Raw genomic sequence first — 275,437 nt, 5'->3', positions numbered from 1 at the left:
CATGATAGCTATAACAAGCTGAGTTGAGAGACTTCAATACATACCCAGCTATGAGTATGGACACTGATGAGAAAGCTGATGTGTGCCTACTCACATTCATTTCATACAAGTAGACACTTAGCTCACTCAAAAATACAGCTGGCATGATAAGCCTTTGAGAGTACAAAATACATATGAGGGTGTTCAGTTTTCAGTCAGGGTTATGCCATTTTTAATGGCCATATACTTACCCTGTCTGGTGCATTTATTTCATTTTTGAGCCGAACTAGATTCAATGATTTTCGTCATTTTTTTTCACCTCTGTTGACATTGTCTGACAAGACTGTTCAGGCTCAGACTGCTTAGAAAAAATAAACTTTGGTGCCAGATTTTGAGCCATCAGCAGTGTTCGTTCTCATCTTTATTCTATTATTCTCTTGCAAAGGAACTTTCAGCTGAGGAGCCACAATGGAAAGAAAACAACTCCAGCTCTCTTTTTTTTCCCCCCCTCTCCTTTTTCCCATCTTGTGATCTTAACCCAGCTGGTGAGGGAGAAAATTCCCATGTGAGGCATGTGGGTGGAGCCCAATTGTGTAAGCTCCATGCTTGCAAAGTGTTTGGCATGGATCCGCTCGCTTGCTTTGTTTTCCATGGCCGGACACAGAGGGACGCCACATTCAGCACATTAACAGCCACCACCTGTTGCTCTGTTCTACTTCAGAGGAACCCTGAGGCTGGGGAATCACACTGTGCTCTGGCCCTTGATCTCCAGGGAAGTTTGATATATCAGGGGTGTGCATCTGTCCCCACATTTTTCTTGCTTTTCCTGGCTTTTGCAGGACACGATGCAGGTGGATTTAGGAGTCCAGATGGAGAAGAGGTCCTTGGAGCAACTTGAGCACTACTTTGGTGCAGGTCACTAGAAGGAATTTTCAAGCTCCAGCTGATGTGGCTGTCCTGAAGACAAACTCTTCTTGGTTAATTCACTACAATCAGAAATTTCTCTGCCATAGACTGCTCCAGAAATCTTAAGAACCTAAAGCCTAAGTACAAGGAATAGCAAGAAAATGCAAGGAGAAAGAACTTACTAACCTTGTCAATGACATTTGTGGGACCATCCACCAAATTTCTCCCCTGCTTGTGCAGTAGAGCTTAAATCAATCTCCATTCCTATGCACTTTCCCGTTCATATGTAAAGCAAAAAAAAAAAAAAAAAAAATCACTAATGCAGCTAATTCTCAGTTTCTTGAAGCAATTGACACAAGTACATGAATTAACTCATCACTTTATATCATATACTTGAGGCAAATGTGCTATTTGGAGTACCTCTTGGTAAGAATAAGCAATTTAACATCCATTAGTATTTAGAATATTCTGTTTCATTAAAACCACAGTCATTGTTCCCTAAATGTAGATGAGAGAAGAACCTCTTGATTGTACTAGATAAACTTAAAGCCTCTTCATATTACTGGGTACTGTGAAAAGATTTTAATGTAAATATAAGCGAGGCCTTGGTTTCTAAAAGACAGTTCTCCTACCTTGCACTGAAGTTTCTCATAGCTTTTGTATGTTTGAAAATTACAATGTGAATTAAGGGGGAGAAAGCAATTGTAGTGTACATATTTTAAGCTTTCAATATAATTCCAGATAGTTCTGCAAAGCATTGTTTCTGTCTTCCATTCTGCTACTTGCATGTGAAAACCATTCTCCTTTACAATGGCTTCAGTGCCTGAGATTATGGGAGAGCTAGAATTATTTTTTTAAAATAATAATAAATATCTATCCTCTGTTTTCATTTGAAATTTCCAAATGATTCAGGGCCCCTTTGCCCTGGGCTAGACCTGAAGAATTTACTTCAAATCACTGTAGTTTATAATACTGTGTTCTTTTATTGTAAGTATTATAAATAATATAAAAGCAGTGGCTTCAGATTTTAATTAGACTTGCAACACATCTATAGCACACTAAAAAAAAAATATATTACAGTGATTTGTTCAATTTTTACCATAAAAGAACAAGGAAAGGATCCTGAAAAACTTCTAGAAAAAAGAATGTTCTTTTTCTCCTCAGTTCAGTCATATTCAACCCTCAAGAAGTTCCTCAACTTTAAAAAGCTATTTTTATCTAAGCAGTAAAGGTAGAAATGTTACAGAAGTCACAGGAATTTCTGGAAAAACTAAATCCTTTCACCGTGCTGCCTAATTTAGTCTTAAGTCTTTTCCAAATGTTGAAATACACTTTCAGGGCCACAGACCTTACAATTCATACAAAGCTGGAATGTCTACAGGTAATGGCTGTCGACTGAATGAGAGATGGGCATTATTTCACTGCTGAAGAATGAACAGTTGGATCCTGGCTAACACAGAGTACAACCTGCCTTCCACTCTTCACCAAGGGGCCAGTCCAACTTTCCCAGAAGGCACTGATTTAGGTGAAAGTGCCGTCCAGCAAAGTAACTGATCAACGCCCGAGGTACAAAAGCGTGTCTGTGTTGACAACGTGATGCTGCTGGAAGGAATGGATTAGGAGACTGTTGCCACAGAGTGTTCTTCCTTTGGAAGAAAAATCTCTTCCTGCTTTGCAAAATTTACACACTTGAGGAGACCTCATATCCTGTTTAAAAGCAACATAGCACTGAAGTCACTGTTACACTGGCTGATAGGCTCCTAGAGAGGTATGTCCAAAAGAAGAGGTGTCCTGACTAGGCACATTAAGTGTATAAAATATATTCCATGACTACTCTATGTCCACCATATGGCTTAGGTCAGGGTTAGATTAACATAGAAAGATCCAAAAAATAGTTTCTATAACCAAGCAAAGGTGCTGGATTCTGGTGAATCAGGATTAGTGTTCTGCAGCTGTAGGGAAGATACTTTATAATTAAGCCTGCACCCTCCAGCAGATCTCAGTTGGAGGTACCAGCAGTCTTAGGCACAAACTGGTTTGAAATCAGCCAAGCTTCCCACTGAATAGCTCTGCTGGTGAGGAAGAAAAGTCTGTATGTTTGTATGTCTCCCACACAGCAAAAGCTCACTTAGAACATCTGAAAAAGTGGACCTAATACATCTTTATTTTCTTGCCTTTCATTTCTCTGCAAGATTTATAATTCTGTAAAAAAACAGAGGCCTATTTACAAGAATGGTTGCAAAGTTAACCATTAATTTCCTGCTCAAGTGCATGGACACAGTGCAAAATTATCCTTAAGTAACAGAGTAGAAGTCATGTTAAATCTGAAATTCCTATGCTTTTCACTTTTCTGGCTTACCAGGCTGTGTATAGGTGTAATAGCAGGGTGGATTCCCAGGTCAGAAACAAGACTTATCCTGGCTGGATTGCAAGAACAGAGCTGCAAAGACCATTGGCCTAAAGTTTGAGGCAAGTGAAGTATGATCTTCCACCTGACTCATGAGTATTCCACATCAATATCTCTGATAAATGTCTAAAGCGTTTGAACATAGAAATAATATCAAGGGTACTTCCCTCATGGCTGAGTCAAGCTGTCACAACAGGTCCTGAAAGTGGATATTTTTGTAATACTTTATCTTGTCATCATCCTAATGTCTACTTGTGCGGAGAAGAATAGCAAAGTCCTTTCACACTGAACAGGTTTAAGAGCAGTTGGTTGTTTATTTCCCTGAAGCTACATAGTGCCTTGTGTCTCCACATCAGGGTTAGACTCAGGTTTGTTCAGGCAAATTCCACAGTAACGTTATTTTTAAAATCACACCTAATGTTAGTTTGTCCTGGCTGATAGAAACATCCCCCTCTCCGATCTCCACATTCCTATACACTCTGGCCAGTAATAGCTCAAATTTAATAGCACATAAAGGTATAAATTTAGTCAACTGTTGGTGAAAACTGACACATTACTGTGTCCTTGAGGTGACCCACTTCCATAAGCCTCCACTTTGGCAAACGTGGGTCAGAAATTTCCATGGATCTCCACTCTCCCCCCTTGCAAACTGGCCCATAGCTCCAATCCTAAAGTCTGTGCTGCTGTTAAGAAATGTGCTGTAGGGAAAAGCTTCTAGGCTGTTGCAGGCAGCTCCCAACCAGGAAGGATGGTGAGCAGGGCTGAAGCACTGCTGTCAGTGCCACTTGTCAGAGTAATGCAGGCAGAGGAGCCATTTGTCTGTGCTGTGTGGGACATAAACTCTCACACCACCCAGTTTTGGACTCATTCTTCACCTCCCCCCACATCACCATTTTTCGTACCAGGCACATTTTTGTGGCAAATTCCGGATGAAAACGCCTCTTCTGTTGGATTTCGGCAGTTTCTTGGCCACAACCTGTGGAATCCATGGGCCTGAAATGAGACTAATGGAGCAGCTTGCGATTCCTAGAGCTCTTATTTTAGACTCTCTCCAAACTCAAGTGCACCTTCTTACCTCGTTGCTTCACACTTGGTTCAGATTTGAAAGAGATCTTGGCAACTCTGAGAGCCATGAAACATTTTAAAGTGATTAATAAGACTGCACACTTACAGCGAAGGATGACTCCTGCAGGACTCTGCCTACATTTCATGTTAATGTCAGCTCACAATTCATCCAAGTAAAGAAGAAAACTAGTAGATTTTTCCTATGCATCCATAACAAAGTCTAAACAGTAGGAATAAAAACAAAGTGTTTAACACACAGTATTTTCAGAATAAAACAGATTAAAAAAACACTCTCTGAAAGAAAACAAACCTATTAGTATTATAAGTCCCCGCCCAGCTCTCCAATTAACACTTTTACCTTTCTAAATACATGCAACATTAAACTCTCTTTTAATTTTCCTGTGATCTCTTCATCTGCCTTGGTGACAGTTACCCTTCCCACTTGCTCTCACACTGGACATCTCAGTGCCACTGACACATGAGACTGTGCTTCTTCAGGCAACCTCCCAGAGCTCTGGGTATCAGGGTATCACAGCAAATCTCACCGTTGCCTCTGGTGCTGTATCCCTGTCACCCTGGAGCTGACTCTGTGCCAGCCTGTGGTCCAGCAGAGTCCCCAGGTGGTGCTGCTGCCCAGGCACAGGAGGGGGATCCTGTTCTCTCACAGATGGCCCGTGTTTGCTGTGTGCAGCCAAGGGACATGTACCACTAAAAGGCAGGATGTTTGGCTGGAGGCTTGCAGGCTGGTGCAACCTAATCAGGCTGGGTACTGCCACACATCTGTACACTGCTCCCAGGGATCACAATGGTGGTCCTCAGAAAGAGGCCAGCTATCACTGCTGTGACCAGTTACAGCTGTGCTGACATGTTGCCTTTTCTACTTTTATGTTGTCAGCATCTTTAATGAGAAAACCCCACTGCTGCTTTCCATGCCACCTGTGTAGTTTATAATTTTTTTTCCTTTTCTAGTGCAAAGGATATACATTTCTTTGCTATATTTTTAGATAAATTTTCTCCTTTGCTTGTCTATGTTTTTTTTCAGCACCATAGGGTCGAGAAAGTCTCTAGTCACTTGGTAGTACTAGTGGGAAAGTTGTCCTTGTTTCCTTAAACCAGAAAGCTGCCTGTGCTTACACTGGAAAAGACTATATGCTAAGAAATCCACTCTTGCTTTTGTGCACCATATAGAATTTCTCTTTTTTCCCTTGGGAACAGCAGTCACAATTGGCAGTTTCTTGGCCACAAACCTATGCAGTCCATGGATCTGAAATGAGACTAATAGAGCAGCTTGCAATTCCTAGAGCTCTCATTTTAGACTCTCTCCAAATTCAAGTGGACCTTCTTACTTTGTTGCTTCACTCTCGGTTCAGATTTGAAAGAGATCTTGGCAAGAGATCTTGCAGTCCCCTTACTCAGTGCTAGGAAGTGGAAGTGCTTACTGTGATAGTAGCATTGCCTTACCCAAAAGACTAGGAACTCTGAGCTAGTCAAACTGTTGAGGTTGAAATAGATTTTTAAAAATATCTATATTTGTTTATTTGTGTATACATTTCTCATCCTCTTGATTTTTTCCCCTCTGGTAACCAGATATTCCTGCAAGTCTATTCCTTTGTTGCATTTTTGCTTCACTTCCTGTCAAATTATTTCATTTTATTTAGCTTCACCTGTCAAAATACGTGAGCTAATTCTCTTTGTGATGACCTGCCACTGCTTCTTAGTCTCCAGTGACAGGATGCAGCAATTGCATGCCTGCAAAGCCTGTGCCATGGAAATCACCTGGGCACCTTTACATACACTTAAGCAGAGAAGACAGACCCAGACTGAAATGCCTTGACCAGCTTAGCTCTACTTTCAAGTGCTACCAAACAAGAAACATCCTCTGCTCAAAACATGAGCAGAGGCCCTTTCCTACCTTTCATCTCTAGGCTGCCAAATGTTCAGTGTGCAGAGTCTAACACAACAGGCACCACCACCTCTCTGAATTTATCCCTCACCTTAAACTTCCTCCAAGGGAACTTACGTAGGGGTTTTTTGGGGGGAGAGTTACACAACATTCTGGTATAATGTATGTTCTGAAATAATTTTTTATTCTATATCAATTGACTACATACTACCTGACAAAAGGCAGCTGCAAAGGAAGGAGCTCTGTAATACCATGGTATTTATTTTTGTCATTTTTCTGCTGTGATGCTGGTTGTTATAATTTATCTGACTTCTTACCTGTGCAGAGCTACAATAGCTCCAAGCCACCTTGCAGCACAGGAAGTCCTTGTCTGGCTAGTCTGATGGTTGTCCAGCAAGTCATTACTTGCGCTGGGAGTGGTGAAATGCAAAGCCAGAGTATCCTGGGTAAACAGATACCTCTTTCATCTCCTCTGCAGAAGTGGGTGAGTGAGAATTGGTGTTACCCAAGACTCTGTTGATGCTGTTCAAAGTGATGAGTTTTACCCTTAATGTTATACTGAGGGAGCCCATGTGGTGGCCAGTGATTGATTACCTTCACAAAGCTCATTTTCGCTCAGCAGTGGTGAGTTTCAGAAGGGTGATAATAACAGATATCATTGCCTAAGTTCTCTCTCACATGTTTTCCACTGTCCCATGGAAATCAAAAAGTGCTTAGTTCCTCTAACAGCTTTTGTGGTACTCTGGAAATACTGTCATTAAGTGTCAGGTACTGCATATTTACCTGTAGGAGCCGAAGTCCATAATGGGTCCTCTTCAACAATGAAAATGGAGGACAGCACATCAGAAAAGAGCTGGAAGAATGTTTGTAAGGAAATAAAAGTAGTAACAGAAACAAAGCTCTCGGCAGGGATTCAGGACCTCCACAGGACCAGGAATGAACAGGAAGGCTATGTCTACCTGTGAGCTCATGTGCTTGAAGAAACAGAATCGGAGCTGGAGGCTTTGGAAGGATGTTTGTCTGACCTTGGAGGAGCAGGATACACAACCTGAGTAAGGAAAAAGGAGATGGCTCATGTTACCTGTTAAAACAAGGAAATACTCCTCTTTGGGAGATTTTAGCTGAGATGCGTCCAAGCATGAACCCTTCTTAAAAAGGACAGAACATAGCGATTACCAGAGACCCAAAAGGGGTGACGGGAATACCTGCCGGTGGCAGTTTGTCAGGAGTGCACCACCCTCTATGGCAAAAGGCCCAGCCAGAGGAGCAGCCTGTGATGGCTGAGGCAGGTGCATCTCCCTTTCTAAGGGGGTCAAATTAGCAACCTGCTCCTCCTCATGAGCAGTACCAACTGTGGAGGCAGCAGTGCTGGGTTGGGGCACTGTTATTTCTCATCCTCTCCCGCTTCCATGTAAGGAGTGGCAGCTGCTCAACCCCCTGCCCCTGACACATGCCTGAGCAGCACCTCACAGGGTGCACAGTGTCAGTAGGAAATGGAAGTAATGAGGCTCAATTAAGCAGCTCCCCATACAGTCGTGGATGAACTTGTCCCAGCAAGGGTACCCAGACCCAGTGGCTCTGCAGGGTGGTTTTGTGATGTGCAGCTGGTTCAAAGCCATTCGCAGAACACTGAATATTCCTCCTCCCTGTGGGACACTCTTGCCCTTTTGAGTACCACACACACAGGGTGTAGCCGAGGGGGGAGGGGGCACAAAACAGAAGATTTTAATGCCATCCTTTTTATATAGGTCTGTTTTTATACAGGCCTGTTTGTTTACCAATAAGGATAGACAAAGGGAGAAAAGGTCTCCACCTTCATAAAAGTTGTGAAGGCTTTGGCTGACATAACACTGGTTTGTTTCTGCAACAAAATTTGGACATCGTTTAGCCTTGTTCTCATTACTGTTTATGTTGGACAATACTTACCTTCACTTAGAGAGCCAGAACAACATTTTGTGTCTTTTCTTCTTTCCAAGTGAGTCTTCAGTGTGGGATTTAGAAGGTAGCCGGAAATTTTGCAGCCTTTTCCCAGAGGTATGTTTGTGCAGCATTATACAGATCTGAAAAGATAAACCATTTATTCCCGTTAAGAGTGCTTAGGGAGAAAAAAACCAGTCTTGTTAAATTTAGTATAATTACACTTGGTACGCTTTTTTCCACCAAGCCTTTTTTCTTCAGCTGATTTCCTATGAACTGTGCTCCTAAACTTCCAACCATGATGGAAATGGGACATCAGCCTCTGACGTCTCTGAGGTTAGGCCACAGAAACTGTACTTACTTCCTTCAGGGAAGCAATGCTGCTCATGATAGATTTCACACTTTTTGCAACATGTGAGTCACAGAGTTAGCTTTTGCTATAAAGTTTGCAGAACTGTACATACATAAGCTTGTACTCAGTGATGAGAGAAGCAACAGTGTTCACTGCAAAACACCATTCAGCTGGACAACTGCATGATAAATAAAATGACCTGAGGGAAGGACTTTTGGTGTGGGTTTGGGCAGGAGGTGGCCCCCTTGCAAGGTAGCATTCAAAGGAAGAGATGAGAAGTCTAATTAATTCAAGGGTCCAGGTATTTTGGGTAAGGTTTTTACTGACTGACAGTAAGACGATGTTTGCATAATTGCCCAAACATGTAGCCTTGGAATAATAATAATATTGCTGTTCTCTGAGATACACTTCATTTTCAAAAGTGACCTGATATCAGCAGAAGCAAAAAGACTCAATTTCACAGTTACATAGAAACAAAAATAATTACAGAACACATGCAGAAATTAAAATCTATTTCTGGCAGTTTGTGTTAAGAAACTAAACATCCCCTAAAGCTAGACAACTTCAGCCATTTCAGTTTGTTTTTGTTACAATTGGTTATCCTCTCTGTATCATTATTTAGGCCTGAGATCTTTTCTTCATCTGCCCTAATCCCATTCTTTTGCTGTCTTCCATCATGCTGGAGATATTCTAGGTTCTAGACAATGTGTATATTCAATAAATGTAATTAAAATGTAACTACAACTATCTTTTATATTTTCCTTATCACAAAAAAAATTACATATTGAATCCTAACAAACTTTATGGGTGTGTTTCTCATTTTGAGTCTTATGCAGTATCCACTGAAGACAAATGGCATAATTTCCCATGAATCCAACGAACACTGATACAAATAATAAAGCAAGATAAAAAAAGCCCTTGTGAAAATTACAGAAATGCAAAAATCTCCTTGACTGAGGATATGCAACACTGAATCGCTGAAAAACCTACTTGTCAGCTTTCAACCTTCCTGATAACACCACCCAAGGAAAAAGAAGCTTCTTTTCTTCTTTCTAACTGTATTTTGAGGTGCCCAGAAAATCATAACTACAACTCATCTTTCCATACACTTGTTCCCTCCAAGAAGAGCAACATAGCAAAAGACCAGACAAACTATTAGCTTGGCCATTTGGCTATCAGCTGTTGGGCCATTTTTGGGGGATCATCTACAGAGGCTTCTGAGATTTTTTTGTTCACCCTATTTGGCAAAGGTTCATCAGCAAAGTGTTTCTGAAAGAAAAACAGAGCATTTTTTCTGGTTCTATAAGTGGGAAAGCAAACCTGGGTACGAGTGTGCTGTGTCTGTCCTCTTTCCTTTAGAGAGTAGTTAGAGCACCACGGCATCACTACCAAGTCTTGACAGACTTGTAGAATGGCACCAAGCTGTCCATCAGCCAGTGGAGAAGGATCTAACAGTGAGTTAGAACCAAAGGGGGTGAGACGGAGGACATTTACCTTGAGTACTGAGCAATCAGGGAAGATAAGTACTGTAATCTGTAGCTCTGCACAGTGACCTTCTTGGCTACACTCAGTTCTCACTGACACTGATGTGGCCCCAGCTAATGGGCTTCCACCACAGTGACCAAGGGTGAAATGTGCACCTCCTGTGTTCCTGTTCTGTGCCTATAAAGAACTACAGGCTGTCTTCTGCCTCATGGCTGAGGGCCAGTCTGCAGGTTCCACTTATGCCATCAACACCATAAAGGAGGAAAACGTAGTAGGTCTGATTTAGTGTTTAGTATGAGGTACACTGTCAGTCAGCTACTTGACTTGGTTCCATTCCCAATCATCTAGTAGGAAATGAGGAATGAAAAGAAAGTACTTGGCAATGAATCCTAGCATTTTTTCTCTCCTCTGCATTCCCCACCCACCTTCATTTCACAGCTTTGTTGCAAAAGGCCGAGGAGGATAAAGAAATGGTACAAGCCTAAAAAGCCATTTTTGATAATGAGTTTTAGGACCCAATCCATGCTTTTGCAGGTGGCATGTTTTTATCACTTACTCCATAACCTAGAAGTATCCTACAGTTTCTATCCTGACAGGTTGGATATTTAAATGAACAACCATTTGTACTTTCTAGAATTCAAATCTGCAATTTCAAATTGGAATTATGCCAATCACAAAGGCCATCTGGCTAAATTTGTTGTTAGGAAGTCATAAATAAGGATGACATGGGATCACTTAATGGAAAGGCACTAACATTTTCTCCATAGTTGATTACTATCCTCTGGTCCAAATTGAAGTGAGCTTACGGTCTCAGCTTAGTTTTCAGTGGACAAACTGTCTCTGTCACAACTTCCCCCCCCGCTGTAAAGAATCCATGTGCTGCAGAAAGCATTTTATGGACTCAGCTCCATGTGCCCGTACCCTAGCAGCTCATGGATTTCACCAGCACATTTCCCATGACTGGAAAGGCACCACCAAAATTAATTCTGCACAAGTGCAATGGTCAAGGAGAGAGCATGTACAGAGCCTTGCCCTTTCACTTACAGAATCATAAGATTCAATAGTAAGTTAAAGAAATAGAACTCTCACCCTAAAAGCAAAGTAGGTCTCGGGGATGTAACACACTAGAACTCTGCAACACTACCCTGCTCATACACATGTGCACACTAAGTCTTTATTTTCAATTGCCTCTTGGCATAGAGAGTAGTTTTGCTTTAGAAAAAGGCTCAGAAGTTATATGAGCAGCTCAGTCATTTCTTTCTCCTAGGAAATGTGTTCTCTTTTGGTCTCCTTGGAGGGACGTGTCTTTGTAGACAGCTTCAGCACTGCCAGGGGAGGGGGAAAACAGTTATTTCCAGATTCACGATCACGGTTTTAAGAATCATCTTGGCTGGGCACTAGCGTTAGTCTCTTTGTGTATGTGTCTGAGGGAGGACAGGGTCTCAAAATAAGTAAAAGGTGAATTCAAAGAAGGGAGTAATCTCTTCTCTGTCCTTGGGGAGTAGGACAAGAAATGGGCTTACCTGCAGCTAAAGGTGATAAGACATAGCAAAACTGGAGTAGCCCTGTTGGTGGAGGTTCTTGACAGGGACTGTTCTGGATATTGTTAAGGATGGAATAAATAACCTCTTGACAGACATTCCAACCCCGTGACTGGCAAAAAATGTTTTACTTCCACCAGTTTGCTGGTTTCTGAGGTCTTTTAGCACTGCTCCAGTGAGAGCAGTGACACAATATCTCGGTTCTTCCTACATGATATCACTTGAGAGTTCACCAAAAGCAGCAAGGAAAACAGACAGGGAAAACATAGCCTCAAAGCATGAAACATGTAAAATAAGGATATATTACTGGCATGTGAGCCATCCTTCAGCCTCCAGGTGAAATCCTGGGGCTTGGCAGGCATGCAGACAGCCTGGGTGTGCAGGTGTGTGTGTGTCTGCCTGGCACCGGAACAGCCTGCGGGTCATCCAGGTAATTCGGTGGTCTCGTAACCTTCATGAGCAATTATTCAGCAACATCCAATAATTTAAAACAAATATGCTGCAGGTAACATGGAGAACAGCTGACAGAGTCCAGGTGTAAAGACACCACATAAAAAAACTAACACAACAGGCTGCCATTAAAAAATGAGACAGACTCCACATCAACCGATAGCTGCCAGAGTTGTGTTCGTACGCCTGGAACTTTTCTTTTTAGTGCCCTTTGAAAGAAGCTGAAAATATCCACTAACCCTGAGAACAAACATATCATTTTAAAGCAGAATAGGCCTGTAAGACTTTTTAACACTTGTTCGTTGATTATATTAATGCCAGAATATATTAAAGAAGTGCAATATAAATTTGATTTTAATTGTTTTGTACACACGCCAGTGAAAAGGAACTGATTGGATACAGTTCACAGGCAGTATGTTAATACGTTATTTTCATATGATGATAGCTTTGCATAATCTTTCTTTTTCCAAGATTTAGAAGAACCTGTTGTTAACCAAAGCACAGGAGAGAGGAAGAATACAATTTACATAAAATCGGCTACCCTACACATTAATTAGTAATGTGGCTGAGCGGAAGGTGTGTTCACTTAGTAGAAAGTACACTTTATAATTTATACACCAGCTGTTTCAGTGCTTTCTAGTCCATTTTCCTCCCTGCCTGCCTCTAATGAAATCGTGTTACTGGAGAATTGACTGGGGTGAATTGAGATTTTAATCCCATTGACGCTTCTCTATGGAAAGGCACACTGGTGGGAACTTTTAATGGAAGGTCTGTAATCAGAAGACACTTGTATTCAGTCCCCCACTATAATGACTCTCATCAAATGTTAAAGCCCAGGCAGTGTGCAGAAGGCTAGAATTTCAAGGTTTTTGACCAACCCCATTTGAGGCATTCCTCTGGGAGTGTGTGATTACTCAAGTTTAGCAGTTTATTGCCTCATCTTTCAATATCCAGTGAAGCACAAAATTCTCATCTAGGTTGCTCTTTTTACTTAAAGAACAGGCCAAAATAGACTGCAGAGCTACTAGCACTGTCACTGAGGTTAATTCTTGCTTCTCAGTTAACGGGAGATCAATGGAAAAGCTTTAAAATATTAGAACACAAATGCTGCTCAGTCTCTAAAAATGCTCAGCAGCCTTTGTAGAAATTCTGGTTTGCATCACACTTTTCCAACACACACGCTCACATTTATTTATTACCAATTACTTTTTTAAGGCTAGGAGTAACATTAATTGAGAGGTGGTGCTGTTCTGCAAAGAAGGATGTAAACATGTATTAAAATCCAGCAGAGCGAACAGTTTTCCTATTCCCCAAACTTTGCAGTCAAGAAAAGTACAGTCATTAAAAGAGAGGTGGTCAAAAAAGCAAGCTGAATTGGGAGTTAATGGGACTCATTATGTTGGCTGCATGTTAGTAATGTCTCCTTCTCTACCAGAAAAACAAGCTGAAACAGACACAGAAAAGCAAAACCCACTTAAACAAATGCCTGTTAAAATCCCTGTGAGGAGAATGCATTTGCTCTGAACAGACACAAACACATCAATTAATACAGTGGAAGCCACTTATACAGATACACGCTAAGAAATAAACTGGAAAAATGAAGGAACTTCTGACAAAAGATGTCAAAAGCTGTTGAAAGGAATAAATCTATTTAAAAGACAACATATTTTTCAAATACAGTAAGTCAAAATAGAAGGAATAATAGGAAGAATGCCTCTGAAGAATTAGTGTTAAATAAAAAAAAAGTCTTTCCCTTCCTTCTTCTTTTTCCTTCTCCCCAAAAAAAGGAATCAAGATGAGGGTTTCTTTAATAAGCATTTCTCTGGCAACTTAATGAATACATTTGAATGACTTTCCTTATTCCTTGTTCCTTTCTTATTGAATTGGTCAGACAAAGGTCTAATTTGGGACTTCTTTTACTTAAAGGAGCTCTTTCTTTCTGATACTTCTTTTGGGCCAGCATGGGTTCAGGATTTTTCCGCTCCTTATGCATTTCACTCCCTCTGGTCTCTTTCTTATTTTAGTTATTTCAAAAAATGTAAGGATCCACTTGTTATTAGAAGTTCCTTTTTTTTATGGCTTCCAATCTGAATAGGTACCTACATTCTCACATTCCCTGCAGAATTCATGGCATTTATTGTATATGTACTATAATTCATAGAGGAAGGATTACAATATGGCTTTTCATTAGATTATGTTTCTGAGCAATTTGTCAGGGCTTGTTTAGTGCTTATTTAATTTCAGGGCTTAAATGAATCTGTATGTGTATAGATTTTTCTGTGTGCCTCAGTGCCTTTCAGAAGGTCTTTCTTTAGACTTCCCACTCAAATTTGGTGGATTATTTAAGAATTCTAAGTGTCCAAATTTGATGGGAACATCCAAGCTTCAGATTTCTTTAGAGTTTCCTTAACAAGTAATGAATGCCTTTTTGTTATATCAGCCCTAATTTTTTCAGGCTCTCTCCTACTTCCTGTTACCAGCCTCCTGTCCACTTCTTTGACGGTTTTCTCACTCTCCAACATGGCAAGCCAACCTCTGTTCTCCAGAAGCTTTATGCTGGTGTCTCTCAGAAGAATTGATCCGTACCTCAGTGATCTGCATGCTTCACAGGCATTCATTAATTTATTTCCTTAGCACCTATATTAGGCATGTAATATTACATCAGCCTGGCAGAGATCGAGCTGAAACAAAGACAAGCAACTGACTCACCCAAGGGCACTCAGAAAATCGGCTCTACGACCAGAAATCTCATCTAAGCTCCCATTTCTTAAACACAGATATTACTGAATAAGTTTCGTGTGGTCCTAATCGACCAAAAAGAGCAAGATACAAATTCAGACATTCTGAAGTTGTGCCTAACCATACAATACTAATGTCTTACTATGTGAGCTATCCTTTCTAGTTCTTCAGAAGAAAGCATCTTAGCAACTTAAAACTAATAAATAAAGCCATTAAAAGCTGATTAAATTTGAGGAAATGTGAGAGGTTCTTTCTGTAAGGGGCAAAGATGTTCCTGAGGACAGAGTAGCATTCTCATTTACCTTTCTTATTGAAGCTGACCTAGTTCTGAACTCTTGATTTTGAAAAGGACACACCAAAGTAAATGTGGAGACTGTTGTGAGATAAGAGCTGGTCAGAGGGGAAATAAGATGCATCAACACAATAAAATAATTGGCCAGGAAGTAGCATTGCTGGAAAGGACTGAAAGGAACCCTGGACCATGAATGGGTCAAGGCTTCAGCAATACTGTTACCAAAGCTAAAGACTGAGAAGTTTGCCATGTGTAAATAGAGTAGTCATGTAAGAAAGGAAGGAGAGAAGGAAAATATGTTCCAATAAAACCCACAGGGATAGAAGACATATCTAATCTTTCAGGCCTCCCCAGCACCATCATCTAGGGTGCTTATAGCGCCTTTTTGCCCTTAGGTATGTGTTGGTTAGGGGCAATCTGTATCATTAGACTAGAACTACAGAAAGAGTAAAGAACTGCATATTCTGACTAGAATAAAATTATAGGCATCTTCCAATTCCACTATTTCTGAAGTGCCTTCTAAATGAGTCAGTCATAGGTTAATCTAACTGCGTATTGATTATAAAAGATCAAAAGCTATAGATCCAAATATTTAGTTTTGAAAATAAGACAACCTCAAATTTTTGTTTCAGTCTGTTTAGGTTTCTTCAATCTGTTTGCTTCAGGTGGTTACTTTTTGCAAATATGAAGTGTGGTAAATTGCCCATGGAATAAAGACAGCAAAACTCCAAACATGGTCAAGACAGGAGATATAAAGAAGTACTCACATGACAGAAATGTGTCAGTCTTAAGTTGGTTCTTCCGACTGTTACTAAGGCATGACTGCCTATGTGCTATTTGAGCTGCAAAACAGGGCAAAGAGTCATAGGAGTAACAGGACCTTCTGCTTTAACAAAAATATTGCTGTTTATAGCAGGGAAGCCCTCCAAAATACATTTGCACAGCACTTAGCACAATGAGCCCTGGTCTTCAGTGATACAACAGTAATAACTGTCAATAACACTGTTTAAGGACATTTTCTCTTTTCAACAACATAAGGGTGCTTTTCTAATCCACAAAGGCTATAAACTTGAACTATTGTGCTATTTCTAAGGGCAGAAGTGAGACTAGAGATCAGGCAGATGAAGCGTGTCTTTTGTGATTTATCTGCTCAGTGCCACCACCACCTTCTTTCTGCAGTGAAACCATAAGGAGGGGATGAGCAGTGCTTAACTCAAATGTAAATAAGTATAACATCTTCTGAGGCCAAAGCAATAATCCCATTCAGACAGACATAAAAATTGATATGACTGGGAAGTATAAGCCATCTACACTTCCTGTACAAGGCAGCTATAAGGTAAGTTAAAAGAAAAGTACAGCCCTTGTTCTGTGAAAAATCAACATCAGATAGACTAGGCAAAACCATGGACGTCTACGGTAGGAGACAATCCGACAAGTCCCAGGGGTAGAGCAGCCAGCCTGATGTGGCACAAGCCTTTTCCCTCCCCAGATCAGAGCTATAGAATCCATAGCATTCATTAATTTCTTGGCCTCTGTTACTCTTTAGTAGCTCAACACACCGTATGTTTTTTCCCCGGGACAGACTGCCTTCCATAGCGTAGTCCTAAGGAAAGGAAGAAAAAAAACCCCAAACCTAGTACTGCCATTCAGAGAGAAAAGACAAGTCAACAGTCATAGAAAAAAGAAATGTCATTGAAATTTTGTTGTGTTGAATCACTTAAATGAGATCATAAGCTACTAAAATATATTGATTTTTTGCATTTCCTGGAAGGATGCCATTTGAAAGAGACAAGGTGCTTTCTATTTGCTTTTAGGCATTATTTAACACCAAGTTTTACTCACCTATGTGAAGATTCAGTTGTGTGCCAGTAACTTGATGGGGATACTTTTCTCATATCCACAGGGTCATACAGCTCAGAGCTCTATAATATGCAGCAAGTTCTTTTATAAATTCCTGTGACCTACAAAAAACACTTTTGTATCTGAGTATCTTCCATAGATTGATCTAGTTTCCCTTAATATTTTATGACCATGCATGTTTAACAGGGAAGATGCTTATAGTGACAGTATTTCATATCCTTTAATTACATGGTAAATATTCAACATGCAACTCCATGGTTTCTTACAGGAAGCAGTAGCTGTGGTAGTCACACAAGTGAATGAAGCAAGGAATAGATCAATCATTCCCTGCACAAGAACAGAAGACACAGAAAGAAACAGTTTCCTTTGAACTTTCAATAATAAAGGTGCACATGCAAGTCCAATACATAACAGATCAAGTTTCTACTGTTCAGGGTGTATCAGACTTTTTGCCAGGAGTCTCAGTACTAAAAACATCCCTTTTCTGCAACAGTGTTAGTCCAGACCTTCATGACTTGATTTGCTTTCAGCAAAGGGTAGTCCTTTACCTGAGCAACACAGCCAAAAGAGGATGAAGTGCACGTGGTGTTGTTTTCCACAAGAATCACTGACACGGTGACTTAATTTTCAAAGAGGATGGAAAAACAACACTGTAGAATCTAGAAAGATGGGCAAAGGAATGTGAATTTGCAAAGATCTAATGAATAGCTCATCTACACAGAGGGACTAAGTGCAAGAAATATCTGATGTCTGATGTTTTGGACCAAATGATTGGCAATCAAGAATTCACAATATTACGTACTCTGGAGATTTTTACAGCACTCAGCTGGTAGAATAGGATAGATAACTTGCAGAAAGGTGTATTTGTCCCACCAATACTCAGTACTCCAAAATACATTCAATTGCTGACTTGGGGAGAACAACAACTGAAGTAGTCTGCCTGTTTTGAGAACTTCAGCCAAGCTGTAAGCAGAACTCACCACCTCAAAGGTAAATGCAATCTAAGTAATAGAAAATTGAAAAAAAATTAAAATTACACATAATCTGTTAGCCCAAAGGTGTAATATAGCCTTCGCTAAATGAAAATGGAGGGAAGGAAGGTTGTGTAGAATAGGCCAAATTATCACCTAGTACAAAGAGACCCCAATGTTTTTGAGGTACCTGTCCTCAACTGATCTCAGTGCCATCTGGGGAATAATCCAATTGCCAGAGGAGTCTTTTGGGTTTCAGCTCCACAGCCTGGTGTTTGCTACATGAGACCCCCATACAGGATGGCAGTGGTGGTGACTGGTACAAAATCTTTGCCTGTGTCTCTGTAAATGCTCTTTGTGCCTCTCACATCTGCCCAATGGCTGTGTCCAGAGAGTCTGCCTGAGCTGACAGACAAGAAGCTCTGACCTTATGTTTTCCATAGGAAGCTATTGTTTGTGCTCAGAGAGTTTCTGCTGAGTTCGGCCTTCTTGCAGCCTCTTCCAGAGGGGGATCGGCTAATGAGGCCAGCTCCTGCGAGAGGGACTAGGTGCAGACCATTCTCCTAAGGGGAGAAGAAGTCCAAGGTGCCACAGCATGAATGATTCCCAGCAAACACCCAAGTGCCACTGAACTTGTGTGCTACGTGCAGCCCAAAGCGTGTGCTTGCAAACAGGGCCATGACCGCAGCTCAGGAACCAAGCTACTGTTACATGTTTATGCTGAATAGAAAGTGGATCCACGAAGCAGCACATATGTTTGTCTGATAGTCGTTAAACAGGGATTTGACTGCAGATCTTCTGGGAAAAATCTAGCAGGAAAGAGCCGAGTATCTGCCTCAGTCTTGGCATGCAATAGTGCAGCTCCATTACCGCTAGGGAATTGGCATATGTCTGGAATTAGGCACACTGGCAATCAAGCCACTTCTTTACAAATAACTAAAAAAAAAGTGAACAAACTGTTTGTTATCAAATTGATTCAGGCATCTGGGACACAGTGGGTGAATACTATTGATTATTTTCATTCAGGTTTTAAAGTGAATTTACTCTGGCTGACTGCTCTCCTTTCATATTTACTTGCCATGAACATTCGAGTGATCAAGTTTTACTTACACAGATGTGACCTTGACCAAGTCCTTTTACCCCTTTGTGCTTCCATTTCCTCCTTTTCTCTTACCTGTCTCAGTTGTAAACTCAAACAGATTGCATCTACCAAGGTCTATATTACGGTCTATACCTTAATTAAGTACACTTGGCCCTGTCTTGTCTGGGATCACTCTGCACAACTCTAATACAAATCAGAATAACAATAAATTGTGCAAAATGCATTTCCAAGTCTCATATATGGATGGTGTTAGCAGAAAAGGAATTTGAAATTCAGGGGTGAAATCTGAGCCAGATGCTTCCTTGTTCATCCAAACACATAACCCATCTGCCCAGTTGTGGTGAGGCCACACTGTTCAGTGTGGGCTACTTGCATCAAATTGCTTCCCAAGGGAACCAAGAAAAACAGTAGAAAAAAATTCACAAAAGGTTGTTGAACAAAATGGCAGCACAGAACAACATTATGATCTGCTCATAGAAATTTCAAGAGTAGAAAAAACCAACTACTTTTGTCTGATATATTACTTGCAAATTACATGTTCTGTTGCACCTCAGTGCTTTTTTAAGCTGCTTAAATTGCCTGGTAAGCAGATAGTTTATGAATAGAAGCAAAAATTATAATAAAAACCTTTTTTTTTTTCATTTCTCTAGGATCAGACAGGTATGTGGCCTCTAGGTTCCTTGCCTACAAAGAGTTGGGTGAGTATGTATGCCTTTTACCTCCTTTCCTCTTTGGCTCCATGTTTTTCCACACATCTGAAGGAATTAAATAGCTTTGAGACCTCTCCCTCACCCAGTTTTGATGAGGTTCTACAACAGGTTCAAGAACAAGTAGAGAAAAATCCACAGAGGACAAAAACTGTAGAATCCATATTTCTATAGGAACTCTTCTGTAGTGGCCTTACAGAAGCTGTTCTGCCCAGGGCTCATGGACAGCACCAGCACCAAGCACAGTTCTGCTCCCAGACGTGTGAGATGTCAAGCCCAGAGAATGTTTTGTACAGCAAAGCTGCAATCTGCAACATCCCTCTTTACAATTAAGAGGGAGTGCAGATACAGAGAAAAAGAGTAACTTATGTCTCTTACAGAACAATGGAAAAAATGTGCTTTTGGGTAACCCAAAGGGTAAAAGCCCTTCTGAGCAGCAGTTGCTCAGCAGAGAAATCCCTGAGCACCCATTCCTCACATCTTATCACATCAGACAGACAGCCATTTCAGCCTTCTAGACCACAAATCTCAGTGTCAGAGGTAGCACACAATCCTGAAGGTTAGTTGATCCTGTATTATTTAACCCCTTTACTAATGAGGGCCAGATTCTCAGCTGCTGTAAATTGAGACATTTTCACTGAACTCACCCAAGGTAGGTAAACCTAAACCAGCTGAGGAGCTGGTTTAACTAATACAACCTCTGAGTGCATTTACTCAATAATGACAAAGAGAGAAGAACATACTTGGTTCTTGGGGGATATTCGGTTTGTATTTCTGAGATTTGTGTTGGCTTTTCTTGGAGTTTTATTTTAGGAAGGAGGAGTGAGATGAGAGGAATTGTGTTTGGCCTGCTTGGGAGTTGCAGAGCTGAAGCTGGGAAGCAATGCAAAAGAGCACTTTAATAAGTAGGGAGTGCCAAATGAAACACTGGTTTTTCTTCTGTGGATGGAGAAAGCTAAATACAATATTCATATTACCTCAGTTTCTTCCATTGCTCCAGACAAAACCATTGCCAAGACAAAATAACCCCCTCTGCTATTGCATAAACTCTTCATGTGCAATTATTTGTACTAGCCAAACAGAAAGAAATTAATCCCATTTTGAGCACTGACTGTGTGGCCAAAGATTTCATTATATTGTTACCATTTGGGACAAATATGCAGGAAGAAAAGAAAACTCTGCCAGGATTTTAAACTGAAATGTACATTTAAAACTTAGCTCATGGTTTCCTAGTGCCATTGTGAGTTTTTTTTCTGATGTTTCACCCCGGAGGAATCATGTTGTGAGTTCAGCAGGCAAGATGTTGCCATGACATATACCTCATCAGATCAAAGGCACTGCATGGAGTGCCAGGGACGGATATGATTCTTTGGACTAATTTTATTATTGTAACTCCACTGACTTCAGGGCGTTACACCAATGATGAATTTGGCTCATCATACAGCAAATGAAGCTTAACATCTTTTGTTCCAAGTCTTCTTTTCTATCCACCTCCTCTGCTACCACCTGCTATTACTCTTTGAGCGTGTTTACACCACATATTGCAAACAGCCATGAGCAAGCTCTGCCCACACTCCAATCTGACAGAAGCCATGTGATTGGATTGGCACCAAGCCTGAGCTAATAATCCCTCATGAGAAGGATTTTTTTCAGTGAGTAGCATGGGCACGATGAGTGTACATCTATCTATACAGTATCAACATGCCCAAAGAGTAATCTATGCTGCAGATCTCTTTACAGGTCTGGAATCTTGTCTTTCCGTCTTTCTTTCCACAAACAGACTTTTTCCCATGCCCTATAAAGAGATCTTGTACCTGCACTCATAATCCCCACAGTCTGCAAAATGCCTCTGAGTGGTACAGAGAATTACTGTTTTCACTTGTTGGTACAGAGTGCTTCAGTACTGCTCAGTCCTAGATGCTGAGCTTTCTTCTCTACCACTTCAAGCACATTTTTCACCCAAAGAGTTGACAAAATGATCCCATATTTGAAATCGTGCCACATCTTCCTCCCTTTCTTTCTACTTTACTTTGTCTTCTGCACCAACATCACTATAGCTTGTTGATGGTGCCATTCCTGCATATGGCTCATCACTCTCTTTGCAGTAATACCTATTATGTTTCCTGGGTTCTTATTTGGCAGCTTTATCTGTTGTCTTTGAAGGTGTGGCAGAGCATTCTTTTGGGGTCTCACTGCTTCCCCATGTCCCCAGCCTGCACTATGGTAAAGACAAACCCATAAATACTGGGCCTCCATGTTGGGAAGGGAACCGTGAGATCCAAGGCCTTGGGGTGTCTGTGAGGAAATATCACCTAATTTACATCTCTCAAAATTTATTTTCTCTGATGTAGGGAGAAGCTGGATATTTTCAAACAATTTAAAGCTACCTAAATTCAGTGGGTTTTGCTTTACTTTTTTTACCAGTTTAAATGAATGAGAACACACCAAGATAATCCAAGTAATTATCCCACTCCTTGATGGTTTTCTACACAATCTTCAGTCACACACTCCTGTACTCAGACACTTTGGGTTGCTCAGCAGGTACACAGAAGCAGAATCACAGCACGCTCATGGCTTCAGTACACTCATAAACACATTCCTATTTCTCTGCATGTGCATAATGAGGAAGGAGGCCTGTTGCTCAGTAATATGAAATTCCCTCCTCCATGCCAAATACAGGGTAGAATCAGGAGTAGTTCCAGGGCAAGAGGTACTAATTTTAACAACAATTATTTGCATACCCATGCAGTATTTTTGCATTACTGGAAGCCAAAAGAGAAGCCATCACTGGTTTTCCATGAGCTTTACTAATAGCTTTGCAAAAATGTAGCCCATAAATAAAAGATCCCAAGTTAAACAGAAGCAGCAAAGGAACTCTCAGAAAAGAAGAGACAAGTAAAGCGTGTGGAAGCACATCAAGAAGATAGAAATAAGATAAACATTTTACCTTCCTCAAAACCAACAATGAAAATACTTTGAAAATTAACATTTTTTTTGTGCATCTTCATGGCCACATTTACTATACTTGTCAACATCTTCAGCAATACTAAAAGGTTTTAAGTTCAGTATCACTTAATCTTTCTTCAAATATGAGACTGCTAATGAAAGACCTTGTAGAAGTTATGTGGAGTTTGTATTGGCAAAGGATTACAGAGATACCTTTCAAAAGCTTAGGAGGAGTTCATGAATTGTCCATTGATACAGGCAAAGGAAGCCAGGGTATCCAAATATCGCTCCACATTCTACAACTTTTTTTTTTTTTCCGTGGGCTGCTGTGTCAAGTGAACAGCTCTACTTCACAGCGATAAAGGAAAATGATTTAATAGCCACTTGATCTGTGTTGTCTCCATTCAAAAAGAATCTAACCTGATTTATAGATCCTCAAATGGCTGAAACACTACTTTGCTTAATGTCATTAAAAACCTAGTATCGGCACCCAGCCCTAATAAAAGTATCAGGAACATGGTAGTAACCTACCCATAGAAGGCAAATGAAGCTGTCATTTTTCAATATAATTAAACCTGGTTTCAAAAATCCAAAGGTCTGTAATATGAATTACACTAATTACTTCTTGTGGTTTAAACATTGATTTCAATGTTAAATTTAATGGACTTAATGGATGTTGCTTTTCCCATCAGACTGGTGGCCGGTGTTTGTCTTGTTTCTTGACCAGTTATAGATTTCTGTTGACCCTTTAAACATATTACAATCGGCAGCCTGCTCGTTCTTCGTGCATGAGAGTACTACTATTACTTTCCATAGATAATCCCAGCTTCCATGTAACCTGTCTCTCGGAGTTATTTTTGGCAGCCAAAAGCATACATGCTCCAGGAAATAGAAAAAGAGATCATTGGACTAAATTTTCAGAAACGTGCAAGCAATTAATCTTGCCTGGGCAGTATGTGAAATCCAAACAAACATTAGGAAATAGCAAAACGTGCAAAAATTCACAGTCTAATAGTGCTGCTGTTTGCTGCACACCAATCTCTTTCCTGCATTTCTTCATTGCTGAGCAGAGTCAAAACAGAGAAGCAAGGATGCTGAACCTAGTTCTGAATTCCAACTGGAGTAAATCAGAAGCTGTTGGAATCCATGGAAAAAAAATTTGGAAACTGGAATCAGGTTCCCTCTTGAACTTTCTGCTTATCCAGAAAACAGCAAAAGGAGTGCTCGGGTTGAACAAATAAGAAATGCATTACAAATAATAAACTGTGGGCTTACTGTTGACTTAATGACAGAACCCCCACAGATTTCAAGGAGAGTCAGATGAGATACACTTCACATGTGATCAGTGGAAGAAAAGGACCATCTCTGTACTTGGGCTCACACCCAAGAGACGCTCTGAGGGGGTGATGTTTGCTAATGCTTTGATTCTCTTCAGGAGTTGGAATTAATCAGTGTTGTGTCCAGTCTAGATGATGTGGCTTGTTCCACTGCTAAGAACACAAACAAAGCCCAGGTCCTTCAGATCACAGAGTGGGCCTTCATATGAGTTTATAAAGCCCTACTTGGTAGAGGAGGCCTAATCCTGCAGGTCCAGGTAAAAATAATGAGGAGTGCTGGTTGCTTCATATTCTGGGAAACAAGACCATTTACAAATAAGTCCATAAATAAAGAACTTAGGAGAGGATTTTCAAAGTACCTCGTGTTGAAAATCTTTTTCTCCTAATATATCACAGTTGCTGAAGGCATCCCAGGCTAAAGTTGAAACAAGACCAGAATGCCTGTTTTCTCACCAAACTGTTTTTACATTTGTTTTCCACAGGCAAGGGAACATTGATACTAAAAAGGAATCAATGCCTTGAAATATTTGTACCGGTTTTTTTTCTGCAGCAGAAACTCCAGATGCTACATGAGAGATAGTTTGGTAAGAATGGAAGAGAAAGCCTACAAATATTTATAAATTCAGCCTATCAGGAAACCTACAACTGCAGTGAAGTTAGATAGAAGAATTTGCTGTGACCACAGAATCACCATTTGTGGCTCAGGACAAGGGAATTATTACACATTTATCTGTGGCAATCTTGTTACAGTGGTGATGCCAAGGGGGAATTATCATTCAGCAATCATTCAGCAAGATCTTCCTCTTTCCCTCTGTTTGTGGTACATTCCCAAGAAACACTGTGCTGCTGTATTTGTCACTGGCTGCCTGAAACCATGGCTGGTATGACTTCTAAAAGAATAACATTAGCACAGAGGAATTCTGCCAGCACCCAAATGACTGTTTCTATCCAGGGCCTAAAACATCTGTGCATAAGTAAAATATATATATATTATCCATATGTGGATTGAAAGATTTAACAGAGTGAAAACACACAGCTCTAGGAAAATCTTGTTATGTTAAGGGCCAAGTAATCAGCCTGTATAAACTAGCATGATTTCATTGACACCAGCGACGTTTTGCTGATTCACATCAGTCGAGGAGCCTCGTCTCATAAGTATGTTTTTCTTTCTGTATGGGAGTTCACCCAGCCCAGAATTAAAGAGTATAACATAATCCTCAGAGAAAAGGGAGAAGATTTTGGAAAGGTAATTCTTTCAATTTAGGGATTCAAGTCAAATTAGAACACACTGAGGATTTCCGAACTGACTCCTACTCAACAGGGAAAACTTTTCTATCAGTTTAGAGAAACTTAAAAGCCTGAAAGACTTTTAGAAAGCCTGAAAGACTGAACTGCCAGTACTGGCCTCCAAGCCAGGGTCTAATGAGAGGAGACAGAGCATGACCTATTATGTCTCAGAGTTTGACTGAATGGAGACTTTTGGCAGATGTGTACTTCTATATAAACTCTGAAATTTTATGGTCGCATAAAACCTTTTTATAGTTAGAAGATATTTGAGTTCATAACACGTGCCTTTCCAGACTAAATCATGATGGCATTCTTGATTATTTTCTATCTTAGTATCAAGATGCAAAGATAACAAGTTAACATACCCGTCTCCTTCCCAAGGTAACTCTGTAACAAAATAATTAAGCAATGGAAGTGGTTGGAGGAAAAGGGCTCTCTAGTCATTAATGGCCACAGTCCAAAATCAAACATATCCAGCCATCAAACCTCCATTCTGTTTTGACATTGGATTATGAAGATATGTTGGTCTCATTACTCACTCAACTTTCCTCTTCTCCTCCTCTTTCTAGCAAGTATAGACTCCAGACACCATATAACTTTTTAGAGCTACTCAGGTAATTTTCTAAGCAAACAAATGTAGTTCCATAGGTTTAACCTTCCTCCTTCCTATCCCAGAGCCGCACATTTTAACCAGCCCATGGTCTTGCCTGGGGCCTTGTCTCTGGGAAGACAGCAGCCCCTCATTCCTTCAAGGTCTCCCACAGACCCTGCTCAGGGCAGCAGTACAGATGATCATGACCCACACCTCTTCATGGGTGTATCCAATTTCCATATTACTTCCTCCCTGTTAAAACAGGAGACAGGTGCCCTGGGGAGACATGTTTGAGCATTTACTTAAGCTCGTCACTGAAGTAAAATAGCATCCTATGGAATGCTATTTGCTTTGAGACTGCTTTGGGAGGACGGAAATTCTGTGTGCTTATAACTAATGAGTACAGTGCAGGCAGCTGGACTGGAGCCCAGGAGCTCTGAAATGCAGGACCTCTATCCCTGCCATTGGGAACTACTTGGAGTCAGAGCCATTCCGCTTTCTCACTTTTGCCTTACTAAAACAAAGTAACTAATACCATGTTTTCTCATCTTGGGCATGAGGGAGGACAGATTCTTTAAAATAATGATTTTAATTCACAGTACTTAAAAATAGGCTCTTAACTCTATATGCTGGCATCTAAATAAAAGCAGCCTGACTTTGAGAGGTGCTAAGCATTTGCACCTCCTAGCAATGTGTACACGAGCTGTTTTAAAGATCTCCAAAGATACAGATTTTCTTCCCTGCCAATACCATTTCTCTCTCCTTCAATATAATTTTATAGGCCATCCATTTTGACATTACACCAAATTAACACTAAAAACACACCTACCACTTTGGATGGAGCTTTTAAGAACCCACTCCTCACAACGCACAAGGCAGGATGCCTCCTTTGTGTCACAGACAAGTTCACATTTAACTTCAAACATTTGCACAAGTCACGGAGAATTCATTTGACTTCTGTGTTGTCCCAAACAATGACATTTTCCTGAATCGGGGACAAAGAAAATCATTGGAAAAGCAGTGACAGCAGAATAGATCATGTTTATGCAGTTTAGCAGGGGCATCTGTTTCTCTAAATGAGACCCCGAAAGAAAAATAATAACCAAGAAAAAAATTTGTTCAGTAGGGTTTGAAAAAAAACACCAAATCAAAACCAGAAAAATTTCCTAGCCGCTTTGGATGAATCAGCCTATGGAGTCAGGAATGCTAAAGAAAAAGGAGCGTGCATTGCTGTGAACTTGTCTGAGCTTTTATATCTCTTCCATTAGGTAATTTTCAAGTAATGTTGATTTAGCAGTTTCAATTTCATTCAGAAGAGGCTAAACAATGTTAGATGTTAAAGTCTTCCTTTCAGGTTTGCTTTACAATTCACTACTGCTCTTTCTACTCTTAAGCCTGTGCTCCACTCTATAACCAGTTATATATTCCTTATTAAAAATGTACAATGTTTCAGAAAATTGAAATAGTTTTCAAAATCGTCCCCCATTGGTAATTCTGCATTTGATTGTCAAAAATGTTAATCTTTTCTCAGGCCTGAAATTATGAACCAGCTTTATTGGTCAAAGGCCATAATAATTTGAGCTCTTATTTTATAAACTCATTTCTGCCGAGTGATATCCTGATAGGAGCAAGAATAATAAATCACAAACATGTCCCCCAAGATTGCATTGTAAATGTCAAACTAGACAGGAAATTGTAATTAAAGAAAGGAAATTGCTACAAAGAAGCACTTGATTTTAAAATGAGCTAAGCACAGAATTTTCTAAGCATTTAATTATAGACCAATTTCAACTGACTGCTTTGCTTTTGCAGTCATATTTCTTATTATAACTGTTCTACATAATAACCAAATCTCCGTGCTTACTCTGGTCAGGAGTATTACTACATAACACTGCATTAGCACGAGGATTACTAACTTTACAGGAACTATTATCATGTTTTAGTGTGATGGACAGCAATATCACAATTTTAAATCAGTGACAATCTGATTTTAGCTCAGCAGCCGAGTGGATGTCTTTTCATAACAGGAACTGCACCTCTTGGCACCTCACTCTTAAACAAGCAGCAGGACCAGTTCTGAAACACCTGGACTGACAAACGCCTGGGTGAGTGATTAATGTGGTCAGGGTCAGACACTCTACCATCACAAAAAAATTCCTGTTATCCAGGAAGGCTGCTGTGGTTCCTATCAATCTAGACAGAACCTTTCAGTGCCATAAAACAGGGTGCTATTCAGTTCCTCTCCAATGCATATAAGTCAGAAAAGAAAGGATTTAGGGGAGAAAACAATATGTTCTAGTAACACTAAGCTAGCAAACCACTTAAATATATGGGTTGTTGTGTGCTGAGCAACTCAGTACAGCCTTTTTGAGCCCTAAATTCTGCTATTGACCCTTTGTTTTTTAGTGATCTTCTGGTTCAAGAGAGTTAACAGGCCTTAAAAACCCTTCTTTCTATCTTCCCGGCCAGACTCAGGAGTTAATCCTCATCTTCCCAACCATCTTTTTCTGCTTCTTGTCAATACCACAGTGGTATAAGGGGTAGGACTGAAGTGCACAGTTCTCTTTTTCTTTAGCATAGCCTAAAAGTTTACTAGAACTAAAATATACTATATACCCGCACACTGTATCTTTTTTGATTCGAAAAGACAGATTTGGAGAAAAACTTTTCTACAAGGCTGAAGCTGGAGAAAATCTTGTTACACTGAATCCTCATTAGGACCTAGCAAAATTCACTCAATACTTGACACTGCATATTTCCAACTAGTAAGGAATAAATCAAGATGCAGATGCGATCATTTGCACCCATAAGCTGACTGCAATGGAAATATTATGCTGCTGCAGGAGCAAGATGGAATTGGGTAAAGCCTAGTCAACTGGCAGATACTTACCAACCACAGAATTTACTTGTTGCCTCGTGAATCAATATAGTGACCTAGAATTTAACTACTCAAACATTTAGGAGAGCAAGGTTAATAGAAGCTTTCTGATCTTTTACTTTCCTAGGGAATAAAAACCATTAGACTGGATGAAAACAGCGTCGCAACAGAAACAGCATTTTCTTCAAAGTGTGGATATGTAATTGTAATGTAATATAGTCATTATTTGTCACAGGGTCTAAAGACCTCTTAAGTAGAATGGGGCTACATTCTGAAGTATAACATGCAAAAGAACTCAATCTAATATGTGTGTCTGATAAAGTAGATGTCCTGGAGTCCAGCATAGTTTACTTGCAGATTTCGTCAGTAACCAGAAGCCAGGTGGAATGAGTGGACACAGAGAAACTGCTAATCTCAAAGGGAAAATTGCACTGTTTTTTTGGAAAGAGGTGTAAAGAAATAAGGCCAGTCAAATAGATGTGTCTTGGCAAGAGAACATACAAAAAAAAAAAAAAACAGTGCGAAAAAAGCAGCAAATGTTTTGAGGTTGCTTTCGTTAGGAAGAACTGTTGAATTCAAACTAAATAAAGACGTTGTGGGTCACGTACTGTGCATCACCCATGAGATATGATTGTACAAAAAGGACAGAGTGGAGCATGTGTGAATAGGAGGTGCTAAAAGAATAGGATAAAAGAGGAGCCAATAAATGAAGAGTAAATCATTTGTGGGAATCTATGTGGATGAGGACATAGATGGAGAAGACCAAAGGATTCCATAATGAAGCAGAACCTTTGAAGAACAGATTCCATTGAGAGATGGAAAACCTAAAAGGAAGAATGAAAGAGTGGATGTAAGGAAACAAAAAGAGAATGGGTGCTATTCTTTGGCAAGGTCTGCAGCAAAAAGGCCATATTTGCCCCCATGCCAGCCAGCAGGGCACATGGCTGGGCCAGCATGAACGACACATTTGTGCCTGAACAAAATTTCTCTTTTCTGGAATCTGTACACTGCTCTCCTGCTGAATCTGTATGTTGGTATTACACATCGAACAACAGCAAGTTGATAGAGATGCCACAAAACTTATTTTTTGGGGCAGAGTGAATAAATATGTATCTATTTCGACTGAGCAGTATGTGAAGTAATGGTGACTGCAGAGGAGCTGAGGAAAGGGAGGATGGAGATGATGCTGTGATTGAACAAACAGCACAGAAAATAATCATGTCTAATAAAACATGCTCTTACAAGTGCACATGGAGAATTCTTATGCCTTACACAGTTTTCCTCATTATTTCCTATTTTTCTTTTCCTTCATGGTTATGGCTTTGCCACAGAAGTGGCATTACTAACACTATGCTTAAATCCTCTCAAGTTAGTTTGAAACCCGGAAGAGAGTGACATTTTTGTTGCAAAATCATAAATTAAGCTTCTTAGAATGACTGAATTACTTGGTAGAGCATTTTATTACCATTAGAGAAAGGCTGCCCTGGCCAAGCTGTCCCCTGTGTTCAACAGGGTTCAGGCACTCTATGGGATGGTGTCAGCATTAAGGTCTGGGTTATGATGAGATTAGGGCCAATAGTCAGATGTTGATTCAGATAAGTCTTCCTTCAGCTAAACCCAGCAGTTTTGTCACTTCATCTAATCATTATTACTTTATTTCTTGTGCATTTCTCATTTCCCCTCTACTTAAATTCACCTCTTATATCTTCCTGTGGTAAATTCAACCTAAATCTGACTTAATATTTTTTTTTTCAGAGACGTCATTACCCGTGCTTAATTCAATAAATAATGTGAATAAAACCATTTCCCTGCTTGCTATCAGTGACAGCATGGCTTGAAACAGGCACGAACAGTGCTGGAGATGGCAGGACATGGCTGGCACCTGGGAGTGATGGATGGCACAGGGGATTCTCAGCACCCAAAAAGGGGCTTTTCAAAGAGCAGAAGCTGCCGCCTGCCCACCCTTGCCTCTCGTACTCCAGCCCCGGCCACCCCATGCAGACATGCTGCACTGCCACCTGATAAGCATCTTGTCTCTCTGGAAAGCAATATTTCCTGATTACTGGTGAGCTACTAGTGGCACGGACAAATTTATTTTGGGAAAAAGAAATACAGTCTGGCGTCCCACTCTTGAAAGGCTACTCACCTCACGCAAGGTTTCCATAACAGTAAGGTCAGGAAAGCAACACATCTCTTTGACAGGAAGATAGCACAATACATTTTCTGGCACTATTACACCCTCTCCATGCAATCTGGACACAGCACTTCATGACTCGTTTGCCTCAGTTTCTCATTTGTAAAAATGAAGACAGAAATCCTTCTCTTCTGTTAGGGCTCTAAGATCCTGGGTACAGGCACAGTCTCAAATGAGGTTTTACAGCACACAGTCAAGCAGGAGCTATGTCTTACTGAGGGCCTTGCTCCATTTTAATATAAACTTGAAACTTGTGTTACTGAAACTCTATTTATATTTGTGATAGTATTCATTAAGTTGTTAGAAATATCAGGTGAAGTTATTATTTACAAAATTTGCAACCAGCACCTTAAAAACAATATATATCAAAAGGGGAAGATGTTTAAAATGCCTCCCAAGCACTTCAGGAGGAACTCTGCTTTTGCTACCCCTGTGTGGCATTCTCACCCCTCCACGCTGCCAGTGTGCTGATATATGCTGGGATCATCACAAAAACACATATTTATACTTCAGCTTAATAAAATGGCTTTTTTTATAACCTGCAGTCTTAGGTACTTGCCATCAAGAAAGCACACTCGCAGGGGAAGGATCCAGAATTACTTGGCAGGTATCGCTAACACAGCACAGGGAGTTATTAGTAGCAGCAGATTGTTGTGAATGTGCAGAATCAAGTCAGAGACACAGTAAGATATAAAATGTATATGTACACACACACACACACAGAGTGAGGGCATTTAAAAAGCCAATGCAATGGCAAAGCTTCTTCCAGTGCACAGGGAAGGGAATTGCTTTGTTTATTGCCATCAGTGCCCCTGTGAATCACAACCCATATCATTGGAGCAGATCAAAGGCCACAGCTTTAATTCCTCAGGAAAGTCCCACATCAGAACACACAGTCAAAATTTCAGGCAAAGGAAAAATTCCAACAAATGAAAATATCTAACTATATCAAAGTAACTTTTTAGGTTATAGTCCCAGTGCTTCCTTTCAACCAAACACTTTATATCCCATGAAAGCACTTCAGCCTTATAAAAATCAAACATAATGATCATTTTACAAACATCATTGTCAAAATCAGCTTGTTCTCTCAAATTTTTTGAGGATGCTAAATCTCTGTTTTCCATTATGAAGGCTGTAGTGCTCTTTCACTTCTCAAATGCTGCATCAAAAAATATTTTAAAACAAAACCCATTTTGTCTTTCCTGCACTCCTTTTCTTCCCTAATCAATAACAGAAATAATCAAATTGGTGAGCAAGGCCTGGCCTTGTGTAATAGTTCCAGTATGTTCATACCAGGGGTAAAAGAAATCATGGCAAAATTTTGTGTTAAAGCATCAGTTCAAAGCATAGAGCGATAAGACCCAGGATAGACACTTGGGAAAGACAGATCCATAGATTTTGTTGACTAAATGCTGAAATCACCCTGAAGGAAATGCTGTTCTATGAGAAGCTTGTAGGATTTAGATATCAGGAAGAAATTCTTTATTGTGAGGGTGGTGACACATTGGCACAGGTTGCCCAGATAATTTGTGGATGCCCCATTCCTGGAAGTGTTCAAGGCCAGGTTGGATGGAACCCTGAGCAAGCTGGTCTAATGAAAGATGCCCCTGCCCAAGGCAGGGGATTGAACTAGATGATCTTCTAACCCAAACAATGCTATAATTCTATAATTTATCCAGGATCTCCTGGGAAGCTAGTGAAGCTGATGCATAACTGGCAGGCTTATTAACAACAACCTAAGTTACTCAATAGCCCTTACTGGTTCACTTCTACTAGTTTTACCAGGACATGTCTTTATTCTATGTGTTGAAGTCTCCAGATCCACAGGTTGGAAAGTCACAGATCACTGTGGTCTGAGGGACACAGGCATAATTATCATCTAGGCCATCACTGGTGGGAAACGTGTCATGTGTGTCTCTCTGCTTAGGGATAGTTTTAGTCTTTCTGCTGTCCTACCTGAACATGAAACGGCAAGAAATCCAGAAGATCCCAAGTCTGTATGGAAAATTAACAGTCAGGCTACAGGGAAGCTAGCTCAGAACTTGAGAGTTCTTTTTCACAAAGCTACTGAGCTCAACTAGATATGAAAAAAAAATCTTGGAGATGATGCTGCCTACATATGCCATAAACAGATGCAGAGTTGGATTTTGTCCACATATCATGAACATTTAAAACTCAGTAGAGGCAGGATATGCAAACAAAGAGGGAAGCTTTGTGTATTCACTCATACATTGACTTATAAAATTCAAGCTGATGGGTCATAAAAATATTTGAAGATGTTTACATGAAAATTTCACTTTGCTTGCAGCAGTTTCAGCAGCACAGTCTCCCCATGTATTATTAAGGCAACCTTTTCCACAATGAGTTGCAAAATGACATTGCTCAATTCTAGAAGATCTGGGCCGGTTATACAGTGTGCCATGTGAGAAGGCTTCAGAACTCCTTCTCACTGGTGCTTTCTGCCAACAGTAAAGAAGAACTTGGCACACTCTCTGGCCACAGGGATGCCTGCACCTGACTGAGAGTGAGAGGTGGTGCCCTGTGCTGAGCTTCTTCTGGGTGCTGCTGTGCCACTGCACAGCACAGAATAAGCACCTCTGTGGCAGGTACAAGTTCTGTACATTGTTGTTTTGCGTCAGGAAAAGGCAATTTGAAGAAATCAGACCAAGAGTGAGGCCTGGTGAGGTGAGGTTGGTGAGGTGTACACTGTGGCTTTGGAGGAGCAGGCAGAAGCAAAGGGGGCCCTACAATTCAGTCAGAGCCAGTGGCAACCTCAGGAGTCCCTGTAAAGGCACCTCAGTTTCTCAGAGAGGACAAAAGTTGGGCAGCCAAGCGTGAATCAAAAGGACCACTTTGAGAAAAATCTTCATTTCTTATTTTTTGTTCATTCCAAACGTGAATGAAGAATCAGAAATTTCCCCTAAGACAGCTATTTTCAGAAAATTCTCCTTTGGAGAATCCCATGGGGAGCGTGTCACACACACATCGACACAAACACATGAGCGGGTGGGGATCATGGCAGAGCACAGAGGGCAGCCCAGCCCTTGTGGGGGCTAGGAAGCCAAGGCAACTCATAGCCCACCAGCTGGGCGGACATGGGGAGCTCTGTGAGCCCAAGGATGTGTGCAGCTCCACAACCCCAGCAGTGGGAAGGCAAAGCGCCAGCTGCTCAAGCAGCCTGGTGAGGTCAGCAAGCCTCCAGGCAGCCTTGTCAGTGATCCCAGGAGTTTGCCAGGGGCTACCCATTATTTCAGGCTTTGGCAAAGTGGGGTGGGCATGTTTACAGGCCAGGGCTTTTCTTCCCCAGAACCAGCCTTTCCTAAACAAAAACTTCTCCACTGGCAAGCTGCAAGGGCAGAACCCTTCTCAGACCCAGGCCCGCAAACGCCCTGCTGTAATCACCGTTTTCCAGCCATTCTGCATCATCCTCTGACCTTTCTCTCACCCTGGAAAGGGCAGCTTTTCAGAGGGGCTCGATGAAGGCCCAGGAGCGTGCCATCCCAGCCATGGCACAGAGGCAGTATCCCTGCTCTCCCTCTGCCAGAGCTCCCAGCAGAGTGGGGCTGCTGCTCCCTCAGAGTGCCCTGCACCGGGCAGCCTCAGTGTGAGTCCCATGGACTGCAATGAACGGCCCAGGTTCCACAGGCTGGTCCTCACCATGCAGCAGTACCTTCTGTCCGTTTAGCAGACTCCAGTAAAAGCAAACATTTCCCAAAATGCACCTCTCATTCACATACAAAAATCTAAAATGAAACCTCTAGGACGGCGGTGCCAGCAGCATCCATATCACTAGATACAATCCAGACAATTCCTACAATTAATGAACTGGGAAAATTACAGGTAAAATAAAAATGACGGTGTGAAAAAGACCTTGAAAGGCATGAAACAGACAATGAGATTTTTCTACTTTTTATTTCTCTTTCCCTCCCTTCCCTAACTACAGTTTTATGCATAATTGTTTGGTCAGTTTGTTCTTCCCTGAAACTTTTACTGAAATGGATTAGGTAAACCATGCTCTGAAACAGATTGAAAATGGAAAATATGTAAATATATAGCATATAACTTATAAAACTGTATATATATGTGTGTGGGTGGGTGCTGGAATAAAAAAGCGACTGTTACTTGCTGGTAGAACAACATATCAACAACTGTTGGAGCTGACTTGAAGGTTAAATATTAGGAAAGAATCCAATTTCTCTTGTCTATTCAGCTCAGCGGTGTGTTAGATTGCGGTTGGAGTGTGCTTATGGAGTGTGGGATATGAAGTAGGCTAATCAATCCCTGCTGCTTCATTCTCAGGTTCTTCTTATATCAGGTCCCTGCCCTCAGGCAGCCTTCAGCTTTCCAAAAGCCAATTCCATACAAATAAAAATTGCGACCTGCAGCTAGAGGGTGAAGCTGAGTTTCCCCCTTGTGATTAATCTCTTCTTGGGTGGCTTTCAGGAAAAAAAAAAAAAAGAAAGAAAAAAAAAAGGAAAGGGAAAAAAAAAAAGGAAAGAGAAAAACCATGCATGCTGCAGCCCTGTGAAAGAGTTTTCCTATTGAATGAGCCCAGTGCTCTGGAGCCAGCTTATCAAATGAAAGAATTCATTTTTTTTAACAGTGCCTCGTGTTGACATTGAGAAAATGAGCTATCAAACACTATGATTAAACTTCAGCTGCCATAATTGTCGTCCGAACAACTGCATGGTGGAAGTGAAAAGCATTTTTTTTAACCAGCTCTATATGGTTCACCAGTAATACTCAGTTTAAAAGGTTGTTGCTGCTAGCAAGAGAAACAAGGCTTGAAATTAACTTTTTCCAATCCATAGACAAAATTAAACATAGGTATTTGAGTCACAAAAACAACAGGTAAATCAGATGTGTTTAAATTTTCATTTTTAGTCATTTTATCTGCCAAGGGGTAGCTCTAGCATATTAAAATATCTGAACATTTTCTTGTTTCACTGCATCTGACTGGGTTGGTCCTGCCTTTTGTTTTGAGAAAGACAGATAGACAGACAAAAAGAAGTATAAGGAATAAATACTCTATTTGGTCTAAGTGGGGGTAGATAGAGGGAAATCTAAGGTTTGTGGAACATTTTCCCTGCAATTTAAAGTTTTGATATGAGCAGGGAACAATCTAAACCACAATTACCACCACACTGCATGCAATTATTGCTCAGTCTCCTTTCTGGCCTGAACTAGTCCATTTGTTCAGTTGAGGCTTACAGGGATACTAAGTATTTTATATTACTGAGTATTCTACATTAATTCTCAGCAACCTTATTACGTATATCCTCAAGAGACTGTGGCTCATCAAGGAGGCTGGAGAAGTCCTTCAGGGAAGTTGGTTAGAGGCAGGATATCTCAGGAAGGTGACACCCCTGGTGACAGCAGCCCTCTGGACAAATGTAATTCTTTGGGAAATGAGCTGTTGCGCAATTAAATCTCTACTTAAGATTATTAAAAAAAAATCAAACACTACGGGATGTACAGTGCAGTGAACATGAAGGAAATAATGATAGGGAATAACTGAGGGCCAGGTTAGGAGAATATGAACAGTTTAATCTGGAATATTTCCTTGCCCCTTTTCTGAGCTCGCTTGGAATGAGCCTCTGGGCTCCCTCCTGAAGGAAGGATGCGCAGGAAGAAGGGAAGGGGACCTGTAAATCAGGATGTGGATGAGATTGAGGATGTGGCCGTTGCCGGGAAGGAAGAGTTTGCTTCCCCAGGCACTGCTCCAGCCCCTGTAACCAGCGCTGCCCACCACTAGGTGTCCGCCCCGGCCCCGCTGGACCATCGCCGCTCTCAGCATCTCCCTCCAACTCGCTCCTCCTCCCATCAAATTAATGTCGCATTATTTTTAGAACATAAATGCTTTTCCACACCCCCTCCCCTCCGTTTCCACCTTACTCTACCTACTCAAGCAGGTATTTTTTGTGAAAGTCAATTATATAACCTGATCATCATTCTGTTTCCTGAGCATATGGGAATAACATTTTGAAACAACAATAACATTTTCATAATTTTTAGAGTCTCACGCACTCTGAGCTTTACCTTATCCCTTTCCAAGAGTAAAGCTCATAATGGCTGGGGCTTGTTCAGGACACTCAGGGGTTGAGGTTATTGCTTGCAAACTGATTTCACGATCTGAGCAGAGCAGTTGGAGGAGCAGTGAGGTGCAAGATGACTTAGACATGGGTTAGGAGCTGAGCTGGAGAGATAGGAACAGCTTCCAGAAAAACAAGTTTAGCAACAGATTGGATGTTGTTGATGAAAAATAACACAGGTCTGCAAACTAGGGAATGGTATTTGCTCCATTAAAAAAAAAAAAAAAGAATTTGTGCATGTAAAACTAAGAAAACTGAAATCACTCAGATCTGTTACTTCCATGACACCTTCAACAGCTCCTTTAGCAACCTAGTTCTGGATTTTTCCCACCTGCTGGACTGCACACACTAAGTTATTATTGTAAGGTCGCTTATGCATGCTGAGCTGCATTCTCATGTTTGCTATTTGTAGGGTCACTCAGACATGCTGTCTGGATTATGACTATTTTCGAGCATCCTGAGCTGCTGGAAATGATTCATTTATCTGAAGCAACAGCAAAGATATTTGTCTGAGAAACAAAGATATGAAAAAGGTACTCTAAGCCAAACTTTGGGCCAAGCTACAGAGGCACTGGGCAACACATTATTCATTCATCATAAGCTTTGCAATATGAGAATGGCAAAGTTATAATCAATTAAGAAAACAGAGTCTGACACTGCAATACTCTTAGCTTAAGGAAACCAAATAAAATATCACAGCTTGTTCAAAACACTTATTTTGAAATCACAGTATAAATAAGAGGTATAAACACATATCCTTTCAGCTAGGTTTTGGGTGAACTGTCTGATCTATTTGCTGCTGTGCAGAAACCTAAATTAGCTTTTAAGATGAGCCTTTCATAAAAGGCCTTGGAATTCTCTCTTATTCCTCATTTCCTACATTTGAAATGTTTTGATTTAAAGAATCCAGTCTATTGTTCCTGTAATAAACTTAACATTTACAAAGAGATGAACCTAGTATGGTCACCTTTAGAAAAGGACACAATTTTGATCTTACTCTCAGGAAATTTTATTGAGTACCACTGCAAGTGAATTCCAGGCAGTATTGGAGATGGGGGTAAACACTGAGGCAGCACACCTACAGGTTGTTTTGACTTTAGGTTGTTCTTTGACCAGAAAGAAAATGTGGAGTTTGGACTAGCTGGTCCCTAGAAAGGGAACCTCTGGCTCCTCTGCACTTGGAAACTGTTCCTGAAGACACCAGCCTGCAAGGCTTTTCTCTAGGTGACAGAAGTGCTGGGCTTTAACTCACACACATTGTGCTAAAACAGCAATAAAACTGTGACAAACTGACAAAAGCAGGTCAATTCACAGCTCAGGCTGACACCACTTTTTCAGCCCATATTGGTCGGTTACCAATCAAATTTCAGGTACGGGAGAGAGAGTGGAAGAAAGAGGCAGCACTGAGACACACCAGGTTATGGCAATGGTGGCTCACTTAGGGGCCCACGCAGATCCACCTCTTCTGCTCTGTTTTTTGGCAGCCCTCATCACTGCAGGTATGTGTGTGATAACTGCTGGGAGAAACCCCTGGAGACACCTGCAAACCAGGCTTCTTACTGACCTCCCAAACCAGACAGAATTCAGCCTACAGAGCAGATCCCAGGAAGATCATGTGAGACTGGGAATCCCACGACCAGGTTTCTGAGATGACTGGGCTGTGGAGGGCCTTGTGCTCTCAACCTCCCCAGGCACTGGTTAGGCTAAGGCCTATTAAGATATTCCCATGAACATCACTACCTGGGGATCTCTCAGATGTGGGGTTGCTTTTCTTTGCCATCCTTTCCCACAATCCCAAAGGAAGGAAACCATTCATACAAGACAGTATCTCTGCTCTTAAGCTGGCACATTCATCCACTGATGCTTCTTTTCTCATTGTGTTCAAACTTTGCTTAAATTAATACTTTACAGTAAAAAACAGAGCTAATCATATCATTGCTGCATGAGAATAGCTATGACTGACAACCTTTCTGAAAACACAAGTCCATGACTCAGTGCACACAACACAACTTGTGAAGGGCAAAATGAAAACTGCCTGGAAAATAACGTCAAAGTAGAAGAGGAAAAATAATACACAGGATAAGAGTATAATAGATAGACAAAAACCTTGATAAACCCCCAAACACCATCTATTCTCCTGCTACAGGTTGTTCAGAGGAAAGGATTCTGCACCCTTACATTCAGATTTAACTACATTTTCTATGCATTTTTAATTTAATGCAATTTTTGTTTTGCCTTGTTGCCTATAGAGAAATTACTTGTATTCATAAAGTATCTTTTATCCTTTTGCATTACCAGAATCAACTGTCATGGCCTTATGAGCTCCTCTTTCTCAGAAATGTAGGAGAGAGGGCTGGACCTTGGCATTCAGGACCAGCACTGGATCTCTGAGTCCAGTCTGAGTATCGTAGGCTTAACATCACATAATTCTCTCATAAATTTACTTTCTGATTGGGAAACATGTCACACACTATGGCTGCTGCTATGAAATAATAACAAACAAATCCAAGGAGTCTTTTGCCTTTTTAAGGCAAAAATATAACAAAAGTTAAACAACTCCTCTCAATTAAACAATGACCGAAACCCATAGTAGCTTCCTTCATACAAGCCCGAGGCAAAGTTCAGAAAATTAGCTTGCTTAATCCAAGGGACAAGAATTACTTATCCTTCTTTCCTTGACTCACGCAATCAGCTCAGTCATCAAACCTCTTCCTTTCACAATGAACAGGAGTTTGGGGGTGGTTGTGGGGAATAAACCTTTATTTGGTTTAACCTGATTGATACTCCAAGTAGATACTCCGAGTAGGTTGATACTCCAAGCAGATACTCCAAATATCTGCGCTTTGAGCAACAAAGGCAAAAAACAGGGTTAACCTCCTTCCCACCGAGCTTTCAGTGGTGTTTATGCTGATGTTTCTATCAAAATACCAAGCAAAAATCAGCTTACAAAGAAAAGCAATAATTAGCACTTACTTTGTCTTCTGTCCCTTTCAGGAAAGCTGAACTGGGCAGAGCCACTGTCCTAATATGGCAGTCCAAGGTCTGGGAGACAGAGCCTGGGAAGTACCTGAAATAAAATAGATGGAAAGTTCTCAAAAAGGCAGTTCAGGCTGCTGCTGCCACCAGAGACTTCTGGAGCTCCAGAGGCCGACCACAGAGTGAGCAACCAATGGATGAATCCTTCAAGGGAAAGTAGAGACATGGCTGAAGACATCGAGAGCCAGACATACAAGTGCTTCAGTGATATTTACTCTCTGAGTTCTGGGAATGAATTGTGATTACAAATAGTCCTTTCAATGCTGCTCAGCAGGTACAAATGTAAGATGAGTCAGTTTTCATCTCATAGCTGAAACAAATAGCTGAAACAGAGAAAAGTACTAAAGACATAGTTCCAAGTGCTCTGACAGTGTATATAATTGCAGTTATACTGGTTTTAACAGAATTCCACCTATTTACATGAGCTGTGTGTAGGTGTGCTTGTCCAAGTGGTTTTCCGTGGTCAGGAGCCTAATAGGCTTTCATTTTAATTGCAGCTGGTAGCATTGCCAACTCTTAATGCTGCCTGACACTTCCCAGCAATTCCAGGTTGCTTTTAATTTTGCCAAATATTACCAATTCAGGCTGGAATTGGTATCCTGGATATGCACCACTTTGTTAAAGCTATCACCAAAGCCTAGTGCCCCTTCCAAGAATGAAATTAAAGAAAAATACACTGTTTTACCTTTGTTCAATACATACATATACATTTCCCCCTCCCATTATATTTCTGTTTGGTTTCTACCACCTAACAGCAGTGTTACATTCTTTCCACTATAGATATTTTGCAATTTAGCAGAAGGAGAAAAGGAGGGGATGTCCCACTGTTGGAAGTGTAGGCCTTGCTGCCCACTGAAGAGGATTATGTATTGATCTGCTCCTTATCAATTCTCCTCACACTGGAAGGAGTCTGTGTCTTATCTTTCCAGTTGGACTGGATTCCCTCTCATTTGATCACTGGAGGGAAACCTAAACATGGCCAAGGGGTGGGAAAAGAGCATCTGGTCCAGGTTTATTGAGGACTGTGCAGTGTCCGGTTAGGGCCCTTAGTAAATTATTCATCACCAGTGGTTCACTAAGCTGTGTTAACTGACAGAAATTACAATATATCTGTTAAAACACCCTTGTGATTGGTTATGTTACTATGTAGGAGCATTCTCTCAGCTTTGCAAAAATATTCCACAGTTCTTCTATGTTTGGCTTCGTTTTCAATGGGAGAGGGTAAAAATAGACAGTCTGCTAAAACAGATTTTATAATAAACTATTATTCTATAAAGTAATTGGAGAGATTATCTGAGATGATGATTACTTCGTGATTCTATCTAGAGAAATTATACTCAAGGCCTGTCAGCCTGTTTGATGGGATTGCATTTGTAGCCTTTTTTGGGAACCACTGAGTATAGTGGCTGTTTCAAGTCCAGAGAAAGGTAGGCATGTGCTTTGCTAGCCACAGAAGTCCGACCATGTTTTTATTTTGGACCAGACCATCAATGATGTAAATTGACACAGCTCCACTGGTGCAAAGTTTCAGGCAGCTTTGAAAACGTGCCCGTTCCTGCCCCTTCATACCAGTGGAGCTGTGCTTACATCCACTGAGGATGTGGTGATTTGCTTTAAAACATGTATGAAGCATCATTTCCTGGAAATAGTTCCCTTTCACTTCGGACATTAAAAAAAAAGTATCCAAAGTTGTCAGAAAGTAAAAGGAAACAGCAGGTTTGAAGAAAAAAATTGCTTAATTCACCAATATTAGAGTTAGACATAATTATAAAAGAAAATTTCAAACACACTTGAATGGAATTTAAGATAAATACAGTGACTAAGATATAGTTAACACAGTAATCTAAAATTTCCCAGAGACTTAATGAGTTTGGAACCACTAAAGCTGCACCAAACACAGGAGACACAATCAAAATCAGAACTGACACATAGCTCAAAATCATCTAAATTATCTCTTTCACTTACATTAGCTAGAAAAACAGTAAACAGTCAATGGGATATAAGAAGCATAGTCAGGCAGCATGAATGGGCAGCAGACAAAGGCTGGGTCATACAGTATACAGAGAAGAGAGCTTGACCTTTGGAATTGAAATATAGGCATTTTAAGCTCCAGTGGAATGTATCAGAATGGCCTGTTTCAACTTAAATGCATAAAAGGTCAAGGGGAGGTCATATTTGGCTTTGGGTTCATCAGCACAGAGCATATCCCAGCCCTTTCTTTATTCATTCTCATTTAAAAAAAAAAAAAAAGGGTTTTCAAACCTCTCTGGCATGGCATAAATATTCATTCTCCAGGGCCAGATTTTCAGTTGGTGTAAAACAGGATAGCTACATTGAAATAAGGAATCTCTGCCAATTTATACCATCTCAGAATCTGGCCATCCTGTTCACATTCTTTTAAGATTCAGAAATGGCAATTTTAAAACTTTTCCTGGAGCAAATGCTTCCAACAATAATGATACATGTTGAAATTTGAGACTTTGACATTTAAATTGTCTGGGGTTTTCTTTGAAAGGCATGGCAGGAGGCATCCTCCAGAAGAGCCAAGGAGAGAGTAAATACTGCAACAATCTACTTTACTGCTTCTCTATGTGTTCACCCTTCAATAGTAGTTTTATGTCTTTTTCAATATTCCCACAATTCTTTTTAGATGGGAAAGAACTTTTCTGTTCCCTTATAAATTGCTTTGAAAATGAAGAAAGACAAAAAATAAAAGGGCCACTCACAAATGGCACTGGCACTTAAACACAGCAAGGAGAGACACAGTAGATGCAACAGTACCCTGCATCCATAGCAGGGCACTATTCTGACTCTCCTACCAAACCAGTTAATCACAGAGAAATTAGATGAATACAGGGTGATCGTCCAGAGTCAAATGAGTGGCCATCTTAAAGAAACAAGCATCCACAGTTACTTGAGTATCACTCTCCTTTCTAGAGGAAGTATTTCACATCCTACCTTCTTAGTGCAATAAGATAATTTCTAACATATTGGTAAAGAAAAAGTGCCTCTTTTTTAGGATAGAGAATCCACTTGAAGAAATAAAACAATATCAAACTTCTGCTACCTTGAATAATTATTTTTATCCTAGAACAGATAATAAATAGGAGTCTTTATTTATTTATTTTCATTCTGATGACACTATTCAACTAATCTTCAGAGACTCTTGGGAAAAACACAGCCCACCCCAGGTGGCACTGGTTTCCATGTGGCATTTCTTGTCTTTATCCAATTTCACTTCTGTCCCTCACTCAGCATGCAGGACAATCAACACAAAACAGTCGATATTTCTCCATATTGAGACTCAATTCCAAGGGAGAGAATCTCATTTTATATTTTATTTTATTTGTCTGTAATATGCTTATCCTTAAATGAACATTTTAGACACAGATTCCAAATTATGCATTCATTGGAAAGATTAACTCTGATTAACAAATTCATGCTAAACAACTGTGTTTAATTGGATTTTTCTAAGTAGCTAAATGTGAATGCTTCTCAGTTCTCCTATGTGGAAAACAAAACAAAAACTAATCTTAAAATATTTAATGAGGAACAAACTCTGTGTTGCTGACCTATCTTCACTGGTGATGAACCTTTCTTCCTTGCATTGCCCTGCATGCAAAGTTCCCCTAATCTAGTCCTAATAGTGGTTAAAGTTATCTGTCTAATCAAACTAATTAGCACTGGTGAACGGAGACATAATCATAATAGAAAGCAAATGCCAGTTTTACAAAATGAAAACGCCATATGTGCAGTAATTAGTGAACCACACGCACTTTTTATAAATCATATTTATTAGTTCGTAAACAAATCAAATCCTAAATGAAATGAACGTTACCATTAACAAACACCAATGAATAAACAGATACAATGACTGGCCCTGCTGGGTGCATTGTGCAAGGATAGGGAAGGGTACCCCCCTCTTCTCAAAGTTCCCTTAGAGGTGCTCAAGGCTTTTTACAGAGTACTGTGTCGTCTTCTTTAAGTCACAGCATGGATATATTAGCTGATCTAGGGAAGCTGCATTTTGATCATACGGGCTGTTCTTGACTGGAGACCAGATGGTCATAAATTAGGATATTCAGGTTATATCCATGATGAAAAATGTACTACTAATAAGTACTCTAATAGTGTTCTACAGCAGACCAGGTTTCACCAGAAATTTAATGTGGATTTTGTCAACTTGAATAAATGATGATATAGTACAAACTATATTTAATGGCAATCCCCTCCACCCCAAAAATTGCCAAAACGCAGGAATCTCTGCTCAGCTTTAAAACTCAAATCCTCTTCCTTTAACTGACGGTGGTCAGGTCATTCTTTAAAGGTGATTATAAAGAAAGACAAAAGAAAAGGATTTGCAATGAGAACATTTCTTGCAGGTTATAAATTCTCCTAAAAACTCAGCTTAAAGGAGTTTCAATTACACATTGATCGCTTCTTTCCCGCTAAGAAGCTCAGTATCCAGCTGATAACACCTAGCCAGCAGAGGCACACTTTCAGACTCGACATACAAAGGGCTACTTTACACCTCAGACACACAGCTTAAAGATATAGTATTGGAGAGACTAAATATAAAGTATTGGAGGCTTGGTCTGAAAAATCTGACTCAATACGCACAGGAAGACTTAGTTCAAATTAAGAAGGTTTGTAATAAATACCACGTATCATTACATATCTGATCACAGTTTTCACGGCTTTCCTCTCCCACAGGAAATATTGGCAGCAGAAAAATGGTAAAACAAGGTATTTTTGGAGGTACAAAAGCTACTTCATTCCTCTAGCTGTTAAAATAGTCTAATGGCTGAGACCTCTTTTTTACCTTAAGTACTCTTCAGTTTAAAAGATCCTGACTATTTCCAAGCTTTGGCCTTAACCCGCTTTCCTTTCTGCTTAAAACACTGCGGAACTTGGTATTTTGGTTTTCTTGAACCCTTTTGTTCTTGACAAAATGAAGCCTTCGACTTTCACAGCTTCTGCAGATTAGCTCAGATCATGAATTTTCCTGTATCTGCAGATACCCAGATCTGAGTGTGAACTTAGTTGTGACTTTCTTTTCGAGGTGATCATATAATCTGGTAGAGCAATGTTTAGGAATGGGCTGTGAACATTCTGCTCTGAGGTCATAGCACGATATATACTCAAATCCTTACCTTCTGAGGTGAGAACAGAGCATGAACTTGGGAAGCAGAAGGACAAACCAACTTTTCTCTAAGTGGTAAGTTATACTGTTACTATTCCCTTTGGTGCTCATTTTGAAAACATTAATTAGAGTGGGTATTTAATGTGACTCTCCTGTAGTTTGTACACGAATAGCTCAAACTAATCTCACCCCGCCCCAGCAATTCCAATGTACGCTGTAACAATGTCTGAAACATTAACAGTGAATTAATTATAATTGTGCAGTGGCGCCTGGCCACTTTGCTTTCTGTCTAGTTTATCTTTATTTTAGGCTAAAGAAAACAACAATGAAAGAACAAACATGCAATAAAATCTGTGCAAAAGATAGAAAGCAGAGTATCCCCATTTTGATTCCCCTCTTGGCCATACCACCCCCTATCTGGGTGGGAAGCATGCTTTTTACATTTAAATTGCAATGCAGAGAAAACAGGCTCAAAGTTTCAAGTATGCTGTGCATTTAAATTTGATCCCTTTTTTGTTTGTTTATTTTACTGTGCTTCTTTGGATTGGACAGGAAGTTTAAGCATTGCAATACAGAAACAAAGGCCATTTTCATTGTATATTTGGCCTGGCCAAGACTAAGAGGTAATACCAATATTGTGAAAAAGCCTGAGCAGGAAGGTTTTTTCCCATAATAGCTGAAACAAATCCACACAATCATCTGAATAATTGTAGATTTTTCAAAACGGAGTATCACCAACCACACATAGTCCAAAATAGTTACTCAAGATTCCACCAAAAGACTACATGAAATTGCCTTTAAAATTATTATATTTAAAAATAATAAACCCACAACGAGTTTCTTCCTTTAGTTTCCGTCTTCTGAGATCCTTGGGTACTCTTATTTATTCACACTTTCAAGCAAAGACTTTCGTGAAATCTCTTGTTTCCAAGATCTGGAACTCTAGAACCCTTCCCCAAACTCCATCAGGGCCCTGGGATAAAAATCACAAAAGGCTGACCACTGCAAAGTGCACCAACACCTCCCAGCTCGGATTGACTCCTGTAGTTGACAGAAAGGCCATATGAGACACCCGAAAGGCCTCACACATCTTAGAAATCTGGGGTGGGAATTTTACACTCTGATACCAGCAGGATGTGAGGCTAGTCCTGGCTCAGTGGGAAGAACATGCTTTAAAAAACCCTTTTCCTCCTTTAAATAGGTGTATTGAATCTGTTTGTCATGCAGCAGAGAGGTAACAGAGGGAAAGGGAGGAAGACCTATGATATGTCAGTGAAAAGGAGGTGTGGGGAACCTTTGTGAAGGAAGCAGAAACAAAGTCACTTATACAAATACACATTGATTTCAGCCTGTCAAGCCCCTCCACAGCCCTCTCTTTTACTGTTTCAGGGGAGTAGTTGCAGCCTCATCTCCATGCACAAGGTCTAAAATGACTTGAACTCCCACTGTCAGTGCAATTTCAGAAAAAATGACAGGACACCCACTCAGTATTTTGATGTTTCAACAAGATCAGTTCTGCTCGTGCTGTAGGCCAAAGGGGATTGCTTAGTGACTAACCTGAGCTGGGGAGATACCTCACTCTACAACATCCTGATGAGTGACTACAAGAGGCACTGAAAAGACCCCTGTAGATTTAAATAGCCTTTAACTAACTAAATGAGGTTTATGACTGCTTTGCATTAAAGCTGGTAGATATCAGTGGTCTGACCTCAGCCTTGTAAACAAGAAGACAGAGCTTTAATTTGCTTATTTTTTGAAGATTGGCCTTTTAGCATTCTAATAAAGCAGGAGGCTAATCTACACACAGGATAAGCTACAGTATGTTTTAAGTAATTATACTACATGGTTAAACAGCCATTACTATAGGAGGACAAAGACCAAAAAGATTAGTTCATACTAAATATTTCTCTTAAGTGATGTTGTTTTCCCCTCCTCATTTGGTTTTCTTACAACAAACTTTGCCTTCACAATTATTCCCTTGGTTGCTGTAAGAGTGCCAGCATAATTTAGTATTTGGGGCTGGTACACAGAGCCTGGCAAAAACCTGACTCAAGCAAGTTTTGCTGCAGATTGGAGATTCAGCTTATTGCACAGAAAGCAGTTTTCTATATGAAAACTATTAAACTACATGAAGAGTAATTAAAAGCATCAATTAAGAATGTGGAATACAAATAATTTTATATTAGCCAGAAAACTTATTCTGACATACTAAAACGGGTGCTTAAAAGAAACTGCAATGTGGGTTGCCTCTTATTCAGAGCTGTAAAATACTGCCAAGTGGTGTCTAAATGTATCATTTGATGCGGTATTTATAGGAAAATAATTTATTCTTACAATTTAAATTAGCGTAATACACTGTCACTATGTTCATTTGTATGAAGATCCCCAGAAGTGCCACTGCTATGCTGACAGTTAAATTTAGTTCTGTAAAAAAACTTGTCTCTTTACGTGTGTGGAAAGACATAACCTGACATACTCTACACTCCAGCTTTCCCATGCCAGAAAAAAGGGTAACAATGCTATAAGTTGCCTCCATGCTTTGTCATATTTTCCTGAAATAATTCATTTTTACTATGAAATAGTAACCACTTAACTATATTTAATGGCTCTATGAAAGAAATTTCCTATTTTACATACAGTTATGTAGCTTTTTTTCTATGGAGAGTCAGTGCAGAAGGTTGGATTCCTTCATTCTGCAGAGTTACATTCACATATACAGCATTGGGAGACAAAAAGCTGCTGTTGGAAAAAGCAGGACAGCAGCTGCCTTCTGGCACTCACCCTTTTTTAAGGTTCTGCTCAACAAAATAAGTTCTCTTGATCTTGTCTTCAAAAACAAAAGAAACTCACAAAACCAAGGAATTCACAAAAACAACGAAGTCATGAAAATAAAGAATTCTTTATGGCAATGAAGCAGAAGACTTTTTTTTGGTAATACCTTCCATCTATACAAAAAGATGAAATAGCAATAGCCTGATACACACATCAAAAAGGAAAGATTGCAATACAAGACATGGGTGCACTGAAGGATTGGTCCTGCAGTGTGTGGCATCACATCCATGGAATAGTTTAAGGATTTATTATCAACCCATACATAAAAGGGACAAGGAAACTTTTCTCTAAAGTTGCTAACAGTTGGTGTTTCTGAAGCTTTTTGGAGCCTCACATGAACTAAGAAATTACTCAAGGAGGAAATATAAACAAAGTATTCCCTCATCTTCATGTAGGAGAAAAAATGCTGGGGACTGTGTACAAGTCCAAGAAGACCTTGGAAACAGACTGAGCTTCAAGTGGTAGATTATTCTTCAGATCCTTTCTGGAAGGCATCAGACATTCCCACGCCATGTGTTATGCTTTGCCCTCCATTCACAGTGAACTCAGAAGCTCAGGTCAAGGTAGGGGCTCTTGCCCAGGCTCTTTGACAACGTCTCCAATGCTGGCTAAAACACCAGAAGCAGGAGGAGGCAGCTGGTAGGTACTCATTGGTGACATGGTGAATTCGAGCAGGGATATGAAAAGAGGAATTAGGGGTAAGAATGGCCTGAGAAAAGGACTGTTGTCTTTAGCTCCAGCAGAACTGATGGGTACAGCCAACTCAGAATATTGTATTTTGGGCACCAAGAGATTTTGAGTCTTCATCAAACAAAAGAAATATTCCATTGCATCCAGCCAGAGCAACAATTTCAGATAAGTGACAGCACACATGCTGATAAGCCAGTTGGATAGTTTCAATTCAAAGATACTGGAACATGCTTTTGTACAGCTCACTTTCCCTCTGCACCTGCCTGTACTGGTAGGCACCTACACATTCCTCATTTTTACTACATGATTGTGCTTGCTTTGAAAAGCCTTATTCTCACTTGCTGAGTGTAGCCCTTTACAACTCCTGCTGTAGCTGTGTCACAGGATGTTGTTGGAAGAAAATGGAACTATAAAGAGGATAAAATCCCTTAATCAGCTCATCAAGGGAACAATTCAAATTGTGAACTCAAGTCCTAATCTACCCTCACTCAAAGCATGGTAGCAGCAGGCAAAATCCTCATCTACTTCCCTTGAAAATCACAATCAATTGTATTAAAATATAGTTTAGAAACACATATGCTTGATTAGCTGAAGAAAAGTAGTCCTAGCTCATTTGTATTTTTAAGCAAGGTATGATGGTAAATCTTCCATCCAGAAGAGCAATGTGTTAACCCACTCTGCCACCTAATCCCTAAGAGTCTCATTTTGATTGCACAAAAATCATTTAGGGAACCTAACAGTTTAAAACTGTCTTTTCTGGTACCTAAGTGCTTCATTTTAATAGATATTAGCTGTTAAAGAGACTAATTTTAACTATGACATTTACAGCTTTAACCAGTCTATCATAGAGCATAGTGCATCACTTAGCAGAATAGTACTGTTTAAAAAATAATCTACCTGCTTTAATGTATATTGGAGTGTATTATTTGATGTTGAATTAGGACATTTTAACCCTTCAGCATTTTCCAGGAGCATGAATACATTTCAGACCCTTTTAGTTCAACACTGAATGGAAAGATTCTTCCATACAATCAGAATATCCACTTGCATCTCCCCTTCTATTTAAATTCCTTTTCATTAATTCATTTCAATTAATTAAACCTCACAACATCATTGGAAAGAGTCTAGAAGCCTCAGTTTGGGGTTGCAGGCCATATCCATTTGAGATGGACAGGATAACTGCCACTGTTTTGAAGCAGGCCAAAGAACTAGGCTTTTTCATATCACAGAGAAGACTCCCGTCAGTTTTCAAGGGACTGGGTCGAGACACAGGTGACTAAACCAAAGCAACACTCTGACATATGACATCGTAAACCTTCTGAGAGATCCCAGATGTACAGATTCCTGCGTATCTGTAACCACAGCCCTACCCTTCTTTTGAAACAAAATCATGAGACAGCAGATGATGAAGAAAATGTCAACGGGCTGTATAAACATGCATTGGAAATCTAAGAAGCTGATTCCTCCTTTGTTGCTAAAGGCAGAAGAACTGCCATGCTAGATCAAACAGCAAATCCAATTAACACAGTATCCTCTCTCTCACAGTGGTCAGCTTTTAGGAAATGGCACAAGAATTATGTTATGCCATCTCAGTTTCTTAAAACCAAAAATTTAAACAACTTTCTTAGCCAGACCTTGAATCCAGACCAAATATCTTTAAAAAAACCTGCAGCCTTTTCTGTTTTATCTCCATTACTGCTCAAAACGGAGTGTTAGGAAATGAAATGAGGACATGGCTCCCTGAACAAGATGGACCCTTGACCCTACATGGAAGGCAGTACTCAGTGGAAGTCAGCTCCTGGCTCTATAGCATCCGTAGGGATTGACACTGTCTCTCGGGAGCAAGTGATGGAAGGTATTGCACTCCTGTGCAAGGTTATGCTTCTCCATTTCCCACTGAATTCTTGGCAGGCAGGGGAGCTGCTGCCATCTTCAGTGGCAGAAGTCCAGCCCAGTGGGAAACTCCAAGGAAACTCGTGGAAGCTCAAAGGTTGTTCTCACATGAAAGCCCGATGCCACCCAACACTAAAGCAGGTGGCTGCTGAGCTGCTGGCTGGAGGCATCTCACATTACCTCAGAGCAGCAGAGCTCGCCACTATTTGCAGGCACCATCAGGCAGCCATTTGGCAATAATGTGTCTACATGGGGGAAAAGCAGGATGCAGGGCCACACGTGCTCTGCTCCACTGACTTCCACTTGCATCCCTTCGAGATGGGTGATGAAAACTAGAGCGCCCCTGAAACATGCGTGTGCCACCAATTTATGCAGGGGAATAAATATTTTCTCTTCTGTTTTCTCTCTTTGCTTAATAATTCGGAAAATTCTCCTTGCTTTCCCAGCTGCTGCTGAGCAGTAAGTAGCTATTTTTAGAGAGCTAATCACTGCGACTCCACAATATTTCTTCTGGGTTGTAAAAACTCATTTGCCCTTGCTTAATTTCATGCAGTTTGCTGTGCAGATATTGCCATGGCTCCTATTTTCCAGTGAGCATTACTTTGACCATATTTCCATTGAATTTCTCTGCCGTTTTAGTTTTCCAGTAATGGGAATGCCCAGTCATTGTACAATGGGACATCCTTTCACAACTTCTGATTGGCTGTTTTGTATTTGACTCTCTTGCTATATGATCACGTTCTGTGGATTTGAATGGCCGCAGTGTTCAGATTTCACTGCATTGCTTAGGACATTGGAGAAAGACAGGTCTCTGGATGGGAGAACATTCCTTTTAGATGTAAAGTTTAATAAAGGTGCCTGCAATTTTTTAGTATCACATGTCACGGCTGAACTACCTTATGAGGAATGCGGCATAAATAGTGATTTAAATACAGGTGTCCAAAAACTATTTGATAAATAAGTAAACCCAGGCATTTATTTTTCTGTCTAGCACATTCCATTTCTTCAGAGGTTATCATACTTTTGCAGAAAAGCAGCAGAGAGTAAGCAGGACCACAGAGTCCATCAGATATATTATTCCTGAATAACTAGAGGTTAATAAAGCCATTTTTTGGATACAGAATTAATAAGAGAATAAAAAGTCATCTTCTTATCCTTAAAAATTATGTAACATTATGTACAAAATTCAGGTTTGGCACATGGGTACAACAACACGTGAAAAGATAATTTGTCAGGCCCAATTCAGGAAAGGATGTCTTGTTATAGGAGTACGTGCTTCATTTTATCACCTGGTAAATCATCTCTGCTCTTCTTAATAGCAACAGATTTAAGTGTCTGACACAGTCTCCTGAATTAGAAGTTCTAATGCCAATTAAATTCAATTTATTTGGTCTAAGGCTACTTACCTGAAACAATATACTGATACATTTGCAAACAAGAAAGGACAGCTTGAGCATCTGCAGAATCAAATGCTGGTCTGCTGATAGGATGCAATTAAGACAAAAAGAACTTTTTTCTTTGGCACACCATGCAAAACTAAACAGGAAATGGGCTTAGATTTCCACAAGAAAACAAAGTATAGCACCAGCTAACACATCCATTAGTATTCACAGGGTTTTAGAAAGCTTAGAGCTCTCTGTAGGAGGTGTGGGACACCCATGGGTCAAGCTGGATCAAAACAGTAGTAGTATCCTCCTATGGAATGCTCAAGAGTTACTCACAGTAGCTACTGTTCCCTTTGTGAATAGGAATAAATCACCCCAGTGGGTCTTGTAGGACAACAACAAAATTATGGACAAAAGAACATGCAAACAAGTGGAAAATTAAAACACTCTATGCAATGTACCATCATAGAGTTCTGTGCTTTTGTGTATGTGTTTGTGAAAATGTTGTGTATGAAGTTCTGAGGAATAGATACAAAATTTGTTAGATAAATAAAACTGGGTCATAATTAAAAGAAGTTCATACTACCAAAAATAGCATGTCTGGGACATCACTCCAGGTGTATTAAACCATTGACAAACTGCCAGATTTTTGGTTAATAACTTTGCATAGGCTTGTTTTAGATAAAAGATGTGGTGACTGGGTTGTTGTCCTAAGGGACTGATACCAGCCAAAACACTTTGAATGTCCCTGTACTTTATCAAGACAAGATGTTAAAAAAAAAAAAAGCACACCTAAGACTGACATCTCAGCAGGTTTCTGAAGCATTTGCATTTAGGCTGCGCGATCTCCAGTCATGTATGAGAGGGAATGTCCAGGGTACAGAGCTGACAAATTTAACCCTCTTCACAGGCTGTAACATGTCACAAAACAGAAGACTTAAGGTTAATATGAGACGATGCCAACTTCTACTTTTGTTTCCCATTTGGGTTTTTGCAAGAGAAAGAACACCAAAAGAGTTGACAATTGACCACAAGGGATGTCCATGTATCTCTACTAACAGAGCAGCATGGGGACAGGCCTTTTCACCCATCTAGCCAGCAGACTTGAAATCTCAACCTTACAGACAGTGATTCGGTCAATCACTCTGCTGTGTATCTTCTCATCCCTTGTCTACTTAGGTAACAAGACATGAACATAACAAGGCCCCAAACTACTGATTTTTTTTTGATGAACAGCATGAACAAAAGTAATCTGTGTGATTTTCTTCCAAAAATCAACTAATGACAGTGATTTCATTTTCTTTCATAGGGACTTCTTTCATGGGAAGCAAGAGCCACTTGAGTCACTCAGCTATAGCAATGTACTTCACTCTTGCTAGGACCACTTTCTACAGAAAACCCAACTAAGTTCTTTTCTTTTTACATTATGACAGTGAGACCAGGACTACCTTCCACCATAGTCCTTCACCTGGTAAATTCTTGGCACTGGGACCTTTTAACAGGTTTTCTGTGAGCAGAAGCCAGCATCAGCCAGGTATGTGTGAATCTGCAGCTCAGATTTTCGAATTCCTCGACATTAGCATCCCCAGTGCTGTTGATTTGTGTCCCTCCAGTTATGACACTGAGGTTGCTAATGTGGTCATTCCTGTAGAACTCATATCCGATTAGCTGAAAGAACAGATGTGCTGCTTCTAAAATTTGCATTACCCATTTCCACCTGTGAGAGTAATACCATCAGCTTGCCAATTACTCATGGAGATTTGAGTTTGAACTCCAGACCCAAATCTTTTTACAAGCAGTGCATTTAACAAATCAGTAGTGCACTCTGCAAAAATGCAACTAAACTGAAGTTGGAGAAAACATCTGCCTCTGATGTGCACCATTGTGATACTTTATGTCAGTTTGGATCAGTCAAGCCTGCAGTTTAACTCTGTTTCAGGGTTTTTTTACATGCATCAAAAGGTTTGTCATTTTTCTGTGATTTAGGTAAAGGTAGGTTAGGCAATAAAATTCCGTGGGCTGGCAAGCACTGAAGCAAACCTCAGCTTTTAGCTTTATGTTCCCAGATGCCTACATTTCCAGTGGGTAGTCTGTCATATGTTTAAAGAAAATGAATGCTAATGAAAGAGAAAGTGGTGAAAAGCTGCTATAATGGCAGAAAGTTGCTCAGCTAATAGAACAGGCTCTGATAGAGGCAATTGATAGAGCTTTCCCAGAGCTCTAAAAAAGTAATTACTTAAATATTTATAGGAGCAGAGAGTTGGGAACCGGGGGTGGAAAGGGGGGGATCCATTTGCAAGTCTGCTGTAGAAGGGATCTTCTGGACACTATGCTCTCACTGCCTTGCAAGTTCCAGTGGAAAACTCTTCCTCTGTTCCCTAGCTCAGAAACAAACTTGCTGCTGAGACACACTTCTGTATTACGTTAGAGGCAGAGTAATGGATTTTGAGCTATGTGTCTTCAATGGAAATCCCTCTTTCCCCCCAGCTGGAAGGCAGAAGTATTATGTCTGCTTCTGCCCAGAACTGTCATCACATAGGAACTGACCCCAGACTTTTCAGAAAATTCATAGATTCCATCAACTTTTTTTATTAAAATGTCACATTCTTCTACTCTTAAACATTTCACTAAATGCAAGAGCCACGGGGGGCAATATGTTGGCCTCAGCAAATCCAAGACAGGATTAAAACCCTAGAGCGCGTTCAAATCAACAGAACTTGTTCCATTTCACTGAGGGGATGGTGATGGGCAGGGGAAATTGCAGCTGTTTTGCCAATGCTTTTCCTAATGATTTTTTTTAATTGAAAACTTGAAAATCTGACTCATTTTCATAACTGACATATACACGAGCATGTGGTTAAGAGAGAGTCAACTTTCCAATCAACCCTGCAGGTCTCCAGAGGTCTGCCACCTTCAGCCAGTAGTTTTTGGAGGATGATGTTTCATTAGTGGATCAAATCCAGACTTGAACTTGAATCCAGCTGGCATACACGAGGCCCTCAAGCTGACAAGCTGTTCCTTGGAGCGTTAGCAATTCTTTCCTCTTCTGCCCTAGCTTTAAAGCCACACATTGGCAGTGTGATGGACTGTTTCATCGTGGTATTTCACAATGATGTTATAACACTCGCACTTCTGAACGGGAACGCATGGAGCTCCAGGAAATTCTGCATCAAAGCTCAGCCTGAGCAGTTATTGATAAGCATCTTCATGAATTAGTCAGGCCCCTTGTCCTCTGAGAGCAGGGAGCTCAGATATACTGCCCTATCCTCCCCCGTTTTGCTCAGGGGCCTGGCTGAATCTCTCTCCCTTCCCCTGCAAACACCAGCTCTAACTCTCTTCTCGGCTCCTTGACCAGTTTCATTCTGAAAAGCCACTGTGATCTGGTGCCAAAGTTCACATGCAGATACTGCCCCAGGCTGCTAATAGCTGTAACCTTCCTCTCTGCTCACTTCTCAAGCACCCATTTACGATTAAGCAGATCTTACACTCAAGGAAAGAGATAGGTCTTACTTCATTGCCTGTGTATCTCCACACCACTGCCTTCGGTGAGGAATAAAACAGACTAAATAAAAAATAATTCTATTTTTTTCCACACATTTGGTTTACAAACCACAGAAATCCTCATTTTTAAGTACAACAATATATAAATTGTTATATAAGGAAGCAGGGAGTCGTGGCCTGTCCTCAAGCTCTGTATGTGCCAATTACAAAGAAGGGCTTACTCTAACAGAAGGTGACCCCTTGAATGCTTGTAGCTTTTTTTGCCGTAAAATGATGGCACTTCCTGCACACTGATAACTAAAATGCTGGACTAGAGCTGAGATTCAGTTTCTGGTGATAATTGTCCAGTGGCAACTGCCTTCTAGGTCAGCATCTGCCTTCACACTCAAAAAGCAATTCACACAAATACTGGATTGTTCACTGGTGGTGAAGAAGCATTTCATGAACTTTGAAAGTAAAGACAGAGCTTCAGGGTTTCAGTCTGGGTCCAAAATTTATGATGTTTTCTGTGCATCACAGTGCAGGGGTGTGTAAGCCAGTCTTAATGGAAAAGCTTTGGTGGCATTCTAGTTAGCTTTGATTTAAAGCTTAATTTAGGTCCTGAAAAGGGTTAGTGCATCTTTACAGCCATCTTGTAATTCTCCAAGAGTCCTGCCACAAAGTTAGCCAAGCCCACATTTCAACACGGCAGGGTCACTTTCAGATCAAAGAGGTACTCAGACAACTACCAAAATCCACTAACAAAAGTCTTACACCTCATCCAAAAATCTACCAAAAGGAAGGCAGGCAATTCACTATTCAAGTGCATTCAAAGGTGATGTAATGAAATAACGCGTGTCATATGTACGTACATATATATAGTCACTCATGATGTTAAATGAAAACTGAAATTCTAGGTTGAAAGCGGATCCAACTAAATATTTAAAACTCAATATTAGAGCTGAGAGAATAATTGGCAGCAAATAATTCACCCATGAATTTAGCTTTTCCTTCGGCTTGTGGAATGCCTGCATACAGATTGCCGTTTCCCCAGATTTGATCATTACTTTAAATGAGTCTCAATTTTATAGGGCAATTCTTTCCCTGTACAGGTCGATGGTGAGGAGTCTCCGGTGCTTTCCTGACACTTCGTATCTGAAGTCTGATCTGTGGTTGTTTGGCTCTGAGCAGCTGCACACGTAGCAGAGTATTGCTGTGACCCACAGTCTGATGTGCGTGTCCTGTTTGAAAATTTGACTGTGCCAGAGCAGCACTTAGTTTTTAAAAGCAGTAGTGTGGGTGAAAGCTGGCCACTAAAGTATGAGGGAAAAGCAAATAATAAGCAGAAAATATTGCAGAAAGATACTCACTTAAATATTAGCAGATCTGCAACAATAACAGAAAGGGCTGAAGAAGGCTTTTTGCCTCTCCTTTAATATAAGCACTTCCAACAACAGCTCTTAATTAAGTTCAATGTAGAAGACACGGTTTACTGGAATCAATACCAAAACCCAAGTATTTCTGCAGCTGGGATGGAGTAAGTCTATGTACCAGTACAGGCTGTGGGCCAAAGGGATAGAAATCCTCTTTGCAGAAAAAGCAGCCGATGGACAGCACACAGAGAGGAGTGAGCAGTGTCCCTGCATCCAACACAGCCAGCTGCCCAGAGGGCTGCACTTGCAGCCAGCCAGGCAGCCGTACACTGGCCTGTGTCTGCAGGGACACAAGTTACACCTTGGGAAAATTCTGATTGGATATTAGGAAAAGCTTTGTCACCATAAAGGTGAAAAACACAGGAGAAGGTTGTGCAGGTGTGCGTCTGTCCTTAGAGATGGTGAAAACCCAACTGGACGTGTCTCTGATGAATTTGCTCTCACCAGACATGTTCAGCTTAGGAGGGAAGACTGTATGACCTCTGGAGGACCCTTCCAACCTACACGCTTCTATGATTCCCTGATACCCTAATAATTATTTTTCCAGTCCTTGGAGCAAGTCCAAAATATTTTTACACTCCTGATCTGTATTTTTGTAAGAATATAAAGATTTTTATAGTGATTTCTGCCTATGAAGAGATTTTGAATGTTAAAATCCACCCCGCCAGAGCTAGATGAGTGGCAAAATGAAGGCAACAAAACCAAAGGTGCAAAATTCCTTAATGGTTGGGTTCTCCATGAGCATATCTCAGCTCAACATGACTGACTTATGGTCACCCTGATTTACAACAGCAAAGAGTTCTGCATTGAATCTTAAGGTTGCATAAATGAATGCGTTTCACAGTTAACATAACCTCATATATAGTACAGCTGATTTAAGGACAGCCAAAAAGTGCTGTCTTTCTCTCTGTTGTATCACAGTAGGAACTTCAGTGTACCTCTTGTGATCTCTAACTTGCAATATTGTTGTGCCTGATGCAGAATTATTAGGTACTGAAATAAACTTCAGCTTTTAATGACTAAATGTCATGCAAGAGGATGCTGGACTTGAAAGCCCACAGAAAAGCCCTAGGCTGTTTGAGAATTCAGATTCAAATTATTCAGTTATCTGTACTCCTCTTAGATATCTATAAATATCTGCACTCCACAGGGTGCTCATGCAATTTCTGATGGTTTACCAGACTGAAGCCACCTCCTCAACTGTAGGTTAGAGTTGTAACTCCTTGATATCGATGAAAAGGCAAGGGACTTAGTTATGAAGGTCATTTTTCAACTGAACAGTTAACTGGAGGGCACCATAGAATGAGTTTAGCTCTCTTTTGTCTCACAAATTTTGCAATCAAATAATATAAACATGAACAAAGCCATTAAATAGACCTCCTCTTGCCCAGTGCTCTGGAAAAAAATTTAACTAACTTCATAAGGTAAAATATTGGAACATTTTCATTAACACAAAATGTTCTTCTTAATTAGGATTTTGCAAGCTAAGTCTCCTAATGAATGAAGAAATAGAACTTCAAAATTATTTGAATTGCTTTTTTTTTCTCACTGAGAAGAACAAATGTAACTTTTTGCAGAATATATTCAGTTTGTGATTGGAGACTTTGTAATTAACTATTTCATGGTTTGAGTTTTCATCAGCCTATAAAAATGCATTGGTATGAGATGGCTACACACACTATGTGTGCTGTGGCATGAGGTACCTGACTGTGCTATGGTGTGGCTGCTTTGCCAGCATCAGTGCTGGGCCCACACTCTGTAAGGTGCCAAGGAGAGAAAAGATAGATTTTACAGGGATGTGAAGGAAGGCTCCTGTGTTACAAGAGAGAGCAACCACAGAGCCAACACACAGTGGCTGTGCCACACAATAGAGACCTGCCTGATATCACAAGACCAGTAGTAGCATGACAGACCATCAGCAAACTTGAAGTAAATTAACCCAGCTGAGCGTTTCACATCTGGACACAGCTGGTAGGACCTGGCCACAACAGAGGAAGGGTAGCATCTCTGTGCCATTGGGGTTAGTGCCCACCTCTCCAAACACAGAGCAACAGCAAAAATCTCTGCACTGGAGCCAAGACGAGCAGATCGATTCACAGGTGTGCCATAGCACTGCACCAGCCCATCCTGCAGACACCAGAGTCATGTGCTCAGTGCCACCACCTGCCAAGGACCGACTCATGTGAGTGCAACACCTTCCCCAGTTCTTGCAGCCCTAAAGATCTCAAGCAAGTCTCTCTGTCCATGATACACAAATGCCCAGCAGGCTGACTCCCAAGAAACCTGAGTCAACAGAGACTGATAGGAAACATCACCATGAAATGCCAATAGCAAAACATGAAGCTATGAGGTTTCAGTGAAAGGAAAGAAGTAGTAGTCTAAAGCTGGCAGACTTGGTAGATCACTGCACAACAGGAATGAGATGCTGCTTTTGACCTGGTCTGGCTGCCTTGTAGCAGCTTCAGAAACCTTTTGTATGGGCTAATATGACCACATGACTACATGCCATGCCAGAACAGGCTATAAAACCGATTGCCAGATGACACCACCAATCAGAGAAACACACGATCCACAGAGATAGGAAGCTTGAGCAGGTGGACTAAGACAGACAGAACATTGTCATATAAAAGACAGGTCAAAGCAAAGTTGCAGGAAAGGGCCTGAACATTTGCATATTTAGTAAAATCTGTTTTTTTTCTGAAAGAAAAAATTAGCAAGCCATAAGAGAATGATGTACAGCTAATTATAAATGTAATACATGGGTAGTTGCTTGCTACTGCTCACTGCTCATAGACTTCTGCCCAACTCTACACCCTCAGGATTTTAACTCTTACCATGTTTTTTTCTGTGCATTAAAATCTCAACTGTAGCCCTCTAGCTCAAGATATGGAGAAACCTGGGTTTTTAAGACTAGGATGATATCTCCATTACTGCCCATCAAAACACAAATGAGGTCTGGTTTTTGATCTTTGGTGAGAAATAAGTGGGTTTGTTTGCACTGTGTGGAAGCACTCATGCACCCACATTCAGCAAGGGATACAAGTGGTAAGAAGGCAGTGACCCTTTCCTAAATGAGTCATCCTAGGCACAATATATGAGGGGGAGATAGAAAAAATCCACAAAAGTATTTTAATAAACAGACTACTGGAAAGCAAAGGTATAGTGAAGGCAAAGGTTGTGATAAAACAGAGATTTTGGTCAGATGTCTTAATCTGTTTACACAGCAGGAGGTTTTCAACAAACTGCATTGCAAGATTAGAAATGAATTAGCACATTCTGAAAACAGACACCAAAGTCCAGGAACAGAGAGCAAACACACACATCATTTGTACCAAGTACCAACCACGAAAGGCAAAAACTAAATGTTATTTGATGTCATGGTGGCCACACACTAATATAGGACAGAAAAGAACAGTTCCAGTTAGAAAGCACTGAAAATGATCATTTAGTCCAACTGTCCCTATACAGCACAGTAAAACATGAAGTTGTAGGATTGGAAGGCCCATATAAGGTTTGTCTTAATGTTTTAAGACATGCAGATGTCTTAAAATTGTGTTAAAACCATCAAATAAACACAATGCAGTAGGTGTTAAAGAACTTCAGAAGATGTTTCCATAGATTAGAGTTATTTAAGGATATATTATATACACTCACATTCAACAAAAATACATGCATATGTGTAAGAGTTCATCAGACAGTTAGAAAAGATGTTAAATCTGAACTTTCCTGGAAGATAAAGTCAGATCACATTCAGTGTTTGCAGATATCATCTATCTAAGTTAAGAATGCAATCACTTAAATAAGTGACTGAAGATTCAGATCTGGAAGATGGTAATGCTGAGGGCAGTCACAGAAAAAACAATCACTCTAGTTTCCTGCAGACTAGTAGACTGGGTAAATCCTAATGCTAGAATTAAGATTACAAAAAACTATCTGCAGGTATTTTTTCAGACAGTTTTTTTTCCCCTGGACACACACTGTTTTACATGATCAGCCTCAGAGCAGAAACAACTGAAACACTATCTCACACGGAGCACCATGGATGTGACCAATGTCACCCCAGATACAAATTTTTATCTATTTGTCTCATGCCATTCTTGGGCCAGGGAAAGGCACATAAAACAGACTAGGGAGAACTTCTGCTCCATTCCTTTTGCAACACTAAGGTGTATCTACAGATATAGATACATGAACAGCTGAAACTGGCCTCAGTGGATCTTTGCATCAGAAAATCTGCTCCAGGTATCCTCAGGTGAGGAGAATCTGCCCCACATGTTCAGGACTGTAGGAACAGTTCCCAGCTGGAGGAAACAGTGCACCAATCTTACGCTGTAGGTGCTCCTGCGTGGCAGGGGGTATTTCTCTTTGTTTTCTCTCCTTCTGTCCTTTGTTTACTTTTGTGCATGTCCTGGTGGCTGGGTGCTTTTCAAAAAACACAAACACCTCTCCCCAGAGAGCACACAACCCGTAGCACAGTACAGCACGGTGCTGGCTGCAGAACCCTTTTTGTATTCCTTGTGCACTGGGCAGGGATTTTTTCATTTCATGCATCATCCATAACTTGCCGCAGCAATTCCAAAAATCTCTACCACGCTCACATGAATACGAATAATTTAAATTCACATTTTTGCTTTTGAAAATTTATCATCATAGAAGTCTGGCTCATAAAGCAACTGTATTTCTGAAATTTCTCACAGAAAAATCAAGTGATGGCACTGTCCAACAAAACAGCCTAATCACATTGGTATCGTACAGACACTTGGAGCTATGACTCCATCTCACAACGAGGTCACGTACTGACAAAAATCTGTCACCAGCATTAGTGTTCACTCTACTGGATTTTCTTTGATGCTTCTTTATTTAGACTAATTTCACAAGCAATTTTAAAAAAAGGTGCTGTTATTCAGAGTACAGGCAGGTGCCTTTTCTCTGCCAGTGGGAAGTATCAAGAGTTTTGGAGGCACTTACACGGAATGTTGCTTAGGGCATCTATTGAAGAGTTGGCCTGGAGTAGATGCTACTCCTTAGCCCTCAGTAGCGTCCTCTGGGTTTTGGCCAAAGAACAAGACATTGCATTTCTTAAACATAACTTCGAATACAGGTATTTAGTCCTCCCTGACCTCACAGAAACTATGAGCTTTCAGAAAAACAAAGCAAATTATAGCTCTGCCATATGCAATGAGTTCTACAGTTTTGCACTACAAAATATTTTTTGTGACTGAGATGACTCCCTTTCCCAGCACCCATATCTGTGTTACATTCAACTGAGTACTTCCACACCCAACAACGCTTACAGGATAAAAGGGAGAAGTTAAAAAAATCAGAAGGCAAGAAATGAATTGTAGTGGTTTTCCTGTTGAGCTCGTGCCTGGCAGAGGGCCTCCTTGGGATTCCAGAAACTGGGCACACCTCCTCTTCAAAAGATGCTAAAGAAGTTTTACCAAACAGTTAAACCAATCTTGTAACTACGCAGAGAGCATTTAAGACAACCACCCTAAATTTTTCATCCAAGCAACTAAGTCTCCACTGGACAAAAAGATATGCACTTCTAAACTCTTCAGGAAGACAGGCAACATTACGTGGACTTAACCAACTGAAAACTTAAACCAAGTTTGAACCCTGTTATTTCTTTCTTCAGTAGTGAAATAAAAAAAAAAAAATCTGATAATGTTTTTCCTGATACCAGCCTGCTGATGGAAGTAGTGGGATAACCTTGGATACTGTTCCAGCTGCCCATAAGGTATACCCCAAAGGGGTTTGTGACAAAGCACATGGTGACTCCTGCCAGCCAGGCACCAATGCTGCCTGCTGCCTCAAGGAGTTTTATCTAAAAATAGAAGCCGCTTAAGAAAAATGACCACTTCTTTAGAAGAACAGTCAGTGTCTCTCTGAATCAATTTAAGCCCGAGCACATCAATGAGATAGAGCTTGACCTAAAGAGCTCCACAGAAATCAAGACCTAAGGTAAAGGTATGCCAGTAATGTGGAAGAAGATAAGGAGACTATGGGCCTGATCCAAAGGCCACTAGGTCAGTGGCAAGCTTTAATGTTGATGTAAATGGGCTTTGAAAGAGGCCACACTAGTGAAAAGAGCACTCCTTATTATAAAAATAAGCAGCCATTAGAAATGGACTAGAAGTTACAGGAAATTTTTTGCAGGCAAAAATTCCTTCCTTTTTTTCAGCATCTCAGCAAAGGATTGGGCCATTTGACTCCATGAATGAGTAGGCACCAGGCTGCCACCTCATCCCAGTGGGTGCACAGAGGTCAGAAGTACATGGGTCCAGTTTGCCCAACCTGTTTCTGCAGGAAAACATGTTTGCACTCTCTGGTCCAGCTGAGTCCGTGCTTCATTAGCATAGCTGGGCATCCAGTCAGCAACAGTGCCCACCTGAATTGCTGCACGCACCCATTTTGCCTGAGCAGCTGCAGGAATCCATTCCTGGCTCACTAGGGTGATGGTTCAAATGATGAGAGATAAGCTGGGTAATGGTAGCAAACACTAAACTTTTACCCGGCCCAGCCCACCCCACAGCTGCTGTTTGCCAATAGGTGAAAAGTCATTTTTTGACTCAGGTATAATCATCACAAAGCTGGGGAAAGAATGCAAATGTTTACTCCTTGATGATAGGCAAAAAATACAATTGTAATTCTCACTCTCTCTGGCCCATGCTGAATATTTCTCATTGAAGCTGTTAAACTGATAAGGTTATTCATTGACAAGATATGAGAGAGCAAATGTTCTGTAATTGAATACCATATGCCTCACCACAAAGAAAAATAACACAATTTTCTCAGAGATAAAAGAAAGAATATACTAAGAGAGTATTGTTAAACTAGCTTACTGCAGTAAAACAATGAGGAGAGAGGGAATATGCAAGTCACCCTGTTGGCTACAATATAATTGGCTCATTAGGGAAATGTGCACACACAGTGTGAAGGAAACAGGAGATCACAAAACCTGCAGAACAGTATGGACTTTGGGCACAGCTTACAGACACTGCTGTCAAAACGAGGGAGTTGGTGACGGCACAGAAAGTGTTTGTGAGCCTTGGTAAGGAGTGCGTGTACCTGCATCCAACTCATCCTGCAGTTGGCGATTCAGGTTCTCCTGATTTCCCTGTGCCAGCCTAAGGGGCACTGTTCCTCTGTGACCCTGGCAGGAATCACGTTTAGCTGTGAGAAAGTTGTGTTGAGCTCTCTGACTCGGGAGCTGCCAGTTTGCCTTAAAGTATTAGAGCAGCATTATATTGATCACTGCCTGATATTTGCAGGTCTACAAAATGTCTAAGGAGACACAGGAAAGTTTAGAGACTTTTAATTTGCTGTACCAAAGCTTTTCTGATGGTCCCAGAAGATTACACATTTATGAACAAGTGCAGCAACTATAAAAGCTTATTGTTTGCACTCAGCCAAACTTCATGGATTTTTTAAGTATGACAAAAGAGAAAATGAGTTACACAGATTTTCAATAACTTGAACACCAATCTCTGCTGTCCAAAGGGAATTACTCCAGTGTTCTTTCTTTGTCTACCTTGGCCTGGCTTTAAGGGTTTATCCTTGTAAACGACATCAGTAGTTACAGTTAACAGGCCCAAATGAAGCTGTGGGGCTGAGATCCCTCTTGTCCTGATGTGCTAGATGCTCCAGGGAGAAGACTAAAGATAGCAAGAGAAACTTTGTCAAGGTAGACTCACTGTGGAAGATGGGAGCAAGCAGTGCACGCAGCCCTTCCCTTCGCTTCAGTGACACATCACAGGTACCAAGAGGATTCTCTCATCAGAGGGCAATGGCATGAAGTGAGATTAAGGCAGCAACCCATTTTGCTTTTATGTGTTCAGCTAAAGAACAAGGTCAAAGATATAAGGTCTTAAAACTTTTAATTATGTGACAGTGGAATTATTCGCTTGCTCCTGGATTACATTGATGCAATCCAGAATAAAAGCTGCTATTTGATGATTCCCTTGATTTCTGCTCCTCTTTAATGGGAGTACACAGCAAATTGTTTTCAGGTACAAACTCGCCATAGCTACTTAGAGGGATTCAAGTATCTCCTAAAATCTTACCCACTTTCTGTTTTACTGAAATGGCAAAAAGTCACTAAAGCCATAAAAAAGAAGCATTACTGCGATAAAAACTAATGTGGCTACAGAAAAGTACATTGCAAATTAGGGGGAGGGGATAGATATAAGGCAAGTACCAGTATTTTCTTTGAGAATCGTGCGTGAAGAGTTCCATGTCACTGGAAAACAATGGGTCATAAATGAACCATGCAGAGTCCCTATTCCATGGACAGTGAGTAGCACCTTTTTTGGCAACACTGATGCAGGCATGAGCACATCAGATGTTTCTGAAGGGCCAGACTGGTTCATGACATGCAGCCCTAGAAGTATCCAGAATTCAAATGTATGTGGTGGAGCAGAAGCAGGCCCCACAGTCAGGAAATAGAGCATAAAATGCATGGCTGTGGTAAGAATCAAACTAAGATGTGATTCAAAAACAAAAAAAAAAGGGTACTGTTTTGGTTTCTGAGTTCTCCACTTTATTTTTATTTGTTTTTATGCTCCTGTAAGTAAAATCAACAACTTCTTTTTCCCCAATAAACTGAAATTTTGCAGACCATTAATCCATAATATGGACAAAAGCCTTCAGGTGCATGTGGAGCAAAATGAAAAATGGTCAGTCTGGTTCTTCCAGGAAAAACTGATACTTCATATGAGCAGTAAAGATTTTTCCAACAAGCAGCAGTACACACGTTTCAGTGCAGACCCACAGTGACTGCGTCAGCGTGGTAGAGGGTAATGGCTCTGAATATCATTTATGCGCATTTAACTACCATTTAGTTAATGTTTATGCAGCATTCTGAAAATGTAAAGTGCTGTAAAGATGCCAAGTGTTATTATTATTAATAATCCAAGTGATAAATATGACTCCAAATTCTATACTTTATCCTTGTCCTTCATGTCAAAGGGATGTTTGCACGTATAATGAGCACTGTGATTCAGCAAGACACTCACAGTGTATGCATTACTTAAAGTTCATCAGTTTTACACATAAGGGAATAGAGGACTAACTGGTTCCTCCTCAAGTTTACTGAGTGTTAAAAAAACCCCACAACAAATTAGTATGGAAGATTATGTTAAAATCCTGCTTTTAAAAATACTAGGTCAGAGCTCTGCTGCTCTAAAAGCCTATTTAGCAAGTAACACAGGTCAACATGTTTTAATAAAATGTGTTTTCCTTTCAATAAATGTAGAAGAGGGCACAGAAAAGGACTTAAAGCCAGCAATATATGGGTGTCTGCTATGTTCCCACTGCACCCTCCACTGCAGCAGCTGACTGACCATATTTGGATCATCCAAGCCCCAGACCTATGCTTCCTTACATCTTCACTCAGTCCCTTAGAGGACTGAGCGATTGTGGCCACAGAGCCTGATGTCACAGAATTATTCCCTCGGTGACTTTCCTATTTCCTTAAATCACTTCTCTTTTACTTGCACCTGCAGCACCACATCAAAAAGGCAGGCAGGAACTACTCCACAAGTCACTGAGTTTCCAAGACACAGGTCCACCATGAGTGCTTGCCACCCGAGTGGATTGCTCTTATTGCACTAGACCTCAGCAGGGAAAATAATCTGTGAGCCAAGGCCTTTGGTCTCTCCTTTTATCTTCACAAATAAACCTTTCAGTGCTCTCAGAGAAGTGGCTGTTATTTCAAGGAGGTGACCAGTTTGTGAGGAAGTGCTAAGTAAGAACAGGGAATTTTCATACCATATGTTTTTCTCAGCTTTGGAGCGGCCTTTGCAATCGCAATGACTTCACCACTGAGACTGAACATGAAGTTACTTGTCCGAGTGAAACACCTGCCGTTCCCCTTACTGGAAAACCAAAAGGACAAAAGAGATTTCTAAAAGAAGGTCTCTTAAATGTCTTCACTCACTTAAACAAAGTGGATTTTCCCAAGTTCAGCTCCCATCCCTGTGTTCTGTTGCAGTGGTTGGATGCTGAGCTCTTGGACACTTGGTCCAGACCATGCGACTGGGGATAGAGGTAGAGAACACGTGGCTGAATCCACCCTTTGAAGGCTTTCTCCAAGACTCAAAAAACTACCTTAGTTTAAAAAAAGGAAAATGAGAGGAAAAAATCCCACAGAGACAGCCTGATCTTCTACTTGCTCACAATGGTATAAATCAAGAATAACCCATGGACTTTGTAGGACTTGTACAAGTATAAAACTGCTAGAAATGAAAGGTTCACTTTTTCTAACTTCAGCAGTTTGCTAGGTTTTCTTTAAATAGCTTCATTAATAAATACTTTAAAAAAAAAGGGGGGAAAAAGTGCTTTTCCTCCCTCAATACTAATTGCTAGTGCTCAGATTTAATCTTCAGCATTTATTGTGCTTCCCCAAATCCCTAATAATCACCCCAGAAGACTCCTTAACATTGTTGTATAATGGGAAACAAGGGCAGGGTATTACTTTTTCATGTACAAAGATGTTTCATCAGGAGGCCAGATTTCTTCTATGCAGCTAAAGTACATAGAGCCTGACACTTTTAATTTCTTCCGTAATTGTGTCACAAGAGGGGTTTATGTCACTGTGCCTCTTTGCTGAATTCCAAGAGGCTCAATGCTATTCCCATGGTCATTGCCTCCTGCCTCTACTTTAAAATAATGAAGATTTGGGCTGAAATAAATTTGAAGATATCAAATAAGGACCCCTTGAGTTCCACGGAAAGAAAATAAAGCAGCTTTTATTAAACTTGTTATGAGACCTTTCATGACCACTATTCTCGCTGTTCTCTTTGCTCAAAGCCTTTAGAAAATGGTCTCACTTTAGCCTAAACTCAGCTCTTTCTCAGCTCTCTAAGCCTCTGTAAAATTGAAGGACATTCACTCCAACACACGTCTTTAATAACTCAGTATGATTTAAACTTTCAATCTGCATTCCTGATTTCTGTAATAATTGAAAGGAATGCATTAGCAGCAGAAAAAAAACCCCACTTTTGCTTCATAAACTTTACCTTCATTGCCTCAGATTTTCAGTAGTTCTCAATATGTAAGTTTAATGGCGTGACCCTAACAAGAAACGATCAGCAAATGAAACGAACCAGTGTGTAGCTGCTCCACACGGCTACAAGTGTCAGCTGTGGCCTGCCTGCCATTAATTTTATTGTAACTCATTTCTTCAGGTTGAGTACAGCACGATTTAATGTTCCCATTCTCCCATTCCTGTTCTGCATGACAAATTGTTTTAATAAACATAAACCGGGTAATAATAAAGTAATAATAAGCCTAGCACTCACCTTATATCACTGCAGTTAAATTCTCCCACAAGCCAGCGCTGGTTACAGTGACAATTACAGTCGGGCCAATCCGCAGCCAGGCAAGCACAATGGACAGATTTAATATCGTTTGTAAATATGATTAGTGTGCTGTCATGTTATTGCAGCCTGGTATTTACATTTCTCTCTGGGGTTATTCACTACACCAAATCAACATTAAATAGTGCTCCCTTCCCTTCCCCTTAAATCAAATATACCTTTCTTTGTGCTCCACTCAGAAGTTAATGAAGAAAATGGCATCGATTGTTAATATTCAGGGATCAATCAGTGCTTTACATACCTCTTTTTTTAAACAGATGTACGTCTGTCTGTATAACCCAGGAAAATTTCTTTCGAAATTCATAATCTCCCCCCCTTCCTCCTCCCCCTCCACACACACCCTTTAACATCAACGCTCGTCTGCTGACTCTCTTATGAAAAATGTTCAAATAATGAATGGCTGTTGTTTACAGAAGTAATTTCATGCTACATTTCCATTATTGCCTGGATTTGTTTAGCTTTTCAAGCTTCCCCATTTCCCTGCAATGAACTTTTAAGGAAATATAACCAGCTTTCACTGTTTATGCCATTATGTTTATAATAGAAGCCGCTCTCATTTGTGACATATTGCTACACTTCATAACTGTGTGCAAATAAGCATCCTTAAACTTGTTAAGGTCAATTAATCATTGTACAAAAGCTTTTTTAGCCAGGACTTCCACCAGCATAAATCCAGCCATGTAGCAGGGTAATGAAAGGGCTCTAGCACGGACTTGGGTCCTACGTGGCACAATTGTGCGCTTCAGACGTTCATAAAACTGCCCGCAGATGACACAGGTCTTTTTCTCCAAGTTATTTAGTTCCCATGGTCAGGCAGCACAGGCTGAATGCCTGCAGCCCAAGTCAAGAGCAGACAAAATTTTATAATGACTTTAACGATGAATTCCCACCAACCTAAAAAATTTTAAAGCCACCTTTTTCTACAATGAAAGCAAGGAACCAAGCCATAGGACATCCTGCTGAGTTTGGACCCACAGCGTTTTACTGGACAGGAATTGACACAGGAAATACACCACAAAAAGTACCTATTTTGTGGCATCGCAGATGACACCATCAGAGGAGAGCACTGCTGTGGGCAGCAAGGAGTCCTGGCTGCTCAGGCGTGTGTATCATTTGACAGCGTGGAGCTCTGCCCTCCTCCTGCTGCTGTGTTAACTGCTCTGGGAGGAAAGGGTCTCTGGGGGATGGCAGTGATGGTACCAACTGCCTAAGAGCTGCCTGGCACAAACACTGATGATGGAAAGAGCTCTTAATTAGTACCAACCTGCTCCATACAGCCATGGCACACACAGGCTCACTCTTGCCCTTCCCACAGCTAAGAGGAAACATCCATGTGGTTTATATTTATGCTTCCATTTTCCACAAAGAGGTTCTCATCTCCTGCACTTTTTGACTGAATCAAGACCTACATCTGAAATTTAAGACATGCCTTAATCAGACTCAATATGTTTTCTGGATGCCCCAGGCTTACCGATGTCATGGTGCCCGGGTGCATGTGAAATAAGCCTGGTCTGTGTCATTGAACTTGGACTGATGTGCAAAAACAAAGACAATAAACCCTCACAGCAACCTCAAATAAACCGTAAAAGTAAAATTCCGTGAAATATTTAACACTAATGGAGAATTAAAATTTATAGGATACTTCAGTTTCTGAGGGTGCCCACGTGCAGGTGCATACTTTATACATTCGGTAGCATTTTACTTGCTCTTACTTTTCCATGCAAATTGGAGTAAAAACAGATGCCCTGTGTTAGAAATTTACCCTGATCAAGGCCAAAATGCACGGCAAAGACTGATGCTAAGCTATCTGTAATAATTACAAAACTGACACACCTTTTCTTGTACACTGCCAGTTAACTTTCCCATACTACAAGTTTAAGTTAAGAGAAGGGAAAAGAAACATGATTTAAAGAAAGCATTACCAGTCAGCCAGCATAGCTATTTTCTGGGGGTTGTAGATAATCTGGCGACCAAAGTAGGAGTTTTTAAAGACCTGTCTAGTTGTTACTTTATTGAAAATGATAGATTTAAGAATGTGTTTCCTATGGTCACCCACGGGGCATGGATCTGACTTACTGTGACTTGCTGATATTATTTATTTAGAAGAGTCAAATGTCACAGCAAAATATTTCTGCTAAAATGTGTATTTACTGAATTCTCCTTTCAAAGCTCAGCAAAGGTGACAGCTGGAGAGGGGTGTCTGTGCATGTGTGGAAAAAAAAAAGAGGGGGAAGAACTGGGGTGTTACTAAACACAAGATCACAGTACTTGAAACATCCTACTGAGATCAGAAGAATTGTGAAGCATACCGAGGTGGTACTCTAGCTATTCATTAACTGCCTGTATCAGCCAGCCCAGAGATTAGAGCTTAATGCAATGGTGAAGTAAGTGTCCATATCACAGTAGCCATGGAGGAATAGCGAGATGTAATGAAACTGAATAGCCAGCCATTGAAAGTTGAAAAATATATTGATTTTTCAGTGCTTGATCACCCAGGAGGCTTTATCAGGTATGAATACTTGGGAACCATCTGCTAACTCTGTAATGGTATTTTAGGATTTGTGACAGACACCAGCAAAAATAAAACTGCGTGTTAGAAAATAACACAAAGTGAAGCCTGCTTCTCTGCAGTACATTCCACTGCTCCACATCTGCTTTTCTCATTCCTGCCTTTTAATTGTTTTCAAATTAGCTATAGCTAATGTATGAATACAAATTAAATTTGGTACATAGACTCAATTTCTCCCCACCTTTCGTACCAAAGATAGCTCAGACATTTGTAGCTGCATTTATCTCTACATCAGATTGCATTACATATGTGGTAAAGATTTCTTTCCTCCTAAAAGGAAGTCAGCAGGACCCCAGTTATTGTATTTAGCTATTGAACCTCGTTGTCAACATTTCTTAGCATTCATTTGTGTAAGTCAAAGAACAAAACCGAACAGGAACAGGCTTGGAGGCATAATATCTACATATTGTCTGATGTAAATAACACTCCTAGACATGATTGGCATTCTCCAAACAACAATCATTGTTATTGAAATGTGCCTCTATTCCCCTTGTTTTAATACTGAGAATGATTATGAAATCTCTTTGGGTACGATAAATCAGCTGAAAGATGTAATAACATGTTTCAGCTGTTGGAATGGATGTTTGATTACAGCTCTGAGGGTTTTTTCCTCATCTTGTTTCTAGTTTAATTCTTAAACCATTCTCTGATTTAACAAAAAATATATTCCACGTATCAACAGAAAATATGCATTCTTGTTTACAATGTGGGTAACTGAGCAGGAATCGAGTTGCATTTTAACAATGCAGGGGAATATTTTTCTATTACAGTTTTGGTTAAAATAGTAAGTTTAACTGTCATTTGAAATTATATTCAGTAAACACTTAACTTTAGCACCTATGTAAAAATAGAAAAGATAAAAAAGTTGGGGGGTGGGGAGGAAAGAGAGAAAAGGAGACTTTAGTCAGACTATGTTTGATTTCCAGACACACAAAAAAAATCCACCTCTCCTCTCCTTCCTCTCTCCACGATTCTGCAAGCATCTCTTCAAGTAAGTGGTATTAGAATTAATTTGCCCCAAAATGGTGAAGTGTAAGTGGAGGAAAATTATTTCCCCCTGATTCTACACTGTGGAGGCAACACACAAAAGATGAAGGAAGTCAGACCGCACCACACAGCGGCAGCGAGAGTGAGGCAGCTGGACAGAGGCTTTTGAAGGATCTGAGAATCTGTGTACAGCAAAGGCAGCACGGCTTCTCCAGCTCACTCTCCCAGAAAAGATTCTGGCAAATAATGCCTTTCCCTTAAGTGTATTTTGTGAAGGAGAAAAGGTGAAGAAAAAAATAACTATGGGAAACAAAAAGATTAGTACGTGGGTGGTTTCCTTCTCCAATCAACTTTCCTTCCTGTCCCACGGGGCTGCCCCTGTGCTGATGAGCACACTGTGGCAGCTGCAAGCACATACCTTGATGTTCTCCCAGAGTTTGCAAGGCCAAAGAGGCAACTACATTCAAGACTGGTGGTGGGAAAATTCTGAGAAATTTGGGGCTTCCTGAGGTCTTTAGAACTGCTCAGTGATGTCTTGCCAACATTTTAACGAGAGGCTCCTAGGAGAATTCCCCCCTTGGCCTGTGATAAACCCAGTGCCCCAACAGTGTGTTTGCTTGCCAAGAGGAGGGGCAAGGGATGAGAAAACCATTCGTGCATTTTCTTATTTAAATGAAAACACTTTCTCATCGTGGCAATCAAGGAAAGAGGCTATCCTCCTGTGAGAGCAAACCTACACCACCCATTTTGGTAGAACCACATATACTCCATTTCCCTGCAGGAAAGCGAATACGCATTTGTGTTGGAGAAATCATATTCTGGACAGCAAGACAGCTACCCAGGAAGAAGTATGCAAGGTCCCCATCATTTCTCCCAGGGTGCAAGAAACATTTGTGGTAACCTAGAAAACAGCCAGGGGTAGCTATTAAGGGCAACTCTAAGGTAACACTCCCATGAGCAGAGCTCCCCAGGGCCGGCTACAATCGGACACGTGCTGACAACCCAGCTCCCACCTGCACAGTGACAGAGGGAGGTTACCTATTCCCCTTGCCCCCTTTGTTTATTGTGCAGCCTGCCTCTACTCTTGAAATAGGCAGGCTTTTAAATTAGGGCACAGAACTCACTCTTCCCTAGAGCCACCAGTGCAATGAAGAAAATATTTCTAATGTTCAAGGGAATTACAGAATACCTTTAAAAAGGTATTCATTGGTTAATTCACTCCCCTCTTTTTGACCTTTATTCAAGGGGAAAACTGCCAACTGCACAAAATCCTGCCAACTCCAAGAAGCTTAATTGTGCAGATTAGGGTCTGTTTGTAACACAGATTATTAAAAGCACACTTGGACCCTTAACATCCCCACGTTTGATTCAGTAATAGGTTCTGCATTAGATGAAGGAGATTTGTTTTGATCTTCTCTTCACAGATGCAGAGTGCCCTACACCTTTTGTCTTCCAGACTCCATCATCCATGACCTCTTTGCATAAGTGCCAGAGCCACAACAGACTGCTCCATATTGTAACTCCCAGCTCTCCACCTTTTGGGGGTGGAAGAAAGGCAGGAAGAGATTTACTTCATGGTTTATATGGTATTCTTAAAAAAGAAAAATAAATACACATCTTATTCTATGAAGAGCACATTTCTCTGAGAGACTCTGGCACTGTGTGGCACAAAACCAAAGCATGGCAATTTTTGAAAGCATAGCACATTGTATTTTTAAAAAAAGAAAAAAGTGAAAATTGCCTTTTGAATTTCAGAGAATGAGGGGAAACACAGAGTCAGAATGGAAAACTTATCCTAGAAATACACGAAGTGAAATAATTTCCTTAGGTTCAAATTTTTTTTCTCTATTTCCCAGGCTAAAAATTTAATGAAAAAGTAATCTCCTCGCCCCCCCCCCCCCCCCCCCCCCCCAATATCAAAGAGATTAAAGTATTTTATTTGCAACCTGTTACAAAAGCACAGAAACCACCTTGAATTTCTAGCTGTCATATGGTAAGTACAAATCAATCCTCCCTGCTCCAGAGCTAAGACCTGATCCACAACCAACCATCATCACTGCAGGGTCTGGGTGGGAAATGTCAGGCTTTTACTTTGCATCTTCATTCTTCAGTTTCCTGTGCTTCAACAGCTGCACTCCATGACCTTAAGGATCTTTTCCAATCATAATGTTTCTATGATTCTCAATGTTATTATAATTAACAATCAAGGAGATTTTCTTTAAATACTATCCAACATGCATTTTGTGAGGCTATTGCATACACTTCACTGCCCTCACAACACAGGGGAAGGTGAGTGGTGACACCAGAGCTGTGGCCATTTATGCCAGCCAAGGATTCAGGACTGACTGTTAAAGAACAGAGGGGAGTCACAGCAGGCACAACTCACACACAGTGACTCTGCTGTGGCTTCTCTCCCTGTTTACTGTCTTACAAAGAAAGTAGGAGGTGGCAACAGCTTTCACTGGCATTAATGTGCTTTTAGTTACTTGATAAAAATATTTTCCTTCCATAATCACCACACAACACAAGAATAAAAGCACACTTTTAATTTGAACACACACTTGTAGCTGTGTGCCAATTCCTTGCTGCTGTACTGTTGATGAGCAGTTGTATGTGGAACAAATTGAAGAAAGCCACAAACTAATTTCCTAAGTGTGTTTTTTTTCCTCCAATGGTAAGGAAATGATGAGTTTTAGATGAGAAGGAACATCTATCTGCAGCTCAGTGAACTGAAAATTCAGAAAGAAAACTCCTGCAGTCTTCAGAAGTACTCGAGAGTGACACCAAAGTACTAGCCTCTTCAAATTTTGTAATGAAACTTAATGGAGTCAGCAAATCAAGAGGATGACAAGGATGGAGGAAGACAAAAACATACCTGAAATACTGTGATAAGTGAAAACAACAACTTCTTTTTGTAACAAAACAGTGCTGGCCCTGTGATACATACCATAAGCTGTCATACTATTATATTATAGTTCAGCAAAAGTTGTGCATAACTGGCAGCTCCCTACGTGTCCAGTTCTTGGTATCAGATGCTACCTGTCATATTAAGCACAGCTGTGCTTCTCTTACTGGAAAATCAAGAGGGCAGCAGAAGTAATTAATTCTCTGACTGCACTGTACCTTTCTACTGTGGGACACAAACAAACCCACACTGGGCATGCAATTAAGAAAATTAACTTCTAAAAATTTTATTTTCAGTCACAAAGAAAGGTATAGTCATCTGAAAGCCCAGGAACTCTGCTTCTACAGAACCAGGATTGCCAACACTTATAAATTAGCTCCAATGGAAGAAGCTCACTGCTGTGCAGATAGGTGGAGGAACTCTGTAAGGTTATCTCATTTCTGGAGCTCTCTAAAGCCTTGATAGGATCCTTTTAATGCTTAGGTTTTACTGCAAACCTGTAAATGTAGCTTTGGTGTAATAAACTCTGTTTACTGAATGCTTGTAGTATCTGGGTAATTTTACAACTGTGGAGCTGTGTAACCACACACCCTTAGTTACACGCAGATGTAGTTTTGCAGAGGAATTCTCACCTTAGTTCAGTGTTTTTAAATTTCAGTAGAACCCTTTACTCCTTTTGGTCAACAGACACCAACAGAGCAGACTGTTTTGCCCATCATGCTACTAATAGCTTCCTTATGGGATTTTCTTGCTTTTAGCCACCCCTGCTGATCTACAGAACATTTAAGGAAGATCTGTACCTAGTGGTGCAGGACACAGAGTACAGGTTTCTCCTCACTTCTGCCTAATAAGCTACTTCTAAACACAGATGCAATGGCTTCAGCTCTTTTACTGGGTAGGTAGGTAACTCCTGTCTTAGAGTTCTTACACCAGTGTAATATGAAAAAAGGGGCCAGTATGAATAGAAATTAAGAGGGCAGGATGGGTAAGTTGCATGAAAACAAGGATGGGATAACACTGTCCTTCAAATAAATATCCAGTCAAACCTGTCTGTAAAACTATCTCTGGACATCAACAACACACAGCCAAAGCTGGTGCCTGCTCTCTCTTAGTGCTGTGTTTAGCCCACTGATAAACCAATTGAGTTCAGGCCTCCAGAAATATTATGTACCACCCCGATCAGAACCTGAAAGAGAAAGGAATGCCCCTGAAAGGATGAAGTACCCATCATCCCTGCCACTGTTATGGGAACTCTTTCTAGTGGGGCAATCAATCTGATTTCAAAGCATTATGTTTCAAATATGTTTCTGATATCTTTAGCACCAGCTAAAGATATCAGAACTTTTAGGTAACGATTTATTCGTGGACCATGGAGCCTCATGAAAGTCCTAAAGCTCCAAACTTTGGTATGCAGATACTCCTGTGAACTCACACTGGTGTGATGTGATCACTAGCGCAACAACCTACCACAAGGACAGAGGGAAAGATAATAATCATTACACTATGAAATCAAAAATCAAGAATTTTAAGATAAAGTGCCTGGAATTCAAAAATCATCATGTGCAATAGAATATTTTTCCAAGTTTTCTTGTAAGTTATCAGTATTGTGTAAGATACTTCAAAAAGCATATTTCAAAGTGGAAGGAGTGAGTGTTAATCCCTGCCAATAGCAGAACAGTAATTTTCAGTGTGTAAGTGATATGCCAGTAGCAAAAAGGACTCCTAGAGACAGACTTTCAATGAATGTCCATATTTCAAATGTAAATAAACTTTTTTTCACATGTTCAATAGTGCTAATTTTGATTTATTTTGAAAAACCTGGGTTAGTTGCCAGTTCGTGAAAGCAATCTAGAACTACTCCTTTTTAAACAAGAATTTTAAGGACTCAAACACAGGAAAAAGTATTTCTTATGTGAAACTAGATGATCATATGACTCCTACTCAGTTTGATAAAAACAGAAGACTATTAAATATTGAAAAAGACATAAAAGCATTAGTTTTCCTTTTCCTTATTCCTTGTGAAATCATTTGGGTCTCAGTTCTCTTATCTTTATTTATAAGGTTGTGTTTGCCTTATTGCTATGCAAAGTAGGTGTAAAATGCTACAAATTAGAACAGCAATATTTTATAAGCACTTTCTAGTGATATAAATAATGAGAACTCAAACAGAAACAGTTTTTCTCCTTCAGAAATTTTTTGGGATTCTATACTTTTCCAGACCCAAATTTGGATTAAAAATACTTAAAAAATCTTAAAAGTGTTCATAATTAAAAATTAGAAGACTACTCAGTTTGATCATTTTCATCAAATATATTCTTTCAACGACCTTGGAACATTTCATTCCCACTTGATCACCTAATTTTACTTTTTTTCTAATCTTTTTTTGAGCATAAAATCAGAAGATTTTTGTGCCAAAATATATAAAGATATGGCTGATATGGCTGACATTTTCAAGAGTTTGAAACCATTTAAGTAGAATAATTTCTCAAAAATTAATCTACTCCACAAAAGAAACCATTATCTTGAACAAACCACAAGAGCTGGGAAAGCATACGGGGTCAGCTATAACAGGGGATGACGGAGAGCAATTAAGACTCGGGTTACATTCAAAGTTATTTGGAAATAAACCTCCATGTTTTCGGGTTTGGTCTCTCACTACAAGAAAGAAAGTGAGGTGCTGGAGAGTGTCTAAAACAGAGCAGCTAAGTTGGTCCTGAGCACAGGTGCTGTGAGTAGAGGCTGATGGAGCTGGAAGTATTTAGTCTGGAGAAGAGGAGGCTCAGGGGAGACCTCATCACTCTCTACAATTACCTGAAAGGAGGTTGCAGCCACGTGGGGGGCAGCCTCTTCTCCCAGGTAACTACCAATAGGATAAGAAGAAATGGCCTCAATTTGCACCAGGGGAGGCTTAGTTTGGATATTAGGAAAAAAGAGTTCTCAAGAATTTGAACAGGCCACCCAGGGAAATGGTGGAGTCACCATCCCTGGATGCATTTAAAAGCTGTGTAGATGTGGCACTTGGGGACATGGGTTAGAGGTGGACTTGGTGTTGGGTTAACAGTTGGACTCAGTAGTCTCCAAGATCTTTTCCAACTCGAATGATTCAATGGTTCTATAATTCTATCCATGTGACGGACGATGGGAAAAACTGTCAGGGCCTCATCTTAAGCCAGCCCACTGCCCATGCTGCTTTGATGAAAGGCACACAGACTTCCAGCATTGTGCACTCTCCCATTGCCTGCTGCTCTCTAGCTCCAGTTCCCAGAATCATGGAACATGCTGAATTGGAAGGGACCCATAAGAATCATTGAGTCCAACCCTTAGCCCTGCACAGGATCATCCTCAAGAGTCACACCATGTGCCTGAGAGTGTTGTCCAAACACTTCTTGAACTCTGTCAGGCTTGGTGCTGTAATCGTTTCCCTGGGGAGCCTGTTCCAGTACCCAACCACCCTCTGGGGCAAGAACCTTTTTCTAGTATCCAACCTAAACCTGCCCTGACACAACTTCAGGCCATTCCTTGGGTCCTGTTGCTGGTCACCCCAGAGAAGAGATCAGTGCCTGCCCCTCCTCTTCCCCTCATGAGAAAGTTGTAGACTGCAGTTGTACTAGCCTGGCTCTCACCCTGCACCTTCATGGTGGGATGGGGAGCTCTCTGTCCTCGGTGGGCTTGTTTCAGCAAAGCTGAGCCATGGGGCTACAATCACAACTCCTAACTACTGAGAAGGAGTCGTGAAAAGGTGGTTGTGAGCTGCCCATGCATCAGCAGCTTCAAGCAGCAAGGTGAGGAAGACATGCAAGAGCAACACCACAATCAGCTGGTAGACACACCACAAAGCAAACCAATGCAATATGATGCAGCTTCATTTTCCTCAAAGAAAAAATCAATCCATCCTGGCAATGGTCATGTTTTAACTCTGTTTACAGCACCAAAATATTAACAATTTCTAAAAATGACATGATTTGGAAGCTGTGCTATATTCCAAAACTTAGTGCCTTCCCTCTTCTGATTATTGGCATCCCCATCATCACATTCCTTAAGTGATTTAGAAAAAGCCTTCTATTGAATAAAACAGACACTACATAAATACAGACTGTGAGACTAAGGAACAAGCTTCTTGCCATACAGGTCAGCTATGTGAAATTTATTAGGAGACCTCAAAGTTTTTGCAGAACCAGAAAATGTTATGAAAATTAACTCCCTAGAGGTAAACAGCCTGTGTAAAACCGGGAGCAGTGTGTACAAGAAATATACGCATATACTGCGATTAGGTTTTCTTCTGACACTCATTCAGAAAAAAAAACCAAAAATTATTCAGTGGTATTTTCTACTGCTTTTGATCAGTTTTAGTTGCATGTTCTTCACTGTAATTTAGAAACAGAAAAAAATTTATCCTGGCTCCTGAACTCTTACATTAATGTTTCTCCTCCTCTTCTTCTACATTAAAATCATATCCAGTTTTTTTGATAAAATGCATTCCCTATGTCTATGGGGAAAGCCCATATCCCCCAAGTATTTGTTATATAATCTGTGAACAAAGATTTAATTATCTGGAGGTTTTCGAGAAAATCCATTACATTACATTACAAAGTTAGATTTGAAATTTTTCAGCCTCTGCCTCTTCTTTTGCATTTCTATTTTAATTTCTGGCTAGATATCTGTTGCAAACCTGTTAAAACTATTTCCCTACTACCATTTAAAAAACTGGCTTTCTGCTTAATAAAGAGCTGGTTCTCCAGTCTTACCCATTACAACCAATGTTTGCCTCACATATACATATAATTTCCTATGTCTATAACTCAAATGGGTTTGACCCACAAGACTAATGCCCTTTGAGCCTCAGCATCATCTAGCAAAGACAGCTGCTGTTCCCAATTGTCTCTAAATAAAATGGAGTTCATTTAGATAAAAAAAACCCCTCACCTAATTGTTTAATTAGAAAATTTCTCTAGATGAAGGATGCATGCTCTAGAAGCACTGGAAGATGGGGTTTGTTATGTGCATTCCCAGCACCTCTCTCTCTTATCCTGGTAGGCATGGCTCTGCAGTTAGTCACCACAGAGGTGCAGGTTTAGCTTGGTCAGGAGGAGTCAGAGCTGCAGTACTGGATGCTGTCTTCCTTGGATGGCCCAGACAAGGATCATTTCCCTTCCTGAGCACTGCTATACCTCGTTCAATAAGGGCAAGGGCTTATGGAGATCTTGTTTCTAAAGATGACAACACCTAACTTAGTAATGGAGAGAAAATCTAGAGGTGCAGAAAGTCACTGTGCCCCATTTCCCACAGTGGGAAAAAAGAGCAACCTCTTAACCTACCACCTCTACTGGTACCCAAAGTACTTCTCATTTCAATTAGCCGAGTCCATGCACAACTGAGAAAGTTGGAGTGTTATTGCTATAATTATTTTGTTCCTTTTCTTTCCCTTTTCCTGCCTTCCTCACCCCTGGGCTCTTTAAAGAAAGACTCCCAGGAGCTTCCATTCAAGTGGACTGAAAACAGTGTCAGTGGGGGCTAACTTCTGCAGCACAGGTTGCTGTCACTGATGACCTATTCATCAGCACCAGTACCAGCCTGGCTTTGTCTTCTGCTCCACTAAACAAACTGATGGCAGGCTCAGTTCTGCTGCAGAAATATTGAGAATTAAAGAAAGCACAAAGGAAGGCAGCAGGGTTGAAACATTTAGTGGAAATAGGGGAGCTGGTCAATAAAAGGGGACAGAGACTGGATCAAAAGGGGCTGACTTACAATGGCACATGGTCTAAAAAGGGGTGTGCACTACCCCACAGGTCAAAAATGACAAAAACTTGAGCTCCTGAAGCTGTCACCTTCTGCACAGTAGGGAGAGATCCAGGAGCAAGAAGAAATGCAAAGCTAGCAACTCAATATATAGGCAATGTACAAAGGAAAAAAAAACATAAAGGGTGAAATTCTGGGGTGCTTGCAACAAGCTGAGACCACTGACCTCAACGAACCAAACAAAAGAAATGTTTAGAGAAGGTATTGGAAAGAAAGAGTAACAAAGTATGATAAGGAAGAGTGAGATTTGGGCTTAGGCATTCATCTTGGATTTGGGAGAACTGGTTCCATTTCAAGACTCTGCCATATATTTCCTGTGAGACTAGAAGTGAGGCATTTAATCTCTGCAATTCAGTCTCATCAGTGACTAAATACTTAGGGAAAGGATATGACATGTATTTTGTGTGTAGGGTCCCCTGAGTTCAGTCACATTCATGTAAAAGTAAAAACGTGTCAAAATGAGAAGATGCAAAAGAATTCCGTATTTTGAATTTTTCTATTTTGAGGCATTTAAATGGATCACATTTACTCTTAAATAAGTTTTCAAAGCATTAAAGTTCCATTCACACCTTTCTATCATTTTCTACCTTTGAGGTTCTGAATACAAATATCTGACTGATGTCCAGTGAATACAGATATCTGAATTCTAGCCAGAGATTTTCTTCTCTTTCTGTGTTTCCTATTTTACCTTTTGCTCTTGTGTCATGTTCCAAAATACCTTCTCTTCTGAAGAAGTTTAGAGGAGATGAGAAAGAGTAAAATTTTAATGCCTGTGGCTTTCCAAAACTGGGGGAAAATTAAGCTAAAACATTAATGATATTTGAGAAAAGTAATTTTCCCACTTTAAAGGGGGGCTGGCACATTTTTAGTAGAAAGGGAGATATTTTTTTTATCCTTTCTTCTTTCATGTAATTTCATTTAATTTAAATATATTTCCCTCCTGAACTTTTCACAGAAAGAAAGAAGCCCAGAAGAGTAAAATAGTTAGAGAAAACAGAATTTCTTTGGACATTAAAAGACCCAAACACATTTCAGTACTGTTTTTTTTTCCTTGGAAATTTGAAATAGAAGCCTGGTTCCACACACACATCGTGAGAAAATGCATTTGATTAAACTCTGTTCTGTGTAGCCAACCTTGATTGTCATAACAGAGACCTCTGGATCTCGCAAATGGATTCCTCTACCTGTCACTGGGGGGACTGCAGCAAAAGGAGAACGCACCTTGTCTACCTAAGGTAATAAACAAGGAAGAAAAACGAGGAAGGAAACGAGGAAGGAAACGAGGAAGGAAACAAGGAAGGAAATGAGGAAGGAAATGAGGAAGGAAACGAGGAAGAAAAGGAAGAAAACAAGGAAGGTCGGTTCTTAAGCCAAGGCGTGTAGCACCAACACACGTCCTGGACCATATGGAAGATCTGCCTGTGTCCTTCAAACCTGTGCATGGATGGCATGAAGATCACTGCCCCATGGATGAGCTGCCATTTGTCAGACAGAGCTGCCTCAGTGTGCCTAGAAAATGCCCGAACTGCCTAATCGTTGGCTGCTCTTAACTATGGTAGTTCCACAGAAATCAGTCCCCAGATCTGTCCTCAGAGTTTAAATGCTGGCTGACAGTCTCGCAAGTAATAAAATAATTCAAACAGGTCAAGTTACCAACTCAGAAACAGTGAGGGGTTTTTTTGCTTCATGCCACGGAGAGGAAAATTTCCAGTCTCCGTTCAGAATTGGCCATCATTATTAAATGCACACATGGATGGGCTTTTTGGCCGTGATATAAATGACTTAAAGCTGTGATTCAAATAGGTCTATAAAGTGCTTCTATGATGTTCCTCTCCCTTCTTTTTTCCTTTTTTTTTTTTTTTGAAACTGTCTCTGCTCCACTGTTCTTTGTAGAGACAAGCCCTTGAAAATCACCCTTCTTAAGGTGTAAACTTGGTGACTGTACATTATAGTAAAACATTTGATTTGTTATAGGCTAGAAAAATAGAGAAGTTGAAATCTCTTCATAGCGTATTAAAGGTCACACAATTATAATAAAATCTTGCTCCAGCAGCTCCAGTCACAGACAAAATCAGTCTCAAATTTCCAGCGAACAATGAAGTCCCTACAGAGTTTCAGCTTCCCCGGGAAATCAGGGTATCTCAGGCTGTGTTGATTTTAAGAATGTCCTGAATGCCCATCATAAAAAAAAAAAACAAACGTGTTACTCAACATAGTCACAGCTCTTTCGGGGTCCTCTGATTGAAAATATGTTTTTTTTATTTCATAGCCATTTGGGGCATAGTACTTTTTGGGTTCCAGAAACTTAAAAAGCAGCCAGCTCTACTTGTTCGGGTGAGATGCCACAAGCTTGAATGTCATTCCGTAGTATGCCACACATCAAAATAAAATAATAGTAATACAGAACAAAACCCTACATCCTCACAATACAAACTAATCTTCCAGTTTCTCATCAAGCGAAACATATTGACAACTGACAATAGGCAATTAATAGATTAATGAGCATAGCTCTTATCTGTCTACATTATGAGTTTATCTGGTTGTAACAGGATGAACACAACACGGGCCTGTGCTCGGAGGAGTGCTGTCCCAATAGAAATGAGATCATTGCAGCAAGATATGAATGCAGTATTTTGATTACCAGGTATTGCTCAATGGAACAGAACCCACACACACACACACACACATTTATTCTATACATTTTAAAATTATTCAAGGGCAAAGAACAGAATATAATTTACCAGAGAGAGAATTAGAGGGAAAGGTTTTACGAAAGCAGGAGAGATTAGGTTTTGATCCAGGGTTAAGACTGCTGCCTCTGGCACACATACGATCTGTCAAGATAGGTGGTGGAATGTAAAAAAACCCTTTTCCACCTAAAACTGAGCCTAAACTCAGTGCTGTCTGCAGTGGTTAATAATAAAATAAACTTTAAAAGTCCTTTAATAACCCAAATCAAGACATAAGGCATACAAGCTAGTTCTATCTCCAAAAAATGGAGCTGTTGTTTCTGACGGTGGTAAGCTCATTCGCACCAAATTTGATCTGTGGAAGAACAAAGGTGCACTGGAGGATGCTGTGCCTCACATGAAACCTACAGAAAACCTACAGAAAAGCAGTCTTTCCAAATGACTGAGGTAGGAAGGTGAGCAAGATATGAATTTGGGGAGGCAGAGCACCATTATCTCAATTGTATCCTGACGTTTTCTCCCTGAGTCCCTGGTGGTACACCTGCCAGTAATATAACTCTCCAGCTCTGTGCTTACTCGTTCCCTATTTCCACCACAGAAGGAAGCCAGATTTGCTTCTGTCATGCCCGGAGACAAGTTCTGCCCGCTCTTCCTTGCACATGTTATCTAAGTTTTCTCAACGGGGCTACTTGTACAGATAAAGTGAATTTGCCCTTGATAGCACTGTAAAGTTTCAAAACAAATATTGTGATGTTTTGTGGGTTGGCAAACACGATATGCAATTTGCTGTGTGGAAACTGTTGTCCTGCTCCAGAATTATGCAGGCTTTCATAATGACTAGCACCATGAGACAAATGCAGCATGACAGTTGCATGTTGATAATTCTACACAATTTTGCTCATAAGCTGTTTATTGGGTTTATTTCAGAGCCCCGCGCAGCCAGAAGAAAAACACTGGTGGAGTGAACTTTGGATTAAGCTTGATGTTATTCCACTGCAGTACACCAGACAGTCAGAAATGAGGGATTTATTCTGATTTGAACAGAACCTCCGTATGAAAACAGGGCGGCAATCCTGATGATGACAGTCTCCTGGGAATGTGGCTGCAGAGGTCTCAGGCACCGTTGTCCCACCTACTCACTACCAGCCCATGCAGAGCAACGTGCCTTTGCCTCCCCACGTCAGAGCACAGCATCAGAGGTGCTGGGGAAGTGCTGCACAGGTCTCTGTCTGGCTGCTGGTGGTTAATTCCAGCAGCACAACAGGGGAATAGCTGCAGGCAGGAGCATTTAAACCACAGAAGCAAAAATCACTAGAGGACATCTCAAAGCTTCATAACCCTCTTTACACCTGGACCTCTGCTGCTTTAAACAACTGTCATGTTGAAACAGTAGGAAGAGGCTCAAAGGCTACTTCTGCATGTGTCTCTTTGGATGACAAAAAGAGCTATAAAAGCCCAGAGAAATAAAGTATTATTATATACTGCATTGAAAAGGGAATTCAGTTTGTGTCTCATTTTTAAGAGCTAATATTCTTTTATCTGATCAAATGATAAACAGCATTGCTAAATCAAGTTTTGATGGCATATGTATTTGCAAACAAAACTTTATATTCAACCTTTTCTAAGATGATCCCACAAATCTGTGTTGATATCCTCTGTGGTCATATTTTTAAGAGCCTGGAAAATAGAACAGCTTCCCATGCACGGCTTTAAACCATGTACATGCACTTCTACATTTTCTAATTGAATGGGACCTTCTAGGCATGCAGTGAAAAGCAGCTTTGGAAAATCAGTGTAGAGAGGGACAGAATGTTTTCCAAATGCTGATTTTATTCTGTTCTTGGGTATTCTATTCCACAGGAAATCAAACTAAAACTCTTCCACTGAGGACTGGAATGTGTCATTCAAATACATCCCTCAGCAAGGCACTCCACTTGGGGGATGATATGTTCCTGGATGGCTCCCAGAGCACCCTGCTACACTGAGCTGAAGCTCCCGGGCCCTCTGAAGGGAGATGTACAGACAGCATGGCACAAAGACTGTGAGACACCACAGTTCTCTTAAACACATTCCTTCCTTGGCCACTACCTCCCATCGTTTTAGCCGGATGCCTCAGGACTAGTCTGGTATAACAGCCTTGTCACCTTGCTTTGTCACTCCTCTTTCCAGGGTTTGAGACACCAATACACTGTAAGGCACAAAATCTCCTGGTACTATCCCCCAGCAAAACCAAGCCATGAGTGTTTAGTGCAGCTTGGTACATTTGCTCCTTATCTCCATGGTAAAAGCACGAGAGAAGTCCCAGGCATCTGCCCCAAGAATTTCTGGGAAAATTCTTCAGTTTTATTGATCAATTTGGGGTATATCTTTTGCAGTTTCAGCAGAAAACTGCTGACAGACCTATCAAGAAGCATCTCTTCACTGCTTTACTGGGAGATGCATCAAGATTAGAGGACTGGAAACCAAGCCTACCTCATAAAATGCATTGTACCAATTTGAGTAGAGCAGTTGTGACTCACTGATTTCTTTGATACCATAAATGTAGCATACCAGAGAGGTCACCGATCATCTTTGGTGCTCATGGAGAAAAAAAACCTGTGGCACTGAGGAGAGCAGTCCTTTGGTCACAGAAAATTACTTCAGTTCTTTAGGCAGGTGATGCCCAGTCATTAAATTTTCCCTAAGGAGAACTAAGAAAACAATATTCCTGAGCCTGTGTTTGAATGCATGGACTAAAAATGCTTCAATAGGGAGCAAGGGGAAGAAAAACTATGATCAGCAGCAAACATCTCTGACTGCTGGTAGGCAACAGCTTCTGTTGACATAAAATGGTGCTGCTCCACTGAGGTCAGGGGAAGCAGCAATGTTTTATATTAGCTCAGAATTCCTGGACACTACTGTTTCTCACTTTTATATTGTAATTAATACTTTAATGTACTTAAACATTTTCCTGTGAAGGAGTTAATGAAGCCTTGCTTAGATCTGTAGACACATTTACAGCCCGATATTTAGAATACAGGAAAAAATAAGAAATTTCTTTTAAGAAATCAGCTACATGAAGAAACAGGGGCCATTAACCAAAACAAAGAGGTCACAAAACATTTTAAGCAGCAGTTGAACCGAATGGTTACCTTCCAAACTGGTATTGCTGCTATGAACCAGGCAGGACAAAGGATTTCAGACGCACTTAAGCTGGGAAGAAAAACAAACCCAAAAACAACAGGCGGGAGCAGACAAGAGTGTTGGCTCAGGGTTGCTTTAGATCTGATAGCAAATCCATTAACCACTGTAGAATCTTTCCTGTGTTCAGGAAAGGCTATGGAACCTCCTATGTTATTTGCAAATAAACAGGACTGCACAATGGGTAGAATCAAATTTGGTATTAATTCCCTCCTTTCACTATTGATCCCTGCTGCTCTCCCCAGTCTGGAAAACCAACTGGCAATTTGGCTCGAAAGGAGAGCACGATGCAAAAGAATCAAAAGCCATTTGAAGAAAGCTACACATACATTCTCCTCTCTCACCATCAAAGCACAGCTCTGTTCTCCCAACCTCTTTGGCCCTCTGTTTCGGTCTGCAAAACGGGAATAACATTGCAGAAGAGAGTGAGAGTCAGAGATCGTGAGCCCACTTGCTGAACTCTGGAAGGAGTTCCCCTTCTGCCCTTCAGCATTTTTATGTCTGCAGTACCTCCCATGTGGCAAGTGCTACCTACATGGGGAATATCTGGTTTGTTTCTATACACAGAAGCTACATTCACTTAAAATATTTGTGGAAACCCACCGGTTTCAGATGTGTGACTGACAAACCTCAATTAGAACACAGGATTTAGTACAAATATAAAACTCTTTACACATCTCAGACTTTGTGACACAATATTAGCTTTGAATGTAAAACAGCATAGAGATGTGTTTTGCTGCAACAACAACAATTTAAAGATCAAATACCTTTTCCTATCAGATTCCCCATACTGATTTCTGAAAATCTAGTGAAATACAAAGGATGTTTGCAAAGTAGAATGCTGGCATATGCTTCATTAATTAGTTTGGCAAGGCTTCCAATACCAAAGGTGCATGTATTTTTACACAGGCTTGGGCAATCTGCCTCGGATTTTTCAATATTCATGTTTCTGCACTAATTGTGCTCTGTATCATTTCATTGTATATATATACATGTACACATATATACACACATATTTAACAGAACTTGGAATTTGTCATTCTGCTGGGATTTCTAAAAATATCCTTCCAGAAAAACTTCCATTGAACTTGACTGGAATGGGAGAGGTGGTGCATACTTTTCTTTTTCTCGGAGCTCCATCTCAGTCCAACAGGAATGCTGTCCATGTAATCTTAGCATCACATTTCACATTAAGCTCATGATGAGCTGAATTTTTAGTAGAACTGCCTATGAAATTTCAGATGAAACATCTTCTCATTGGAATACAACAGCTTGTTCAAACAGAATGTTTTGGGCTTTGACAACTTCCCAACTCAACACAGATAGGAATGTCTTATAAAACAGCTTGTGGGGCTCCTAAATCAACATTCTTTGGCAAAGGGGTGATGGACTTCCTGGGTTGACTGTGGCACCCAAAGAGCTGCTTTATTCCATTTTGAACAGAAATGGGAATAAGAAGCAGCCATTTTTCTGAAGCCTGTGTTTCTGAATTTCCTTTCCATCTCCAATTCACTTGTTTGCATTTCAAATCTCACCCAAACATCCCAACAAAATTCTTCTAGCAACACAGAAATGCTAAATATCCTCTGGCCTGACTACTGGAAAGCAATAGAAGGGCTACAAGGAGGAAAGGGGAAGCACTGAGAGAAGTGGTGCAGCAGCAGACTCTAGAGCCTTCACACACTTCTAGAGCCTACTGGCTGCTGAAGTACTGGACCAGCTTGAGAACTTTTTCTATCTAGGTCCAGTCCAGCTTTCACCTTGGATTTTATTGCAGGAAAAAGCTATTCAATGCCATCACTTGTGGCAGTACTTAGCATTACCTAACAGTTCACAAGAGTACTCTAGAACACTTAAAAGAAACAGATGCATTAAACTCCCAGAGCAAAGGGCACATCCTCATGCAGAAACTGTCCTGTCTCTTCACAAATAATGACATGACATGCTGAAGAATCTTCCTACACTTTAGAAAAATAAAGAGTAGCAGGGAATACACTGGAAGGGAAGTGCAAAAAGTGAGAGGGTTGGAGATGCACCTTCCTTATTTTTTACCATCCATTTATTTTCACCTTCTCACAAACATAAGTATACATTCATGTACCTTTGTGTGGCACTTTGCCCCCTAGTAAACATCAAATACTCTGAAGTTAGGAGGAACTTCTTACGGTTTATGTGCTCCCTCTAAGAACACCACATCATTTTAGTCGAGGCAGAGGGAGGGTCTGGACAATATGCTAAGACATAACATGGCCTACCTCATAAAATGCATTGTACCTACTGAAAACCAAGTACCCACTGGCCTCAGTGCTGCCCACTGTGCACTGTGTGCAGCCATTAAATAAAGTCCCCAGCATTTTACCAAGCTTGGACAATCACACTGGACAACATAACAGGATCAATGCGGGAGATGAGGATAAAGACCAAACAGCTCTAGAGATGTCCTGGAGAAGACTAGTAAACAACAGGCCTCCATAGAGAAGGGTGATAGAAAACTCAAATCACACTGAAATTTATCAAAGCTTAAAGCTGCTTACAATAATGGCTCAAGGTGAACGATTAATTTCAAACCAGGCCAAATTGAGGAAAAGAACCTTGATGCACACACCAATTTTGTTTCTCAAAGTCAAGAATTGCCTAATCAATAGTAGTGCTAAAAGGAGATGGGCACTCTCAGGGGTACCATTACAAAGAATTGCACTGGATTTTAGCCACCTGGCTCCCAATTGCTTTAATAGCTGTCACATGGCTAAAACCCAGTCTGAAGCTTTAAAACCGCACCCCTTGGTCTTTCTGAGCATCCACTGCTGTCAGGTGGCAAATGTGAAACAGCAGGAGGGACTGCGAGATTTACTCCTGTATTGACCGGTACTAGAACATGCCCAAGAATTTGCACTGCTGTTGCAAGTGTCAGTTACTGGGTGAAGAAGGCAAAGCAGGAGAGGGTAAAAGGGGCGAGTGAGAGAAAGTGAAAGAAACTCTACTTAACCCTTCCGCTGTTGAAGTGTTGATAGCAGTCTGCATCAGGTACTCACATTGCTGGCCTAATCCAATCAGCCCTCCTCTTCCATTAGCTAAAAATAAACTGGCACTTTTTAGGTAATGCTCTGACTGCTCTCCCCATTCCAAACTGTGCTCAAAATCTTAATGGAAAACCTTAGAGGAGTTTAAGGTTTTAAATCAAATAAAGAAGCAGACAAAAGGAGAAAAATCCAATCAGATCAGAAAAGGTTTGCTTATACAGGAGCTGGTTTTCTTTCCCTTTTCACCAGCACTGAACTCCACAGGAGCATTAGCTGGAAAGACAGAAGGAAGTAAACAAAATGGAAGAGGAAGGAAGAGTTTCTCTCATGCTCCTATTATACATAGTATTACACAAGGAGAGGTGGCATCATGTCAGTGAGATCTTAGCTTGACTTGGTTCCTTGGCCTGCTAGTAATCAGCTATGGGATGGTAAGCACCCTGCTGCCCTTCTCCAACAGCTTCCACAGCTCCAGAGCCCTCCAGAGGTGGGATTGCCTTGGTGTGCCCAGAGGAGAGCAGTAGGAGTCGGCCTCTGCAGCAGCCCTCCTCCCAGGAGGTCACCATGTGGTGGGGCTCTCACAGAACATATAAATAACCAGCAATATCAAACACTTTTTGAAAGGAATGGGGAAAATATTAATTGAATCATAGAATGACTTGGGCTGGAAGGAACCTTAAAGATTGCCCGACCAGGTTACTCAGAGCCCTATCCTTGAATGCTTACAGGGATGGGGCATCCACAACCTCTCTGGGTAACCTGTTCCACTGCCTCACCACCCTCACAGTAAAGAATTTATTCCTAATAGCTAATCTAAATCTACTCTCTTTCAGTTTGAAACCATTCCCCCTTGTCCTGTCAACACCTGCCCCTGGGAAAGTTCCTCTCCAGCCTTCTACTAAGCTCCCTTTAGATACTGGAAGGCTATCATAAGGTTTACTCATGAAGAGTAACAGATTATGTTTCTAAGTGGAAGTGGTTGGGCAAAGAGAATAGAGAAATAAAGTAAACCAAGGGACTTGAAAAAAACAAAGTAATTGAAAAAAAAATCCACCATCAGTCCTGTAACATAACCTGAGCCTGTAACTTGAGTGGGAAAAAAAAAAATAAGTAAAAAAGATTTTGCACTATCAACCTTCCTGCCAGCCATCTAGAAGACTCTACATCTAAATTTTAGAAGGGTAATAGTTAGACAGTGGTTAGAAGAGAAGAAAGGGAATGGAAAAATATTCTTCAAATAGTAGATAATTGTTACAAGCATGCAAAAACTAGGAATTATTTTATATATATATATATATATAGGAGCCTGAACACATTTCATAGTATGGCCCTTTTTCATTGAACCCTGCATACTTTATACGTGCCTTAAAAAAATTATTTAAAAACAAACTAAAACACAAAAAAAATTACCACAGTCCCCTGAGACGAAGGAAAACTGTACACTACAGGAAATTGAGAGCATTGAGATTTCTATTGAAATAAAGGACAGGAAGATGGTACCTGATCCAGAACCCATTAATTTGGTAAGCTCTGAATCCAACTACGAGCGTAGGGTCACGAGCCAGAGAGTATTGGTGAGTGCTACGGTTACGCTGGCTTTTGCAGTATCTCTCTTCATAGACAGCAGAGCCCAACCACATCAGTTCCCCTTAGTTGAGCTGGATTGGCACTTTGGAAATCCTAGTGCACTGGAAATGTTTAAATCCTCACATTTGAGGAGTAAGAGCAACACAGAGCTCAGCTACTGGCTAAATGTGGTTCAAGAAAAATAAAGGTAGAAGAATTGGCAGGAGGAGAAGAAGAAGAAGAAACAATGAGAAATAAAACGGAGAGGGAAATGAAACAGAAAAAAAGTACAGCAGAGAAGGGAGAATAGGAGAGAGTATGGGAAACTGGGGGGGAGAGGATTAAATTAATCAAAACCAAGAAAGAATTACAGAAATGGAAACAATGAGAAACACAGGAGAGCACTTGAACTCACAAAATAAAAACAAGTAAGAGGTATATTGGAGGCAACAGAAGGAAATAGTGAGGAAATGAAAGAGAGAAAGGAAAAGGTGTGAGGACCTGAAAATGGCAAGACATAGGAGAGAAAATGGGAGAGAGGAAAGGGAGGTAAAGAGAAGGAATTGTAGAGGGAAAGGACCAGAAAGAGGAGAACAATCCTAGGGAGCCTGCTGTGGTGGGTCGCAGAGGAGTTCACAAGCCCATGCACTCCAACTATTTCTTTTTGATTCTGTGTCATTGTCAGGCTTCAGACTGCAGCTGCAAATTGTTTGTCTGGCAGTTCTGGTAGGTTTGATTCAATAACTCCTGTAAGAGGGCAGGCAGGATATCAATGCTGCTTTATTGCCTTTTTCTCTGCCTACAATAGCAATCCTCCAGTTATACAGTATTATAAAGTGCCATCACTGGGGGTTGTATCTCAGCATAGTCACATCTCATCTTCCTAGACTATAATAAGCTGGCAAAGGTAGAAGTCTGAAACTACGTGAGCTTTGTGAAATGATTAACATTGAGGCCTAAAGATTGGCATCGCAGGTGGGCACCGAGCAGACAACAGACCCTCACTTCCCAAGTACCACAGTGAGGGGTGGATATATCCTACAGGATCAGCTCCACCAAAATGCACTTGGTAACCTTTGTCAACTCTCAGTTCATCCACTAGTGAATAAAGCATTAACACTCCAGAAAGCTGCAACCACTGCTAGTGAGCAGAGAAAAAAACCCATACAGTCCTGTCAGTTGGGTAACTTTTCATGCCTCTCTTCAAATCCCTTGGTTGTGAACTCTTTACAAATAATCATGCAGCAACATTTAACCTAATATTGGACTGACTGACATGGACCTACCATTATTCCTCCTGGAAGTTCATTTCTTCAGGCTGTGGGGGTGTACTTCGCCAGTCTGAAACAGAGGAATTTCTCCAGCCTTGAGTGTGCACGATCTGTCAATAAAAAAGAGGCTTTCAGTTACACTATGTCATCAAATAGCACCTTTTACAAACACTAAATTCAGGTTAAAAATGTCACATCAAAACAGGAAAATCATCACACAGAAAACTGCCTGCGAGGCATTTTATTTGTATATTTTTAAAAAAACCCTCAAAAATTCCTGACATATTGTTCTAGTTAAAGCCACACAAATAGGAACACAACTTCTCATTCAGACCTGGTCATTACAAATATTAGGAGTACCCAAATAGAAAGAGAACAATTTAATTTGCTTAACCTCTGCCTCACATATACACACATACAGAAATCCCTCTTTCATTGTAAAAATCATAGATGGCTGTCTTTAAGATTGTGTTTAGAAGCCATTGTGATTTTACACTGCAGTTTATTTCATATATTTCCACCCTTTTGAGTCACACTGTTCAGCCTCCTACTTATTCTTAATAGATTAATTTGCGATTGCTCCCTCGACATTTCAGCCTTTCATGACGGAGAGCAGTTCCTCTCATTTCACTCATCAAGGCTCCACATAATAATGAAAGTTCCCATAGGTCACCTCTATCATGCCTTATTTCCTTAACCCCTTTAGCCTTCCACCCTGATGAGTGTTCTTAAACCTAGAGCTGTCTGGGTTAAGGCAAAAATAAAATTTTTCCTGTATGGAAACTGCAACCAAATCTCTATTGCAACAGTTCTATAGAAAATGTGGCTATAAACATGTGATTTCAATTCTCCAACACCTTTGTATTGTCATAATATTCTATTTGTTTTTTCCAAGGAGTCAGACACACAGAATTGCTGAGATACTTCTCTAATAACCCCACGTGTCTTTTTTCCTTGGTACACTGAATAATACGAATTCTGATGTGGTTCACCAGCTCTAGACCTACTGTTAGAGCTACTAAAAGACCCCAGTCCTTCTTGGCTTGGTTAGAATTGCTTCTTACTTGTTTACTAATCTTTGCATTTGGCAGAGTAATCAACGTCTGCTATTTTACTCATTATAATGTTTCAGAATAAAATTGATAGGCAAGATCCTGAGCTGCCATAAGTTGGTATGTCCCTAGCATCACTTCAGTGGTCCAGCTTCACACATTAAATAGATGCTTCAAAACAAACCTGGAGGGCACGCTGCCAGTTTGAATTTTCTAGTTGTTACTTATGACCAATAGCTATTTTCTAAGTTGTGGCCCTGTTCCATGATTACCACTGATGTAGGAGAAAGTCGTGACACAGCCTGCAGGCAGGCAGGCTCTGGGTGCAAGTGAGGGGCAGCTGAAAGTGTAGCCCTGTTCTCCCAGGAGATCCACATTAAAAGACCAAATCATCACATTTATTTAAAGAATGATTTTACATTGCATCATATTCCAAGTTGCCTCTTCCTTTGTGCAATCTGTCCATTTCAGGGAAGACAAAGTATTTCTAACCAGGAATGTAGTGCTAAATAAAACAACTTTCATTCATAACACAACCTTGAGGGTTGTGCATCATTAGAGGGATACAACAGTTAGCTCAAGGTAATTCAGTGCTGATTGGGTTGGGGATAATTTTCTGGCAACTAAGGATGGAATTGAGACCAAGAAATCATTTCAAATAACTGTGAAGGAGTCACAGGATAGCAACACCTTCCAGTCTCTAGGGACCTAGAATTGATTTGAACTGGTCTACCACTTAAATGGAGAAAAGCTATTATCCCATCACTAATCTCTTGAGCCATTCAGCCCCACTTGAAGCAATTTTTTCTTCAATAAGCTATTTTACATATTTCACTTAGTCCACAATCTATGGGAGAAGCTTATCACATGATTTGTGTAAAAAGATAAATAGCTCTCCCCTTTGCATTTCTGTTTATTCTTGGGTTTGTTGCTAACATGACAAAACTATTAAACATGTTCCTCCTCTTCCCTCCTTATGGAACCCTGCTTTTCTCCCTACCATTCCCAAAATAAGACAACTTCTTGTCAGCTTTTGGAAGAAGACTCAGCCTGGGAGCATGTGTTCTAGGTTTTTTTCCACATAAATGTAAATTTATTGCCCTCAAATGTCATAGCAGTCATCAGTATAATGCTGATACCTCCTCCATAGCATTGCAGCAGAAGAAGGGTAAAATCCAGGATTTGTAGTGTAGAGACAGAATTGCTAAAGATGAAATTTGGCAAAGCAGTCTTCATTCTTAGGTACATTCATGGGCACCAAAAGGTGGACACGCTGCTCATTTGTATACAAAGATGCTGTAATTATTAAGAATGTCTTAAAAATTAGGCCTTTGGTGTCTGATACTAGGCTTGCAAAAAATTAAGATACCCATATTGGAAAGTCACATAAGAGAAAGGGGCTGTGAATGAGGCCATGCCTGTGGTAGAGCAAAGGCGAGCACCAGGGAGGTCAGAGCTGTGGTTTGGCAATGGGGACACTGGCCCAGCAGGAGATTCCTTTCTGGTGAGAAAACAAACACACGTTCATGCTCAAACCTCTCAACTTCTCTCACTGTTTTTTCACTCAGAAGAGCCTGTCTTGCCTACTTTATGCTTTCTCTTCATTAAGCATTTCCTCTGTAGTTTCTGTTACCGCTGAATTTACTCAGCCTCCTCCATCACTCCCAGAATTAGAATCTGTGTCTTTGAAAAAACAGAACTTTCTTCATTTCAGGCAGCTAATCCTCCTCCTGCTCACCACACAGGTTACACTGCTGGAGTAATACTACTTTGATACTTTTCCTCTGGCAGCAATTAGAATCAAATCAGCACCAGGCTGTTTATAAAAAGGGATGTTGCTATAATGACACTATCAATTCTTCCAAACATTGTAGCTATTTATCAAGTGATTAAAGTAAAGTAACTTACTCCAGGTTTACTAGCCTATTTTCCATTGGAACTTATAAGATTTTACTGCCTCTAGTATGGCACTTGGACTGCTAATAATTTCAATTTTATTACATTATCATATTTTTTAGATTTATTTCTAGGTTTTGCATAAGATTCAAATTGTTACCCAGTTGATAGAATAATATAAATTTATCTTGGTCAAAAATCACATTAGGATAATTATCTTGCCCTTTTGGCAGATAATTTTGTTTGTAATATATTGAAAATGCTTATTTTTTCGTTTTTCTAACCACTCATTCTTATAGAAGAGGCTATTTTTTCCTGATGGAGGGAACTCTATCTCCCTTTCACTGTCAAGAGCTGTCATGTCTCCTCAAATTTTTGCCTCTCCATTAGGGAGAAACCTAAAAAAAGGTGCCTGCTCTTGGGTTACCAGCAAGCTACCATGGACACCCAGATTCCCAGCAGGCATTACAGGGCTGACTCATCCACTGGTCGTGCTCCACTGCAGTGTCAGGGACTCATGGGGAGCACTTAATCAGGCAGTCCCACACTACAATTAAGGTAACATTTATCAGAGCAGGGTGTTGGGAACACAAATTAACAGCGGCTCTGTGACAGCCTCTTGCCCAACACATGTGCTGTGGTATCCATGCACCTTCATCATGCTCCTCAACAACTCCCTCCTTCTCTTTGGTCGTGAAAATATTAATTGCTGATAGCTGGCAGAAAAAAAACTCCTGCCTCAAGGAATGAATGGATGTCACTGGCTGATTTCGTCTCCCCTTTCCCTCTCCATCAAACCTAGGTGGCCCTGGAACCGCTGCACTGCCTCTCCTCCTAAACTGATGCTTCTACTTCCACCTCCACAAAGCAGGAGGCTGCAGAGAACACTGCCCAGGCAAAGAACACAGAGACAATTTAGCCAGATACTAAATACTTGCTCAAACTCCCAAATTATCAGAAAGATACTACTTATGAGGTATCGGAAGAAAGTTGAAGCAACTAATGCAGGATTAAGCAAATCACACCTGACCCTCTGGCCAGGGGCTCTGACTCTAGGATGCCTGAACAGCCAAAAATTATCTCCATCATTAGCACTTTGATTAATTCAGGTTAGATTTTTCAATGTAGGGGAAATTTTAATACTTAAAAAGCAAACACTCGCAATTAGATGAAATCTGTCAGATTTTTTTTGTGTGTGAAAAACTCTCAAAATAGTGCTTGTTTAGGAGAAAAAAATCAGTTTCAGGAGAGTTAAAGTTTCAAATTTTATTTAGAATGCATGGGGTTTCTGTTGTGCCTATACAGCTTTATTATAAAATAATAATTTATACTGATATGCTTTACCTTGATGTTAATTAGTAAAATAAAATAGCTCCTCCTACTTTAAAAATTATTATGGATGTGTGCTGCTTAGTACTGATGGAAACAACTCTTTTACACAATAAAGTAAGTGATATTCTAGTGTACAGAAAGGATAGCAATACCCTGATTTTTGAATAAGTTAAATGCTGATTTTTCAATAATTCTAATACACCTAATTCTAATAATCCAATTCTAAATTTCAATTATTCAAATTCTCTCAAGCAGTAACGACTGAGTTACCAGATACTGGGTAATATCCAAAAGGTTTTGAGGTATGATATTGAAATAAGAACTTTTTTTGAGCAAAATATGTTATGCAGTCTAGGAGCTCTATGAAAGCAATTGTCTCCTTGTATTTTTCCCCACTTCTTGCTCAAGGGCCCAAGAAGGTACAGGGTGCACCCCATCTTTCTATCTGCTTTAATGTAGGCAAAGCTAAATTGCAGAACACCTAAGAAAAGTCCCAAAACAGAGCTAAATTAAATTTTGTTTAAATACATGGTTTGTACATCAGTTTTGTGATTAAAGTGAAGATCAATTTACATATTTGTGTTATTTCTGATGACAGTATTATGGAATCTATATAGACAGAAATTCACCCCTTTCTAGTAAGAAAATATCTACTTTTCTTCTTCACCATTGCTCAGAACTCAGGCAACATTACATGCCCTTCAATGGCCACAGAACCAACAATGTGGGGACAACGCACACATGACAGAAGCCAAGTACAAGGGAAGCATCTCAGGCTCCCAGCAGTGAGAATGGGTTCAATTTGGTCGATTTCAGTGAAGTCACAGAGAAATCACACCAACAATTTGTATAAATCACAATCCAGATGGGTTGGTAAAGAAAAAGTTTGACTGCTTTGCATACTCCATATCTCTGAACATTTTTTCTTCTTGTAAGGACATGGTGAAGAAGCTGATGATCATAAATTTGGAGTGTATCAGCCCGTCCTTTAACTCCCTCTTTATTGCTTTTGAAACATAATACATGCATCTCAAATAAATTAAACATGTGACATATAAATTCAGTTCATGTTTTTTGGGGGTTGTCAAAATCCTGGGAAACAAAAACGTTGAAAATCGCTTGTCAAAACGTTCTGGGATGAAGTAGTTAAGCTGTCATCAACAGCTTAAACACTGTTTATTTGAATATGTAAAGCAACTTTTTAAAAAAACAAAAGTACAGAGTCTGTTGATCAGACTCCTTTCTCCACATGTCTTTATTCTGCTTCCCTGATCTCCTGGGGAAAAAAAACAACTTCACATGGAGTGTGAGAGCATATACACCCACAGTGAAGAAAGTACTCTGCTCCACTGACACAACTGATCTGACAAAGTATGGCAATGGTATTACCATGGCACTACAGGATTATTACTCTGCAGTGCCCATTATATGAAATGGAGTTACTCTGTGCTTACCACAAAACAGCAAGTAGCATTTTTCAGTAACGCAATAAATAACCCTTATCATCTCTGTATCTACACCTTTTGCAGGAACAGATACAGAGCCAATCTAAAAACAAATCTAAAAGTGGTATAATAATACTGGAATGACATGCCTCTTAAGCTGTTTACAGCTGACAGACTAAGTGAAATGGTTTGACAAGGGAGAACACAGTATGTGTTGACAGCCCTGCTTAGTTCATATTTGAAAGGCAAAATTAAAGTCATACTTTTACAGGGTGCAGAATTCTGCTCACCTGAAGGACATTCCTTTAAGCAAGACATGGTATTAAGCCTCTGCCACCCTCCTCCTCCTGACTCCTATTTTTATATGTAGGCCACTAAGTGGCACACCTCAAAAACCGGTCCTGACTGCCTGTCTCAGTAATTGTTCATGAAAAGGTATCATTTAGAAAAGTATGGATAAAGCAACAGTGAGACCAGCCATAAACATTCACTCTCCATAATTTGAGGGAGCACAGCAACATTTGGGCAACATTTGGCTTTTCTTACAGCAGGCAGCACCTTCAGGAAAGAGGACACATCAAACAAAGGCGGAGTACAAATCCCCTCTGTCCACAGAGACACCTTTCACTTGATTACAGGATATGAGAGAAAAAACATAAAACCACAGTGAATCCTAAAAAAGTAAATAACAGCTAAGATAGGTCAGAGGAAAGGGCTGGAGACAGGCACTAGGAGAAACAGAGCAGTTTGGCAGCTCTGCGATGCAGGGAGCAGGCAAGCTCAAAGGACAAATGGTGGCAAAAAACCAGCCTCTCACTCTTACTTTGTCCTTGCTAATCCCATCAACTGGCAACAACGAGGGGCTGTCAGCAACTTATGTGGTGGTCAGTGTGAGAATAGTTTGGTGGACTCAGGCCAGCTACTATTGAAGAGGTTTCTTCACTGCAAAATTTGTTGCTGTTACTTGGCCCTTCACTGTTAGAGGCCATGGGAAGCCATGAGCATTCACCTTCCCTCCCACTCTCAGAGACTGAGGCTCTGTTAGCATAAGACAGGTGACCCTGATGAGGAAAAGCTATTCCTTTTCTGCAGATAAGCCCAGAGTTCAGCTACTAACATTGCCAGTCAGTCCAGCTCTTTCAATGAGCCTTGTAATTGGTGAAAATGAGCCCAAAGTTGCCAAATGAAATCATCTTGTTGAGGGGAACTACCAGGAAAGCATTAGAAATATTCTGCACTTGGAGGCGTAGGATGCAGGTACCATTGCATTACATTGGACTGACTCTACCATTTAAGCTGATCAGAACCAAAGTACCTGGCTGCTGGCAGGACCTTCCTTACAGGTAAGTGGAGAGTTATATCCAACTGCAGCCTTAGTCCACATCTAGTATATGCAGCATTTCCACGTCTGGAGCCCACTGGCAGATCAAGAACAGGGACTGTACAAAATTTCTGGGAAGCTGTAGTTCAGGAATTGGAACGGTGTTGAGTGGAAGTGTTTTTTCAAACTAATGGAAGTTTTGCCTACATATTTCTTCCCACACATGAAGGTCATCAAATGTTTGTGTGCCAAATGTTAGAATTGATGCCATCCTAATGAACTCTGAAAACATTTTCCTGTCAAAGCAAATAGAACAAGTTGACATCACTGATCCCAGCATCGACCAGAGAGGAAAAACAAACAAACCATCAGTTAAAAAACCAGAGGGTTTTTTGTGATCTAAGTTCAAGGATGTGAGTCCAGCAGCACAATGACAAAGAGGAGCATGGTGGAGATGACAAAAGGGTTACAATAACTGCAAAGGAAGTTGATCCTGAGGAAAAAAAATTGCCTCAGCATCAAGGTTAGAAATATCTGGGCTCCCCCTGCTCATACTGTGAGGCACACAGGAGATCCCTTGTGTCTGAGCCGTGCTGGATTATTACCTGTAACATGTGCCACAGGCTAGGACCTGAGTGGAGAGCAAAACCTACTACTAAACCCTGTCAGAAGTTGCAAAATTATTACTCTTAAAAGCAAGCCAGCACCTCTCAACTTGTCTACCAAGAAACTTTTTCTCTCCTACTTGAGATGATTACCCTTGCAGACTCCTCCTCCTTCACCTCCCAGGGCATCTCCCAAACCATCTACCCAAGTATTACGCATGGAATGGTAATCCTGCTACAAGTGGATGCAAGTACAAAGGAAGTGTGTCTTAGTTATGCTGCTAAATTGGGTTTGGGGAAATCCAGAGACATTTCTTCTTTCCAACACATGATTCCTGTATGTCCCTTGGCAAATTCATGAAATCATTCCACATGGGAAATAACCATACCTCCTCCTTTGCCTCTCCTGTTGTTCAGAAATCTGGGACAGGGTCAGGGTTAGCGTCCAAGGAAATGTCCAGTCTCAATCTCTCTAGGAAGCTTGGTGGTCAGGATACAACTAAATAAATCTAATTTTACCATTCACACAGTACAGATGAAAAGACAGACTTTCTGCAGAGTACACTGGGTATGCAAGCCTGGTGAAAGCAGCTAGGTGCCAAACACCGATGAAAGTCCCAAATTAATGTTCCTCCTCAGCTTCTCTGGCCATTTTGTGAAGGAGATTTTTCACAGAAATTGCTACAGGATAGAGGTCCTGATGAAAAGTACAGCATTAAATTTGGGAGTAATGACAGAGGAACCAGACCAGAATTGAAAGGATGAAACACACTTTGCTGCTCCCTACATCAAACACATTTCCATTTTATTTACTGTTTTAATTTCCAGTTCTCCCATGCTCACCCTGTGCCGCCACCCATGTTTTTTGAACTGAAAGGTATTATCTCAGCTCCCATTTCTCCAAAAGTCAGTTTTAATCTCAGTCTCTCTCCAGCCCTGCAGTTTTCCTTCTCCTTGACAAGCCTGACCACTTAAATTTCTATCAGCTCAGACAACATTTACCCACACCCCTTTCTGTTCCTATATCATTTCTTCCCCTTCCAGTTTTTGTGATGCCATCATACATCTATGCCAGCACACAGAGCATGCAGCAATAGACATATAGATCCTGACTGCATTCAGGAAAGGGGAAAGGTTGAAGTGAATAACATCCTGTGTATGAATGATTTCCTTGCTTGCTATACTACACTGAGCTGTGCTTTCATCTACTGTGATGGATGTGAGTTATGGGTCACTCCCTCACTTGTGAAAATAAATGTACAACACTTGCCAATTGTTATACTGTATATTACAAAATTCTATCACTTAAGATTTATACACTTAGCAAACCAATCACACAAACAATACAGGTACAGCACAACAGCTCTACTACCAGGTTTTTTCCCTGTTGAGACAGACAGATGCAAAATCACCCTTAGCCATAAAGTGGTGCTACATTATCCAGAGGGGGACATTTTATGGACAAAGAGTTTATCATATCCAGAATTTGCCTTGGGTGCAGTGGACTTAGCATGTGTTAAGTAATGCTTAAGTGATTTGCTGAAGTGGCCTAATAGCACAAAACACTCCTGGCTCTATTTGCTTATAAATACATTTCAAGGCCCTGATTGAAGTCTGTAGTGCCCTAAATGGTCTGAGACCCAGTTATTTAAGAGATATCATCTCTCCTTATAAATCTTATGTAGTAATTCAGAACTACCAGAACTACTGTTGCTTTCTTTTCCTGGGTGGATGGTGGGGTGTCTTAAACAGGAGATGCATGAGCCTGTAACCTGTCCTCATCAGCCTTCAGATACATCAGGGGACTTCAGACACAGTAGAGGACCATTTCAAGGAGAAATATGAAGCTGGCCTCTTCAGTGTGACAAACATCAGTTAATCTCTTGACTGATCTTTTACATCAGGTATGTTAGCAACAGAGGGCCTGCTAAGACTGGTCTTGTGTTCAGAAAAGCTCTTCCAGAAACCTTTTTCTCTTTCTCCTATAACCACAGAACCAGCATAAGGGCAGAAAAATCACACTCTCGCATGTACCATCTGTGCCAAAAGGTCTGAGCTGCTCTTTGCATCCAGGTTATTTGACTGGAGAAACTGGAAACCCCTGCTGATTCCAACTCCCTTAAAATACTCACAGTGCCACTGGCACATCTTAGCTAATGGGAGTGGGTCCTGGCCACTTGTATTTTATTTACAACCCCATGTTCCATTTCAGGTTCATTTTAACTGGCATGAGCTGCTGAAGCACTGGATGCTCTTATCTGCTTTCCTCAAGGAAACAGATACATGAAATACATAAGATAGCAGGTTTCAAAGATTAAATGCCATAAACACAGATTAAATTATATGCTTTTTATTCCTTTATGGAACTCTTGTTCAAGGCATTCTGTTCCAAGTTTCCAAAATAATTTCTGCTTACATTCACATTTAGAAACATTTAAAACACAGCAAAGAGGGAAAACATTTGTGAACAGAACTGGCAACACAGAGCTCAGGCCTGCCTTCCAGCTGCCCCCAAACCTCAAAAGGCAGCAGTGGAAACACCCAGGGTAGCTGAGCCCACTTTGGGCAGGGCTCTGCAGGCCCCACCAGGGGGGGTACCAGAGAGGTGCCCAGCAGCGACAAAAGGTGATTTTGGCACAACTTCTTCTTAAAATTGTAATAGTGACACAGGAGAAACAAGAAGGAAAGCATTGCCTTAATGCCTATTTCCATGATGCCAGCAGAGACCGTCTGGTCACCTTCTTGAGAGGAAACTTGATTACTTGCCTTTTCAGTAAGGCTGCTCTGATGAAAAGGAACCAAGAAAGACAAATACCCACCCACAGCTAACAGCCTCAGAGGGTTGTTTTGCTGTTTGCTTTAGTTCACTGGCTTAAAAGGGTCAGCAACCCTCATCCTGAGGACCCTATTAGAGAAGTAGCTTTGAGCAAAACATATAATTAACCTTTGGAACTCACTGAATCAGGATATCATTGAGGAAGCATATGAGAAAGATTTCTTTTTTTTTAAAGGATTGTATATAAGCAATTCTAAGGACACAAATATTATCAGTGTTTTTACTATAGAGAATTTACTGGTAACACCCTCTAAGCACTGTGACTCCAGAATCAAGAACAAACAAAACCAGGGACTGATAATAAATTATTCACTCACCAAATGGTAGGTGAATATGATGGGCAAAATACAAAACAATAAGATGAATCCAGACTGCTTAGAGTCTTCAGAAAGTGCCACTCTCAAAGGCAGGAATAGAAACTACAGTTGGTGAATGGATTCTTGAGCTATTCCATTATGGCAATTTTTGTGTCCAGCTCTTTCCTTCATGTTCACTTACTTCCTAGCTCCCAAGTGATGGCCTTTAACAATCTCGGAAATACTAACCAAACAAACATAAACCCCAGCCTGACCACAAAGGCTTAACAGGCAAGTTGAAAGGAGTATACACACAGAGAAGATTTCAAATGGAAAGAATCAGGAACCAAATGAAAACATTTTCTTTTGCTGTGGAGGAGACTCAAATGGCTTCTGCTAAGAAGGATCCAACTGACAAACCTGCCTGAGAATGACATCCTTCAAGCAACTTCTGTCATATTTAGAAAAATTTTAAAATCCCTGGGTTAGAGGGACATGGCAGTAGACAGGAGACATGAGATGTTTGGAATCTGCTCATACTTAGAGTACTTTGAGGCAGTAAGACTCACAACTCTCCCTCGATACAGGGAAGGTCTGAGGTGTGCAGCACACGCTGAACCATCAGCATTCTGGTTGTGAGAGGGTGTGGTAGGGATCTAAGCAGAGAGGATACCACAAGTTCTCCAACTTTTTTCCCATTACTCTCAAAAATATTCAAAAAACCACATCTTTAGTACTACTGGGTGAGCTTATGAGAGAGGTAGAAATTGTATATCATTATATTTCTGTGGTCATGTGACCAACTATCTGACATTCACAGAGCTCTATCCTCATCCTGGATCCCTTCACGTCCATCAATCTATTCCAGCTTTGAACAGGTAAGCCCTTAGATTTGATCCAAAGGATGTTCAAAAGCTGAAAAAAAAAATAAAATTGTAATTTTGGCTTTAACACTTCTCTACACAAAGCCAAAATGTCGTCGTGTGTAGTGATGTGGAAAAAAAACCCCTTAACAAAAGCCCCTGCAGCCTTGTGAAACACAGAAAGGGAAACTATGCTGTGAGTTCTGACATTAATAAAAACATAAATTGATTGATTCTAGAGAATTTATTGAACAAAATTTAGTTAGGGTCTTTTTGTTTTGTTTTGTTTTAACGATTGCACACCACTTAATTTTTATGAGCTCGATTATGCCTTTAAGGCACATTCCAGCAGAGGGCTGAGGTGAAAAAGCCTCTCCAGGGAGGATGCAGCAGAAGGAAAAGCCTCTGGGATGTGCAGGAGTTCAGCTAATCCTTTCTAGGTATGTGTTCAGCATTACCTACTTGCAGATCTTGCACTTCCCACTGGAAAAGCAAATCTCTGGACCAGTGGCTGGGAGGTTTCTGCCTCCTTCAGCACACTGTGCCCAGGTTCGACTGGGGGCTGATGCAAACCTTCCTTCAGGCATAACAGCTGCTGGCTTTTTCATGAACATGTTATTCAACTTGGGGACCTGGTCCCATCACTAAAACCTGGAACGTCTCAGGAAGGATGAAGATCATGTACCTCCTGTATTCCACGACAGACAATGCTGGCAAGTTTATAAAAAGTCTAATTTTCTTACTCTCAGAACTAAGGACTAACTGCTCCTCTCACCTGTCCAAGAAACCTATTCATAACTAACCATGAAGGTCAGAAGCTCTTTGACCCCAAGGCTGCTGTATCTCAAATCTCTTGAAAAGCAGGTGCTGTGCCTTCCACTTCACTTGCCAAATAAGAGGACTGTACACTTCCTTAGCAGAACAAGCTTTAAGTTACTGGGGAAAAAAAGTACTAGAAATGACATAAAGCATTGTTCACAGTGTTTGTGATCCTTGAAAAAACTTCAAAGCAAATTCCACCGGGTGCTACAACTGTTCTAGTTACTCAAATGCAGCTTCCTTCCCTCTCTTCAGTGCTGTTGCATATTGAAACGTACACGCGTGTTTCCAGCAAATAGGTACAAGTCCTTGCTTTAATCCATGAATGCAAAAACATTTCCCTCAGACTTCTTTTGAGAAAGAATTTTGGACTCCTAAAATGCAGTGTGCACCATCTGGGCTTCCCAGGGTCTAGTATCATAGTCCCTGCAGCAAACAATCAATCCCAAGTCTGAGCAGCAACAACCACTCCAGCCTTTCTGGACAGAGGTGCTGGTCCTTTTTCCCAAGAGGTACCACAAGCCATAGACTGTTTCTGAAGTGATTCAGGTGTCAGCAGAGCTTCTCTAGAGCAGCACTCTGAAGCTGCTGAAGGCTGCCTGATCTCCCTAGTTAGCTCCTTAACTTGGCTCCTTGGGGTGACTATACATAGCCTGTGGTGTGGGGGCAGCAGAGGGACAGACCTACTGCTTTGTGTTCCTGGACTGCTCCAGCTGAGCTGACCTGCGTCCTCCCCTGCCGCTTGCCCACGTAAGTCATGTGCGTTGGGCATTCAGTCCATGTCTTCATTCTTTTTTCCCCGTCTTCCCTCTGTTTTGGGTCCCAGTCAAACAATGTATTATAAAGAGTGTTTGGAAAAGTAAATAATGTGATCCTGGGCAGATCAGTGGGGAAATACAAAGTGACTTTAGAGGCTCCCCCACCCCAAGACCCAGAATGAATAAGGGATGCCCATACTGAGTATTAATTTTTACAAATCTCTTAATGCCCTGCCAACACTGAATCAGCAGCACCCTGCACCACACTATCATCATGCAGCCCTTGGTGCAAAGCTGTCCCGATGGTCCCAAGCAGAGCTGTGTGCAGTCTCACAGCGCTGCCACCCAGGAGGGCTCCTCCAAGGTGAGGGATAAAGGAACAGCAGGACTGATACTGTGTCTAATGTGGCACAAGGTTCCCTCGGCTCAACGTGCCCCGGCTAATGAACGCACTGCCCCAAGTGCAAACAAGCCAGGAAAGGTTCTGTTTTCAAAGCAAACGTATTGCACTTCAATGAAGATTTTTTCCCCCTAAAAAGTTTTCATATACACACTAAATTAAGCTTGAGAAAAGGGGACATTTCATCTTTAATCTATTTACTTCTGAATATTTAACATACAATTCTGGCACCAATCACCAGATTTAACTGGAAAATTACTCACTAATCTGTTTGCTTATTTGGAATAATTGGGTAGGCTGCCAGGGAAGAGGATTTCCTACCCTGTTTAATATCTCAGTTAGTAGTCCAATTTCAGCTTGGCGGCATAATTACTCTGACAGAGCTGTAGCCACAGGGCCTGTGAGTGGGGCTGCTTTTTAAACCGTAAATTATGGAGGATTAGCATTTATGAATTTTAAATCAGGGCTGTGGTAGGAGACACTAAAGCTGCTTAGAGCTTGCAAACCACTGCATTCAATCACCAGTCATTAACACATTCCTTCCCAGGACTTCCTGCAATCACATTTAATAAAAAGGTATTTCTAATTTGCTTTAGAATATTGCAGCTCTGTGTCCCCCATGTAACACCAGGCATAAGGAGATGAACTTTCCAGGAAAAAAAGTATCACAATTTAATTTGACCCTGATTTACCTCCCACATAGGATGTTACAGGGCCATCTCCTTTGCTTGATTCCTACCATTTCTGTTACCAGATGGATAAGGCGTGGTTTGATCCCCACTAATAACATGCGGTTTGATCCCCAGAAAACAATTAAAAAAATTAAAAGTGATGAAAACCAGAGCTGCAATGGGACTGATCGGCAGAGATCTGAACTCTGCCATCCCCCTGGCTCAGGAGCTTTGGCTTGTGAGCTCTCCACTGTTGTGTTTGCCTGTCAGGCTCACGATGAATCATTATGGGGTAAATCCTTCCTTTGATGTAGGCATGTAACTTCTTTTAAGGCCAATGAGAGTTATGTACATGCACTGAGGGCAGAATATTTCATGCCCTGAAGAAGAAGTCTTAAGAAAAAAAACTGCCAAAAATCACACTGCTTTGAACTTCGAAGTTGCTCCACTTGGGAGTCTAAAGAGCTCTGAAGCCGTAAGACATGCATCCAAATGCAAATGCTGAGCCCTTCTTCCTTCTAAACATGTGTATCTCTCCCTCTGTGAGCCTAAAATTCAGCAAGGTATTTAAGTTAGTTCCTCACGTGATTGTTTCAGAGACCAAAGCCACACATAGGAAACCTACAATTTTTACAGAGAGTTTTCATATGCTAAATTATATCTATGTGTGTTAACAAAAATACATAGATATGTAGAGCCTCCTACTGCAAAACAGAACAAAGACATGAGTGACAGTTACGTGCAGCAAAATAAGAAAAGGAAGAAAAGGTGGCAAATTGGTCAGAGTAAAACTTGATCCAGCACCTGTCACTAAAACCTGAAGAAAACACAGGCAATTTAAAAGGGAGGTTGACTGAACTCCTCCCACAGTATCCCCATGCAATTAGCCCAGAAACTCAGAAGAGCTCTGTGCTCTCCAAGCTACCCCCAGAAAGGGACAGAGGGAATTCCCCTGCCATTGCACAGTGATGGGGATTTGCACACCCTCCTCAGAGTCACTTGGCATTGACCTCTGACATAAGCAGGATAACAACTGATGATGCCTTGCACTGCAACCAACAGTGCTATTCACTGGAGCAACCAGATGATTTAAGATTCCCAAACCTCACTGAAAGTCGCTGGAAATTAGGCATTTTGAAAAGTCAACACTTTTGAAAATACCTTTTAATCTCCTAAATTACTCACGCTTTTGAAAACTTTACTCATCCTAAGTACTTTGGGGGCCTCGATCAGTGAAAGCTAAACTGAAAGATGCTAAGGAAGGACCATTTACACAAAACCCTGTTCAGCTCTTATCTCTTCCCTATCCTCCTAGCAACAGTAGACAGAAAGAAAGCAGAGCTCTTGGCAACACCAGCCCTGTGCCAAGAATTCATCTGACAGAGTGACAGGTCCCTGGACCCTATGAAGGCTACTTAGACAGATGGATTTCTCTCCTCCTGCACCCTGAGTAGGCTTTTTCTAGCTGACCTCCTTCCTTTGAAGGCTGAGTGGTGCCACCACTTCTCCGCAAACTGCAAGAAAGATGAAGCCTTTGCTGCCACAGGAAGAACAATTTGATCACTCCTCAAATGCAAACTGTCTATGTCTCAGGCACCAGCTCCACACACTGATCCTCCTTCTAACCTCTTCTTGCCTATACATAGCTGAAAAACATTTCTTAATTCTGCTTTTTGATTGCCCCACAGTATTCCCACTGATGCTGATTCCATGTGTATGCATATGACAGGGAGGCAAATGTTCTTTGAGCATGGGAGAAGCAGCAGCATCTGCTTGGCACACAGAAGTGTTCCTCTGAGTAGTTTTTGTTCCTTTGAGGAGCAATTAGGGGCAAGGGATGGACACACACAGGTGACCAGGATGAAATGTTCCCCAGTACTGCTTGTCTGGATCCTGAATTGAGATTTGGGTAGGTGGCAAGGCCTTGATGTGAAGCTAACGAACTAGAGCAGTGCCCAACCTCTAAGGGCTGTTCTTTGCCAGTAAGAACAGAGTGCAGTGAGCCACCTGCACCTTATCTAAAACACCTCTTCAAACACACTCATCCATATCATCCATCATACTGTGGGACAGGAAAGAGGCACGGTACAAGGAATTGAAAAAAAACAAAACCCACAAACATTTCAGTTGCTGTGCATTTTTTGGAAAGGCACCAAACAGCAGGACATTCTCCAAAGAGCTGTTTAAGCTGGCTTTGGGAGCATTGCTGTGATCTCTGCAGAGACAACATAAAGGCTGCAATAGAGACCAAATTCAAAATCCTGACAATCAAAGTCTGAAACGAAAAAAAACTAAACAATTTACACTCAACTCCTACACAGCATCTCTAAGCAGCTTCAATTCCTCAGCATTTGGGCAAAGAGCTAGGGCACTTTCTTACTCCTCTCTGTACTATGCAATTGCCTCAAAATGTTGGCTGCAGCCAGAAGGTGTATTTTAGTCCTCATAAATCAAAGGAAGTGGAATATCCTCTACATTTAATGTCTACGTTGTAATGTTTCTAAATACATCAAAATCCGTTCTCATCCCACAGGGTTTCTCTCTATGGCTCTGAAAGTATCTCAAAACTTGCAAAACGAGAAAAAACTTCTTCCCCTAAGGCAAGGGGTGGAGGGAGAAGTTGCAGCATATATATATATATATATATATATATATATGTGACTGATAGAACTTTGACTTGGAAATCTCTCTTCAGTAGGCTTAATACACTTCCTCTGCTTGAGAAATGCATAATGTATAAAGCAATCCTGCCTGCCTCCTTCTCAAAGCCACCTGAACAATCTCCTTTCATTGGCCATGGGGCTTTACAAGCAACTCCTCTGTACAACCAGGTGGCTCAGCACATGGCCTTGCTTTGCCACTGCAGCCAGAAGCATTTTAGACTTATATAACTTTACCTCTAAAAGGTTGGTTGCTGGCAACCAGAATCATCACCATTTCCTCTGACAAAGGAGAGGATCCACTATTGTTCTAAGTCTCTTCCAATGCCGTACCAAGACTGAACTCTTCTCACCTTATGCCTTGTTTGGGAAAATGGTCAATGAGATACTGTGGCCAAGAGTGTCCCTAAAATAATTCAGAACTGCATTCACTCTCAGGTGTGGTTATACTGAGCATGGTATTGGTACCAAAATTGCAAAAATACTCCAGCATACATTGTTTAGTGTGAAGGGAAAAATGGACAGTAAATAATTTGGTGATGGCCACTAACAACTAAATATTCTTTTTCCTGAAGAAAAACAATGATTCTTACACATGCTGCTGCATGAAGACTGGTAGTATTAGCTACATAGAGTACATATTTGACAGGCTCAAAACCTGCATAATTTTACAGTTTAGCAAACTGTAGCATTTTGGCCTTAATAAGAAGGGAGATGAGATCTCATATTGCTACTCTAAGGGGGGAAGAATTAGTTTAGTTCATTATGCCCATCCAGAGCAAGAGGCCTTTATGGCTGTGGAGGTCAGGTTCCTTCTGCAGAAAACAGTTCCAAACACAGAATCATTCAGAGCATTTTATTGCCAACAACACTACAGACCACAGTGCACTGGCCTCTCAAGTCCTGCTTCATCATAGTGTGAAATCAAGTGTTTCTTATTGGTTTTCATCGAGCTTTTGGTCCTATGGCACATGGTGAAATTGTTGCCTTAAAATGATGCAGCATGCTGAATACTTTGCTATAACCTTTCGGTTCCCATATGAATTTCACTTACTTCTATGGAGACACGAACTTGATGAATGACAGCTGAGACTATTTTCATTACTGTTAAGGGGATAGCTAACGAGTCAAAGCGTGTGAGTAATCTCTCATGTATAGCTTGATATACCTATATACTGTAGAGAGCATAATCCCATAAAGCCCAGGTTAAAAAATAATTCTCTCATCAGAAAACACGAGGGACTCATCACTGAAAAATTTACTGGTCAGGACTGTAGATCTGAAGAAATTCTGCAGAAATCCTGCAGAAATCAAAAAGGACATCAATGAGCATGCCACCTAATCACACCCTGGGCAGTAAAAGCCTCAGCACTGTCCTAGAAACACTGGAGTCACAGGAGAAGTTTTGCAATGTTTTGGCTATACCTGTTGCATGATGGAAAAGGAAGGCTGAAGACAATGTGAATCCCGGGAGGCCAACCAAGCAAGGTTAGAACTAGACCATCCAGATACTACTGCACAGAGTCAAATCTCAGATGTGCCTTGTTTAAATGTTAAAACTCTTCAGGACACCTTTGTATTGTTATAAGTTGTTGAATGCCTCCCTCTGCTTCCTGGTTTAACCTGGGGAAAAACTACTGAGGCAGGGAGAAGGGGCATCAGCTCAGAGGATCTTTGAGTCTTTGAGCTTAATTTTCTACAAAGGGCTTAGTGCATATACTTGGTATATTGGATTCTGCAAGAAATTCTCAAGTTTTTACCATGCTCAGATGGAAAAGCACTTCAGCTGAAAAATCAGTATCTCCCTCACGCACCTCCTTGTATATAACAAAGACAATTTCTCCCACAGGCAAGCTAAGAGAACTGTAAGGTCTTTTTTCCCTTGACAATATCTGCCACATGGCAGATACTCCTAGGCACTGGAAATACACTACTAAAGGAAATGGTCCTGTGGAAAGGGGAGTGAAGAGTATGTAAATAGGGTTCTCTGGAGCGATCCCACTCCAGCATCACTCCCTGACCATCAAGAGAAGGCAGGACACTCTCTCTGCTCTTCCTACAGCTTCTGCTGTTAGTAAGAACAACACTTGTTTCTACATTGCAAAGCTTAAAAAACCTTTCCTTAGTCTTCCAGCCTTCAAAACACAAGAAGTTTTAAGAGTGAAACTTCTAGATTGCAGATGAAAACTGATTTATCACACCAAACGGATCCCAAGTCAGATCCACAGCTGGTGTGACTGACTTCAATGCCGTAGACTGATTTCCACTGCCTGAGGACCCGCTCTTCCACAGTTAGTGACATCTCAATTTCCTTTTTAATAAGCAACAGGCCCTTTTATAATGGGATATATAGAAGGAGAGATGTAAAAGCTTATAATGTGAAAATTGATTATCATGTACTTCAGACTATTTCCTGCTGTGCCCTTTGTTTTGGTATGCGTGTTTCATTTCATTACTCCGAGCTGTTTCACCGGCTCTGAACGACACTATGAAATACATTAATTATCTCATTATCTGTGGGGCAAAACCTTCAGTCCTTCTTAAAAACCATATTCACTCAAAGCCTTCTTTGGGTTCATTAGGGATTCTGAGTGTGATGAGAGAGGACAGGACTGCAGATACATTGCAACAGATACCAGATAAGATTCTCGTTCTGTTTGTGCTTTTGCCACTAAAAATACAAACAAAAAAAAACCACCCCACATACAGTGTAGGTTTGCCTTTAAAAAAAATAAAAATGTTCAAAATAAAATTGCTCTCGGGTTCCCAACCCATATGTCAGTGTGAACCTACAAGAACTTCAAAGCTTAGTCATAAACTTCCAAAATAGAGGAGAAGAGAATGGCAATGACAGGTAACTTTACTAATAGCCCACCAGAAGGTGCTACAGAAATATGGCAATGTCAGCTAATTCTGAATTAGCCTCTACATCAAATAAAAATAATATAATATTTTTATTTTCATAAATAAATCTTAATTAAGAAAATGTCTCCTCAAAGCATAAAGTAGAGGAATGTAGAAAAAACACCTCCACAAAAATCTGTGTCGCACACTCTCACACTTTGAATTTAGGATCGGGTTGGGGTCATTTTGTAAAGAAAATAATGATCCAGGCCCATCACAATTTGTGAAAGTCAGGTTAGAGTAAAAGCAAAATTCCCCACCGTCCTCACAAGATTTCTCGCCCTGTTCTTTTGTGAATACGCTAGAATGGGTGATGGATGGGAGGCTGCCCCTTTCTAGAGTTCTTGCTGTGTTTTGTGATAACTCATTATATTTCTTTCTTTACAAATAGCCCCATTAACGCTCCAGAATTGAACAGAATCATAAAGCTTGAAACATCCCACTCCCATTCCGGTAGAGCTAGAGGTATTGTTTCATGAATTACAGAGCTGCCAAAACCTGATTTATCCAAGCAAAGCCTTCAAAGCCAAGTCACAGATATATATTTATTTATTTGGGATTGTAAAGAAAATACTTTTTACTGAGATAAGGATGATATAACCTAGCTACAGCTTTATTTAAATTGAATTATATGTCTTTTATATTTCTTCAACAATATGGTTGATGGAAATGTTTTAGTCCTTGTTTTTTTGGGGCTGAACTAAAAACCTTATTAAACCATTTATAGAAAATTTACAAAACAGAGGAGAGTCAAGCTCTTTTAAAGTCTCTGTGGCCTCAAAACCTTATATATTCTGAGATTAGATGTCACTTTTAGTCAGATGTTTCTAAACAAGACTACTATAATCCTCTCTGTTATGGAGATATTTATTTTTGTCTGAAAAACTTCAAAGCAGGCCGTGACAGATAATCAAAATCAAAATTTGCATTCCAATGAGGATTTCTTTTTAATAAAGAAGAATAATTCTCACAGTTCTTCTGTGAGGGAGAACTGAGCACATTTACTTCAAGTTTGGGGGGTTTGGAATCAGGGGGTTTATTTTTTTTATATCTTCCATTCATCATTATTCAGTAAAGTTGTTGGTACTTTTGGGCAGAAATGCTACACCAAGTCAAGAAATACATCAATTAAACCCAAGCATTGCATTTGACTTTGGAATTTTTCCCCAGGATGAACGAAACAGCCAGGGCTCATTGTCAAGACATAGTTCTACAACTGCCTTCCTGGGTGAATACTCCACAGAGACACTGTTTTTTCTCAGGGAACTGAAGCCAGCTTTCAATGGCAGCTGAGAATGCCTGGGCAGGGAATGAACCTGCGTTTCCTTGTGTGCATGCTTTTTTGAACATTTTTGCTTTTTGTGTTTGTAGCGGCAGCGGGGGGAGCTCTGTCTGTGGACCAGGACCAACCACAGCATGGCAAACCTGGCATTGCACCAAAATATCTGATGCTTTAGAGACATTTGGAACATCACCTTAGGGGTAGCTGAAGCACCCCTCACTCACAGGCATGGACACACAAATATGACACAGACTGTGTGCACTCAGACAGGGCTTGCAGCTCACTGGGAGGTGCTAGAACAGTCCTACCTACCCCATTCCCTCTGATAAATTGCTTTTGGGAAAGACAATCGTTTGGTAGTAGATACAGCGCACCCCTGAGTGCCAACACCACTGTTGGCTGGCTCTTAACAGTGTCTGGGCACAGCTGAGGGAAGGTGCTTTTCCATTTCCAAGTTAAGCACCAGTCTGGTCTGCAGCCTTGCTGTAGAACAGATGTCTTTGTCCTTTCTGTTTCCTTCCTTTCAATAGTATTAAAAAGTGAAACACCCAGAAAAAACAACACACGGTCTGTTCATAGAACTAACTGGAGCTTCTGGACTCACAGCTTCTACCAGTGAATAAATGCTGAAATTGTGGTACCATTCCTGCATCTGATGTAAACCTCCTCTAATGCCAATTTCAGGAGTCCTTCTCTCCTCCTAGGGACATATTCAGATAAAACTGTCCACAGATCTCACAGGTAGGACTGTTGAGATTTTGTCTACCTGTTAATAACTTACAGAAATACACAGAACTTGTAGACCCTGAATCATTGGTTTCTTCAGTTACTTATTTAAACCACAAGTTAGCTCTTCTTTACGAGTTTCCTACATGGACATCAAGGACAGCTCAGCAGGAAGGGTGAAAAGCAGCACAGTAGCAAGGGTGGTCTAGCAACTCTACAACACTTTTGCCAAGAGGTCTGGAAAGGGCTGCACAGAAACACCCCTCACTACAAATAACCTCAGGCTCCCACTTACTGTCACTGGGGCTTTGTGTGAGAGGAATCCACTTCATCCCCTGGGAAATGAAAGGCAATATAGGACAGGGTGCCAAGAAACTAGGTTCTCCCTGGTGGGACTTTCTGAAGAAGCAGAACAGCTATTTACATTTGTTTGGTATAAGCCAAAGAGGCAACAGCCATCGGAGAAGAGCAGCTCGCTGCCCTAAGTGGCCATGAAACACCTCTCTCAGCTGCTGGCTGCTGTCATCGGGGCCTGGAGAGCAATCACTGCTCTCAACACCTCTCCCAGCAGCAGACTTGTGTAGTCCCCCCGTAAGCAGAGCTGATTTTGTACCTCCTTTGTTACGTAAATGAGGTACTAAAACACTTCTCAGATCCTTTAAGGCTGCCCGTAAACTGCAAAATCTCACTTCTGTGTGGCAGGCCGGTCAGCTGGTCCAACCAATCCCTTTCCAATTTGCTGGGATTTATTTTTACATTTCCCTTTCAGGCAATACATCCTGGCCTGCACTGATTTTCATTCACTGTTGCACAATTGCTTTGTTAACACCTCTATTTATTTATTAATTGTTTTATTAGTGGTCATCCCAGAACAGCACTGTGTTGAAACGCACACACGAAGGAAACCTTAAAAAAATATTTATGACTGCACATTATATGGGCTGCTTTGATATTCTGTTCTCACCCCCCTTTAAGTACAGTTCTTGAAAGTGAAGGACAGTGGTGTGAGTCAATCTCAGTTAAATGCTAGCTTTACTCATTTAATGATGCAATGGGCACACTTGGCTGTGTTCACTAAAATCTTGTTTGATACCAATTAAGCCTTGAAAAAAATCGTTAATAGTCTGAATGCTTCTCAAACTCACTTTTCAATTTATTTTGAAAAGACTCGAAGTTGGATGAAACTGAAAAAAATCTGCCAAAGATTCAGTGAAAAGGGGCTGATTCAGAACAAATGGTAATTTTAATAATGATAAACCTCTGCATACCTTTAAAGTATGGCTCTAAATCTGTCTCTATCCTCTTTATGTCTTTAACTTTATCCTGCGTAATGCACTAAGCACAGTTTTCTTCTTGGAACTATCTCTTATAATTGAAACTTGCCTAACTGAGGAAGAACAGTCAAGACTTCACGAATTCCTTTTCCTCAGATACACCATCTCCATTTAGATGTTTCAGCTGGGGCCTGTTGAGTGTAAGACTTCATTTTTATGGGAATGCAAAGCCAAGACATTTGGAAGAGAAGAAAAAGAAAGAATATTTCCTCTTCCACCAGACAATCATGCTACCTCATTAATCATCAAGCTTTTATTTCATGCCTTGCTGAAACATAATTTTTGAGGCCATTTACTCCTCTAGTAAGAAGGGTTGCTTTTAGTTTTGTCTTTTTACGACAAAACAAAACAAATGCAATAACAAGACCCAATGCCTGCAGCCTGTCCTGGTTTATTTTATTTTAAATTTTTTTGGTTTTGTTTCTGAAACTGCCACAGGTCCTAATTCCTGCTGAGTAAGAACATGCTTACATCTCACTTGCAGAAGTACACCACAAGATTGGCTTGAAAAAATAACGTATTCTAGAGCAGAGAGAGTAATTTTGCTGAGGGTTGACAGAGCACACCCTTGGGACAGTACAGCCCTGGTGGCTGACATGACAGACCTCGAGCAGAACAACAACCATTTTTGGGGAGCTGCCCTGACAAAGCTTCAAGTGGCACCAGGGTACCTATTATGGCTGTTCCTCTATTTCTAAGCAAAATGATATCAAACACACAGAAAAGACAGCCAATAATGAGAAACTTGCAGCTGTTCTCGAAGAAAGACTTTTTTTTATTGTACCCCAATCCAAAATACTTTAAACCAGTTTTATCAATAGCGATAAATCAGTACGATGATATGATGTCTCTTTAATCTTTTCTAAAACAAAATTTTTTGAACTTTTGAGCATGGCCTTCCCAAATGGGTTAGGTCTTCTAAGACAGCATCAAACCTTCTTTTCCTTGCTTCCCATGTCAGCCTGAATCCCAATAGTTATGAAGCATAAAAAAAAGTTCAAAGTAAAATATAAATTACCATCCCCTTCAAACACAAGTAGAAGTCTTATTAAGTCTCTAGTGCTTGAATCACGTCCCATGTCTGTTCTTTAGACCTTTCTTCCTTTGTGAGGCATAAATGGACACATCTTATTGATTTTCTTTCAACCTGGATCACCTCGATTGCTGTGAATATGGCAGACAAATCCAACTCATTCTCCCGCAGGGAACGAGGAAGAATGCAGACGAGAAGCTGGGGAAAGTCTTCTCACAGTGGGATACCAGGAGTCATTACGCAAAAAAACCAAGTCTAACTGCTTGTAATTCCAAGACCTTTTTCTTTTCAGCTCCTTCAAAAAAAGTCTTTTTTTTTTTTTTTTTTTTTAATGCTGAGAGCTCTTTCTTAAATTTTTTATGAATATCATTTTGGCTACCGTATCAATTTCTGAGGGTGTTTTTGTTTAAAAAGAGAAGTATCAAATAGGCCAGCGATGGCTGCAAACCCTGATAAATACGTATAGTTAATGATGAGTGACTGTAAACAGACACTGGTCGGAAAGAGAAAGTCAGAATAAGAGAAAGCATTGTTTGAAGCTTGACAAAAAAGCTAGTTAAAACTTTTCCTTCTAACTTGGCTCCACTTTGTATTTTTTTTTTTATCATTTATAGACTTACTTTTCTAAGGACAATTGTATGAAATGAAAGGAAGTGTAAAAGTAGAAAGATTTCTGTGCCTTACACCAAACCACTTACTGTACATGAAAAAGGGATTTACTGAATCAATTTAGTTGTGTAGGGTTTTTTAAATCAAGTGAATGATTTCAGTGAAGTGGAAAAAGGTGGCAAGAATGTGCAGCAACCCAAGCTTTGCTCCTAAAAGCAACAAAAAAGACACAATTGAAATGCAGTGGGACCTCTGTGGATGAATTAGACAGACTGTGTACAGACACTTTGCAGTGACAATCTGCTTCTGAAAGGGATATATTAAGTGCTAACTGCACTGAGGATGTAAATTGAAGACACTGATATCCAAGGACTAATTTCAAAGCACTTCTCCTCATTAAATGAATTGCTGAAAGAGCGGGGTTTAAAAGACTTTGTTTTGTGTTAAAGGATTTGAACTACACCTATCAGCAGACTGCACCAGCAAACTAATGCTAACATAATAAACCCACCACTGTCTTATTACCATCCCCTGGTAATACCATCACAGCTGTAACGAGTCCAATTTCTCCAGTGGATCTCAACACCCTATGCGAAGTGCTCTGCCCCAGTGTTCAGTCTCCACCACATAAAATTCACATCAGTTTTACAGTGTGAGGAGAAAGGTCTAGGTCATTAGTTTAACTACATAAAATTCTAGAAAACAAGATGATCAGCAGCGGGCTCTTAACACTTTTTAATGACATGTTTAGACATCAGTAACTGTGTTTTCCGTCATTTAAAATGACTTTTGAACAACATAAAATGTGATCTTGAAAGATGCGGAAGAAGTTCTAACTTTCTTGACGTATGGGATTTATATCGGTCTCTAGTTACACCATTGCACAAACTCTGGTGTCCATAGGGCTAGAGCTTGGGGGATATCTCAGAATAATTCTTCCCACAAACATCCATCCAAGTAAGTGATGCTGTTAGTCAGAACTCTCCCAGCAGGCTAGCACTAAGCCCTGCAGCACCTATGTGCTCTCTGTTTCTGTGAATACTGAACCTACTCACTGATCAGAAGGTCTGCAGGAACACTGAGGGCAGACAAAACACCACAAACACCACATGTAAATATTGCAGTGACAAATACCATGCTATCCATAGCATAGTACTTAAAAAGAGAACCAGGAGGTAGGTATGAAGAACAGCAAAAGTCTAGTCAGGAAGCAAGCCACGTTTCCTGGATTTACAAAAAATATCAAAAGGAATCTCAAGAACCAAAATTATGATACCCTAAGAAGAGCCAAATGACCAGTGTCTGAGGGCAAAATAGCATCCTTACCAGGAAGATGGCACCCTTTCTAATAGACCAGTAGACAGTGCACTAGTCAGACATGCACAGAGGCACAGTCAGGCTTTCTTTCTCCTCAGACTTCTTGTATAACCTTGAACACATCCTTTATCTCTTCAGTACATCATTTCCTCTAAGTACACATGAATATTGTAGGGCGTTATTCAAATATCGCAGTAGTGGGAATTATACAATAATCTAATAGAGTAATTTCAAGATTGGCTGTTCAGAAGAATTTAGGCATATTTTCCCCTGTTTTAATTTTTAATAGAGACAGTAAAAGCAATGCATACAACTTGTAAGATCCAGCTATAGCACCTGGTAAAAGAATCCAGATGTTCCCCCTTCCAACAGCATCATTAAACATGAGGCCGATGTGAAATATTTATAATGAAGGTGAATCATAGCCCACAGAGGAGGAATCTAGGGCTGTATCTTCTACTAGCATCAAGCACAAAAATGCAAATACACTGAACAAATACTGCATTAACTTTCAAATCACACGTTCTATGTCTCACAAAGTAAGACACAATTTTGTCCTGATGCAGGTGACAGATGGTAGCAAGAGACCACCAGTTTGGAACAAAGTGTAAAGAACAGATTTTGAAGTAAATGCACCCAACAAACCAGGATGTAGAAACTCAAGGCTGTGAGTGGTCTCCTTTTTCCTCTCATAGTAAAGGACGTTATAAAATCCCCTTCTCAAATTTACCAGTTTCATCTTAAAATTACTTCGGTTATTTGTGCCAGTCACTCTCACTAAGGCTGTTCCAAAGATTAAAAATCTTCTTTTTTTCATGCTTAATTCACACCCACTCAGTGTGCCGGCACTGACCTCTAACTTAAACTGCTCTTACCAGCTCCCAGCTTTTGTTATGCAAAGCTAAACAAGACAAGGCATATGGTCTCCTCTTTAAGGTTAAGCTCTCTCTGCATTACTTCCAAACCCAATTAATCCTTAAACATAGGAAGCCACAACTGTATTGTTCCTTCATATCTTACAAGATCACTCAATACTTTCCTAATCTCTACTGGCAAGACTTCACCTTATGCATCCAAGAGCCATTTCAACCACTTACACTCCCATATCCTGTTGACAATTCTTAACCATTGACATCTCTGTCTCTTATTTTCAGCCCATGAGTTTACAGCAGAAATATTATTAGGGTAATAATAAGAAATCTTATTATTAGTGCAGGTAGCACAGCAAGGCAGAAAATGTACAGGTGTTGACTGCCTCCTCAGCAGTGCGTTTGGCTGACTCATTTCACTTCCTAAGCCATTCAACAAGCTGAAATACCATCATGTCCACATAGTATCCAAGTCTTTCAACTTTTCTTAAAAACAGTAATCCACAGTTTCTGCTGCCCCAGTGAAGTATAACACTCTCAGAAGCATCTTCATGAGAAAGTAGTTAATAGTGTTATGGTACATGATTCATAAACCTTCCATAAATTAAAAATAAGAGACCAATGTCTTCACTCTGCATAAGAAGATCTAAGAAGTTCATCTGTCCAAGAGTAGAAATCCATATAAAACACTGACTTGCTTACCATGGTCTCATCATCCATTCTTAATAAACAACACTGATTTAGAAGATGGATCCCTGACTAGCATATTTCTTCTATAAACAGATAACATAAATCATGTTACTTTGGAAGGAAAAAAATCCGTAAAGCAACCCACATACCCATCAGCACATTCATGACAAGGAAACAAATGTTGGTCACCTAGAAGCTCTGAGAGATGTTTAAGACTCTCTTTGCCCTAAAAAAAATTCTTAAGAACTGTGATTAGACTTTAGCACCAGGTCAGAGTTTGCTGTCCTCAATTTAAAAAATTGTCTACAATACAGCATGAGCTTAATCATGGAATCACAGTATCATTAAGGTTGGAAAAGACCTCTAAGATCACTAAGTCCAACCATTAGCCTAATACTGCCAGGCCCACCATTAAACCACCATTAAACCTAAGCACCACATCCACATGTTCTTTGAACACTTCCAGGGATGGTGACTCTATCACTTCCCTGAGTAACTCCTTCAATCCTTTACAGCCCTTTCAGTGAAGAATTTTTTTCTAATATCCAATTTAAACTTCCCCTGGCATAACCTGAGGCTGCTTCCTCTTGCCCTATCGCTTCCTACCTGGAAGAAAAGATCAACAGCCACCTGTCTACAATCACCTTTCAGGTAGTTGTAGAGAGTTATAAGGTCACCCCTGAGCCTCCTTTTCTCCAGACTAAATAACCCCAGTTCCCTCAGCTGCTCCTCCTAATACTTGTGCTCCAGTCCCTCCACCCTTCAATTACTCTAGTAATTGTAAATACATATTCAGCTGCTTTTTTGAATAAAATGTAAGTTTATATAAAATAAGAACTTCAGCTTCCTTTTTTATGTTAGCTGTCATTTAAGAACTTAAAATGGACACTGGACTGAAAATCAAGCAACTGTTAAAAGTATACTATCAGAGATACTTGTTGCCCAGTAAATTTCTTTAAGCAACCCACTTTTTAAAAATTCATGCACTTGATCAGCTGCAAAGTAGAAGTCTTATTTAGCACAGAGACTGGTATTGAAGAAACCTAGGAGGTCAAGAAAATTGAATAGGTAGAGATCTAGAATCCAGCTTTTGTGTCACGACAGAAATGCACTGTGAGCAGAAATATTAGCACTGCTCCCCTTTGGCATCACTGCTGATATCTGGTTTTGGGCCTTTTTTCATCTATCATTTTAGCAGCTGTTCATTTACTTTTATTGGTCCATCTGACTCTTCCACTCCCAAATCCAAATCTAGATCTTATCTCACTTTTTATCTCTACTAATGTTTATTTTTTCTCTCATGCTTGAGCTGAGCTATGATCACTGAAACTGATGTAAAGACACCAGTCAGCTTCAGTTAGTACTGAATTACACACCAGAAACTTGACCTTTGATATGATGGAGAATAACAGAACAGGTTGGAAGCTGTCTCTGGGGACTGTCTTGTCTGCTCCTGCTCTGCTCAAAGCAGAGTGAACTAGAACACATTACTTAGGGCTGTGTATCCAAGAATGGAGATGCAGCAACCTGTTGGGGCAATGTGTGCCAGTGTTTGACCATCCTCACAGTAAGAAGTTTTCTTTTTCTGTGAAAATGGATTTTCCTGTGTTTCTATTCATGCACATTGTTTCTTCTCCTATCATTTGGCACCACCGAGAAGAGTATGTTCCTGTTGTCTTTACACCCTCTCATCAGGTATTTATACACATTGGCAAGATTCTCTAGAGCCTTTTCTTCTCTAGGCTAGGCAATCCCAGCTCTTCCTCACATCAGATGCTCTGATCCTTTAATCATCCAGGTGGCCTTTTGCTGTGAGAACTACTGCATCTGTTGGCTCCTAATCACTGCCTGTACTTGGACTTAAAATTATTATAAAATCATTTGAATTATAATCAAACCTAACATTACATCAGTACCTTGTAAAAATGGATCTAAGGGCAACTTGAAGGAGCAACGACAGGACTTTTTTTCTCCATTCACTTCTCTATTAAGCTATCCTAGACTGGCTCAGGCTGTGCTAATTTGGAAAGTGAAGAATTTTACAAGTTGTCAGCTGGCCCAGTTATTAAAAACTAGCAATTATCACCACACACAGGATTTCAAGCACCCGTCTTGTCTACAGTAACAAACTGCTTATCTGTTTGGCACAACAGTGGTCCTGAAGAGCTGATATGCACTGAAACAAAATGTACTTTAAGAGAAGTAAGTGGTGCATTAAACTGCACTCCAATTCCTTTCTTCCTGGCACAGATAAAAGTTGTACTAGGCATTATTAGTTCCCACACACTTCTAAAATACCCACACACACACTGAAGGACAGTGAAGATCTACAGTCCATAATAGCAATTTACTGTCACCCAGCCCTCAGTCCTATGAAGAACCATTTTAGGACTCTGCTCTCACTTCTCAGGCAGTACTTAGTGTATCTCATTGACATGAGACACCAGTAAGTACTTTCTACTTCCAATAAGAAACTTGCTGCTCGGTTCAGACAAGTACTGTCAGAATCCACCTAAACTTACTTGGAGAATCTGGGTAAACTTATTAATGTAAGAACAGCTCATGCAGGACTTTTTCAGCATAAACAGAGATATGGTGTCTTGCTTGTTCTCTTGCAAACCTCAGGCTATCATCACTTAGCTAAATGCCTGTGAAGTAGATGCTTATGTAGAAAATAGAGAAGAAAGGCAGGTTTTAGTGATTAACTGAGTAACTGTGGCATGAACTAAGCACTGCATTCTGTAAAGTTGCTCATGAGACAGAGCAAATAAGAGCTGGCTGGAAAATATTGATAAAAAATTGTCTGAATTTTCTGATTTATCACTGCAGTACTATTTCACAAAATGGCATAATTTCAACAAACTTCTGGCTTCCACTTTTTCCCCAGCAGGAAACCAGGTCTTTGGGATGCAGACCATGGCAAGGATGTATGAAAACCTTGCAGTTACTGTTTGATATGGATTTTTTTAAGGGGTGCCATTGCTGCTTGTGTCTGTCAGGAAAGTAATTTGTCCCAAAAGTGTTACCTTTCAAAAAATCATCAGGGCATGGTTTAAGCCAGTCCTTCTGCCTAGTTTTGGGGGAGCTATGTTCAGCTTACTTTCTACGGAATCACCATAAAAAATTATCTCTGGAAAATGAAAGAGCTCTTGCAGAAGTAAGAGTATCCTTAAGGTTCAGTTGCATAGCAAATGCAGTTAAAGTAATCAATACACCGTTCCAAAGCAGAATATGGATGATTGGGATTCTCTATAGGTAAGCATGCAGCAAAGGAGGTGAAATGGGTATAGCTGGCCCTTTTCTCTCTGTATCTTTTTTTTTTTCATAATTTGTGAGAACTCTAGCTTGCTTACTCTTGACTCTGAGATTCTTTTACTTACTTCTCTACAGTGTCTCCTCATCTTTAATCCTTCACAAACAAAAATCTACTCTTTCAAAATCTATCCTACTGCCCATTTTCAAAAATGCAACAGCACATGGCTCTGTACTGCTTGGATAAGAGCAACCACTAATTAGTGGCCCCGGGTCCAAAGCATGATATTTTATCATTTTGTTCAGCCAAGACCAGGCTTTTCACCTATAGAATGCCACAACCAGTTTGGGCCTGCATGTCATGGGTTGTTAAAGGGAGAAAAAGGTATATAATGTGACTTTTCAGGCGAGGAATTCACCTCCTTTGAAGTCTCCTGTTGCTTTCCTCTGGCCTCCTACTATCCCAAATTCTCCTGATTTCATGATGCAACCAAGCTCTTTTATCTGTAAGGACTCTTTCTGAAGAATTGCATTATCAAATTACTGGATAAAAAAAGTCCACTACTCCTCTATTCCAGACAATTTCAGTGAAATTATGCAGCTCCGCATCTCAGCTGGAACTGAATGATGTACTTCAGATTTCTACCGGTATTTATATGCACCCTCCTGCCCATGGATGGTGTCACAGTGAAGAGGGCCAACTAACTTCTGGTTTATTTTGGATGCCACAGGCTGAAAATACCTGGCTGGAGTTTGTTCTAGTGTATGGGTGGTTGCTGGATCTTAACTCTTCAGGAACAGCAGATTGTATTACTGACCTCAACATTAATTAGGTGTTCTGTGGACTGACAGACTACAAAAGGCAAAGAAACTTTCCAGCTATAATCTTATGTTTCACTAGAGGTTGAAGGCAACCAGAATATAAAGGCCAGAGTTGGCAGTTAATTTCAATCCTAACACCAATTTAATGTCATGCTTTTCCTACCTATATTGAAAAAAACCCATACTTTAATGGAGTAAGAACAATCATAACTACAATTAAAACTGTAACTATGGCAGTATAAAATATTTTTTGGAATTCATTGTATGGCAGGTTTTGCTACTCATTTTTAGTGAGTAGCAAAAACTTACCTCATTATGCATTGTTATTTTCCCCAGTTGTAAAATAATCTTTATTAATCAGATTGATTAGCTAATCAATACTCATTATATTCCTATTAGGAATAAAAGTCTTATATCAACAGGAGAAAATGAGTTGGAGTGACTTAGATGTTAGTAGATAAAGAAACATCAATGTCCTTTGTGCTTGAGTCAAAGTGAGAGGTCCTGCTGCCAGCCTCATGCTCAGGCTGCTAGGCCATGCATGACTATATCTCTGTGGAACAAGTCATATCAGGCAACATAATTTTTCTTTATCCTTCTACATATCTCTTATTGACCAATTCCATCTTGGATTTCTAGAACTTCATCTAATTGCTACATTTAATTACTTTTATCCACTTAACTTCATATTATTTCCCCCTTGCAAATTAGGAATAGAAATCCCTAGAGAGACACACACACACAGAATAGAATGCATAAAGTTTTAAACTGTAATACATGTTCCAAATCTGAACAATAGGATAAAAATAATTTAAAAAATAAGCTAACTTACAATAAATGATAAAAATGTTTTCTACAGAGTTGGAAAGAATGGACTGTATAAATTATTTGTGTGAAAACAGCGGCATTTCCAAATGTAAGGCTTAGAGCCCTGTGAAAGTATTCTAAAAATTAAACAAAGGAAGCCATTTTTTAAAAGAGATAGGGCTCAGTGGGATTTATTAATGCACATCTTTCAGAGATATTCTTACTTGTACAATGCAAGCAGTAGGTTAGCATGGACTTCCAAATTATATTTAATTGGACAATTATTCAAAGTGAAAAACCCAACACAGTAAACTAAGGAGGTCTTTAATAAACACCTTGTCTCTTCAAGAAAAAACAGGGAAGTCATTTACTGACCCAAGAGGCACAATTTTGTCTTGGGTAAATTTATTTTAAAGTAATTGCCAACTCCAGGAGTAACAATTTTTTAAAGGGGAACATGGTGCTCTCAGGCAGAATAATGAATTGATCTGTGCCCTGTATGATGGCCTAATCACATTAGAAAGATGTACATGTAGTTGTCTGAGGCAAATAGAGGATGTACATCACCTGGTCTATGAACCCACTAAGACTCGTTTAATGACATATAGCTTTCTTCTCTCTCCATATCAGGACTGAATTATAGGGAAAAGACAAATGATAACTTACACACAGACTTTATAGCTCTGCCTTTCTGTCCCTACATTCCTGTCCAACAGAATTGTTCCCCTACAGAAGTCCTCTGCAGTCACAGGGAGGTTTTCAATAATCTGCCTCCTACCAGCCAGTACTCCAACACCAGGAACGAGGTCCATGTTAACAGCACCACCTTTGAAAAACCATGGCCTCCTCATGAAACCCAAATGCTCTGAAACCCACTGTGATTAACAATGAATTAAAAGTAGAAATCAGTATTTAAAATGGTAATGTTCTTTCACCTCAGCTGGAGAACAACTCTACTGGAACTACTGCTCTGTATTCCCTTTGGCAGGATATGCCTTTCAGATACAATGGTCTTTGACAGCAAGACTTTAAGGCTGGGTCATAAACAGGTTAAGGACAGACCACACCTTTGAGAGCTGTTTGCAGGCCTTCAGTACTGGCACAGAAATAGCCTCGATGAAAGAGCTCCAAGAATAATCCCTGAACTCCAGGAACGAGAGTAATTCTTTCTCTTTTATGTGCATTATTCTACCAGGAAATTTCCAACACCAAAGTCTTTTCTCCTTGTCAAGGTCATTCCGGGTATTGGGAAGCAATGCTAAATAGTGTGCCTTGGTGAATTCTCCCCCAGTTTCTGACTAAAAAGCTGGGATTCCTGCAGTGCAGATCATGATAAAAGATTTATTTGTGGGGAGTGGAAGATGGTGTCTTTAGTGAAGTTAATAAGTTGTTTTCACTTTAGATGCTTTCATTACAAACACTGATAAATCTTAAGGCTAAGAGAGTATGTAAGAGTAATGAGTTGAAGGGCGCCTCAGCTCTTTGGTGATTATCTCTTTCTTTTAGAGCATTACCATGGGACATCTGGCTTCCAAATTTGTGCCTCTCCTTCACAGATCTGAGGACCAGCCTACCAATTATACATTCGCATAGGTTGCAATAAATCAACAGCAGCCAAACTCTGACAAGGTGATGGCTGTTGACAGATAAAAACGATACACGTTGTCGTGCTGTTCTCCAAAAACAAACACATGCTTTTATCAGATTTTTTTCTTTTAATCAAAAAATTGCCTCTTTCAACATAGAGTCACCTAATTTCACAGAGGACTTGCACTACACAAGGTTCCCCTGTCTAAACCTGAGCTGCATGCAAAGCCAGGTTTTCAAATAGGCCCCGAATTCACCTCCCACTGCAGCCAAGGAAAAAACTGCTGCTCTGATCCTGGGTCAGCACAGGCCCAAAGATCATTAACCTTTTACTCTGAGAAGCAGAGTTCTGTGCAGAAAAAAGGACTGAGACAAAAAAAAATCTATGGATATATAAGACTTGGATTTATTCATAAGTCAAGTAGAGTCTGGATAGTGTATTTTCTTCAGTAAAGGACAGATATATTACAGATATATCCAGCAAGTGTGGTGCGTGCTCCCCAGTCCTCACCCCTCGCTGGGTCTCTGTGGACTTGGCTGGCAGTCATAGACTCTTCTAGCCTGTTTCCAAACCTCTAAAAGTTCGATGTCTAATCTAACCTAATTTTCTGAAGAGCACTAAAGGTAATCCTTCTTAAAAGCAGTGCTTTTATAGGCAATGAGTTCTGCTTTCAAAATATCTTGGGCTCCGCAGTGATGACAGGGGACCTCAGGCAGTTTGCTTCCATAAACACCCCAAATTCAGAGGAAAGAATTCCACTGCCATTTGTAAAACTAATCACCCTCTTTGCAAACCCAGAACAAAGTACTGTTTGGACCTGAAAATGCTATCAGGTGATATCACAAAATGTGATCTAAGTGACAAACATTTTACAGTAGGCCTTTTTGAATGCTGATAAACTCTGTGAACTAACACAAAGATTTCATCACCCCAAAAAATGTGGGAAGTGAAGGCCTCTAACAATCCTTCTGGAATTTCTGTTAGCAATTCTTATTTGGGGAATAAGGTTTTATCACAAAGCTTCTTAGCATATGGTGGCAATTTATCCACTGTCTTATCCTCCCTTAAAGAGACCAGGACTATTTTCACACCAAATGATATGAAATACTTTAATATCCAGATAAGTCAAAGACTGAGAGACCATCAAATTCTGCCAGTCCCCTTGTTAATAAGAAGAATTCAGCATAATCTAGGTAACCAAAAGCATTTTAATTCCTTCAGAATTTCTTGCACATGGTGGAAAACAGCATCTCTCAGATGTCTCTACAGAGATTTGAATCAAATATAGTTTTTCTAGTGAATTTACTGGACAGAAAGGTAGCATGTTACCCTCCAGTTCAGTTTTATTCTTTGACAATGTTATCTACTAGAAAGAACTCATCGGACATATGTTTTGAACAATTTCTTATTGATTTCATCTCTTTCTTTCACCTTTCTACCTTTCTTTTCCATTCCATTCCCACTAGTTAGGATGATGCTTTGACTCTAGAACTGGCAAGTCCCATAGCAATGAAACAGGGATATGCAAACTTACAAGTTAGGCATCTCTTCCCTTTCTGTTAAGAGAATACGATTCTCTTGGCATACACCCCTCTTATTTTCATCCATAACATTCAAGAACCATTAATTGGGTAAAAACCTGAGAGAAATTTAATCTGTTTTATCATAATGGCCATCCACCTTTATTTGACCAATTTACAGAATCAGGCACTGAAACTTCATAACATGTCCTTTGTCACAACTTTTTTGTCTCTTCTCATTTAAAGTTCAGTACTAAGGAAATTACAGCTGATCTATGATCTGTAGCTGTTACATAAGCCAGTGTGTTCAACTTCTTAATATTCAGTCTTACTTTTAAAAAAATTATACAATCTAATCCAGGTATGAGTTTTGTTTATAAATGACCCTGTAAGTAAATATTCTTGCAATTAAGATGGTTCCAGGAGCTTATTTATTGCAGATTTTTAGCTATGAAAACACATAGGATAGTATGAATAAAATTAGAATAACAACCTGAGATTTTCAAACAAGTCTGAGGAGATTATCCATCCAACTCACATTGTAATTCTGTAAGAATTAGGAAACTAATTCCCTCAAGTATTGTCAAATTTTAAAAAATGTAAACTGAAAAACAAATAGCAACTGAATTCAGCTAGATGGGGTACAAGAGGTCCCTGTGGGGAACTGTACTAACACTAAGCACTCAGGCTGCCTTCATTGACTCTAGGACAGAATTTAGTACTCCTGATGTGAAAACTAGAGCAGAATATGAGACAACACCGATAAGCTAATTCAGCTACTGCTGGTAAATTGGGGAACCTTGGAAGGGAGAAGTTAGCTTGAAAACTCTTAAATTGGCATTAAAATACAAGATGATTATTCAGTCCACAAAAAAAAAGACACAAGAAAATAAAAACGCTGAAATATGGATTCCTTAAATTAGGCTAAAATTGTTTATGGCACCAGAATGTAGAAATGAATGGCTTCTCCTGGGACGCTGAGTTTAGGTTCCAGTAGCAGCAGCAAACACATTAACTATTTGCAACTTTCCTGTTTGCTACTACCATCTTCCCAGGGAAAATCTTTGGGTAAGATATCCAAGAAATGTACCCCTCTAATGGCTAAGTGTTCTTCTCATTTGGGTCCACATTTACTCACACCCTCTGCTATTACCGGTTATTTTTCTGCTTCCCTGATTTTAGTCACTTAGATCTGTATGGCTTTTATTTTGCTAAGCTAAGCAAATCAGATTCCACTATTTCCTCCACTAAGAAAGCTTTTCCATTCTCCTGAAGTAAATCGGGTTCCTCTTTGCATCTCTACTTTCATTTTCAACATAAATACCCAGAATTATACACCCAGGACTTGTACCATTGCACTCACACTTCCTTATCATCAATAAAAATATTTCATCTGAAACATCTGAAGATCAATTTGCTTTTTACATTACCATTTTACAAGGGTGTGTCCTGTGAAATATTTATGCATTTCTTTTTTTCTTCAGCAGTGCCATTTAATGAGCCTACAGAAAAAAAATTACATTTGACATTGTGTACTTCATACAAATTGACTCCTGTTTCCAATTCTCCATTTCTAAAGATGGTCCATCCCTTCCTGTGTGATATCCCAGTACTTCTGTAGGTGAATGATTCTTCTCAAACATGTGGCCTTGGCACATTTAATTTTGGTTTCACACACAAACTCTTTGTGCCTGTCAAACGCATCCCAATGCCCAGGCAAGCCTCCTTAACTCTCAGTCTATAACAATTACTCCTGGAAGAATCTGTACTGAAGGAAAGGAAGATTCAACACCACTCTCCAGGATAAGGTCTGATCACAAATTATAGCATCCTCCTCCTCTTTAGTAGCTCACACAAGAGCATTCCATTTCCTGCAACTGGACATGTATAGGAACATCCACGGGATACATCTCACCCTTGTGAACCTGGCAGTGAGCAGCCATGGAGTGTTCACTTGGCTCTGCTCAGTGGCATGAGACATTAAAAGCTCATGAATACACTTGGGCATTACTAAGACTCAGGCATTATTTTTAACCGTGGGGTGTGAAGCCCACCATCCTGACTGTCTTCCTGCTGGGAGAAATACAGTTCCCGCTGGCCACCACTTTCCCTGTGCTCCTAGTGAGTTATTGGTGCCCCTCATTCTAGGGCTAGACCACTTTTTGTAAAATTCTTTTAGAGTATTCAGGATGCAAGACTCTGTGCAAGGATGTAACAGTCACTGATGTATTAGCAATTAATTGACATCAACAGAAAGGATAGCACTAGACTAAGCAGCCCATGTCCCAGTCTGTGGAATTCAGTGAATGCTCTGGTAATGTTATCTGCTCATTGCAAAGGAAAAATGTAAAGATATCCATGACAGTCGCTGTGAGTTCTTTGCCATTGTTTTTGAACACTCTATCATTTCTCTAAAAAAAAAAAAAAATAAACCTACAAAACCCCACTTGTACTAAAAAAATCTTTAAAAAACCCCTAGGAAATATATAACACGTTCAGCAATATTTTTAGCCCATGGATTAAAAGAAAGATCAAGGATCACGACAGCTGTAAAAGGTAAATGTCAAGAATCCAAGTGTATAGTAAAGCTTTTGCAACTACCTAAGGAATCTGCAGCCTTACCTAAGGAGTAATTTAAGCACTGTAGCCATGGATATGTGGTGGGTGCTAGGCAGAGCTGCAGCACCAAGAGAGGACACTTGTTTGGAGCTATGTTGGACATCCACACACAGGAGATGTATCAGCCCAGAAATCACACAGGAGGACAGCTACTGTAAACACTGACTGTTCAGTCAGTATTGCCAGGGCTGGTAAGGGAAGGAAGAAGGAAAAAGTAAGAATCTCAAGGATTAGGGATTGAAGAACTGGAAGAAATAAGGTGAGAAAGCTAAAAACTGGATATGGGAGGAGCTGAAAAAAACCTCAGAGATCAAAGATTATAGATCTAGATTTTCAACATGTGCTCAGGCATTCAGAGAGATTCCCAACACCGAGGAGATTGTACTATGGTTTTAGGACAGCGACAAATTGCTTAAGCTGGAATATAACAGTTCAGAAGGATTCTAAAGAAAAGAAAAGGAAAATATGGATGACTGTGCTATTATGCCATTGTATTTGGCTCTTCTAAAAACTTGATCAACTCCTTGCTCTGTCACAGATCCTTTGCCTGACTTTCTTTAGTAATTTACTTATTGTCTTTACTTACCTCTTTGTCACATCCATTTTCCACTTGGAAAATGAAAGCAACATTTGCCTCTCTTTCTCTTCTTTTAAGGGCAAAAGCTTGCCGGAGGAAGACTCTGTCCCTAATTATGTGTGTGTGCAGCTCCCAAAACAATGGGGTGCTCATCTCGAAAACAGGCAATGAAGTTAACTTGCCAGACCAAAGAAATATCATGGTAAAAAATGTTTCCTTAGGGACGGTAGCTATTTAGATGGCATATTATATATGACTGAGTCAGTGGCATAATGATGGTGGTCAAAGTAAGTAGCAACACATTCTCCGTCAAGCATAACCTGTTAAAAAGTCATGCACAAGAGGGGGAAGTCAATGAGATGAGTCATCCCTCACCTTGCCTACTACCTTATCAAAGGTTATGTTACACACAGTATGAAGGACCCAGGAATTCCTTCGATCTACAGTCAAATGGAACAACTCTGGCTCCTGCTGCGAGCTCCAAGGTCTCCTCTGTAGGTGTCACTCTAGCTGCTGATGGCCATAGATAATAACAAGTTAGGGTACAGAGTAACCAGGAAATTATACCACCTGCTACCCAACATAAATTACCAACCCCTCTGAGTATAATTACTCCTGTCAACATGTCACATGGCTATTATATTCACTCTTATGCAGCAATGCAGAGCAGCAGCAGATTCTGCAGAAAGAACGGGGTCTGTGGCATTTCTATGTATTCACTGGGGACAAAAAAACCAAACCAACAAACGAAAAACCACACCAGAAAACCCCAAAAAAACCAAAAAAAAACCAATTAATTTGTTCCTGGGATGGAAAAGAAACAGAAAAAAATCCTGTGACACAGATAGCAGAATTAGTCCCTCTGCTAGCAATCTTAGCTACTGCACAGAGAGGGAAAACACAGTGAAACAAAGGGCAGCCTCCAGCAGGTTTCTTTCCCGGCTCCCCCAAATCATGGGTCTCTTCTCATTTTCACAGACAACAGGCCCTCAAGATGCAATTCCCAAGAGACAAAACATGTACATTATTATTTGACACTGCACCATTATATGAAAAGTCAGTAGACTTTTGCTCAGTCTGCAGGTGACTTTCACAGCAGTTTTAGACACCTGTTTGTGAAACAAGCAGCTGTATCAGAAAGAGCTGAAGCATGAAAGTTCAGTGTTATTGCTGAAACAGCTCAGGTGTCTCTGAACTACCCCATGTTGTCTCTAGACTAACGCTACACTTCTTGAGCAAGATTGCACGCTATGCTGTCAGCAATTCAGTCCCTGCCATTCTCTTGTAAGTACTTTAAGACAGCGTCTGACCCTTAAGACGCTCAGAAAGACTCAAAACAGTGAAGAAACTGAGCAAGCCTTTTCACATGCTTCTGCTTAACTGGCTGTGGCCGAGCAACTGGCCACCGTTTCCAATGCCCTTCTGGGCACACTGACTGAGAAACAGTCGGATTTTCTCCAAGTCCTAAGACTCCATGTAAGGCTGACACAGCTGTTTGCTCCAGTGAGAAAAGTCTGATTTCTTCAGTTGCTTTTGAGCAGAGGCTGCATCAGAACCATAAGGCCATTTACCCAACAGGTCTGTATCCGTAATTGCATTGCCCATGGGTTTTTTGCAAACTCGTATATACACAACTGAGATAATTTGCCTTAAGTTTTAATTCACATTATTTCTGTGCAGAGCAACACACAAGGTATAGAAACCATACCCAAACCAGTAAAAGACTGTTTACTGAATGATATGAACAGTACAATATGCCAGCAACTGCCAAGGGTCTTTCTCGATGATTGCTTATGATTACAAAGGTAAATTATTTGCTTGTGTAAAATAATAATTAGAAAAAGTAAAGGTCATTCATCCAGCTATAAACCTGGCTACAAAAAAATCATCAGCATACAGAGTTAGCAGGGATATTCATTGCTTTATAAACAGCAGGCCAGGATAACATTATATAGTTTGCAATCTGTATTTGTTCTAAGTGAATCATAGCTTTGCATAATTTTATCACATTCCTGCCAGGCAAAAGCAAACATTAAAAGAAATATTAGAAGTGAGGCAGTTAAATATTCTGGAAGAAGAAAAAACCCTGCAACTACCTCCACATTGTAATGACCAGTGAGTGTTATTTTATCAGTTTGATTTGGCAGCTTGTTTGTATTTTTTTTGCTGTATCACTTTAAAATAATTTCCAATATGTGATTGGTTTATTTTGATTGGTCTAATATTGTTACATTGTGCTAAAGACTGATACAACTGCTTGGACTTTTTATATATGACATGATTGATTAGGTGCAGATAAGAAAGAAAATATTACTTCAAGAGACCTGACCTTCAGTGAATCATCTGAGATGAAGAGAACTTAAATACTGCATGAACTGCACTCAACACCAGAAAATGTTACAGAAAAAAAAGAAAAAAAAAAAAGAGAAGAAAAAACACTTACGGAAAATTCCTGCTTTGATTAACATTTTCCAGTAAGACTCTTCCTCTCCATTTCCCCCACTGGAAACATTCCTCCTGAATCCCTAAACTCTTCTGAAAGAGCAAACATGCCACAAAAGCCATACAACACTCCACCAGACCTGCAGAGATCTCTCCTATGACACATGATGGCTCTTTCCTCTAGGAAACTCTAGGACTTGCTATTGAAAGGGATCTTTCCTCCTCCCCCAGCCTGGCAGTCAGTGTTCAGCACGAGCAGAGCAAACATCCCTTCAGCCTTTGGCACCTGCCTCAGGTCAGTGCTGGCTCCACTCTGGTCTCTCCCCTCTCTCTGGTGCAGTGACCACACAGAGCAGTGGTGGAGTAGGAGCGACCTTCTTACCACCTGACACAGCAGTGTGAGAGAAACTTCTGTGACTTGGGACCATGTCTTTGAATCTGGGATGACGAAAAGTTGGCTTAACCCAATCATTCTCCTCTAGGACTCCATACCATGCCTTACCTATTGTGGCTCCCCAGTGAAATTCTTCCTCACACATGATGAGACCCACAATGCCAATGCCTCTCTCACATCCCTGCCCAGCCTGTACTGTAACCTGACTGATCCCTGCTGCTTCCTGGTGCTCTGTCCCAGCTGAAGCCCAGGGAGCTCAGCCCCTGAGGTGCCTCAGGCACTGGGGAGCTCCATGGTCAAAGCAAACCCCTACAAGGCCCCACTACAGCTGACTGCTGCCGTTTATTCCCTGTCATACAGTCTGTAAGACTCATCTCCCGCATCTCACCACCCAAAGGACAGCACAAGAGAAGAAATTAGAGATGCAATCATGTGGCTTACTCAGCTCCACAGGTTTTTTTGCCACTAGCTGTCTCCCACATACTGAAAACTCCCAAACTCCCACTCAAGCCTCTATAATATCCATGAGAGAGAAACTGGGCATGGAGATGGGAGCAAGAAGCTTAGACATATTTCCTCACACCCACTTCTTTGCTCTAAATATACAGGAATTTAAGCCTGTCCCCAGTAAAAAAAATATTCATCCTAGGAAATGGCTCCTCAACTCTCCCTCAATGTAATCCCTGTTACATTTCCCTTTTAAAAGAAAAAAGTAAGGGGGGAAAAAAGGCCTATATAGAGCTAACCATTTGGCAAAAGTAGTTTGCTACTGTAAAGACTCTTCCTCTGAACTATTTATCTTAAAACACGTCAGAGCAGGCATCAAAGGCAGCCGTGGCATTGGCAGAGTGCACACTGTGCGCACTGTCACTTACTGGGATTGAAAGGACAGTATGTTTTCAAACAACTGCACTCGTGTGAAGTGTCATCAGATCTGACCGCTTAATCCCGATTAAAAAAAAAAAAAAAGAGTAAAAAGGGCTGTTCTGTTCAGAGGTGAGACTACACTGATGACATTGTCCAGGAGTAATTTTGTAGAGACAGTGGATAATCACAGCAGCCACGAGAGACTAGATTAGTGACAGGGTGCATCTCGGAGTCATCACCATATTGAACGTACAGTGTGAGATGATGCAGGGTAAAGCGAGGATGAAAACCAAGGAGAAGATGGTTCAGAAGTTCCATCTAGCAATAAGCAAGATTTACCAGGAGAATTTGTACTTTGCAGATTGCTTTCCCTCTCCCATGGGATCCTACAAAAATTCAAGATTCGGCACTGTCGGAGGAACCAGAATCAAAAAGGAAATGAAGTTCTACAAAGAGGCTTCAAAAATTGCCTTTGTCCTTCAGAGGAATCATACTAAATTCTAGTAAAAAAAGCATGAAGTCATGCAAGCTGTTGCTTTGGAAATTTAAAGTGATACAGAAAAAAGAATATATACAGCAAGGAATAGTTCCAGGGTTGGCACACGGGTGAACTAAAATATTAGATGACCTATTTTTCTGTTTACGATTTAAATCTAAGGCACTAACTACTTCTACTAATTAGGACTAAAGTACTGATCACTGCACAAAGTCACTTAAAAGTAACATCAGACTCTCAGTAACACCACGAAAACAGCGTTCTGCCTATGTGTGATAAGAAAGCATTTAAATTTGCTCACTTACAAAAGTTCATCTGTTTGGGCCCTAACTGGGAAACGTACAGCATCTTGATAATTCATCACGTTAAGGAGAGTGTGACTCCAGCAGACGTTGTTCTATTCCGCCGCGTGTTATCTCCCCGCACATTCCCAGGGCTACGCTATAAAAGACTGCAAGGTGACAGAATATGTTCATACAGCCTCTAAGTGCTACTTTGCAGGATGCATTGTACTCTGTTACCCTGAGGCACTAAAGTGTTTAATGATGTTGCTGTATGTCATTAGTTAGTATTCTCTAAGTGGATCTTATAGGAAAGCATTCTAAATTATAAATTGAGAAGTTAACTTAATATTAGTGAAGAGAAAACACTAAGAGATAGAGTTTGCTTTTGTGGTTATCTATGCAGGTGGGTACAGTTTCAAAGTCTGCCAGAATGCCTCATGCCTGCAATCATGCCTATAATCCCTAAAATGATCTAACCCTACCCCTGCCCAGTCCAGATCAGCAAGACTGGAAGAGCATCTTGTTTGCTGGTGTTTGCCTTCTGCTCTTACCTGTAAAAATATATAAATGGACAAAAGAAAGCTCAGTAATTTTTTTTACTCATTTGCTTTCCAAAGCTTCATATAAATGAGATATCACACATCACAACTACTCAGTTAACCAGCATTTTTATTAAGTAACTATTAATTTCTATCAATGCCATGTTCTGTAATGGTCACAGTAATTTCCTTGCTTCCAGCTATTATTTATCATGCTCTTCTCTGCATGCATGTGTGTGTGTGTTGCAGAGTCAGAGAGACGGAAAGAGAGATGGGGTAAACAGAGAGGAGGAAGGCAGCTGGAAAGTGGGGGTCACTGAATAAAAGTGGAAATGGATCTGCAGAATTATAGGCACAGCTCACAGTGACACCTAGAGTCAATCCTAATACTTCCCCAATGTAAATCCTTGTGCTCAGGCTCTCTCTCCCACCTCATTCTCTAAAAACTTTGTTTATAGCTGCAACTGATGTTTCCATGCTCCAGCTCTACCTCTGGTTTAATTTTAAAAAAAAAAACAAAAACAAAACCAAACAAACAAACAAACCACACAAAAACCCCAAACCAAACAAACAAACAAACAAAAAACCCTGAACACACAAAGCCAAAGATATTCCACTTCAGCAAAAATGTCAGAGCTGTTTTCAATAAAGCTAGAAAAATCTGAAGAGATTGCCAGCACAAACCACTTTTTAAAAACAAAATGGAGCACTTTGAAGGTTTGGAGAAGAAACAAGGGAATTGAGCACAGAGATAACCCTGAAGCAGACATTTATTAATTTCCTCATTAGAGAAATCCTCTTAATTTAGCCATATGTGAAGTTTCTTAAAAGTACCATCTGCGTGTGCTAAATAAGAGTCCTGAAGAGCCTGATTACTTCATCCTGATGGCCTCCATGTGCTCTGTGTGAGCTCGGGCACCCACAGGCCTGAGCTCTGAGCAACATGCAGCAGGTGCAGTGCATGTCTCTGAGTCCACAGGACACCCCGTGTCCTCAACCCCTGACCTTCTCAGTGGGGGTTCCCATCAGAGATACCTATCAAAGCTGACCACGTGGATCATCTTGATTCTTGCTATTGCCCATCTTTGAAGTTTAGATTGCAAACTAACTGCTCCTTAAATATTCCTGATGCCAAATCCTTGTTTGGCAACAAGAAGTCTGAAAATACAGCTGCTGGGAATCACAGAATCAAAGAATGGTTTGAGTTGGAAGGGACCTTAAAGATCATCTAATTCTAACTCCCCTGCCCTGGGATACCCTGCACCAGACCAGCTTGCCCAAAGACCCAATCAACCTGGCCTTGAATACTTCTAGTGATAGGGCATCCACAGGTTCTCTGGGAAACTGTTCTGGTGCCTCAGTACCCTCACAGTAAAGAATTTCTTCCATATGCCTAACCTAAATTTCCCTTCTTTCAATTTGAACTCATTACTCCTTGTCCTTTCACTACAATTCCTAATTAAGAATATTTGTTATTGTGACTGATAAAAAAATTGAAACAGTGATTTTCAATTTATTCTCCAGAAAAAGAATACAACCAAATACAAACATAAGTGACAGCAAGTAATTTGATCAACTCTTCTGACCACTGAGGTGTTATTCAGGTCTTAGTGATTAAAAAAGGCAGTGTCTTTTGTCCCTTTGACTTTGAACATTTGATTAAGTGAAAGAAATTCATCTAATTAAGATATCCAGAGGATCATATTCAGCTTTTTGTGATTTATTGCAGAATTTTAAAAGTTAACTTTGTTTTAGTGTGACTTTTATATATTAAAATTCAGGACCATCTGCACAGACTTTATCCATGCATATTTCAAACTCTGAAAGAGCTCAAGTTTGAATTAGTGCTGATGTGTGGACATTGCTCATCATTAACACACTGTACGTGTGCCCAGAAGAAAGGTCAAGGGATCCTGAAGTATAAAAAACTCCCAACTGACACCTGCTACAGAATAATGATATTGGACCATGCCAGCTTTATATACCTGTTTGTGAAATGGGCAGCTAGCAAAAAGAGGGTGGGGGATGGTGCATCACAGGACGACTTTATACAAGGCACTTTCTACCTCATAGTTGGTTCGATTTTTGAAAGCTATACTGAATAGAACAGCTATAACTTGAAAATAAGCAAGTGAAATGACCAGGTGTGTTGGGTACATACCTAAAAAATAAATAAAAGAATACCCAGCATCTGTTACCACGTAACACCCTGGATTTTGTATGAATAGTCTGAATGAGGAGTAAAGGAGAAGGGACTGAAAATCTGAGTAGAAAATTAGAGTTTTCCAAATCAACATGGTTTTCCTATAAATGAGTTTTATTTAAAAGAACACAATTTTTACTTGACTGAAATCTTGGAAAGCTTACATGCTAAGCTTATTTTCCTAAGAAACTCTTATGATGTGCATTGTGTCAGCCTCATTGGACTTTCTAGACCTATTTGTCTTCAATTATATGCTCTTCCTCTTAATTCAGTCAAATAGTATTTAAGGCCTTAATAGTTAGTTTCTGTTATGAAGAGAAATTCACGCTAACAGGCATTGTTCAGCACAAACTTGTTTTTAAAAATAAAATTTATAAAAGCTCTGGCTCCCCAAATGTCACAGAGACAAGTAAAAGTCATATCTTCCTCAGCACTTCAAGAGCTCCAAAAGAGCTCTGTACTTCTGCTCCTCTGGGCCATACATATAACTGCCCTCCACTTCTCTATAGGTAGAGAAGTGTTCTCCTTCCTTTCCATATCTCAGGCACAGCTGCAAACAGCACATGCTTCAGTTCTGCATCTCCGATCTGCTTCAGCAAACACAGTCAATGCACCAGAGGCCGGCTCCCCCTATCCAATCTATTTTGGGTGCCCAATTCCTGTGGCAAATATTCAAAAAAAAATGTATATTACTTTTAGTATGAGCAATGATTAACAGTATTAAGTATTTCTATTTTCTACCATAACACTAACTTTCTGATTATCAAGATGTATCTCTTTTTTTTTTCCCAAAAAGGAAAGCAAATGGCTCCTATGAAAACACAAGTGATTTTAAAAGCAGGCATTTATGTATGAACAGTGTTACCAAAACCAGCCCAAATCAGTCCCCTGATGGAAACACACAGTTTAAAAGTTCCTGCAACTTATCTGCCCAGCCAAGTTGAAAGGTATTGAACTATCACTCTCTGATCAGATAAACAGTGACAATGCCCTTATTACTTGCACAAGACACTGAGGTCCCCAAAGAACACAACTATCCATTGTGACACAGCCCCAAACACTAAGTTTGCTTCAAGAAAAAAAATAAAAATGTAAAAATGAATAGAGTGTTTGGGTCCTTCTACCAATTCAATTTATATAGACGATATACACATTTCCCATAGCAATACAGTATCTCCCTTTCTATGAGCCACGCACTCTGTGTGTGTTGACACAAATATTGCATGAGCTGAAATGAAGACAGGCCAATGCAATCACACACACTGTAACTCTGACACCTTGGCCCCAGTCAGCACAGGCTTCATTACGATCTCACCACTGGCAAAAATCTCCTGCTGCATTCCCTCTCAGTAGACAGGACCAGTAAAGGCAGCAGGACATTGGGACAAAGCTCAGTGTTCCTCCAAGCCTCGGTACGGCTCAAGGATTGCCTTCTGCTCAGTTTAGACCAGGTTGTGGCCTCCCCTGCCCAAGGGAGTAGGCATGGAAAAAGAGGAGAGCAACTAGGAAAGAGTTTGGAACCCCTGCCCTCAGTCATATCAACTTCACTTTGCCCAGGGATTGATGAAGAGGATATACCCAGAAGATGCTTCTGTTTTAAAAGATGTGACTTAGAGTAAACTGTTCAAAGTAACAAGGTACGAAACAAATATTGATTTTCCATTTAAATTCAAAACAGCTCTGGTTTTGGTCTTCTTTCAAGCACTTCCTAGCTTCTACCTCTGAGCATTTCCCTCAACAATCTCCACATAATCAAAACAATAAGAGGAAGTACTCAGAGACCATTGCCCATAGCTGTGTGTGTAACAAGGAATATCACCGGTCTTCCTGGACTGATCACTAAAAAGACAATATAGGGTCATGTAGATCCTGCCACTGGAGTTTGAAATATTTTTATGTTTACCCTATTGTATTCCATGATGAAGTCTTACCATACACACTGAAACCATTCATAATGGCTGAATGAGGATCTGAGTACTTGGGTTGATATTACAGACCGTGAAAAGGTACAAATTAGCATATTATTTTCACTTCTTATAATACAGCCTCTAGTACGCACACAAATAGAGCTCTAAAACTGACTCTGTTCCATAGAAACTTCATGTTCATAAGCTTCGAACGTTTGGGGTTAACATTTCTAGCCTGCGAAGTTCATTGAAACATCTTTCCCATTTTTGTGCAACAGTGAAATGTCAAGAAAGGTGGAGCATCAAACATTGCCCCCAATCTCTGACCCTGTTGTAAGGTCCAGTTCAACTGGACACCCTTTGATTTTTGACCAATTAAATTGTAAACCTGCAGGAATTCAAAATGTGTGCAACTGCCAGACGTGGGATCTAGGGAGAGCATGCTGCTCAGGTGAACACTCTGACCACAGGTTTACTTCTTTCCCTTTGAAGTAGGCTGTCATCCATTTGGAGAGAAAATGAAGTGTGAAATATAGAGGCTTTACAACATGTAATGACTGCGACAATTTAGTTAAAGCTGATTTTCAGAAGCCAAGAGCTGAGTTTCAAATTAAATTCCTTATCAGTGGTCACCATGACAGAGCGTATATTTAGGAAATTATTTATTCCAACATGATATAATTAATTGTAATATTAAATGTTTTTTAAGTTCGGTGTGGCATTCAATGCACTGACCAAATAACAATTGAAACTCAAACCCTATAGAAGCCTATTATTCATGTATGTTGTTCTAGGTGTTTACTTAGCAGGTTCCTGAAGAGAGAAGACCAAATAGACTTGATCAAATATTTTGAATTTTCTAAATTTGGGTTAAAAATAATTTATTGCTCTTTGACTAGTTTAGACAATGACAGAATTATCCTTCTCTACATCTGTTTCCTCTCAAAATAAAACTATATTATTGTAATGCTTGACCAGTTCTGCTCCTTAGTTCTGGTGTGTTATGTTGGCTTTCTGACATCCTTGCTAAAGCTCCATGGTCTTGCTAAAAAAAACAATGAATTTTGTGCATTGGTATCTACACAGACACATTAATATTCCCTTCTGCTACTTGTACAGAGAGAGTGAGAAATTACAAGAATTTATGTGAAAAGGAAAATGTCTTTAGTTCAACTTATCAAGTATTGCACCTCTGAAGCTGAAAGACAGGGCTGGGAAGACCCAATTCCACATGAAACAACCAGCAGGTGATGAGTTTCAAAGAGAAATCACAATTTCTGTAACAATTGTGTCATGACTGGTGGCACCAGCATGACATATACCTGCTCTCCTGCCCCAGTACAGCTGTGAGAAGATGAGGAAGGACTGGAATCCTTCGGCACAAGCACCAGGTCCTCTCGTTTTTTTAGACAGAATGAAGGTTGACTCACAAGTCTGCTGCAAACCATGATGGGAGGGTAACTGCCAGCTGACAGTTTCTCCAGCTTAGCTGCAGCATCCATGCTCATCCACAATTACAATTAATCTGGAGAATTATGAGATATAACCTGAAGTTTTTTGGCAATGAACCCTCAATTTGAGCTGAGGGCGAGAACCTTCTTGCAGCAAGGGGACAGCTTCTGCTCAGTAACAGCATGCCTGTCTTCCACAATGTTTTACATTCCCCAAAGAATTCCACAGGACCTTGCTCATGAGAGAGAACAGTAAAAATGTTTCTGTTCTAGCCAGGCTGAAAACTTGTCCATTCTGGCCCAGAGTATTCGATCCAGCTGAAATTGCCAAGTACAAGTCACCTGTGTCAGGATATTACAGAGATACCCAAGCTCAGTGTCTAAAAAGCAGTTTTATAAATATAAAGATTTAGCACAGTGGAAAAGCTTCTTTCTCTCTAACCACCCATCTTAAAGATTAATCAGATCAATCATGGCACATTTCTTTACAGAATTCAATGACTTAAGTGCTACAGACATTAGCAACATTTCAATCTCCTGTCTCTGATCCTGAAAACATCATCTGTTAGGCTTTTGGCAACGCTATAAGAAAGTTGAGCTGCTCAAAAAAACCCAGGGAACATTTCAGGAGATACCAGTGTCAATCTTCCACTTGCTCTCCCTACCTCTCTGCAAAGATTTGCATAGAGTGAAAAATATAGAAAACTGGCATGGTCGGTGGCATTTTATAAAACCCCATTCAATACTAAAAAGCAAGCAGGAAAAGAAGGCTACTGAGCATTGTACTGATAAACTTATCTCCTGTTTTCAGTAAAGATACGTGAAGAAGCTACATGTTAAACCACTACTGTACTACCATGGAATATGCATTTAGAAATAAAGGGGAGAAGAAAAGCCACAATTTTATTAAAAAGTGCAATGACAGCAGCCTCACCCAACTTTGAGCACTGGTGGTTCTGAAAAAACCCTCTTTAAATTCAGATTATTTCTCATTTGCATTTGCCATTACTGGGATTTTTTCCCTACAAGGTCCAATTAAGAAAAATATTTCTTTTCTACAAGGCAAATTTATCAAAAATTCAAATAAACTCTTTGATGCATTTTCCGCATAAACTAATCATGAATAAACATAATTCTGTTGCTCTAAGAACAGATGCCATCCTGTAACTCCCTGCCCCCAACAGCTCTGCTCTCCAATCATAAAGGAGAAGGAAATTGTTTGGCCAAGTTTACAGAATGAACCATAAATCATAGGCATCTTTGCCAAAGCAAACTCATGTTTCTTTTATGAAACAATTTCTCCTAAAAGAATTTATATTCATTTTTTATATATGCATTTTTTATAAAATACATAAGGAAAGTAGAACATACTGTTCTGTTTCTCCTTTAGAAATGCTTGGTATTTTTCAGTTCTGGTTGAGAAAGCAAACATTTGCATTTTCATGTGGCTTTCTGAAGCTAGTTGCATGGACTTAGCTGCAGTACTTTGATGGATATGGAGAATATTAAAATTGCTTTGGAATATTTGAGTCACCATTATTCACAAAAGTACAATTTGTAACTAGAAAGCTTCAGAGACTTCTGTTGAAGTCAGATACTGGAAATATGAAGGAAGACTTGTGCATCTTCATAATTGGGGAAAATTTCAAAGCTAGATCCTTTCTCAGGAGTTAAAAAAAAAAAAAAATCCAGACTCTATGAAGTACATTAAGAGAGCCTAGCCATTCCAGGTGCAGCAATCCCATTCTGACAGGCTGGGGCATCTCCCTCTCTTCCCAGACAGCATTCCAGATTTCAGAGAAAAACCTGACCTGAAAGGATCATCACAAGCCAGAGTCGCTGACAGAAAGGTACAGGGAGCACAGCAGAGCACGGGAAGCTCTGCTGAGCGTGGAGGGGACACTGCGGTGCAGAGAAGGCTCCACGCCTGTCTGCATGGCTCCATCTCATCTCCCACTTCTTAGCCAGTAGGGCACTCTGCTGCTCAGGCTGCTTTGAGCAGCGACTCTGGAGAAAACTCTGCACTGTCCTCAGGCTTTGAATAGAGGGAAAAGAACAAATATCTGAGGAGGCAGCACATCATCACTGCTATGTCTGACAGTCAGTCACTTCAGTGAAGCTTTCCAGCCTTCTAGATGAGCACAAGTGCTCAGCAATGCTCTGGTTACATTACTCACATCTAGAACACATCATTCTGACTGTCTCAGTTTATAGAGGGCTGAGTGCCTATTTATATCCATGGCTCTTCAGTGTGATTAGCCCTCAAGAGTCCACTAGAGGTACTTTTCTAGGGTACACTGAAAGGTCCAGGCCTGTGATGATGCTTAATTTCCTTTGGGGATGCCTTCTTTGACACAACGCCTCTGCTTTGACCCTGAAAGGACTTCTTGTCATCCTGTCTGATCTGATCTGTGGCTCTAGTTGCTGGGATGGACACTGAGATGTAGTGAGTGGGACAAAACCCTGCTCCATCATGTCCACCGCTCTTATGTCAAAAGACAGTGCCTCTTGTAGAAGAATCATGGAATCTTAGAAATCCTGAGTTGGATGGAACCCAAGGAATCCTGAAGTTCAACTCTTGGCCCTGCAGGGGACAGCCCCAAGAATCACATCATGTGCCTGAGTGGGTTGTCCATATGCTCCTTTAACTCTGTCAGGCTTGATGCTGTGACTACTTCCCTGGGGAGCCTGTTCCAGTGCCCTGGGTGAAAAACCTTTTCTCAGTGTCCAACATAAACGTCCCTTGACACAGCTTCATGCCACTCCCTTGGGTCCTGTCAGTGGTCACCAGAGAGAAGAGATCAGTGCCTGCCTCTCCACTTGCCCTCGTGAGGAAGCTGTAGACTGCAATGAGGTCTCCCCTCCATCTCCTCTCTTGAGCAGAGTCAGAGATGATTTTAGCTTTCCATTCCCCACTTCCTGTCCCCACACAGTTTTGAAGATAAAGGCTTTTCCACAACCACAAGAAATTCAAATTTGCTTTGTTTCCCTCATCTGCACCTCTGCTCTGTTCCCCTCTAATCGGTTCCTTTATTTTCCTACCTCATCATGCTTGTCACTTGCTTTCTTCCTTTTCTATTCCTCTCATTTTTATGTAACCAGCACATTGCAATCCAAAATAGGAGCTCCAGTGTGCTGAATGCTGCGCCAACACCCCGAAAAGGACATGTCTGTTGTGAACAGTACAATGCTTTTTCCTTGGTTATCCTTACCTTTTATATCCTATGCTGCAACACATCATTACAGCTATCTGCCACCTCCCATTCAGTAGGATTAAAACCTCTACAACAAGAACACATTTCAGTTTCAGCAGGTATTAAAACCAAGTGCCTTGTTGTAGGCTGTGTCCTTTCTGCAAAGCAACAAAATTCAAGACAATGACAGCCCGAGAGCCTAACACCAGAGACTTGAGGTATCTCTATTTTGCCTTGCACATGTTTAAACACACTGCTAATGACTCACTATTTTTTACACATTTTTGCTTAACTGATGTCTTCAGATGAGACAACGGCCACTGGAAATGAAAACTTTTGATTGGAAAAAGTAATATTATTTTCTGATAACACAGCATATAATGTGTGTCATTCAAAGGATGAATAATTTCTTCCAGAGTTTTCCTCTGCTTCCTTGTTGTACAAAGCATATGCATTACCCGATTAAATAACTCATGGCCCCATAAATCGTTAACCATGTGTACAGTACATAATTCAGTGATCTGCAAACTGTGTTACAATACACTATTTCAAAGCTTTTCTCAAGTTTAAAAAAAAAACCAACAAACAAAACAAAAAAACCCCAACCAATCCAAAAAATACCTCCAAAGCTTTGTTCACCAAACACTGTACCGGTGACCTTTCTCTCTAGTTTCCATTACATGTTTGTTCAGTTAACTGCTGAAAACATTTTAATGCTATATTCAACCCCTGCAAAGTCAAACCGACGCATGACAATCCATCAAAATCAGCCAGATAACAGAAAGCACATTCCAATTCCAGAATTATTGTTGTCTGATTCTAAATGACAGGCTATGAAACAAAAAGAGCACAGAGTTTGATTTTCCACAGCAAAATTAAGCCCAGGGAACGATAAGAAAAAATCCTTTAGACTGAGATCCTAGAGAAATGATATGAAATTGAAGAGGACGAGTACACATGCAACAAGACAATTGCACTGTCACACCTACAAACTTTGGTCAAATAAAAAGGTTTCTAAATGTGTGTATAACTGAAAACTCACTGAACCAAAAATTACGAAACTATTTTCTGACAATTAAAGCAAGGATGTGTTTATGCCATTAGGTCTAGATGTAAACTCTTTCCCCAGGGTCCATCTCAAATCTAAGGATTAAGTATGTAGTGATGAAATATTTCAATTATCTTCATTTATAACACTTGATAATTATTAAAATGTGCCATTCAGAAGAAAAAAAATTACATTGTAAGATAGCTTGCTTTAGGTAAAAAGCTTTGTTACTCTTCTTAATCAGCAAAGGAATTACTAAAAAATGTAACCTAAAACAGGTACTGATGAATTAAAAAGAAGAAAGTTCTTTGAAATAAGTGAAATAGAACTATTGCCATTTAGGAACATCACTGTCATAGCATTTTGCTAACTCAAGTAAGTAAAAACATTGACAACACACTCTACGTCTCTCTCTGTGTTCCTTTCACCAACAAGGACCAGACTGGCACTTTGCTGAGCCATCTCTTGGATGGGACAATGCCAGCCCAACCACATGTCCTGCAGTTCTCACCAGGCTCTTATGAAGCTTTTGCCTCCTTGAGTCACGAGGCTCCCAGTCTGACTCCTATCCCCTTGTGACAGTGGAGAACAAAAGATCACACTCAAACAGGAAGCCATGGTCCCAAAGTAGCAAACACATGTCCACTGAAAGGTTTAAAAGTCTTGGCAGAGACTTTGAACCATGTATTGTCTCTAACAAGGTGTGAGTCAACAGTGAGTAACCCAGTAAGAAGTGTCCCAGCTGCTAAACACCTGAGACCCTTTAAATAAACCTGGTATCCTGGTCATGAGGCTTTCTTCCTCAGAGAAACCCATGACAGCACAGCCTGTGGGCAAATGTGACCAAGTTTTTGACTCAGCAGGACTGAGCACAATCTTTTTGACAAGCACAGATTAAAACAAGTAGTTTCTCACACTGTGATGCTTTGAGTAGCTGGACTCAGAAGGCATGGAGTCAACTTTGAGAAGGAACGTTTTTTGGGGAGTCAGGTGAAACACTTCTCTTGTAATGCAAGGACAAGGTAGTATTCACAAAAATCTGTTGAAAAAGCAATAGGATATGGGAGAAAATGTTCTGCAAAAAAAAGATATAAGCACAGTGAGCATTTGTGATTTCAGCAGTTGTGTCTTGATGGGTGAATGTTTCAAGACTAAAGACTTTGAAAGATACTTGATTTTGAACAATTGTGCCACAATCCTCATGAGGACTTGACACATATGCAAATGTTCTACAGTTTAAGTTAGGTTGGAAATAGTACAGCACGAGGACCTGTTCTCTGATTTCTTTTGTGATTAAGGGTGGAAAAGGAGTTTTCCAAACCATTTCCCCGTAACTTTTTGGAGGAAAAAAAAAAAGGTTCCATCCACTCTCAGTGATCAAAACACTGACTCAGCTGCTCACTTGTCACTTCAGACATGTCAACTCCCTGCCACCCAGATGCATTCCTTCCTATTTGGCTTTTCCATTACCTGTACAGCAAAGTTCAAGCAGCTCATCTTCAGCATCACGGAAATTTTAAACATTTCTGTTTGTCTGACCTCTGTCTTACAGCACTACCTCTGGCATTTTCTCTCTGCCAACACTATCAGTGTTAAAGTCCTTCTACTTTTCTCATCCCCTCCCTCTCCTTCTCCACACTTTCTCCAGGATTCTGTTCTGCACAAGAGCTGTAAGGAGTTATCCAGTTATTGCCAGACAGATACGCTGAGGGATGCGGAATGGTGAGACTCATATTTAGGCAAAGATGTGAACTAAGGTGTTATTCTCAATACTCATTGGGTCAGAGGGCCTTATCCTGACAAACAATGTGCAGAGCAATAGAACAAACACTGCTCATGCATAAACACCTTCTAAGGCACCAAAGTGACAACGACTCAAGCAAGCAACAAAAGTATGCAAAAGGAACTCACATTAACTTCAGCAGCAGCAGCTTTTTAGGTGCAGCACTGTCTAAGTGTGCAGGCAACAGCACACAGCAGTTATGAAATACAAGCAAATAATATAACTGACAATTATTGGAATTTGGAAATTGGAATTTGGAAACAGCACTCCTCCATAAGGGCCTGTTCTAATGTCTAGATCCCGATGTACTCCTGCACTGCAGTAAATTTCCTAGGGGCAATGTTCTCTTGCGTGCTGAGAGAGAGACATCAGCTCGCTCCTGAAAAGGGCTAAAGCAGCAGTCCTTCTGGCAGTGGAACTACTTAATGCCCAAGACAGGCACTGGCACCCTCAGAGCTTTTATTCAGTATGGAAACGCTGCTGTGTTTTTACCCAAAGAAAAATCTGTCCTGTGCAAAAACTTTAACTTATTTTGACTACAGAAGTCAGCATCTAAATCCAGAGCATATTCTATAAAGGTTAATTGATATGAAATGCCCAATTCTCACATTTTCCTAAAGCTAAACAATAAATTTTGTTTTCAAAAATCTCTACTCTCTCCTTACTTTACTGTTATGAGTTATTCAAAGTAATAAAGGAAAAACCACCATGATAAAAAGCCTGCAAACTGCTCCTACATACAGATCTTATTCCACTGCATATTTTTCAAGTTTTATACTTTTCTAAAATTATATACACTAAAGGCTCTATTTTTAAATTCAATTAGAAACCACTCAACCAATATCATATATATACACACACATATTTAAATCATCAAGGAAAATTATCCCAGTACCTGGACACATTTTACTTAATGTACCTCTGATCTAAATCACCAGAGAAACTGCTCCATGCCCCTCCTAGCTATTGAAACAGCTATAGAAGGACCCTGAAAAGGGTAGCCAGGATACCGATTGCCAAGTGAAATTCCTGTGCCTGCCGTTAGTGGAAGCCTTGAACAAAGAGGTGCATTTAACGCTGCTTCCTAAACTTTGCCAGATTCAGGCTCAGACAGATTTCTGGCAGCAGCGAGATCCCGAGCCAGGAGCCTGTCGCTGAGAATGACCTGCCCCCTCGTTCCCACGAGCTCCTCCCTTGGGACAGATGCAAGGGACGTGAAAACCCGGTCATTAATGGGGAAACAGAGCGTGGGGCGAGAGCAACCCTCACACTCAGGGTGAACAACAACTGGACTCTTTGCACTGAACAACAAACTTCCTGGAAAATCCTACAGGACTGAAAGAGCGACACCACAAATTGGCCACACAATACAATCAGTTTCTACAAAATTATTTCCAAGATCTATGCAATTTAGTAAAGAAGGATGACCTTTCTCTGGGAATTTTTTTCTCTGTCTTGTGGAGCTATAACAGACATGCAGTTCTGGTTCGCATTTTTAGGAAGATTTCAAAACCTTATACAAAACTATTATTGTTTTTCTCAACTGTATGTGACTTTGCTAGGGAAATAGAGTTTAATTTTATGCAGTCCATAAAAGAAAAAAAAAAAAGAAAAAAAAGCCATTGGCAAACAAATGCTGCCTGTTCCCAGAAAGGATAAGGTAGAGCACCATAAAGCAGGTTGCCCTGGTGCAGTACCTGCTGGAACTCTATTGGGTCACATGTGATATTTTACAATTGCAGCTTCAGCTTACAAGTGTCAAACTTGCAACACAAATTAAGAAAAAAAACAGGAAATGCATGATTTCCATCTCTTCTATCAACTTCTTAGAACGCTATTCCAATGCTATTTCTAGCTCTGAATCTGCACGTCCTGTTCCACTTGTATAACTTTCTGTGCACTAGTTACATTGAAAAATGGGAAAATCAAGTTTTATCCTGATTTCTGAACAACATTTGAATTCCTGAAATTTCAGCCACAGATCCAAATAAAATCACCACAAAGCAAAAACAAAACCTTAAACAGACTGAAAAAACACAGTTGCTGCTTGATCCATAGGCAGAATGTATCCTGTAACAGATGACACTATGAGGCAGAATACATTGTACACAACTTGTGTGGAGCTATGTCATATTTGCATGGACTTAAACAGAAATGCATGATGCAATCCTAAATTGTGTTGAATGTGCATGGTTCAAATACTAGTCATACTGATATTCTAGAACTTGTAGCTAATGAAACGTACGCCACCATTAAAACACCAAACATTCTGGAAGACACTTTAGAATGATAAGTGTTTTAAAAGATTTTTAAGAAAAAACCCAATCCTTTAAAATTAGAATTTTAATTTTTAATAAATACGCAAAATCTTTAGGTATAACCTTTTTAGTTCTAATTTCTGAATAAAATTGTAAAATATCAATGTTATACCTTGGGACTCCAACACCAATGATTATAACACATGCAATTTCTGATAACATATTTTGCAGTGAGTTTTTTTTTCTCTTAAACAAAAAAAAAAAGGGGGGAAGGGGGGGAAATCACTGTAGTATTCAGTAAACTTCTTGAAATAGAAATGTCTCTTCTGTAAACTAAACCAGAACTGACATGTAATACAACAGATTTATATAGGAGGATATTCCTACCTGGCATTTTGACTCTCATTACAGAGGAGCAAAACCAAGGAAATTTGAGTAAAGTCTTCTAATCCATGGGATGACATGAATATTATGTGATGCAACTAAAATTTTACTAGAGGGTAAGTAATGATACTCTGGCATGTCTATGATCATCCTAATAGGTGTCTGCGATCCATGAATGAATGTGAAGTGTCTGTGGTGTGCTGTGACTACAGATGGACTGGTATCTGTTGTGATTCTGATGTGACTGCAGCGGCACCGCAGAGCTCCCAGTCTTTGATGTGACTTTACTGGCGTAGCTGTGGCACTGCTACGATGTCACACGCGGTCTCCTGCATTATTTTGACATTTATATATACAGGCACAGCGGGAAGGCAGAGTTTCCTGAGGAATTCTAGAGGATTGCTAACCCTATAAAACTATTACACCCCTTTTAATTCTGTAAATATTTTGCGAAGCATTGTCAAAGACAGTGTAAGAAATTAATATGGCTAAAAGGGCTGGGTTTGTCACCCAGACTTTCATGGATGTTTACATGTACAAAAATTCTAACACATGGGGTTATCTTTTAAAATATAAAGTCTTTAATTTAGCAGCAGTACAAACTATAGTTAGTAAAATACATTTACTCTACAATTTAGAATGTGTTCGCTTAGAATGCAGATTATCACAGTCTCTTTTTCGTGGACTAGTATTTCGAAAGGAGCTATGATGTATGTTAAAACAATATTTTTAAAATTATAACATTTAGCATTTGGAGGGGAGGGATGAAGCCGAGCAAAACTTAAAGCATCTAATAATGTTACTAAAAAAACCAGAGGCTCCCTAATTCTGCATAACTGTCATCTTTTGATATTAAAATTTATTTGTGTGGTTTCTTCTGTAGGATTTTCAAGTTCTGTAAGGCTTTCCATTTTTTACTGGTAAAATCCCATGAAACTAGAGGCCAGAAGTGACTTTGCCGAATATAAACATTTCTGGGATTAATCTTCAGGAAACAATTATTCACTTTCACAAAAACGGAAGACAGACTTTTTAGAAAAGAAAAAAGCTTTTGCCAATGAAAAATTTCCAACTGGCATAGCAGAAAACATGACAAGAGATAAGCTAAACTAGCTGGTTTGCAGCATCTAGATAAAGGAAGTTCTACACAAATTTATCTTGTAGGATCTCTGATTCTCAATTGTAGTGCACCAAAAGAAACATCCTGTTAATTGTCAACTTGAGAAGCTTCAGTACATTACACATAAACACTCTGAGGTCACATTTACAGCTAATGTAAACTTGCACAAATGTAAAACCACAGTATACTGAACTCAATGAGTACATAAAACATGAAATAAAATAAATCATGCCAATGTACAGTGTCTGAAATCTGTTCCTTGGACTTCATGTATATTCCATAAAATACTGATTACATCCTTTTTTTTTTAATTACATTGTACTTTAGACCTTAAAAAGCAATTCAGAGAAAACATTGGCAGGCTTGGATTTCTTACAGCCTTCTGGACTCCACTCAAAGCAGGTCTGAAGGACACAGTCATCACCTGATGCCAAAATGCCAAACCAGAAATGCCAAACCTGAGCTGGCTGCCATCAGCCCAACTCTCAGCTCTTTACATGTGCTTCATTCCAGACAGTCCCTAACCAAAATATGTCATGCTATCTTTCAATGCTGAACTAATATGCTATTTTTAAAAAATTCTTGCATGCCTGTTATAAATGCCATTTTACCAAAAAAAAACCCCCAAGCAAACAAAAAACCCCACCACAACAAACCTCATTTCACAAGAATTAACCATGAAAACTACTCTGCCTAATTTTGCAGTGAAATCTCAGTTCAAACCATAGTAAACACCTCCATTCACATGTATGGAGCTGTGAAAACACTGCCTCACTATACACAAAACCTCTGCTTATAGCTGTATATTACAATCAGGTGTTTGGAAACCTGTGTCCTAAGTAGCAAGAGCCAGTCTGGTAGCAGAATTCAGAAGTTAGAGAATATGCAGAACTTGTCAAACATAGTACATGCATTAGAAACATGTAAAAAATTTCTTATTTACTGCAATGAGATAATATTTGTAGGATGTTAACAAGAAAATTCAGAGAGCTGTCTTTAAGGAGACCCACTGCCAATTCTGCATTGCCTTTTCTGAAAATATCTATTTGTTAAAACCTAAGATGAAATATATAACTTCAAACTCTTTGCCTGAAACAAAAGGAATAGTCTTGATGCCCTCTCAGTTCCTCCTGTTGGCACTATCCTACTGCACAGACACAATTTAACACTCACTGCAGAAGTGCCCAGGGTACCTCAGGTTCCCACACACGCACTGCACTCCCCAGCAGGTTGCAGTCACCCATCCCATGCACTCACTCCTCTGTTGTTGCCGCCTAAAACAAGAATTTGGCAGTGGTTGACCTTGTGCAGAACAGTCAGCAAAGCAGGCTGGTGATGACAGCATTTGCCTTGCAGGTGGGTCTCCCAGAGGTGAGGACCTTGCTCCAGACTACCTCAGGGAGTGACTTGGGAGGCCTCCTCTAAGGGAGAGGGTTCCTCCCCTAAGGCAAACTCCCAAGCCAGCAGGTTTTGGCTGCACTAGCACAGGTATCTCTGGTGTACAGACTGGAAGCACACATTGGGAGAGTTTGGTTTTGTCACAAGGGAAACAACCCAAGTACCTGGAAATGGCAGGCTTGGAAATGGTTTCCCCCAGAAGCCACACAACTAAATTAAAAACTGCAGTTCACTATACAGAAGGGAAAGACAAGCTTGCATCACCCTTTCTTTTGGTATTATTATCCCACATCAAAGAAAATATTTTGGCATATCCATTTTACATATTTACATTCCTGAAATAAAACATCTGCTCAGCTCACTATTCAAACTCTACTGGGGACAAATTCTACTTTCACAGATACCCACACAACTGTGGAGAACTTAGTGATTAGAAATGTTAGAAAAATTGGACACACTTCCCAGGCTTATTTTTCTGAGCTGGTTCTCTTCTCACTCTCTCAGATGTTTTCCTCTCTACCCCTCCCATTCTATAACTCTGAGTCTCAATTCAAAATTCCATTTGCTGCTTTTATCAAGACAGTTGTTACTTTTGATAAAAGGTATCATCTGGTTTTGCTTAGAGATTTAGTGGTATTTACAAAAGCCTGGTCACTAGCCTTTCTTTCCAAGATTGTCTGGATTTTGGATGCAGTATGCAGAAGTTTGGTTGGATTCACAGTAAGTGAATCTGCTCTACTCGCAGTTCTGTTCCTATGACTTTGTATAATGGTACTTCACCTTACCTGGGATAACAACTCTACTAAATGTGTTTCATTTTTTATCAAACTTGGGCTTTTTTAATATGACATATAAAACATTGATATTCCTATTACATTCCACGAGGGAAAAGAAACACCATTTGCTATAATCAAGGGAAATGTTTTATTGCCTAAGACATACATTTATCTCCCTCACAAACAGAAGTCATAAAAAGAACATACAACTGGTTAAATGTTACTTGATGTACCTTAGGTCCCAACTGGTTTGCTTTAGGTCCTGCAGTGTCTTGTGGAATTAAATCCAGGCATGAACACAGGTTAATGTTTTTTCTTTCCTTTTAGCAGAACTCTGTCAGTCTGGCCCATACCCCAAGAGCTTTCACTTCAGACTAACCTGCAAGCAGCACTGTGGGTCTCTCCTTTACTTCTCCTTCCCAATGCTCCACCGGTTCACCGCTGACTAATTAATTATAAACCTCTGTTCTTAAAGCTCTTATATAAATCTCTGTCCTTGTTGCCATCCTGCAGATCTATTCAGTGATCACACTCTTACTTAAATCATGTAAGAAAGACTGGTCTGTCCCTTTTATCTGAAAGGCTGTTAAGGAGACCCAAATTCTAAAGCTTTTTGTAATGAACTGTTCTTCCTTGAAGACAGTTTACCATCAAGCATCCTTCCAGGTCTCATCAAGGGGCTACACTGCACAAACTGAGATGACAGTTGTCAGAAGGGAAGGCCAGTCCCTTCCTGAATAGAAAGAAGAATAGGTCTGTCTTTTCGCTTGTGTCCTTTCTCAATTGTACTTTCAAGGCACAACTGGAGTTCCTACAGCAACAGGTATTTTTCTTTGCTAAGATTCATTGTTGGATGCTCACTGGTATTCTGAGTTCCTAATTCTAAACTCACTTCTCCCTTTTATACACCTGCACATTATTTGTATCCAAGGGAATTCTTTGTAAAGGCTGCAGTTTTCAGAAACTTGATTCCACTTTTTTCCAGGGTCTTCTGTATTCCTCTCCTCCTCCTGCTGCTCTTTGCCACAGTTTTTTTTTTACTCCTCTTTGCTCTCTTACAGAAATCTCTCATGTGCTGCTATTCGAAAATAAAATCAAGCATTTGATCTTTTCTGCCCCAACTTCCTTCTCACCCTCCTGTATTCTGTCACGTGTCATGTGTTGCACTGTTAGATGAACAGCCACTGTTTAACAGCATATATTGAAAATACCAGAACAAACAAACGTATTCAACACTTTGTTTCATCGTGATATTTAACATAGAATCATAAGCAATTGGTGAAAGAGAATATTTTTAAGCTTTTCAAGTCCAACTTGGAATTCCATGCTGAAAAAGATGGACTCCAGTCTGAATGACAAATTTTCTAAAAAGCTCTGAATCTAAAATAAATAAAAAGATTCTTTTACAGTAGCCATTTTGTATCTGTCAGAAATTGTAGAGTTCTCTACAATAGGGGTTCCAGTAATTTTGTCCTCTGTGCCACAGACTGCTTTTTGGAGATTTAGCCATAGGTACTGATGCTTGTCCCTTTGAAGCTAAGGGTTCCTGTCCGCCTCACATGCTGGCAGAGTTTTTCATGATCAAGTGTATGAGGCAAACTCTACTACAACTCATCCAATATCCAGGATTGAACAATATAAGCTGTAGCTCATCAGGACTTGTTCCAGTAAGTGTGATTGATGGACAACATAAGACAATTTTCATCTTGACCTTAAAATCCCAGAAAGCAAATCTTCATGCAAATATTGTTTGGAATATATGATGTAATTAATAGATTTTGTCTTTGCTAACCAAAAAAAAAAAAATTATTTGTATATCAATAGTTTTTAAAAGATCTTCCAAAGATAGGGTGCTTTTAGTTTTTGTTTTGGGAGAATTTTTTTACATGAGAACTTTACCTGAAATTTTTGAATGTACCAGCTTCCACTCAGATGCAGCTAAGTGTTCTGGATTTCCAAGTGCAAACCCATTCAGCAGATTTACGAGTTCCCTAATGCACTTTTATCATTACTATATCCTTAGGCCTGTGACATTTTGGATGAATGGGAATGCCAATTCTGCAAAAATTCACACAAAAAATAACAGTTGACATTTTCAGTGGTATGTGCACAGATTTAGCTATGACTTCAGGTTGAAATTCAACAAATCATCAGACTACATTACTTTCCTTCTTGATGTGAGGCTATTTATGGTGTGGTATTTGTGTTCTGTTGTTGAGGTTTTTTAATTACAAATCTGTATTTAAATTTTAACTGAAGAATATCAAGATACATCTCTGGGTATCTGGACCTGAGGTTATTCAACATTAGCTTTATAAGAGCTACAAAAATCTTGTGCACAATTTTTGGATCACATTTCTACTTCCCCAGTTCTGGAGAGAATTCTTGAAAGAAATCCTAATGTGGTAAAGAGACAAGTTATCCAGCATAAAGAAACAGTTTAGAAAAATAAATATTTTTTTTCTTTTAAGTATCACTCATTCCTCTTTGACTGTGTAAGACGTTGGCCTGCACAGATCTGCTGAATTACGTCCTCTACGAAGCACCTCTTGCCAGTCACTCTCTTAGGACTTTTTAAAATCTATTCATCCACTACTGTTTCACCAAGGTATCTGTTATGGGAGAGTACTGGCAACATTTAAGTCACCTACTACAATTCTCACACTTCATCAGCATTTAACATGTCATTTGAACAACACTAAAATGTATTTGTACAAACATATTGAGAGTTTAAGGCAGTGGAAGAGTTGAAAAGATGCCAAGTTTTTCCTATCTCTGCCTTTGAAAATTCTATTTCTGGGAAGGACACTTAGAAAAAAATAGCTACAGCTTCTATCCCCTGCCCTCCCAATTAGGAGTATGAGCAAGATTTCACGGCTCTATAGCATGCTGTCTGAGCTTTCTCTGCACCAGATCCATTAGTTGTTTGCTGGGGGAAGTAAAATTAGAAATGTTTTATTATGATTTCCAAATTACTGTGTAACAAATGCTTCAATAATCCTTACAGCACAAAAAAGTCTGTTTTGCCCAACAAGCAACTGACAGCTTTCTAATGCAGTTACATTAAAGCCCTTTCCTGAGTGTGTGAGGCACTTTTTAACTAGCTCCTCAGGGCATTGTTAGATATCATTGCTTACAGCCACTGCGAGCCACTGTGCCATAATAGTGCTTCCCACTTCTTCCTGATCAGTCAAATACAAGAGGTGACTTTCAACACAAGAAAAAGTCTCAACCAGCCAAGAAACCATAAGTAAGACTGTCTCTTCACGTACAGCAGCAGCCCAGAATTAAAGCACAGCCTTCTGGAGAAAGATGCCTCTCAGGGTACTGGAAGGAAATAAAGAACTGCTTCTGTGGGTGTCTTTTCTTAGGTTAGTAAACTGCAGGCACTTGGAGTAATTTTAAAATGGGAAAATAACAGTGCCTTATTTTATGCTTTAAGCATACAGTAGTCTACTAAATGAGTAAACTTGAAGTAAATTTCAAAGTCATATTCTCTAAAGGAGTAGATCCATTTAATCTAAACATGAAAAATTAGCAATTAGAGAGGCAACAGAATGTATATTTCCAGAGTAGAGATTACTAAAAATACTTGATTAGGTATTTAGTTAAGAAGAAAACTGACATGGATTTTACGGTTCTTCCAAGTCAGAATTTGTGGAGATCAGATTCAGAAGGTATTAATTTACCTTCTACAATCAAAGGCACACAAACAGTTCTTGTTGAATTAATCCTTGATAGCTATCAAAAACTGCATCCAAACTTCAGATGCTTATTTGCAACAAATCATCTCGGGGCTGTCAGCTCTTATTGCCCAAGTATATTGGGAGACTGCTAATAAAGCAAATGTGAAATCTCAGCCCGTGTCAGACTGTCTTCAGGACAGATGGGAGACACAGAGCTTTCCAGACCCAGATAAAGCATAAAATCAAATAACCAAAACCATTCCAAAGCTATGAGACTACCAACGCATCATTTCAGAAATGGAGTTAGGGGGTAAGTCATCCTATTTCTCTTGAACAGTGCCTGAAGTTTCCCATCCTGTGTGTTCCCTCCTGCTGGGGAGGGAATAAGCCAAGAGACCCTGGGCAGCCTCTCAAAAAGTACTGTTCCATACCTAAATCTGAAGGCCACTTTCTATCACAGTGACACAAGGTTTTAATGCTGTTGAGCCTAGTTTTGTCTACTGCATTTTGGTTTTTGTTTTTTAATTCCTCAAAGTCACAAGAATTAATTTACCTTAAGGTAAAATTACAAATATGAATATGAACTCTTCCCCAACACTCAACCCTTATAAGAATACAGGACAAGAGAAGATATTGCAGATACCAACCAGAGCTAGAGGAACATGTGGTAGCAGAAAAGCAAAATATCAGGCAGCTCTGGAGAATGAGACTGATATGGTTACAACGTGATTGAGTTCTCCACAATGGAGATAGATGACCATTTACTTTCTTCATTTATCTACTCACATCTGCACTTTACATTTCAAGAAGCTGAAACTCTTGCATCATCCTATTTATCTAAGGGACTAAAGGCAGCACACAATCCACATGGAAAAAAAAATAAAGTGGCCCTGGGATATATGTTGAGCAGTTTTTCAGTAAATCTTATTTATTTCCTCAGAGTCCTCAATATCTAAAGCTTTTATGTTTTCATTATCAGCAACATGTCGAGTAATGTGATAACTTGACAAGGTTCTATTGAAGCAGCTTAGTGGGACATACAGTACTTATGCTGCCTGATAAGAAAACATTCAGAAAGGTCATATCCTCTGTTGTGTTCCCTATCTCTCTGGGCAGCAGCAGTTTGGGTTTTTCTGAAAACTAAAGTTTGAAAATATTCCTGGTAAAAGTGAGTGAAAAGTTATCTGGCTGCATGAGCACAATGACGATCAGTTGCTATTAATATTCATGTTACTTTTCAAAACTTGATATTAAAATGAAAATCCTTGCCCAGAAGTTAACCATATTGACTAGGTATGTATCACATGAGTAGCTGGTCAGCTCAGCATAACTCTTAGACCTGGGATATAATGGCAATATCCCACTGACTGACTCCTAGAACAGCATGACAGATCTGACCTTTCCTGCTCACCTTGCTCCTCCACATCAACTGCTAAGTGGTGTAGAAAGTCAAATCAGATTTAGAATGCAACAGACCAAAACATGCACCATGACTGTGCCTGACTTGCTCTTCTTTAGTAGCAAGAAGTAACTCTGTTTTGAGTCTTGTGATACTGGAGACCTACAGAGCTTTTTCTGTGCAATTTATTAGCAGAACAAGGACAGGTCCGATTTTCCCAAGATCCAGAACACATCCACTGCCTGAAGAGATAGTGCTTGGAGCCATCTCAGGACAAAATACATGAGCAGCAAAGCTCAAGCCTTTGATATGCCTCACAACTGGAGGTTTACAAAAAGGTACTCTGGAGGCAGATTTGTCACATGTTCTCCTGAGTTTCTGTGACTCCAAGGCAAGCTTGGCCAGAACAAAGACATTCTTGCTATTCAAGTAAACGAACACAAAATGATAGCCTAGCAACCTCTGTTACAATAATACCACTAGTTACAACAAGCTGTTTCAGACCTATTACTCTATTTTGGGCATATACTGTCTATATGATATAATGTCTGATATTATTTGGCACATGGGGACACATTCAGTTTGATGTGTAACAACATATACATGCTTTGTCACAGAATCTTTATATATAGGCCCACTACAAATATTAAAAAGAACTTTGAAAGGCAATTTCTCTAAGCAGTAGTTTATAGCAGTTAAAAGTCTTCTTTGTTTTCGAACATGTTATATAGCTTATTTCACTGAAAAAATTCAGGTCATCTTTATTGCTACTTTCCTCAGTCACTTATTTTACCTTGTGCATGCAGTGTGATTTCAGGCAAGCTTTACATACAGAAAAATACAAATGTCATTACTGGACTTTTTTAGATACAATGCTACCTTTTGGTGAACTTTAGTAAAAAAACCCCTGATTGTAAATCTGGATTGCAGCTGGGTGTCACAAGAAAACAGTAAAATGAGTAATAGGAGGAAAGAAAAAAAGCCCAATGCAATTAGATAAATTAAAGAATCATCATTTAAATAAATAGGTGCTTACCCTAAAATCCTTTGAAAGACAATAATTTTAAATCCTAGTAAATATTGCAGCTCAGTTTGTCAAGGGTCAAATACACTTGTTTTTTTCCCTTCACTCAGAATGCTGTTGGGATCAGAATCAGCAGATTAAAGAGTTGCTGTCAGCTGTTCTGCCCGAGGGAGAGTTTTCTTTATGATGAGATGACGGGTTGCACTTGAAAACAGGGGAGGAGTGGAGGGATGAACACCCATAACAATCATTCCTTTAATTCTGATTGAAAAATCAGCCTGACCATCAGTTCTTGGTGTAATTTCGTTAGGTCTCACTTGATGACAGAAGCCTAATTATTCTTCCTATTGACAACTCCTGGATGCAGTCAGCAAATGGCAGCAGATTCAAGATAGAAAGTGAAACACTGCCCTTAATTTGTGATGTCAAGCCCTTTATGGCCACAACTACGAGACAGGTAATCAGAGGTATCATCTCGGGTAACGCAGCAGCTTCTGCTGGCAATCAAAGCTGCTTTCACACCAAGGTACAACTCCACATGAGCTGTAACTGAAGACAGAGTGCCTCTGTGCACAGCAGGGGTGGGGGAGTAGGTAGGAGAATTGTCCCATATTTTATTGGCAAATAATGATTTTATCAGATCAGAGGACAAATTTTAGCTCAAGGTGAAGTTGATACCATGCTACTTTTGAAGATGAAAGGAAATTAATCTGATTTTGACTTTGTGCCTGGCCCTCTTTACAGCACCTCACCAGGATTCCTGGGACTGTAAGAATATGTAGTTCATCATTGATCTTCAGACTTAAACTATCTGGCTTTTTAGTAATTTCATCTGTAGTCCTGTTGTGATAGTTATCTACTGCCTTTTTTTTTTTAAGAGATTAATAATAGACAATTCAAATTCTTGTAACAAGGGTCATATAAACATAGACACAATTCTTATTCATTTAATAGTCTCTGTATGTTCCAGTGTCCACACTGGGGAGAAAAAAAAAACAACTAGAGCAAACTACCCTTCCGTTGATAACACATAATTTTACCATTTGCTGAATCTTTGCATGCAGTAAGAGACAAATCTTAACCCTTGGGGTCTGAGCAGATATTCTGCAAGACACAGTTGTTCATCTTTTATTTCCTCTTGCTTAGCAAGATGTAGACTCCCTTGAAACCTACCCTAAAATGAAAAGGAGAGGTCAGAGACCAATGTCCAAATATATAATGGTTAGATGTTAATTTGGAATTGAAACTGTTAATAAACCATATCAAAGGCAGTTTTAATCACATGAGGAAATCTAATTAAATTAAAAGGTTTTCACTGGGAGTGTCTTTGACCTGTTTGTTCAAATTTAAAACTTGTGATTGAAGTCTCACTGTAGGGATTCCAGGGTTTGGAAGCTTTGGGATTCCGCTCTGGCCAGCTTTGATTCTTTCTAGATTCCCTACCTAATGCAAAAACCTCACAGAAGGAGTTCTCCAAACTCCAGAACTGAGCACAGCTTTACTGTGAAGCTGCTCTACTGTGGTGCCCACTTAGAAAAAGCAACCTGGAGCAGAGGATCAGGGCACAGTGGCAGGCCTGTTCCTGCCAAGACCAAACCTCTAAGGACCAACTCCCAGGTACCAGCTCTTCCCTCCCAAGGCTCCTGTCTGACTCCTGCTTGCATTGGGCCACATTTGCTGTGGAGCAGAAAGCTCTCAGTTTTTTGCCTCCAAGCACAGTAACTTATAGCAGCTTTTGCTTCATACACTGCACTCCCCCAGAGTATCTCCAATTCAGAGCAACAATCCTTAACATCGCTCCCAGAGCACAGAGAGAGAGAACAGCAAGGAGAGGAGGGAGAGGTACCTGTCCTGAGCACTACTCAGTTTGGATACACTTTTGAGATGCAACAGTAGGGCACTGAAAGCTAGTCTGGAATGGAGATTCTGTGAAGGGAAAGGTGAATGACTGCAACATCAAATCTGCTGTACATAGTAATTTCTTGAAGCAGAAATATGTACTTGGCTCCATATCCCAAAAGGTTGTCAGAAAAACCCAGTATTTGGTTATTCTACACATTTGTCTTTCCCCTTACCCTCACTCCATGCCTCATAAGGTTTCAAACATATGGCTGTCTTCAGCTATGTAGTAGGATCTTTTTGAATATGTATAGCTCAAGAAAAAGATAGGTCGATGGAAATACATTTAGTTTCCCTTCAAGAAATTTACAGTGTAAATCACCTAAAAGATCCTGAAAATTTTTGTTGCTTTAAACAACTAAATCTAAATTTGAGAGTCTCAAATCCTCAGCAGGTGTAAATCAGCCTTGCTTCACCAATCTCAGCAAATGCACTGAAACCTGACATTAAGGGACAGAAACCCTAAAGCACAGCCAGTCATCTTCTTAGAGTTACAGCTCCTTCTCTGGAGAACAACTGTCATAACAGGTTTGTACGGCAGCTCTCATGCCCAGGCTGTGCCCCTGACTGGGATCCTTACACCACTAGAAATAAAAATTATGTTAGGAGGCCTTGGAAATAACACTGTTCTACTTAAGGTTAGGCATAATTTAACCTCTGAGAAATGAGTTCAGATATACCATTTTTAAACCGCAGAACGGGAAGAAGTGAGGTACAACACTCACACATGCACTGTAAAGCGTGCTGTAGGTAAAACCTTTCTCCTGAGTTCCAGCAGGAGAAATAGAAGAGTCTCGAGACAGAGCTAGGCTGGGAGCACAGTGCCTACACAAAAAAGTTGGAGTTGTAAAGCAAACCTCAATCAATCACGTTCTCGGTGATAAGCTCATACAGATGGGGTGCAAGCAGGGGGCCTTTAATGTGCATTTCTGTGTCTCTCTGAGGTTTTGTAGGGTGTATCTCAAGGAATACAAAACATGAAGTTTTCTGAACATGTGAATTAAGAACCTCAGGGAGTAGAAGAAATATCGATTTGACACAGTATGCTGTTCAGTACAGAAAAGTACAGGAGATAATCATCAATGGCAGCTGCTTTCAAACCTGCATGAAACCTCAGGGTAGGACTTTCAGCACCTATTGGCAAAGCTTGTTGTGCTCAGACAATTGTCTCATTCATTTTAAGATAGCTTTACAATATTTAATTATGACAAATGTAGAGAGGGTCCAACACCTTCACCTGGACCAAGTGCAAGTCCTGTGAGATGCTGTTTGATAGAATCAGGTTGATCCCCAGTTTACAAAAACAGTAGAAGACCTACAAGATTTCTCATTTGTTTTGAAAGGAGTGAGGGATGTTTGGTTTGTGGTGAAGAGGAAAGCTTTCCCTTATTGTTTGTTTCTAAAGCAATAACTAAATTAGAAAGAAAAATCTTTACCAGAATTTTAAAATATGAGTCCAGCTCCACCTTATCTGATCTGTGTTATTAATCAGTTTGTTCTTTATCTGCAGAAGCTCTGGGGAGATGATTTCTGATGACTAGGCTCAAGTTTGACAGATTTTTAATAGCATGTGACTGTCAGGCCACTTCACATTTTTGTATTCACATATATGTTTCTTGGAGAAGAAAAGAGAAATAGGAGTGTGATGAAAACCTGAAGAAAAGGAGGAGAGTTTGAGGATGAGCTGAACAGAGGCAAACTACTCAATTTTTATCTTTAAACTATTTTTCAATAGAATTAAACCAATATTTTTTAGTTTTTTCATTTTTAGGAAATATGTAGACATGAAAACTGATTGGGAATCAGATATAGAAACTTCATTTTAAAACGGTTCATGAGAAGTTACAAGGATGTGAAAAGAGAATCTTGGCAGACTAGCACAAGAAAGCCTCAACTACTGTGATCATTTACCAGAAAAGCTAAAATAACAAACTTAATTCCATTCAGTCCATATAAACCACACAAAAATCTGGATCTCTTTGAAAGAATAATCATCATAAACATGAAAGTTTTTTTTAAAAAAGGTCCACCCTCCTCTCAGCGACTACTCTAAAAGTCGGTGCAAAACTAGGATTTCTAAATTTGTTTTAAGAACTTCAGGGAAAGAAAACATGAGGGCAAAACAGCAACATAGTCACAGGACTCTCCAAGATCTACACCAATGGGAAATCATTGTCAATTTTCAAGAAGAATCATATAAGGATTTCTAACAATGACTAAACAAGCCCTGAGTGCCCAATCTACTTTTAAAATTTGAATTAGATATACCAAAAGCTGTGAGAAAAATTTCAGGCCTCCATGTCTCCTCACTTATGGATCAATAGAGCATTCATGAATCCAACCCTGTGCAATGGCAAGGATCTGAGCATTCAACATTATTACTGTACTGCAGTTCATTTAATGCTGCAACTATAGTTCATTTAATGCTGTGCTGGCTTCTCTTGCATTTTCCTCATATAAAAGTTAAGTATCCACTACAAAAATGAATCATCTAAACTCCAGGTAAAAGCTATCACAGTATGAAAGTAGAGATCATGCTGAGAAAATGATATCAAATGTTATATAAAAAGAGCTATCCTATTGAAAGTGTTTGTGGTTTGTAGTTTACCTCCTGTTAGCAGCTCTCTCTGTATTGATTTCAAAAACCTGTTCAGAAAGCTAAATTTGGAATTTTTATAGAAGTATTTGAAGAGTCTAGCCTGTTAACATCTTTTCATAAATGAAGAAACAATGTGTATTAAACACATGTGCATACAAACTACATTAGAAGAACATTAGGGCTGCAAAGCAAAGCACTCAGAAGTTTTCAGATGCCATAATTAAGATCTTCTGTGCAATCTTAGTTCAGCCCCCCCTTGCACATGCCCACGATGACACGGTGTCTGACTGCACAACAACCTCTTCTCGAGATGAACCCAGCATCATCCAATCCAAACCAACACTGATTCTACCCTCATCAGTAAAGGACACTGCTTGCATACACCACCTTCAGTTGCCCATGGCAGAGACCAGGAGACTAGAGAGAAATAAGGCGAGGGACTAAGCCAGGGAATGAATGGTCGCATGGTTAACCCTCTGCAGTTCTGCCCTTGCAGGTTACAGCTGGTCTTCACCACTGAAGACACTCTCACCTTCTCACAGCACTCATTATTTGCAGAATCTTAATTTTCTGTGTCCTGACAAAGAGGTCCATATCACAGAAGACTCTGCACCCACCAGCTGCAACTTGGAGTCAGTGGGCAGCCTGGTTAGAACACAGAGCATGACCTACACTGTGGAGAGCCAGGAAAACATCAGGCCCCTGCTATGTCAGACTCAACCACCCTGCATCTCCTTTTTCCACATGTAGGAGTAGAGAGTCTTACCACCCATCTCAGAGCAAGTGTTATTTCTGTAATTCTGTGTTGGTCTTGAGCAGTATGCAGTAAGGTAAGCCTGGGACTACCCGTGCAACAGAGAGAATAAAACAACTTAAAGCTACACTCGTTCAGCAATCACCTTCTACTTAGAGCATAGAACGATGCAGGGGTCCATGGGAAAAGCAGTGTGTGACCATGTAATTAGAGACAGTATCAAAATGTATACACACAAGGGGGCCCAATTAAGGCTTCATGGACATCATTATTCTTTTTTCTTTTTCCTTTTTTTTTTTTAGCTCTTGGTTTTATTGCAATGTTCATGGTTTTGTACCCTTTTATCTATAATTTCATAGGTTGTTAAAAAAAATACAGACAGGGAGAGAAAAGAAAGCCTGAAAAAACCTATTGTATGGAATGGTAGTGATACTGAAATACAGGGCTGGCACTTCTTGGTCCACAGCAGAGGCTTGGCCACGTGAGTGGTAACAGAAATGGTAGCCTGCATATGGAGCAGGCTGAAGGGAGGGCTGGGAGGCACACAGGTTTCCCAGGGACACAGGGCACCATGTATCTTGGCTTTCCCTCTCAGGTCTACCTTTGATGGCCATCTACTACTTTCCATGGCAAATACTTTCCCCTCTCATGTTCTTTCCCATTCCCAGTCCCCACCTTGTGCCAGTATTTCTGCAAATGCAACCCCTAAACTCCTCCAGTCCTAGTTTCCCATTCTGATCTATTTAGTACTGTACTCTATGGCTTCTTCAGACTCACCATAGTAGTACTTTTTCCTCTTCTTACTCCTATTCATTAGTCCTGGTCTCTCTCCTACATGTTACCCTCAGGTTCCCAGTCTTACATTTTTTCTTTCAGCCTCCTGCCACAACCCATATCCACACTCCTCCAGTTTTTCTGTCATCTCTTATGTCAGTGGTAGCATTTCCCACCCCTACTTCCACATAAGTTCTTTCTTGCTCCTCTTCAGGCCCCAATCCTAGCCAAGATGTTTTACACAGCTCCACAGCTAAGGAGATTTCCCTCCTCCTCGGTTTGAGCAACTATAAAAACAGAACCTGAAAAGCCCAAGGGCACATTCTCACTTTCTGTCTTGTTGGCCTGCAGTCTGCTTGGGGCAGGGAGCTGACTTCCTTGCCTCAGCATCCCCAGCAGCACATGCAGCACTGCTCTGGGTAGTCACATGCTTGAATTTCCAGCACTCGATGCCACAGTAGCCTAAAAAATTGTGAAATCTAATCCTAAACAACACCTACAATATCGTGTTTGGCAGGGGCTGTCCAGACTGATTTCAGGGAATTCAGCTGCTACCAAATCTCTACTGATCAAGTGAAAACACAGATTTTTCAGTGTTTTCCCTAATGGATTTTCACTGGAGCAGCAAAAGATAATGATTCCACAAAACTTTTAGATTGAAGCTGAAGAACACTGTGATGGAGCTTATCAAACACATACAAGAACACACACAATTTACTTTGCCTTCTATTTTTCTGAAAAGAATACGATTTTTTTCCCATTTCAATCAGACAGAAGTGGGCTGATGCAGGTATCCAAAATAGAAAATTTCAGCACAGATAGCACTGAAATAAGTAACTCTAAGTAATGTTTTAAAATAGGTCACTTATGACAACATTAACTGTTATGCCATTAGCTTCTTTTATTGTACATAAAAAAAGGGAGAGAAGAGCTTGTATGTACCTTTATAGACTTACATAAGAGAAAAAAAAAGTACCTAAGCAAGAACTTATATTTGGCATGATTTAGACCTGGCCTGAGATCCATGTGGTTCATCAAACCAGTCCAATATGAGGTTTGCTCAGTATACCAATTTAAAGCAAGGTGAAGCATCACCTTTGGCTTGCAGTGTGAAAAACATTATTGGACTTCTAAGTAGTAAAGATCACTGGATATGGATACTTGGGAACTCATGACAAATATGAATGAATTGCAGTTACTAAAAATGGAGGGAACCAAGAAAGCAGGTTACTTCTGTAGATACAAAGACCCAGAAATGTTTATTCTGCAGCCAGATGATTAGTGGTATTTAGGCAATATAAATGCTCAAAATACTCACTAGAGAGACCTCACATTGCCTCACTTCTGAGTATATAAGTTACAGCCACTGTAATAGCAGACTAATGCATACAGCAAATATAAGCTATTAAGTCTCTGAGCAAGGTCACAGTGGCAGCATCAGAGGGGTGTCAGAGTAGCTTGCAGATTTTGGGGCAATGCTGAGTGGAGGAAGGAGGAAAACCTGCAGAAAACAAGATGCTAATTCCCAAGGGTATTCAGGCCACAGTCATGGTGAAAGAGCTGTGCTAAATCAAGACACCATTTGCATGTCTGCTGGAGTATGCTTTAGTGATAGGACAGTAAAATTAACAATGTTCATTCAGATGAGGAGCTAAAGCAAATGAAGCAGTGGAGCTTCCATAGGGAAACAGACCTTGTGCATTTAGAAAAGCAGCTAAGCCCACTTGATGTGGTCTTCACCAAATAAGAAAGACAAAAAAGCTGCAGCTAAATATGGGACACACATGCCAAATGCATACCCTAGAAACAGGCAACTCTTTGCTCCATGGTCTATCTACAGCAATGGCATGGGCCTTTTCCCAGTGTATCAGTTTTTCTACTTCTCTCCTACCCATGGAGGTTTTTCTACTTCTCTCCAAAGTCCCATGGCTAGCCAGAGAAGCTACCACCAGTGAGCCCTCTGCTCCTCTGAGACAGTATGATCCAAACAGCATCTAGCATGGTTACAAATTGGACCTGGGAGTCACTACTCCTACTTACCTTGCTGCTTCAGCACACTACAAGACAAGTGCTTCAATACAAAGGAGAAAAGTATTAGTTTTCATTACAGTAACTTAAAGAGCCTACCTAATGCCTAAATATTTTATATATTACATAGCCATATGTAATGTATCTGGAATCCTCTCTGTATTAGACAGCAAGATATATGCAGCTAAGTTAGAGCACTGGTAAAATATACACACAAATGCCAAATGTACACCCACAACACTTACTCCATTCTCCAAAGCAACCACTTTTTATGGAAAGCTATTAGGAGTTTTTCTGGTTGGAGAAATTAGACATTACACTTTGAAAGGCCAGTATTTATTCATGTTCACATGTATGCACCTGACAATCACTTCTCTGCTCCTTCCACATGATGGAAACACCAAAATTCCTCCGCTGCTTCAATTATTTCTACCTTATTTCAGGCTTTTATATGAAGATGAACAAATTGTCATCTCACCTTACTGAAGTCAGATTTCTCTGTTCCTCTGAAGAATTTGTGTCCCCCCCACGCATTCCTCAGAAAATGCAGTATACAGGGAGAGAAATTTATCCCCTGAAGCCAGAAATCAAATGAAGCACAATGAGGATTCACACAGCAGGAAGCCTGCAGAGGAGGCCAGACTGAATCCAAGCAGAAAGAGTGTTGTCCATGAAGGTGGAAAGGCTCCATGCTGAGCTACTATGATTCAGTGCTCTGTATGACCAAGGAATTTCCAAAGAAAACTAGAACTACACAAGAACTTGATTGAGAAACATTCACAGACACAAGGTTTGCTACGAGGATAGCTCAGCTGAGAATCAGCAGGGATTTTTTCCCACTCTGCAATTAGTGCACTTGTCAGTCTTTGACACCACTGCAGTATTCCACAGCCCGTGTACCTGCAGGAGACAGCAGAGTGGAGGGAAGGAGAATGTGATGAGGTAACAGAAGCTGAGGGAAAGGTGTTATCCCGTTAGCCACTAAGTGGAGCTACTAAGTAAGAAAGGTAAAAGAAATTTTGTTTTGATTCTTAAAGCACCTTTGATGCTATCAGAAATACTGAAATTCGAAGTGTCAAAGTAATAGCCCTGATTGTCCTGGTCACATATTTCTATACGGAATTACTCGCAGTGTCTTGATGTACTTATTAAATTGCTGAATTATTTCTCTCTTACAAGGAATAATTTTATTCCAGTTTCCCAATTCTGTGTCCAGTAATCGAGTTGTGTCCCACTGCATGTCCCTACAAGTGCTATCACTGTTGTGAGACCTTTACTACAGCTGAAGCTCTTGAGAAAAAGTCTCTGCAAAGCAGTTGGGGCTGCTGACTGGAAAGTCATGAGATGAAATGTTAACTCGAACTGTGGAGTCACTGCTCAGCTATTGAGATATTGAAAATGCCACGATGCTTTCTGACCAGAACTGGTAACTTAGCTACATCTAGGAGATGGGCTGAGTTTTTCCCTGGTTATCATTGTGAAAAAATTTAAAAGAGCTTCCAAGGGATTCATTTTGTTCATCTGTCTTTCAAGCTGATAAGAGGAGAGCCAATATCAATGTATTACATATGGTGATACCACACAGCCTTCTCTCTCATTCCAATGCCAATAGCATTGTTATCCAAGCCCAGTGTCAAGGACAGAGCTCTACCATGGCTAAACCTAAATCCACCTGCTATGAGAGTAGGCTCTCATAGTTTCTCTAGCAGCAGCATGGAGATTCCTTCACCTTGTTTCTTACACAGCTAGAGGACTGCAATCATTTACATTACGCACAGTGCTCATGATACATTCAACAGAGATTTTTTTGCAATGTCGTCTACATGGGGCTGCATTTTAGAGCTATCTTGAAAACTTCACTTTTGCTGAAAATATCAAGTGCCATTTCTCAACTCATCATGCTTCAGCAATCTATGATCTATTGTAGCAGTTCCACACCACCGCAAGATACTTGATGCTTTTGCCTAAACATCAAAGAATTGGGAAACTTGGAGCTGTTGCCTCCATCCCCGACAGCCATCACTGATGTCATGATAGTCAAAACTCTCTTACCACAACCATGAAGTGTGTGGGCAGCGCATTCTTAATAAGTAACCCTCAGTGCCATAGCAGACCCTATCTCTTGTCTAGAATAGGTAAAGACCACTGATCCTCATGGAAAGCTCCATCTCTTGTACAGAGGAAAAAGTGGATCTTAAGGGAAATTGTATTTACCTAGTGTGGGAGATGCAATACTTGGGGAGAGGCTGAAATTCATGTATTACAAGGACACTTAGAAACATCTCATTCAGATACATTGAAAGCAAGGAGTAATAAGCAGAGTCACACATGGGCTTGGTTCAAAGCACAATGATATCAGTTAGTGCTCCAAACTCATTGCACAGTTAAGACAATCTCAGGGATTGTGGTCATTACCTCTTCTCAGGAATGAGCTGAAAGAGTGTCTCCTCCTACCACAAGAAGAAGGTGAGTCTGACTCAGCATTAAGGATCAAATTAAGGCAGACTAGTGCATCAGAAGGGGACCTCTGGTGGTCTAGTGGTTAGGATGCAGCACTCTCACCCCTACAGCCTGGGTTTGATTCCTGGTCAGGGAAACTCCCCCAGGCAGATGGAGCCCATCAGCCCTGTAAGACCATCCATTTAAGAGAACATCACTCTAAACAAACCTATGTGCTGAGGACCTTGCTGCTACTGTCCAAGCTCACTTGGCCCCAGCAGATGAAGCTTAGGATTAAAGGGTGGGCTCCGCTCAGCACACACTGTGTCTCACCAAAAAAATCCACTGCACAGGCTCAAATCTTTTCCAAATCTTCGTTCACAAAGACTGGCCATACATTGCATCAGAAACACAGTTCTTTATGTACAATTCAATTCTAAACAGAGTATTTAGGGATGTGAATCTAACTGTTTATTGTGGAATCTTTGCTTAGTCATGCAATAATATTTATGATTTCCATACACACTAGCCCATGACAAGGCACTCAAGTCACTTGGCCAAAGAACATCTGCAGTGCATGTCAATGGACAGAGATGCAAAATACATGTCCCCTCCTTATTCCCAGTTAAGGCGGGAAAATGAAGAAAGTTCATGAAAAACTTTGCTGAACATATTTCCAAATTTTGGGATTGGACTTGCCTGTAATGTGCAAATGAGTATGTTTTCCTGTAATGATGCGGTGCTCCAATAGTACCACAATATTTATAAAAGCCCTAACTGAAATTACTAGATAGTTCATTGAAACTATAGTCTCTTCAAAGTTACTGTAGCACAGTCTTCCACTGATTAATTGCACAGAGCAAGACTTTTGACTTTTAAGATCTTTCCTAAACACTCTCCCTGCAGTACCGCCATCAGTTCCATGAGACGCTAGCAATTTGGTTCATGAAAGATGGTGAAGTTAAAAGCTTCTTTCATCAAGATAGTTCTGTTAAAATTAAGTCATGTGGTTCCCAAGCATTTAAAAAAAAAAAAAAAGAAATATTTCTCAATAGAGCTTTGCAATCTTTTCAAATACTAGAAGGTCACTTATGTTTTCAAGGCCGTTTAGCAAGGTCAGGTTGTAATGAGCTGCAACTACTTTATTTGTGATTTGTGGCTCTGAGGGATTAATTGTCCCCACTCTGTCTCATCCACAATCTAAGGCCGAATTGTCAAAATGATCCATGGCTTTCGTCCCCAGGCCCATGGTTTCATTATTAAGGTGCGTTCTAATCGATAGTAGCATTTTTAACATTTTGCCCCTTACGTTTTATCAATCCTTATTATCTAATGACCAATACTGAACTGGCACAAGGTTTTTCAGAAACACACTGACAGATTACAACAGGCAGTCACATGCATTTGTAATTAGACTTCATTACCATTATAACTGCTGAATGGGAGCAGAATAGAAAGGCAGAAGGAATGCACCCAGTTCACAGAGCTCATCCCATTTCTTAAAGCCCCTGCACAAATCTGCCTTAATTTAATAATAAATAAAAAATAACCTCAACAACAAATAACAAAAAGTTGGGATCTTTTTCAGGTTAATATGTTCAATTTATTCCACTCCACTGGCTCAAGTGGTATCAGAAGCTTTGAGAACTAGCCAGCCATCCAGAAATTATAAAGTTTTGTTTTGACAGAGAAAACACCCACTGCAAAACAAAGCAAGTCTGTTACATTTCACATTCTTAAATTTGATTATTTTAATTACTTTGATTCTTTGTCACAGTTTAATCTGTTCTCACATTGAAGCAAATATGAACATTAATTTTCTTCTTCCCCTCTGCAGGAAACTGGAACTATGACAGATAATACTGTATCTCCTTATCTAACATGACTACTGGTTTAGGAAGAAAGCTGAGGGGACAGATCCTCAGATGGTGTAAGCTGGCCTAGTTCCACTGAAGTCAATGGAAATACACTCATTTACATGTGCTGAACATCTGGCCCAATAGTGGTCATTAACAGAATATTGCCCAAGAGTAACGTTTTCCAGGCTACAGAAAAGCTGAAATAGTTATTTTAAATTCCATAGCATTCGTTCTCCCTCCTTTTCTGTAAAAGAGTCCTGGGCTGTCTAATGAAATGGCATGCTCTGGCCTCCTGGCTTTCTTATTCAGGGAATGTGGCCTCCTTCCCAACCTGACCTTGTCAAAGCAAGCAGCTTCCATCTCTGGACGGAATGTAAAACTGCAGGCTACACACAAACACATACAAGAGTTTCATTAGGAACTAAATGTGACACTTAGCATTTCTCTGACAAACACAGAGCATGCAGTGATTCAGAACTGCACCTAAATATGGTAACATTTAAGAAAAAAAAATTAGATCCAAAATGAGTTTTCAAACCCAAGTCTGAATGGCATATTAGTTTGTCAATTCTGAAAATACAAAATTTTTGCTGACTTCAGTAAGCCTAGAATATTATTTCTGAAGTCTTCAAATTTGGTATTTTTGTGAGAGCCTGGTTTGTTTGCTTTCTAATCCTTATGCTTTCCAATCCTTATGATAATTTTAGAGCCTCTTATTGTATTTCCCTTTTCCAAAGAACTTTTAGAGCTGATTGGAAAGAAAATCTCCTAAACAAACTTAGCCCACACATACCCAAAATAGAGGAGTGGCTGTCATGACTCCCTGATCTCAGCAGAGACTTAGTCACAATTTCTAGTACTGGTGTCTTAAAAGCCAGTGTAGTCAGTTCATTGCTGATCAGCGTAGGCAAGAAAGAATTGCTGCAAAGACTTGAATGACGTAATTTGGCTGGCATCTCATTTCCTATCACAGATCAGCTCTACCTAAAAGAATATCACCATCACTATTTTTCAGCTATCCTAACACATTAGTGGGTAAATGACTGCTTCAGACAGATTATTTCCAAGGTCCAGCAGTGTTTTCTTTGAGATGATGGACCACAAAGGCATCAGCTAAAGCAAAGTGACACATTTCTGCCTATGGCAGTTCCAGCTTTAAAACGATGCTGCAATTTTATGAAGTTTTGCTCTTAAAATCTGTCCCATTTGTATCATATGTGACTATGGGTTCATTTTCTAGATCCAAGGTGAAACGTCATATATACACAGAATAATATACATGACCATGTGAATACACATTTGAACCTTTTGAAACACACATTGAGTTCCTACAAAAAGTTCTGTGTTAAAGGCCTAATAGCTTGAGCTTATGCTGAACCATGCTTGATGAAGACCACTCCAGTAGGAAGCACTTAATTTCACAGAGTCACAGAACAGCTCTGATTGCAAGAGTACTTAAAGATCATTGAGTTCCATCCCCTCTGACATAGGCAGGATGATGCCTAGTAGATCAGATTGTCCTGGACACCATCCAACCTGGCCTTGAACACTTCCTTGGATTTCTCACCCTTTGACTTTGCTGGACAGGAAAAAGAGACTGACCGTGTTCCTGGAGAACACAGTGATTCTGCTCACTTCTCACCATTATTATCAGAAAAGTCCAACAAACTGGAAATATTCTTATTTATGTAATATCAGCAAACTTCTCTTCTTTGCAGAAAAGGTCATAGGCACATTCCAGTGCTAAGATTCTCTACACACCACCACCTGAGTTAGGTGCTGACGTGCCAGGTCTTCTCTAATGTCACTGACATGTTTCACAACTCATACTGTGCCTATGGATGAGGGAATTGATCCTCCCTTATTACAAACAGCAAAGGTGATCAAGAGCTCTACCCAACACTAGATTATATTTGTCAGTTAAATAGCAGGCAGAGGTTATTAAATGTCTAAAACTTCTATTTTGAAAAGATTTACTGCTCTTCCCAACCAAAAACTTGTTTCTATTCTGTATCACCAGTGTTTGCCCATTTCCATTTCTCTAATTATAGGCAGTCCTACTGCATTTCAGCCATTTGAGTTCTTCATTTAAGATCATGCCAGCGCACAGCAAAATTTTGCAGTACCTGCAGCAGCAACCTTATACAGAAATTACACAATGGCGTTCAAGAAAAATGTTGCAACAACTCAACTTTGCATCCAAAGTTTTCCCCATAATATGCTGGTGGTGGGTTGGGTTTTTTTCCAAAGTTCACTTGGAAATAAACTTTAGAGACCTGCTAATGAAAGACTATTCAAATAAGATGGGGAGAAGGATATAAAGAAAGTAAAACCTAGGTAAGTCATGTTTGAAATAAAACAAAACATGCTTGGTAAGTTAGTAATACTAGAAACTGATTTCCTGCTGCATTCCCTTCATAAGGCAAAAATGGGAACGCTATACAGTGAACTTCAATCCATCACAGCTGGAAATGTGAGTTTTGAAGACCATGTTGGGTAAAGATAACCAAATGAACTGACAGAAACATCTGTCTTTCAAAGAGATTATTTGCTAAAGACAGAGAGAATGTAGTGGATCAAGGATTGGACTTGATGATCTCAGAGGTCCCTTCCAACCTGGCTGAATCTATGGTTCTATGATATATGACAGTTTGTACCCATGCAGTGAGGTGACTTGGATTAATCCTTATAAATTCACCTCAGCCTCCTAGGCTTGTCACCCACGTGAGTGTGCTGGGACTTACACTTCCAGAGCTTCCTTACTTCTCCCAAGGTAGGGCAAGTGAGAGCAAGTACACTTTTCACCTGAAGTAGAACACTAATGTAAATGTACTCCTACGGAAAATCATGAAAATAAGACTGCCATCACTAAAATACTGCCATCAGTTAAATATTGCCTTCACTAGAACAACTAGCATAAGCAGCTGTATGTCCTTCCATTTCACTTCTTGTCCTGTTTCTTCAAGAAAATTTCCATTGTCTTTACTCGAGTCACTGTTTGTTACTAACAACAGAATTCGAGCTCAACAAGAACAAGCTAATTAGGCCAACAGCCATGTCATATCCAATTTTTCCAGGGTAACCTTGTCAAGTCTGAGCATTTAATTTCTACACCCAGAATACTCTTACTTCTAAATATTAGACATTATGCTTTGCTACAACTGATAGAGATAAATGCACTTAGACACGGAAAGAGTTCCAAAATAAATTTATGGGAAAATAATCACATGCAGTCACTGAACCAACACAGAAGAAACAGAAAAAAATTCTATCACCAGAATGTTTGGATAAAACTAAAAGAAGATGGAACTTTCTGGTGAATCCAACAGTGATTTTTCTCAGTCCAAGAGTATTTTCTCAATGTGATGAATATTCTAACTCCTGGAGGGTCCCTATCAAAGAAATACCTGCGTAGTCCCGTCACAGCCTTCTTAACAGGCTAATCATGTCATCAATCCTGTGAGGGCAAAAATTACCATGCCCTTGCATTAACTGATCTTCTAAGAGTTACTCAAACCAACCTTTCAACAACCTGAGAAATTTCACTGGATGTCAGGCCCAGAAACACCTCTTAAAACCCACACAAATAGATATTATTTTTAAAGCATAACAACGCTGTCATTGTTCTGGAATTGAACTCGGGAAGATGCTCCATAAAACTCAAAATACAGATTATTTTTTGATCGTAGCAGTCTTGGAAGAAGCCTGTCAAGACTGCTACTGTGTTGAAAATTAGAGTAATTAGGAAGGCTCCACTATATGTTTCCATATAAATATTTTTCAAGTAAATAAGTTACACTCCAAGTGAACAGAGTCAAAAATAGGTATATAAAACTACTTGCTAGCCATCCCAATCTAGGAAAGACAATCCTTGATTTTTTTGTTAAGGTAAAATTCTTTTCTCTACTGAAAGAATTATCCCACTCCCCAATTTTACTTGCCTTAGAAGCAATGTTCCTATTTCAATAGTTTTACCTGCCTCCAGGTTGCAAATGGTAATGACTACAGAAGTACAGGGAAGTTTGCCCTTTCACAACATTAATATACTCAGTTCTATTCAGTTTTGTTCATCTTTCTGATGAAGGATTTTCCCCATTAATTAAGAAGGCCTTGCATGATAAGAAATAGATTCAATAACAGAAATCAGAGAGCCCAAGTTTATTTCAGCTGGTTTGCTCTGTGGTCAAAAGGTGCCTTATAACAGCCATGTTATCACATACCTGTGTTAAATTCAAGCTTTAATCAGTTCTTAAAGCTTTTACACAGAAGAGACTGAATTCTATTCTAGTTCTCTTTGTGGCTACTCATTTTCATTGAAGAGAGATTACAGGAGTGAAGAACAGCCTTCAAAGATTTTTGAGGATTTAACACGGGGCTAATTGAAAAGCAAATGTAGGTGAAGCAGCCCATTGTATGGAGACAAGTCTGCTGAGCACTTTTAATAAGGCAAGACCTCCTCACTGAAGCCCAAGACCTCCTTTGTCAATATGGTTGTACACACAAGACCGATTAGCAACACGCATGCAAACTGCCAGCACGTGCTCAGAACTACCTCATTTCTGAATTGTTTGGAGAGGGATACAGAGTATTATACAACATGCTTGCTAAATTTAAATTTAAAAATGTTCATTGATGTTGTCTATTTAGAAATCCTTCCACTATTACTGAAGTCAGTGCACAAATCCAGTTCAAAGCATGAAGCTTGCCTTCCGTGCACTTTACTCTTGTTTTCCTGGGAAATTACGAGCAGCTAAACTCATACACATATTTCTCCAAAAAGAGCATTTGGCATGGTAAGTTCTGCTGGGAAATGTTTAAATGAGAAGGGACTTAGTTTGTGAACATATGAGCAAGAGAAGGTGAAAGAAAAATTTAAGCTTCCTGCCCATATATCTCCTTAGACTTTTTCTTTTTAAATACACTGGTACACTCAAGATTTGGGACAATGTATGTACTATTTTTAATATTTGTCAAAACATGAAAAAAAACCTATTAAAAAAATATAAAAGCAGGTTACAAGTGTATTGAACTATGGAGCCACTTTGCCCCATCTATGACTGAAAAAAATTCTGAACAGTCTGTAACTGAAAACATCAACTCAGGTATGAATTCACTGAACCAGTATGACCTCAAGCACAAAGTTCTAATTATTTTGGCAGGTTCTCTGAACAACAGAAAATAGAAGTCATAGATCCTACTGGGACTTCTTCCATCCTCCTGCATCTGGGGTTTTCTGGAAGAAGCAAAAACCCCTCTTGGTCCTGTAATGTTCAAATTGGTTTGTATTTACAGTAGTTCAGCATGAAAAGTATCCAGTGACCTAAAAGGCTGAACATACTCTATCACAGTAAAGCTGAATGCTATGGGCAATTCCTTTTTAAGCAGGGATCTTCTAATCAATCTTGTTCTTCTAGTTTGTAAACTACCCACAACTGCAATTTCTCCCCAGATATTTTCATAACATTATATCCTTCCTAGATTAGCTCTGTTAATAGCAGGTGTTATGTAAAACAGCACCACCACTCGTTCTCATATCCTTCTCAATTTTTTTACTTTTTTAATTTAAACAGGTTTTTTTTCTGAAATATGGCAGGGATTTTGATTACAAGTGTAGTTCTCACAGATGTTTTCCAAGACCAGCATACTTTGCTAGCCCTTAAGAAACTCTGTCTTGTCCCACTCAGTTCTGCTATACTTACTGGACTGGCAGGGTAGCCACCATCTAGCTATATTCTGCAACACTACAAATGGTGTAGGTAAATTTGGACATCTCATAATAGACAGCTGTTTGCCTTCAAAAAAGTCCCACAGCAACTTTTACCCCTCAACAGAATAAAATACACCTTCATTTTTAGGATTCCACAGAGGGGAAAAAACAACAACACAAACCCCCAGATTTCTCTTCCTCACCCCCCCAGTTAAACTACCTAATACCAACAAAACTAAAAAAAACCCCAAACCTCAAAAATCATCAGTGGGATCATTCTGCTTGGGGACTCCCAGAATTTCTCAGTCAGGCCTTTTCAAATCCCTCCAGAAAGAGGAGCACCCCCAAGGGAGCTGTTATTCAACACCAGTACAGGCTGGTAGAGCCTGTCCTTATTAACACACGGTGAGATTCATGTAACCTAGCTTTAGACATCAAAAGGTTAGACATTTAATTCTTAGTTTGTCACTGTAGGCTTTTCTACAGTCAATGGAGAGAAACAGGCATCTCCAGGGGGCAAGTTGTCTGACCTGCCTATTTTAGGCTGAGATGAATCACTCTCTGAAGGTGCCCATTTTTCCTCAATTGACTGTAAAGTGAATCTAGGGTGACTTCCCCAGCCTTTGATATCTATATTTCAGATATCTTGGTGAGGACATCTGAATTTTAGCCACAATTTTCAGAGCTCAAACTCAGCATCTCTGACAAATTAGCAATGTTATACATCTGTTCATTGAAACTAAAATTTTCACACCAAACTCCCAGATTATATCCAGTTGACGTTCACAATCCTGTCCCTTATAGAGACAATGTCTTTGTTTTAATCAGTCATAACTTCAAGAAGGCAAAAACCAATTTGATTCTGCTACAGTAATAACTCTTGGGTTTCTTCTGTCCTATCCAGAGCTGACTCCCACCAAATAACTGTTCTGAATCCGCCAGTGAAGCACTTTCACTTCAAATTCTTTTATTATTATAAACCAAAATCCAATAAGCATCTTTCAGCAGTAACTACATTTTTCTGCCAAAGTCTGACACGAAATTTCAATTTTCAGTGCTAAGCCTTCATAACTTCATATCAACAAACATATAAAGAACAGGACAACACTGAAAGAGAGAAACTGTTCCATACATCTCAATTTCATAATGGAGATCTTCCCAGCTATGCATTTTTCCCATGGGATGCACTAGTGTTACAAATTCAGAAAGGTCCTTTCAATTACTATTTTTGGACAGATGATCCATTAGAGCAATACTCACCATTAACACTGTACTCACGGATATACTCTATACCTTAAGGCTAAATGAGCCCTCAGATAGAATCTAATCCATGATCCATCAGCATTTAACTTAAATGACAGTCCTATATGTTTTTCCTTTAATGACAAATTCTTACCGTATATGTCTTTCTCCACTGATGTGTTCCCTTCTCTTTCTCACCAGATCTGAACCACCAACATTGCTTCTGTAATACATAAAAAACAATGTTCTTTGAAGTATTACATTACCATCTTGTTTCTGTATGTTTGCGGTATTTTTTCTTGTTTTAAAAAAAGTTGCAGCTAAAGAAATAACTGTTAGAATAGTAGTTAAAATTACATACAAGAAAAACAAAAGGAAAAGTAAGAAGAAATATTCTTCTTACTAGTTATGAAAGTTACTAGTAATGAAAGCTCCTTTATAATCTTGCCCATGTTTAATACATCAAAAGTATTATCACTAAATAAAAGAAAATAAGTTTTAGCACGTGACCAGTTGAAACCATCAAAAATTAATCACTTTCCTTCAACTCTGTGCATTTATTTCAGTCTGCCTAATCTACAATGTTGTTCTATACCGTGTTGCTACAGTGAAATCCATTTGCTCAGAGGCACCTACAGCAGACAATCAAGTTATTAGGGATCTGATTACTGATCTTCTTGCAGTAGACGTGGGGCAGATTCTCCTTTCCTCTTCATGCAGAGGCAGAATCTGCCAGGCTGTGAGTAGTGCTGGCTCTAGACACCTGACTGGCACTGGGACTGTCATCTACCAATTCCTAGTCACTTCCTGAATATTAGGACTTTTTAAACACTGTTGTGCTTAACTACCTGCAAGTATATGCTACACTTAACAGTACTTTTAGGGAAGAACTCTGCAATGTTTTTTGCCATGATTCATAACAACAGTCCCACAAATGAACGCAGTTAAAGCATAGGCTTAGCTAAAGCCCATGGCTTATCTCAAATGGGAGCAGCACAGTGTTTTACTCAACAACAAATACCCCAAATACTCTACAGACAGATCTAAAACATAAATCAGTAATAATTTATTTCCCATGAAAATGCTTTATTCAGCTGGTTGCAGAGTGGAATCACTACAACTAGAAAGCCAGTCAGAACAAAAATAAACTCTTCATTTATCTGGATGGCAAAAATATCACCAGTTACATAGAAGGCAGCACTGTCAAGCACTACTTCTCTCTAAGGAGCAGGTACAGCAATCACTAATTGTCGAGGTGGTACCTGCACTAACTGAGCAGCAGGCTCTGGCCAGTCTCAAAAGCAATTAGGCACTGTATTGCCTATTTTGTGGATCTTGTAGAATAATAATCTCTGTGCTCCTTAACAGACTTATGATCTATAGTCAACATATACAAAACTTTAGATGACCAAGCCCGAAAGGGCTCCTTTTCACAACAGACCAAGGTCTGAAGAACCCAAACCCGAAGTCTTAAGATTGTGTGACCTCTCATAGCTCTTGAAAAGGCACAAATACAAAGTTTGATTCCTCACTGTATCCTAAAAAGCCATCCTGATTTTGCGACTGCAAATCTGAAAAAGTCAACAGAAATAGAGGCAGAAGCTGCCCATTAAGGGTCTTACAGGCTAAGTCTACCAGGGATCAGAGCAAGCAGCCAGATAAGGCTGTACAAGGCTGTACCTGTACAGTCCACAACAATCTACAGTAGAAAGGAAGTGTATACTGATTAGGATTACCTAATTAAAGTTAACAACTGAATTTGAAAAAAATGCTCTTTTGTCTAAAGATCTCTTGTTCCTACACATTTCCAAATCCCTCAACTCTGTTCTGTCTTCTGAAGAATATTTTACATTCTCTGAGCACTAATACATCACCAAATACTTTTCTTAAAAAGCACAGCAACTATTTTATTCATAGCTTTATTTTTATAGATGAGTTTAGGTTTGATTCCCCTTCATACTTTCAATACAATAGCAGCTAATGACCTACAAATTTCAGTTAAAAAAAAAGAACAAGCAGAAATGTATTGTGTTTGCATTATATACAGAAAAAAAAAAAAAAAGGTTACGTTTCTAGAGGATGGGGGCAAGGATTGCTTTTCAAATGCAGTGAGAATAGTAATAATTCTGCCGTTATGCTGAGACCTTTCACAGCAGGACAAGTTTTTATTACCAAGATATAAAGTCTCAAGGAAATAGATTTATAGGGGGCATAGTGACACTAATCAGAAATCCTTATGAGTGCCCATAGAGCACAACTTACAGGCATTGAATGTGTTCATCAAATTAATCATAGGCCTTTGGAAATGTTTACCTACATGGTACTGGTTTGGTTAAAGTCAGTCAAACTTTAGGATCAGATTCTTAATATATCCCTGTAAAGCTTTTTCTTTTGGGTTACCAAGGAGAGAAAAGAGGAGGCAGTATCTGCCCAGGTACACATGTCCTATAAATCACAACACTTTGGACATTGTCTCTCATAATAAAATAAAATACCATGATATAAAATTAATAGTGATTCAGAGAAAACACATTTTCCCATGGGTATTGGGAGGTACTGACACAAATGAACCAATGGTCGCTGTTAAATTTTTAAAAGAAAAATGTCAAAAGCAATTTGTCCCCAGTCCCCACCTCCTCTCCCAGTCTAAACTGCTGTGGGAAATAAATAAGAGACGGTTTTATTACAGGCAGGGGTTTCCATGGCTGCCTCATACCAAGACAACTGGGGGCCATTTTGTTTGGAAAGCTGAGGAGCCATTTTGTGGTCAAGGACTAGTGGGCTGCTCGTAGTTCTGCTTAAAGTTACTTATTGCTGCTTACAGTTCTGCCTACCTGCTGCTACATACAGTTCTGCTTGGGGTTGCTATGGCTGATTATTGTTGCCTACTCCTACTTACAGTTCTGCTTCCTTACCGCTCCAGTGTGAAGGCGAGTGGGGAAGAACGTCAGGTGGTGAGACCAGCCAGGGGTCCCTGCCAAGGGACCATGCGGCCAGGGCAGGGAAACAACCAGACAGGTGAATGAAGACAACCAGTGGATGAAGACAACCAGTGGACTGCATCACAGGGCAAAGATCACCTTTTAAGTAAGAAAAAAGCGAGGGCTGGCATGGGAGGAGCGAGGGAGTGGCCATGCTAATCGAAGGGTCTTAAAATGGCTCATCCCTCCCCTTTGGAGGTTGCTTGAACCTGAACATGATCACGAGTTCGAAGCACCCAGCGGGCTGTTAATGAAGTTCTTTGTTTCACTTTATTTGGCCGTCTCCGAAATTCTAATTGGAGGTATTTCCTACATTGCTTTCAAAATTGGCAATACCTCAATAAAAGTAAAATTTAGCCCCACTGAGACCAATAACAAAGTTTCCACTGAATTTGCTAGAGACAGGATTTCGTTTGTGGATAGCAGAATATCATCTTAAATCCAAGTTTGGTCCCACTAGCTCAAGTCTGAGATCAAGTATGTTTATAAAGTTATGACTTCAGGATTCCTGGAATTGACATGTTCCATGCTAAGATTTTCCTGTGCATGCTCAGGAAAGTAAGGTGTCTGGTTTAGGCATTTTGCAATCTAAAACCAAGATCTGCAAAAATTTGTGATCAAAGTTCCCTATTAAAGAAAAAGGCACCTCTCACAGGAGTAAATATTGCACTTCGTAGGTGGAAGCTATTCCCAAATGAAGAAGAAAAGACCAGCTGTATTGCTCTGCTGTGCAGAGTTCATAAGAACCCTCCAGAATAAAACATTTGTATGTGTTTTACTGAATAATTTTCAGCCCTGAAATGTTATTAAAGTAAGAATTTCACTTAATATGAATATATGCAAAATACAACATTTTTTTCGTGCAAACCGTATTCACTTATATTGCTTAGGAGAATGACAAGATATTATTCTGGACTATCAATTCTAGAATGCTGCTCCACAGAGTATACAAAACACTTAACAGCAGAGAAACAAACCCCCATACACTTCATACATCACTAGTGTTAATTATGCAATGTTGCAAAAGAAGATTAAAAAAAAAAAATCTGTCCCTTAAGCTTTAAATTTGCTTTCTTAAGCATTAGGTATTTTGCACTATTTTTTAGCATGCAGAACAAGAAATAATTTTGCAATGTTGTCATGTATGTTCAATAAAAATGCAAATACATAAAATCCCTATATCTGAACATTAACTCAGGTTGATGTTTACTAAATAATACTTGTAATAGACTGCAAACAGGAAATATATGAAGCACATATTTTTTAAGTAGTTCCAAGAAAATACTATGTTTTGTAGCTTTGAAGGGAAGTAGACAAGGGACTGACAGTTTTTCCTGTAGATATGCAGTTCTAACACCTAGATAGAAGATGAGGTAGCTGCTTCCCTCGTTCTTAATAAGAAGACCTGGCAACTTCAGGACTTGACCAAAGAGGTATCAGTGACTTCCAGCAGTTGAAAGAAATCACCACAGTCTTTTACAAAGATCTGCTGTTAACCAGCTTCAATGACTTTCCAGGCAGCCTACCTGTTTTGTTTGCAGCTTTAATACACTAGTGGCTACTTATGCAAAAAAGGCAAAAACTAATTAAATTTGTTTATGTATGTTATCGTGTGGAGCACTCATTTCCAGACATCAAGCTATGAATCATTAAATAACTGCTAAATTGGTCTCCTGGGATAGATCATGGCTCAGAGTTGGGCAGGCCCCCATCCCACCAAAGCCAGGTGTGCTCTGCAGTGAGCAGGCATTAAAACTGCTTTAAAGGCCATGATTTGGGTACGCAGCCAGGTCTCACACTGTGAGGTGAGTGGTAGGAAATCATGAAAACAGTGACAGCCCTCCTGTCAGAGTTACTCCTCTTTTTGATTAATGAGGGCATTTGAAAGACAATTAGCCAGAGCAGGTTTGGCTGCAACTAGCTTATCAATCAGGCACCCTCTATTCAAAGCACTACTGCCTTCTTTGTTTTTGGTTGCAGAAGAATTGTATCAGTGATACACAAACAACAAGGGACCTTTACATGTTATTTAAAAAGATGAGAGCAAAATGTAGCAAATCAAAACTGAAATAGGATAAAACATTTTGCAAGCCACAAGCCACTGGAGACTGCAACTTCCACATTGCCTAATTTTTAGTTTGTGCATTTTGAATTCAAGGCTGTACAACTATATCAAGCACTTCCAAGTTTCACAAGGGCAGGTTTAAGCTGAGTTTTCGACGACAACAATGAAACCCAACTACCAACAATCACACCTGTAACAAAAAACCTCACTTTATTAGAAAACCTACTGTGAACTTGCTCTCTGAGCTTCAACATGTTTCAAATACGAACTGTTTTAATTTTTTAAAAATTAATTTATTGCAATAATTCATCAGTTTGATTTGCCTATTAGTAATAAAATCTCTTTGCTTTGCAACTACTAGCATAGGTAGAATTTAATGTATTACTGACTTTTCACAGGCATCTCCTCTCCCAGGAACATGTTTCATGCTTTGGTTTAACTAAGAGCTTTACTTCAAGTTGGGTAGTCCTTAGCTCTATGTAAGTGATCAAAAATATGAAGTGGACCATTTAAACCATGCCAGAACTTTTCATGGAGATTTGCATTCCATCAGAACTGTTTTGATCAAACTAAGAAAATTACGATTTTTGACTGTAACAAATTACTGACTAATGTATTAATATTACTCTAGATCTGAATAGATCCAAACCTGAATGGGCAGGATTGAGACTGAAGTGTGATGTGCTGCTTTTCCTTTCAGTTTACAGTTAATTTTCCCTGGTAATACCAGATCAGAAGTACTTTTAATGCATGACTAGAGTAGTACTAAGTGGTTATGTGTGCAGCGCTAGGAGGCTAATTTTTTCCAACCTTGCTAGAATCTATTTCAGAAGTAAGCCCACAAAATAGCTGCATTGTGTGTGTTTGAATACGGAGCTAATAAAGCAAGCGACAAATTAATCTCCGGTTGGATTAGAGTACAAAGACAGAGGGAGCTTCAGCATAGCCCCAAAAATCCTCTCTCAAGCTTCCCTGTGTTGGAAGTATGTGATAGTCCAGCATACTTGGATAGAGAACTATAACTGTTTTTAAAAATTGGGAACACTTCCCACTGAGAACACACAGCTTGTCATGGGGTTAATCTGCAAAATCACTTTTGTTAAAGTGTTCAGCCACCTCAGTAAGCCCCAGCAGTAGCACCCACAAAGGAAGCACTGTTGAAAACTTGCCACTGGCAGTTTATACCCCCTGGCCCTAATCCAGGAGCCACTAGAGAAAGCCAAAGGCTCTTTCAATGGATTTTAAATTGGTCCCTTCACTCCTCTAAGTTACAAAGGTGGTAATGAAGTATTGGGAGATTTAATAGAAAAATAAAAGAAAGAGGCATCTAAATAGGTGGTGGATAACCAGTGATTCCCCATATTCTAACTGAGAGAGAGTGTGAACAGTTTCTCATTTTTCTATGGCTGCAGTTGTAAACAAAAAGGGACAAAGCCCTAAGTGGTGTGGCATTGCTCCCATCTGTGGGCCAAATTCTTTCCACCCCACCATGAGAGCAACCCTCATTCATCCTGTGCATTAGAAACGGCCTCAGGCTTAGGCAAAGCCCTGACCCACACCTGAGCATCATCAAGGAGAGGGCGAGCCTAGGTGGCATGGACAAAACCCATGCCATGACTGTGGCAGCAGCGGAGCCCTGTGAATATATATAAGCCCATGCCTGGTCTTGCTTAGTCTACTAATGCACACATAGTTGCTCTGTTCTACTTTAATGGACACAGGACACACTAACTGGCTCCTCGCAAGACAGTGGTAAATGCTATGACTGGGCCTCAGCAAGAAAGTGGGAGTACTGGGATGAATGCAGGCTATAACCTGCACTGCTAGCTTGTGATCATTTCAGGGTAGGGGAGATCAAGTGGACAGAAATAGGTCCACTATTTTTATACAGATTAATACAGACTGTCAGCTTCTCCCAAATAACAAAAGGTTAAAAGTACCCTGGGCAACTGACAGAGACTTCAGGTTTTGTCATCACCTCTAGGAGAACAATTGCCTCCTCCTTCTCCTCTTATTCCTCAGAGTCAGAAAGCATCCAGACACTTTTGCTTTCTCAGCAGTTTGAGCAAACAATGGCATGAACATGAATAAATATCCTGCAACATATCCCAGGTATTTCAAATTTGAGGTTGATAGATGGTAAAAAAAAAAAAAAAAATTTAGGGCACTTCACAAAAGATAGACTCTTCTGTTTCTCATCAGTGACCCACAGTCCAGCCACTGCCACTTGCTTAGCTGGAAAGAAGAGCCAGAAATGCCTTTTGTAGAAAACAAGCAGAAATGTTCATTAAGCAGAGATGATTAGACTACTCTTTGGACCATTAAATGAATTTAGAGGTGTTATCTGCTTTTCTATGGTTCTCATGCAGGAATTTTGCAATGCAGGCTGTCTCAAAGGCTGAAACCTAAAGAAGACTTTAAAGAAAATATTAGCTGTTACAGTAAACATGTCTTTCCCTTATCTTCCAAAGGTATCAGATTGCTTTCCAGACACAACTGTGGATATTTTCTTTCCCCTGTAAACCAATACATGATTCACCTTTTGGCTTTTTCTTCTGAAGCACACGTAAGGAGACTTACACTTCAAATCCAGAGATACTGAAATCTTTGATAAAGAGCATTGCATTTTAAAGTGTGCTCTGCTATCTGGGTCAAAGAACCCGGGCAATCAGAAGCAATTTTGCCCCTCCAAATATCCTGAAGAAGATGCAAGTTCCAATTGAATACATAGGCACTTCCTGAGGGAAAAAAAGTGAAGGTTTCTTGTAACCATGATTAAAGACATTTATTCTTTCACTGTCTATTTCTTTGAAACTATGACTAAGGCCTAGTAGCTTAATTGACTTTCATAAAGTCAGTCCTGATTATGAAGTGTATAAAAATGACCTTGTATCCTTATTCCTTGTGAAAAGTTGGAGGAATGCTATCTATCTAGGACAGATGGTTCTCACCTGGGCGAAAATGACAGAATATGCATCTTTGTTGACATTCCATTAACTACAATTTAGAAATTCTTCCTTAGCCTTACGCATTTTTTAATGCAAGCAAAGTTTACCTTGCTAATTGGTTCACTAAGTAACACATCATTGTTATTAGAAGGAGAAATGAAAACTTGCTGACCTAACATCCACAGCTCTGATTATTCTTGTCAGTTATTTTATATTTGGAAAGGCAAACAAATGTTGTATATAAAAACTAAATACTGTATTTGGCATAACTTCAAATTAGCTGTCTCACCGTGCTTATAGTATGCAAATTAAATGTCCTGAATAAGCATTAATCATCATAATAGGCTAATTATTGTCAGTTAGTTATTGAATAACTGAGCTACTACACCTTGCAAATAATTTGGAAAAAAATGTTAATAAGATTCTGGCTACCTAAAAGCAAGAAAAACATTAGAATTTTTACAAGTAAACAATTTTAAAAATAAATACATAACTTATTTTGAGCAGTTTGAGCATTATTCTGGTCTTCCCATATATGTAGGCTTACTGTCTTCCAGTAAGTTATACTTAGTCAAAAACCATTTATATATGAAGATGTCTTTGTATCTATGTCACTTGAAATGACTTGCTGAATTTTAAAACATTAATTAACATGTTAATAAACAGCTAATCTTTGTCTTCTCTGGCCACACACTGCTACCACAGACAGCTGGGAACTTAAATGTTTTACAGAGGAGTAAATGTTTTAGAAGTGATAAAGTATACATGAATGTAGAAGTGCTATTTTAATACAGTGTATTAGAACCTTCGAGTATATATTTAATAAAGCAGTGATACATTCTTGAATGTAAATTGATATTCAACGCTTAAATGGAATTGGAGCACTTCCACAAATGAACAAATGCCAACACATTCAAAATTAAGTCGTAAGCATCTAAAAATACTTTTAAAAACAAACTTGGAGTCAAGTTTCAGTTAGACTGGCTGATATTTGTCCTCAGCATTTGTGAGGAAGACATTCCTCTTAGCAGGTTCATTTTTATCCCCCTACATAAGGCACTTGTCTCATTTACTCAACAGCTCTCCCCAAGGGGCTCACTGCTGCAGTGTCCTTGCACTGTCATTGATGTGCTCACCTTCAGATTGCCTCCAGGACTGGGAAGAGGCACTGGCTTTACTTTACGGATGGGAAACCACTGCTCAGAGTATGATTTCTACAATGTCCCAGAGGAAATCCATCTCAAGAGCAGAGATCAGAACCTTCTCTCTCACCACCCCTGCAGGTGGTGTCAAAACCAGCTCCAAATCATATAGAAAAGCTGCATGAAACCAGTAACAGCTCCAGGACACAAAAGTCTTCCTTTACTGCCTTGACCACAGACCATCTCATGTGAATAAATAAGTTCTGTACTTTGGGGCTTTTTTCCAAGAAATTTCTTGTGCACCTTAGTTCTTCTGCTTCATAACATTCTGCCTGTAACACTGAGCTAAAGCAGGACGAACAACAATGACAAAGACAAGACGCATCCCCAGATAATACAAGAGGTCTGTAAGAGAACAGTTAACAAAGTATTGATTGGAAAACGCTTAGTTACTCAGTTGTAGGAGATAAAAATCACTTTCCAGCCCACTACTGCCACATCCAGGGATCCCACTGGCCTTTCTGAGCACACTTCCCTAGGAGCTCCAGTTCAGCACTCTTGCTACTGTGACCTCAAAATCTTTTAAGTCAGTAACTGTTGCACAGGATGCAGTTGCCATTTCTGTTGACACTTGTCTCCTCTGTACAACCTTGTACCTGAGTGTGTCAAAATACATTTTATTCGAAGAAGGTAGATTCCATGTGACATGAAGTCACAAAAACCTGAGGATGCTCTCTCTCATAGTTTTCCACCGGTCTTTCTCCAAAAATGTTCTTGGCCAGGTTGTTCTGACGTGGTGTCCAGCCACTGAAGATGACACCAAACACTGCCAGAATCAGTCCTAGCAGGATGCTATTGGAAGCATCCCAAACAGTAAACACTCTTCGCTGAAAACTACTCTGACATCTGCCAATAAGGTCATTTTCTGTTTGTTAGATACCACAGTGACCATGTGGTACCACAGGACCATACTGTTCCTCTTAATTCCAACATGGTGTCAAGAGTTTTTTGAAGACTAAATATTCTGTGTCTACACAGTACATTTATTAGACTTATAACCACATGAGAAAACTGAAAGCTTATTTTACCAGGTCTTTTCATCATAAAACTATGTGATAGCCCTTACCTAGGATTCCATTCTGTAATTCTTTATGGAATTAACAATCAGCTTTCCCATTAATTTGCCTGCAATCAATAGCAAGCTGACAAATCTATACAAATCAAAACCATACTGTTTGCAGTTCTAAACACTAGTACAATTTTATGACTTATGTTTTAAAATACACACAAAATCACATGCTTTAATAAAAATAAACAGGTTGTCTAGAAATTATCTTGGCAAAGTCCTTTAGGACTCTTGCACTGCGGTCACCTAAGCCTGCTTGAATTAAAACCAAAATGTTTATTTTAAAAAGGCCCTCTTTAACTAAGCTACTAAAAGATTTTAAAGTTGTTCATTGCACTGACACAGTATTTTGACAAAATATCACGTTTCTTTTCAAATTCAACATAAGTATTTATTTATCTTTTTTTTTTCTGCAGCATGAAGTATTTGGAAGCTTCCATCTAGTAAATGATCTATACAATTCTCCAGGTTTTTGGATAGTTCGGGGATTCTTTTTCCTCCCTTAACATGTTGCAAAACCCATTGTCCTTGATTTTGTCAGCAGGATCCCTCATGTCTTCGCCTCCCTTTTCAATTTTCAGATTTCATTACTTCTAGTTTGTAAGAACTTTAACATACGTCAATTGATATATAATTGTATATATAGCATATTAGCCATTTATTACAAATGTGGCTTCTATTTCTCTCTTATACAGTACAGAACTTCTGGTTTTTTAGATCTCTGATACTCTCAAAATAACTCTCAATTTTCATTTCCATTTTTTCCATCTGCATTTTTCTATGTCCATTGAATCTCAATGTAGATTCACTATTCTCCTCAGATTAAGGTATTCTAGTTTGGGGTATTCTGACAAGGAAGTCTAAGACAAATCTGTTTGGTCCCTTTATGGTAAGGCAACGTTTCAACCTGTAGATCTGCTGTGCACTAACAGAGATGCTGACCACCTGACTAGCTCATGCTTTGGTGTTAACCCTGAGATTTAGGACACCTCTGAGACATCCCTTTTCTTTTCCGACCTCAGTTACATTCCCAGCTTCAGGTAGGATGAGGTGTGGAGAACAGCAACACTTGAAAATCAAGCCCCATTGAACTGTGGCTGCTGAATTACCTAAATACTCAGACTGATAAGGCCAAGGAGATGTTCTTACATAAAAATTTAACCCTTTCTTGTCTTGTAATTTGCTGCTAATAAGAAGAGATTGCCTAGTGCCAATGGACTAAAGAGGAAAGGGATGCTACTGAGAAGAAGAAAAATTGTGTTTATAAAGAAAAGGAAAGCAATTCATTCACCTGAGGGCCTTAGATTATAAACTTCTACACGAGGACACTATTTTTGCTTGTTATTATAACCATATTTGAGTGTAAATTATTCTCTTTTGAACAAGTTAATGTCAAAAACACTCAAGCAACACACAGCTGAGGGCTAACCTTTCTCCACTATCACGTACACACACACAATTTTTGATAATAAAGTATTTTTAGTTCATTTTAGATCAAAAGTCAGTCATTGCTGAATGTCTGCTAAAGTACATGTTGCAAAAACCCTGCAGGAAATGAGTAGATTTACAGTGTCATTGCTGCCAAAATGAATGTGTAATTGAATGCAGCCTGAAGTTTTCATGGAGTTTCTGAAGTGAAAAGAAATAGGACCGGGAGGATTGTGGAAATTTTTTTCATAAAGAACTTGTCCCTTTGTCCTGTGTAGTTCTGTGTACTCATAAAATCCACTGGAAACAGGAGAAACTAGTAATTGAAAAGATCAAGTAATTTGACTTAAAGTCAGGTCTTCCTATTGCAAATTATGTTGAATTAGAGAGAACCTATTAGATAGATAGCAACAGCTGAAAAGACCCTAAGTCCATCCTGCTCACACAATTCCACATGATCATATTTATCTTCTCACAAGAAAGAAGTAAAGTCTTCATATAAAGTAAGTCATCTATTTTGATAGTTTTTTCCACAAACTATCATTTAAAAATCCATTCTAAATGCACAGAATTGGTTTGTTAAGGGCTATTTGGAAGAGATGTTAAAAAAATTACAACAAGGGCATAATCTTCTTGCTGTTCCAGCAGAATTTGACATCAGTAGGGGGAATTATATTGCTGGAAAAGTATGAAAATCAGCACCATCAGCTCATCAATAAAGCAAAATCTCTAGAATAATTTTCCATCATCTTGAACATCAGAAATCTCAATGGTTGTTTCTCCACTTGTTAAGCTGCTTGGCAAGAATCATGTAAGACCTGACTGCTTTTCTGAAATATCAGTACAACCACATTATAGGCAGTACTTAAATAGGACTGCAACAACTAGTCATTTAGTAAGAACTTTCTTTAAAAAAAAATTCTACTGTCTATTATGCAGTGCACACTAGAAGAATTGCTACATACTTGGGCAGACAAAGTACTTTGATAAGATGGACATATCCACTGATTGACAATTTGTCGACTATTATATGTGTTCAAGTAGTGAAATAGACTCCAGCTGTGCTTAGTACCTCCTGGGTGATATAAAATAGTAAGTATTCATTATGACCTTTAGTCAGCTGCTTAATGGTAATACTAATGGAACTGCAATAAAATTTAGCTGACATACCGCTTAAGAATATTCTTAGGCTATTTTGTGGCATTAAGTTGGCATATGTAACTACATTTAAACTCTAGATTAAATAACGAATTTCCAATTATGAATAAATCTTACAGTTAAAGGAGTTTTGGTAGGTTTTGATGTGACAAAAATACCTGGTCACAAGGAACACTTTCCAGCTGAATGCTAGCATTTAAATGCTAGCAAACATTTGCAGACACTGAAGCTTAATGTGAATATTACTGTTCATGTAAATGGCAGCCCATGAAAAAGCCTGGTTTACAGTCACAGTCTGGTATAAAAAACAATGTGAATACACTAACCACCCATACAGAGGTAGGGTGGTCAGGCTGCTGTGATCACTCTTACCAGATAACCCTCCAGAAGAACCAAACCTTTTGTAATAGTGACATCTCTGTGTTGCAATTGCCCATAGCTAAGCTGCAAATCAGCAGAGACTATTATTCACAGACTTGGAAGTCTTGTCCTGATCCATTCATCTCTGCACTGGAATTCTACCAGTCAAGTGACTGTGGGTCTTCCCCACATACCTCATTTATACTTCACAAACTGACAGAAAAACTCACTAAAACTTTACCTAAACTGCAAAAAAAGTATTATAGGTCTGGCCTTCATTAATCACTACCCTTCACTATGTCAATATGATCTTCAAAAATTTTAGATTTTTTTATTATTACGCCCATCTCTTGCTCTCTCTTTCAAATATGTTCTTATGTTACATATTCTTGGGTTTGGATCACCTCCAACTTTGTCTCCCTGCTTAAATCACACAGTTAAATAAAATAAAATCTCACTGAAACTATCTTTTAAGGATGTTTAATTCTCTGACCCGTTCCTGGGCAGTGTATGAAAGAGCTTTCCTTCTGTTTTGTCAAACTTCACAGTCTTCCCATTCCAAGATGGATATTTCTGTAAAATGACAGGAGGGGACTGATCTGGTACAAACTCACTACCCACATAAAGACCAGAGTTAGATTTTCTTACAGCTTGAGGATAGCTTTCTGCAGAGAAACTGAATAAATTATTGAAATTGTAGTCTCTACATAACCATAGATATGCAAGCAATAATAACAACTTACTTTTAGAAGGTTGAGTGGAAAAAAACGTTTTCTTCCAACTTCCTATTTAACTGTAGGTTTTTAAGTGTATTAATATGGTACAAAACCCTATTAATTCTTTCCAGATTTTCACACAGCCACTTCATCCAATATTTTATCTACATAATAGCTTTTAGAGGACACAAGTCTCTTTCAGGATAACATTGTGTGTCTGTTATCCTAGCAGCATCATCCACTCTCCCTTTCAATATCCCGCAGTGTACATTCAGGCCTATATTAAATCTAAACAAACACGAGACCCCAGCAAATGTTATTTTGCTTCATTTTTAAACTATATGATACAAATACATCTTGGAAAGACCTCAAGAAGCTAATTTGTTTACTACTTACAGTTTTCCACTCCTGCATTAGCCCTTGTGAGCGTTCAGCAGAACACCTGCCTTCTGTGGTTCTGGTTTCCCTTCTACATCCATTTGTACCAATAAAATGTAATTTTTAAACGGTTTATATTCCCATAACTCCTGATAAAGGCACTGGCACAGGTTTTATCCTTTAAATTTCTAATCATACTGTTTGTTCACGTACAAGACAAATGTAATTGGGGGCATGAATCCATCTTATTTGCACATATTCAAATGCTAAAGCAGAACTTATCAGAGATGATTTAAAGAAAAGGAGAGACAGAGAAATATTGATTTTGGGTTTGCAGAGAACAATGATGAAAGTCAATCTTTTTGCTACAGCTTTGTCTACGAAGCCAGGACAAGTAAGTATGTACAACTGATGAAAATAATCAAATATTTTACAGGAAGGTTTTTGAAGTGCCAAAACCAGGCCCAGCTTTGTTCCACACAAGTCTTGCTGCAGATTTCAACAGCAGTAAAATTAGTACTTTAAAATTCTATCTTGTGTATCACCTCTTTAACCACAAACCAAAGCAGATTCTATGGGGTTTTGAGGCAATACCACAACTCCTGGGATACACAGTTGAATATTATTTACCTTGTAGACTGACAGACATTGTAGAAGTAGGCAACTTACAGAAGAACTCCAGGTAAACCAGGAGACAGATTGAACACAACTACAATACCAAATCTCCTCCTTGCTTCCCCTATGTGCCATTTTTCTTTCCCTGGGAAAAAAGAGACTGAAGCAGTCCCATAACAGTCACCCACTTAAACACAGAGAATTAGGTTCTTACTACAAATAATTGTCCTCTTTGTGAGCACAAGGTATGCTACACATGCAGCTAAGGTTGAGAAATAATAACCTTATCCCGCTCACTACTATAATATAATCTATTTTTTACCATGTGACAGACACAGTGTTAATACCAACACTGACTCCATAGTTGTCACAGGGAGTCATGGCTGTAGTACCAAAATCCCCGATTACAAAATAAAGACTGTATTTGTTCTGTAATTCTCAGAAATTGAGAAAAATTTCAAAATACAGAAATACCCAAGCCAGCTGTAGAAGAAGTAAGTTCATCTCAGCAGCATGAAAGTCAACCAGTTTTGGTGGGACATGACTGCACTCCATGCCTATCCAAACAGCAGAAAATCTGTATGGAGCGTATGTGTGTGTGTTTCTATTAACAGGGATCCATCTTATCCAAGATACACACAATGGTAGTCATACTAGGAAGAGACACATGCAAAATTCATTGATTCTAAAAAGCTTCACCTCCAAGTAGTGTCCCACAGGCTGTATCTTACAGACATCACAATATTTGAGATTACCCCTACAGTGCTGTTCAATAATCAGATGTAGATTGTCATTCTATATTTCTTCCCCAAATAACATATCTCAGAATGCACATTGTTTTTGCAGGTGACCGGTTAGGCAGACCACTAGAAAAAGGCCAGAACAGAAAACTTACTGTAACCTTGCTCCTCCGTGCAATCCTCTCAACTCAAGCCAGATGGGCCTCACCTTCCTAAGTGGTATGCAAAGCTGAGAAGCAAACCATAAACATCTGTGTCTCTGATAAGCACCTGGAATAATACAGATGCATTCCAGTGAAAACAAGGCTACATGCAGGGTCTCTGTCAAACTCAACAGTGCCCACTGTCTCTTGCTAAGTGCAAACCACTCAGATCACACACTTCCCACCACAGTCTCTTTTGAGAAACACCCACGTACAGTATTGCTTTGAATTGTTTTCTCCTTTTCCAGATCAGCAGCTAGAAGCTCACCCATTTTCCATGCTTTCAAAGTTTTCTTCTTCTGCAAAGAGAAGGCATTACCACCTATTCTTTAAACTAATTAACTATCCCTTTTAGCTATAATTTCTCTTCATATAAAACATTTGTAAAAGGTCTGTTTTTCCCCATGCCCTCTTTTCTCTCTTCTGGCTCTTCATTATGACCATGCCTAATTGTGATGAGCTGTCCACCATTTACTCCACAGGATTGTATAGAGCTTTGTAATGTGCCTGCCACTGATGTATTTACAATTGGAAGCAGTTAACTCTTTAGTCCTGCTTCCTTGTTCAAAACAATGAACTGCATGACGAACTAGCGCTTAGCCCCAATTAAAGATTTTTAAAAGTCTCCATTTTAAGCCTGAGTACTCCAAATTGAGCATTTGTCAAAGGCTCAGTCACAGCTTCAAATGGAGAGAGGGAAATCCTACTGAGGAGAAGAATAGGACTATCCAGTCAGTTAGGGTGAAAGTTCTCAATCAGCATCTTAAAGGTGTAATCAGTATGGGATCTATTAGGTCTGCCTTGGTCATACAAACCTGCTGATCTCTATCAGTGTTGCTATCAAAAACGAATTTGCTGATATTCATAATTTCAACATATTTTTCCTCAAAAGAATCCATCTAACTCTTAACCGCTGAAATGGAAGGGAAGGATTTATTGTCTTGTTGGGGGGCCCAGGATAAGAATATGAAAGCAGCTCTTCTTCCTGCATTAGGCATTCCAGCATTTTTGCATCATAACAGTTTCACAGAGCTGCCTTGACATAAACCTATTAAAATACATTAAAATATGAGTAGAAATCTCTCTTTCTCTTCTATTTCCTTTTCTAGCAAAGAAACCACACTCAAGAGCCATTTGCAGTTTCTGCAGTTCCAAGATTATTTTCCTCTGCATGTAGTAACTCTAAACCAGCTCCTTCACATTGCTATTTCAGGGTAAAATCCCGCAAAATGACATGATGGTGGTTCTAAAGACTCTTGTATTCAACTACTTGAATATTTGTATTATTTTCGTACCAACTACATGCACCTTTAGAGTTAACATCTACAGACAGATATGAATTAATGGTTATGCCTCTTGATCAGCTTTGCACTGGACAGTGATTGTAAGGATGAATGATTGCTTTTCCAATAGAAAACAGAGCATAGCAGTTGACAAATGTGCATGGACAGCTACCTTTCTGTGCAAAAATATTCGTATTTTGAGATCTTGATATTGACAATCTGTTTAAAATGGACATACTTAAAACTTCAGTGCAGCACTGATAGAACTTTGTATGTCTTTTTGTCTTACACATTTTCTTTGTGCTAAGGATCTCTGTGCATATTGAAAAAACAGTTTCAGAATACACTTAAAAAATGGACAACTAATATCTACAATAAAAAAGGCAGAAAGAAGAAAAAGACATTTTACCCCTGTAAAGAAAAGAGATTCTAATGAGATCTGACACATAGAACTATGAAAAAAATGGAAGTTTACTTCTCATCTGAGTCACAACAACTAAGCTGACACAGCAGAGCCACATACTTTTGCCATAAATCATATTTACTAAAAAAAAAAAAAAAGTTAAACGTAAGTGTGAAATGCTTACCCTATATAGTTTTTAACAGTAAAATACTAAAATAACATTTATAAGAGTACTTACTGTTAAAAGTAGATTGCATATATTTTTATGCAGAAAAAAACAACCCTACTTCCCTTCAGCTGGGTTCTTGGACTCTGGGTTTTATGAAATTTTGGGTTGGGGGTTTTTTTCAGTCTAAATCAACACAGTGCTATCAAACTGGTGATACTGAGTACCCTTGGTCTGCTGCATGTCCAAGACCAGACTTGCAGGTGGGCGAGAGCAATGGTGAGAAAAACAGAGCAGCAAATGAAATGAGGCTCAAAGTACACTATTCCCACTCTCCCAAAGTACCCAGGAGAGAATAACAGCACAGTGTACCTGAAACATAAGTGCTTTTCAAAATTACAAAAGGATTGTTTTAAAAGAAAATACTCTATGGGGCTCTTCTCTCCCCATTTTCGGTTCACATTTTCTCCCTCTCCTATTTGTTTATTCTGTTCTTACCGCTGACAGAAATACTAGGATCTAAGGTGACAGAATTACTCCTGCATGTCAGCTTAACCTGCTCTCCTGGGAAATAAAAGAAAACCAAAAAGCAACAATTAAAAGAAAAAGCTCTTCTGCCAGTTCTACATTTTGTTACTCTAGCTGCTCTCACAAATGGCTAGGAGACCACAGCGGGCAGAATGACTTCCTAATGGAAGGACTCAGCTATATGTTTATTGCACTCAGAACTCTGTTTATTCATGTGGGGAAAGTCCACACAAACTGAAAGCTTGTCTACAACCACAGACTGCAGGGGTTTCTCTTTAGCAGTGCCTTTCCTCTGCAGTGGATAAAGCATGCAATAAGTTTAATATCAAACACCAGCAGAATATTTGTTCAAGTTTCAAAAGTAACCATGAAGCTTTATCTCAGACCAATTCTCTGTGCAGATACATCTTTCTTTCCTCTTTAATTTATTCCTGCAGCTCTGAACACCAGTCCACCACTTGCTTGCTGAGCATACTTAGCCCTCAGTTATCACAACTTACACCTGTCCTTTTACCAACTTTCAGTTGACATATTCAAGGCCATCTCCCCACCAGCAGTGAGCAGAGTCCCATGGCTACAATATTAAAGTTTTCGTTAGCATTTAACATATAAGTGTATAATCACTGTATGTGATTTGCACCAAATCTTCTGAGAAATAACCCCTTGCTTTCCTAAAAGGTATATAAACATGTAAAAAGTTATCAGCTTTCTCGTTATCAGAGAGGCAACCACACAAGTTACCATCCCTTCCTAAAAAAAATGAAGAAAATTCAATACATATCTTCACAGAAGATTTTCAATATACAGCAAATGTACCACACAGTTGTTCACCCTATCCTGACTACATACTTGTCCAAGGCCAGCAAACCTTTTGCAGCAGACAGCAAGTGTCTCCTTTCCTTCCCACCTGGTCACCCTAAATACAGCCCAAAGAAAATCAGCTTTTCATCCAGTACACAGGCAGAATGTGCCCCTTGTGCTCAATTACAAATGAGCTTGATAAGGTTTCTCAGCAGCAATAACAAGAGTAGCACATCAGCTGTTTTCTATTTTCCAAGGGAAAGAGAGCAGTATGCATTCTATATTCTTTTCCTGACTGGTAGAAGAGCACCATTTCCTAATTTGAATCCTTCAATCTTCTGCATCTTCCTTTTCCTTAGCAATTTCTGTCTCTTCCTTATTCCACCTAGGAGAAAGGAATCCTGGCAATTGTTTTAGCCTGAAGTGTGTCCCGGGAGAAACCATACAACCCAGCCATGCTATTTATACACTTTTACAAGCAAGAAACCAAACCCATAATTTTCAGCCAGTGAAACGGATTTTCTTCTAACCTACAAGAAAGCAACACATTTCCAGTTGTTAGGTTTTGGAGACGGTCTGCTGCACTGAACAAAAGTGGGGTATTTGATTTGTTTTGAAAATACCCATTGTTCTTCATTTGTGTAAAAGTATCCACCTCTTGAGCTCCGCGAGCATTCTGAGGTCTAGGACACAGTGCAGTACTCCCTGGCAAAGCAGCACTCACAGAAAAGAACAGAATCCACATTGATAGGAAATCTTCTGCATCAAATCCATTTCACAATAAAGTTTATTATTAATACCTTTGTAACTTCTCAGTTTCCAATATTCTCCACAGCTGTGACAGCCCAAGAAGACTGAACTTTTCCGCACAATTCTCACTAATATGGCCCACCACTTGGTCTTATTGTTATTAGAATAATTTGCTCCCAAGTTCTGAAATGAACTCTGTGCCCAAGTAATTAAAGCTCTTAAAGTTTCTAGTCCTTTGTTTAAAGAATTCGTCCTTGTGCTCTCTATGCCCCATCAGCTACCTAATTAGCAGAGCCTTTGCGTGATTAAAAATTCTCACAGAGATTCTGCTGGATATTTGCCTCTCTTAATGAGTGTTTGTGGACAGCTGGGAGCGGGAGCTGGTTCCCTCCTCCCAGGACCTCCAATGAATTCTGCAGACCTCTGTCAGGGCCCAGGAGTGAAAGCTGTCATTTTAGTAATGTGGATGAAAATTGGTCAAAAGCACTGTGGTCCTTGAGGAATGAAAGGCCTTGAAATATAAATGAAGATGAATATTCATATTTGGTTCAATAAGTGCCAACTATTAATATACATGTCTGTCAGTAAGAAAAGTCAGAACTTATTCAATTGTGCCTGGCATAATTTGGCTCCTAATTCACAATTATCCTCCTATTCTTTGCATTACACTCTTCAGTTAATTTTTTAAGTTAAGACCTTGCTAAAAACTGAAAGCATTGTTATTGCTACAAAAATGGCAATATCTATCCTTCCACAAATTTACTGCCTGTTAAGAATCACCTGTGGCTTTTACACACAGGATTCTAACTATCTTGGTCTGACTTTCCATGTCTCATTCTTTCTGTCAATGTCAGCTTTAAAACAGCCCATTGTATGCCTCTGGAAGTATACTCACTTTCTTTAAGGAAATTCTCATTCGATTCCCTACCCTCTTCAGCGTGACCCTCCACTTGATTTCCAACCCAACTTTAATTTCATATCTGGTGTGATTTTTTTAGGCATCTTTTAATTTTTAAAGCCATAGCACTAGGTTGAAATATCACATAGGGTGGTTTTGTGGAGAATTTGGGATTTTGGGGGATTTTGAGGGTTTCAGGGGGTGGGAGGGGAGGGTAAGAGTTTGTCTGGTTTTGTTTGTTTGTTAAGTACTGCACACGTTTGGATTTGAGAAGCAAGTCTGAAGACACTGAAGAGATTCTACTCTGTTCTGTTATTAGCAATGACTACTAATTTCTGCAATAGAAATCTGGGATTACAGAAGAATCCTAAAAGTACTCAAACTAGACAATCCTGTTTCATATGAGAGCGATCTCTTATTCAGTGACATTTGAGAAATTAAAGCTAAGTGAGTTTCCTAATCAATATATTCCTATTTATCACTTTGTTCCAAACACCTGTGCACTGGGACCAATATGCATACTAGACACTTAGTTCTTAGCAGAATAAAATGCATTGGAGAAAACAGTGCAAAGTGGGATTAATACTTGATTTACAAAGATAAAATGATCAGAGGAAACAGAAATATTGTGTAGATGAGGAGCTGTTATATCATATGCAAAAGAACTAAAATGCATTCTGGATTTCTGGACTAGAATTCAGGGAGAAGAGGGTAGAAAAGTATTTGTTTGTTTCCTTTAACCACAAAATTACAGACCATATTAGAAACAAGAGCTAGAGACATGACTCCTTCAAAACCTGCTGCATCACCAGAAGGTTACACAGAGGCCACACAGTGATTTAATTCAGCTTTACTGAGGAAATCTAACAGGACCCGACCCTGCAGAAATATGCCTTGCTAAATGACAGAGAAGTATTTATTGTTTCAAATTCTACTTGGTCAGGTGCCTGCTCACTGATAATGTGAGCTTGTCCAAGTAAGACACAGGTAGGAATCAGAGAGGCTGTGGCTTAATGGAACAGCGTGCTTGAGAGAAGGATGTGAAGCACTAGAGTCATTGTGGAATGAAACCAGCACCCAAGGGAAAAGAGGTCCTGGGCATTTTGACACAAGTGACCAGATTTTTCTCTCATTTATACTGGTCCCGGTCCATTAGCTTCAAGGTGGTACATCTGTGAAGCCTGTAAGTTAAACAGCTTTCTGATCAAAGCTTTTAGACAGAACTTTTTTTTTTCCAAACTACTTCTATCTACATTTCATATGGCATTTTTTTGTGTGTATGTGAGTAGGATATTGTTTTTCACTCTGCCTGCTAGATGTAGATTTGTTTCAGCAGAGAACGGTGATCAGCTGCTTTAGCTGGCAGTTTGAAAAATGGAAGAAGTAAGTTAGGACAGGTGTGGGTGCACATTAGTGAGGCAATTAGGTTTGCAAATACTAATTTATCACTTTTAATAAGGTCATGGATTATAGATCTATATCCATGATGCACCTATTATCTCAGAGGTTCCAGTTCAAAGGATCCAAAACAAACTGGGGGGGAAGGGATATCTTTTTTTTATTTTGAAATACTGTTTAGGTTTATATATTTTCAGACCACCTGCCAAAATCTAACTCCTCTTGGACTGAAATTGAAAAGCCATGACTCCACTTTTACTGCAGATTAAGCCAAACAGAAGCCACAGGACAGACACTAGTCAAAAACTCAAGAACAGCAGACTGAAATACTGTAAGCATTTAAGGCTTATGATTAAAAATTACCACAATTCCACAGAAGTCTATATTTATGTGTGCTTGCTTTTTTATACTTGCACAGTGGTCATAAGTCACAAAGTCCCATGCAACAACATGTCATTTTACAGAGCTCCTTTGAGTTTATTGGGCTTCTGGGCGTTTAATATCCATCCCATCTCTGTTAGGAGAAAGTGCCATTTGCATCACTATTATTGGCCAATTTCCCCCCTCCAAAATGTAATAAACATTTAAAAAAGAAGACAAGTCAGTTTAGAAACTACAGAATAAAAACATTTGCAAGGGTTTCCCTCCCCCCTAATTTTCTGTGATTTCATGTAGCACATTACCAGAAAGTACCTTGAAAATAGTAATTGCCATACCGTAGCAGACCAAAGGTCAGCTAATTCTGTCTGATTTGCAGAGATTAGCAGCACACAGGTGCTTTAGAAGACTGTTCAATACAGTCATATGTGCAACTACCACACAATGCATTCCTTTTTCCCAACTCATTGTTGCACTATCCACAAAAAGGGAGCAGCCCATATTATTGTTAAAATAAAAAGTTTAAAGAAATCCATCTGTGATAATATGGAATTCAATAGAGTAGGGAGAGAGAAAATTAATCAACTAAGTAAAAAGTAGGAAAGGAAAGCAATATTTTAATTCAATGTTTGTCAAAGGCTGAGCTGAAAAGGTAGAGCTGGGACCACTCTGCACAATAACAAACTCTGGCTTTAAAAAAAACTGAACAAAGGAAACTCCCAGGTCGGGAACCTCCCACAAGGGACAGACTTCCTCCGCTCCTCATGATGTAGACACTGGCTGCAAAAGCACCCCAGCTCCATTCTCAGCCCACACGCAGGAAAGGAAAGGTCAAGAAGGCTGCGAGAGTCAGAAAAGTGCAAAGGTTTATGGAGGCATTCACTTTCACTGGAGTTCTACATGCACTTGGATGTGGAGGGCACTACAAGATTTTAATAAAGATTCTCATATTTAAATCCTTTTGAACTAATTAACATTTATTCTGCATATTTAGAAGTCGATCTGCTCATTTACCTTGCTTTTAAAATGAGCTTTTTTGTGACAGAAGCATGGTGAAAAAAGACAAGCAAAAAAAAAAAAAAAAAAGTTTGATTTTTTTCTTAAAGATTTTTCTTTAAGAAAGATTTTTCTTTAAAGTATTAGGTTCAGAAATTGTGTCATCAACGACACGTGCTACAATAGATGAAAGTCCTGTCTCAAATCAGTATGGATATCTTGGGGGAATCTTTATAGGAAATCTGCACAGAAGTCATCTCTTAGGGAGGGATTTGAATTGAGACAGGAAGATCGTTTGACATACAAAGCATTGGGGGAACTTGGGAGACTGTGAGGATGAGAGCAAGGGAAGGATAAACAGTAGGTAGGCTTCTTTCACATAATAAAACCATCACACGTAGGAAAGAGACTATCTGTGACTAGATACTGTCACAAAAATGCAGTGAAATTGGTCATAACTGCAAAGTCAATAAAATGCCCTTAATCTTTCAATAAACAATTTATTTTTAAAAGTTATTTTGGAGCTATTGAAGCTCCTGGGGTGGGGAAGTAAATGCATTTTAAATGTGCTGTACGGTATGCAGTGTCACAGGTTTAAGTTTCATTTTATCAGATATATGGTTTAGTCATTTGAACTCTAGATTAGAAGCCAAAATTCCTCCACTCTAACACTGACTGCTTTTCTGGCTTTCAGCAAATCATTTAAGGTCAGACTCAAATAGCTCTCCTCATGAAGAAGGGCAGGTACTATTGCAGTACAAGACAGGAAAGCAAAATTTGCCCTTCAAATCAGTCAGCTTCTCTGAAACTAGTGCAAAATATTCCCCTGTTTTCTTGCAAGGTCATTGCCAAAATGAATTATTGTAGTTAGTATTTGCAGAGAAGGAAGCATATTGAATAGAGCCGGAGAAAGGTTTTGGTTTAGAAAAAAAAAAAAAAAGAAGACTTTACAAGGTAAAAAAAGCTTTTGGAAACCAAAATAAGTCTGCAAACACCTTACTTCTGTAATTTTTCCTATTGTTTCCTTCATTTTCTCCATATAGAAAAAAATACATTGACTAATGAACAAAGAGGGCAAGAATAATGGCAAAGCTTTGAGTATTTATAGGTGAAAAAGCCCCCTAAACAGTCATGGCATTCAAATGCAGGTTTTCATTAGTTATTTGCTTTCAAAACTATTGCACAATATTCTGGGCTTGAAATAGTCACTCTGACTGAAAATCATCTGGAGACGACAGCAATACACTTTCCCATTTGCTAGCTTGATCTCATCTCTGTCACTTTAATGTCTCAGTAACTGCTAGGAAGGTGTGGGGAGGTCATTTGAGCAATCGACTGTTTCATCAATTATTACTTACCCATCTGAAAATTGCTAGGACACTTGCACATATTTTCATTACACAACGGGCCTAAACCAAATCTCACTGCACAACTTCAAGGTAGCGGGTAGAAATCTATGCTCAAGATTCAACATCAGTCTCTTGCTTTGGAGGTGACTTCAGCCTAACCTGCACACTTCACGCAAGAAATTTCTTCACACAAGAAGCTACACACTTCTTTAAGAAATTTTATTTCCTCATCATTTCATTCTGTAGTAACTCCTTTCATGGGCTTAGCACAGGACTTTTTAAGGTATACGTAACCAATGCCAGCTAAAAATATATTTATCTCAGCAAGAAGTGTTAATAATAGTGAAGATACACTACCAGGATTGCCACTTCCATGAGACAAGTCATAGAATATGACATAGCCAGAATACGCTGAGTTGGAAGAAATCCACAAAGATCATCGAGTCCAGCTCCTGGCTCTGCACAGGACCATCCCCAACAGTCAACCATGTGCCTGAGAGTATCATTCAAATACTTCTTGAACTCTGTCAGGCTGTGACCACTTCCCTGGGGAGCCTGTTCCAGTACCCAACCAGCCTCTGGGGCAAGAACCTCTTTCTAATATCCAATCTAAACCTCCCTGACAACTTCAGGCCATTCCCTTGGTCCTGTCACTGGTCACCACAGAGCAGAGATCAGCGCCTGCCCCTCCTCTTCCCGTCATGGGGAAGTTGTAACTGCAGTGAGGTCTCCCCTCAGTCTCCTCCAGCTGCACAGACCAAGTGCCCTCAGCTGCTCCTCAAACGGCTTCCCCTCAAGGCCCTTCACAAATTTTGTTGCCCTCCTTTGGACACTCTCCAATAGTTTAATATCTTTCTTATATTGTGGTGCCCAAAACTGTCACAATATTCAAGGTGAGGCCACACCAGCGCAGAACAGAGTGGGACAATAACCTCCCTCAACTGACTGGCAATGTTGTGCCTGAACTAATCTAGATTTGTATTCACTTGCAATAGCCACTGCTACTGCTACATGTTCTGCAACTATTTGATTGAAAGCTGTGAAGATAGCTCAGATCTGAGGAGGTGCCAAGAAACACCAAGCTGTTAGAAAGTCTCTTCCCCAAGTGAAAAAAGGATCACCACTGTACAGGGGGGAAAAAAAAAAAGAAAAAAAAAAGAAAAAAAAACCAGTTTTGAAGTTTATGGAGTCAAAAAGGCAGATGCACAGTTGCTATCAAGAACCAAGAAAACAGCTACTGCTCTAACCCAAAGCCAGCTAAGAGCAGGAGCCAAAGGATGTGTGAGTCCAGAAGAGGGCCACCAAGACAATTAGAGGGCTGGAACTATGAGGAAAGGCTAAGAGAAATGGGTTTGTTCAGCGTGGAAAAGAGAAGCTTCAGAGTGCCCCATCTGTGGCCCTCCAGCACCTGAAGGGAGCCTACAAGAGATGGAGAGCTGCTGTTTTTACAGGAGCATGTAGTGACGGTTCAAGGGGGAATAGTTTCGAGCTGAAAGAGGGTAGGTTTAGGTAAGATATTTGGAACAAATTCTTTACTGTGAGGGTAGTGATACACTGGAACAGGTTGCCCAGAGAAGCTGTGGATGCTCCATGCCTGGAAGTGTTCAAGGCCAGGTTGGATGAGGCTCTGAGCATTGTGGCCTAGTGAAAGGTATCCACGCCTATGGCAAGGAGGATCATCAACTAGATGATCCTTAAGGCCCCTTCCAACCCAGGCTATCCTATGATTCTATGATAGTATCTCATACATAACAAGTATCTGGAAAAAAGCCCTAATGGCACAAATGGAACATGTTAGAGACCTTATCCTTCACTGCACATTTAAACAGACTTCTTGGTAGCTTACAAGAGACAAGAGTAAACCTGTGATCTATATCCCAAAATTAGGAACTGATTCCATTTATGCAATGATTTAAAATAAAGGCTGGATCATAACTGTTCTCAGAAAGCACCCATCTAAGCAGCACAGCTCAGTTGCCACAATTTAATGACTTGTATGTGCAAACAGTACTAATGGTGTAGCAGTGCTGAAAGTACCAGGAGGTCCCTAGATAACTCCATAACTTGCAGAAATAAGCTCTGATACTGAGGGAATATCGTAAAAGGTAACATTGTAAACATTAGGGAAGATTAATACTCTAACACTCATTGACATTACCAGGGGGTTGGTTCTTCGAGTACTTCTTTCTGCCTTGAATCACAACTTCTGCCTTTAGCCATGCAAAAAAGGAAACCTAATTACTATGAATTCTTCCAGAGTGGCTCTGCTAGTGTCCCAAACCTTGGAAAGAGATTTTGTGTCTTATCTTGCCCCTTCACTTTCTCCACTTGATGATCTCTGAAGTGTTCATTTCTGAAAATTGCTATAATTTATTTTGTGGTGGGTAATTGACTTTATTCTAGGGTTTAATAGATGCTATTTGAAGTTGTCATCTAACAGAGTCTAGAAAAGTTCCATTGAAGACTCTCTTTCCTTCTTCATGCCCTCACAGAAACTGAGCTACCTTTGCAGCCTATGCTGATCTAGAATCCTATATGTATATACATCTATATCTGCACCAAAGAGCATCTTCCAGTACAACTCTGATTTTCTCAGAAGATGTTCAGACACCTTATAGAAGGAGTAGGACTCCAACTTCATGCTTGATCTATGCTACCTCTGTATTTGCTTTGCATTAGCAACTTTTTGTTATATAGATAGGGGATTGGAACACACTATACCATTTTTCTCTATTTCTTGCATATCTCAGGCAACATCTCATTACTTCATTTTTCATTTGTCTTGTCTCTGAACAGTCTCAATACTTTGCCTTATTTCTTTGGATACAATAGTAGAGAAACAGTTCACTGACATTTAGGCCAACATTTAAGTACAGAACTAGAGCAAACAGTGTGTTTGATTCTTGGAAAAAGATTATACACAAATCCTTCCCCCATTCCTGCAGGTTTGGGATGGAGCTAAAACTCCACAAATTGTTCCCTTTCACTCTTCTCCATGGAATGCCAAGATGAGACAATTCTTGGTCAGATAATGACTGTGCCTTTAAAACTCTACAATAACCTTATTCTTAGCTGAAGATCAATGCACTACTAGGTATCCTGGATGTAGGAATGGGTTCTCTGTCAGACGCTGATTTTGGGTTTCCCAAAAAAATTCTTATCAAAAGTTCATCTCAAATCCAAGATTTGTAGCATGACCAAATATTTTAGTGAGAGTGGAAAGAGGAAGTAAAGAGGAGCAGTTAGGGAAAGCACATAAAATTATCACATTTGTGTCCCTTACATGCCAAAAGCTCCTATCTTTCCAACTTCCATAAACAGGCAAGCAGCTCCCCAAAACTACTTTTCCAGTGTCAGACACTAAAATGATTTGTATTTAAATATATCAAACCTATTTCTGTGCATCTTTCTATAAATATTTTTACAATGAAAATCAGATTAAACATCCTGTCCTCCTTACAAACAGGCTGTGAAACAAGAAGTGTAAAAGGTTACAAGAAAACTGGCTCCTGGTATTTTTATTTTTTTTTTTAAGAGCAAGGTCACATCTCAGCAACTGAAAAGTAGCAGAGCTCCTTTCATCAAGTTTTTAACTAGAAAAATAGTATGCCCATTTCTTTGTAATACACCTCTGGGCTTTTTTATTATGACTTCATTTCCCCTTGTAATATTGGAACATCTCTATAATTGTAAAAGTGTAATAGAATCTAATAGAATTTCATTTGGAACTCTGAATGGTCTATGCCATCTCTGCTCATTTTGAGTAAAATAATGATTTTTAATGTCCACACATGGCTTCCCATGACCTTATTCAATCTTTGGGTTGATCAGGAAATATATTGATTCAATTACATACTGATGACAAATGAACTAAAAGAAAGAGGAAAAAAAGGTCAGCATATATTTGAAAATGTAAATCTTAGCAATGTCTTTTGGGTTTGCCCAAAAAAAAAAAAAGTCATTTCAAAATGCCATTTGTGGCTAATAGTGTGGAGTTCCAGTTCCTATCTATGAGCAGCAAAGAAATCAGTTAAGTGTAAGAAGCGTACTCTCCCCCTTCCTTTTATCGTTCCAAAATCCTCTTTCCTTTAGAGGTTTGCATGGAATGACCTCCTTTGGCTAAAAGACCCTTTCCCCCCCTCACTTTACACATAGAAGGCTGTGGTTCATAAATACACCCCCCATACAGTAATTTTTCTTTTCTTACTTCCGCCCCCCTTTTCATTTTGTTTTCTTCATAAAACAATTACCAGTACAAACATTTAATCACCACCACTTTCCTTTCCTTATTATCACACCTTTATCCCCTCATCTTCAATCTCAGCCATATAAAATGCCAGATGGGGTGGTGTGCATCAGTGGAGTTGTTTCCTGCTTAATCAGCTGTAAGTGTCCATTTGTACTGTTGCAGTACCTGATGGCACCTCGCAGTAAAAGCCTTTTTAGTCTAGGCTGAAACTTCATCTCTGCTCTGAGAAGCTGGGCTCTGAGCCTTAAAAACAAAACATTTAATTGCTAAGAAGCAGTAAGACCTGAACAGAGATAAAGAGCAGTCCATAGCTAAAGTAGCCACTGTGTCATTAGATTACTTGGCAGTGTGGATTTCATGAGGCACTGACACATCCCTGGGTTTGGATTAACTGTTCTGCTGGTTTCATTACCTTGCTTGATCTTTTCTTTTAAGAATGAACTATGGGTCTGTGAAAAAGCATCCAGCTGACAGCTACCCAGTCCAACTTCTGGATATGCACCACAGCAGGCACACCTGACAGGCCTGTTTTTCCCCAGTCAGGGGGATGCAATCAAGCCCATGAGCCAAGTTTTGGGTCCCTTCCACATCTGACAATACTTTGCAGGGATTTGAGAGTTTTGCTATGAAAAAAATATGTTCATTTGGAATGGAAATTGGACCATCCCTTATCTTTGTGCATTTCACTGAAGTGGGGAGAACTTGAGGAACTTTCAAACTCTCGGAAGATTAGCACAAGGCTATGCCCCTCACATCTTTCATGAGTCCCTTTGGATCAGCCTCAAGCCTTTAATGAAGAGAATGGTAGAATCAGGAACTGACCAGTCATCTCAGCCATGGAGGCATTAACCACAACTACCTCTGTCTGCAGACAGGTCTTGGTTTTTTAAATATTTGGGCCTATCATCAGGACACACCTAAATTCTTTCAGACACAAAAGCACATAACTGAACATCTGAATACAGGATACTCCACTAAAATCACAATGTCAGATATAATTTTTTTGTCCAAAGCACTATATTTTGTTTATGCAAATTTTGTAGAAAACTGTGTGTACTGGAAAAGATCCATCAGGTATTGACTTTGCAGAACAAAACACATCTATGGGGAAAGTGGCTGATTTCTAGAGATACATGTGGCAAAATAAATTCAAATGTATTATAGTAAGATTTCTCAGCAATTTTTTTTCAGACTTAGTCCAAGATAAAAACATATACAGCTTTCAGGATCTAATCAGCTGGAGAACTGATCAGCATCACATAATATAAATTTCACTTTAGAAGTTTAAACCAGAAATATTAATTTTTTTTCCCGCAACAGCTTTTGTTTGCATACTCAAAGGGAGAAAGGTTAAAACAAAAAATTATTTGTTTCCTAATCTTTGCTCACTTAGGGCAAAATTACCATGGGAAACATTTAGATGGGTAGGCTGTTTTGCTGTTACTATTCAGTGGAAAATATGGTTCATTCACAATAATCTCTTGAAAACACAGGCATGCAATAACACCTCCAATCTGCAGCATTTTTTGACTGAATGAAACATTGTTGGAGGATTAGTTTGTCTGCAGTGGAGTGCTGCTTTATGTTACTAGCTTTTGGAGCGCTGACTTCGGAGTATTAAAGTCCCTACAGGCTTTTAGGACAAAATTGTCAATCTCCTGGGAAATAAACATAAATTATGTATCTTATTTTCTGCAAGCAACAAGGATGGCTCAATAAAAAAAAAAAATTCTCTTTGTTTCAGTGTCACGTAGTGACACAATGGATAGTTCCATGAAAGCACTGAAGAAGTATAGTTAAGGATCTAATCCCAGATCTCTAAGTGGAGTGAAATGCAGAATAAGTCCATCCTTCTGAGCTAGGTATGGCAGTAAAATACATTGAAGTTCCTTCAGCTACTCTGTGAAACTATGAGAAGCAAATACAGCATGGTTATTTATGCTTTTCTTTCTGTCTACAGATTCTTCTGGTTTCCAAAACAATTTAAATACTATTATTAATCAAACCATAATATTCTGTAAAATATTTAAACGTTCAACTCATGACAAAGAAAAGCCAGATTTAAACATTTTGTACATAACTGTAGCATTTAATATGAGGCAGCAAATACCCATTTACACTGAGATGTGGCAGAATAATGCAGATCCTTAGTAGACTAACCAGACTTCTTCACAAGTCAGCCACCATAAAGAATTGTACCCTGTCCTACTTTTCAGCAAACATTTAATGGCAAAGTGTGGTAGCAAGGTCTCATATTACCACAACCTCATTAATTTCTTAATACATACTGCAGAACATTTGCTAGCATACTCTCAAGTATTATTCTACATTATTTAAGCTAAACTACACTTGTCAGACAAATGAGTAAATTACATTTTGTGATGCAGAATCCTAGATTTTTCACTCTGGTACTGTTTCTCAGCTTCCTAATTGCCCAAACTAAAAATTAACCCGGACCTTTTTTTGTTCCTAATGCAGTGAGAGCAGTACAATCCTGAACTGATGTATGGCAGCTTTGTATATACATACAATGCCCAGGTGAAAATTGCACTGAAGCATGGATTGGTCAGCCTAACTAATGCCTGCCCAGTCAGACCACAGAGAAGTTCAGCTTTCCACAGCTGAGGAGGTCATATGAGCTCTGAGTAACAAGCTCTGGGGTCAGCACTGAGAGAACAAGAAGCTCCTTGTCCTACAATACCAATGCAGTTAATAGAAACATTAATATTTACAGGAAATATCTTGATTTCATCAGTGAACCTTCAGAGCTGCACCTCACCAGCTCCTCAAGATCTTTCTGCTGTGACAATAAAGGAAAGGCTGTGCTGTCCCATCTTTACAAGGTGATGGAAGCCTGCAGTAAGAGCAGTTTCACCACAGCACCCCCATGTTGTGTAGAGCCTGCTCAACAACATTTTGTTACTGCAGTTCTAAAACATAACCACTACTGCCAAGCAAGGTAACGGGAGCTAGCAGTATCATAGTTTCCTAAAGATCACCACAGCCAAAGTGTTCTCCGTTGCCACATTCTTAACCTGATGTATTAAATCACAACAAAAACATTTACAGAAAGCTTCACTGGTCTTGAACTGTCTTTAATAACTTGATCATTCAGTTGAGGCACAAGGGAACCCACACCTACACTATAAATATATCTTCATAATGAAATGGGAATGAAAGAACTTGTTTGCTATGTCACTCGGGGTGCAGATTGAAAATGTCTTAAATTACCATCATTTAGAAGAATTAAGGCTATAGGTTATTAAATATCAGCTTTGTGCCAGCAAAATTAAATACACTAATTTATTTTATAACACTTTGAAGTATTATACAGCATTTTATTTCTTGATAACCTTTCAATGTCTAACCCCATTTAATTTACATACATAGTTAGCAGCTCATTAACAGCTCATTAGAAACACCAGGAAAAACATGCGACAATAACAAATTCAGTGCAGCAGAGGGGACCAAAATTCTATTTGGGAAATTATACTGAAACTTCTGCTTCCAAATGACAAATCTGTGGTATTTTGCCAGCACAAGGCCTGCAGGGCTTACAGTTATTACATGAAAATAGTAAAAATAACTCAATTTCTATAGCTGACTCGTCTTGTATTTATTTAGACAATACTAGAGGGCAATGTGCTGAGAGAGGATCACATGGCACAAGGTGGGGAAGATGCAACATAATGTAAATATTGCCACAGGTAAGTGCTGCAGTAAACACTGTGACCCAGCAGTGCATTTAGGATGATATACAGTTCTCTGAAGTTATGCTTTTCTGAATTTTTATTCTCTTTTAATTTTTAAATCAAAGCAAATGTGCATAATCTGAAGCCACAGATGTCACAAAAACAGATGTGCCAGGCCAGATCACAGCCTCACTTTTAAGAGAGTATAGGTAGCAGTATGGACATCTTTCCTTGGGTGTACCTTCTGGCAAACACCAAGGCAGAAGTTTCCCAGGCAGGTTCACTGTACATGCAGACAGTCATGCTCAATAGTGACTAAATGGACCTGTCTTTCATGTCTCCCTTTAGTCCTTGGCACAGAGCCTCTGTTTATACACTGAGAATAAGGATGCTGACGGCTACCATAAAGCACCACTGGATCTGTGGAGGGAAACTTATGAAATATTGTCATCACCTTCTCATAGGACTTTGGAAGGATCATAGAAACGAATACTGCCAGGGAACACAGTGCACATTGGAACTGGAATATGGCAGCACAGCAGAAAACTCACCAATAAATCTCAGATACAATATCAAAGTGTGACACCCAAAGAGTCGATTTAAGGGAAACTGAAGGTAAATGGGTCACAGAGCCCAAAGTTACCACATTAGAAAACAAAACACACATATTTCCAACAAAGAACTTAAATGCCAAACTCTGTCAGGTTCTCTGAACTCTCAGCAATTCACCTGCTAACGTACTGATAAGGATGCAAAATACTTTAAATTTGAGAGTGGCCCTCTCCAATTCTTTCTGCCCCTCTTCCAGTTCTCTTGAAAGAGATTGAAGTTGTTTCTTGACCCTTTATCATTTGCAGCATAATCCTTCAACTCTCTTTTCCATATAATCTTGCTTTCTATTATACCAAACTTTTTAGCATTCCATAAAATTTTGTTCCTTCCTCCTAGCCCTCCAGAGTTTTGGAATTAAAAATAGATTTTTCTTATCTATTTTGTCATTTCTGAATCTTTTCTTCTGCATTATTTTAGATTTGAACAGTTGTTTCCTCAAATCTAGATTGTCTAAAATGCTGCTGATAAAGTACTTGAATGTAGTCACATTCAAGTGACTGTATGACTCACATACATTCCCCAGTATCATTCCTCCATTTCCACTTGAATATAATCAAAGTTGAAAAAACTTCTTGCTATCACTACCTTCTCTGGTGGGTAGCTAACCATAGTGACCGCTTCACACTTTGCCAAATAAATGCATCTCTTCTTTCTTCCCCCTCCTTCCAGATATCTCTGTATCCTTTCTATCCAACCAGTTTGGCACGTTCCTCTATTCTCAAGGACATTTGCCAGTTAAATCAAACTTTTTCTAAAAACCAAATCCAACAGACCCACCTATATAAAAATGAATTCATATCTGCTTTACAGAACAGTTGTGGCACAGGGATGTTTAGATAATTGAGACAAGGTACCACAGTCATAGGCAAGTGTAAATGTGTACTGTAAACATGTTTATCTGTCACTTATGGGCAACTTCCATTCTCCCTCGCTCCAGTCAACTTGCCATCTTCCACAGAGACACCTCTTACACGATTTTCCTCTTTCAATCACCTACTAACGCAGCAGCATCTTCAGCTGTAAGGAACACCTTAATAACACTGACTTGCACATTTCTAAGCTGCTCAGACATCGATACGTTTTCTTCGCCTCCCCTTCCTGCACCACGGACTTCCCACGCGACCAAGAACCACTCCAACCACCCCTCAGCAACGGCATTTCCTCGAGAAGAAACTTTTCAGCCGAGCTGACACTTGACGCCGGGGCCCGTGCCCGGTTTGACGCTTCCAGCGGTGCCGGCTCCGTACCCGCGGGGCAGTGCCGGGGCCGTGCGGGGCATCCCGGTGCGGCTCCGCATCCCCGGTGCGGTGCTGCCACCTGGTGCCGCTCCGCCGCCCGTCCCGCACGGCCACAGCCCCCAGCAGGGGCAGCTCCGCTGCGGTTTCGGGAGCCCGGGGGCCGTGGGACCTGCCCCGCCCGCTCACAGCTCTCAGGGACACCGCGCTCCGCGCTCGCTGCAGTAATTCAAGCTCCGAACTGCGGCAGACACCGTAGAATAACGGCGGGAATAAAAGAGTTACTAAATCTTCGGTGAGCTCGCTTGCCAACGGGAAAACGTTGGCTTAAAAGCGCTGGAGGTAAGTTTCAAAGCAAAATACAGTTAAAACCTACTGGAGGTAGGGTTTGTAACTCTGTAACCTATGGATTAATTCTTCTTTCAGAGTGTCCATTAGGCATCCCTGGACAGTAAAATCACATATATTAAGTGCAGCTGTTCATCCGCTGATGACTCCTAATTTCAAATTAATCTAAAAACCTACACATGCATTTAAAGCTATTGTAGTTCCAAATTTAAATCTGCAATGAAACTTCGACAGAAAGCAGGAGAGGGGTTTAATGTTAAATCACTCGCTTTTAAGCAATAGACAACAAATTAAAGTGGAGGATAACCACCTCTCTGTAGAGAATCTGTAGATTCTCCTGCTACAGTAGCAATTAAGGAGATGTTTCTTACAAATTTGTGTAATTAAGCAGCATCTTAACCAAGCTACAAATGTTGAAAACTAAAGTTGTAATGCAAAGTGTCCTTTGTTATTTAACCTACTGCTATACTACTGCTCAGTATTTACCAGTCTAAATCCTCATTTTCTACATGTTAAGATGCTTCTCATCCTAAAAACCTAATAGTATCTAACTGCTTTTTAATGAGCTCCCAGTGGATCATACACAAGGCCTTTATGACATCTCTTTTGCTCTAGTCTGTCAAAATGATGAAGCAATTTTTTAAAATCTGATAAACAATTTTAAGTTTTCTGCTTCAATCTTATGTTGATGGCATTTCTGTTTTACAGCAGAAAAAAAAAAGTGGACAATGTATGATGGAGGAATTTCAGGTTCTAGAAAACAGAATAAATCTATGCTGTAGCAGAGGAAGATAACCGGTTGTGATAAAAGGAAAAACTGAATTAACTGAAGTTCAAGCACATGCTATAATATAATACAGCAGATCAATTAGTACAGTCACCTTGCCATTTCTGCACAGTAGAAATCGGGTATGTGGAAGGCTCCCAGATACCTGTGTGTCACACTACACTTTGGTATGCTCACACACAGCACTTTATACTTGTCCATGAACAAACAAACAATACTGTGGGCAAAAATGTAACTCTTGGAATGAAGTTTCCTCCATGGTTTTGCTTAGCTAACCTCATCTATGCACTTAAATACACTTGTATCCATAAAAGCCCCTAGGTGTCACAATTTCAGCCAAGAATACAGAGGTTTTTATCTATTTATTCCACCAACTTAGGTTTTCCTTCAATTTCAGCACCTTTGACTTGAGTGTTTAAATCAGGTATTTCAGTGAAGCATCCTCTCAGCCAGCAAGAAAGACACTTCTGACTCCTTGAAATATGACATCAGGGAGAAGTCTAAGCTAGCCACAGCTCTTTCCCTGGATCAGAATGGCCCCAAACTATTACTGTGGAGCTTTTCTAGGCTTGCGCTGACTTGAATCACACCTGAACTCAAAACAGACTGGAAGAAAAGCTAGTGACAGTGAGTTACATCTCCAAAATTATAACATACCCACCAGACTGTTTTCCAAGTAAATTTAGGATTATTTCTACAGCATGTTACCTTAAAATACAATGAAGGGGTGAGGGAGAAGCACAACTATGATTTCAGACATAATACAGAGGGAAATAATTTCTATTGGGCTGGGCATAGGTTCACACTCACTGTGTGCCCATCAGAAGTGACACTGGATGACTGCATTCCCATCACAAAATATACACAGCGACCATTACTCACTGGTATGCAGCAAAATGTGGCTAAAAATGTGCCATACCACTGGAGAAAAATACTGCACAGAAGTGGCTAGGATAAGACGTCAAGAATCCTGAAGAATAGAGAGATTTAGCACAGCAGAGATAAGAAAGGACTAAACTAATCATCTAGGCATATGAGGTCATCATAATTTTAATCTTCTACACAAAAGCACTTGAAAAAATGAAGTATGCAGATGTCAGTGCTTGGAAAATAAGAGCCTCCCTTTTAAAACTATCGATCTGAAGTGCACACAGAAACAAGATATATAATGGGGATCAGATATGTACTGAATTTGGTCCTTGTTCCCTGTTGCATATTTGTTAAGAGATTTCTTTTTATTACTTTTTAATTCATTACTGTAAGTGTAATCTCAGTCAAGTCAAATCACTTCATTAATTAAAAGGGATTGAAAAGGTCCTTAGCTACCGGATTCCACAAAGGCCCAAAAGCTCAGGCCCGTTTACAGGAGGTCGTATTTCATTTGCTGCCTGTGTCAAACCAGTACCCGTTGGGCCTCTGCTGGGCCCCAGAGACGAGCCAATCAATGTCTGCTCACTACAGCCCCTCGTACGAATCCATTTAAGTGATGTGGATGCTTCCTGTCGAAAAAAGAAATGGTCTCTTGGTATCTCTGATAGAAATTAGCCATGAATTAAGAGAAGCACAGTTGTTTTGGAAGAAAGCCAGAACCAGAATTAATAGGCCATCTGAGCCTCTTGAGTGTTGAATCCCATTTGTTAGCAATTCTTTATGAAAGGTTTCCCCTCCCTACACCAGTTCTGACCAAACCCTGCATGCCGTCTCCTGAAACTAGTTAAATTTTAACCAGCTGGGAAAATATGAAAGGATACTGTCCTTTGTCAAACATAATTTTAGAAACTTGCTTCATGTTTGTACTACAATAACCCATTTGCCCTCTGTTTCCTTGAAAATACACTTTTCCTCATGACTCATCATCTCTCCGTGCTCAGTTGTAGCAGGATCACTGACACAGATGGAGTTGCACTAGTCACGAGTTTGGCTCAATATAATTTCAGTAATTTTGGCAGAATCTTATAAAGGCTTTCACTGTACATTTAATTACTATTATACTGTGTGAATGGAATAATCCATCTTGCTGCCAATCCTCCTAGCCTCAAAAGCTTTACATATAAGTTTAGTGGCAATGAAATTAAAGGGCTTTTAGAAATCTCATTTTAAAATGCTCTAGACTCCCATTTTTACAATAGACAGTTCATGTCTGGTTTTCCAAAGTTAGTTGAATTTTCTCCAATTTTTGGTGTTCAGGCATAAGAATTGCAGGTGGGGGAGAGTGCAGAGGAAAAGGGGGGGAGGGCTCATTTGTTCATTTTCTTTCCAAAACATAACATAAATTCTGGTCTAATTACTAAAACCTCCAGGTTTTACAGAAAACTGAGTGTCTATTTTTCTCAGAAAAGCTTGTGAGGACTTCTTGACTGAGACATCCCAAAAACTCACTACTGACAGCTGGGCTGCTCAGTCCCTAAGCAAAGCTGTATGACCTGGAAGCAGGCAATGATGTACCAGGTGAACCTCAGCCTCACTATCCAATCACAGAGAAAAAGAAAACAAACCAGCAAAAAAACCCCAGACCAAACATAACAACACATCTATGTTCTCTTCAGTCTCCTTGTTTCTTTCAGAGTTTTGCTATACTTCCCTGGGGTATCATATTTCTCTTTTTAGACTGTAATATTTACTGTGGCCTGCCTTTTTCATTCTACTCTGCCATCCCTAGAACAATAAGACGTTAATCCAGGTTGATGCTTTGAATGCTCAGACTATGCAAATCAATAATTTGATAATAATATTTATAAGCATATAATTGAAATGTGATTAGTTTTAGAATCATCAGCCAGCTCAAAGGATCTCACTCGATGTAGTGAATACTTAGAGCAGTAAATGGGTTTTTTAATCATTTGTTCAGAACCTGCTGATTTTGGTTATAGGGAAGGTTAAACCTGACCTTTGTTGGCTTCTCTCCTGCAGACAAGTAGGCAGTTTTACAGTTATTTCGCTCTTTCAGAAGCATACACCCTGTGAACTTGCAGGACAGAGGACATAATTTTTGTAGTTTAATTTTTAATTTTGACTGGGAAAAATTTTCAGGTTTCCATACACTGAAGCAGCCAAGTGATTATTTGGTGCTTCCTGACTTCTCATTTGTTCTTATTATTTTGAAAGGCCTTTTTTTAACTGATTATATTTGGAAGAAGAAATAGTAGAATTTTAACAAATGTCTCTGCCAGTCTTAATTCTAATTGCAGTATCATTTAATCATTTAGTAAGTCTTGGCAAAAATACCCCACACATTACAGCACACAGAAGAATCTTGTAAACAACTACCCTTCCAGGCATCAGCTTTAATTCATTTTCACTTGATTTGCATTGTCTGATTTCATTATCAATCAGAAGATACCCATTTCTAAAGCAGTCCACCATATTAATGTTCTTTTCCTCTGAAGGAGACCTTAGCATTTAATCATCCATGATTTGTTCATACATTTGGCACAAAAAGAAAAGCATACAACAATTTACTAACCACTTAAGGAGAAAGAAAAAAATTATATATTGTCTGTCATTATTGGGGTTTTTAAGCTATTTCAAGACTGCGACTGTAGAACAAGGCAATGGACAAAATTACATGGAAAGCTTTGAGTATAAATCATTATGAAGTGTCATGAAGACGACTATCCCACACACCTGCAGCCAATGAAACAATGAAACGTGTCTTCATGACATGGCCAAAGTGACAAACATTTAGAAACTCCTAAATTTTGATATAACTGCCTGATCTCATTTTATACTACGTGAAGTGTAAGCAAACCACAGCCTTCTTAAAAATCTCTTCTTCAGGTCACTGAAATCTCTTCAAAGATGCACTGTCTGCTCTTGCTTTGAGGACTGGGTCTGAGATTTTGTTAAACATCAGGTTGACAGAGGATAAGGCAACAATCGTGTAGAAGCAGGAGGAGAATCACGTGCAGCAGCAGGACTCCCACCAAGTATTGCACCAGCTCAGTCAAATGCCTGTTCTCATCCTCACCCGGCAAAAAAAGAGAAGAGGAGAGGAAAGATACACTCTGTCCATCTGCATCAGTATTGGCAGGCAGGTACAAGCAGGAGTTCTTAGAGATAAATTGAGACAGAGGCTTACAGCAGGATAAAAGTGTTTTAATCACAATTATTTCCCAGAGCCCACCTGAAGACAAATAAAAGAACGTACAGCAGAACAAAGTGAACCATGAAGGTTTCACAGCTGTTATTGCAATTTAAGGTCAAGGAACTAAAAAAGCAGAAATGGCTTTTAGGATTCCCAAATGCTGTTTCTCCTGCATGTTTGACTCCGTTGCAATGCCAGGTGGTTCCTCTCAGCTTTGCAGCTCAGTGAAACAATGGTTCACAGACCGTACACATGCACAATCTCCACAAAACACCTTGTTCTGGCAACTGCTTTGATTTGCTTCTATGAACCCTGTGCCGGGTCACAAGAAACCATCTATTCTGCCTGCTAAATGCACACTCACAATCCCAGTTGCTGCCCCAAAAGCACCATGCTCCAGCCCAACAGCTCTCTAGAGGCTGCAAAATACTGTATATTTGCACTTGCCCAGCACAGTTTATCGGGTCTCTTTTTTATCTTATGGTGTCAAGCCAGTTCTTTTCAAAGGGCTATTTTTGAGTTTGCTGTTCTTCCCCTCTTTCTTACCTCCCCCCAAGAGAATTCTAAGGGATTAATTGATTTGAAAAGGTGTTGATGCCATTAATGTGGCTATTATTTCTAACATGGCTCTGACCACAGCACAGATAATTGTTGCAGAAATATATATGAGCCCAGCAATATAGTTTTAAAGACATCAGAATTGCCAAAACAGCTTAGAAGCCCCACTCCCAGTCCTGCCTTCAGAATTGTTTACAGAATACTTACTACATGCTTCTACATTAAAGGTAAAGCAGGAGACATGCCAGAAAGAAATGTCACTTGTCAGTAGCCAAAAGCATTACACAAATTAAAGATATTTCATGACACAACGAAGCAGAAACACCAGCCTGCCTTCATATGGCTATAGTCCTTTGGAAGGTAAGTAACACACACCATGCACACAGCAAGTTACTGAGGCACAATATTTAAAGTATTTTGATTTTAAGCCACTTTTTTTTTTTCTTCAGCCAAATACAAAGCAGGTCTGAAAGTGAATAAGAGGCTAAGCCAGTAAATGGACTGAAGAATACTCCTGAAGCCTACAGGGACTCCCTAGATTTCAGTTTTGTGTCTTTTACAGGTACAAAGGGTAGAAATATTTTATCTCATCTTTTTCAGAAGCAGAATTCAGGTAGATACAGAGCAGTCTCCACTTCCTTAGCCGTATCAAAGGCATCCCCAGAAAAGGGTTTTTAGCTTTTTGTACTTTCCCTTTCAACAGAGCTGAATCATTAGAGCCTTCAGTTGGATCCCATCTTTCCTAATAATTTATACTGTGTTGAGGACAAAGCAGAAGAGCCCCTTGAGCAACTGAATTTTTGCATACATGCTTTAGAGACTGTAAATCTTGCTTTTAGTCAGATCCTTCTTATGCCATAAAGGCAGACAGAAGTTTTGAACTTGTATTACCATCACTGAAGGCCACAGTGTGATAGCAAACATCATAACTATAGCTCTGAAGGGCCTTTATAACACGGGGAAGACAGAAAATTAATTTATTCTACCTGCAATAAGCAGCACAACACTTTCACTATCTGCAGACAAACAGTTCTGGAAACAGGAGGCCAAATAAAGCTCCCAAACATTTGTATCCTTCACACCTAATAGATCACATACCAAACAAATTTCTCCTATGGCTCATAAGGACTCTTCACGATGTGACAAGGATTGCATAGCAGACTACTCTGGGTGTATGGTAGGCCACTAGCAGTGCTTGTTTTCATGAAATATCTAACAACTTAATATTTTGAGACCACTGTGCTTCTAACCATTTAACTCAAAGTTTTTTGGTGGAAGATGGGGTGCAAGAGAATAAATGCACAGAAAAAAACCATATCTACACAGAGAGAAAAAAAATCAATAGAGATTGCTTCTCTAGGAAAAAGAGAATGGCAGTGTGGCTGCCACCCGTGTCCTGCTAAGTGACTTTCTGAACTTTCAGCTTTACATCTTCAAAACGTGTGACAGGCACACACCTTGGCATCTTTCTGATGTTTAGAGTTCAACACATTGAATCTTTCTGTCAGCCCGACCAAAACACTGAGAGCATTTTGAGCTGCAAATGAGAGGGGAGATCTTCAGAGGAAGAGTTGCTATCCTGCTATTCTAAGTGACATAGTGAAAGCAATTATCAGATGAAGGTAGACCCAAGCAGGAGTCTTCTCAAATTTCCTTTGAATGTCTCTCTCAAGTAACTGCACTGTATGTTGTCCTATGCTAAAAAAACCTCCAAAACTGTCAAACTATACAAACAGTTTGACATATCATTTCATTGCCATATAAGAAGAAAGTCTTATACCCTGTGGCATTTACAGCAACTTCAAAGTCCCTCTATGTTTCTAGGGTAATTAAACAGACATTTATATACATATAAAATATGAGTCCTTCACTAATAAGGGACTGTGGCCTGTGGCATTTCAAGTCAAAGACCCACAATTTTTTGGGGACACTTTTACCACTGAAGCCAGGCTAAGGTCCCAATTCAGCAAGACACTGGGAAAGTACAGAAACTCCATTCTATTGCTGTTCAGCAAAACACTTGGACTAGCTCTTACCAGAGTGCCCAACTTGCAAATGTGTCCTACTCAGGTGCCAAAAATGCTTGCTTCCCCCACTATCACCTAAGATGCTGTTCGGGTTCACTGGGAAATCAAAATAGTTCCAATGAACAGCTAAAAAGCAATTTTTCTTCTCATTAGCTTCCTTTCCCCCTCTTCTCCTTATGTTTCTTTGTTTCTTTCTCCTTCATGCTATAGCAAACTTTGGCAGCACTGCAGAATGCTGATGAGACACATGCTTACTGTGTGAAATCCCAACAGCTATTTTTGGCCAATACCTGGCATGAACTGCCTCCTCTTTGAGAACTAAGGGAGTTTGCTTATCAGGCCTCTCTTGAAGAATTTAATGGTTCATTATGACTCGTCAAAAGGCTTCCAACTTTTACAAAACTAACATCAAAGTAGTAACAAACTCCAGCAACCCCTTCAGCATTCCTAGCAGTAAGGTGACTTTTCCTTTGAGAATACAAAAACCATAACAAAAGCATTTTTACTCCATTTCTAAAACAAAGATCAACACTGTATATGTAAAATGCTTGTTCATCTACTTTGTCACTGTTTTCTTCTTTGGAAAGTGTTGGTCAGGAGTAGGGTTGTCACAAAAGCCAACTATATAGTCTTCCCAAAGTATTTCCAAGATCTGTCAGTCCTGACTTGTCACAGTCCTGAGACTGCCCCAAGAAAGGCCTGTCACTGACAGCCTCCAGTACCCTGTGAAAACATACCCATCACCACCCAAACTGAAGACCTGAAATATATTTCACAGAATCATTTAGGTGGGAAAAGACTCTTAAGATGATCAAGTCGTTGCAATCATAAAAGCATGCTGATCTTATTGCAAAGAGCTAATTCCATGACATTTGAGGTGTCCTTATGCCTGAAGATTTACAAACCAGTATTTTAAACCCACTCCTACTACTTCTGAACACCAAGGATCAAATAAAAGATTTTTTTTTTCATTCCATAATATACTTTAGTAGATGATGCAGGAAGTATTTGACTTAAGCTGAGCAGTGATCGCATTTTTATGTTTCCAAATCTCCAGTTCATATTCAAAAGAGGAAAAATTTGGAACTACTGGCAAATAAGGTATGTTAAAGGTACCACTTAAGAGAAAGTTGCAGGTTGGAGTGTGGGAACACTGGTAGCTCCTGTCTAACCTTTTCTGATCGCTAACCTACCCGTTCTAAATACAACTTCAGAACTGAGGAGCAATTTGAAGGTGATTTCTAGAGACAGATGAAGAAGCCAGACTCCTTTCACTCATCTAAAAAGAGCCTTCTAACCCTTTCCTCCAGGCCTTGAAAGCTTCTTGATAACCCATTTACTTCTTTGACATCTGAATCAAGTCCCCCAGGCTACTCCTACCATGGGAAGGGGTTTCACTGCTGCGAGCTCGGATCATGATGGTTTCTCTGTTTTGCTTTGTTAATATGATGAAACATAGTGGGTTTAACAGAGGGAACTGTCAACAGGAGAATGTGCTTCATCCTCCAGTCACTTCATTTCATGAAGTTTAGTCAGCAGCTGTATCAGAACCATTTTAATTAAACAGGTCACTAAAAGATCTTCTTTTTACCTTGAAAAAGATGTGGTCAGGACTTTATCTGAGCTGAAAGGTTTGAATTTCATTAGGACTTTAAAGTGGGTTGTGGTTTTTTTCCCCATCCAAATACAATGAGCACCCATTTTTCAACACATCGATACAACTATTTGCATGAAGTATTGATTAGAAGTCATTATGATCACAAAATGTTAATTACACCAATTAATTCCCAATCTGTTTGTACCTTAAGCTTGTTTGTGTTCAGCACAGAAGGTTAAAGCAATAGTGAATCAGTCTTGGCTTTCTCTCTGGGTACAATTTTTATACATGGAGGACTCCTATCCTGTAAATTCCAAATTTTTTATATGAGCAGGCTTTTTCCCCAGTGATGTTTCATAATTTTTCATACTATTTCAAGCCCTTGGTCTACTCACCACCAAACAGGTTCCTTACAGTCATAATTAATCTGTGGGTTTGTAAAAAGTAGAGAACAGGAAAGCATTCTAATGTGCCCCCACTACCAGATGGAGGACATGGTTTCTGTGGGACTGGTGCAAACCCAGAGTGCTGAGCAGCTCTGAAAAGTCAGATCCTACAGTGTTAGTGCTCTGATTCCATTCCCCACTTTCCATTCTACAGAACGTTTTATGTAATCAATTTGTGGAGATGCTTTGATTCCTGCAACAGCATAGCTTCTGCTCCCAAGGATGGCTGTATCGTGTTCACTCTAAATACTTAAACCAAATCCCATCATGTCATTTTTTGAGGGTATTAGCAGCCCTCTTCCTCATGTTTTCCAAGAAAAACAAAATTACTGTCATGTCTATATTTTCACCTGTGACTTCTAATCTTCCTCTGATTGTCCAAGCAATTTGGTTTCTCAACCATTTAAAAACCTCTAAAAACAAACAAAACAAAGAGAAAAAAGCATTTTTCTCTACTCACTGGTATAAATGCTTCATTAAAACTGCCTTTGGCTTGAGAACTCTTAACGGAAAGAGTCTAGGTTGTCTGTTTATAACCTAGCCATGGCTTGCAGTTGACTATATCGACAAGGATAACTGGGAAGAGGGAATTTTGCATTTTCTTTGCACTGTTGGGTACAAAGAATTTAGCATTAATTTCATAATGTCATATCCACAAAGGAAGGAAATCAAAATTATATAATTAAAATTATCCATGAAGGAAATTATAAGTAACAACCTATTAAACCCCTAGGGAAAAAAAAAACCACATTACTTTGCACTATACAGACATATCCAGTAGCAGCATGCAAAGGATGTGCATTCATTGAAGGCAGATATTAAGTTACAATAGCACTTCTTATGATATGAAAGTTTGTGCCATATAGACACGAGTCCACTTTCCCATCCCTTTTCTTAAACCACCAGTAAAGAATTAATATACTTTTTAAAAATATTTATTGGATTGAAATACGTGGTGTGTAGTATTTAAAGAAGTATGATAAAGGTCTGTTATTGCCTCAAATTAGAACAACAGGACTGTTGAATCATTCAGTCCTGATTGCTGCAGTGCATGGTTTGAAACAGTGATACATCCAGGTGTTTAAAGACTTTACCACTACCTGAATGATCATTCAGTGTAACGTGACAGCCACTGTAATGGCTGTTATGAAATGCACCCAGAGATCAGCTTAAGGAGGGTGGCTTTCCTGTATCAAGATTGCAGAATTCAGAATACAAAACTTTATCTTTTTACTGAACACGCTATTTCTCCACCAAAAACTAAGATAGTATTTGTCAGCTCCGTGCAGCATATCCACCATTTTAGCCTTTTTCACATTTAGCACAGACATCAGATATCTCTACAGATAGTCTCCTCTTTTGGCCAGCATAAGAAACTGCAAAGTTCAGAGAAAACCACTGAAATGAAAGGCAGCTACTGAAGATTTCCAAGCTACACAGAAAACTTACCTAAACTCCGACTGAGTGCCTCGGATTTCCCATACATTGGTCAAATCAAGAAAATGTCAATGTGGGAAACAGTTCTGGAGCTTAATATACCCTTCTGAGATTATCAGAGCACTGTAATACTAACTCTTCTGAGAAATAGTTTGGACACTGTGCTTGCATGACCCAAAGAAGTCATAGATAAAATACCTGAAAAAGTTGTGTAACAACAGAACACATGTAAAAGTTCATGCAACAAAGAAAGGTTTAGAATGAAATAGCTAAGACATCAGCAGAACATTCTCCTGTCAATACGGCTGAAACTAAAGGAAAAGTCACTTTCTATGGGTTTCAACTTCAAAGAACTTCTTGGGCTTGTTTTTAAAACCAGAAACAGATTAGCAATGTCTTTTGTATGAAATCACAGGGTCCTGTCCCTAAACTTTGGAAAGCTGGCTCCACTAAGTTAACCAGAATTTCCAAGTAAAATTATCTACTGTAAGCTTTGTGTGGTGAAGGCCAGTAAAAAACAGGGCAAGGAAACTGTATAATACTGAATTCTGATAGTTTTAGCTTTTGTAGTAGACTACTGAATTATAACAACTAGAAAGGTAGAAGTATAATTTTAGGGTTTTGCCTTTTTAATTTGAAAGGTAAAAATAAATCTCTTTGGAGACCACTGTATTATAACAGATATAAAACAGATATATCCCAATAATCTTTGATATTAAAAGACATTTAAAAAAATCCACCACACCCATCTTCAAAAGGAATTTTGTGTTTCATAGAAACCATCTGGCTAAAAGTATTGAGTGCATAATCCTTTACACTTGTATCCATGCCCTTCCAGCACCATCTCTTTAAAGATGAAAGTCTGGGGATCTGGCTCTAGGCCCAGTCAAAAAAGAAAAGCAAGTGAATAGAGCTGACAACCACACAGCCTAAGCCCAAGGCTGCATTAACTACTTTATATCTTCTTTTACATGGTCTTGAAGGCCAATGGCAACAGCTGATGAGAACCTCAGAGCCACAACTTCGATGGCATGGAGAAGAACACAAAGAACTCAGGCTTGAAAGACACATCTCCGGCCTCCCACACATCCCCAGGGGCTGAAACATTTGGGCAGGAATCAAACCAATTCACTGAAAAGTTTTGTCTTGTTGCACTCCCTTGTTTCTGTGGGAAGAGATTATCTGCATGAGAAGTACCCAAAACACCAGACTATAAATATCTTCTCATCACTGGAAATCATGATCATCCATCAGAGGATTATCAAAGACTGGCTTATGAATGAGTCAGACTACAGACCTAATATCATTTATGAGTTAGGGCAGACATGGATATTTCATGCAGGTCAGACAAAAAGAGCATACGATTTTCTGTCATGATCATTTATGAGGTCCTGACCTAAATGTAACCTCTCTTCACAGTGCCTAAGACTTGTTTTCTTTGGTAATTCCTGTGAATTAGCTTTTTTGCTTGGCTGTCTAAACTAATTTTTATCACATGTAAAAGCCTTTTCATGAAGCAACAGAACAGCTTTGCTTCTTACCTTTAAAAATCTCTCCTTTTTTTCCCTGTATATTGATACAATTTCATAGTGAGGACAATTTTACATAAACTATTTTCCACTCCACTGAATGTTATGTCGCTCTACATGAATATATTTCTTGGTGGATGCCAAGGCAAAATATTGCTATAAAATGCTGTATTTTCATAAATGCTATTCTTTGACTTTTTAATAGATTCATTCCATGCATACTATCAATACCAAGTCTTACTGATGGATCTGTATTAAGCTGCCAGCATAATTTCCCCTGCTGTCCCCAGAGCCTTCACCTATGAATCAAAGGGAAAAAAAGATCACTGGCTCTTCTGTATTTCAAGGCAATGAAGTGATCAAGATGGAGGAGAAGCTCCAGTGATTTGAAAAACTCCAGTCAGTAACACAGAAACAGAGAAAGGGAATTTAAGACTTAAAAGTGGTAGGTGGGAAACGGATTTTTTTTGTTTTCTTTTGGTCCATTTTTAAAAAAAAACAGCGATTGAAATAACAACAAGACAGAATGGCCAAATTCAGAGCTATTTGTTGACATGGGTAAGTTAAAAAGGAATAAGTCAATGCCAGGTGCAGCTGTAAGTTTCCAACAGCATATGAGAAAGCCCTATAATAATAATGCTAATCATACAGGAGATGGAAGATAGCATGTCTTTACCAAATATGACTACTTTTAAGTATCATTTGGCTCAAATTGGACACACATTTTGTTCTCTTCTACATTATTTTAATTTTGAGTAATTGAGTCCAGGGTTATATTCCTCTAAAGGAGACTAAAGATCAGTGCTGCCTAGACTTGTTTCTGGAAAAGGCCCAAGAGTGCTAGCAATAGCTACATATTTTATTCTATCTTTACAGTATGTTGGGAGCAATTAAACAAAGTGCATTAAATCCAAATGCAGTGACTTTGATTCTACACTAACATATATCTAAACCAAATTTTTTCCTTGGCTTTTTAGAATATGTGACTATCAATATGCTCTCATTTGACTTTGTCCATTTTGTAACTGCCTAGTTACATTCCTTTTGAATGTACCCTTTATGCCTTATCAGTCTCCCTGGCTTTTTATGTCTTCTGAAACATCATAAAAACTTCTCCCTATTTTTAAAAAGGTATCCATTATTACAGAGATTACATTGAACTTCTGAGATGCAAGTTTTGTCACTTTCTGGAAATAACAAACCCATAAAACTGTATTTTCAAGCTATGCTGTGTTTGTTCTGAGCCACTGCCAAATATGAAACAGCAAATAACACATACTGCCTTTAATCATCACACCTTGTGTGATGATTACGCAATAGCACAAACTGAAGATAAATTCAGAAACAGTTCTGTCCAACTTTCTACTTACTCATGAAAATTGTCACATTTTTAAAAGCAGTACCAAAATGGTTCTGCTAATACAGCCTCACATCAGGAACAAAGACTTGGGAAAAAGATTTTGGCCAATTCCTGTTCTATCTTATACCTCCTAACATAATTCAGGACAAGAAGGGTGTAAGATCTTCCCGCTTGGAGGAGAGTTCTGCAACAAGACTTCGTATCTAGAGACTACGAAGGCAATAAATTTGCATTTTCATTTGAGTTACTATAAAGTCAAATCTCATATAAGGCATGAGCTAAATCTCAAGGAGTTCAGATCTCCAGCTGCTTTTAGTCCATGCTGCTCAAGGGTTTATACAGACCAGTGAACACATAGCCCTTTGTGGGGCTGTAAGCCTATCCCAGATAGACAGGGAGGACACAACACAAAGCAGTCCAAATGCATTTGATCACACTGTTCCCTAATCTACAGTCTTCTATAGTTTATTTGTGCAGTTTGTTGCCACAGAAAACACATGACCTATTGAGAAAATCTTTAGCATCCATCTTTAAAGACTTTTAAGGCATAGGGTAGGGGAGAAAAGTTACAGGAACAACAGCAGTAAGGATGGGAGACATCTCCTAAGAACCAATAAGTATCATATTAAAGCCTCCCATGCACACGAAGTTTGGAACACAGTTATTTATCACCCTGACTTTGTTTTTCAAGCTGAGGCCCCACCTCATAAAAAAACAAGGAAGGGAAATACATTCACAAGAAGCAATTGCTTCAGCCTTGGAAGATCAACCAGAAAATCATTAGGAGTGCACGCAGCTTGTGTCAATTTGCAGAACATTACCTATAATATTGTGTTATTTTATTTCTTAAACAGCCTTTGATTCCTTCATTTGTGAAAGAAATGGCAGCTCAGAGGTGTTTGCTGATGGGATGTTTGAAAGTTCTCTCATGGTGTTGTGAGGCACCAGCTGAAATGGAGAAGAAGGGGGGTCATTAGCAGTAGCTGCACGTACTAATTAAGTAGTCACTGGCAATGTATCATCGCTTTGACTTAGTGCACAGGAAATTTCAGCTTTTACAGTTTAAGGTCTCCATCATCTCACTTCATATTATCCAGTGATGAAATCTTTATCCCTAATTAATACTGGAGCTGCAGGGAAATCTGAACAACCTGCTGTCCAGTGAGCGTACTTTTATGTCCTTATTAAAGCTATTAATCTGGGAACAACGTGTACACGTGTGGGCTGTGGGGCACAAGCTGTGACTAGAGCTTCAGAGTCATTGTCATATTCAGCCAAGTATGGATCCTAAACAATTCTGCTGCCAAAGGGCTAATCTAGTCCTAAAATGCTTGAAAAGAGCAAACAGCAAGATGGAATCAAGAAGTTCTATTTCCCTTAGTTTGGCATTGAGGTAATTAGTATTGGAATACAGACTTAAGTCTTAGTATCCATAGTCCAGAAATGCTATTAATAAATTAGAGATTAAATTAATCTTATTTGAGAACAAATTTTAATGTTAATAATATTGCTAATAACCAGACTCTGGACCTGGCAGGCATCTTTGTAGGTTTCTTTTTCATTAGCCATTTTTAAACATCTCTTCTAATAGTTTTCCTGTACAGTAGGATTCTAGATTAGTTCCAAGCCGTACCTTACATACAAGCCTATTTGAATCTTTCTCTTGTCCTATTCATGTAACGCCTACTGGAATCCATTTGCCTTAATTTTACTGCAGCCATGTAGCAGTCTGATGTTTTGAAGGGTTTTGTTTGGGTTTTATTTTTCCTAAAAGTGATCTTACATCCTTCTCTAGACAGGACTGCTAAAAAACTGCTCTAGCACATGTTCTCAGCTTTTGGATTATCACTCCTAAACATTTTGCTCTGGGTTGTTTTTAACACATTTAACATGTCTACACAGGTAAACATGTTTACTTTGAATTCTATTTTGCATTGAGTAGTCTCTTACTGAGAGGTGACCAAGCCCAACATTTTCCTCTTTCTCCCTCACATCACTATTTTACAGTTCTTCAACACCAGTACTTTGAGCAAAACTGAGATGCTTTGTCCAAATAATTGTCCATGCACTTTAACTTGCTACTATACTATTATATATCACAAACAGAAAATTACTTCAGAATAAGATAGAGTTAGGTTTTCAAATATTGGTTTTCATTTTTTTGCACACACAATTATTTTCTGGCACAATCTATCTAAATAGCTGACTGCACCTCACTATAATTTACAGAGGCCCTGTAGAAGCTAGGCTGAAATTGTAGTCCTAAAGGTCTAACCTGAGCCTCAAAAAACCCAGGATATTTAGAATTAGTACATTTGTTCTGGTGTATTATGACTAAGGAGTGTGACAAACAATATGCAATATTATCAGAATTCATAATTCTCAAGCCCACTAAAGGATGAATTACTGACACATCACTTTCTACTGTAGAGTCTTTTTTGTCAAGATTTCCTCATTTTTCCTATGTGATGCTTTTGACAATTGAAAAGCCTTATAAGCTAAGAGTACTCAATTAATCAGAGAAGATCAGGATATATATATGTTCACAAGTTTGCTCCTTCGCACAAGCCCCACCCCCAACTTCAATGATGCAGAGAAACACCATTTTTTGTCTTTTCCTCCAATTTGCTTCCTGGTAATTTTATTTGATTCCTCTTAATTTTTCCACTGGGAGAGACAGGTGGGGAAGACTTATAAAGAAGGTCTTTATAATCCAATCATCATTATTAGGTTCTCTCAGCCTCTCCCCTTTTCATTATTAAGAAAAAGAACAGGTTTAAACTATAGCATCTTGTAATTAAGTAAGCACAATATACCTCCAACATTCCCTAGGTATAAGAAAGACTGTCTTTAGGAGCAACAGTGGGTTCCTATGGCCCAAGTTTGTTTCTTGGCATTACTACACTCAAAAAATACAACTTACATATTATGGACACATGCAAATAACTATCCTTGTCACAGCTGCCCTAAGCAATATTATCTACAGTATTTATCTGCTTTGTAAAGATGTCTGCAATGTAAGTAATCATAAAGCAAGTTGGAAACATGACCTCCATCAATCTACAGTACATGCAAATGCTTAATTTAATTTTTCCATCAACTTCCAAATGAATGAGGCTCATTGTATTGAAAAATAAAAACAGCTTGGCCTTTGACTTCATTTGAGATTACTTTTCCACATTAGTGTCCTCAACGGTAGAGTTGCAGGCTTTGGAAGAACTAGATGAAAGATGTTCAAACAATACCTGTTTCATCTTTACACTTTTCCACCCACACTCAAGGTCAACAATGCAGAGATGAGTTTAGAGTAAGTACGTATTCCAACATCAGCACAACATGCCTCAAGGAGAACTGAAGGCATCGGTGGTAAAAACTTATTGACATGTGTTGTCAAACAAAAAGAAGAATATATGCAAAGATCAGAACCTCACTTCCAGTGTGCACAGCCTAAATAACACATTGGTGACCTCATCTCTTCTGCTAACAAGTTTTTCATATTTAGTGTTCCTGAAGAGAAGCATTTAATTAAGCACAGAGATTGAGAGAGGCTGTTCACTGTGATTTGAATTTCATTTTGTTTTGTGCCCATTGTCAATGAACATAAATTGTAGAGCTATTAAAGATAGAACTCAGTCAAAGTTTCACACTGCTTAAGTAAAGCAAAAGGGAATTTAACTACACACATATTGACATTGCAATCAGCCAGGATATATGACTGCAGTGTACAGTCATATGTGCTAGGCTTAATCAAGCTAATTTAATCAACAGAAGGGAAGACATAGTAGAACAGGCTTAATGCAAGCTCAGGGTAAGCAGGAAGCCTATAGAGCCTATGCTGCTCTCATCCACACCTCCCATGTGTACCGGTTGTCAGAAAGATGGTTTCAACTCCTCGGTCCTTAGGGAGGTTCTGTGCCCTACACAGACAGTGGTGAGGGGACCAGGCAGACAGGAAGGGGGCTAATTGATGTCAGCTGGTGAGATGCACTTGCTGGTCAGGTTGGGAAGACGGTGTCCCCCACTCACCTGCCAACTTATGCTTTCCATCGCAAACAGGAGGTGATGCAAGAGTCAGGTGTTGGGCTTAGTGCTAGAGCTTATCACACTGGGACTATCCACCTAGCCAGGTGACAGACCTAATTCCTCTGTGTTCATCAGATTGTGCAAAGAATGTCATTACATTCAGGTTTTGTTCCAAACGGACGATGTCCGCCACATTTACTCAGGAGGCACAGGAGAAAAAAGCCCTCATGTTAAAACACTGATAAATAAAATAGATGCATCTCTGACAGTGCCAGCATCTGGAGACATTACTATTTTAATATTTACTTTGTCTGAAGTGTTTTATTTAAAAAATGTTTTTCTTTCTCACTTCTGTGAAAAAGGAAACATAATGTAGCAAAGCATTTTTACAGCTTCACTGTTAATCATGTATTTCAGAATAGTAAATGATGTTCAGAAATGAGCCTGGCCCCAGTGGTGGTCAACAGCAGATGGGAGGGTAACAGATTCTACCCACAATGTCACATCAGAAAACAGGAAAGGGAATGCATGTAAAAAACTTGATGATAGCCATGATTGCAGTGATGGAAGGCTCTGGATGCTATGCTGTGAAAGAAATATTACGGGCTACAAATCTCTTGAAATTTTAGTTCCAAATTTAAACTTGGAGTTTAAATTCCAAAAGTTTAGAGAGCCTAATTTAAAATCTTTCCTCTCATGGGAAGTCAACCAGCACAAGAAAACAAAATAAAGTCAGCTTTCCTTGTCCTTCTAGCACGAGGAAACAAAATATAGTCAACTTTACCAAATGAACACATCTTGGCCTAAAGAATTTGGCAGGCAAAGCTTCAGGTATAATCAATTTATGCCGCTCTGGCTTTTGACACATTAGCAGACTATTATTCTCCTTCATTGCCCATGATATCTTTGTTTTAATGTCAGAATAACTTACAAAAAGCACCAAACTGAGGACAATGTCTGTGGGAAATGTCTTTCTAGCCTTTCCAGGGCATATTAGGCAGCTGTGTGGCAAGTTGTGACCACGGAGAATAAATATAGAAGGTAATCCACAAAGCCTTTCCACCAAAATGGTTTCTTTAAAGGCATCAGCAGAGCTAGGAACTGCCTCAGATTTCATAAAGAAACACATTATATTTTTAAGGAACAACAACAACAAAAAGTGAACACTTTGATTTCTTCTTTTTGAACAAACCATTAGTTTATTTGCCTGCCTAGCTCCAAGCAAAACCATCCCACTCTATATGTTCTTGAGTTTGTATAAGGTTGCATACCTTCACCCATTTTTGCTACTCAGACTCTTTCCTTCACTAATTTCCCACTGTTCTCAGTAACATTTCATTTTCTGATGGGTGGTACAACCCTACCCAACATCAATGCAGGATTAGCATCGTTTTCACCAGTGACACATTTATACTTGGAAATATCTTATTTGAAACTCAAACAGCACCCAGACAAAAGCAAAACTCCTTTCAACAACTCATTTGAATCAATTTAGGCCATTCAAATAAAAAGCTTAAAAAGTCTTTTAGCAATCCCTCTGCCTTTCTGGTCTCTAGCTGTTCTGTATTCACACTAGTTTAGAAAGATGCCCAAGTGAACCTTCTTTAACTTGCTGGCTATGAACTGCCTGCTTAGCTCTAATCATGGTTAGCCTGTTTGTATCTCAGTGCTGCTCTCACTGCTTCCACCAAAAAGTTTTCAGATCTGGAAAGTTCACCAAACCTTCCCAGTCTCCCACTCTCATTGGTCCCTTCTCCCTCCATAAAGGAAGAGCACATTTCAGAAAAAGGACACCCCATGACTAAGAATTTGGAAAACATCCTGTAGAAAGTTCAGTATCAGACAATACACAGAGAAGACAGAAACAGCTGCCACTTCCACCAGCAAAAGTTATTAATGACCTTCAGAGCAACCCAACACCAGAACAGAGAGCAGCTTTTGTTAGAAAAGGGGATATCATATACTGGATAATCATATACTGTCAAAGGACCTCAGATCTGTGCAATCCATTGCAGGAGAATGCTAATAAGAGTTTAACACACTTTGCAGACTAATATACAAAAATCAAAACCAGGCTGATGTGGCCATTTTAAATGCTTGAGGTAGGCACTACCCAATATCAATTCAGATACTTAGGTTAAAGATTTGTAATATACTTATTTACACATTAGCATATTGTAGGTAGTAGAGATTCAGTAACTGTTTTCAAAAGAGGTGGTTTGTTTCTTCTTTTTTCTTCTGCAGATAAGAGAAAGCAAAGGTGATAACATTCCCTTTGCACTAGCAACAGGTATTACTATGTATGGCAAGAAGAGAAATAAAGAGTACAGCATGCTCTTTGGTGCAGAACTCTTCCCAATGACCTCATACCCCAGTGTTTTAGAATTCAGCACTGGAGAGAAGTGATAGCAGCAAATACAAATGCACAGAAAGGATACTGAGATATAATATCTGTTATCAAAATCATAGGATAATAACTGACGTCAGGATGACCAGCAAAAAACCTGACAGGCCTTGCAGCATGAAGGGGATTGATCTCTGATTTTCAATATGTGGCAGTGACACAACACTAAATATATGATTGCAACAGGGGAAGTGAAGCTTAGTTACAACTTCTTTACTAAAAATATTATTCCATCTTTGCTTAATGTAGCCTCTTATTACATTAAGATATCACCTACCCTTAATGACAATCACTGCATATTGTTTCAAGAACTTGTTTTTCAAGTTACACTTGAATTTATATGTGTAGAGTGATAAAAGTACTTCATCATCCAGACTCCTTTCTCTTCTCCAGGAATTAAAAATCCCTAAAACATATTTCTGTTCCCAAGACACAGTGAATATCCTGCAACTTCCTCTCTCTCTTTTTTCAAAACATCTCTCAAACAATTTCTAAGTACATTCTCTTTTCTACACTGTCAGTAATCTGTCTTCTCACATCAGACAGTTTTGGAACAATGTAGTTCATCTAAAAAAATTCAGCAGAAAGGGCTGCAAAGGTGTTTTCCACCATTTTGCTAAAAATAGTAACCATTTTATTATTCACTGCAAAATTCTTCACTTAGAAATGTAAAGCAGAATCATTAGAATCGAGGTTGGAAAAGACCTTTAACATCATCCAGTCCAACCATCAACCCAGCACTACCACTGTAACCCCTGAACCACATGACTCAGCAGTGGGTCCAGACACCTCCAGTGACAGTGACTCCACCACCTCACTGGGCAACCTATTCCAATGCCTGACTACCCCAAAAATGAAAAAATTTTCTCTATTGTCCAATCTGAATCTCCTTTGTCTCAGCTAAAGGCCATTTCCAGAAAGTACTGAGCCCTGAATCAAACCAAACAAGTTTCAAATATTCTTCTTCCTAATATTTAATAAGACTGAATTCATAACATCAGTTGACAAAATGCAATTCATTTCCTAATTAGGCAAACTGAAAACTCCTAGTTTGGAAGCATGCAGTAGTGTAGCCTGTTAATCTCAGCATTCTTTGCTTTTATTTACTGTCCTTCTCCATCCCTTTGTTTTGGCTAGGTAAACTCCAGAGGCTTTATACTGGTTTTTTTCCCCTCACTTTTTCACTCCCACTAAAGTAAAAGATGACAGGTAATAATATAATGTGTGGTAGAAGGAGAAATGCTGACAGACATTGTGTTACTTTGCTTCAATTAGGCTCTAATTACTTCTTCTCTTCAATTAGAAAATCACATGAACCAATTATGCCAGATAATATGTGCTTATCCTATTCAAACTGCACAATGGGTAAGGTCTATTCACATTGATTATCTTCAATTTATGCTTTTAGCCTTTTTTTCCCTTCTGTCTGCATGGCCCATTACAGTTTTAAAGTGGAAGCTCTTAAGCAGTTCACAGTATTATGATATCATTCATAACAATTGTTATGTTTTGATGGAAGAAAAATTTTGATGCCTTGAATGCAGAGTGGAAAATCTCTTTGGATTGAATGTATTCCAATTTTGCTATTTTGGTTAACAATATTCCCATGGTTTTTTAAATAAATATGATACAATGCAGTCTACTGTTAATGGGCAGAGCTCAGTGAAACAGTTGGTTCTATGGGAACAAAGGCAGATTTCAAAACCAAACACAGGGTATTGAACACAAGAACTGCTCATTCATTGTCAGCACAGAGGTATCAGTCCTAAAAGCCTTATCAGGCCCCATTTGTGAATGATTGTGTAAGGCAATCAGCAAAAGCAAAGTGACAAGCTTAAAACCTAGAAGTGAAGCCATAACAGTGTTTCCCTGCAAAATAAATGGAGGAGAAACATGACGTAAACCCTCAGCAGTCAAGCAGTTCAATAGGTCTAGGTGAGCAGAAAATGGTAAGAAACAACACTGAATACTAGAAGCAACTTACATATTTCACCTCTTCTTTTATAAGAATGTAAAGGATTATGGTTTTATCTATCCTTACACTTAACTGAGGAATAAACTCCTTTTAATTCTCCAAGTACTAAATAGAGAACACACCACTTGCTGTCCAGCACTCTCCAGAGATGGCCAAACACCAGGTAAGCTTCAGCTGATTCCTGTCTCAGTGACATGACATCTATCTCAATCAGTGGGAATCTTTCATCCTTAGAACACACAAACTCCACTCACACTGGTTTGCTTGAACAGAGTTTATATGCAAAGAGGAGAACTGTATTTCCTGAGGAACAAAGAAGATGCAAAAAGACAACAACAACAAAAAAACCCCAAAACAACCAACCAACCAACCAACCACAACAACAAAAAAACCCACACCAAACAAAAAACACAGAAGTTCTCAAAACTGATATTCTCCTTTCTCTCACTGGGGTGGGGTAATGACCCTTGGAAGCTCAGTCATCCCAGGAAAGACTTCCAGACACCGCTAAAAGCATGGTGCTTCCTCTGCTATACAAGGCAAACAAATCCTTCTCCTGAAGGAAGGAAATAATTTCAGACACTACTGTTTTAAGTGTGAATTGTTAATTTTCCCCTACGTGCCTCATTTATGATCTACTGCACATCATGTGCCATTTCATTGTCCAGTCACTCAGTCTTTTAAGGTCTTACTGCAATTCCTGATAGTTAGCTCTTGTCCATACTACTCTGAACAGCTTGGTTCATTCTTGGTCCATACATTCCTCTTCCTAATGTTTGGAGGACATATCAGCTTAAGGCCTCTTTTAGTTTACCTCACTGTATTTTGAAATTCACCCTAATTTATAACGTCTTCTATTTTCTTAATTTAGACTCAATTTCAATTTTTAAAAAACTATGTTTTTCCTACTACCAACATTTTTTGCCCTAACATTTAACTACATCAATCATTTTTTACTCCTTTCTCAAGTCTTTTCACACACAGATGCTGTGTATCAGCCCTGTACTTTCAATAATACGTTGTTATTAAGTGTCATCCGAGCTACATGCAAGGATTTAATTCTTTTAGATGTCCCTTTTAGCTTCTTTTAGAAGCGACTAGTTCAGGTGGAAGGGTCCTACAACTAATATCTAATCCTACTGCCTGACCAATTCAGGGCTGACTAAAAGTTAAAGCCTGTTATTAGGGGCATTGTTTAAATGCGTCTTAATCACGGGCAGGCCTGGGGCACAGACCATCTCTCTAGGAAGCCTGTTCCAGTGTTTGACTGTGCTCTCAGTAAAGAAATTCTGTCTAATGTACAGCCTAAGCCTCCCCTGGTACAACTTTGAACCACTGCCACATGTCCCACCACTGGATACAGGGAGGAGATGAGCACCTCCCTCTCCACTTCAAGTTCTCAGGAAGCTGTAGAGAGCAATGATGTTGCCCCTCAGACTCCTTTTTTTCCTAGCTAGACAAACCCAAAGTCCTCAGCCGCTCCTCACAGGACAATCCTCTCAACCCTTCCACCAGCTTTGTTGCCCTCCTCTGGACATCCGAGGACCTTCATTTCTGTCTTAAATCGTGGGGCCCAGAATCACCTATTCCATTCTATTCTATTAGTCATCATCATTCAGGGAGCACTGGAGAACAATCAGTAGGGTAAGGTTTCTAAGGTAAGTGGGACAAATCCTGAAGCTTATTTTGATATTCACAGTGAGAGCCAGGAGAGTAGCTCAGCCTAGGCACTTAAATTCTTGATGGGTATATTAAATGAGATTAATTTCCAGTGTATTTTGAATACATTATAATAATTTTAAATGGAATTAAAGACTAAAGACTTAAATAAACTTGGGATGATCCAGCCATTTATATTTTATTCTAACTTCCACTGAAGTATACTAGCAATGAAGACTGTGATCATAGAATCATTTAGGTTGGAAACAACCTTTAAGTTATCAAGTCTAATCATTAATCCTGTCATTATAGTCCTATACAATCTTATAATTGGACCTAAACTAAAATTATTATATGGTACTATTGTACCTATTCATGCTTTTCCTGAATATTTTAACAGAAGCAGAAAGACTGATCTGTGTATAACACAAATATAAACATCTAAGGTATGAAACTGAACTCTTTTTACATGTGGCATGCACACATTCATTCTCAAAAAAGAAAGCTGCCCAGGAATAATAAAATCATACTGCTGTGAAATAAAATCAAGGCAAAAATTAAAGAGTTAAACAAAGGCAAGCTATTTTGTATAACATTATGAACATGAAATGTGTATTTGTCAAAAGAACTCTTCATATTACATGATATAATGAATGTCATAATAGAAGTTCAAACATCACAGGGAAACTAGTTACCTATGACAGGCAGAATCATTTTTCACTTAATTATAACTAAAAGATGTAAAAACTGAAATGTTTGTGAGATTCTACTATTCTAAAAACTTGCTGCAGAATTATATATATTTTAGGTAAGGCAAGCCTGTATTAAAAAAAAAAAGTTTGGCTAACAATATTCTCAGCAGTCAAAATGTTCTAGAAAGCTCAGCTTTGAAACAGACCCCTCTCCATCCTATGTCTTTGAAGTCCAAATCTAGGTCCCACAAAAGTAAAGGTCTCACAATAACCTGCTTTCTCTGACAGCAGAAGGGAAAGCAGCCAAGTGAGATAGAGTTTTCTCACAAAATTTTTACAGTGGCAGAAATTAAAAAAAAAATATCAGATGCCAAGAGACTTCCAGTCCATCTGCCAGATCAGAGACTGGAGCAAGCTTAAATGACGACCAAAACTTTTGGAAGCTGATGTGAGCAGAAGTATTCCTCTTCAGAATCTTCCTTCCACCCCTCAAAATTCAATAAAATTCACAGAGTTTTGCTGAAGTTCAAGAACACTTGTCTAGCATTTTGGAATTATAAAAGTGACAAAGAAACAGAAGTTAAATTTTTTAAGATGCTTTTTGCACTCAAGAATTTAAACAGATTTGTTTCGAAGATGAGACTTTCATTTCTCAACAGCTCACACCTCTTCTTCTTTTCATGGACATCAAATACGTCAACTTGATTGGAGTTACTACAAAGCCTTTAGAACTGTTTGCACAGAATCAGACTGAATCAATTGTCTCATCTCCTTTTAATGACAAGAGTCAATTGCTGTGAATTATCTTAAAAAGAGTCAGCTGGACAAGCCAATTGCTTTTGTCTGAGCTTGGACACTTTGGCCAGGAGAAATGTAAGAAAGGTAGTTATTTGTTTTAAATATGAAGGCTGTTATACCACATAGAACTGATAAAGTTATTTTTCTCACCTGCTAAAAGTAAACTACCAAAAAGTAATAACTGACATTTTTTGTCATTATACTGGCTTCTATCCAGAAGTAGAAATAGCAGTACCAACAGTTCTGCGAGGAGGTTACTTTATTGCTAAGGAAAAAGAAATCCTTCTCTCTAATCCAAAGGGCTGCATTAGTGGAGAGGTCATACAAAAAGGGCTTCTATCTAGTTCAGGCACGCTCGTACCTTAATAGAACTGAAAGTTCTGTGTATGTCTCTTCAGCAGTATAATGTGCTCTCCAACTGGTAAGAATAAGGAGGAATAATATTTGTCCTTGCCCATAGTGGCAATTATTTTGGGGCAGGTACACTACAGCAATAAATACAAGACCAGAGACTTGAGGCAGCAATTCAGCAAGGAAAAAGTTACCATGCACATACCAAAAAAAAAAGGAAAGAAAACACAGATTTTAAAATGCATGTATGCAAATTCATGGTATCTTGGGTATTCATAACAGTGTAAAGTGAAATGCAGTTTACGAGCATGAAGTATTCTCATGGTTGGTTTAAACTATTGTAAATTGCACTGCATTTACCCGTTATAAATACTACTTAAAAACAATTATGACCCATAAGTAAATGCTTTTGCTTGAAATGTTGCTTACTATGGAAGGCACTATACCTTTATCATTCACCTTTAAGTTTCAGAAATAGATTACAAGTAAGGCAGAACTGAAATATTTTGCCCATGAAAAGAATTCAAGTATCTTAAGTCTTTTCCTGGATACTACGTTTATGGCATCAGAAGAATTTTTGCATGGAAAGGGAAACAAACACTCACACGGAAGTCAAAAGCGATCAAGCAGGATGGCAGGGAAGTAGACCCACAAGGAGCATAAGACAAGATCCAAGAACTTTATAACATGCATATTTCCTAGTTTTAGATATGAAAAAAATTTGAAAGATTTGGGCTTTAAATTTTCAGCTTAAATGATAACTTAGTTATGCTAAAAAGTCAGCTTTGAAACAGATTACTTGAAACTAGTTTTAGCACTAAAAGGAAAACAGGTTGTTGCAATTCAATGGAGAATAATAGGATTTTTCTATGTAGACAAATTCTGCAGTGATCAATCAATCTAATAAAGTAGCAGAACTGGTTTGGAGGACTTATGCTTAACAATTATAATTATGGAACAGTATCAGTGATGAATACTCAGTGTTGTGAATACAATGGTATTGTATTTTTAGACCACTGTATAATTTCTGGGCACACTTTGATGATTTTGCTGGCTACTCACCTATTTTATAAATCAGCAGGAGATTTGATAAGATGAGAAAAAAGTTTCCTCCTCCCTAGATTTATATATGTTCAGTTATATTCATTGTTATGCTGTTCTGAACAACTTACTCATTGATTTATGGTATGTGCTCTGTGAAACCTTTTTAATGTTTTTATGTGCCCTGCATGTATCTCTTACTTTAAAAAAACCCAGTAAAATTTCAAGAACAGTTTCAGAAATTAGATTCAGCACAAAAAAAGTTATATAAATTGCCTCTTTTTCACAAAATTAATACACATCTCTTTATTCCTTATTCTTCATCCTCAGGGAAGTGAAGGAAACACCAATGGCTTGCATCATGTGTCAACACAAAAACAAGCAAAAAGAGTTTAAAAGGAGCAAGAAGTAACTCATGCCTTCAGCAGAACAAAAATTTTCAGTGTCCCATAGTTCTACAGGTTTCCCCTCAATCTCTCTTGCTGAAGACATCTCAGGTTGTCTTCATAATATCTGCTCTCACAGGGAGAAATTATGAAAAAAGAGGCAGGCTTAGGGTACTAAGCCAAATTAAATTTATATTCATATGTTCTAAAACTGTTTGGATCTCTGCCCTTCACTGCCGGAAAGGTTAAGGGCTTCCCTCTCTTTTAGCACCTTTCTCAGAAAAGGGTACACTGGAAATGAGCCAGTATAATCCTCCCTCTCTCCCAGGGTTAGGTCAGAATTTTCCCTCTTCCCCATCAGCAAGGCAGAGGGAACAGATTCTAAGGACCCTATGGATGGTACCTTCCTTTTTTTCCATGCTCCTCTGAGCAACAGATGGGCTGCTCAGCTGGTTTACTGCCCTTTGTCTCTCAGTTGTTTTCCTTTCTTACCCCTGAAAAGCAGCTGAAAGTTAAGTATAGGGAAGAAGAAATGCACTGTTGGTAAATTTGAAAGGAAATAACACTCACAAATTCTTTCATAATTGCACCCACTCTAATGACTTAAAGCAGGTGCCACCCCAAAGCAGGTGCAATACCCCACTCATTACCCTGTAAGGCTTCCATCTAAAATATTGTCAGTGCTTTTTTTAAAAAAAAGTACATTTAATTCCTTAAATAACTTTTTCTATTTCTGGGCATTTAGCCCAACCAGTCCTTAGTGCTATTGTAATGCAAGTAATAAATAATCATTCCCTCTCCACTTAGAAAATAATTGTTCCTATTTCACAGTTGAAAAAAAAAATTACTTCCCAGATTCCCCAGAAAGTCTCCTTGAGCCTGTCAAATGCCACAGCCACAAGACTCTTTTGCTTCTTTATAAAATATAAGGTGACTTCCCCAGTTCCATCAGAAATATGAGGCATTCTACAGAATGAAGCCACAGGAAAAAGCAGGCAAGTTTCTGGAAGAGTCTGTTCCTAGGTGCTCTCTGGGGAGCACTTGCAACTTTGCACATCCGATACTTGGAGCAGAGACACCTCACAGCAGAAGGTCTGAATCTACTCCATAACGGGGAATTTGAAAGATGTTGGAGAAGTAGCACAGAAGAACACTCCATAACATACAAGTAACACTACATGCCCAAGGTTGTCCCCCTAATACAAAAGCAAGTTTGGGGCAACCCAAACCTTCTTCCCTATAAAACTTCAGTCTGAGTAAACAGCTAACTCAAATTCAGAGTACTTTGGGCATGGTAGCAGCTGGGAGCCAGCATGAGGGAGAAGGTAAACCACAGTCAGAAGATAATGCTGACAAGCAGCTATTAGTATGGAAGAGGGTTAAGACAGCCTTAAATAACACCTTTCAAAGGCACTTAGTACATAGAAACTCAAAGTGAGGTTGAAAAAAAATTTAAATGGATCAGATTTAGCACATAATGAAGTGCATTTTTGGTTCACCTCATCAGTGGAAAATAAGAGACCAGCAATACTGCCAAAGTGACATATTCCATAGAGACAGAACAGAACATGCTGGGAACAGCTTGTCTCAGCATATCATGTACATTAGACAAGGTAATGTCGTACATCCCCCAACCACGGCTTTGGCCACGTCCCCGGGAGCCAGCACATTCCACAGGCTCTGTGCTTCTCTGTTCAGCATTCACCGTCCCTCATGTATTTCAACCTGAAGCCTGCAATGCAAGCAGCAACACAGTCTCATTGAAATTCCTATGCCAGGCTTGTGACAGCAGAAAGCAACAGCACCCTCCCAACCTGCTCCCACCCACCTGTGCCCACTGCATTGTGTCCCAACGCTTTACTATTCCCAGCACGGTCAGCAAATGTGGCAGGCAGAGCACGCTCCTACCACAACCCTTGCCCATATGCCCACCTCCCTCACAAGCCAGAGCTGAGGAATACAAAATTGTAGATGCCGATTATTTTGAGGAACAGCTTAATGGAAGTTACCAAGGGATGTGAATCTGACTTTATAACAAAGAGGCATGTACCAATTTGAGTTGGAGTCCAATTCCCAAAATGATATTATCTGTGTAGTGTTAATTCTCTATTATTCAAAAGATTGCTAACTGTTCATATCTGCACAAATGTGTTCATGCTTCATTCATTCCAAGTCAATAATAATGGATTCTTACTATTGATTATACATGAGCCTTTTTGTCCCATCATAATGAAATTTTAATGTTGATGGTCCCAAAACTATTATTTCAACCTAATAACAGCAAGGCTTGACAATTACCTCGCTCTGTGAATTGCAGATAGAACTAATAAGGTCATTCTTAATAACTTTTTGTTTACCTGACATTTGGTAATTTTATAGTTATTATGTATTATTTTAAAGTCAGAGGAGTGTTTTGCAAAGAAATGTTGTCTCCCCATGGAATAAAATACAATTCTGCCCGGGGAAAGCCTTTCCCCTGCCTGCTCCCTGACCTCAAGTGGGGCACTTGCTGCCATTTACTTGAGCCCTTCAGCCCAGGGGAGAGAAGCACAGTTCCACAGCTGCACTTCAAAAACACAATTAAAAAGGAGGGGGGGGGGGGAGAAGGGAAGGAGCAGGCAAGAATCTTAAAAACTTGGAAAAATCTGTAAGGGAAAACTTAATTTGAGAATCAGCAGGAACAGGCCAACTAGTGACACAGTATTAGCCAGATTTAGAGAACTGGAGGGCGTTTCCATCTCACTGTGGATGCAGCACTGGTGTGGGACTGTCGTCAGGAGGTTTCTCCCCTTTCCCAGGATAAGCAACTGCCCCCCATCACCACCAGACCACATCCAGGGAGCAGGGAATTTTATTCCCAAACAGATCTCTTCCCCTTACCTGGCACTGCTCACTGCCTGGCCCATCACCTTGCTCCGTTCCTGCTGTGTGAGCAGGCCACTCTGCTGCTGCTGCCCGCTGCCAGCAGATCCCACTCCCAGAGCACCACAAGCACCCCGGGACTAAAACCACACTTCACCAAAGAGCACACTTTTCCCTCTAATATCGGGCTGTTTCCAACACTTTTAATCCTTTGAAGGGCTGCAGAAGTGCTGTTAGCCCTGTGCTGTACCCAAGTTGCCCTCCCCAAGCCACTGACAGGCTGTGCCTCTCCACAGAACCTTCCAGGGTAGGGCAAACTCTCCACAGGCAGCCAAGGAAACAGCTGCCTAGCCCCAAAACCAGGGCTTCTGGCCCCAAAAGCAAATATTCACCATATGTGGTGAAGGAAACTGGGAGAAACTAGCAAAAGGGAGACCACTGGAAGGTTTCAGCAGCAACTCCACATTGGCCAAATGACTGCCAGCCTCTGGGGGAAAGAATAGGAAGAGAAACAGCAGCTGTGGAAGGACTCGAAGTCCAGCCAGCCATGGAAGTACAGAGCAAGCAAACAAATGGGATTTGAACGAGTGTTATCGGAGTAAATACATGTGTAAGTGCCCTCAGTGTTACCAGGTTAACAACATGTATAAGCACAGTAACAACCTGAGCTGATGTCCTGTCCCAGGATCGGGATTCCACACATCACCCTCTGCTCAGACACATCCACAACCTGTGATTTTGCTATAGAAAGCCTGCACTCAAGGGTACAGACCTACCTGTGAGACAAAGTCCTTAAGGATTATACTACACAGAACAAACTTTCCTGTTTGTTCTGATCTCTGTGCTGATGGCAGGTTGGATAAATTGAGGAATGTGGCTATAAAATCATTTTGGGAATGATGAAGGATTCTGGTGAGAAAGCTGGCAAGCCTTGCAAGATACTTGCATGGGATTCCCTAATTCCATGCATTTTCCGAGGAAATAGCCACACTTTCTTGAAGGAAACAGTTGTGCCTATTATCTTCACTACGGCACTGGCACTTGCCTGGCCCTACCCTAGTGTTCAAGGTCAACAGGGTAGAGGGAACATTAACAACCACTTTTAGTAAATACCATTTCTGAAGCAGGAGACAAACGAAAAGAATAAGCCATGGTAATCATCAAAAAGAAATCCCAAGGCTAAGACCCCTTTTTGTTGTCCAGTCTCATGCACGCCCTTCCTTGGTTAACCAGCTTTTTTAGCACTATGGAGATCCCCAATATGACACCGATACAAATGTTGGAAATAGCTATTTGCAATTGTTACAATCTGCTTCCAATTACTTCATTCCCCAGACATACTGAAATAGTCAGGGTTTGATTTAACATAACATTCAGTCCAAGGTAGGTAATTTTGCATGGTTAAAGAATGAATTTCAGAAGGCAAAAAAAAAACCAAACACAACGTATTGAGCCTGTACTTGGACTTACTGAGCAGTAGCATCCACGGTCACTGCTTCAGGGTATAGCAGTGGTTATGAAAATGACAAAGAAGAGTTTACTTTTCCCTAAATTCTGTTTCTTTCATTGCTTTATTTTCCAACACCTCTTGCACACTTCTTTTGTTACACTGTTTGAAACCTAGACAGTAACTGCTGTGATGAAACTATATCTATCATTATATTCTGAAATTCCTAGCTAAGAGGTTTTAGGGTCCTCAGCTAAAATTTTGCAGGAATTACTTAAAGCAGAGAAAGAATATCCACCTATATTAATATGCCTAGTGGAAATCTACTTCTGCTAATTAAAATGTACCTGTCCTTGGAAAAAAAAAAAAAAAAATCTTTCCCACTCTCCTGAGAACAAAAAAATGCATTTAGCTTTCCACAAAAGAACTGAATAAACAAAGAGAACCTCCACACCACACAGCAGAAATGTTAAATTTGTTGTGAAGCATCAAGTCAATGTTTGCCACACAGGAAATACCTCAGTTTTCGTGAAAAAATTTCTTTCACATGTATTGCATGGTGGATGTTGGATTAAAAGACTGGAACCAGGAGATCCAAGTAGTGAACCTCCCAGTGAGAAGCTTGCAGATGATTTTACAGACTGTTTCAACTTCCTCAAGAAAAGTAAGTTTTGTTGAGCTCAAAAGAGGAAAAGTATCTGGATGGAGGTTTTCCAAAGTCGTCCTAAAATTAAAACCAAAGCTAATTTACGAGATAGAGACTCAAACTGAAACAAAATCAGTTAAAAAGTCAATAAATGATTTTTTTTTTGCATATTTTCCCTTATCTCAGAAATATAAACAAAATTAACAAAAAAAATGGGCTTGCTATTATCTCCCATCACTACTCTCATTGCCACCTGTGAAAGTTGTAAGTACACAAATCATAGCCCTCTACACATTTGCAACATCACACATAAAATCCCTGTAGTCTTGTATTGGCATCTAGATTTCTGAACCCTTTTTTCCTAAATACTTTTAGAACATCTGTGCTGAACAGTCCTCCTTTTTTTTAAAGCTACTTGGAATAAATTTTAGAGCTACCAGGAGCATCATTTAATGCAAAACTACATATACAGAGATTCCATTTACGATACTTGTGAGATCAACATACAAATAGAAATGAAATCAGAGCTGGTTATTACCATTGACATAACAAATGGAAAGGAAGAGGAAACACCACCATTCAAACAATACCATTGTCATGAAGGACAGAAAATCACTTCCAACAAGTACCACTAAACCTCCAGTGGACAAAACAGACATGCCTAATACACCACTTAAAGAAACAGCATCCACCACACCAAATCTGCTCCAACAGTAAAGTGCCTCAGAAGCCTTCTAATCAATATCTCTGCTTTTCTACAAGCACACACTCTGCTAAACTAGACTTCTTAGTAATAAATAGATGCTTAATGCATGGCATTAAAGGTAAATACAACCATCTTAATAAACACACTTGTTGCCTCTTTAAAGATAAAATGCAATAATAAAAAAAGCACACACACCAAACTCAGGGGAACAAGTTTCCTCCACAGCAGTTGTGCAAGGGAAAGTCTGCTGCTGCTCTTATTAGAGAGTCCCTAATTAAAGGCTCACACATTCCTGTGTCAAGTTAGCAAGGTACATTTTGCTTCCGCTAAAAGCTGCCCAAAGTTTTAGCTATGCGAAAAATTTTTGCTTTACTGATTACATGGGCTTTGCAAAAGTTAGAAAATTATCTTAGACTTGGATAGGAGTCCAGTCTGCCAGAGATGTACACCACCCACTCCCTGCCCTATGTCTGCTCACTCTGCATCCTCTCACACCTTTGCAACTATGCAATAACGAGCTTCAAATACTGAGAGAACATCATTTGCATTTAAACACACACATCCTCAGCTCCTGTAAAGAAACAAAATTAATGCCACCTCCTGCTTTTTTAGGGAAATGGCATGTTCCTGTTCCTCTTATGAACCAAATTAGTTGTACCTAGTTTTAAAATTCCCCTACAACATCTGGAGGTCCCAGTACCACTTGATAATGGTAAGCTTGAGAAAAGGATTTGGGTCCCTCTCAAAGTTTCTGGGCATTTCTTTGCACTGCTCACCTCTCTCTCCATTTGTCTATCAGTGTGAAGTCAGGTCTAACAATTCTCCTGCACCCTTCCCAGTCTCTCTGTGCTATGCTATCACACCCTCCTCTCACATCTCACCAACAGCTCTAGCATTGTTGGGATCCTTCAGGAAGAATAACCTCACAGTCACTATAAAATATATCAATATTATGATATATAACAAATGGTGAGTTCCACAGAAGCACTATTTGTGCATAACAATTCCCTTTCCAACTGCACATGAAAACACATCTCCTTGACCTTGAAATCAGAAGCACAACCAGTTCCACCTCACACTGTTCCTGCATGGATGTTTCTTGGACCAGCACTTGCCTCGCACAGCAGAACAAGCTTTTTGATCTCCCCTGGAAAGCTCCCATGGTATGTTAGCAGCTATAGCAAAATAATTATTTTTTCCTGTAATTTGTTCTATTCTCTGCATTTTCAATTTTTAGCCAGACGGAAAAAAAAATACTACATTTGTCCAATAGATGGTGTTGGGTTTTTTAAACATAAAAAACAAGACCAAAGGAAAACTGCTGTTTTGGTTAATTTGTTTGTAAGGGATTATACTGATTTCAAAGAGCTAAGCTCTCTCTCCCCGGTCCTTAATCATTTGAGCTCAAAGTTGTGCTACAATTGCATGTTATATTTCTTGATGCACCAAAGATCTTTTAGAACCCACCTCATATCACTTCACCAGGTTCCTTCATTCTGCTTACATTTGCTCTGAAAAAAAGTAGGTCCAACTGCACTGTACTGCCTTCTGAAGCATGACAGAAATGCAAAAAACTGTCATTAATTAAACTCCTTACTTCACCTGCTGGCCTACAGGAACATACCAGCACCTGTAGGACTGTTATCCAAAGCTACCTCCATGGTGGGCTTAGAGACAGATATGTCCAGCTAAGAGCTAAACCAAGTAATTCCCAGCAACTGCCTGTCAACAGTAAGATACATGCTAATGACAATTGATGCAAGAGCTTGAAATGGGACTTTATATGCAGTTCAGAAACAGCTTCATCAAACAACTATTCCCTAAAATACCTGAAGTGATGGCTTCTCGCTCAAAACCCTCTTGAATTTGGTCCTCAGCATTCCTAGGACTCAGTTTCCTTTTCAGGAGCATGTCAAGGTTATTGTGTTGCAATTTGAGTAACTACTGCACCTGCTTTCTATCAGGTCTTCTAATTATTCTCTGTGTTATGAAACAAACCAAAAAATATTACTATTAGGGGTTAACAACACTGAGAAATTCTGATAGTAGTGGTGCTAAGAGAAAACAGTGCTTGAATTTCAGGTGGCTTTCTGCAGCACAGTTCTTGAGGAACCCAGGTTTTGGCCTCACAGCAAGATTGTCCATTAATTTACTTTACAGCTAGCCCATTACACTATATTTTAGTTATTTTTATAGCACTTTAAGCAAAGTATTGGGAAAGGATAACAGAAGGACAGAGCAATAAAATAAAATATAACAATTAGCAATGACAAAAACGGTGAGCCAACAACTGGGGGCCCTGAGGGAGGACAAAATATTAAGCTGACATGAAAAGCCATCAAATCTATGGATGAAATGCTTTAAGAAGTTGGGATAAAAGAGTTGTTAAAGCAAAACATTAAGGTGCAAAGAGCAACAGATTAATGAAAGAGAAAGATCCAAACTATTTGTTGAAAAGAAAAAGTATGGTAAGCAATTTATAAGTAGCAGTTAGAAGAACTTGAAAATATGAAAGAAGAATAAAAGACAAGACCCCAGGGTGAAGAATAAGAAAGAAAGTTTCGTTACGGAAAGTTGGTTAGGTAACAAGTCAGAATTTGTCACTAAGATATAAAGATTAAAATGAAAGAAAGTCTCAGGGCTCACACAATTCTCTGGGATGTTCAAGGTCTACCACAGACCTGCATGACCATGGTCAAATCACACTCTAACAATTCAGCTCCTGTCCTACAAAACAGTGTTGCTAATCCTTCCTTTGTAATTTATGTTTAAATCATAAGACAGATCTTGATGCACATCCACAGTAGCACCTCTTGCACAGGCCTTGTTTTAGGTGGGACGTTTTTGGAGCAAATGCTTAGCAACTATCTAAAGAGTGAGAAGAGATTTTAAATGTGTCCAGGTAGAAGGAGCAGTAGACAAATAGATTAGTTAGAACATGTGGAGAAACATGTGTGTGAATTACAATGTAAATAACATTAATTTAACAGAAAAAAAAAATCAGACAATGACCTTCCAAAGGAAAGTAACCGACTCATGTAGGCTAATAAAGAGAGTTGTTATATGACATTCCCTCCAAGTGAACTTCCACCAGAGTTTTATTATTTCCTTGGAAGCTACTTTTAGATGAGGCAAAGTTTGAAACTTATCTGTGGTGTTTTATTTATAGAGACATAACCTTAACATGAAGAGACAGGTTACAGAGATGCACATCCTCATCCCTTGACTCCTATCTGAGCATCAGCTCCACTAGTCTCCTACCAAGTTTTAGAATCCTCCTTCCCCTCAATTCAGCAACAAGCAGGTTTGCCATTTTAATACATTTTATGAACTTTAGCAAGCACATTCTTATAATCTGGACAAATCCACCTCCACTAAGCACACCATTACCTGCTTGCTGTAAAGCCTTGCTAGCTATTAAAGAAGATACTAAGAAAAAGAAATCACTAAGGTGGCTCAGGAAAAACAGGTATCAAGCTGCCTGTATTACTCCCAAACTGGCTGACAGTGTTATTAGCCAGCACAAATTATCTCTGAGTAGTTCTGCACATCTGCAATTTTTAGTACCCACTTTTCCCCCCACCCCTTCATCCTTATTCCCATTAGGAATAGCCCAGATTCTTTAATTGACAAGAGACTGCCCACAGTTTGACATTTTTATGTTAAACTAACAGTCACATTACTTTTTCATTTTTAAAAGGTACTATTCTTGATCAGCGCCAACACACATATTATTGAGTGCCTTTCAAAGATGGCATTTAAATATTGCTAATGGAATTTCTTTGTAATCAGTCCCAGAGAGTTTAACTCTATCACAAAGCAAAGCCTTCCTAGCATCTGCCATCAACTCAAATAACAGAAGATTCATAGCTAACTCTCACTTCAGTTTTTTGTAAACATGATAAAACAAGAAAGTGACTTCTCAAAAGAAAGCTTGTGAGTGGTGCACTGGTAAATCTCATCTGGATATGAGCGGTGTTTGAGGAACCTCTGAAGCCTTTTCTGAACATGGTAATTAAAATAACAATTATGCAAGGAACTCAAACCCATTTGGATTTCCCTGTTGTCAGACTCTTTCCTTTGTTGACAGCGATAACTCTATTATTAACCTTGCAACAAATTCATACTGCAGCACTAACAAAAGTGGTTTTCAGGCTTATATTCTTTACCTCTTTTCAGAAGTAATCTTCTTATTATCCACTTTCGAAGTGAGTAGGTTATTCAACTAGATTCTAGACAAGGATAGGTTGGTGGGTTTTATTGTAGAAAACGGCCAACCTGCTTCTCTTAATCTGCTTTTACTCAAGAAGTGATGAATATTTTTTTAACACTTGAAGAATCTGTTTGCCTAGTTTACATCAAGTAGGAAACCATTGACTTCATTTGGGGTAACATTCCTCTAGGGGTCACAAGGCAATGTGGCAAAGTTGCCCTCTGCAGGGCAGGGAATTCAGCATTTCCCTGGTTAATTCTTTCACACATTTCTTAGCCTAGCACACTACCTTGAATGAATACTTATTAATTGGACTCTCTCTCTCTCCACCTGTGCAGCAGAGAGTTGATCTGGTGCCAATGCAAAATTCAAGCTTTAATACAGGGAAAATTTATACACTGATTTAAATTTTTTTTAATAATTTTGTACGGTAGTCAAACTGTCTTACAAAGAAGTTTCCACACTGAAGTTACATGAACTATCCCCTCGTAGTTGAAACCTGAAGTCACCCTGCACAGAGCATGTTCTGACAAACCAGGTGAGCTGTCCCTGTCCATGGCTCACACCAACTACACAAGGCAAAGGAGAGTAAACTCTTATTTACCTATTAGGAAATTTTCTTACAATGCCTTACAAGCTGTGCTGACCTGACAACATCCAGTTGTTGGGAAAATGTATCCCATGCAACCCAACTGTGGAATTTTTTTTTGTCTATACTGATGTTTAATCCTCTTTTTCTTTTCAAACATCATGGAGTCAGTAGTATGATATGCCATGGGATTCTACAGGCCAAAACATCCTTTAAAAGTTTATTGTCTCGATTTCATCAAAAATGATAATTAAAGAACGATTTAGGTCAAAAGGGACCTTAGAAAACCATCTAGTCCAAATCCCCCCACTTCCCAAATTTGATGTTCATTCAATAATCACTATAAATGTAAATAAGTGCTCCTAATTTTCTATACCCTTCTCATGACCCCTTAAGAAAATTAAGTAATTGTTTTCACTTGCATGTGATTAAAGTATTTATCGTCTATGCTTTTTTCATGCCCCTAAGTACTTTCACTTTTTGATTTATCTGATACTTAAAGTAGGAACTGGTCACTAGGAATAATCCCTTCCTAGACACACACATGGCAGCCTGCAGTGCCTGATGAGCCAGAATGCCTCTGTGATGCTCTTACAGCTATCGTTTTTCTCCTTATCACTACAGACACATCTCACTGCTTTCAATATTGTCCTGTTTTGTTCTACAGGATCCTGCAGGTTATGCTTTACAAAGATAACATGAGCCACTGGCAACACTGCCTATAATCTCCTTGTAGGTGACACCAGCACTTATCAAGTGACAATCCCAGATAGCCAAACAGGTCAGACTTTTCAGACAGGGGAGGCAGGCAACCAAAAGATACATAACACCTGATTTCACAAAGGCTGTTTTACCTCTGCATCATCACATGCACTTCAAAGTCACTGCAGTCCTGTTCTCACATATCGGTGACTCAAGCCCACTGACCATGCCTTCTAAAGATTTCAGAAGCACCAGTTGAAGTCAGTCTCTCCCTTTAGCCAGTGGCTTTTGGTGTTCCACATTCCAAATAGGAAAATTTGCAGGAGTAGATATAAAATAAACCATTAGTCATCCCAAAACCATTCTCCAGGTCAACATAATCCTCTCTGGAATCATCTCATGCTGGACATCCCAAGCATCCATTCTTCATAAGAATTAAATGACCTCTTGTCCTTAACCAAGTTTCTTCCACAGTAACTTTTCCTATTCTATGTATCCCTCTGCAGAAGTGGGTTTACAATAAAATAAGAGTTATGCAAAACTAAAAATTGCACTTAAGTAATTGAATAGCAACTAGCATCTGTTTATCTAAAAACTCACTAGCAGAGAAGCAGAGGTAACACACAACCGATCCCTGAGAAAGTTGCAAAGGAATTCTGATTCACATCAAGTTACTGATGAGTGAAAATTACACAGTACATTTGGAAAAAAGAAACAGGAAAAAAGTGAAAAAAAGAAACCAGATAATTCATTTTCCACTGTGAATGACCCTTTTCAAATTCTTAACATTTTCATAATGACACTAGCTATATGATTTTGAATAATCAGAAATTCTGATTTTGATAAGTCCGCCTACTCAATGGTTTATCTATCAGGTTATTCCACAGATACAAATAAATTTGTTTTATGGATTTTCAAACATCTGAATATTTTGGGTCGGCTGAAAACGCCACCATATTTGGCTCTACGTGTCACCCAAGGGAGAACAAGGAATTAACATTAAAAAAAAAAAAAAATCACATCTCAGATGCACACGAATGCACCCCTTGCTAAATAGGGGCATGGCATTTCTGTTGCCACATGGAATGTGGCAAAAGAACGTGACCTCAATCTCAGAAGGACAAAAAAAATCTTCCCAATAGCCAGAAGATGGTCAGAGCCTGACTGAAAGCCCACAGAACCCTTGTGACCACAGAAGTGTTAAGGACCTATAGCTAAACTGCTCCCTGGCTAGCACTGTCATATTAGTTCCAGAAATACTGCCAATATTGTATAATTCCCACAGGAAAACTAATGGAAAGCTATTCAAAATGAGAATCCTTCCTGCAGGTGGGAAGGTATTTCTTCAATCTCAGGGTTAATTGCATCTCTGTGTGACCTGGAGCACCCTTATTATTTAAGTCTACAGCCTCCCAGGAGCATAGAAATCATGCTAAGTTATGGTGCATTTACACTGTGGAAAATGACTGCTAGATGCTAACAGTGAAACTATTGTACTCTTATCTGTGACATAAAAAGCACTTGGAAACAAGTTTCTCTCTTTTCCAAGCACTAAAACCTTGCCCAGTGACTCACTTCAGCCCTTTTCCTTCGCTCGTAATTTTCCCTGAGTTAAATGGCATTTCAACCACTTCAAATAAGAAGTTAAGTTTTACTGCTTTTAACAGTATTTTAAAATAATAGCTCCTAGAGTCAGGGACCACATCCTGCTCTCAGTCACATCCAGAGACTGCAATTGTGACAAGTCTTCTCAGGTGCTCTTGCAAAACTGAGTGCAGAATCTGTACTTGAAAGGACTAAGCCTGCTCAGTATAATGGACCCTCCTCATTGCTTTAATTATTATTAATAATTCTTTATTGATTCTTTTACTGATATTAACTGTTGGTGAAGATACAGCATGAACAGAAAAGGGGAAAAGTAATGGAAATTGAATGTTAGCCTGTAACCACACGAAGAGGGACCTGTGATGACATACTTTGGAGACCATGAAAGCTTGTGGCCAAAGACATGCAGTGTGTCTTTCAACAATATATAACTTAATGGGGAAAAAACCCCAAGGTGATACTTTTGCCTCCTCTGTTCCCATTGCAGCAATCATCCTCCAATTTTCATAGTTTACAGCTCTGAATCAACAGCTTAAGCTCAGATAATTCTTCACTTCTGTTCAGAGAGCTCACAGTATTCTTCAGTATTTTAATATTTAGTTTCAGGAATGTTTCTAGCCTATCTGATTACGAAGCTAACCCCTCACATCTTTAAATCAATACCCTTACTGTCTCACCAAGCATGCTGACAGAGCCCAGAAAAACAATCTCCCAGTCTCCCTGATGCAGGGTATGATGTCGGTGTCAAAACCTAATTGCAGCCACTTACAGCAGCCTCCACTGAAAAGCACAGAGTCTCCTGCAGGTAATGCCGAGTCAGCAGGTTCCAGCTGTGCCAAACGTGCTCAAATGGACCTTCCCTGCTGTGCCCAGAGTACACAGGGCCTGCAGGAACGAGCCCCGTGCTCCACAATGATGTCTCCTTTATGTGCTCATACTGTCAAAACAGCAGATTGGGACAGAAACTGTGGTTTGGGGTCTCACTCCAGCTGCCCTCTAGAAAGGCATTTTAAGCAAGAATGAAAAGACATTATACTGTAAACCCTGCTGCTTGCCAGCTGAGTGAACCAAAGCAAATCTGTGTCATAGTAATTATATTTACACTGTAAATCTAGGCAATAGCTCTTCAGGTGGTATAAATTGGCCTTAGCTCATTACGATCAAGGAAGGCCTTATTGATTTATGTGAGGTGAGGCTTTTATATGAATTTTCTATCAGTTACCAACCTAAACCTATTTCCAGACCTGAACTGACCCATAAACAGCGCACTTCTGGAATGTCTATAATTTCTCTTCATAATCTTTATTCCTAAGAACTGAAAGTTTGGCCCATAGCATTCAATTTCTGATGACTAAAATCTGTGCTAGGAACAGGTGCCCAGAACTTCAGGTCTCTTCAAAACACCAGGCTGAATTGTAACAGCAAATTACGTGATTTCATGCAAGGCTGCATCAATGTTTTTATTTTAAATGTTGAGTTTTCAGGAGTCTGAAATATACCCCTAAGTTTTCCTTGACACTGGAGCTTTGTTTACAAGCCCAAAGCTGGCATTTTGCTTATTTGTGACAAAACAATGGTTTTCACATGAAGGCAGTAATCCATCAGAAACTCTCTCCTTGCTTCTCTAAAACTTAAGAACAGCTATTCCATATTCCAAATCTGAACTATTAAGCTACTGGAACTGAAAACATGCCTACAGTATCTGAACACTAAGTCCTCTCAGCCAAAATTTCACCAGGCTAACCTCTTGAGCCAGAGATAGTTTTCCAATACTTCAAGTAGCATGTTAGATATGAAACTTTCCCGGGGAGCTCATTTACTCCATAAGCAGAACTTTTGCATATACCAACAGATTATTTTCTCTCCTAAAAATACATCTTGAAATATTCACTTTAAATACATACACTTCCAGACTGTGTACATGTACCCAGGGCAGAAGACATCTTTCCACTTTAGTGTACCCTGCTAATCACACACCATCTGGTAATATATTATATATTCAAAGATACACATAATATATCAAAACACATACTGTAGGCATATTATGGTGTGAGGAAAGAAGGAATATATCAGATGTATTCACACAAGTGTAAATAACTTCTCTTCCAAGGGAGCAGAACAGCTTTAAAGTACAATGACATTTTGAAAGATTTGCATTATAGCTAGAAATGAGAATTTTTTAAATGAGTTTGAGTACTCAGTGATGCATTAATTAAAGACTTCATCTGATACCCATAAAAGTAATTGGAAAGACCTGCTGACTTTACCCATCTCTGAATTGGGCCCAGTAGCACATTAATTGAGGGCAAGTTTACATCTGCAGCAAGCTGAAATTAGTTCTCAGAACAGTAAATCAAGGTTTCATGCATTAAATAGTGATGTGCAGTTAATTTTACTTCTGGAAAGACCCCAGTTAAAAAAAAGCATGTCAAAGCTACTCAATACTTAATGTTTTAACACTTGAAAACAGAAAAGCTTTATTATATTGGTAGATTTCAACTACACAAGCAAGAAAACAGTGGTCTCCTGACAGAAAAATGTATGTGTTAAAATATTTCTGCCCATAGCTAAAAAAAGAAAAGTAGTATCTGTTGCTTTATTTCTTTTCAAAATAAATCCAAAGATCAACATCTATGACTTTTTAAATTTGTGGTACTTAAACTCTGTTCTACAGTAACTGCATTCAACTTTGATTCTCACACAGAGGTTGGAAAGACACACTCAAACATTTCTCTTCCACTGCTGTACTTTCTGCTGATCCCATCAGATCCTCATTAATATGCAAAAGACAGTATTTATTCAGCTGTGTAGGATTGTTTTCAATTGCATTTTCATTGCCACTTGTTTCATCTCTTATTCAAAGGGAAGAATGTTTCATGCTTACATATAAATACAGTATAACAACTTATCAAAGTCACATAGGGCTCCATTGGCACAAAGCAGAAAACGAGCAGTTTGAAGGTCTTTTTAAGAAAAATAGAGGAACTGATGCTGGAATGAGCAACTTTATGGGCACTTGTTGAAGAGAGAATAGGTAATTTCCCACCAAAATCTCAGCCTTTAGGTTCGTTTTTCCTCTGACACTGCAGATTGCTCTGGAGTTCATAGGCACAGATAACAATAAAATGAAATCCCTGAAGAAACCACATTTACTTCTTTGAGGGAGACAAATATTGGCAAGGACAAAAACAAACATCAGTAAGTTCCAGCCTCAGAAATCAGTATTGAAGAAGACATGTACAGCACAGTGGAAAACTTTATTTCCCAGGCATTCACATCTGTCTTGCTGGGAGGCAGTTTTTTAGAACAAACCAGCCCACATTTGCAGATTACTGATAGCTAGTCTAGTTTCTAAATGACCTCCTTGAGATAGCATCTTTAGCAGTCTGAGCAGTCCTAAGATCTCAGTTTCATTTCAGGTTTCTCACCACGAGCTTCAAGCATCTTAAATCACTATCACTTCAAACGGTGCATGTCTATTCCTTTTACATTGCAGCTTATTGCTTATAGCAGAGTTAACCTATTTCATCTTCACACCAACAATCCATGCAAATGTTGTTTGCAGTTCCGACATCAAGGGTTAGAAATCATCTGCTAAGCCAGCACAAAATTTTTGTAAAGGACGTGGTGGAATGACAGAGATAAACACCAAAACCATGCTGATTTATTAGAGTGACATAGTGGAATAATCCAACTACATCCATTTATACCTGAACTGTTCCTTTTCATAGATTAAATTTTAAATAAAATTTGGGTTAAAAAGATGCAGTTTCATTAGCTGATGAACCTCTAAAGACTACAAATAATATGTATTAGATCTTCAAGGAAGTCACTATGTCCCAGTATTCATTTCCTTCTCCCCTTCACCACCCCATCTGCCTTCTTATCTGTCCATCATCTGAAGATTCAGTAATTCAGAGATCAAATTTTGATTGCTACATATTACAGATTTCAGCATCTCTAACTACAAGCAAGACACTCCTACACTCTGTAAGTTCCTGGTTTTCTCGGTAATTACTGTTCCATCGTTGCCCCTAAGGGGAAAAAAAAAATCTGCTGTTGCCCCATTACCAGCTGTCTTCTGATATTATTGCAACTCCCATCTCCCTCAAGGTATTCTTGCTACTGTTGACCCTGTATTTTCTGATATATTTTGTGATCTTTTTCATATCAAGAAGATCACAGACATGCATTTGTACATACAGCTCACTCATCTCTAATCCAGGTTTCTAACTTGTGTTCAAGCTGTCAGAGTCTGAAATCTGCTTCTACTTTCCAGACTCCTTTATATCCTGCATTTCTTCCATAAATCTTTACCAAAATAAATTTTTCTGCAACTTTAACCTTATTGTCACAGCTTAAAGTCTTGTACACAATGAGCTCAGAGCACGCAACGTCCTCACTGGAGCACAGGGGAACTGAGATTCTCTTAATTTTGTTTCTTCCCTCAGCTCCATTCCAGATTCTCCATCCTTGGGGAAAAACAAAATAAAACAAAAATTCCTACCTTTGATTAGAGGTAAGAAATATAATCCATTTCTTTTTCATTTAAAGTGGTCTTTTCCTTATTTCCAGTTCTGTATTATCCCCACAGCTCATTCTTAGAAGACTACCACAATGTTAAGGATGGTGAAATCTTAAACTTGAAAAGGGGTCTGTCTTGGTACCATGGCAAGAGAGCAGTCATGAGTGCAGGAAAGCCAGTCACATAGGTTAGTTGCATAGGGGCTTCTTAGGGGCCTAGGATTTTGTGTTTGCTACTTGTTGAACAGATCAGACACAGATATATCCAATAATCTAAATGAAATCTACCTTTTGCTAAGGTCAGTCTTTCAATCTCATTTCTATTCTAAGAATCCACGCAGGCATCAAGTCCAACTTAAACCTTCCGCATCCATGAACTTCAGTAGTGTGCAGTTCCTCAGCACAAAGGCAAGTTTTCATCACTAACAAAGTCATAATGCCGCATTAATTATTTCAAGAGATCATTTTTCTTTGGGTTATTCTGGTACCTAAGCTTTAATGATCCGGATTTGTGCTAAATATCTGTAGTCCTCTTCTCCAGTCTTCTCTCACATGCCTCTTCTGATTACTATCCACCTATTTTCACTATCTATCTATCTGTCTATATATATATATATATATATACACACACTCTTTCTCATACACACTATGAGAAAAGTTCTTCTAATCATGATCCAGCAGGAGGTCTATTGACTGGCCAAAAGGTATTGTTTATTTTTACTGTTACTTCTACTGATGTACACAAAATGCAAAGACTCGATTGATTTTGCATTTAGGTCAATAGCCATTATAAAGTATTAGTTGTGTTATAAAGTATTTTATTTACTACTACAAGGAGTTGGAAGTATAACTAAAGAAAGTAAGAGGGGAAACCAGCAGTTTCTCTTCTAGCTAGTTTATCCTTTTCTTGAAGAAATTTATTCTTTGTGATTATTTAAATTTCCAGATTCTGAAAATTAAGAATCTCAATCACATGGTGTTTGTTCACAAGAATATGATTTGGTCACCTATGCTGTACTGGATTGTTCTTGCACCTTTTTTGACAGAGTTGAACATTTTAAGCAGACTATTACAAAATCATTTAAGACTAGCCTTTTGATTTTGAAGGGAATAAAGAGGCAGGTATCAACTGATTCCCAAACAAAAAGCAGCACAGTTTTTCTTTTCCCTTTGGAAAAGAAAATTAACTGAGCCATACTAAGATGATAGACTAAGATGCATGGAACCCTTCTGTTTCCAAGCATTTCTTGATCAGATTTCTCTACTATTTACAACTAACACAAGGCTCCCAAATCTTACTGGGAAATACAGTATTTTTATTCATGAGTATATTCCAAAATACATTATTTTAAACTCACTTGGATCCTACAGCGGTGAAAAATTGCAGCCCAACAGGCCAGTATTGAAAACTGTTCAAATCAAAGATTTACACTAGGAGATTGTTTCAAGACGGAAGGTAAATACACTGTAGGGATAAAGCTAAACAAGTGTTCCTAAAAACTGGAAAGAACAAAGCTGCTGAAGGTCCTGGGTGTGGAAAAGTCTGCAAATACCTCCACAGAGGAGAAAAGGATATTCACTCAAAGATAGCAGCACCCATGCCTGCTGACCAACACTGTGACATGAAGAAATTGGCTGTGTCACCTTGCATGATGAAACCCTGGTCTTGACCAACAGCCTCTAGATGTTGTTAAGGTACTGGCAAATATCACCAACAGGTTTATATGCCTTATACAAATATATAATGCTTTACACAAAGCATTTGTAGGAAATACAGCTGCATAGTTTGGAATAAGGTGCTGTGGGGTTTTGTACTGAAGAAATCCTGAGCCTGCTGCTAATCCTTTCTTTACTGTGAGGGTGGTGAGGCACTGGAACAGGTTGCCCAGGGAATTTGTGGAAGCCCATCCCTGGCAGTGTTCAAGGCCAGGTTGGATCAGACTCTGAGCAACCTGGTCCAGTGGGAGGTGTTCCTGCCCATGGCAGGGGGGCTGGAATGAGATCATCTTTAAGATGAGATCCCTTCCAACCCAGGTCATCCAACAATTCTACAAAACTGCTCCAGGACTGCAGAGTGTCCAATGCCAGAAAGCAGGGAAGTGGTAGCCATGGTGGTATAACGATCATGTGAAGTGCTGATGCAGTAACATTCATACATAAGTCTACCCAATTTTTCAGCTGCAATACATAATCACTGCATATAAATTCTTCACTCAGTGCATGCACTATGTATTTAGTCCACTTCTTTGAGAACTCAGACCCTTATCTGTATGCAGACTGCTTTTGTTCCAAGCCTTTCTTCATATTCTCCCTCTCTTCTTAATTAACAGAAAACAGTTATGAATATTAAAGAAGAAATTAACAACAGTGTAAATAATTTCTGGGTGTTTGTAGATTCCAAATTTAGTTTTTAATTAACCCCCACTGGTCTCAAAAAGCTGTTTAAGAAAAAGATATAATTTCAAAATTTCCCTTGTGCTTAGTAAAAAAATAAGGTAAGACCACAAAGCATCAGTTTGGCATTGCAGACACCAGCATCACATGAGGATGTTATTCTGACATTATTTCTACTCAGATTGGGGTAGTTTAGAATCTGGTTTCAACAGAACAATCCATATACTGCCTCCTTCACTTAACAAGCAAAATGCAGGGGATTTGGCCAAACGCTTTCTACCTATGATAACACAAGTCTGTCTTCTCCATTCAGCTTTTGATTCCTACTGGAGAAGATCAGAACACAGGAGTTGGTCAACTGCAGAGGTCAGCTGAATCCCACATTGTAATCACTGACCACAACTAATACCAGATGCTAAAAGCCTGGACGTAGCCATTACAGAATCCACCTTTTTTTGTCACCATGTCCTGTGGCTGCGGAGATTTTGTTTTGTTTTGTATAATTCTTCTCACAAGAAATCTATACATCCTTACTAGCCATTTAAACATCCAGTCTTTATAGCTGATCTGACCAATCTATCCTCCTTCAGCTCTTGTCAGCAGTCAAGGTCAGAGTAGGCTCTTCTGGATTGAAAGAAAGAAAGAAAATTCCTCACAAAATTTTTAATAGGCTTATTTTACTGGTGTTTCTGCATTTGTATAACCCAAAATGCATGCCTTGTGGTAAAACAGTACCACAAACACAGGCAAGAATCTGTATATCATGCCAATAAGAGCAATTTACCTCTGTCTCTTTTACACTTCTTGACATGACACAACAAAGGAGACATCTCCTACCATCGATCTGTGTGCAGCAAGCCCTGTTGAGTCAGTGGGAGTTCTGAATGTGAAACAACTCAAAGACAGACACTCCAAGAAATCTAATTTAAAGATGCCTCAGGAAAGCTTTAAATTGCACTTCCTAGAGCATGCAATGGGGTAGATCATCCTCTCCCTTGTGCATAACACCCATTAGCGTTAATTCAAGTTACCCATGTTCACTGGGAGGAAAACATGGCCTGGTGTTGCTAAAGGAATTCCTTGGTTTCTCACCAACATCCCTTATCCCCCAACTTCCTCACACAGCTGTTGTGCACTTATGTACTAAGGAAATGTTCTATGTTCAGCATTCAGTCTGAAAGCTGCACAACAGGCAGAAATTTCTAATACAGCAGCCAAAGAGGTACCTTCAGACTGACTGATGGTGGATCTTGTTGCCTCTGCAACAGCTGAGTGACAACCTACTTCTGTAAAGAGAACATGTAGAAAAGATACTATATTTGAAATACCATTTTTGGGTACAAATGTTGAGGTCTTATTTGGAAAAAGAAAAATTCAAGGAAAAAACCCAATACAAGACTGCTGAGTCTACGCAAGCACTTCCTCCATTAGGGGGAGTCAAACAACTGCATTCTTTGACCCACAATTAACACATTTTATAAAAAGGAGGATAAGACCTTTGCATTAGCCCATCTCTGGCTTTTTTTTTTAAGCTTCCCTTTTACCCTAAGAATGTATTTATATAGCAGCATTAAAACAGCGTGTACTTTAATAAGAAAGTGGATTAGCTGCACGACAGCCAATACAGAGACACGAATCAACAGAACCCACCAGAAAACAACCAGAAACTAGGGAAATAGTGCCCTATGCACAGCTGAGCACACTGGAGTGGTTTTCCAGAGAAGGAACTGGAGCAGAACAAAATTTCAGGAGAACATTTGGCAAAGAAATACTAAAAAGACTAAATCCCTGTAAAGACAGCATCCAATGAGAAACACAAAGCTCCATGGCAAGTGTCCTCAGAGAATTCCCACCTACACTGTCTACCCATTTCCTCACACCCAAACTCGACAGGGGCACAGGTTCCCATGGGAATCTACCTCCATCCAACATTTGGGGCACACCAGAGGGACCCCAGCCACCTCACCACAACAGAGAGGAGATGCAAGAGTTGGGGCCAGACCTGGAAGAGGGTACCCTCTTATCTCCATCCACGGACATTTACCACCTGGACAGATGCCCACTATCAGTGCAAGAACACACCTTCTCTCATACTGAAAAGCCTCAGCACAGCTAAGTGGATCACCTAAACAGAAGCAGCACATTCCTAGTGGGTACAAATTTTTGCCATTTTCGTTGGGATTCTCTGACTGACAACAGTTATATGTCTAGTCTGGGGAAGTAGCACAAGCTCTTTTGTGCCAGCACCAGCAGCCTGAGAAGGGAGACGAGGAAAGCAGTCAGTCATACATGTTGGTTTGGCCTCAAACACAAATCACATCACCAGCAGCACAGCTTTACTCAGCCTTGGATCTGGCTGATCCAGTGAGAGATCTCACGCACCCTCAGGAGCTGGGCAGACAGTGGGAATTTGGTGGCAGGTGCTCAGCATAACAAACCTAGTAGTAGCCAGATAAGAGATGCAACTTCCCAGGCAAGCTGGTTTTCATGCTAGTTAGGCCATTAGCAATCTTCAGTCTCTCCACATTAGAAGTTAATCCTGCCTCAGGCAGCATTAACTTACACATTAGCTCTTTAATGGAACAGCCACAGTGCTGGAAAAGAGTCATCTGGTATAAATATTTTCCCACATGACTCCACTCACTTCCCCAATTACTACATTTTCTATTATCTTTTGAAGGGATCTTTATATGTAGCTTTACCTTGAGAGTCTGGAATTATCATGGCAATATCCCACAAAGGTGTTTTTATCCTGTGCACAGTAACTTTGAGCCTGGTTTTGTGCTATCTCCAACACTCACTCAGGATGCACAGGGAGAGGGTGATGTGGCATATAGCCAAGGCTTCTACCCACCAAACAGCAAAAACTTGGAGTATTCCTACAAAAAGCCCTGCATGCATTTTGCTGTTAGCAGTGGGGTCATCACAAAGGTTCTATGTATTTGCGAAAACATGCACGGATCAAAGCACCCTAAATTTCAGGACAAGTAATGATTTATTAAAAAATGCATACTAAATGACTAATTTATAAACTATCTATAGTCCAGCAAGGAAGCAGAAGCTTTACTGTTTTACTTGTAGACTCTTCATGCAAAAACTGCAAAATAAGTACTTTAAGAACAAGATGGATTGATTTCAACTTGTGTAAATTAAGCCAACTTCAATGGCTCTAGTTTTATATGCACAAATTCTTGTTTATGAATAACAAATACTTTTCCCCCCCAGATAATCAGAAAGAGATGACATATCTTTTGCTGTCCTAAAAAAAATAAAATCTATTTCATAAAGATACTATCTTAAAATAGTTAAACCAACAGTCCTTTAAATTACACATTCAGAGAACAGTTACAGAAATATCACAGGAAAGAAAGGCATTTATATGAACTAATGCAAGAGTTACTAGACTAAGAAAACCAAAACTGTTGTAAATAGGCTCCTGAAACTGTTTCACAGGAGTCACTAATGAAATCCTTGGAGAGGGCAGGCAATCTTTAATTTAACAATTCGACTTCAGGTTCTTTTATTTCTGTTCGCATTTTCAGATGTTCCCCAAGGTACCTGTGTTCTGAAAATACCTTTATGGTAAGACAAGTTTAAACTCAACTTAAAAAAAAGTATTTTGTGTCATTTTGTAGGGTGAGGTTGTCACCTTATTGTTCAGCAACATCCCTAGCAGATCGACTCTAAAGACCCAATTGGGTTTTAAGCTGAAAAAAGCTATCTAAAAGAGGTTTTATCACCTTGACTTTGGTTAAAGCACTGGTTCCTTCCTTCTCGGTAAATGTCTCCTGACTTGGTCTTCAAGTTGTTGGAGGCCTGCAAAATCTTTTTTCCATGCAGCCTAATCCCCACCTAAACAAGGTACCCCTATCCAAGGTTGATTCCTGTAAAAAAACTCGAGTTCTCTCCCTCAAGGCCATTTTATGCACTGCTCCTCTTACTTCAAAGCATACAAAACCCAAACTGCAGATGCCAGAGGAGAATATGGACACTGGAGCACAGCACCAGGCCAATATCTACCCCACCAGTGTGTCTGATTGATCCATCAACATGGGTCTAAATTACTTCATCAGCAAAACTCCACCACTCCCCTCAGCAGATCATTACACATCCTGACCGACCTAAAGGACTTGATTTACCCATGGCCTCTGTAATTATTTCTTTTTTAAGCTGTCTCATTATGAGAGGATAGGTTGATATTTCAACAGAGAATAACAGAATGAAGCACCTAGCATAACTCTTAACTGTGATATATGCACTGCTGAAAGGTAACAGTACACCACAGCGTGACAAGAACAGTCCATCCATCCCACAAAGTGCTCGTGGCCCCCATTATCACTGGGACAATCGACGGCGCTTTTAGTTTAAGAGTAATGTCGTGTGTTGATGCCTTGCAATTTGATGGGATTCCCATTCATTAGTAGGAATAAAAGAAGTGCTTTTTATTCATTAAATTATTCTAAGTGACAGAAAAAAACCTTTTCTTAAGACAAGCATATGCACAGCTGCATTTTTTCTCATGCAGTTGGGATCACCCCTCTCAGCACATTAATACTGTATTAGAGAATATAGATCACTTTTTCATTCTTAATTGGTACTTAAAAAATTCTCTCTAGCGAAAATACTGATTGATTTGGTGTTTAAATGAACTTGCTCATTGCAACTGCAAATATCCTGAATACTAAGTAGTTTAAAATAACTTGTCATAATAGAAAGATAGATTGACCGTACCGAGAAAAAAGAGTGCTTTTAAAATTAAAATTCTAACTTCATAGCTATTGGTAGGATCACTAAATAAATAACTTTATTAAGGAAATCTGGAATAAGCCTGCCACGGTTGCACTCCTTTTCTGTGCACTGCCAGCTTAAAGAAGTAAAAAAGTTATGAAACTGATAGAGAAGCTGATCAGGCTATTAATGATAATAAAATCATCCTCATTACATTTGCTTTTTCATTTCTGAGCTTCCTCAGTTTCTGTATTTGCAGTATTTTCTCTACATCCACAAGACCTACTATTTTGGGTCTGTTTGGTTTTGGGGGTTTTTGGTAAAACAAGTGTAAAAAATAAAGTGAATATAATTCTGACCTGATCACACACACACAAAAAATTTTGGTATGGGTGGTAAGTGGAGAGCTGGTTGCATAAACCTGCAGAGACACTGGAAAACCCCCATATTCAGCATCAGGTTTGAATGAAGTGTACTGAGAAACAGGTACACAGACACCCTCAAAGATGAACATTGGTAGGAACGTTCAAAAATTACTTGAGTGAGCTCCCCTGGCCAGCAGGACACCAAGCACTCCACAGATGTTGGGGACAGCACGTGGGCAGAGACAGAGTTACGGGTGCCCAGGCAAGTGCAGGCACTTCCAGGGCTGCAACCTGCACTCCTGCCATGTCCTAACCCCTCTGCTGGGCTCTTCCTCTCTCCTTGCTACAGCCCTACTTAGCCCTCAGCCTGAAAGGCCTGAGGACAAAGGTTTGGCTGCCCAAAGAGGATTGGAGCTTGTTAATACCTCTTTATGGGCTGGGCAAGAAGCCCAGGCCAGTCAGGGCAGCTCCCAGCACCTGCCAACAAGAACCACCTGGCTGTGGTGAAAACTGGCTTCTGCTGGCTCCTGCACTCAGGTGCAGCTTTTCACATTGCTGTGCTATGGAGATGCAGCTGGGGTAATACATCCTCATCTAAATATTATGCATTAGCATAAAAGACAAAGCTTGTGAATTAATAGAGGTTCTCCGAAGACCAGAGTGAAAAAGTAAAAAGTAAACTCAGTAATGTACTACAAGCTTATGGTCCTTATTACTTTTGTTCAATATAATCTAATCCAGTTTAACTTTCAAATACAGATTTATTAAATAACTTATTTACCCAATGGAGGAATATATGGTCTTTATTTAACAGTCCTTGAGACTGTTTTATTTTGAAGTTTTTTTAATTTTATGTGCTTTATTCAAAGGCTACTATACCAGAAACAAGCATATGTAACACACAATTGTTTATACTTGTTATACTCAATTTTATATTCTCAGCATAAAGTGCACTTAAAAAGTCTCTGACTTTCAGGTCAATACTGAGCCTGAAACCCCAGCTTCTTAAATGAACTTAAAACTAAAGATTCTATCTTTGAATGCATAGGTTGTATGTCAGTATTTTGTTTTTATCTTTCTTTTGCAGAAATGAATTTATTCTTAAGGTGGCTTGATATTTTACTATATTTTTTCATTCCCTATTCTGCTTAGCAGCGTTGTTGATTGTTTCACCAGGAGTGGTCACAACTCAGGAGAAGAGGGTTTAGGCAAGTCAATTAACATTGCTGTAGAGCAGAGCCCAGGAGAGGAATGGACATATGGTATGCAATGATGTGCAATTTGCTATTTTTTAATTTCTTAGTAAATAGAGTGAGCTAGAGGACATTCTTGGTCACATTAAGATGAAAGACCAACTACAGAGCTTTACTAATCTGGCCTCACTTAAAATTCATAGATGTTTTACATGTCAAGTAACTTAACCTCTTGAAAATATACAGGAATGAGATTTAAAAAATGGGATTCTTTTGCTATACCAAATATTTGCTTTCATTATACATTCATTAGACTGGGAGGAGTGCTGGAGGGCAGAATTTGGGCTAAGTGTTTAATGTTTATTAAAAAAATCCTTTGTTAGACACAAAAATGTCCTAATAGGTCATCAAATTCATATCATTGCACCGCTACAGCCTGACCCACGTTTATTTCCTCATATGCATCTAATCAATTTTTATAGCTGCTCTAAAGTAGTCAATTAAGAGTTCTATTAATAGTAATGAATCCACAGCTCCAACAGGCAGGAAATATCTGCCAGGATTTCCTTGCTGAATTTTGTTTTCACCCTGAAGAAGAAAATTGCACTCACAAACACAGGCTTTGCTTTACAGGGCACTGGCACAGGTCAGCATCCCACTCTGCAAATCAGCATTCTGCCCTTCTAGCCATGCATTGTAACAGGTCTCTCACTGCTCCATCTTGTCTTGAGGAGACAAAGCAAAGCACAGACATTTACCAACTTCCCCCTAAGTCCTGAGTAGAGAAAACAGGATAAACTGTAGGAGCGTCAACCTCCACTTGAGCACACTTTTGTTTTATTTTGGTTACCAATAAAACGAGCATCCGAGAAAGGAATGAGTACAAACAAAGCCAAACCCATGCAGGTTCAGCTCAGAGTAGTCTGAGGACCTTCTATCTTTTAACAATAAGAAGGTGTCCACAGCTTCCTTACCAGGTGTACCAGTGGATGAAGTACAGCATACAGCAAGCAGGGCCTATCCGCAGTAGGTGTTCTGCAGGTATCTGTAGCTATAAAGCAATGCTGTTGGTACTATGGAATATTTCTTTACTGTTTTTCCCCTGCAATAATTCCATGCAGTGCCTTTTTAAATCCATAGAGGCCTTATTGTGCTTTCTCTTCAATATGAGAGTGGTGAGGCACTGGAACAGATTGCCCAGAGAAGCTAAGTGTTCAAGAGTAAGTTGGATGGGGCTTGGAAGAACCTGATGCAGTGGAAAGTGTCCCTCCCCATTGTAGGGAGGTAGAACTAGATGATCTTTAAGATCCTTTCCAACCCAAACCATTCTATGATTCTTTCAGTGAAGCTTTTTTAACCAGCCAGCCAATCTCACGGTTTACATATGCCCTCTTCCTCACAATTCTAAAAAAAGACAGAAAAAAAATGTCCGGGTTTTGACCTTTTTGGCTTTGTTGTGCTCCCTTTCTTCTTATGAAATTTATCCTTCTCAGGAGTTAGCAAGGAAGGCCACCCATTGATCAAGAAGCCACAACAGCAAGATAGGACATGACAGTAGTTCTGGTAGCTGGAATGAAAAATGAATCTGTCTCTAGCTGGCCAATTCAAAACCAGGTTAACAGTACCTGAAATTCATCACTATCTAATGTCTTTGTGAGATGAGACTGATGTCAGTTTAATTTAATAGGCCAGGCTGAAAAATGCGACAGTTCAATAATTGATTCATGAGTGGATCAGGCATCACTGCCTCAGGGGTGGCAACATCCACCAAAGGGTGGAGACGATGGCTGGGGCACTAACAGCATTAGCTGCCTCTTTTCAGTCCACCCTCCAAGTCTACCAGACATCCCAGCCTGTACCCACACTGCTGCAGAGGTGGGCAGAGAGGCCCATGACAGAACACACCTTGGAAATAAAAGCATACCCTACATTACCAGTTAGGAGAGCAAACAGGGAACTGGTGCTGTAGATGTCTGTACTGCACATCCTGCCGGGAATAAACCAAGGACTATGAGGTACAGAGCTGTCAACCAGGTGCTTTCTGCAAGGACTGAAGTTCACTGAATAAATAAAGGGAGAAAGGGGAGATGAGAGTCCTTTTATCTCTTTCAAAGATGTCCTTGCTGACTTTCCTCATTCCAGACAGGTGCAGTCTTCTTTTCTTGTCAGATACCTGTAAGACCAGTCACCCTTGTGCTGCTGTTTTCACTTCCTGCTCTTTCACCCCACAGTCTCTTTTTCTTTAATAGTACATAGTAACGTGCCGTCTTTTCCAAAATGTTGCCTAGTTAATGCTAAGAAGCCTCCAACAACTCCATAAGGCATTCTTCAACAGTCACACCTAGGCTATGGCTGCCCTATCCTTATAACTTTATAGATAATTAGCAAATCACTTACTTATGGAAACGGAGTAATTTTTTTTCTTTAAGTATCATCTTTTATTTGCAGGCTCTGAATTGAAATATAGTAATATTTGCACAGCATTTTCTATTTTTCATGGAATTGTAAGCATAGACAGGAAAAGCTATACTGCACTACTTCACAGTGTCAACATGAAAGATAAATTCACTTTTATCACATATTTTAGTTAAACTTTAATTCAAATTTTGCCAGAAAACAGTAGTTACTTGAATAAACACTGTGTCGTTTATAGTGCTCCTTAATATGTTTAATTGGGAAAAATAAAGTAACTCCAAAAGCCAAAAATCCTTACTGGACCTAAGAGAGTGGCACAAGCTAAGTGTTGTAGAGCTCTTTGTAATCTATGAGTTACCACAACAAACTTCCACCTTTGGAAAACAGATATTTCAGATGGAAAAATGGGCAGAAGCTTCAGGAATCTTGCAGTATTGTTTCTAAAAAGTACCTTCCAAGGCCTCTGCTACAGACTCATCGATTCTTTTAGACTGGAAAAAACTTCTCAGATCAAGTCCAACCACTCACCCCCTTGACAAGTAGACCATGGATGGCACTAAATGTCACATCCTGTCATTTATTGAACACCTCCAGGGATAGTGACACCAGCACTTCCCCAGGCAGCCCATTCCAGTGTTTAACAATCCTTTTTGTGAAGAAACTGCACCTCATATCCAACCTGAACCTCCTCTGGCACAGCTTGAGGCTATGTCCTCTCATCCTGTTGTTGGTTGCCTGGGAGAAGAGGTCAATCCCCACCTGGCTACAGCCTCCTTTCAGGTATTTGTAGAGAGTGATGAGGTCTCCCCTGAGCCTTCTTTTCTCCAGGCTGAACACCCCCAGACCCCTCAGCTGCTCCTAATAAGTGCTCCAGCCTCTTCACCAGCTCAGTTGCCCTTCTCCAGATTCTCTCCAACATCTAAAATAAACCAAACAGAGCACAAACAAAGGAAGAGGGTGCTACCTTGAAGTTACTTCCAGCAAAGCCATACTCTCATGCAAACTCTGGTCATCCTTACAAGAAATTCCTTCCTGTCATACTGGCTACTGCAGCACTCCTTACCTAACAACAACTGCTATTGTAGGTTTGGTCACAAGCAGTTGCCCTGTCCAACCATAGAGCATCCTGTTTGGATGTCAAGGACCCCATCTTAAGCTATCATTGCTATTGCCATCAAAAGAAGCAAAATGGCAATTTTTTTTAGTTTAATACAGAGGATATAAATGTTTCTTATATGAATATGAACCTAATATAAGTGGATGAGAGACAGAGAGTAGAAGCAGAAGAAATTCATAGAGCTTATTCTGCTTTTTATTAAAGTAAGAAAAAAAAAGTAATCAGACTTGGACAATCCTGAAGCATATAGTTCCACTGTATTCAAGATAACCTAAGTATAAAAATGATCCATAACCATTATAAAACCCCTATTCTCTTTTAAAATATGCTTGGGCATTATCTCAGCTGCTTTCTTCCTGGAAACAAAGCTGGCATTAGACTCAAATATGGATTAAGCTTTAACATCAGACAATGTATAAACAATAGTCATTCATTAAGCCCTGCAGCTGTAATGAACCAGAGCATACTAGGTATTGATTATTAAACAGAAACTTCTAAATATACAAACCCAGAACCCATGCTGGAAACAGCACAGAAACCATACAATAGATATAGATGTAAAAAATTATCTGGTTTGTGGCACAAAGCAGGAGTTAAAAGTGTTGCCCTTTTTATTTCCATCATACTTTATTACAGGCAAATATGATATATGATATATGCATGCTCTTAAATGAAGAGTCACTATATCTAGACTTGTATTAACTGTCCTAATTGAGCCATAGTGTTTTAAAGCCATTACTGGCCACCACAACTATTACTATGATTTTAATGACCTCAGTGCTTATATTACGTCAGTGCCTTAGGCTCAAACCAGTTCAGGTTGCAACAAGTGCTCCGTAAACCCTTAGAAAATGACAGTTCCTGCTCCCCAGAGCTCCCAGTGCTAAGCCTAGCTAGGCAATACCATAAGGTTTTATGGCTTTTAGGTTCCATTGATCTACTGTTCCTTTTAAACTTGCAGACTAGTGCCTTGGTCCCTCACTACTCACATCTTTGGAGCACTTTTTTACAAGAACACGTAAAGTTTTTCCTGCTGAACAGATTGCCCAAAGGAAATTAGTCTGTTGCCTAAAAAGTGCAAAAGCAAACCCAAGAGCTCTGGGGTTAGTTTGAGAAGTGAACCTTGAAATTCATCTCGTGGTAATCCACCCTCTCTTTAAACTGTAGGGGACAGATCCTCATCCCATGTAAGCTGTCAGCATTTCCCTGGAGCCCTTGGTGTAACTGTGAGCACATCAGGGTCTGGATTTGCCTCATGTCATCTTGTATCTCAGATTAAAATACAGACTGAACACAGCTCAGTTAGGGGCATTTTATACCTGTAATAGTAAATAAAAATATTCATGCTTGACAATACTCTGTCAAGAGCAGTAAAAGATTAGTCTGCCCTCTTACAAGTACACACTGCTTATCCTCTGAGCAAAGTAACAATCCAGCCATTGTTTGTGGTTACAGAAAATCTCCAGTTTAAATTGTGCCAGGTAGAAAGTGCAGACTAAGAGACTTTTCAGGGTACTTCTCTCTCTCCTTCATGAGTACACATGTACCACTTGGTACTGCTCAGGACTAAGAAAATCAAACACTTGTAGAGACTTTTAAATTTCAACTTACCTCTGAGGCCAATTCTTTCTCATAACAACTAAGTACTTTATGCATTGTACTACACGCCCAGAGATCTACTCATGCAACAAGGACTTTTTTGGTATATATGATGTCACACATTTCACTTTCTCTCATATGAATTTATACACTAAAATTAAGTTCAATTATACTTCTGTTGAAACTGAGAATACAGGAAATACACTTCAGACAAGAAGAGAACTAAAAAAGATAAGAGAAGGAAAAGCACTGCAGAAAAGTTAAAAAAATTGGAATTATTTACAAAGCCAGAGGAATAAAATATGATCAGAATAATCATACAGCCATTCTGTAAAGGAAGTATTTCCTGGTGCCTTGGCCCCATGTCAATGGCCCCATCTTGTGTCCCAGTTATTTTTACAGCAGATTTTACACAGTAAATAAGGATGGAGGTGGGGAAGAGAAGGGGTAAAAAAACCCATTAGACTCCTCTTAGGAAAATAAGACTTAATTAAAAAGTCTGCCATTGCTCTGCACTTAATTAGGGCTAACACAGCTGTTAATAAGCTTCTGATTGATAGTAAACTTGATGTCTGCACAGAAAACTACTTACTTGGTTCAAAGATGCTGATAGTTTCATACAGAAAAAAGATTCTGTTTTGTAATTGTGCATAATGTTAATATTTGAAACATCCTTAAGGGTGATTGTACCTATTAAAATTTCATATGTGAAATGAGAAATAAATGAATTGGTGTTGCATTTTTAAAGGATCAGATTACTGTTGATTAAAGCTTTGTCTACATTTGAAATTTCCCAGTAGAACAGCTCTACTGGTGGTTGTAATAATAGGAGGACAAGCAGAGATAGGCTGCCAGCAACCGCTATTTAAATTACAGTGTCATACAGACCTGATCTTTAATGGGTTATACAAGGCTGTGGTTATAATGTGGCTGTAGCAGTTAATACTGCCAACCTAGCTACTGTTACTGAGGGTGTAATGGGAAAAAAAATGGAACAAAAAGCCAGTATAGTTGCAGTTGTAACATTAATGTCTGTCAGTAAAGGAGATACAGGTTGGAGTATTTATCCAGAATGGTTCCACAAATTCTCACCCTACCTGAGACATTGAATATCCAGCAACAATAAGTGAAGGGGAAGTTGAAGGACAGAGCAAGAGAGCAAAAGATGAGTAAAATAATTTAGAAGTAGAGGAGGGAAGCATTTAAAGATGGTAAACTTCATAGAAATAACAGAGAAGAGAAACAGACCTCTAGAGGAAAATGAGAAATAAGAAATTTCCATGCAATCTACTTTTAATTTTTCAATAGTGCTCCTCCATGTAGCAAATACAGCAAAGAGACTAAAATAAGCTCTGAGGGTTGAAAGGGAAACACAGAGAAAAGCCACATCAAAAGGAGAAACAAGAAAGAGATTTGTGGAAGAAAAAAAGAAATCTTTTGACAAATGAAAAAAAAAATCAACTGACAAAATGAAGGTATTGAAAAGGAGTGAAAAAAGGCATAAAGGGAAAAAAGAGGATAAGGAAGAAAAAGGAAAAATACATGGAGCTTACTGTAAGAGCTCTATTTTGTTTAACAAGAGGTTTAATGCTAGGAGACACTGACACAATGGAAGTTTCTTCTCCAGGTCTTGAGAAGATGATATACTCTTCTGCAGTTCCTACACAAGCTCCACCATTTGGCACCTCCCAACTGCTCCCATCCACAAACAGTCTGGCAACATCACCTTTGAGACACATCCAGCCTGTGTGATAATTCCTGTCCTCCTTCTTTCCCTGACACACCTCAGCTTTGGGTGGGAGACAGGTTACAGCCATGGATCTGACAGGCTGCTGCCCTATCCCATGTGAGCCCCACAGCGCTCCACTGCACATCATCAAAGCTCACTGATGTGTCACGACAACGCTGGACACATGTGACACTTACACAGGGCAACATGGGACATACATCTGGTCTGTGGCAAAAAAACATGAGGAGATGTGGAAACAGAAATGTACTGAGCCAAAACAGAACAACACACAAAATAAATCCAGGAGGGCAGAGGAAAGGAGAAGTCCAAACAGGTGAGATCAAAGTTGTGTCTGTTGGGGAGCCAGCCACAAAAGGTGTGCTCTGTAGGAAATGATTTAACACCTCAGGATAGGAGAATGCACCCATGACAAGTAAATAGCTCACTCTCTAAAGGTAAATTGCACTTACTGTGTTCTGTTGGTGCTGTAAAAATGACACAACCCTTTGATGTGAAGTAGTGCATTTTCAGGCTTCCTTGCTTTGAAAGAGCAGGGATGGTACAAAATGTCAGCATGTCTGCTGGGCTTGTGAAAATTTTATCTCTGTTACAAAAAAGTGGGTCTGATAACGGAATACCAGCACCCTCAACACTGTGCCCCAAGTTTACTGCTATGCAAGTGCAGTGATCAGGTGGGACTGCCAAGAAGTTGGCTAATGATGCAGCCACTGTTTTAATAGTGAGTCCAGACATACCCTTCAAGTAACTGTCTCACAAAATGAAAAGAATGAGCAGTATCAGTAACCAGCCGAGGAGATAGTTATTCAGGCCACAGTCTGACCTACCATTTTGGTGTCATGAGAATCAGAAAGCAGCCGAGACTTTGCAAAAGGTTTGAACCACATCAAATAAAAACAGTGTGACTATTAGAGCTGATGTGTGAAGTAGACTTCGCTACCATGTGAGTGCACAACAAAAAGAGAAAGAAAGGACAACTTTCTGCTTAAAGTGAAAATCTTAATGAATTCTGTCAGAAAAAATACAGAAATCTGTGGCTTTCTTATACTCACTGTGTTTTGTAGAACACACTTTCTGTGCCCAGCTCCTCAACTGACAGGATTTTGATCTGAAAAACAGAAACTAGATCAATATTCCCAAAAATGTGCCTGATCATACAGATAGCTGTGTTCTTCAGTGAGAATGAGAGCAATACATTAGCCTTTCCATATTATATGATGTCAAAAATGTCTTTCTTTTTTAAGTGTAAATAAGATCTCTCCAAGTTTTCACCTATGTATTTTGGCCCTGTGATAGAAACACTTCACCTAAATGAAATCAAGTAAGAGGAATTTCAATATTATTTTGGAGATCAGAAGATATTTAAGAA

The 275,437-nt window shown here is 39.6% G+C and overlaps 2 long non-coding RNA genes across 2 annotated transcripts; both read right to left on the bottom strand.

Annotated features, from left to right (window-relative positions):
- Positions 1 to 287: 287 nt before the first annotated feature.
- Positions 288 to 1,221, bottom strand: LOC113950876. The gene is made up of 2 exons (XR_003528922.1): positions 1,072 to 1,221; positions 288 to 965 (listed from the first exon to the last, which is right to left on the bottom strand). It is a non-coding gene; the product is annotated as an uncharacterized LOC113950876 (long non-coding RNA).
- A 38,754-nt stretch (positions 1,222 to 39,975) lies between these two features.
- On the bottom strand, positions 39,976 to 179,339 carry LOC113950952. Its single transcript, XR_003528940.1, has 3 exons — positions 179,271 to 179,339; positions 92,275 to 92,369; positions 39,976 to 40,069 (listed from the first exon to the last, which is right to left on the bottom strand). It is a non-coding gene; the product is annotated as an uncharacterized LOC113950952 (long non-coding RNA).
- Positions 179,340 to 275,437: the final 96,098 nt, after the last annotated feature.

Source organism: Corapipo altera, unplaced genomic scaffold (assembly GCF_003945725.1).
Source record: "Corapipo altera isolate COAL_440 unplaced genomic scaffold, ASM394572v1 78, whole genome shotgun sequence".
NCBI classification, from domain to species: Eukaryota; Metazoa; Chordata; class Aves; order Passeriformes; family Pipridae; genus Corapipo; species Corapipo altera.
The sequence above is the reverse complement of the archived record's forward strand: the minus strand, read 5'-3'. Positions and strand labels throughout refer to the sequence as shown.